We start from the raw sequence: 288358 nt of genomic DNA, 5'->3' as shown, positions 1-288358 counted from the left end.
TTGCGCGTGACAGCAGTGCGCTTCCACATGGAGAAATGTCTTCACTGCATCGTTGTGGGTAAAAATCTCAGGCTGTGTAAAGGCTGTGTAACAGAAGGTTGGCAGATCAATCTCAGCTGAGAGATGGCGATATGATTTGTGACAGCATGATATCCCCTGACATGATCTTCCCTTCACCCGCCTCCTGCTGTGTCTACACTAAGCTCCTGCAGTTTCAGTGCCACATCTTGATATTTTGTGCCCTACCTTTGTTATCTGTCCTTTCTCCTGCTTTTGACTTCAGCCATCAGAGCTGTGTTTTTCTTTTCCCCTTGTTTCATCCTATATCTCAACACATAGCAAATTCACTTCATTCCACTCAAGACATCACTGTAGCTTCGTCAGAGAAAGAAAAATTACATATAAAACAAAACAGGAACAAACAGAAACAAGACTCTTGACTTCCCAATAAACAAAATCCAAGCGGCACTCAACATTTGTGAAGATGTGTTAGTCTCTACATAAAATATATATCAGGGTTGTGACAGGCCAACATCTCAGACTCAGACTACTTTATTGTCCATTTCATTCTTGGAATGGAAACTTGTCTTTGGTTCTGGAAAAAGGACAATTATAAGACACACAACTTAAGATAAAAAGATCAATAAAAACAGGAAGAACAAAAACAAAAACAGTGAAGCAACACATCCCGCTGAGTTAAGAAACATTTATATAAAAATATGAGTGCCAAAAGTCACAGGCATGTCTGTGGACTGGGACAGGTCCTGTATAACTTAAAAAAGTTCTTTATTTAAGATGGTCACTGCTGATGGAATAATGATGTGTGTTTAATATGGACATTTTGTAGCCCCTTTTCTTGGCCAGTACAACCATCAGGCTGCACCTGATGGCAGCAGATGAAATGCAGAATGCAGAGGATGGGTGGGGTCTTGATGAATCTGTAATGCTTATTTGGTTAGTGTTTGTTGATGTTTTTGTCCAATGATCTTACTGCCCTGATGAATGATTTGCACCAGTTTCTTCTTCTGTTTCACTGAGAGGTTTCCAAACCAGGACACAAAATTAAAACACCCTCGGTTAATGATTTGTAAGCCATGATCAGGGTGCACTGGCTACTGTTAAAACTCCTCAGTTTCCTGAGATGAGCGAGTTACTGTTTCCCTTCTTCTGTGGGTATTGCTGACATTTTCCTGAAAGGTGAACTTATTATCTATTATCATTCCAAGACATTTGAAATGATTGACTTTCTCCACATTCTGGTCCTTCAAGCTGATTGGCCTTAAGGTGAGCATGAACCCTGTACCCTCTACTCTTCTATTGCCTCTCAAACACACCTCCTTGGTCTTAGCAGCATTCAGATCTAAGTAGCTGCTGTCAAACCAGGGGGCCAAAATCTTAATGTATTGTTAAGAAGCTAGTACACACCCTTGAGGAACACCTGTGTTGAGCACAAAAGTGTCAGAGGGGGTGTTATTAATGCAAACTCTCTGAGGCCAATCTCTTAGAAATTTCTTAACCAAGAGAACTAGGCTGTCCCTTGAGTTCAAACTGTGCAAGCGCCTCAGTAGAAGATGGGGCTGGAAAGAGATCCATGAACAAAATATGGACATGGGTATTTGCTTTATCCAGGTGGCTATGAATTTTATCTAGTAAAGTGAGACTAGCATCCTCAACACCCCTGTTGGCGCAATAAGCAAGTTGCACCTCTTATGACAAATAAATGTAGCTTACGATGTATGGTGCTACTTCAAGTGTCTCAACAGAATCATGGTAGCACCAAAATTGCCTGACCATCAACACACATCTAACAATCCGCACATCTAACACCAATATGCAAGAGTGAAAATTAGATGCTCTTTTTCTCCGGACTGATGCGTTAAAAATTACACAGTAAGATGAGGGAGAGTTATTATTTCATGTTTTTGCATCTAAAATGCCCTCAATGGCCATTTTCTTTCTTTTTTTTTTTTTTTGAGAATCACAAAGTCATCTTCCTCAGTCTTTCTTATTGTAGTCATCTTAGTCTTGCTGAAACTTTCAAATCTTCCAGGCTTTGTTATTTGTATGAAGTACTTTACTGATCTGATAAGCAATGACAAGGTCCAATTATGGCCTGAGAATAGCTGTGCATTAGCAATTTTTTGATTTTTCAATATGCATATGCTAATAGGAGCAGTTCTTGTATGTAAAAAAGTATTCTCTCTATCAGCAAGAGTGCAAAAATGAGGGAAATAATCATGTGCATATGTGTGTGTTATTCCAACTTCAGCAAACCTAGCAAATTTGTTATTTAAAATATTGCATCATTACCCAAAGTTAGCATATTATTATATGTGATATTGCTGTAAAAGGTCCAGCTCAGAGTTGCCACATCCACTGCAAAGGAGATGGTGTAACAGTCTTAGAAATTATGAAAATTCTTTGCTAAAATAAAGATTTTTCTGATCTAAAGTTATTATTGGAATACATAAACAAACAAAAAAAAAAAACCTTTAAGTCTCTACAATGCATTACTGTACCTATTCAATGGTGATATGTAAAAAAAGGTTGTGTTTTATGACAATGCTTCACAAAAACAACAAATCAAAGCCTATCAGCTGCCCCCTGTAAAACAAAAGCATGCTCCTCCTTTACTACCATGTTTACAAGTTTCATAAATTGTTTTTATTTTCCATGACTGTGTAGCTTTGATTTTGCATTATTGCATACAGCTAACTCATAGCCTCATGAATTAATATAACTAGATAATGTGCATATGCCTTGCAACCAAATGAAGAGCTCATAAAACATCTCAGCTTTTCTGTGATACAATAACAAAACATGACTGAGTGTATGTGCCTTGACATTGCCTCAGAACAACAGAGGGTGGCAACATGTCAGCCATAGGCTGATGTGACCAAAAGCAAGGTTGAATGTATCTAAAAGGCACAAACCAAGTGACCAGACTTGCCTAGCCAACCATGCATGACAAGCTATCAGTGCAAGCCGGAAGACCGACAGATGCATGGGCTAATTTTAACAATAATTATGCACTTGTGCATCTACATATCTATGCATACAAAACAGTCCACTGAGAATACCCATGGGCTCGTTCAGTCTAATGCCAGGGACTCATTAGCCTTTACGTAACTGTCTGTGCCTCTTCTTATGCCAAATGTCCCAGGAAAGGCTTCTGGAGGGGGGCTAACAAGCTGTGTGGCAGCAGGGAATAATTTTAGGGGCAGCACGAACAAAATGTCTTTTGATGTGAGAGATTGCCTTGTCTCCAAGGGAATGTTGAATCGTTCCAAAGAAGTGTTACAGGCACAAAAAGCTTCATCATTTATGTGGGGATGCCTTGTGGGTGGTTCTCTGCATGTCTTTTCATGTCATGGAGAAGTGAGAGGATTGCTTGCATGGTCCACAGATCTCTGAGCTGTCCTCATTAGAGTCTCTAATGTCTCTGAATCTGAAGCCCAGAACCACATGGCCTCAGTGAGAAGATATGAAAGATTTTCAATCTGTCAGCTGTCATTAGTCATACTTGTGTGGTGAAATATATGGGGGATGATTGTGTTGTCTTGTTTATTGCATTACCAGGGCAGCCACATTAAAAAAAAAAACATTTTCCCTTTGGATTGTCGTACAATAAATCATATTGCAGGCCTTGATATTTTCTTTCCTAACAGAGATGAAAGCCAACATGAAAATATTAATGTATCCAGAAAATTTACAATCCTTTAAGTAAACTGACTGCCTGTCTATCCATAACTATTAGGAATTCACCAAGTGCCAGCACTTTCTCAAGGGCGAGTTTAGAGCGTCACCTTCAACAGCACCAAAAAGGAGAACTCCTACAAGTCAATTTATGGAGTTCAGACTCTGCACTATTCACCTTCATGGTACAGAGCGTTTGAATCAAGAGGTGCTCAACCATGGCTCCATGCCCCTCTGCCCATAAAAAACTCAATTTTAATTCATAACACAGGTGAACATAAATGCACTTCTATTAAATTGAAAATGGCATCGCAGAAAAACAAAATTACCCTTTACCACAAGCCAACAGAGAGTAAAAAAAGTATGCGAAGAATTCACTTGGAAATGGTTAGGAAAATCTATAGGAGGTTGGAAAACATGTAATATCTGAAAAAAAGGCCATCAAAACTTTTCCACACATTTCAAAGGGGAGACTCATATGGCATCCTGTAGTTTTAATGTACCACCATTGATGATTGGTTTTCAATTATTCATTAAAAACTTACCATGCTCCAAGGCACAAATCTGTGATTAAGAAACATTTTTCCCCCTCAGTCTGGCCACCAGCCCCTTTTCCTGCTTTAAGCTCACTCATCCATTCTGTTTCATTATTTAACTTCTAATTAAAGCACCTACAGTTATGCCCAGAGTCTGCTCCCCAATATACTGTATCTTATATCTCTGTGTGTGGTTCCAGGCAGTCTGCTACCTGCCGCTCTGCATTCACCCTGAATGCTGTTTACATCTTGTCTACTTTATAGTATAAAAGTTTCTTTAAATTACGTTATTATCCTATATTTATAAAAGACACTCCAATGACTACAATAAAGCTGTTGAACCATAACCCACTCCATTTCAACTAGCATGAGAAAAATGTTTTATTGCTTTAAATAAGCTGAGTCACGTCAGCAACAGGAGGCCTGAGAATCAACGGACAGATCTGGAAACATGACAAGAACCCTGACTCAAGCAGTTTAAGTAAAGCTCAGATTTTTCTCTACTGACTGTATAGTGAAGGTATATGCTTTACTTGAAAAAGCAGACATGATGCAATGAAAACAGCATTCCTTGAAAGCAATGTTTCTATTAGTAAACCTTTAAAGCTTATATAAAGTTTTCTGTCTTTCAGTGAACTGTTTCAACTCAGCATTTGCAGTATGGGTTCTCTTATAGTTTATTTGTTTGTTGTATTTCACCCATTACCACAGTAATAGAAAGAGCCACATACCAACAAATCAATTAGACTTATTATGCAACTTGGCACATGTTTAAATGTTAAGCAGCTGCATATGCTGACAATCTATCAATTGATCCGGCTATTTCTGCAGGGCATGGAGTTTACCACCAGGCAGAGAGCCAACCTTCTGTAGAGATAAGCTTATCGCTCATCACACAACATAGAATCATGAGGCTTTTGCTTAGACCCACTGCCCAGGGAATGTGAAGGAAGCCAGCATTGTGACACATGTTCAGATTACTCCTAATGTTTCTGAAATATACTGTAATAACAGCAGCAACTCTAGCAGTTCTGTGCATGTAGCCTGCTTGCGGTGCTGTGGTGCCTTTCTTGCTATTTATTGTTAGAGGGAGAAGTGACTCACACATATAAGTGCTAAAAAAAAATGATGACTATAAAGGGAAAAGGATCCCAAATTAAGAGGATTTATCAAAGAACAAGCACATCAACTATGCCATCATCTTTAAGTTTTCATTTAGTTGCCTGCATGTTTTTGTCCAAATACAGGCAACAGCCCGATGCTAGTGTAGCTGGCGAATCTGACTGAACGCTATTGATATAAACTCTCTGATTGGTATGTGATGATTTTAATTCAGCCAGAAGCTATATTTGGATCACAAAGAGGAAAGCTACATTTTCAGGCAATGCTGCCACTAGTTAGATAGCTGTATAGCGAAGTGCTAAATAGTTCATGTTAACTGAAACTGAAAAAAAAGCCCAATTTTTAATTTTTGGAAAAGGTATTTTTGACTGTTTTGGCTACATGTCTGCTTTAAATCGTGTTACCAAGTCAGTCATGCCAGGAATATTCTCTTTAAGGTGGTTTTTAACCCTTGAGACAAAATAAATGTTTGTTTCAACCACTTGGGTATTAAAAGTTAATAGTTTGTGTCTGTAAACTATTGCCACAATAACAATTATATGACGATAATTACTTAACCAACCACCTTAAGTTGAGATTAGATATCTGACACCAGAGAGAACAAGTACAGTATTTAGCTGTATACCAAATGCCGCATATATTTTTAGTTTTAGTATATTTCAATCCAGTCATGGTTTTTATAAGTTCAGATGCTTATTCGTTATTCATCTTAAAGTAGATGTGTGATCTGTGAATGTAGAATTTTGAGGAAATTAAACCAGTTAATTTCCAAACAAAATGGCAATCACAAAAAAGGAGATAAAAAAAAAGAAAACTGTTGGTGGTAAATTTCATCAAATTTCAATCAGTTAAACATTTTTTTCTATAAATATTTTGAGTCAGGAATAGAAGCCAACCAAGATAGCACTAGAATGATTAATCAAACATTAAAGTAAGTACACTGCAGTATTTTTTTTTTACTTTCTATAAGTTAGTTACTGACAAGAAAATGGAAGTTATCCATAAAAGCAGAAACATACTTCCTCTACAGTTTTTTTTATTGTTATTATTTAAAGGACTGTCTCCCCAGAAAACAAAAAAAACAAAAACCATTTGCTGTGCTGTCACACCACCTTATTAATGAACTTACAGAATACCACAGAGGCATGACCAAACTTAATAGACAGCAGGAAACAATGCAGGCTGTGATTGCTGCAAGGTGAAAAGGTCACACACTGTCCCTTGCTAATGATGCTCTAAGTACCTAAATAAAGCCAGCTGGGGAAAGTGCTGACATAGCCCAAAAGGGAAAATAAAATGACAAAAACCCCACACTGTCGCAGTGGTGGAGAAGAAGTGGACCCAAAAGCGGACTGAAGAGGCAGGAGGCAGGTGAGTGCAATAATCCAGGATTTAATGGAGACCACTGGTAACCAACAAAGACAAACATGGGAGAAAACAATGATGATCAGGCAAAGAGCAATAAAAACCAAGGGGTATATACAATGCTGGACTGGCCATCGGGCACACTGGACACCTTTTTTTTTTTTTATTAAAAAAAAAAAATCAAGACAGAAAGACGCAAGCCCTTCTGGCAGATGCAGCTAAATGTGTTAAAATAACACAAATTTTTGCTGCTAGTGGCGGAGTTTCCTTTAGCAGCATCACAATCAGCCATAGGTGATGGAGGTGGCCAGCAGGTGAATGAGGGGAAGGGAAGGAAGGAGGAGAAATTGGTGGTGGCCGCCGGTGCCAGTGGTGGGGAAACTGAACTTTTGATAAGTGATGAACTGTAATGTACACTGGGTCAGATATAAATCAAGTTTGGGTGCACTTTATTTTTGTTTTGCTTGATACCTCTTAAAACATTCAGGAGTTACGAGTAGGCCATTTAAGAATTTAGCTAGCTATACATGCTAGTTAGCTAGCATGACGGGTTTCTCAACTGCTGGGCGGTTTCTGTCATACACATCTAGACAGGTATACTGAGGATAACTAACGAGGAATAAGTAAAGCACCTGGGATAATTAAACCACGTGTGCTGAATCAGGAAGTAACGAGCATAGGACATACAAAGGGTGTGGCTCTACAAAATTAGACAAGAAACCAAAAAACAGAAGACTTATGGACAACAGAAACTAAGGAACAGAAATAACACTGAAGCACACACACCTAAACCATGACACACACAACTCAATCCAGCTTCATATTCTCTAAGATTAATTTTGCCCTGCTAATTCCCACCCCTAATTCTCAGTGATACACTTCCAATTAATGCTTAATTATAAAGGAACTTAAACCATTTGAGAAATAAACACACTACGTATTAACACTTTCACATGGGATACAGGAGTTTATGGGTAATGATGATGTACGGTCTAATCATAGATTTCTGCTTCTGTCAAATCAGACACTTATTAGCGTTCACATGCTTGTCCAATTAAACCCACTGATTAATGTGCCAATCAATTGAACTTAATGACTGATGTTATTAAACAATACATAACACAAAAAAAACTTATTCAAGCAGCAGGATGTTCTGATTAGTAAGATGAGTGGAATCTGAATGGTGGTAACTGACTCACTTACCAGTAGTCTGGCTGTGTAGAGGAGCTCAGTGGTCCAGCATTCACAACTTTGTGTACATTAGCTTGCAATGTGATTACAGGTGCAGAGTATTTAACATGTGAAAAGTGGACAAAATGTCGAGTGCACAGATGCGACTTGGTCAGTGTTGTGCATGATACTAAACTAAAAGGATATAAGGAACCAGAAGTAGCAAGAGGTCCCTGCTGTGTCTCCAGAAATCCTAAGCATCTGGACAGACAAACTAGCACTTGAATGCACCGCAACAATGACATTAAACTATTGGCCAGTTTATGCCTGCTCTATAAAAATGCTTGCCAGTACAGAGTGTAGTTGGTATATAGCACAAAAAACAAGCATCAGTGTTGGTTTTTTTTTTTTTTTTTTGTCCATTGCTTTTTTTTTTTTCTTTTTTAATGGAGTTGGATTCAGGGCACATATGTTTGAGCTGCAAGTAAGCCACACAGGCACCCAGTGGATGCTGCATCTCACAGGTCTTATACACAAGTGATAAAAAACTGTTAGTTACCTTAGTTATGATTTCAGATTATATCAGTTAAGAGTTTTGTACCATGAGCCTCGGATGCATACCATCTCTGCTTCTCTTGACACTTTTTGCAGAATAAGAATATAAAACAAAACTTCACAGTACACAGCTCTCAAGGCTGGCAAAATTATGAGAACATGGAAAAGTTTCAACCTATTTTCAGCCACACCATGAAAACATTACCCCCTCTGGCTTGCCTCTTAATTAAAAATCTGGCCAAAGAGAGAAATTGTGGGCTGCTATAAGCCAATTTGCTTACAAGCTTACAAATTAGAAAACCATGAGTCTGCAATAGTTAATATTCGGAAGCTTTCCTGGACAGCCTTCCTGGCCAGGCTACCTACCCTACAGGGCACTTTCATGAGGTGTTTTGAATATTTAAATAACTTTACAAAGCTGCTTCATTTCAAAAAGGCACTTTTAAAATAATTGAATTTCACAGATTCAAAAACAAAAACTGGTCAAATCTTTTTAGGTCACACGCTTGTCCAATTAAATTCACTGATTAATGTGCCAATAAACTGAACTTAATGATTAATGTTATCAAACAATGCATAACACACACACACACACACACACACACACACACACACACACACACACACACACACACACACACACACACAAAAAAAAAAACTTATTCAGGCAGCAGGGTGCAGCAGCAGGCTATAATCAGGGTATTTACTGTAATTCTGCCACTTTATGAAAAGACCTGGGGCCGAATTTATAAAACTGGCATATGTACAATAGTACAATAATGCAATAATGGGCGTACACCAATTATAGTAAACCTTTGGGATTTATAAAAATAAAACTTGGTGGGAGATTGTCCCTACCTCAATGGCAACTCAGATCCTGCCATATGCATAAAATCCGTGAAATGTGAGACATTTGTGCAAAATCAAACATTGCCTTTCCCATCATGTTATATATTAAAGATATTTGCAAAACTGAATAAAGAGGCATATTTGATTTTGATACTCATGGGACTGCATGTGCTCACACACACACACACACACACACACACACACACACACACACACACACACACACACACACGCTCACACACAAACAGCTCGGTTGTAACGGAACATAGATGTATGTTACTGAATAAGAATCTCAACTATGGAAATATGTTCTGTTACTGTAAAACTTATGTTATAAAATCCATTCATACAGTTAAATAATTTATGCTGCCAAAATATGCCAGACAGATTAAGTTCCAAAATAATGATTACAATTAAAATGGCATGTTTGTCGTACAAAAGTGCTCATTAGTTAGGCTATAATCAGGGTATTTCCTAGTGCCGGACAGAGCAATGCAAATATTGATATTATCAATACCAAGGCTAGTATCGATATCGATCGATATCAGCATGATGAGACCGATATTTTTCATGCAAAGTGCTTTGAGGGCACAAAGTCAAAGAATGTGAATCAGAGCCAACCAATAGTATGGTTTACTTTTGTTTAGACAATTTGCTTGCTTGACTTAATTTTTCCCAAATAATTGTTAGTGATAAAAGGGAAAAACAATAATACAATAATATTATCTTGTTATATTGCTGATGTTGTTTTATATTGTTTACAAATACACAAAAGCTTCAATCTATTTTCTTTGGTTCTGCCATCCATAAAAGATGTTTTATTTGACAATAATCTTTATATTGTGTTTGATTATGATAATAATAATGATAGATAATTAAAGGCAAATTCATTAAATGATTGCGAAATATTAAGTAAAAAGTATTGGTATTGATATCGGTATTTGATGATTCTTGCCCTGGATTTACTTGGTATCTGACTGATACCAAAATTTGCAGTATTGCCCAGCCCTTGTATTTACCCCACATGTAGCTGTTTAAAAAATTTAGAAAAATAAAAAGCACTGCCTCTAGCACTACACGACAGCATGTGTCCAACTGAACTCACAGCAGTCTGACTACAACTTAATTATGATGTCATCTGTTTGAATTCTTGCTTGTGTTGTTCTTACTCTCAGATATAAGTCACTTTGGGGAAAAGTGTCTACCAAATGACTATAGAATAGAATAGAAAATTAACTGATGGTTGGATATAAAAAAGTAAGCACCCCAATATGTAAAGACACACAGTGGCTTGTATGTAAGCAAGTTTTCAAAGACCAGCAAGACTTATTGCCTCATGATGATGAATGGCTAATGAGCTGGTTCCGACTGCCATGTGCTATGCTTTTCTGTGACACTTTGGGCCCGGCGTTACAGAGATGCACCAAGAGGAACACCATCATGCCAGTCCCTTTGCAAATGCTGACAACACTGGGTTTTCTGGCAACTGGCACTTTCCAGAAGGAACTGGTTGGCAGGTCGGGGATATCACAGCCAACCACAGCCGTATTATGCCAGACGTGTTAGACAGTATTATTGGTTTGTCACAATGGTACATTAATTTTCCTTACACTGTGAATGAACAGGCAAACAAACAAAAATAAATAAATAAAATAAAAATGCAATTTGCAGCAATGTCTGGTTTCCCCAGTGCAATCAGTGCTATTGACTTCACTCATGTTGCAGGGCACTAAATGAGAAAGAATTGTCTGTCATTAACCAAAAGCAGAGGTGTAGCACGAAATTCTGGGCCCTATGTACAAACCATCTGGTTGGGTCCCTCTTCTGGCTTGATCAATAGTTCTCACACATACCTTTCCCATAGTTTTCATGTCACTGAATGATGATGCACTGAATGAAGGTTGAACAGACCAGTGCAGGTGTGGACTAACCCATTTAGGGGCCTCAAAGAACACCCATCAATATTGTTTGTGCAAAATTAATTGTCTCTGCACGTTGATTCAGGCAAACTGATTTTAAATTGAAAAAAAAAAAAAAAAAATCATTCCAGGATTTTCAAGGACTCCCAACCTCCAGTGGGTCCTGTGTAAATAGTAATGTTTACTTCTCTCAGTCCAACGCCACTGACCAAAAGCATTTTCATTCTCTAAACACCTAAATCACATGTGATGCAAACATTTTCTCACCAATGTGGTGACTTGTTGGCCTGGGTCTAATACTCATTTATTCTAAGACACTGGGGTGCTGGAGTTGTGCAAGATGGCTGGATTCTAGGTAAGGAATATTCATGTAAAAATGTTATTGCACACTAGTTATTATCTAACCCATTCTCCAACCTTACAGGTGACAGTGTATTTTCCCTCAAACGGTGTCTGCTCACTCCTTTTCCCAACCCACAGAGAGCAGAGTGTGGAGTGGACCATCGGGCTGCTGAAGGGCAGGCGGCGGTGCCTTGATGTCCAACCTGATCTCACAGAAATATGTGAAATAACCACAAGGTCTCAAAACTTATTTTGGGAAATCAGGGCAATCTCATCTCAGTGGTGGAGCTTTGTCGTGGCATCTAGACGACTTTTCTGGTTCAGGAACAACAAAATAAAGGGACAAGATACGTTTTCTAAAGCAGAAATAAAATTGTTTTTAATATCTTTATGGTAAAATTTATGGTAAAATTAACTGTATTACACTGAATATTTTTGCTCGAATAAAATACATTTTTAGTATATGTGGGTGTGTGTGTGCGTGTGTGTGTGTGTATCGGCTGCCCTTGGTGTCAATTGCAGACATCATGTGACATCCGTCATTTACAGAATGTTTCGTAAGGCTATCTTAAATAAACCAACTTATTTACTTTTTCTCACCACAGTTCATGTAGATGCTGAGTAATTGACAGTTCAGCTGTACAATATGTCTGCAATATAAAACAAGCATTTGTTTTTACGACCCTGTTTACGACGACCTGGGGAAACACTGGTCATACAGAAGAGGCTGTCAAGTAACCTGGCTGTTTGTCAAATGCAGATTTCTAGTACCTCATCTGCTTTGTCATTTACTTTGTCAGCTCTGTCTGCTGAAATAGTCTCTGTAAAAAGCCTGTGAGAAAACGAAAACAAAAAAAGTGGAGCAACTTCACTTTGGCTGTAATTGAAGCAGCTAAAATTAACAATGTAGTTATTGTAATCCTACAAATATATGCAAATGTGTGGTTGTTCTCTGGATTCGAAAAACACAATTAAATTGGTGTAACAAAGACCAGTCAGTGTTAGAATGACCAATTTACTGCCTCCCCTGGTATTATGTTCCTGTCTAAAAGCCTTAATGTTTTGTACAGCCATGCATTCATTATAATGATACAATTTCCTCAGTCAACACACCCCTCTGACCTCCTCCTGTTCTTCCTCTTGGCATTGACTCGGGTGTGTGGTGTGAAAAGCCTCGTCTCCCTGTTGTTCCACAGGAGGAGAATCCCACTGTGATGCAACTGAATGTCTTGCCAGCACACACTGTGGAGCAGGTGCCTGTGGAGATCTGTATGGACTCTCAGATGTGGAGAACAGTAACAACTGCCCTCTGTAGTCAATAACATCCTTGAAGATCCACTGTCTGTTAGCGATGGCCACCTGCACGCAAACAAACATGGATACACACATGGGAAATCGAGCATTGTGTATGTACACGCATCCATACGTATCTCTTACCTTCTCAGTTAAGGTTCCTATTTTGCCTTCATTCAAACTTTCATTGACCTGATCCAGACAAGCCATCTCTGTGACTAAAACATGTTTTGAGGCTTATTACAGCTAAAGCCCTGCATTTGTGTTACATAAAGGAGAGATACAGCAGCTTAAGACAAGATCATTTAGTTGCCCACACAGTCAGTGGTTAGGTGAATACCAAATTATTTCCTTCTCAATGTGGCATAGTGGTATGGGGTGCTGAATGGTACTGTCAAGAAATGGAGATGGAAGATTAAAGTTATTAATACTTTATTTAAAATGGTGGGACTTGGAAAACTGACAACACTACCTGTTGTGTAGGACCCCAGGAAATAGGATGCAGGCTTGCTCCTGTTGGAAAGACAAAGACGTGGGTGCAGATTAAATGTTTATTTAATACAAAAAGAATCTAAATGTCTGCTGTTGAAATCATACTGCCAGCTACAAGTGCCTAGCCCATCCACCTTATGGCTCCCAGCAGTCTAAAAGAAAAGCACAATGGAATGAATAAACCCAACTTAATCGACTTATACAGAAAAAGAAAAGGAAACTACTACTAAATATAAACTAAACACAGTTCTAACAAAACAGAGGAAGAACAAAACCAAACAAAAAACAATACAAAACAAAGCAGCACAAAACAGCAGCAGGTAACCTGCAAGTGAAAAGCAACAAGTTGCTTTTATCATTTTGCCTGCCACCCTACTCACCACCCTTTGAGGCAAAAGCAGACAAGCCAGGGGTTAAAAATGGCAGCCACCGCCACCACCAACAGTAATCACAGGAAGCAGAGGGAGAAAAGAGGTCAGCAGGTGCCTTATATGCTGCTGTTTTAATTAATGGGAGGAGCCAGTTCTTGAGCTACAGTCAGGAAGTCATGTGCTCACCACTACATCAATAAAACTGACTACGTATGCACATTTTATTGAAACTTATTGGATTCAGAGGCTTGACTTTGTCCTGACTTGTTGGCGAAGCTTCTTCATTTTGATATGATGCCAAAATGCAAGTCGTTTTTGTTGAGATGATTCTTGTAATCAGCCAGAAGAAGTCTGTAGAAGTCAAGTAATGCAAATTCCCCCCTGCTGGCTTAAGAACTGTGAAAGCTATGCCTCCATTTTTCTACAAAACCTAATCATGTATTACCCCAATGAGTAGCTGCACTGCTATGTACCAAGTGTCAATTTTCATTCACCGCCAAATGTCAAGTTGTTTGTATGTTTCAGAGTCCTGAAATTATTCGCTAATATGCTGTCTGCCTCTGGGAGGAGAAACTCCATCACTGATCACAGTTATTATAAGACATATTGCCACATGGAGGTAGGTAGGAATTATAAACCATATCTCACTCACTCTTTACATCCATCCCTGTCACCTTCCTTTGGATGCTTATGTGTGAGTTTTATGTTATTGATTTTGTGTGTTTTGACGTTCGATAGTTCAGTTGCATTTCCCAAAAGCAGAGCTGACAAGATTGACAGGAGTTATGATTTCAGAACATGTAATTCATCAGCATCTGACAAATCCATACCTGACACAAACACTAGCAGCTACCTGGATTTTCACATTTCACTCCAGATGAAATCTACAATGAGATATGAGTGTGTATCCATGTGTGGAGTGGTGTTAGAGCAGTGTGAGGGGATGTGTGGCCTCAATTTGACAGCAAAAAAAGGACTGACAGTGTAGGATTGGACAATATTTATCTACAACAGAGCAGAGGAAAATAGGTTTGTCCCTGATGACATTTTTATCGATTGAAATGTGCTGCCCCCCATTGAAAATGACTAATCTGAGGACTTGTCCTAGCAGTTTTGTTCTCATGAGGTCAAGGTGCCATGTCCACAAAACAAGATGAATTTTCAGTTTAATTCTTACATGCGTTTTTCAATCTTGCTCCCAAATAAACTGAATAGAAAGAAAGAAAAAGAAAAAAAAAAAAGCCGCTGAATATCAGTTTGCTGTTTGAAATGGCCAAAGAGACATGAATGAAAAGAAGAAATCAACAGTTTCCATTAGTTATCAAGTACTTGGAAATGTCACCTATTTAAGGAGAATAGGCTGATCATCTCTCTTTATTCAAATGTCTGGCATTACACAAATAAAAAGCCCACACATATATACATGGACAAATCATTTTCATCTCAGAGTATGGGTCTCATTATTAAAGAGTGTGATAGGACCACAGTGTGGATCTGGTCTAATAAAACGGCTTCATACTTGTATGCTGCTATCTGGCCCTACAGAGCAATCATTGCACCTAATAGCTGGAATAACACAGCCGTTTGTGCCCATCCAGTGGCTCTGTGTTCAGCAGATGGAGCTTTGGTGTTCAAACCCATTTACAGTTTAAAGATTTGTTTGGATTTTCAGAAATCTGTGAATTTTGGTTGATACATCATTGTAGCTTTATACATAGATCTTAAACTCCCCCTCATCAAAACCTCAGCCCATCATAATATTGTTAGTGATGATCAATCACTGGTTAAATGATACACAGTGGATTTACACTTTATTACAGTCCAAAGAAAAGCACTCCTACCTGTTTAAGTTTCTTTTTCTGTTGTTTATAATAATGACTGTCCTAACCAGAAAACCACCAGTATCCATTTAGTAATCATTCCATTCAGTTTATTTTGTTTTGTTTTTTTTGTTTTATTAGCATTTTTTAATCACCTTCTTCAAGTGTAATTTCCCTTCTTGCAGAAATTATACTTGCACCCAAATGCAGACAAGCATGGATGTATGCTGTACATACTGTGAAATAAATACCAGACTTGTATCTTACTTAAACTTAATCCAACGTCTAAATGCTGTTTTGTCTTTAGCCCTTCTCTCAGACACATCTGCTTGTTTATGGGTCCCGTGGGGGTCATGTCGAACAGTTGCACTTCTCTCTGGTGAGTTGAAGGTAAGTTCCATCCGGATTTGGTCAGGCTCCAGTGAGCATGACGAATGTGTGTAAAAAGTGGTATTCAACAATAGTTCTCTGTAGTTTGTTATGAAAATCGCTTCACTTTCCTGTTGACAAAAGCCGCAGCAGTTTGTCGACTTACTTCTCACAACGTCTCGTCCACTTCTTGAAGAGAAGCAGATTGGAGGTGCTGTAATCACGCCAATATTCTGTTCCTCTGAAATTCATTTGCAACTCCTCTTCCTACTGCATTCAAGTGCTCACTGCCAAAAAGCTGATGTTTTCCCTTCAGCAGTGTCGGGGGAAAAGTGACTCATTGAGTCATGTCATTAGATAATGAGTTTTGAGGGGTTATTTAAATAAACACAGTTCCTGGATGTAAAATGGAAGCTGAGAGCTCAGTGTTGTTTTTTTGTGGGGATACCAGGGGATTTCCATGACTGCTGCAGGGCCCATCTGTTGTAGATCGAAGCAGCATTGCACAACCACTGACCCATACTGCAGCTGCCCTGTCACAATATTGTTTTTAAAGGTATACCACAGCAGCTATCTGCACCTTACAGCCACTGGCACTGATACAAGATAATGTCAGTGTAGTGCCAATAGTAAATAAACAGCATCCCTGAAGCAGGTTCATGGTTTACTTATTGATCACCTTGGCTCCCCAGTAAACATAGCCGTGTGTCTAATCATGTTTATGTGTTGGTTGTATGATACTGCCTTCAGCATGGTCAGCTATGATTGCATTTCATCAACTGACAACATGGTTATGAGAAATAATAAGTATTGTGGGATTATCTGAAATTAATAAGGAATATGATCTTGTTTCGATAATAATTATTACTAAACTGATAGTGAGTGGGTCATAATTTGAGGGACCTCAAAATTTGCCATTAGTTATATATGTACGTATGTATGTAAAACAATCATTACCTGCCTCAATGATTACCGCCTCCTTGCTCTCACCCCAGTCATAATTAAGTGTTTAGAGCAGATCCTCCTAAAGCACATCACAGATGCCATCCCTGTCGGCCTGGACAGCCTGCAATTCACCTACAGGAAGAACCGAGGATGCTGTCTCGATACCACTTTACACAGCCCCGACTCACCTGCAGCATCCCAACATCTGTGTTAGGATGCTGTTTGTGGACTTCAGCTCAGTCTTTAACACTGTTCTCTCAGATGTGCTGGCCCTGAAGCTCCAAAACCTGGGCCTCTCTGCACCTGGATCAATGACTTCCTCACCACTAACAGGTGGTGAGGATAAGGAAGTCAACATCTTCACCACTGATCCTCAACAGTGGAACGTCGCTGGGGTGTGTGCTCAGTCCTGCCCTCTTCTCCCTCTTCACACAGAACTGCTTTACCATCCACCCCACCATGGTGGGTCTCATATCCAACAATGATAAGACCCACTACAGAGAAGAGGTCCAGAGTCTCACAAAATGGTGTTCCAAGAACAATCTGGATCTTAACATCAAAAAGACAAACAAGGTCAAAGTAGATTACAGGAGGTCCAGGAAGACTGGGATGCTCCTTTCTGCATACATGGGGAGGCAGTGGAGCATGTGGACATCATTAAGTTCCTGGCCATCCACATTTCCTCTGGCCTCTCCTGGACCATAAGCATTTCACCCCTGGTGAAAAAGGCCCAGCAACAGCTCTTCTTTCTCAGGAAGTTGAAGCAGACAGGACTCTCTTCTCAGCTGCTTGTGAACTTTTACAGAGACAACGTTTAGAGCATCCTGTGTCTCAGTGTGACGGTGTGGTATGGCAGCTGCAAAGCACAGGACAACAGGAACTTAGCCAGGGTGGTGAGGACAGCTCAAAGGATTGTCGGCCACCATATAGACCTGGATTCTATCAACACCACCCGAATCCAAAAGAGGCCCAGACGCATTGCAGCCAACCCCACCCACCCGGGCAATGCACTGTTTACACCGATTCCATCAGAAAAGTGATACAGGAACATTAAAACCACCACAAAAAAAGAGCCAAAAATAGTCCCCCTATAGTTAACCCCCCACCACCACCATCGCACACATGCACACAACTCTCCACAGCCACACACATTGCAGATTCACACCTTATCAGACACACTCACACACAAACACACAGGCCTCAGTCCTTGCTCTAGGATTCACTTTGTCGATCCTGTAAATATAAATGTGAATTATTTCTTATTTTCTGTAAATAAAGAAGTGTTCTTATATCTTCTATATATATATTTTATAACTTTATTTCTTACTTATTTATGTGTGCATGTAATATTTCTATTTCCCTATTTATGTGTGCTTAAGCCAAGAGACTCCTCAAAATGTCATTATGCCTGCATAATGACAATAAAGACTTTGAATCTTGAATTGAATATACGAATGTATATGTATGTAACTATGTATGTATGTATCTATGGCTTGCATCTCTGAAGACTAAAAATCTACTGCTTATCTAGAGCAGTGCTTGACAGTTTTGTAACATAAATGTGTGTGTGTGTATATATATATACATATATATATATATGTATATATATATACATATTTATATAATTCTTTGTTTATAGAATGGGAACCTAGAATAAATGTCAGGTGATTTCTTGCCAAACAGTGGACTGGGTCCACCATATATGGTCCATGTTGCCAAATGATGTTGCAATCCAGGCATCATTGCAACAGAACACTGAGCATGTTGCAACCCAGACAAGCTGTGGTTAAGAAAGTGAACAATTGTCTGACACAGAAATTACATGGTGTAAAGATCCAAAATACAGCTTTCGCTTGAACCACTATAAAATCTTAGAGGTCTGAGTCGCTTTAGTTGGAAATTAATTAGTCATACTTCACAGCCCCCTTCTGAGTAGCTCGACTTGCACATCAGGAAACCTTTTGATTCTCAAACCAGGAGCACTCTGACCACAGTACTAAAACCTTGTTTTTTATTAACAAAATAAATAAATAAATAAACTGTAAATGGGTTACACATACTGTAAGGATGTATATACCTAACTGTGTAGTTTTTTGAAAAGTGACGAGTAGTGTGACAATAAGATTTCAAGTGAGGCTTTAAATCAATTCCTTATTGTGTAATGTTATCATTCACACACTCTACTTCTACGTAAGCAATTTTGAACATGTAAGATCACTTCTGTAACATGTATCTGTTTTACAGACTGTAGGCATGCTAGTGCCACAGTTTGCAATTTAAAAAATTGGCATAAAGCTTTTTTTGGAGCCTTAAAGGTTTTATTTTACAATTGAAAAAATTATAAAAATGCACTTTGGACAGTTTATGACACTATCACTTATTCTGGAGTGAGACTACATTAGAAAAACTGTGGTGGACACTGAAAGATCCTGAATTTTCAACTTTGTTATGGCTCAACTAATTAAATCTCATTTGATACTAATGCCTATATCATTTGCCATTTTCCAAATTTATAACACAGTTTTGTAATCTTCATTATTAATTTTGTTTTTTTGTGAGTGTGTCACTGATCATCATGTGTAAACTACTTTTTAAAGATCTTGATTTGTTGTCATTTTTGTAATAACTCATTAATTATAACCTTAGTGTCAGCCTTTATTGTAGGCAAATGTTTCTGGTATGATCAATTACATAAATAATGCATTATTACAATATGTATGTTGAGCTTCTGTCACAATTAATTTCTTTTTATTCAGGTTACTTTCTCATTGACAAGCTGTTATAAAAATTGATGAACACCAAACAAATAAAAACAAACTGCAAAGGCAAGACATTTTTCATCAAGTCATAATTCTTCCCCTGCATTTTTATTTCAATTTTTTTCAAGCACACACTGAGGCTGTGCTGAAAGGCTCTTTTCCTCTTGCAATATTGATGACTTGAAATAAAAAGAAACACAAGACTGAAGTAGAACACAAATCATCTGCTATGAAAGCACTTTCATTCATTATCTTATCCCTGCTCTGGGCTGGCAAGAAACTTGTTAATTTATGAAGAATAGAGAGGGCAGCATAATTTAAAAGACAAACTACTAAAGTTCTATTTTTCATATATGTTTATACTTTCTAATAACCCATTTACTTTTTCATTCACTTAGTGAGCCTTGATGCTTGCATGTCCCTCTATGGCCATGGCCTGCCATCACTTCATTGTCTCCTGTGCTCCATTTGCTTTATGTCTGCATGTAATTTCAGGAATAAAGTACCCTCTAAATGTCCCTGTATTTCTTCATACTCCAGTAATTGAGTGATCAATGTTGGATGCACACTGGATATGCACATGCTGTTATATGGAATACAGAAACTGTATGTCAGATTTACACTTGGCCTCAGGGTGTGCATATGCATGTGTGTTTTTATTGTATTCGGTTGGAGCTCGTGGCTCTGTGGTATTGACAGTCTAGTGATGGCAAGGTCTGGCTGAGAGCCTCTCAGGGCTTTTAGTTGCGTCCTCATTTAGACTGCTTTGAAAAGAGGAGCTTGGCCTCTGTGGTTATCGCTGGCACGTTAGAGGGAGTGAATATAGATTTTATCCCTTCCACCTCCCATCTCGCTTTCTTTTTTTGCTTTCTCTTCTATTTATCTCTCTCTGTCTCTCCTTCTCTCTTTCACTCTCCCTCATGCTGCCCTTGCAATAATGACAGCAATTCATATTGAATTTCTTTATTCTCTGAAGGTGATGAGGATGAGGCATTGGAAAGCAGGATGCAAACAATTGTGAGGTGGCAGTTCATCAAATATAAACCCCACTGGGGAAAGTAGAGGTGGTGGTGGGGTCTGATGCAGGGAGCCAGAAAAGAGATGTAAAAAGCACAGAGTAGGATGGACGCATTACTTGGGATTGATTGTGAAAGAAAAAGCAGAAAGAGGAGATGATAATAGAGAAATAGAGCATTCTGGCTAAGAGGTGGAGCGAGGAGCTGGAGGAATGACAGGATCAGGAAATCCCAAAGATCAGGAATGAGAGAGCACATGGAAAAAAGTGGGATGAGCTCCACTGCACTGGGCTTCATACCCCAGAGACCTGTGTGAGTGTGTGTTGGGCCTGTGCATCATCATGCTATTAAGTTGATTTGCTTGCACTCTTGCAGCATTTGACTACAAACTGTCTGTAAGGAACTTTTTTTTTCTTGGTGGCACAATTCTCTGCAAGATGGAAAGATAAAATTTTCATCAGCAAATGACCAAAAAAAGAGGAAGGAGCCTCTAAAACCTACATCTGAGCTGAAGAATGTGTTCCCGTGAAGCTTATTAATAACAGAAAAACTAAACCAGATTTGGAGGAGCAATATGTGGTCAAACCAGGAGCTTCCACCATTCACTCCTCATGTATTTGTAATTTATATCCTGGGATCTTTGCTGGTCAGTCTCCCCAACATGTTTTATTATTCATGCCTATGTTTAAAACATTGAGATAGATGTTGTACCAAACGATGCCCTCATTTACACTATTAAAACTACTGAACCCCTGAGTGTGAAAGGAAAAAATACATACATGGATCATTTTCTGAGGCTCCTGCCAAGCATTGCTGACTTTAAACAAGCTGAAAAAGAAGTACAGTATGTGTAAACCGGCTGTCATACCTTTATGTCAGATGAAATCTGACGTTTCTTGAAATAATACAAGAAACGTAAGCAGGTAATTGCATAAAATAGAAGCAGAAGAGGCTCCTCCCTCCACCTTAGAAAAGCCCAGTGTTTTGTTCTGCTCCATAAAACTAAATGCTCAGCATCACCACTGTTGGTTTTTTTTACAACTTGTGTTTTCTAGTAAATGTTACACACTGAAATACCATTAAGAATATTTACCCAGTTCTATATGTTGGTCATGGTCTATATTCTTTGGTATAAATAACAAATAACATGAAACCCATTGAGTTGAATGCCATGGAGACTTAAAAAGTAACCTGATAACAGCCTATTACTGCATCCTTGGAGCTGAGTAACCAGGTCTGATGAAGGTGGAGTAGATGCTGGCACCCAGCTGTGCTTTAGTGTAACTTGTTAGTGGGTAATTAGGTCGGCTTGTTACATCAAACACCACAAACACTCTTATGGTCCTGCAGTCCTCCGCATGAAGCCAAATTAAGGCAACAGCCTTGAAAAGCAGAAACGTCTTAGACTTACATATGAACACGTGCAGACTCTTCAAAAACTAAAGTGACCTCAGCAATTACTGAGATTTTACAACTTCACATATTCACAGGAGTTTTCTTGCTGCAAATAATTAAAAAAAATACAATAAATATTATTTTAAGAATAAAACAGTGAGCAGGAGTGAAAAGGAAAAATTGATGATTATCTTTGACAGCTGGTAGTTAGGTCCTTTTCAGGGGGCTGCAGGCCTACTGTGACAACTCCTTTTCTTGTTTCCTTTCTTCTTTCTCTAAAGTAGGAGAAATGTGTTTCTTTAACACAGGGCACATTTCTAGTTACTGTATATTTCTTCATTCTTCAGGCTTTCAGTGAGGTGACACCACAGCCAGAACACAGAACATATTTTAGTGCAGGCCATAACTCAGTCGGGGTGCTTTGATGAGACTCATAACAACTGGATGAATTTATGGCCTTCCAACTTTGTAGTCATGGCTGTCTGCTACTTTAGTGGGAGTTTTTAATTCTGATTTCAAGAGAATTAATTTATGGTCCATCATAGTGACACCCTTAAGTCTTCTCTTTACAGGTCCTGTCTGTGGTCACCTTACTTGTTTTGTCAGAGAAGCTGTATTTTAAAAGCCTTCCACATTTAAAATACAGTTATCTGACATGTTTCTGTCTCTTTCTGACATGTCAACATATCTGTAATCTACATATATTATGAACATTAAGCTTATAATAACATCCACTCTTGAGGATTATAAAGGCCAGGACAATTCCACTTAATAACAACCTGCAGAGAAAAGAACAAAATGATAATTTACTTTCTGTGAATGACCTCATGTCACAATGTAGAAGTTGTATTTGTGCCTGCATGCTAACTTACAACCATCTTATAGATCAGGGCCTGGCTCTCAGTTTGACCAAACTCACTTTGAAATTATTTCAAATTTGTTCTCAAAAGTCCCCCTTTTATGAGTGGATGAGATCTGACATCTGGGCACGCCAATCTAATATGACAGCATAGAGATGTGTAATATATTTTAGTCTGGAACGACTCTAAAATGCTTTTCAGATGATATGACATTAGTTTCAGTATTTGCATAGCGACTGAACTGAAAAAATCCAGGTCACCCTTACCTTCAGGCAGCATCATGACAATGACTGTGATAATGAGTTATGTCATATCATCACCATCATTGTCAGTAGCTGTTTGCAGTGAAGGTAAATGTTACCAGCATTTGTCCTTTTATCAACTGAATTGTCATCGTCCCTGCATCAACATCACCATCTCCCTCCTTTCTCTTCTTCTTTTGTTCACAGAAGAACTGATGAGTGGCTTTTAGCAAGCTTGTTCTGCGGAGTGGCAGGAGCGAGGAGAGCTGTCCGCAGACTTTGTGAGTTTGTGGTAATTAAAGCTGGATAGAGCCCTATCAAGTAAAGCAGCTTATGTTTAATACAGTCAGCCATGCAGACATGGGCCGGCAGCAAACGGCCCAGCCTGGCACAGCGGGGGGACAGCACGGCACACAGAGCTTCGTGCATAATCCCACCCAGTGCATCAGCATGAGAGGGATGGGAGGAGGGAGAAGGGGTGAGAGAAGGGTGGTTGTTGCACTTGGGTATTCAGCAAAGTTAAAGAGCATTTTATTGTGTGTGTGTGTGTGTGTGTGTTTGCTGCTGAGGAGGGGGGTGGGTGGGTTGAGAGGGGATGGAGAGAGTTGCAGAGAGTGAGAGGGATTTAGTTTATGGCAGATAGACTTCACTGACTAACTCCATTGTGTGGGTGCTCTGTGGTGTGTGCATCAGAGACTGAAAGTGCATAAATCTGCTGGCATCTCCAACCACGCAGACACTCCCTCAGTCACAGCAAAGCAAGGCTGTGCAGGACTCCAAAGCACTCAAAATAAGATGCATGCTTACTTACTTAGCTACAATATTTTAGTTTTTATTTCTGTCAAGTGCATGTAGAATGGATATTGTGGGTTTCAGGTAAAACAATGTTCTTCTCTCACAGTTCAAACTGCTTCAAGTTTCTGTGATACCATAGCAATACAAAACCCAACATCAGTTTCTTGAAAAGCCCCTGCAACCTTATGCAGCAACTGGGGTACCATAGTTTGGTCAACCAGATTACTTGTTAAGACAGCAGCAGGAACTCTTGTCACATTATTCTTGTGAACAGCATAGAAAAAAAATAAAGATCAGTACTCCTCTACTCAAACTCCAAAAATTAAGCCCTCAAAAACCATGAAGAGGGCAGAAAAAAATCTTTATATCCCTACACACAACCTTTTTAACCTCCTCCCCTCAAATAGGCAGTGATAATTACTCAGTCTTGATTTGAAAAAGCAAACCCATCAGTACATGTTCGACCCAAGAGCCTGCAGCTAAAAAGATTATAGCAGGATGTCTCTGGTAAATATAATGTTCATTACCTGCTCATTTTATGACAGAAAGGTAGATTAGTTTTTCAATCATAAGCCACAGAGAGACATCTTTCTCTGTATGCCCCTTTACCATTTAATTTACAGTAAAGATGGGGTTGGTGTGCCTGGAGCAGATGACTTAAAGAGAGTTAAGATAAAACAAATCAGTGAGGAGTTGATGTCAGATCAGCAGAACAACTGAACAAACCTGTCTGGAGATTAAGGTGTGAGCTGCTAGTTTAACAAACACCTTTCCTTATTTACCTTATTGTGTGGTGCTTTGACTATCATCTCACAGTGGAACATCATGTTGCACATAAGACAGAAAATAAGGAAAAGCTTTCATTAGTCCCTTTTATACTTTTATGATATACAACTTTTCATTTCTTCTTTGTTTTGTAAAACTAACCGAGATAATGATTTTTTTCAGGAAAAGAAATGTTAAAAAACATTGATAAAGAATTTAAAGAAAGTATAACTTTAAAATTCCTCAGAGAAATGTGTCTATTCCTGTTAAACACTACGCTATATTTCCTTAAAAAGGCATATTAAACATGTTATTTTTCTTTTTCCTTTTTTAAATTTGGATAAACCTGGTTAAAGATGTCAATTAAGTATTTTCCATTGTGTGTAGCCTTCCATTGCTCTGAAAGCTAAAAGTTACCCAAAGACTGGAATATCCCCAGTAATTACACTTTGTGTATGTTTTGAACCACAGTTTATAATAATCTGTCTACTTTATGTTAGTCCTGAATGACAGACCGAGAATAAGCATCCAGATGTCTTTAAAACAGGTAGAAAAAAATATTTCAGAACTTCCATTCGAGATGTTATGTGTTGTGTTTTTGTAACACAAATATGAGATGTAGCCATTTTTGTTGCTCCATTCTCAACATCTACAGAGAAATTTACAGTGTGCACCCAGATGTTGTTTTCCCATTGATGCTGAGATGCCAATTAAACACTTAAAAACGGCCCTCAAGAGCCAGATGTTAGCAGATGTTTGTTTTTCAGAAAAAGTAAAAGGAACTTTAGCAGCACTTAATAGCAGCCACAAGTTTTTAGTAACATATTATGGTTTTTTTTTGTTTGTTTTGTTTTTTTTATAAGGTTTAAAGGGCTTCGTCAGTTCATATGAGTTGCTGCAAATCAAGCAATAATATTACAAAATGATATTGTATCACAAGATTACAAACATCAGTTTTTACATCATATATGATATAAGATACATAGCTTTATAAGTGCAAAAATAGACATTATATTTGTTCCAAAAATAATATGTCCATCTTTTGTTTATGGCCAATTTGACAAATTAATTCCAGTTAGCAAAGTAAAGTTTGTGTTAGAAAAGACAAATAAATTTACCAGTGTGCAGGAAGTCAGTTCAGGAACATTAATCAACAGGTGAAGTGACTTACAGCTAACCCTGAATGTAGCAGCAGGTAATTATAGCTTTCCCTCCTCAACACACTGATTAAGACATTGTTTGGGCTTCATTGTATGAAGTTATAAAATATTATGTTATAACGAGCTACCTGACCTCTAATGTGGAAAAAAAGACCCGCGGTTTGGATAAAGAAGCTGAACATGTTTTAAATAGTAATTAAAAACTAATAATTGAATTCCTTGGTTGTTCCTTCATTTTTGTGCTATAATTGATGGTGCTTTTGACTACTGATCAAGGTCCATTTACATAACTGATTTCTCAGAAGTGGTGAGAGAGAGTTGTCCGGCTCGTACTTTTAATAAAAGGCATACAGTGCTGTAATTTCACAGCTGTAATGTGGCATCACATTAGCCTTTCAGATCAACGTCTAATCTAACCTCAGCCCAGAAAAAGATCTGAGTGATCCAGTCTCAGAAGAAAGCTGCCAAATCCCTCAGCATCCTCAGTGGTGGTGCCGTGACGACACTTTAATAAGCTGTAAGCTCCTCTTCTGATTTAAGACAACCTGAAATATAACACTAATTCCCTTGATGAAAGGAATGTTATTTCTATAAATGTGACACATGTAACACAAGCTGTAGGAGAGAAGAGGATCATGTGGGGGATGAAGCTGAGGATTTGCTTTCTATCCTATGTACATATTTGCTGAAGAGGCTGCAGCCAGTGTCTTTTGGACTGACCTCCTCTCATTCAAAAAAAAAAAAAAAAAAGAAAGAAAAAAGGGTTTCAATGTGATATCTCTTCCCCCTTTTCTTCCAAGATGTTTGATCTTTGAGCTCAGAGGAGGGTATTAGACTTCACAAAGTCGAGCCCTTGATACCCCAGGGATCAATACACTCGGGCTGGTCAATTCATTAGAGCTGTACAGTGATTAATTAAGTTGTCCCAACCATCGGAAGCTGGGAACGTCAGAGGATGTTAAAAGGGGTCGAGAAAAGGAGAAAAAAGCCTCCTTGGCTCGACACGGGTGGGGTGGGTTGTGAAATGTGAAGCTGAGCTGTGATGTGCGCTTTTGAGCTTTTCATCTGTCTTCACCCCTGTTTGCTCTGTCCTTGGAGCCAGCGATGTTCATTAGAGGATAAGGACAAAGCTGGATACCACAGTGTGAAATAGAGAGAGATGTTAATCCTGACAGGTTAGTCATTAAAACACCCTAACAGAGGAGGAAGCAGGGGAGAAAGAGCAGCAAATGGGAGAAGGCATGGCAGTGAACCAGAGCAACCTTTGACCCTGACAGCTTGTTTGTTTCCCTTTTATATTTTGGGTGTTTCCCTTTATTTTGATCAACACTTTGCAGAATTCAAAGATCCTTTAAATGTCACTGACTCTGTGTATTGACACAGACATCAGCCAAGTCTTCTGATGCTGTCATTGCCTTTAGCACCCTATAATTGACCATATGTATAAAAAGGCATGCACAAAAGACTGAAGAACAGAGGTTAAAAATGACTCATGTCATTATTATTGTATGGTATGACCGTGTGTGGGTGTGTTGTGTATGCACAAATTATCTTCATCTACAGGGGCGCTTTCACAGCCAGCCTTCTGGCCTTTTGGTACTATTATTATGTGTGCAACCAGCATACATTAAAATGCTTACTGGCTATTCATTCATTTGTTATTAATGAATCAATAAGAATATCATTTCCAGTTGGCTGTATTTACAAAGGACCTTTTAAACCATCATGCATGCTCATCATCAGGTCTGTGCAGGAATTTACCCTGATACCTCAGAAAGTCATTTATAGGTGTGTTTTTCTACTTTATAAATAATCCTGGTCAGTTATTTGCAGCCCTGAACTGAAAAAACTGAACAAAATTATAATAATGAAATCAAAAAGAACACAAAAAGACATTTATTGTCGACATAAACTGTGGCCAAACACCTACTGCAGACATCTAAAGGCTTCTGACTCTGGCTGTTCCTGCAGCAGTTTAATTCCTACATAGCTGTTTTAGAGTTTGTTTGTTTTGTTTTGTTTTAGATGTGAGAGGTTTAATATTAATAGTTTCATGGATCTGTTGAGGTGACAGCATTTTGTTCATTAAACATTGACCATGTAAGATGTTTTGAGTTTTCTGTAGGCAAAATCACACCAGCAGTGTCCTGCTGTCATATGACTCGCATCAAGTGCCACCACTAGCACACATAGGAAACATCATGATCCGGGCCTCATCTGACCATGCAGGCAGCAGGCTGGGCGGTAGCTGTTAGTTTGAATTGACAAGCAGAAAAATATGTTTTTATCTCTGATATTATGGCTTGAAAGCAGCTGAATGGCCAACATAGCTGATAGGCTACTATACATAAGCTGTTTTCTGACTCTACAAAACCCAAACCTGCGATGATATTCGTTTTTATACCATTCTATTAAAGGGACAATGCAGGTAGCCTATCAGTTCATGGCAGCAGGTAACATAGTTGAACCATTTAGTAATTTATTCTAAACTTCACTAATAAAAAACTTTTTTTTTACATTTCTAAAATGATCTTTATTATAGAATAAGATATTTACTATAAAAAGTTTTCAACCACAATGTGACTTAAAGATCAATATGTCTGATGTAATGATGATGATGATGATGAATGTAATGGCTGCCCTTATCTATTTCACAAATAGATGTCCCACAATGGTATAAAAGCAAGTTAACAAACATACAAAAAAAAAAAAAAACATAGACGAGGACCATGGGACAGGAGTCAGCTGATATACTGAATTAAAAACCTCCACTGTGCTTCATTGTAGGAAAAATATTTGTTTCCATTATTGTTTTTTATTATTTTTTTTTATCAACATTTATTTCTGTTATTTACTTCGTTTGTAAATTTTGAACTTACTATTGAAATGTCAAAAGTTTTGTTGGTGATTTTGATTATTTTTTTAAAACTTGCAATAAAGAGAATAGATTTATTTTTTTTCTTTTCTTTTCTTATGTGCTTTATAAAATTCACAAATTTACACAAATGATTTTCATGGTTAGAATTAATTTGTAAGGTTTTTGTATTGTACTTGTATATAATGTCCTATTACACTGAAAATGGTGTTTTAACTCATTTTTAAACCACAATATTGAACTTTAGCAGATTTTCACACCATTCAAAAAAGACTAATTCAGCATCCATCTTGCAACCAGTCTTCTCTCTGAGCTCTCTCCAGCCAGTAAAAGCTGATGTTGACTCGTCTTTTCTTCCTTCCTACTTCCTTTCTTTGTTTTCCTTGCTTCCTCCGATAATGTTCTCTTGCATTTTTTTGCTGAATCAGCCATGCATGTTTAAAACAGCCAAATGTACCATGCCAGCTATGTGACGCCCAAGCTAAAAGGGGAGTTTCTCAACCTCAGAACGCTGCAGGGCAATGGCAGCTCCAGGAATGTGCATAATGGATGTCAGTGTACCATCTAAACGAAGCACAGACGTTTAAGCCCAGGAACGTAGGTATTGTTGCTTTAAGGAAAGTGCGACCACTAAAGCAAGCCACTTAAATCCTTTTAGATTGCCATTTGTAGCATGTTTTGTACTCCAGGGACAATGTAATCAGAACTTGTCCACTAGACTCAGTTGAAATTAGTCAGTGTACCCAGGTGTTATGTTACCATCAATACCGACTGGAGACAGAGCCAATAAACACCCACTGCTACTGTAGAGTCATTTGATGCAGGAGTTCATACCAAGTGAACATTTTCCAACAAAGTACCTTTTTTTTTCTCTTCTTTTGCGGACCAAATGGGCTGGGTTACAAGTAAAAGCATCATAAATATCAGATGTGTCTCAGCTATTTTGTCTTAATTCAACATGAATGTCTTCTCAGAAAATCCCTGCTACTTATAGCACATGTGAGCTCAAAGGTGCAACAGTCAGTACTAATACTTTACTATGAAGCTGAAGGAATTCAAATTATAGGCCCTTTGAAATCTTCCAGTGTAAATTGGGCAAAATTACAACTAGCGCGGGTAGCTGTCGCACAGGCTGATGACTACATAATTACAGCGTGCTGCACTTGTTGGCAAGAAAAGAAAGCTCTGATGAATCTGCCTTGATTGCTAATATTTAGCGCCATCGTTCTGATTACATAGGTACAGTACATGTGACAGTTCAGGTCTTTCTCTTACAGTGTGTAGCTGTCATTTTTTGTCTGTAAGCCTTAACCTTTAATTCATCATTCTTTTTGTGGAGGCCCCTGTCTTTGTCAAAATGACTTGCCCTCCTGCTGCACTCCACTCCTGTGCGGTAATGAAGCCGTCAGCTCTGAGTCTGCAGAGGGGGAGAGTCAAAGCATTGCATTTCCATCAATACTCGTTCAATTAGTCTGGCTTTCATGTGATTTGACTGTGGCAACAATATACCTGGGTGTCAAGGCACATGAGATGATGGAACCAAACAATACTGGAAGGTAAGACAATATACTAGGATCAAAATAAGCGGGGCATGCACACATTCTTGTGCACTTTCTAAGTGAACCCACCTTCACAACATTAATTACTTGAATTCATTCTGTCTTTTTTTTTTCTGTAGCTGTCAACTCAGCCCATTGTCAGTGAGCTGATAAGCAAATGTGGCGAAAATAAAAGAAAAAATCTATTACATAGGTGCATTTCAAGATGACTGTTTCACACAACACATTTTACCTCTATTTGGCCTTGAAAACTTGTTCAATGAGCCTAATCATATAATTTCAAGTGGACGAGTGGTGCATTAAAGTCTGCTATGTCTGACAGTTGGCATCCAAAGCTTATGAAGTGATATGAAGTAGAGTTAGGATGACAGAAAGGAGAGGAGAGAAAAAAACAAAAAACAAAATATAATCCACCAGTGGGCTGCAGAAGCCTGTAGAATCTGGTCTTTCCCTTCACCAAGGCCCTGGGGTCCCATTTTAGATAATCAGTATTTCACAAATGGGACTATTTTTTGCCTCTGTGGAAATAGCTCCTCAGATGATGGCTCCACAATGAGACAGGATGGAGCTTTCTGTGCTGGGAGAATGCTTTAAATAATAAAAGCACATGGGGTTTCATGAATAGAGTATTATGGGGATGTGAATGAAAGTCACCCCCTCCCCCTTCCTGCCTTTTGCCTTTGCTTCCCATGCTGGCTCCAAAAAACACTTTGCCCACTGTCCTGCTTTTTCCTGAGGGAAAAGCAAAGAGACAGATGGAGAGAGCGAGAGAGAGAGATGGAGAGAGAGAGAGAAACATGGGCGACACCAAATAACCACTTTAAAGCTAGTATTCAGAAATTAAGGGCTATTTCGTAATTTGAGAAATAAATATTGACTTATAGCATAAAAAAAAACAAATTAAACTTTTAGTTTCTTTTTTAACTGAGTACTTAATAATGTGGTTGGGATCATGTTGGTATTTAATGACTTTTTATTTAAAACTATAATTAAAAATGTCACATAGCAGAACTGTTCACTAAAACAATAGACCTAAATATGTTCTCACATTATTAATATGAAAGGAGTATTTGAGAAATTTAAAGGTATTCATTTTGGAACTTGTACAACCTCAGCTCCAAAAATTGTTTAGAAACTGTATAAAATGTAGATTATAAAAAACCAGAATGTAATTTGTAAATCTCATAAATCCATGTTGTATTCTTAATAGAACATAAACAACACATCACATGTAGAAACTGAAACTTTTTCCATTTCATGGAAAGTATTAGCTCATTTTGAATTTGATGGTAACAACGCATCTCTAAAAGGTTAAAACAGGGGCGACAAAACGGTGGAAAAGTAAAGGTTAATTTGCAATCATGTGAAATCATTGCATGAGCTCAGGAAGCAATGGAAGGATAGTATCCAGTTTAATTTAATCACATACCCTGTATAAAGTGTGTTTTTTTTAAAGACCTCTTTCCTCCATACATATACAGTACCAATATGGTGACATCCAGTTGAAGAGACAAAAATATATCTTGAACTACTGTGTAGTGAAAGCCAATTCATTCTTTATAGGTTTATCTTTAGAAAGTCATTTTAATGAAGATATTTACCCACTTACAGATACACTTAAAGTAGCCTCTTGTTTCATAATACATTTATGAAGCCTCATGCTTGGTCATTGGCTGTCAACATCAGGGGTTTCTGGAGCCAGAAGCAACACGAAAGGAATGGACACTATGTACATCTATCAAGTAGCAGCTGCATGTGTCACTTGAATCTGCAGCACCATCATCTGTGCATAATGTTAAGACTAAATGCACCTAAAATGAGATAGCCATAAAAAAATTACCTCCTCCAGACCAAAACTTCCCTTTCTACCCAGCAGTAAACATGTTTATTTCTGCTGATTCAGTTACTTTCAAAGCCAACTGCAAAGCTGCAGTTTTTTTTTACACTAGATGTGTGAGATCGGTAGGTGGACCACATCATTATGAGGCATACATTAGGAAATTTAATCTCTTGAGATCTAATATAGACATCATTTTGAGTGTATAATAAGCTCAAGTGCTTTTAGTGGATACTTTATTATTATAATCCATAGTGTGTATATCAACACCAAATAATTCTGTATTTTTCTATTTATTTCTGCTTATTCTCTAACTTGGCCTTAGCATCACGCTTAAATATAACCAGTAAGTCCTGCAAAATCTTATTATAACTGAGCCAGGGATCTAAAAAAGCAGCACCAATATTAAAAAGGCAGAGAGTCTCGACCTAAGCCTGGTTCAGGGCAGTAAATGTTAGAATCTCTAAATGCTTGGCCTTTCAAAACGTGGCCATTAGTGGAATATATGCTGAATGTCACACAGCAAAGAATACTGTATCAATAGCAGGATGATGACGAGGCTAATCATTTTAGCAGGTCTTGTTTCATGAGAGCTGCAAGATCTGTCTTGTGGCTCTTTAAGATGATAACAGGCCAACGCATACATTTCTCAAAGTCTCTGTGTTGCTGTTTGCTGCCTCAGCTCATATAGCCAAAACACAAGCAGGTCAAGTAATCCATGCTGTCATCATCAGCCTCACCATGTCATGTTTCTGTTCTTTGGAGGCTGTGCTCTCTTTCCGCTCTGTATACTGAAATGCTTGTAATTTTGTAGCATGTCTTTGTAACCCTCAAATGTTCAACCCTGACTTTTATATTTTCTCACTTTTTTTTCTAGTTGTTTAAACATTTACACTCGACTTGTTAACACTGTTCTGTGGTATCAGGCTGATTGACAACAGCAAAAAAAGTAGTCTGCAAAATTATTTGAGGCGAATGTTAACGGCTACAGAAATATTTAGCTGATCACATCAAAATCTTAAGGTCTTCCTCCCTTTAAGCTACCAAATTTCAACAAATGCATGATTTTTTTTGTGTGTCTTCTTACAGGATCAGGTATGTGAATATGTGAATGTGTATGAAGCTGGCAAGAGCTTTGACAGGTAGACTAGTGTTAAAAGCTCGTCCCACAGCCTGCGGCCCTCTCCAGTGACCAGCAGTGGAATCCACGGCGTCACGTCTCCTTTCCCCCAGTTCACGCATCACCACCTGGTGCTCTGACAGCGGCTGCTGTCCATTGTGGCCCCCTTGTCAAACCCTGTTGCCATACCCCTTGATACCTTCCCCCCATATCTCTGCTCAAAATGCCAAAACCCAAGCCGGAAAATGTTTGATTTCTATTTATTCATGTGGGGTTGCTGCTCCCCCCACCCTCTGCTTCTTGAATACCTTTCAAAATATACAGTATATCTAAAGTACAGAGCAGGCTGCCTGTGTACGGGAGCTGTCAGGAGGCTGTCATGTTAGTCTGCTCTGCCAGGCACACACACTGTCTTATGAATTCATGATCCTGAAGTAGAGAAATCTCTCTAAACGTCTGTGTGTAGCTGTCTGTGTGTACATGTATGCCTTTGATTATGCATTTGAATGAAAGTGGAACAGCTTTGATGCATGAATATTCCTGCAAAGATTTATACAGCAAATGTTAGAAATTAATTTAACAAGACTGTATAATTTTTATTAATGAATGTTTATGCCATTGACAAAGCAACATGTCACCTATATGACCCTAAGTGCAGATTATTTGGAGCAGTCAGATAACCTGACCTGCCTGACAGAAATTTTCAGCTCTTATAAATATGAAAATTCTCGTTTAATCAGCCCACAGCCCAGACTGATTTAACTTTGGAGGCCTGTATAGCCCTGTCCTTAATCAAGCTCTCATCATGTTTCCTGCTCCACATGAATGATTCACTGTCAGTCAGAGGAAAGCACGTGGACAGCCTCCTAAAGACTTGTTTTCTGCCTACTAGTTCTGTAACAGCTTCCAGCCATTTAAGATGAAACAAAATTATTCTGCGGGCTTGAGGAATGAAGGAGGGATTGTAAAATAACACAGAAAAAAATGTTTCCTTATAAACTGTCACCACAGTGGTTCTCTGCAGGTTAATTAAGTTTAAATACATGAGGCTAAAGTTGTGTTGTTAAGTCCCCCTAAAAGTTCAAATAAGCTTTCAAGTAAATCTGCCTGAAAAGACTTTAATATAGACTTTGTTGTACTTGTGTATAAATACAACCACATGGTGTATTTCAAACATGGAAGCTGATCTAATCAGGGTTTCATGGTTTTAAGTCTTGCTGTGATGCCACTCTACATTGTTCCCAGCCTGCATCTAATCACCAACTTAACGGAGCGATTGTTTATAAACCACAGCAAGATTTTTTCTGTTCCCTCATAAATAAAGATTTTTTGTTGACATTAAATAAGATGTGTCAGTTTCACATATTTTTGTGAGATCATACTAGCTTTACTTAAGTTTAACCAAGTAGTTTTCTGGCTAAACCTAAGCAGTCCTAATTTTGAGGTCAAACTAGGTTAATCAACAATGGTCTTTAGTGGAATCTCAGAATCGATTTGCAAGGGCCTTTCTATCGTCTGCCTCCTCTTACAGAGTCCATTTTCCCTTTGACGTAGGGACCAGTCCTGCATGCTGCTAGAGAAATTATAAAATTTGCCTTCAGTATTGCTGTGGTCATGTGTATCATAGCAGAGATGCCAAATTATATTAGGATATTTCAATAATGTCAACAGTGTTTAATGACAAAGCAACAACAAAAAAGCATTTGATGGCCTTGGAATGAGAATTAGTTGATTGGTGATGCACAAAAGATTAAGTTATATCATCTTCTTTAAATGTTTGATTGCAGTGACATCTGTGCAGATGTTTGATACACACAATACCATCCATATATTAAACGGGGATATAATGCACTCCAAAAATAAGCCGATCTGGAATTTGAAATGTATTTTATATAACATATAAGAACTTCTACATTTCTGACTATTACCTCTGGATCCTCTGAAATATGACTTTCTGCAGGACCCCAGCACCAGTGTAGCCTTGTAGTGTGTATCATCTAACATTTATGTTGCTGTTTATAGCTTAAATAGAATTTTATTTATTATTATCATTTTAGAAATTCCAATTATTTATTTAAGATTTACAAATAATATAAATAAATTTCCCCTATTTGGATGAATAAAGTATCTGTCTGTCTATCTAGGCGACATACAGAAAAATGTCAATGGAAAACCAGATTAAGTCCTGGCAAAAAAAATGTACCAGTACATTTTTCCAGTAGCTGTATGGACACCTTTGTTAATCTGAAAATGGAAGATTCAGTATTTCTGCAGTAAATTCTCTGTTGCATTTATAGAATGATGCTAGACAGGAAAAAAGAAAATAAATAAACAAAATTAAATTATTTGCTCCAGTAGATAAATAGAGATTGAATTAAGTTTATCCAACATCAGTCATTAAGTTCATACTCAGCATCATTTCTGCCCCGGTACAACACAGATTAGTGTTAGAGTATTGCTCAGTCGCTTTGGTACATTTCTCAAATCACCCTCTGCATTGGCAAACCAGTAAGTACATTTCTCAAAATGATTCATACACCATGGATTACCTGCAAAAGCTAAGGTTTTGATGATAATTATTAAAAATCGTTTGTTACAAGAGACTGTACAAGATTCACATTCACACTTTCATGTTCGTAAAGTAATTTGCTGGCAAACTACATCATTTCGATAAAAAAAGGAAAAGACAGCCCTGCGTAGCACAAAGAAAAAAACTGTAGGAATGTCAACAGGGTAATTTCCTTAAGGAAAACTGTACATACAGGGAATTAGCTGGTAGATTATTGGTTGATCTAATATGTAACACATTTCCCTTCACTGGAGAAAGTCAAGATTCACCTGGGAGAAATTTACCAATTCAGGACAGATTTAGAAATCTAGAAGTCTAATGGAAATGTTTAGAAACATGCTTGATAAATTATGACAACTTGTTCAACTTTTACAAATCAACGCAGCACAGAACAAGTGGTAAAATGTGTAACACACAGCTGAATGGCTGACTCAGTTCCTCTTTAATCTTCCTCTCAACTTATACGTTACGGTTAAAGCTAGCTAAGTAGCAGGACTGTTACTACAGAAACTACAGTTTACTTTCACCTGTCTACTCCCGTCCACTGCAACGTTAAAACTGCTTGCCCTTGCAACATCTGTGTGGAGTCCATTGGAACCCACAGAATCAAGATCTCAGAGTAAACACACACAAAAAAAATCACTTGATCCTCAAAACAGCCATTTATTTTGTTTGTGTCAATGCTGCAGATTTAATGTAGGTTCAAAGTAATTTATCACACGTTTAGCTTTTATTTTGTTTCAACTTTCACTGAAAACAATAAAAACCTGTAGTATTTGCTCTGATTCTTTCCATTTCTTTCATCCTTCAACATTAATTCTTTGTCCTTCCTCTCACCTTCTTCCCTGACCTCACTTTAACATTTGCTCAGCTAATAAGCATGGCATTTCCAGCTGAAAGCATTTTTTCTCTTGATTTACAATCCACCACGGTGGCTCTCCGAATTAAAATGTTTATTTATGGCCATCAATATTTAATTGAGTTTACTCTAATCTTGCATTAGTGGGTTCAGAAGTCTCTGCATAGCTGTTTAAATATTAAAATTAATTGGAGCGGAGATACTGTAAAGAGGCTTGACTTAATTGTTCTGGGAGAACAGGTAGCTTCTGAAGCCTTGCAAGGCGCCACACACACACATTTAAACACACAAACACACACAAGTACAGCTGTATTCTCAGCAGGAGATTTCTTATAGATTCCCTGTTGAACGCACAAACAATATTCTTAATTCACAGCTCAGTTGTGTAAAGTGTTTAACAAGTTTGCTCAGTCAGCTGTAGCACAAGTTAACAAGGTAAATGCTAACAGAGTTGATATATAAATTTCAGTCTAATTAATGATTCATTCTAATGTGATAAAACATGTGCAAAGAGCTCATAAATGCACGTTTTGACATTTGAAAATGAAATACTTAAATTTTATTGAAAATTATTTGAAACATGAGAAGCTGCTCACCGTGCATGGAGGGTTGCACCCCAAAGGACCAGAGGCTATTTACTAAGTGCAAAGAAGGAGGCAGAGGACTAGTGAGCATCAGGTCCACTAGCCAAGATGGAACATCCGAGCTCCACGGATAGATCGGGAAGATGGCTCCAGGCGATGAAGCACTTAGTGAATGTCTCAGGCAGCAGAAACTGGAGGAGAGGGAGTTGGAATCCATCATGGAAGGAAAAAACCCTGCATGGGATGTACCACAGATACTGTACCTGAAGTGGCAGATGTGAACAAGTCCTATCAATGACTAGAGAGGACTAGACTGAAGGGCAGCATAGAGGTGCAGCACAGGAGCACGCCTTGAGAACCAGAGCACAAGAGGTCCAGATCTACCAAACCAGGCAGGACTCCAGGTGTAGGCTATGCAAAGAGCCCCAAATATACTATACACACCGGTTTCTAGTGAATTATATTAGATTTGATTCAATATGCTGGATTCAGTGTGACTAGAAGTTTGTTGGTGTGTATCAGTTTAGATTTATTTTTTATGTGATTAAGTTTAGTTTACGCTGCTGAAGTATGAAAACAGGTGTGGAAAGCAGCAGAGAGCCCGTGTTAGGCCTCCGGTTATGCTGTTGAGGTGATTTAAATAACACTGTCTGTCTTTCGTTTCATTAATACACTTTCCCCCCTCTCTCACAGAGCCTGGGGGCATACGGCTACAGCAGCCACTGAATGAAATTCTGTTTTTCAAAATGAGCTGCATACTCAAAAGCGATGGTAATCTCAGATGTAGAAATTGGAAAAGTCAGCACGGCAAATGCATCTGCAGCTTTCCTCCAGACAAACATGCCATATTGATTCTCGTTCTGAACAGGTCATATTTTATGCATTTATTTTAAGGATCTAGATATTGTGCTCCAGCATTTATCAAGTTTTGGAAGAGAGGAAAGGCTTTTGCTTGTAAATGAACATTAATGAGTACTGAAGCAGATGTTTTTTTCACTCCCTAGTCACTTCATAAACACGTTGGCTTAATAAACGTTAATTGACCATGCATGTTTGTGAGAATTGCTGCCAACTGATCGTGTGATGTTTCCTTGTCTTGTCTTTTTCATACCCACGTGGCCATTTTAATTCTATAATTAAGTCTGAATAAACAAGAAATCCATATAGATGCATCAACTCCAGACACTATGAAACTGATTATTTGCTGCTCAAAGGCATTAAGAGAGTGCAATCCTCTGCCAAGACCAATGCCTTATCGCACACTTTAAAGAACATTATCCAGATCCACAGCAGGATTTAAAAGGTTTTTCCCCTTTGGCCACACTTCAGCTCAAGTCCAAGGATCACAAAATTTGGCCATGTGGTTTGTTTGGGCAGACACCACTGAAAGCATGCCTGCACTTTTTTTTTTCTTTCTGGTGTGCAAGTAGAATAACAAATGAATAAAGGCAACTGTGGAGAGTGAGGCCCAAAAAAAGCGATTCTGTGATATTATTTCTGCAGAGCACCGTGGCCAGCAGTCACTTTTTCCAGTGAGTTCAGCTGACAAAGAATTGTCAAATGGTGGGAACATCAAGAAGAAAGATACTTTCATAAAACAGCCTTCACTGCCTCATAAACAATAGCAGCAGGAAATTAACTGGGGCTTGAATTGCAAAGGATTGTGATGTGGTGAGATCATTACCTGGCTGAGGAGGAGGAGGATGGATGGATGGGCTAGTTCAGTATCCCCCTGGAGCCTCCAGACTCATTCTGAACGGTCTTCATGCCACACATAAGTACTTTGCATTTCTCCAGACTTATTTCTACATGTATATTACATGACTGGAAAACATTTGCCGAGCTGCCAGACTGGCACCTCTCTAAGCAGCTGAGCCATACTGACACTCTTAATCTGCGACATCTAAATGCATTGCATTCGCCCTTCAGGGTTCTGCTTCTGGCAAGTTCAGTGTCATAAAAATTGCACAGTTTTGTACTGTACATGCTTTGAAAAACAGTGACAACCTACTTAAAGAAAAAAAAAAAGAAGGCTGTGTGAAATAAATTTTTGACACAATTTGAGCTTAAGTGGGACGCTTAGTGTGTAAAAATCGATTGTTTGGGTTGGTCTTTGAACTGGTTTTACAGGAAAACAGGGAATTCACACATTTACAGAAGCAAATTTATCTTAGAAACTCTGTGATGACACATCAACTTCTGACAAATAATTCAATGCAGGTTTAGGCAACAAATGATGAGGAAAAGGGGGGATTATCTGAGGAGGAGAGAAATGCAGGTGAGAAAAAGGTATGTTGAGATTTAGAAAAGAGGGTGGGTGGGTGGTGAAAGGAGTGTGTGTGTGCCTGGGTGTTAAGGGGTTTTAAATTAGATGGCACACCACTGCACCGGCTGAAGAATTTTATTAAGAGTCTTTATGTCTTCTGCCGTAAGCCACCCCGATCAGCATAATCCCTGTCCAAACAAGAGATAATGAATCTTCTCTTTTAGTAGTGGGTTAGATAGAGGAAAGCATGATGCCAGGGAAGGGAGGGAGAATTATTGGATTTAGATTAGGAAAGGCCTATTTAAATGGGTTTGAAGTCATACCACAACATTAATGAAAAGTTCTCCCAGGCCTGCATGGCTGGGCAGGGAGGGGTGTTTGTGACAAACATTATTATTTATATTTTTATTTTCCTTTTTTTATATATATACAGAAAACAAACAGATGTTAGTCTGTTATGTTCTCCAGTTGCTCTCGCCATGGTGGTTAGTCTCCATATGTTTGTGTGCGACAGACACTAAGACTTACTGAAGTCTCCTTATCTATATGTGTTTAAATTTACATTTCCTCCTCCAGTTTTTTCAAAGACACTTACTGCAGGAGTACAGAATAACATTTAATTGAACTCTTTCAAGTTTGGTGTTTATCTGCGTTGGCAGGACTGCATCTCATACAGTTTCTAGTGACCTTGGCAACACTTTTGATCTTGTTCAGCTCATTAGATGCAAATATTCATCCAAACTTGCCTTTCTCAGATGTGCGTTGTTGAAGTACGTGCAGAGCCTAGCTGTTGTTTCACATCAGTAGGTTTTTATTATTAATATGCTGCCGTATTGTAATATTAGATAAAGCTACAAAGGGAAGTCCTGTGAGATGCAGTCAATTTATTCATGTAAATGTAAAATGCAGGAGCTAGCATCAAGCAAAACAACTAAAATACACTTTAGCCATCTTCTATTTGTATGTGATTTTTTAGTTTTTTATATACACAAAGGGGCTTTACAAGAAAGAACTTCTCTTATATTGTCAGGAGGTTCATATATCAAGCGTTACAATCCCATTGGAAAGGATTTTAAAACATGAGAACAAGGTTTACTCATCATTCCAATTTCTCAAGCCTGCCAAGGTCCTCTTAATATAAAATCAGTCATCCTTGATCTTTAAAGACCAGTTTACATGTGCTTTTTGCCACTCTTTTAAGCAGAGCAGTCCCGCTTTACCAGCCTTGAGGTTAAAATGAAGAACCACAGACAGTAAATACATATTTAAAAGGGTTGTGTCTGCCATTCCCTCTTTCTTTCCATTAGACAAAGTGATGAAATGTTGAAGAGGAAAACATGACAGAAGTGCGAGGGTACTGGGAGCTGCTGCAGCGGCTTCTCTGAAAAAGAGCTGGATTGGCAGATATGGGCAAAATATGAGACAGACAGAGATGCAGACTGTGATAAGAGCAGACATGTACAAGCCTCTCTGTGGCCTCAGTCTCCACAGCAAGTGTAACACAGACTTACAGTACCTCCAGCAAACATGAAATTGTTAGAGGACAGGTGTAAATATCTGGTATTGTCGTCTCTGTGTTGTGTGGTTTTCTCCAAATAGCTTCAGCCAAATAGAAGACTGTTTATTTGTTAGAAATTACATCATGCTTTAACAAGAATATAAGCATATAAAACAATCATATTCATTAGCACAGTTTCCAGCTTCATAAAGAGACAGCAATCAGTGAAAAAGCTTTCCGTTTGCAAATGAATAAGGTGGACAGACCAACTTATGGCTAGGGAAACCATTCGCAATGCTTCAGGACATGTGTGCAAAGGATTTTCTGGATGAACTAAGACGTGTCGTCTCTAAAATCTTTACTCCACAAAACAAAATTTATATACATATGCATTTATTTACATAAACAAATAAATAGAAGATAATCTCTGCATCCATCATGTAGTATTGTGGTCAGTTGTTTGAGAGCAGTTATTTCATGAAACAGTGTCTGAGGGCATGTTCTCTTATCTCCTCTACTTTCACTGGCCAAGTCTTGTATTTCAGGCTTCTGGCAGGCAGGCTGGCAGCGACCATCTATTATATATTAAATTGCACAGCATCAAATTCTTGCATTGTAGTGCATTTGTTGAATTGCACTGCAACTCAGCAGGATGGACTTGCATCACAGTGGTTGTCATGTACATTTATCGTACTGGATCTCTGGCAGTTCATCAGCTTTAGTGATGGGAGCTGTACATACCTAATGTGGAGTAAAAAATGAATGAATGAAGTGTGCAATTATTCTTCACCTCTGCATGTGTGCATCACCTCCTACATCTGCCTCCACTACCACCAGCAGGTTGAGCTCTCCCAGAAGTTATTTGCATTTGTATTTTATTCTTTTTTTTTTTTTTTTTTTTTTTACATGGAGACATCAGCAGTTACCAAGGCATCGAAACTAAATCAAACGGTACATTTTAATACCTTCACAGCAACTCCAACTTTCCTAATTTCCAAAATTACTCCACGATTTTATGTCCCTCCTGTGCTAATTACAGCTGCAGTCATTAAGACCCCAGATGAAACAGGACAATATTACACATCTCCACATGTTCACTATGGGCTCACCTGTTTAGAGATGTGTAAAAGAGTGACAGCCTGGCGCTACATTACAGCAACCTATGAAGCTGATGTGGCTGTCAGCTTTAATTAGAGACATAATGTTTTTGGATCAGAGGACTTGGTGCAGCACAGGAGGAAGAAAGGGTCAGAGGGAGAACCAAAGGGCAGCAATGAAGGGGGAAGGAGAGGCCAAAGGCTGACAGCTGGTGTGAGGAGGTCAGGCGAAGAGCTGTGGTTGAGCAAGCAGTTAGGGAGGAAACACCTAGTTACAGATAACAAACGAAACTGAGGCTAAGGAAGAGAAAAGAGGCTGTGCCTTAAAAAAAAGTCTTAAAAATTCTCTTATAAAACTTTTCAAATGGTTTTCTTGCAAAGTTCTAAGCTGGAAAGGAGAAAAACATATACATGGAAAAAGCATCAAGAGAAAACTTTTTCTGCTTTGTCATCATAAAACTCAGCATTATAAAATTTCTTAATGGACATCTAAACAAGCCTGATGTATTTAGGTCAATTTTGTGGACTGCTGAAAAGAAAATACAGCCTGCTTTAGGGTGTGGGATTTAATGGGAAAAAAAAAAACACCTCTCTGTTAAGCACTGGTGGATCGATCATGCTTTGAAACTGTGCTGCAGCCAGTGACATGGGAAACATTTAACTTGTGGATTAAAGACTGGACTCAATAAAAATTCATCATTTTTTTCAAAGTAAACATCACATCTATTAACCCTTTGAACCCTGTGCCTTATTTTTAGGCTCTAAAACCATATACCCAAAACGAGTAAACACATCCCTGCAATTACAAAGTCTATTTGCATCATTTTGGAGTCATACTAAAGGAAACACTTGTGAGATTTGTTGAGACGTGTAAATATCAGTAAATGAGCTACTGGTGAAGAATAAATGAAGACGGCACATGGCACAAATAAAAAGTTTCCATTTGGAATGATGCAGCTGTAGCTCTAAATCTTTATCAAAACATAGTACAATATGTAAACATTACTACTATAAAGGCAAACTCTAGCAGAACAAAATTAAAGAGGTTTTACTACAGGTAGTTCAGGCAAGGTCTACGAAAATAGCCATTTTGGCAAAACTTTATTCTCAAGTCCCCCAACTGGGGCACTTTCTGTTTTAAAATGCTACGAAAATGGGATTAAAGAGAAGGTAGTTTCTACAGGATTTGGCTCGAAGTTCACAGTGGACTTCCTCAAAAGGTCTAAGGCTGATACCTTTTGATAAAATGATAAAGAAGTAGAAGCTTTTTTATATTTAAGATAAATACATTTACATTGTTTTAATGCTTTATTTTTAATGTCAAGTAATTTAATTACAGTTTTCATCTAACTCTACAACATGAAATTCTGACCATGTGCACCCCAAGGTTTATTATTTACAGAACGTTACCAAAGTGATCTTGCATTTTTGTTTGTCCCTGACTTTTCTAAGGAAAGCAAGCAGCTAACAGTCAGATGCACAAGAAGCCATGTGCCAGCTGTTGGAATAGACAGTAGTTATAGTACTGCTTGAAATGTTCTCTCATCTTTTTGAGTATGTTCCGATAAAAGATGTGGGAAAATGCCACTGAGCTACTACCGACAACTTGACACAAAGAAACGTGTTAACATTGTGTTAAGTGAAACGCCTAATCTGTAATTCGCTGTGTGTGAGTGCGTGTGTGCTGATGGGCCTGCGTACACAAATGCCTGCCAGGCCAGAGTTGAGATTTAGCTCTGATGCAGATCTGACAAGAGAAACTAATCCAAGCAAAGGGGGGAAAAAAACTTCCTTTCTAATGTTTATATCCCCTGTGAGCCAATATTAATTACAGACACAAATCCAGAAACAATGTAGTCATTTGTCTCACTGAATACACACACACATGCATATGCTGACATACACACACGCAAGGAAAAATGGCACCATGCTAATGTGGCATCTCTTCCTGAGTCAGGGATTTGGATGACATTATGCATGTGTATGTGGAGGTCCTACAGCAGGAAGTTCATTAGCACCTAATCGCTCAATGTGAGGCTGCCCGACATAAAGGATCTCACCAAGACCTCACCAGCATGCTGGGAACTCAGCCTGAGGGGAAACACACCCAGTATGGAGGCACATCCTTAACATATAACACAAACATGCAAGCATAAAAGTGAAAATAAACAATCCCAGAAGAACTTTCACCTGCTGTTTCCACTGTATGTCTTCATACATTATTAACACTCCGTCTCATTAAATGGTTTTCGCTACACCCAAATAAACCTGCAGATGTTAACGTTTTTAAATTCTTACAGCTTATTGAGTGTTATTCTGAAACAGCTGTGATAAAGAAATGTTGGTAAAAACTTGATTTTAAGATTTTTATGTGTGAGGACTTAAAAAATATTCTGGCTCTTACTGCATCTTTAGGTAAATTGCGTGATATGTTGTAATTTGTCAGTTTATCAAACAAAAAGATTATAAAATTATAATGAGCTTATTGAATATTTAGTAGCGACGGTATGATGTAATTATTTCCTGAATGAGATCATCAGTCTCATATCGTTGTGGGAAAATTTTAGTCGTGTTCTGCTTTGTAGTTTTGTTTTAGGTTTAGTTGTGAAACAAGTGACCCCACAGTTGGCTGTATAAGCATATAGATGAACGCATGCAAATTGATGACTGCAAGGATTTCAATACAAACCCAGATCATCAGCCCTCCACCACCGTGCTTGACAGTTGGTATGATATGTTGTGTTTGGCTTCCACCAAAAACGGTTCTGTGCTTTATGACCAACTTTGGCTTCATCTGTTTGGAGAACATTCTTCCAGAAGTCTTGTGACGACTTTGCAAACCAAAGCTGAGCTGCTTAGAAAAAAATGCTTTCTCTTTGTAACCCTTCCAAATAAACAATACTTGTTTACTAAATTTGCTGTCACAAACTTAAACAGGTAATGAAAGAGAGGCTGGTAGAGAATGTGATGTAATTCTTTCTCTGAGGATTGTACAGTCTGAGTTTCGGGTGAACTAGCTGAGATGTCCACTTCTGCCAAGATTGTCAGCTGTCTTGATTGTTTCCCACCTGTGATTAATCTTTCTCTCTGTAGAATAATGGACTCCATATTGTTTGGAACTTATCCTATATCCTTTTCCAGATGAGTGTTTCCAGTGTTGATGTTTTACTCCTTGGCATTGTGTTAACACACACCTGAATGACCAAAAAAATGCCCAAACCTCTGCATTTATCAAGAAACTCACACAGATGAGGATCAATTCATCAACTGTATTTGATCAGCACCACTTGGCTGCTACTACCCCATTAATTCCTTTGGAAGTAGTTAGGGTGGTCTTAAATGCTTAACTGCTTCTCTGTGTTGATTTGGATTCTTGTTAAATTAATAAATGCTGTTTTTCTAAGGTTGTAAAGTCCCAGTTTTAAGACCTGCTGAGTGCTGAGGCTCAGATTTGCTGTTGCTGATTATACTTCATTAATGGCAGGAAAACTGTCTCACACAATCTCCTCCTTCTAAATTTCTGCAGAGCTACATCAAATAACGGCCTTATTTTCAGATTTTGGTCCAACAAAAACAATTACAAATTGGAACTGTCAGAATCTGCCTGCATAATGACACACAGCTCCCTGATAATGTGGTGTTGGAAAGCTGTACTCCACTGGAGTTGTGCTAAGATGTGTGTGTTTGTGTGATTGAGTGCTGGGCCAGAGAGCAGCGAGACACAGGTGTATTAAATTGGGTCAGCGTTTTCATTTCCCAGGGTGAACACACGCATACACACACACACAGACTAACAGCATTTTGCTGTTTCAGTGTGAACCCTGATGCTAACACACCTGCTTTAGCTGCACACACATCCATACAGTATACATGCATGCATGCACACATCAGCTTACACACTTTGCTGTTAAGTAGGATTAGAAGTTATATTTTGCACCCTGAATTAGACAGAGGAAGAGGAAGGGAGGCTGTTCCTTGGCCCTGTCTGTGACTGTTTGTGTTTATGTATGAGTGTGTGGAAGCAATGTTTACACGGCTGCTGTGTCCAGAGATCAAACCACTCGAGAGCCGAGTCAGAGGAAGGTCAACTCCCATCAAAGAGGCTCGAACTTCCATCAAAGCAAAGTTTTAGTTATGTGAGCTTGTGTCTGTTTTTATGGTGACCACCCTTCCTGGTGTTCACCTTCACATGACTGAACTCTGATTCTACACAATACTTTGAGAGCATGTTGAATATGAGAAGCAGCACTGAAAATATGCATCTATGAGAATGAACTGCTGCAGCTGCTTTTGATGCTGATGATACAATGCTAATTAGCCTATTAGATACATATAAATATGGGTTAATTTGCTCACTTTATAATAATAATCTCAGTGGTTTTGCTCTGCACAGCTGTGCAAGAGATGGTGCTACAAAGATTATTTGGGTTTATTTTTGCTAACAAAGGATGGATGGATGGATGGATGAGATTAACCAGTGCCTGGACTACATTGAAAGTACTCTTAGTGCATTTCATGCTCATCAATATCGACTCACACGATTTAAACTGACATCATGTGAACTGCTTCCATCAGCCTCGATCCAAACAGATACTGACAACAGACTGATCTAATTTGACAAAGGGAATATTTAAAAATTAATCTCAAATACTTGAACCTTTTACAACAGAACAGAGATCAGTATTGCCAGATGAGTGTTGACATAAGAAGGATGAAATCCTGAAAGGTATGCAGGCCTTCGTGTAAGGTTTGGGTTCAGTATTTTCAAAGAATGTGGGGTCTCAGTTTATCACAGTGAAACCAGATGACCAGCAATCCTAGTTCTCCGTTTTAGGGCTTGAAAACAGGTTCACGTCAAATTGAAGTCCATAAAGTTGATGTAGAATATTTCTCTATAAAATGTCTAATTTAAAACTAATGGAAACTACCTGATTTTAACTATAGGGATGCAAAATATCTACACATCCCCACAATGCTGTTAAAAAGGTTTTATACAGTGACTGTACAGATAATTTATTCATTGTTGTGAAAGTGTAGCCTCACCCGCAAGCCCCCAATTTTGTCTCTAATCAGACAAACTGTGGCAAAAAGATTAGAAATCATTGCAGGTCTAATTTTATATCCTTCCAGGAGGCCCCTCATGAATCGTTCATTCCCCACTTACCTCCTCAGAATCAAGTCCTTTTCTTTAACATTTTAGCTACTAACACTTCAGCTTGCTCCTGTCTTATTGTCTCAAGTAGATGATCTCAGGTGAATTAACCATTTCCTCGCTACTTTTCCAGCCACTAAATATCAGCACATGTACTTTACACAACCTGTTATCTTCTGCTTCAACACCACGCCTTATATTTACAGTAAATTTGACGTGACATGCATGCAGAATTCAGTATGTCACAGTTTGTTTGTTGTGAGTGAGCGTAGTCAGCACAGACAGAAAGAGACAGGTCTGATACAGGGAATCTCCAACACACACACACACACCTGTTAGACATCCTCTGTCAGCATTAGGTGACACAGCAGGCCTGCAGAATTCACACCTGTCTAGATCACTCAACACAAAAACAGAGCAGAAGCAGCAGAAAAGCTGCAATGGCGAGGAAGATTCATCATGTTGTCCAGGCAGGAACAGCATGACAGATGGCTCAGTAATTTGATTTCTTATAGTGACATTTGAGCATCAGTGTGTGTATATGAGTGACAAGTAAACTGTTGACTGACCGGTCTCTTTTTCTTTTTTCATGTTATGAAGACATTCGATCTTATGGCATGTCTGCCACCTTCCCAGGATATGTTTTCAAGAGCTTTTCTTAGAAAGATAGATACCAGACGATATAGTCACCTGTGCTCTTTAGTTCCAAGTGATGGATTCTAAAATGACTCCTACTGATTCCTCATGGAGAAATGCTCTCTTGACACAAGATAAATAAAAGTGATGTTATTTTGTCTCAGTCTCTCAGTGCAGCCTCCGACACAACATCCAGCTGCTCAACTATGTCACTCGGCACAGGTGCCCACAAAACTATAGAATTTCATTCATCAATCTAAGCTTGAAACCTGCAACAACTGCATCCTCTTTAACAAGTCACCACACACACACACACACACACACACACACAGAGAGAGAGAGAGAGAGGCAACCACAGAGAAACAGCTGCACTCTGATGAATGCCCTACATTCATTCCACAGGAAGCCAGTTCATCTGTCACTACTGATGCAACCTTTCCACTCTACCCATTCACAGCACACACATGCGCAGATACACCAACTCCACTTCTCTTTCTCTGATTATACACCCAGCTGGTCTCTGCGACAAATGCTCCTTTGATGCATCTTCCTGGGGGCCAAAGCCAGCATCAGCACCCTCCTCCTCCACCCTTCCACTTCTCTGCTCTTTTTCACTCCCTGCTTCCTGCATGACATTAAAGTCACTTCCAGCAGCCTCCTCGTGAACCGTTACTCCCCGCTAACCTATTCAGCAGCAGCTCCATCCTCCAGCAGGAGGATGAGAGAAGAGATGAGAAGGCGAAGATGTCCTGTTGTTTGGGGTTTTCCTGCCCGGTTGCCAGTTTATGCCGAAATGAGACGTCCACTTCAAACTGTTCTTGTTTTTGAGACATACTCAAATAAATTCGGTTCAAATGTGATTCCGCTGTGTTGCTTTCCAAACAGTGACAGGAGCTGCTTCTCTCACCTTTGCACAGCAAGTGAGAAGAAAGACTTTGAATTGTGGATTGGTGGAAAACTTTTAAATGCAAATTTAAATGAGTGCAGATGCATTTAGATGCACCAGAATTGTCCCATTTTGGATCATCAGTGTCAATACTCGAGATGTGTGGCAGACTATAATAAATATCTCATAAGTCCAACCTAAATAAAGCAGACCCTTGGTCTGCAGAACACTTGACATCCAGCCGACAGATGTACATGTGGCAACATAGACACCAGATTAAGATGTAAGCATACCTACCTTTAGTCGTTCTGTTGATAGGATTATGCTTGTTTTCAGTCTTCAGCCCGATTTTATTTGGATGACAACAGCATTAGCTGAGATAGTCAGGTTTGCACCGGTTCTGATATTACAGGCTGCCATCTGTATTTGACAGGACACTATTTAGTTAATAAACTTCAAATTTTTGCTACTGTTCTCAAATGGGTCCTTCATGTTTATGAGCCATAGATGTCAGCGATATATATTGGCAAATAAACAATTGTATTTATATAAATCTTTATTTTTATTTATTTCAGATCATTTTAGAATTAAGTGTTAAAATGTTCTGTTGATTTCTGATATGCCCAAAAAAAAAAAAAAAAGAATTTGGTCAACACATGAAAAAACATTTTTATTTACCAAACTGACTTGTGGATGAATTCATGCAATATTTTGGTTTATTTGCATTTTATTATTTACACCTACAATGTCAGAAATCCAGACAGATCACGGTGAGAGTTGAGGGCGATGAAAGGACAGGAGCGTCCTCATCACAGTGCTAGGTCATATGCAGTAAACTTTGATAAAACCCAGATATGAGTTTATTGAAAATTCAATAAATTGATACCCAGAATCGAACATCAGTTCCCTCATGCTAGTGCAGGCATGACATTCAATTTCAAACACCCATTATGAGAATCTGTGTTAGCACCCACATTATTTTCTTTTACTGATATGTATCTCATATTTAATGATTGTAATACGTCTATTTATAAACGGTGAGCAGCTGAATTGTTTGACCTGCAGCTTTTAGTGCGTGGATGACCTCTGTGATAAGTTCACGGTGTGGAGCAAAGACAAGATGACACGATGTTGCGTCAAGCGATATTAAAATAGATCTGGCTGAGTTGTATCAGTTCTGTTTGGAATGGAAGCGTTAACTTTTAACCTGACACCGTACTACTTCATGTCATCTGTCATACATGAAAGCCAGAGGAGCAAAACCATCAACTGGACTAAAGTAGAGTGAAATATGAGGATTTATGTGCCAGTTGTTCCTCAAGATGGTTTCAATGCAATAATGACTCAACCCATCATTCAGAAGGTCAACATTTTGCTCTTACTTCACAGGGATAAGACTTTATTTTTCTCCAGGTTTGAGCTGGCAGATTTAATTTCCTAAATGTGGCGCACCTACCTTGAAACTCCCAAGTCACAGCAAATCCAAAGAAATGTCACCGATAAAGAGGAAAAGGACGAGTCCAGGTAGAGCAGTCAGAGGGAAGCTTGAAAATATGGTTCTTTATTGCACACTTGACATTTTTTCTCCTTTTTATTTATTTATTTTTTTTTCTTTTTTGGTGTGAGCAACAAAAACTGGCATTACATATTTGACACCCTGTTCAAATATTTTAACCTTCTTTAAAAACAAGGAAAACACAAAACAAAGTCTACTTCACATGAAAACGTACAACTCCACAAAAGAAAATCTCACAGATATTAGTGCACCACTATTTGAATGAGGAACTTACAGATTAGAATCACACTAATGTAGTTTTAGGAAAACGCTTTAAAATTTTCATCACTGTCATAAAGATGAGAAGAGAAAAGAAAAAAAAAAAAAAGAGGGGGGCTAAAATGTTCTTCTGTATTTTGTAAGCTTAACCAATAAACCACCTGAGTGCTACATTGCTGAGGACTAGTTAACCTGCTGTTTAACTTATGGGAGGAATGTTTGTTAAAGAGAAGAAAAATAAAAAGACTGACAGGTGACAAAGGCAGTTAGTAGATAAATACACTGAATGCCCTGCGATGGGTTTGCCAGAGATGGCAGCAGTATGCAAACAGGCGTTTGCTGCATACTGCGGCCCAGTCAAGGAGGGGAAACACCTGCGACAAATATAAAATTATGTACATGCTGACAGAAACAAAAAAAAAAAAAAAAAAGTGTTTTGTTTTTGAGTTCAACAAATAGCTTTTGGTGATAAAAGAGACAGAAAATTAGCACTTGAAATGATTAAAGTACAAAAATATATAATTTCCCAATCTTAGAAAAAAGGCACTTTTTACCGAACAGCTGCAACGTTTTACACATGTTGTGCTTCAGGAAATAACCTGGTGCCACTGAGAAACTTGGAGCATAATTATAGACTGTAACTGGACGGATTTAAGCTCAAGTTACTCAGAACAGTACAAAATGAGCCAATCAAAAAAAAAAAAAAAAAAAAAAAAGTAAATGTTTGAATGTAAATGTCTCAAAACAAGGTTTTGAGGCAAAAAAAAAAATAAATAAATAAAATCACCTGTCTTCAGATCAAAGACAAAATATTAGTCTCAGCAAGAACAGAGATGTTAATTTTCATGTTAGAAACTTCAAACCTTTGTTCTGTGCTTGCTGAGGCAAGAGAAGAATTGCAACACGAGTTGTTTGTTGTGCAGATTTAAAACCAACAAGAGGGGGAAAAAAGATCTAGAGGCGCCACTCAGTGGGTTAAAGTAATAATCAGGATTAATAAAGTTAATCTTTCGCTTGTGTGTCAGTGTCAATACTCCGAATTAGTGAAAGGAAGAGAGAAGCTGGAAAAAGAGAGAGAAGCGATGAAAGAACCCTGGGACAGTCGGAACGAACGCGCCCTGGCAGAGCTTCAGACAAAAATCTCCCTGAAAAAACAATAAGTAGAGGCTAGCTGAAAGCTATATCAGCATTTTACACAGAAAGAAACAGTAAGGTTGTTTTGATCCCAAAGCACTTCACATTGGCGTGGCAAACTAGTGTCTAAGCATTATAAAGCTCCCAAATGGCCGGTATTAGTTGGTGCATTAATAGGCTGAATGGGGGGGACAACAGCTGGAGATAGCTGTAATGCTGCTATCCAGACATAACGAGTCAAGGGTGCAAGGAAAAAAAGACGGCTTTAGACTTTCACACAACTGTCGTCTATAAATTTGCCCCCAGTGTGAGTTGTAAATAACTCTCTACATTTAGAGTGCATGATGAGATGTTCTGCTCAACATTTTCACAGTGAAATTAATCCTTTTGAGATGACTAATGTGCAGAATTTTTGCAGATTGTGATTAGTGCTGCACTAACTAATAGTCAGAGAAAGGCTGTTTGTGGTAAATGGAGTTTTATCTTTAGGGATTAAGGGTTTTTGACTTTGAGAATAACCCCTGTGCACAGACAAATCTCCCTTTTAAACACAGTGTGCCTTGTTTAAGGGAAAACTGCTGACCCAGAATGATTGCAAGCATTGTTGCAGCGCATACACCCATCGCCTACCTACCCACGTTCCCGCCGCCACACGGGGGTGGTGGTGGGTGTGGGGGTGGGTCAGTGACACAGAAGGACATGACAACTAACAGAGTCGTCGTCTCCAAGAGGGACGACGGGACACAGCAGCAGGGCTGGAACTGAGAGGGGCGAGTATAGAGAGTGTCAGCAGAGTGCGTGAGCGGAGTGAGGGACGCTTATCAACTCGTGCAGTTTCCAGTTAGGCTGTGTGTGTGCTGTGGTTGTATGTAGAGCGCATGTGCACAGATGGCTTTGTGCATGTGTGTGTTTATGTAATGTGCTTGTCAGTCAGTGGAAGTTGTGGCCAGACACTGGTTTTAATCGTGTTAGTCCGTAAACCAGACCAAGGTAATACATTCATGAAACCGGTTAAAAACACAAGACAAAATTTCAGCAAGTTAGTAAAATTCTTACTAAGAATGTTTTATTAAAATAAATGCCAAGAGGTTAATAAGAAAAATAACAGCATACACCATGAAAACTAAATGCAAGCATGTAAAAATACTTATGACAAGAAAAACTAATAAAGTAGCTAATGAGTTAAACAAGCTGGGAATTGGCAAGAAAACAAAATTTAACAGGGAAAAAGGCAACACTCCCCACAATAGACATTTTAAGATGTAGAAGAGGTGGGGGGAAGAAGAGAGGGCTGTTTTGAGGGGGGGTTGCAGTGGGTTTCATTAAAAAAAAGAAAAAGCACTCAGAAACATGATTAATATACATATAAAATGAGATTAGAAAAATACATTATAAACCTGTAACAATGGCTGTTAATTACATTATCATACATGTAGTAGGCAGGCCAGAGAGAATACGGTAGGTATAGAATCAACCTTTCACCTGATGGACTTATCCAGCCGCTCACAATGACAAAGCAAGTTGTAACATTGCAGAGGGAATTTTCTTAATACTGTCAAATGCTGAATTGCCATCATTTGCTCCATTTTAATATTGCATTTCAATTTAAAATAACACTGAAAAAGAAAATTTCATTGACCTTTCGGCGTAACAGCATGATGAAAGAGCTATGAAGAAAAAAAAAACTGCCAGGGGTCATATTGGATCTAAAAATTCCTCAATTTAATGTCATTTCACCTTGCAGCGATAAACCGGTTGTTTCCATAACTGAAAACTATTTGGCTGTGAAACGGAGTTGCTCGTTTCATTATCCAGCGCTTCATTTGTCCATTAGAAATCTCATTATTGTATTGATAGTTTTGTTGTCAACTCGACACAGAGACGACTGGATGCTTTCAGTTTTCAGCTGTTGAAACAAACCGACGTGCCGCCAGTGGGGACGGACCCCCACTTTCCTGTCCATTCTCTTGAGTCTTATGTATTTTTCTCAGCTCATGATCACAACATGTTCTGGCAGACTACTGGGTCTCTATTGGCAGTTCAATTTGTTCTAGGAAGTTAATCACACTTACCAAAAAAATCAAGACAATATCTTATATGATCATTAAAATTGAAAATAAAGAAAAAAAAAAAGACAACAAAACCTGCTTGTACAGCAGAGTAAAGGGCCATCAAGTAAAGGAAAAAAAAAAATGATTTCAGGAAGACAAAACCATGGCACATATTTTTAGCTGGTCAAAACGACTGCCATTCTTTTTGCATAGAATAACTTCAGTAACGCCACGCTGCGGTGGGAGCTACCCTGCTCGACTATTCAGAGCGTGTAACACTAGCCATTCCTCTCTGCGCCATCTTGGTGGGTGCTGGATATTATTGAACACAACTGGAATACTAGAAAACAGAAACCACTGTTGATAAGGCACTTTGATTTTGATCCATTTAGGTGTCTGTCTCAGTGATCTCACCAGCTTTCAGAGGGTTATAACTGTTTTGGTCTTTGTCTTCCTTTTCCAATCATATTCAAGGTAACAGCACGTTTTTCCCACCCACGAAGTTTTTCTGTTTTCTTCTACACTGTTCGAAACATTTTTATGTTTTTTTTTTTTTTCAATTTTATAACTGCAAGTAAAGTATCAAAAGCTAAAATTGCCAAAAATAGATAAATTTTTTTTTTCATCTCCAGCACCCTGTAAAATTATGGTTTTTTTTGTTCTCTTCTGTATTTGTATATGCAATGACAGATATCTACATTTTATAATATTTATATATATATTTATATATATATATAACGTATGTATAAAGCAATTTGAACAGGCAGGCATGGCTTTCACATCCTATTTTTTTCTTGAGAGAGTAAAACAAAGGATTGTGGGCTCAGAACCTAGACTATAATCAGAGGGAGATGTGACACATTGTGGATGCACTTTTGGATTTTTTTTTTTTTAATGTTTTACGTTTACAAACACAATAATAATAGTTTATAAAATGCAGGAAGGCTCAGATTATACCAACCTAGTGCCCAAACGTGCACAAAATAATTCAGTGGAGTTGAAATTAAAAAACAGAAAACAGGCTGAATTTTGAGATGAAAACAAAAAAAAAGAGATAATAGAAATTAAAACTTGCTTGTTCATGTGGCTGATAAAATAACCCAAAATAGAAGCCAGGTTTTTATGTTGAAATCCTTTATGTACAGAACTTCAAAGTATCCTTCCCCCTAGCAACGCACTGTAAATGAGCGTGTTAATTTAGTGTTAATTGCCTGTGTTCACCTCAGAAAAACACTGAGCAGTAATGACTGGCTCGGTTTCAGCTGAAGGCAGGCACCAAAAGTTCACACCCTTCCAAACTCTAAAAATCACAAAGTGAGCCCTCTGTGAGACAGATGCATAATTGCAGATATATATTTCTCCGGAAAACCCTTTGGCTAAATATGCACACAACACTTTTTTTTTCTTTCTTCTTTTGTATTTGTTGATCACAGCTCAGCTAACTCATTGAGATATATTTCTAAATACATCAGGCACTGTATAGTGGATGTAGTGTGGATGGGGGCTTAGCAATGGTCAGTGGCTTATAAGCACTGCCCCAATGTCCCCAAAGCCTCAGCACACCCTACTTTCATTGTAGTATTAATTAAAACACACACACACACGCGCACACACAGACCCATCAACCCAAGAAGTGACCCTCCCAACTTGCCTTTCTTAGTTTCTGCAGCCTGCCTCTGACTTTAGATTGGATTCTGTTTTAGCTGGTCTACATAGGCAAAGCTAATTAGTCAAATATGAACAGAAAAAACTAAATCAAGTGGAAAAAATGACTAAAGGAAAGCAACAAATCAAGACAGAAGAAAAAAAAAACAACACATAAATCATAAAAAGCTCCTTCTGCAATCATTTCAGCCATGCTTTTTTAAAAACAGACAGAAAGCCGTTTAGAGGGGCACACCCAGAATGTGTCAGCTCATCATTACAACACAGAGCTCAACAACTAAAATACATGTGAAAAATGACAGAAATTAAACAAGTTAATTTGAGCGTATGTTCTCTTTCCTTCCATTTCTTTTTCTCTCGCATCAGGTGGGTGTTTGAACAGGGTGGGAGCAGATACGCTCATATATATGCTTAGATCGGGGTTAGGTCAAGGAGGGGAGAATGAGGGTGATTATGTAATTACTCTGAAACCAAATGGTTTGCGTCACAGAGATGAAGAACTTTGACTTAAAACAAGTGAGGTCACCAAATCAGAGCAAGTGAGGGGGAGTGGGTAGGCAGGGTAGGGTGGGTGTCTTTATTGCTATATAATTCAGTGCAGATTCATGAGTAATATCACAAACACGTCCACCCAGTACATGATTCATGAAGAAAAAGAAAGAGAAAGAATGGGAATTAAACTCAATGAACAGAGGGAAAAAAAATGAATAATACACAACTTTGTTGGGTTTTGTTGTGTTTCAGTGAAGATTCTGCGTTGGTTTCTATGTTTTTTTTTTTTTGTCAGAACGTGTTAGGGTAACTGTACGGGCAGGCGCCTCTCTCTCTCTCTCGCTCTCTCTCTCTCTTTCACTTGCGTCCGAGAGGCTAGCAAAAGGCAATTACCAGTTAACTGATCAGCAGGCAGGCTTGGGGCGGCTCGTCATTGGGTGAAGAGTTCAGAGGTCAGAAGGTCATGTGTTAGTTGCCGGTGGCGGCTAGGTGGTTAGAAACAAAAACAAAACAAACAGAAAAAAAAGATAGAAAGGATATTAGTGTCAGCAAGAAGAGACTGGAATGACATCATTTTAACAATAAAATGAATGCAAACTCTCATGTCGCCCCCCCTCCCCCCTCCCTCGCTCCTAATTTCACTGCTGCTATGAGATGAACCCAACTAATATCATTATAACCATGATGGTGTCACATCATGATCCAACTGCTAAGCCCCGCCCACAATCAGGTAGCTTGGTGGTTTTAATAAAGCAGCAAACCCCCCACCCCCTGAAAAAAAAAACCCACAACACAAAAGCAAAGAGAGGCCCAACAAATAATTAAATTAACAAAAATAATCTAGTGTTTTAGAGTTTTCCAGGTTGGAGTGCAAGTTGCAAATGGTGTGATTAGTGGTAAAATAACTAGTTATGTGAGGGATAACTGACTAGTGTTAAATGTGCAATGAATAGATGAATCAATGTTTTCTGATTCTTTCTCTTTATTTAGCAGTATATTTTTTATATAATATAAATATACACAAAACCATAAATACATTTGATATAAAATGCTCAAATATAAAATGACAGTACCTCATGTACAACTGAAATATTAAAAAAAATGTATTTAGCTTCATTTCAATATAACTGCAATACACTGGAGAGAATGCAAGCTACTTTAGCTAATGTCTGTGCGTGTATATCTTCCATAGAAAAATAAAAACCCCAAATAAATTTGAATTCAATGGTGAAATGATGCCTGGTAGCAGCGGGGCTGCTTGTCTTCTGCAGACACAGAATAGACATGCTTCTCCTTTGTCTTTGCTCCTTATGAGCCCAGGAGATAAATCATGTATGGGAACAAGCCTGCCCCATTTTAGACTCTAATCTCACATCAGAGGAATGTCATTATACACCTCCAAAACTGCCTGCAATGTATTTACCTATCCTGGCTTCACAGCTGTATGAACCAAAACTTCTTAAGATCACTTTTGCCTGAGCTTTGACATATACACAGTCTATACAAACTGCATATGTTAGGTGCTAAATGTAAACAAAATGTGCATACCACAGTCAACCATCTAGCTGGTGTGTGGATATACGGGGTAGGAGAGGTGGTGGGGGGGGAGGAAACAAACAAAAAAGAAAAAAAAAACACAATATACAATTTCCCAACTAAGGCATTGAGGCAAAATAATCATTAAAATGCATCAGTCAATAGCAAAGTGTAGCTAAAAGACTAAACTGACCTCTGTCAGCGGTCACAATCCTTTGGTAAGGATGGACCCGCGTGTCATGCCGTCTCACTTTAGTAGCCATTGCACCTAGATTGTAACAGGTCCACAAGGTTAGACACCATTCACTTTTAAGGGCAGAAACAGTCATCTTTTACAATAATAACATTCACATTTTAACCATTATGATTTATAATACTTGGATTATACAATACACAGATTATAGTACATATACACACCACACATATCTTTCTTTTTTCTCTCTCTTTTTACATGTAGAAAAATGTAGTAGAAAAAAATAATGCATCTTTTTGGAGTTTTTCTTGGTATTCAAAAATGCATAACTTAAGTACTAAAATTCCACAGTGCTCAAAGTTAAATGGGGGCTCTTTGAAAAGGGGGCAGGTGAAGAGTACGGGCTCCTGGGCTGTCTAGAAAAATAATGTGATTCTTCCTGTGAGATCCAAATGGGAACTGAGAGAAATTTGTCTCTCTATTTTGAAAGGTGGGGAAATCCAATACAGCTCTGATGGTAATTGAATAGTGCCAGACACCACCTGCCTCTCCCTCTTTCCTTCATTTTCTCTTTCCCACTTTCACCATTTCTCTCCAGGTCAATCTGCTCACAGAAGGCAGAGACTGTCATTTTCCTCCCATATTTGTCACAACTGATTTCTTCCTACTGCAGTGGTTGACATGGATTCATATACATAACACAGTCTGTGTGTCACAGTATGTTCAAGTACTGCAAAATATGTGATGCGTGAAGGAATTAAGAAAAATAAATCAAGCATTCCAAGAGAAAACGGGAGCCATGTGAAATACGTTGTTCTGGCATTGTTCAGACCTGGGTTTTGGCTGATAGCTATGCAACCAACTAAACTACTCTGAAGGAGCAGATGGCCTAACATCATCTCTCAGAGAACCGATAGTGCTTAGATACAGTAGCGCATGCAGTCGAGCCAATTCCATAAGAGTGTGTGAGTGTGAGAGTGTTTCCACAGGGCCCTGTGTTGCTGAAGGCACCAATCGATAGTGTGAGTAAATAAAATGCACTAAGCTGGTGTAAACCTGCAAGTTAAAGAGAGAAAAGCCAGTCAGCTGCCCCTGTCTGTTCTACACATGTCCTCAGAGGCACCTCAGATACATAGGTCAGCTAAAATCACACTCGTGTCCGGTGTTGCCACACGATGACTTTAGAGGAACACTATGTCAAGCATAAAGGTGGACACAATCTGACAAAGTCTCTTCTGTCTCAACATGGGAAACAGCTTACTAAAGCAGCTGTTAGGGATGTCACGATTACTGATTTTCTTGGTACGATTACTGTAAAAGAAACAATCACGATTTTAAAATCATCATATTTATTATGCATTAATTCATTTCCCAGCACTATAAATGTTAAAATTCAAATGAACATTTCTTATCGGTCTAAGTTTTAACTGAGGCTGTCAAAGAACTACCATTCACCCAGAAAGTGACACTGTTCTAGCAGTGGCTGGGAAAACACACTTAGTCATAGAAGCCGTTTACCTGGACACACTGTATGTGTCAAGCATTATTGTATGTGAGCAAAAAAATCTACTAAAAAGATTCATTTAAAAAAAAAAAAAAAAAAAAAAAAAAAAAAAAAATATATATATATATATATATATATATATATATATATATATATTTATATATATATATATATATATACTACTGTCATAATTTATACATCAATGCAAAGAGATTAATCTGTAGAATTAATGAATTTTGTTTTTCCTTTTAATTAATGTAAACAACAAAGTTATTGCTCATATTAAAAATCTGAATTTGATATTATTTGGGCGAGAGAAGCTGATTTTTGGATTTTGAATTTGGTGGATTTTTTTTTTTTTTGTTTTTCTTTTCATGTAAAGTGACAATATTTAGGAATCTTTACGATTCATTAATTGTAACATTTAACACCCTGATTAACTGTGAAATAAAATGTGACATCCCTAGCCGCAGAGCAACATATGGTCAACATATCAGACTACTTCTTTAAAAGATGTACAGTTGTCTCTTTGGTAGCAGATATGTTGAGCTTTATGCACCAATGACAGCAATATATGGACCTTTGTACTGAACTGTCCTCCTGACACAGAAACTATGGGGAATGTTAGGTATAAGCACAAAAGGCTCAAGTTCAAGAGCAGGGACGCTAAGACAATGGAGGGAAGGGAAGAAAAAGAAAAAAGGGAAGACTGGAGGAATTTAATGAACATCCCCAGTGGGAGTGGGAGAGGGACTATCTACAGGCATCAAGGCTTGCCTGCAGAAAACGGCACAGAAAAATTATTTCAAAAGCTGCAGAAATCCAAGGGGATCTGCCGCCAGACTGAATATGCCTCCGGGCCAGTGCATGAAAGTGTTAGAGAGCAAGCTGTATGTATGAGTGTATTTCTGTCAGTGTGCCTCAACTCACACTGAGGAAAGTCCTCCTATAAACCTTACAGAAAAGAGGCAATGTACACCTGAGAGCACATTTGTTTGGTGAGAGTAACAAAAAACAGTGAAATAACCCTCTTAAAGAGCAGAAAGAGACTTAACAACCTGGCCCTAACAAGGTCATTTTTGTCCCTGTTTGCCTTTTAAATTGTGGTGTCCATATGAGCCACATTGCTGGTCATCCCATCACCAAGAGCTTCACCAGCACATCCACCCTGTGAGTTTGTCTGTTTTGATCCTCAGGTGGACACAACATATTTACCTTTCAACAAGTCCTGACTGTGGCTCATGGTAGCCGCGTCCAGCACCCCAGCTCCGGGGTAAAACAAGCTGCCATCGTGTCCAGGCTGGCTAAAGTTGGCCGCTGTACCTGCTGCACCCATGCTTCCCCAGGCTCTCTTACCTAGAACCCCACTGTGCTCGATGGGGTACTCCAGCAGGGAGGTGGGTGCCAAGGTGTAAGGGTACTCGTAAGGAGTGGTGTAGATTAGCCCAGCATCCGGTGTGGGAGGCACCAGGGTGGGGGTGCCATTGGGCAGCATGGCAGCCATCTGAGTAGGCCGGATGAGGTTCATGATGGGCGCCCCAGCTGGTGTTGGGGGTCTGAGTGCTGGGGGAGGCAACACCTGACCTGTGGGGGCCGCTATGAGGCGCGGGCCCTGAGCGGCTGCTGCCGCCGCTGCAAGAGAGAACGCAAGGGTGGCTGCCATAAGCAAGAGAGCAAAGGACAGATTTAGAAAGAAAAAGAAAGAGAGGACAAGAAACAAAGTGTAGCGTGGTTGATTGTTTTCACAGATGAACAGTGAAAGGTGAAAATATAAAGGAGGAAAAAAGGGTGAAGTAGAGATGAGAGGAGAGAAGGAGAGAGAAGAGGAGCAAAAAGGATAATTAGTCCATGCAATGATCATGGTGGGGAACCACAAAAGCGACAATCTGCTGCAAAAACAAAATCAACATAGCCAAAGAAAAATGAAATACCCTCGTACCAAAAACATAAAAAGCACAAAATACAGTTGTCATCCCGATGCATCTGAAGCATACCAATCACCATAGCAGCTAAACATTCATTTACTGGAAATGGCACAGGTGAGGCAAATGATACACATGTTGACGGAAACGGAGCTGTTGACTGTATATGTTGGAGGATGCCATTTTCACAAATGAAAACAGAAAAAAAATTTTTTAACTTAGTATTAATACGTAAGCATATTAAACTTTAAGTTGATAATGTAAAGAAATACTAATCCTCAACACAGTCAGCAGTCAATTCATGTCACATGTGAAAATAAACATTTTCTAGCAAGTTATGCATTAGCAAGTGCTCTGAGCCGCGCCACACAAAATTCATGTGCTTCTGTAACTTAGGTTAAGTGGTGGCTGAGTTCATTGTGAAAGTAAATTATAGTAATTTATAGATTTGGGCTCAAGTGCACAGAATTATCCATTTTAGGATCAGGTTTAAAATGACATTCTGAGTGATAACTAACATTATCATGGACCAGACAGAACATGCACAAGTTCTGGACCAGATGCTTTATAAGTAATATGCCATGTGTGATCTAGTGACCGACATGCAGAAATAAACAGGTGAAATGTCGCCATTTTGTCAAAGTTTTAAGCAAGTGATACAGAGCAAATGCATGTGGATTGTAGGGGAAAGGATGGATTGAAGAATACTGAAGAAGAAAAAAATATATAGAATGGAACAGATGTAGTCCTAGTCATGGTTCAAAGATAACCTGAACTGTTCAGAAAGATGAAGAGAGGTTTGCTAGTTGTCACACATAACATGACAGTATATAAACAATGAAGACTAGGCTGAAAAAACAAAAAATCTAATGAAAGAAAGCAGTGTTAGTTAATATAAACTGTTTTTTTTATTAACCATATGTGGTGGATGTAGTTAAAAAAATTAGTCATGTAAGTTACAAAAAAGAATTGTGTGAAGCATGGATGTGTTAATGAACTGGGGTTCACTTACGTGTTTTGATGTTGTTGTCTCTATATGTCCCATTGAGTATAGCAAGCTCCATCAGCTGCATCTTCTTTAAGTTGTCTTCTCCCTCCGCCTGAGAAAAACCCAGATTTTGATATACTTTCATAAAAACATAAAATAACAGACAATGGTACTTTTAAGAACAATTAAAACAACTAATGTGACAACCCACTCACCTAACCATAAGCCAGAGTGTGAAAGTGCTAGAATGAGGAGGCTACATTATTTGGACATAACATGCTATCTGTTCTTTACAAGCACCAGTTGGACTGGGTTAAGAGAAACAAAGATGAAGATAAGCTTAAGTGCTGTTGTCATGGCAGAGTGCTGTGTTGTTACTAAAATGCTGACAGAAACATTAGGTGTGAGAATGCATATTCATAATCCATATCAGAATGATAATTACTGTAATTTTCTTTGCTCCCTTGTGCGCAATCAAATGCGCAATAACCGCCCTGGCTAATGTCAGTCCTGTCAATTAATGTTTGGATAAATAAATACAAAAGCAGCAGCCACTGTCATTATCGCCAAATTAGGGACTGAAATTACTCACGGAAAGCAATTAAGATAGCACCCCTCCTCCCACTCACACCCTTTCATTCCTCCCCCTTTTCCTTTCTGCTCACCCCCTCCACCCCTAAACTCCATTTCCCCTGGAGCTACCCAACACTCAATAACCATGACAACATAAAAACCCCTGCGATTTTCCAGGTAGTATGTCAAAATTTAGGCTGGGCCTTTTATGAATTATTTTCCAAAGTGAGGTGTGCAAAGACGAACATGTGAAATCTTGCTGACCTCAGGTTAACCTTAAGTGAACTATTGATTTTATGCTTTTTGCCACTATAAGTTAAAGCTGTGACATTTCTGCTCAGTTTTTTAGCTCATAAATACAAAAGATGGTGTTTCATCCTCATATATGTATGTGAACACAGCATGCTTGTTACTGGCAGCTTAAAAAATGGGAAGAAAATGAATCTCCTCCATTTCTCCATCCAAACTATGTGAAGTCTGTTTCTTAGACTAAGTCATAGTTCAACAATAACTGTAGCTCCATTCAGGGGACAATAAAGAAAGAAAAGATGCATAAGGGAAGAGAGAAGGAAAGGAAAAAGAACAAGGGCTCAGAGTTAAGCTCTCCCCTGAGACTCTTCTTCAACACAGCCACAGAGAGAGGAAGAGAAAGACTGAGGTTAAGCAAGAGAAAAAGTGACACTGGCTGGTCTCCCTTCACTAAATATAAGGCAGTGTCTTTGGAGCACTCACTTCATTCAGTTGTGTGTGTGTGTGTAAGTGTTTGAACTGGGTGCTCTGTTTAAGTGTATTTCAGGGCTCCCAATTAATGAAGCAGGGAAAGTCCCTTTTCTTTACTATGTCTACTGTGCTCAGTCTCGCTTTACTTTTAATGAAAAAGTATTAAATATGCTTACAAACTATAACACTGCAGGGGGGAAAAAAAAATCAACGACCAGTAATGCAAACACTTTTGACACAACACACATGAGTTACATTTTTTCTAGTAATGGGAAACAGACGATTCCATCAGAGAGCTAAAACTAAAAAGGGTACTGACTGCAGTCCTCAGCGAAGGCTAATGCCCTGTCTTGCGATGGCTGTACATTAAACTGATTTACACAAATGAAATATTGAATTTACAATTCAAGTCAAATGCTAATCTAAAATGCATTTTGATTATCCCATTAGAAAATAAACTAGACAGGGATTAATACACGTTATTCAAGCATCTTTTTTTTATGTTATTGCCAGCATTGGAAATGAGAGAAGTGCCCCTTGACATGTTGCATCTAACTGACCAGGTCAATGGGGGACAAGGTGAAACCCTCTTCAGCAGAGCGCCAGGATCATATTCAGTAGATCCTGCATTCTTTATGTAAACAACATAGATGAACATGCTTTGAAATAATTGCTTACTGCAACAAACAGGGCACTAGAAGACATTATTAAATTGAATGTCACCTCACTTTGATCCTCTTTGGCTATTTTCATCACAAAGTTGATCTGATTTTAACCACAAGAAGCTAGTAAAGAAATAAACTGAAAGACAGATCTGCATGAAGACTCCTAACCGTAAGCAAAATTAATAAGTAGCCTCTCATATTAACTGCAGGCTGCTGTTGCACAGTATATCCCAGCAACGTGATGGTATATTTTTGGCTGTTCTAGATACCACTGTAATATATTAGAATTTAGAGGTTTGTTGGAGGTGAGAGTCTATGAGAGGATTTGAGGGGCTACTCAGTAACAGGCTGAAGATCACGACAAATATATCCTAGATGAATGCTGCTTGTGTGTGCTTATGTGTGTTGTATTATGACAGATCTGCCGGGCTGTTGGGGTTAAATGGGCGCAGGGGAAGAGGGTGCCACCATCCATCCAACTCTGCATAGGTGGCATGTTGCCTTTTTAGAGCGGAGAGACACCAAATAGAGGGCAGCAAGAGGGGAAGAGCACAGATGCTGCTGCTAGGATGAGGTGTGCACTGCTGTGTGTGAAATGTGTGTATCCTCAGTGGAGGGCTGATGATATAGCTCCATCTTCTCACTAACACAGTTTGTTAGCTAAAGCCCCCAAACCCCGACAGATCTGTTTCACATCTGAAACAAGCCCATTTCCCCATATCAAAATACAAATTAGTCCCTGCAACGTTTAATTTTTTTTCCTTTAGTGCTCTGTGATAATAATATTAGCACCTGAGCTACCTGAGCCAAAAAAAACTAAAGGACATGTTTGCTGACACTGCTGTAGAAAATTTGGATTAACTTTAAACATGTACCTCTGGTTTTGCTGAGCCAGCTTCCTAACATAGAAGCATAGCTTAAAAGAATGATGAACAGTGCCAGAGAGGACAGCTAGCTGTTGTTGCCTTGCTGAAGGTGTTGGCACAATTAAAAGACTTCAGGCAGCACACACAGTCCATAATAAAACATTCACACAGAGGAAGCCGTCACTAAGACTGTGTATGAGAGCATACTGCATGTGTGTCTAATGATCCAGCTGCTGGAATACCCCAGAGATGAATAGCTGCTGGATTACCAAATGAGAGGAATACGGGAAGGAAGTTTTCACTTATCCCCAACATTCAAACATGCATGTGTGTAACAAACACGCACACTCTCATGCTGCTGTCCATCAGTGAAAAAGCCACTCAATAAAGCTGCTCTATCCACAAGAATCAGATTCAATCAATGAGACCTATTTGTGAAATCAGCAGAGCGGTAAAAGCTATCAGGGACAAGCAAGACAGAGGGATGAGGGAAAGGAGGAAAAGGAGGAGGGAAAAGTTGGGAGATGGGAGTGTGATGAGCTAAAGTAGGTGAGCCATGTCCCACTGAGTACCTGACAGCTCTGCCATGAGGTCACTTGATGAATGGGAAGTTACTGTCAAGCTTCACTCTTTGGTGCCTCCTCTAAACCAAGCTTGTGTTGATATGCTACATGGATACAAACTGTAGCTAACACCAATTATTACAGATGACATCATTTGTATTTAATGGTTCATATCCCATACGCTTCAATGACAATAAGCAACAGATAAATGGGAGTCTGCTGCACCCACTGACAACCAAACTTCAGGCCCTTCCCTACCTAAAACAACTCAAACACAGCAGGCGCCTGGGATGGGCTGGGCTGTGTTGGATAAAAATGCTCATGTCTATGGCTGCAACTGAAGGGGAGTTTTTGCTCATATCTGGCAAGAGTCACCATCTATGCAGCTCATCTCCTCAGTACAGAAAGGGGTGATACAAGAGTCCACAAGGAGAAAAAGCACTGTAGCAAGTACAACAGAAAGCATGAAAGATTGTCTTTGCGTTGGCAGTGAGACAGAAAAAACATAAAGAAAGAAAAAAGGGATAGCCAGAGAATATGAGACAAGAAAAGACAGACAGCGTAGTGAAAGCCAATTTGTCTGCTCCCTTGTGGGCTGACACTGGCTAAGGCCTGCTTTCCTTCCCTAGCCTCACTGCCAGTCATCACAAACAGGAGTATGCACACATGTGAGTATATACACACAATTACACACAAACACACACACACACACATCTTAGGCCTTAGCAGGGCCAGGGTCAGACTCTCTCCAAACTACTCCAATTACCTCAGCAGTAAACACAGCCTGCCCTGGCTGCCTCCTGGGATACACATAGTCTCTATGTGTAGAACGGAGATTGAGAAGGGAGGGGAAAAATTCAGCCAAGTGGAGGAGGTGATATTAGGAGCTTTAGGGAGGGAGGAGTAGATGACTTCATGTATAGGGGTGGAACTGGTAGTGACAGCAGATGTTTTTTCCTCCCTCTTGGGTCCCTCCCAAACTAACATCTGCAGGGAAATGATTATTCTTGCCAAGCTGCCAAGACAACTTATCAACAATTTCACACTCTCCAGAAGTTGAGGAAGGAATGAGTATTTGTAGCGAGGTTCAAAACATCTTCACAATAAATAAATAAATGGCAATAGTTTAATCAGTTCAAGTCAACTAACACAAATCTGGAGTCTGGATTTCAGAAAAGCCGAAAAACATGTGCTACAAACTTGTCTAATGTTTTTATAGACAAGATCATTAATCAAACAACAGCTCAGTTTCCAACAAGTAGAACCAGTACACTCCGCTAAACACACGTTTTTTAAAGTATTTTGAGGAAGTAAAAGAAACATAGTACTCAAAACCCAAAAACAAACAACCCCCTTTACTCTTTTCAAATGACAGGGTCATATCAGTCTATTATAGGGGAAGAAATATTATACAAACACATCTAACACTTTTCTGTTCCCTTTCATAAATAGTACATTTAAAGTGTGTGCTGGAATAAATACTTCATGTCTGCTTTCAAAATCACAGCTGCACTTTCAAAGGCAATTTTCTTTCTTTTGCCTTGCTCCTCAGCTTTTTTGAGCATATCTACCATGGGAATCAAGCCTCAACTGTATTTTTCTTTTCCCAAAAGACTAACAACGCAACCTCGTGCAACTCCCCTCTCTCACTGTCTTACACCTTCACAACAGTCTTGTAAAGCCTCTTTTTTTATCCTTTGCTCCCTTCCATACTCCCAGACAGCTCTGTTAGCAGTGTGTGCCATTAGTCATGCTAAACCACCAACACACTAGCTCATTAACATAGAAGTGAACCTGACTCCAGTCAGATTATTACAAATGTATCACGGGCGCTCCACCCCATTACTGTCAATCACATAGCTTATGGAGGTACAGTAGAAGTGAGGAACGAACTCTTCTGTTAATACCTTTATTTCTGCATCATAACAAAACTCAAAAGAGCCAAAGCCTCAGACTAAAAGTGCTAGCTCTCTTCTGACAGATGCAGCACTGGTGGGTGCTCAGTATGAAAGAGAATATGTTGCAGAGAAGTATTTATTTAATTAGTAGATCATAGTTCACACCCACAACTTGTCTAGGGTTATTAAAAATGGGCAATGTATGGGTGGTAGACACAGTCTGAGCCCTGAAACTGGCAATGGTTCCTGTACCTATGGGGCTTATAACAGTCGTTTATTGTGCTGGAGACGAGTGTGGTGGGCAGTGCTGGTGCTCTGTACTAGCCCTATCAATATCTGCTGTCAGACCTATACACAGACTCAGCAACAGGAGAAAAGAGAAGAGAGCAGGAGAAAATGTTTTTCTACCATCTAACTGCAGTTTTAAGTACTCACAGGAAAAAATAAAACAAAAAAAAAAAATGTTTTTCTCTCCCATCAAAAGATTATCCAATAACAAACAAGGGGAATGTTGTGGAGAAAATTTGACAGATTTTTTTTTTTTCATTATTCTTAGAAACTAAACAACACAATTTGGGTACATTATTAAAGCTTGTTGCTCTGCTCTGGCTTTGATTAACAGATATTAAATACAAAGAGCGTCTCACAATCCCACCATATTGTACAGCCCAACAAAGTGTCAGTTTCTTCTCTCCCCTTTTTCACCATACTCATCACTGACTAACAAAATTCCCTGCCCTCGTACTTTGCCTCTTTAAAGATTCCCAATTTGCACTCTCAATCTCCACTGTATCCATCGTCTTTATTCCATTTCCCCTCTGCTTTCCTCTCTCCCACAAACCTTCCCTTTATTCCTCATTCCTCCACACTGCCAGACGGTGTATTGTTCTGTCACTGCGATCCTTTAATGCCATCCAATCGAGCAGGGAATATCTTGAAGGGATTTGGCCAGGGATGATTTGGGAGCTTTAAATACTGCTAGGGGATTTGCATGAGATTCAGAGATCCTGACTCAGAGCTGATCACTAAAGCCTTCTCCTAAAACAGATATGAGAATCTGCAAGATTCAAACTGGTAGATTCAAACCTTCTGATCTCTATGCACATGCACAGGTCAGCAACTGTTTATCAGGCACCTTTCTTCCTTGAGTTTCTGTGGCATCATGGAACCTACCTACAAAATCTAAAAATCTTTGTCCACCACATGACAACCAGCCAGCAGAAGACTGAAGTTGACCTTCACTGCAAACAAAAGAAGCAGTGTGAAATAGAAAGGAAGCGGACTGAGATAAAGTGAATGAACCAACGTGGAGAGGGCAATGAACATGATCGGTCCAGAGCCAGCTGGTGGGACTCAGAGAACAGAGTTTGAAACAACTTGAGTGATGGCTGGCAAAGTGAGGCATCCCCTGCTGCAGGAGCTGGATTTGATGGGCAGCCTTTGGGCTCTCTAAACGCTGAGCTCTACAAAATCCTATTTTCCTGCCTAAACACTGGCATACACTGTCGTTGGAAAAGCAGAGATGAAGGCACTGAGTGTGTATTAGAGTGTGTGTGTTCTCATTTTCCAGATGTTGAAGCTTGGCCCTAGGATGGGCCTATGACACATACAGGAGACGACACATTGTCTACAGTGGCATGTGTGAGAAACAAAAACAAAACGGAAGAGACGAGGAGTCCAAACTTCATCCCCACTGAGCCTTCTGAGACCTTGAGTCCTAAATGCAGCTCTCTTGCAATCAACTCATAGGAGTATGCCCACTTCTGCATTTCCTTGCCTCTCGGTAAAGGGATTAAGGGAACCTTCAAAGAGAGGCAGAGATTGGCCAGGGGCCTGCAGGGTCCCTCTCCTTGCCACTGGAGGACCAGGGCAGATTAAAACTGCCTAGGCCTCTCAGCCTGCCTTGTTACCAGTCTGCTTTTCCTGTGTAGTGTATTAGGGTACTCAAATCCCCCCCCCCTGAAGGAGCCAAGCACAACCAGGTGGATTAAGAAGGAGGTTATTTTACAATGATGTGAGGGACCCAGGTGGTTAGGGACTGAAGTGCACGTGTATGTGTGTGAACTTAAATTAAAAGGACAGTACGAGTGGGCAAAGCAATTTTGGAAGTAGTGCTGAGGGCCTGTGCACAAAGAATGCTCTTTCACTGGGGATTGAGGCTAACTAGGAAAAAAAAAATGTTAAATGGATGACACAAGAGTAATGTGACCAATCCCCTTAGATGAAAGAAATGAATATGATGAATTAGCAGCAGAATATGTGCACATTAACATGCTAGAAAATAGCTGGGGCACAGTAAGGTTGAATTTAAAGCCATCATTTAAGATGATCAGACAATAAGTGACTTGACACCAGTGTTCATAAGTTGCATTTAGCTCATCGCAGTGAGTTGGTAAGAAAATGTAAAAGTAATCAATATACAGTAAATGGAGAATGAGATCAAACATGTTTGGCACAAATGCTGCAGCAATCAGAATTTTCTCGCTTTGGATTTTTATCATTGCTTGTGGCAGGCTTTGTGAGAATGTCCAATCTATAATCTAAGATGATCAATTAGCATAAAGTAGCATTTTACCTTCCTCCATCAACAAACAAAATTTTAAAACAGGCAGGAAAATAGATTATGAATAAAACTGGCTGAATAAATGACAAAAAACACCTGTCATAGTTGGGTAAGGATATTTCAATTAATAATTTCAACCAATGATGCAAAACCTTATTTTGAATATTTCTATCAAAATCTGTTCTAGATAATGTTGTTTGCCTCTTTCTCTTGTAATCTATTCTTCCAAGACTGACACACACACATATTTGTAGTTTGCCTTTACAAGCAAGGGTGGAATATGACAGCATAACCAAGATGATTAAGATGATGATCATTATGCATATGTGCAAAACCCACCTTTTAGGGATGGTTGGAGCTTTTATCTAAAAAATAATAATCAGACATCTGTTCAAATTACATAATATACTAAACCTGTTTTATCTTCAGCTTCCAGATATTGTCTACTTAAAGTCTTGTTCATGTTATTACCAAAAAAGTCTGGTTTGCACGTTATATAGCCCAAAGACTATGTTATGTCAACTGGGTATTGTGAACAAGCTAAAATGTTAGCTGTAACAAATGAGGTTTATTATTTTTACCCTTGAGAAATTTAAAAGTTGAGAAATCAGCCAGCTCTTTTACTGTCTTTCACTGCTACTAGAAAGGAAACTGTAGAGTTTAATAGCTTTTTAAAACCATTGATCTGTCCAAGACAAGTTACTGTCATAAGTAAAAGAAAATGTTTTTGTTAGGTTGCTTTGATAAAGTATCTGATAAAAAACATTAGCTTTTAGTCAGATGTCAAATTCTTCTCGCTCTTATATTTATTTTTTTCTCCCAATTGAGGCAGAGTGCTCACCCATCTCCCGCCTCAAAATTGCTAAAGGAGGCTGCCGACCTATTAGTTTTCAGTCCAGTAAATTAAAAATGAGGAGGACAAGACCAGGGAGGGTGGCCAGGATTAGACAGGTTGTTCCCTACGGGATTACTCTTTCTTTAGGGTCAGAACCACCTGTCTCCCCCACAGGAAAGCCACAGAGCTGAAGATGAGAAGGGATGACCAGATGGAGATGTCAAGAGGAGGGACAGCATGGATGGAGCCCTTTGGGGCAAGAACAGGCCAGGTCCCTCAGCACAGAAGCACACTAGTAATTGCAGGTAACAAAAGGAAAACAACCCTGTATTGGATGAAGAGGCTTGAGATACGACTATGGTAGGCCAGTCAAACACAAAGAGCTGCCGTTTTTTTTTCTTTTTTTTCTTTTTAAATTACATAACTGGATAAAGAAAATACAAAAGTCAGACAAGAGTTTAAATTGAAGAAAGAAGAGACTGAGGAAAAACAAAAGAACTACTGGTAAAATTAATCAGACATCCCATAAGGCAAGACGTACAAAAATTAGATAACAGAAAGTGCAATCATGTTGTTAACTGCTGGCGACAAAATATACATTCTATAAAATATCACAACTCTTCTGTTGCTCTGTTAGCGATATCAACGCAATTCCAACAGATTCTGAAAGCTGGGAAGCACAGCTTGCCCTATCAGTTCTATATCATGATATATCAGTGCAAAGCTTTTACCCTGGAAAAATGTGATAATGTAAGGCCAAGGGAAAAACAGAAGTTTTAATATCAGTAAACATGTTTGGGTAAATGCTTTTTCCACTTGACATAGCTGCTTTTGGCTACTTCTCAGAAATGTTAGAAAAATGCCTTTTTTTAATCAAACGGTGTACAGTAAGTAATCATTGTATATTTTCCACTGATCATATCTAGAACATTAATTACTAATGTTTTATATATCTCAAAACTGCCCAGTTACAAGGTCTCACTTTGAGTCTGAAGTAACTATCTGAAATAACAGATGGGTCAAAGGGTCAGGTCGAGGTTAGAGCTTGAGATGGTCCATGTGTGTCGCTGAATCAGGGTTTTCTCCAGGATTTTTTAAAACTGTGGAATTCTGGACCCTTAAGACCATTGCCTGGAGTATTTCTGCACACCCCCTGGACCCTGTGTTGAGTGTGAGGGATGAGGATGGATAATGAGGAAAGAGAAAGACACTAGCAACAATAGCTGAAAGTCAAAGGTTACACTGCCTTTAGGCCAGATTATGTCCTGTTTCAGAGGGAATTGCAGCTTAAAAAAAGACCATACAGAGAGGCAAAGCAAGAAAATAGCATAGCAGAAATGAAATAGGAGCCCAGTGATGCAGTCTTGCTATATCAAGTAGAGGTCATGAAGTCATGGAAGCCAATTAAAAAGATGATTAACATTCATATGGGAGATGTGGAGTCTTACAGGCAGGTAGGATGGGCTTACTATTATATCACACACACACTAAATGAGAGCAATGAACAGTGAAGTCCAGCCACTAACTTTGGTGTCATGGGATGTGGAGATCAAAAGGTTAATATGATCTAATCTAGCCTCTTCATTAGCCTGATGAAGGTAATAACAGTCTACGGGGAAAAAAAGGCTTCCATGTTGACTAAAACCAACTATCTACAACCTGCCTACATGAGCTGGCTAACAGATAGAAAACAGCTACTATTGTCATTCATAGTTTTATTGTACCTCACCTTTTCACTTTCATAAACCAAACATGCAGTCTCTCAAACAGTATGAGAATAGTGCTCTAAAATTTGAAGTATTTATGTTAAACCTTGAAGAAATTTATGGTCATGCGGGCTCGATGAAAAATGTGAGTTTCTGACTGTGGGTATAGGTGGAAATCATGCATGATAGAGAACGCAAGGAGAGAAAGTAGATTAAGAGTAAATAAGATGAGAGTAGTAGTGATAGGTAGGCCTAACAGACAATAAACATCATTAATTGGAGAGGCACACATGGATGGGTGCAGCCAGATGGTGTTTTGTACTCATTTGTCATACACTGTTGACAGAGAAAAAGAGAGAGAGGGGGAAGAAAAAGAGAGAAAGGGGGGGGGCAAAAGAACAAAAAGAGTAGTTTCTTTATTGCAAAATCAGGACAGTGCTGCCGAGAAGAGACTTCTACTGTTAAAATCTTGCTCCGCTCGCTCTGTGTAATTTTCTCTCTGCCCTCTCAGACTCAGTGGTTCTGATGGTGCTGCCATTGTAATCTTTGCCAAGCCGGATGCATACTAGTGCATACAGACACAACACCCTACAGATACCCAAGCTTGGCATCCATTAGGGTCCATCTGTCTGTCTTTGACAAAAACACTATTTTATGTTTTCTCTCAAAGGTGGTCCATAGCAGAGGAAAAAAACAAAAAGAAAGAAAGACGAAAGACCCAGGAGGGCAGGAAACAAAGATGACAACTGATGGAAGAGCTTTACTTTTGCTATCCACTGTCAAGACATTTTTAAAACTGTAAGAAAAGCAGAATAAAGAAACCATCTCTTAATTTCCATGATGCGTACTAGTACTACATAAGTTAAAGTTAAAAATAGAACTTCAAAAAAGAGCGATCGAAGAATGGTGGGGAATGTGCGGGAGGGGTGGAGAACACAAGTGGGAACAGTAGACTAGAGCCGGGAGGCAGGACTGCTTTTCCACAATCCCACAAATGGAGAGCAGTGCTCGAGGCCATTGTCTGCCCAGACTGTTAGCTAGCATGCTCACTTTGTTCTCAGCCATGACAGTTTCATTCAGGGATATGTGCACTCGGCACTTGGGCGGGAATGCTCCTGCATTTTCTGTTCTCAAAATTTTCCTGCTTTCAAATGTGTGTGTACACACAGATCCAAGAGATTAAAAGGTTTGCATAACTATTCTTAATGTTCCGTGGGTACCTTGCAGCAAATATGCACATTCTCTGAATTAAGTGTAGGGCTGACCTGCAAGATTTTAAACAATCATCATTTAAAATATTGTACAGGAAAAAATACAATAACACCTAGGAAAAACTGTTACATCTCAACACAGTATCTGTACTTTAGACTTGTCACTACAGAACCTACAATTTGATCTCTCAGAAAGCATTTAATTTTGTGGAGGAGGGCTGTTTCCTCAGGAACATTAAGTTCACATTTTAAGATTTTCCAATTTCCTTATAAATTAAATGCATTAGACTTGTATACTTCATTAGCAACTAGATTAGCAGCATTATGACTGTAAATATTCCGAAGACAAAGCCAAATTCTGAAAATTAAAACCACTGTGCTTACTGTAAGAATCTACTTTACAAGGACAGCACAAATGATTAAATGGAAAAATCATAAAAGGTGACCCTACATTTCCTTGTTCTCTGTAGTCCATCTCTGACACACTTCCATAAAACATAACATCTAACAGAGTTACTGAGAATTAGTATTTCTGCTCTACATCAATTGGAGAAAACTGCTCCCATGGTGTTTGGTGAAATTTTAGCCATATTGCCATCTGTGATGTTGCTTCAGTTATTCTCTGTCAGTAGTGAAAGGTCAAACTAACTCCTTTGTGGAAAAAGGTGAAACATAGAGGCATGTTTGAGGATTACAACAGACACTATAAAGCCAAATGTCAGCTTTATACGTCATAAATCGCATGGATGTGTGGCTCCCTTTAATGCCGTCAGAAAATATTTAATGTACAACTGAAGAATTTCAATGTTTGCTGTTCAGGCTTTGTTTGACATGTGTAAAAAAGTCAGCAGAAGATCATTGATAACATATGGAGGTAAATCTGATGGAGATTGCTTTAAGCATGTGTTTGTTTACATTAGTTAGCTGAGAATTGATCCTTAATTTGGGATGGTTACAATTTTGATACACGTATATTTTTTCCTCTTTTACATGTGGTGAAGGTCTTATGTCAACCATATAATGATGCCTGTGAATGAGTCAATCATTGTTTTATTCTCCCACCCTTTAAGGTATAGGAAAGAAAACTGGAATAGGCCATTCAGGATTTATGCATACACCACTGCTCTCTGAGAGGAGGTTACCTAAAGTGCAGCGAGGCTCTGCTGCCAGCTCGGTTTGAGGGCCTTAACGAAGGACTCAAGGGATGAGCTGAGCTTTTTAGTCAGTGTGAATGTGCATGCACGTGGAAATTTCTTTTTTTGAGATTGTGTATGTGTCTATGTGCTGGTGTGTGTACTAGGGTAGGATCAGTAGAATAAATCCGCACTTGAAAGAGTAGCTCAATCAGGCTCTTCCACCCATCTCTCTCTCTGCGTCTGCCTCTCTAACCTCTTCGATGTTTCACAGGTCCCAGTTCATGTAAAGTTGAAGAGTTCACAGGACTGTAGAGCAATAGAGCAACACTGGGGGCAAAGAGGAACAAGTATGCACATCTAAAATCTCTCATTAGTATCACTTCAGGTCTCCAATAGAGACATTTGAGTAACACAAAGTAGTCTATTTGAAACATATTGTAGGGTACCTCAGAGTTTAAAAATCGGGCGTTATCTTATATTTCTGACAAAGTAAAGAGCAATATGCATGGGTTACTGCAAAGAGCAGTTAACTTGGTGATTTCTAACAGGTTTCAAAACAATGTGTAAGAACATTAAATCTTTTTAATATATATAAATTAAAAAAATTAAGACATCATTAAACAAATTTGTTCATAATACAAACATTTCTAAACAAATAAAAAAAAAGTATCAGGCTTTACATGTCAAACATTCCCATTTCTCTTCAAAGTGATTTTTTTATCAACATTATGAATTTAAAATTTCAATTCAGAGCTAAGTTTGCACACAAAATAAACTCTTGGATATCACTTCATCCTCCCTTTTGGCTCTTATTCTGCAGCTCGGCCCTCCTCAATGACAAGTAAAACCTCTGAGCGGGAACAAGAACCATGACCTCATTTTGTTTCCTGTGCAGTTTAATAAAGGCAATTTTATGCTGTCAAATATGAAGAGGATGCCCTTCATTAGAACAGTATTTACTTACAAAGTATGCACTTTAATCCAGGCTAGTTTAACATAAGGGCATTACTGCCAGCAAATCCAACACCCACTTATTACATGTATGTATGCAGATACACACAATTACATTAAAGAAAATTTAATGTGCAGATAATTCACCAACCAAACACTGAAACCTTGCTCTCCCCTACTGAAATTAATCATCACTACTACAATATTTCCTATTCTGCCTACTCAAGGTAACTGATAGGCCACAGTGGCGATTTCCGACTGCTAATGTGTGCAATCATCAAATGATCATATGTGCATACAGTAAAAAAAAAAAACAACTCAATCTCAGTCTATTTCTCATGGAGTAATAAGCTTTGAAGTTTGAACTCTATAAAAACAAGGATGTGTGTGTTCCATTATTATAAGACCCTTATTATTATAAGGGTGTAATGCTTCTTAAAAATAAGACAGAATATAGTGTTTTGCATGATGATATAATTGACTGATAGTTTAAATCACTAAGTTACTAGGAAAGAAGTTAAGATATTATGTTGCACCTTTCACTAAAACAGTCATTTTTCAGTAAATCAGACTTGGTTTAATGTTACCTTTACATGCTTTACATAAAGGATCTAAAAATGAACACAAAAGAACACAATCATAAAAACAAACTTAGTGATAGCCGGCTAGCAACTACTGTTATGTTTTCACGTCTGGTTGCTCTGAAATGATCATATGGTTGTATCCGCTTCAGTTTCACAGAAATGGTTGGCTGATGGTGAGGCACAGATGCGAAAATATCCAAACTGAAATTCTTGGGTCTTTCTTAAAAGATGTTTACAATATGTTTGCTGCCAGCAGCAGGACATTGTTTTTTTTTTTATTTGGTACCATCCTACTGACTACTTGGTGTGTGCCAACTGCAATACGCTGATAATTGGTATGTACTTACACAATCCCACTTCAAAGAACTGAAGCATCCTTTTAAAAATAAAATGAAAATTAAGGAGACAGATTTCATCAGTGCTTCTCTTAAAAGAGCTTGAAACAGCTTTTCTGTGTTTGAAAAGTATAAGAGCTTCTCTTTAACCCACCCAGTGATTCAGGTAATGAATCACCATAACATCTTTGATGCACTTGTCAGCACACAAAACACACAGATATTTCTAGAGAAGTGAGGACGCTATTTTTGTGGCACTCAGTTCAGATGAGTCTTAGTGGCAGAGAGCTGTCACTCAGTTAAAAGGGGCTTTTGTTGTCCATGTCAACGCTTGTGTGTTAAAAGTGATTCATTCTGTATTATTGTTGAGAACTGTTGCTAGCAGACATGGCTTCATCTAAAACTTATTGTGAGCACACATACAAATATAAAACTGCGTGTGCATGCAATTATGTGGCCTTGTGAGACCTGAAAATCCCCGGAGTCATAAAGAACAGTGCCTAAAGCAAGCTGCATAAAGACGAGCAATCCTGAAACCAGGGGACATGAATACTGTTAATTCCATTTTGCTGAACTGGACTGAGGCCTCTCTCAGACAGGTCATGTAAAAATACACTTTACACTGCTGATGTGACCTATCAGAGCTAGAAAAAGTGCTGTGCAGCATGCTCCAATATAACATGACCTTTCAGTAATTCTGGATGTCTGTAAACCACCAATCCCTGTACAAGGCCACCTAGTGGCAAATCTGAGTCTTCAGCTGCTCTGCCCAGCTGGCTACTACAGTTAAAAGAAAAATTCTAAATCGCATGCCAACAAACTACCATGAGCTATCACCAGTAGCATAGTGTGTTAGGAAGTGTGTGGTGAGGGGAAGCGGCGAAGAAATCTGGCCGTCACAGGAGGTGTGTGCAGCTAGCTATGTTTTTCCACTCAACTGGAGGTACAGCCAGCCTGTTCCCCTTGTCTATACATGGAAGTAAACAGGATGCTAACAGTGGGGTAGAGATGGTGTGCCATATGTAGTGCCATTATCCTGTTACAAGTTGGACATGGAAAAGCTTCTCTTAGCACTATTAAATCCCCTCTAAACCATGTCCTTCATATTTCTGGGACACTCTAATCATTGAGAACATTAGGCCAAAAGCTGCTACCAATACATCTGTGCTGTCTTGATAAGTTTGTGTTAGAGCAGGTACTCACAGCAGGTACAAGAAGCTTCTTGACCTCCTCCACCGCTCTCTTCATCTTGATCTCAGCTCTGGCCTGTGTATCCTCCACTGTGATTAGGACATGAAGGTCTTCATTTAGGTGTTCCCAGTTTGGCTTCCCTCTGTTCTGCTCCTCCTGGACAGAGAAATGGGAAGAGCGAGAGAGAGATGGTGAGCGAATGTGGCAGCGTGGGTGTGCTAGAGCACCAGTGGAGTAACACAGCATATCAGAGAGCTGAGCCAAAAGACAGGCATACACAGAGGATGAATGTGAAGAGAAGTAGGATGACAGGACCGGCCCTTTAGTCAGCTAGTTAGTTTTAACTTTGAAAGGACACCCTTCTTTAATAGATCCCTCGCTTCACAAAGACACAGATGACAGCTAGGCCTGCAGCAATTAATATCAGTGAAAGATGGATGGATAGATGCAGGGATCAGAGAAAGATGGATCTGGATTTTCTTAAGCACATTGATGTAATTAGAAGGAATAGAATCATGACACACAGTTCAAAGTGTCGCATGATTTGTCTGAAGGGAAATGAGCGAGTCTCTGATGTGATTGTGTGGACAATATGGCCTGGTCAACAATGGCTCTGTGAAGGAGTTGTTTTCTTTCCTATAAAAAGGAAGCACTGAAGTGTGAAATAGATAGCTGTTTAAATATTGAAGTTTTAGAAAGGGAAGTTTTAACCTGCACATTTTCAGTTGTCTCCATGAAAAGTCCAGTATAATCTTTCTCTTTTAGGAAAAGGAGAAACTAGACATGCAAAAATCTAATTTGGATTAACCTAACATTTGCAGATTATTTTATAACAAGCTGCTCCTTAATGTAGCATAACTTATTTCTTCTGTTTTGCACCACAAAATGCAACAAGCACAAGGAGTGCTCTTAAAAGCTTATGAGGTTGTGTCGCATGTCACTGTACAACCATGACAGACAGTGAAGTCAACTACTTCCCTTGGGGATGAGGATTTGAGGTGCATGTTGTCTGGAAAGATTACCTCAGATTCTGATGTGGGAAACCACATTAGAACAACAAAACACAAGAATAAAAAATTAGGTTTCAAATTAACTAAAGAAGAAAAACCGTAGTCAGCACAGAGATTTTTTTGGTGCAAGGTTGTACAGACTGCTTATGAAAAAAGTGTTGTTTACTCCTATTGATACAAACTACCATAACTTCAGATCACAGCTCATTTGAAAGTAGTCGGCTACTTTGAGTGTGTCTAATTACAAACAATACATTGTGGTGCACTGCAGGGGTCCCCCTGACATGATTTCAATACACGAAACAAGAACCACAAAGTGAAGGGGAGCATGCACACACACAGCCTAGTGTTTGAGCAGAGTGCCACCCACTTGCTTTCTAGTCCACAGAGAGCTGTTGCCATGGCACTGCTCTTTACAACACATAGACACACATAGAGAAATAAGTTCAATATTCCACTCTCGTTTTTCCCTTTTCTACATGTGCGTGGGGCTGATGGTGGGGCTAGTTTCAGTATTGAGGCCATTATTTCACCATCACTGTTTGCTCATTGCTTAATAGAGGGAACATGGGGCCAGGAAGGTGATTCAGCATTTTCTGGAAGGAATGAGACAAGCCAGTAGGCCTGCCTCTATATGGAGACATAGCTTGGATACCCATTGCTAATACACACAGACAAATACCGTTGCTTATTTTAGATTGAAAAGGATTAGACAATTATGTATGTATGTGCGTGGACATGTGCATGTTAGGTGCCAAAGCTGGGGCAGACGCAGAATTTTGTAAGGCTTGCAGTCAAATAAATCTAGGAACTCTGCACAAATACACACATGTCCACACAGTTCGCACCAGCATGACTGCATGTGAACAAGGTCAGTGTGTGCCCTCTGAAAGAAAGTGACAGCATGACAAACAGAATGAAGACCGGAGGGGGAGAGAGGGTAGAAGAGTGAGAGAAGAGAGGGGAGGTAAGATGAGAGCTAGCTGGAACACTAGTAAGACCTTTAACAAAAAAATCCACATTGTCCAGCATGAAATAACCACACACCAGACAATAACCACATACCAGAAGACAATGGGTTTTGGTAAATTATATAGCATAAATAATTGGTATAAATGCAGTACAACACATAGAAACAACATTTAAGAACAAGATCAGAGGGAAGGGCTGCTGTGATTTTTATTGCCCAGCTCCCTTCATCTGTGCTGCACCTGTTTGCCTTCTGGAGTTCACACCCGTCTGCTTGAACCCAACAAACTATGAGGCCTCACTTTTCGTCTGACAACATACGCAAAGGTTACACATTATAGCACCATAATAACTTTCTCATTTACATTTATTCTACATTATTCATACATATATCTACATTTTTAAAATAGTTAAAAACTGACATATCCGACACATTAAATAACACATGCTTAAATAATTATCTTTATCTTTAATTATCTTTATACTGTAAGTTAGAGTACTTCTCTAAAAGACTAAGAGATTTGGCACAATGCTTAAGAACAGGTGACAAAAAGTCTAATTTTACAGGTTTTCGGCATGTGGCCTCAAAAATATTTTGGACTATGTGAAGCTAGAACTCTGACCTTGTAATATTGAACTGTAACTGTTATAAATTAAACCACTTCCATTTCAACTCGACCTATTCAACTCAGTACCGTCCCTTTGCCTTTGAGGCTTAAGGACTTCTCAGCTAAGGTCAAGGCAACTGAGGCTCAATGCCAGCGGACCAAACAGGTACAACAGAGATGCAGGGACACGCAAGGACAAGAAAGAACAAAAGAGGGTGAAGAATGATCTGTGCCGACACAGAAAAATCTGGTTAAATGCATAAAAAAAAATCAAACTGATTTCCCAGTTAAAACAGGAAAACTTAGATAGAGCTGCATCACCATTAAGACTGGAAATAAACCTCAGTATATCTTTGCACTTGTTTTGATCAGGTCTGGAGATTGCAAATGGTTATTTTCAATGAATATAAGAATAAATTATGTAATCTCTAAAATTTGAAAGGCTGAAGAGGCCAGAAGGCAGTTCTGGACAGTTCACTTAAATGTCATGACTTTCAATTCTGTGTGAGAAAAAAAACAGCATATAAGCCCAGCTTAACAGAAAGTATTATATAAATAATTTTAATATGCCACACTGCAGCGGCAGCAACACCTTCTCCTTTATTTCATCTATGTGCTCAGAATAAATGCATTTGCCTTTTGTCATCTCAAAGGTTTTAGGCAGCACCGAGTCAAGGGAAACAAAATAAAAAATGTCAGCTTAAAGTTTAGAACAAACTAGCTTGTTATAACGCCAAGAAGCTAATAAAATTTAGCACATTGATTGCAAATGTTGCCTATTGGTTCTTAAGCAATAAAATGTGAAAGCTGTGCTGTGACAACATCTATTGGCTGAAGTTGATGGCCGATACTGTTCGGTCTGTGACCGTGCTGAAACAACAGTTTTTGCCATTATGTGTTGGAACAATCAGCAAAAAACAAATCAAAGAAACTCGTCTGATGGTGCTCAAATTGTCACCTTGACAATCCTTTAGGGGTTGCAGAGCAGCTATAAATACAACTGGTATCTGAGGCGCTAACTGTAATCTCACTTGTTCAGTGGATAAAACTAATTTAAGAATTTGTCTTTGCAAAAGGGAATGGGGGAATCCCTACTTTACATAAGTGTAAAAATGCTACATGTATGTGGTTTAATTGCAGCTGTTCTTGCTGCTTTGCATTAATCATGACCGCAGTGAAAAGGGAAATAGAACAAAGCTACGACAACATGTGACAGTTCGATGGAAATATGGCTCCTGGGGGTCCTTTCTAACTGTCAGTGACAATAATTACAGGAGCTAGTGTCTGATCTGCCCTATCTCAGCAAATATGTCAGGAAGAGAAAAAAGATATTCAAAAAACCATAGCAGAGAGTCTGGGATACTAGAAATGTGGCCTTGTTTGACTGAGTGTAAAGTAAATGTATCAACATACGTACATGGACAATAAATATTACATTATAATATGAAATATATATATATATATATATATGTAATATATACCTGTAGAAAAGTGACGTTCCATGCAGCTTAAGTGTTTCTCCTGCTATAACATGGCATTTCATTTTTCAAATGAGGAAAACCTGTAGAAAATGTTTTCAATTGAAATTACTCTGGGGAAAAGTGCATATAGAGCCATAAGAAATAAGTGCAACATATCTGAACAGACCTTTTTGATTTTTTTTTTTAATGATTAATGTTGTTTTATAGGCAAGTACTTATAGGCTCTGTTAGTTCCAGGTTCAATGTGTGCAATAAAGTCATTTTGAAAAGGTTTTTAATAAACATTGAAACAGTTTGGACCTCAACTTGTTAGAGTCTATTTTGTTTTTTTGTTAAAGTTCAGTGCAAAAAACATCGTGAAAAAATCGTGCCAGAGAATCGTGAGTTCAATTCTGAGCAAAAAAAATGCGATTTACATTTTTCCTGAATCAGGCAGCCCTGGTGTGGACACAATCATTCATAAAAAGTGTTGTAAAGAGTATGTTGTACATGTCATTACCGTAATTGCTGGCAGAGCTTCAGATTATAAACTATAAAACAGGTGACAATAACCAAAAAATTACAAAATGGTCTATGGTGAAGCAAAACAACTCTTACTTTTCTCAGCAAGTAATGTAGTAAGGTAATATAACATAATCCTGTAATCTAACAGTAACATTAATGCTCCTCAGCACCATGTCCATTAGTGATGAAGGCTAGCAAAAACTAAAGATAATCATGTTCTCTGTTTTTGGCAACAATAGGCTTGAACTATACTTACAGAACGAGTTAAATGATAACAGCCAAAATGTTCATATAAAATATGTTACAGGAGACTGGAGGTGACAGGAAGTGAGAGAAAAAAAAAGCAATCTGAAGATGCCAAATTATAAGCATTTGTTCAGGTGGTCTTGTCATATTTTCTCTTGTACCTGCTTCTTTCCGCCTTTTCTTCCAACTGAATTTGCCCTCCTTCCCTCACCATTGTTCTTTTTTTCACTCTCCCTTTCCCTCTCTCTGTCTCTCAGTGCCTGCCTGACTCTCTCCTATTGCGTAGCTCCAGCGAGCCGGTTCCCTGTCAGGCAGTGCGGCCCAAGGGGGAGTAACCAGCTGAATTATTGAGAGCATAAAAACGCTGCCGTTAATGGATCCTGAATAAACACACTGGCTTAGCTGCTGCCGTGGCATCCTCTGCTGCCACGGGGCATCAAGCTGAAAATACTGAGGTTGAGGATGCGGTGACTGCAAGCTACTTCTGCGGCTTTGTTTGTGGCTGAGCCACAGCCATGACACACATGGTCTATCCAGCAGCTTTTGGAGTCCAGCAAGCAAACCTTGCTGAGATTATTGTAATTTATGGATGTAACAGCTAGCAGACAACTGGATCTGTTGCCCATTATCTTTTCAATAGCTTAACCAGGCCTAAATATAAATATTTACATCGTACGACTTGACAGAACATTTTAAATCAAGGACAAATAAAAACGATGATTCAATGAGAGTATAAGGACAAAACAAAAGTCATGCACCCTTTACATGTATTTCTTACCCTGCAAACACAGCATCTAAGAACATCTATAAAACATTATGGATTTTGGGCAATTATTTAATTTCATTCTGTATCAATGTAGATAAATTACTCTTCTTGCCTGTAGTATTGTAAAAATGTTTCAGTGAATTGTGCCTTTGTTAACTTAGTAATTGTGCAGGGCCTTTGGGAGATCCCACTGCAGCATCACACGGAAAAATAAACCGGCACACGTCGTTAAGTTTTAAGATTGTGATAGATTATGAAGGTAATCATAGATTTATGTAATGATCTAAGACTAATGCCTAAAGTACACATGTGCTTGTGTGTGTTTAGGTTTGTACATGCTTGAGTTATCACTTCAATTTAACTACTACTACTGGATCAAATTCCAAAGAAAGGCTCATCAGAGAGTGCCTTCATTTTCTTCGACTGAGAAATGAAGACATTTAGAAGGAAATAAGGGACATGATTTGTGAAAGTACAAATGGAGGAAGCATAAAAAATTAAATGAATATTTTCCTGCAGCACACTGTGATTATGACTCAACAGAAAATCTGTTTAAATCTGTTTGGGCCTTGATGATCTTTTGTGACACATCATGTTCTTTTGAGTCAAAGTGTGTGCAGAAAAGGTAACTGTGGTGATTAATCGATAAAATAAACAAATCAAATTTTCTGTTTCTGAATTTTTTTTTTTCTTTTTAAATCTGGAATTTTCCCCCCTCTTTTATATGCACCTCAAACGCTCTCCTTGGCCTCTCAGTCTTTCTTCCACAACAGTGTTTGTCTGAAAGCAGATATACAGTGAAGTGGGTAGCCTGTAATGTAGCTGTGCATAAAACTGCAGAGACAACTGCTGCTGTCTTTGAGGTGCAGAAGACAATATCAGCCCTTAAACTCTTGTTAAGAGATCATCTACATTAGGGGAATTATTTCCACAGTGGATCCCGTATGATAAGAATCCGGATGAAAAGAGATCACAGATGCAGTTGTGTTGCATATCTCTATGCAAGATATGAAGCCGTTCATAAAGTTGAAAAGTTATGACGTTATTTACTTTCTTTGCTGACATTCATTTATATAAATAAATAAACACATTTTGCGTGCAACAGTTTATTATTGTTTTTAATAAGTTTAATATGTTTTTAAAAAATAAAAAGGAAAAAAATAGAATAATAATCAGAAATCAGATTTGGTTTGAAAAAAAAAAAAAAAAAAAAAAATCAAGAGATTTTTATTTTTAGGCTATGTCACCCAACCCTAGGTGATTGTCACTCCTAAAGGGATGTCCGATATGGCTTGTGTAAATAAAATCTCAGTCAATGAGAAAAAAAGGATGAAAAGTAAAAACAAGCAAAGGCAGCCATGATACACAGCGAGGTTGGGACCCATGGGCAATATATACACAGATGCTTGAAATACCACATATTTCACAAGTGTCAATTTGTTCTTACAATAACTTCAAAGTAGATTATTAAATCTAATCTGACACACTTCAACCCCCCTTGGCTACGCATAGAAGATGCTACTGCTTCAACATCTCAAATTGATGTTTTTATTGTGTAAAGATCTGCTTTGGTTGAACAGCATACCATTTACAAAATTTAAGATGCACACTTATACTATGACTATTGGCCTGATAGGTGTGCATTACAGGAATATGTAACATGATTACAATTTCATTTTGTCACAGTCTGCATGGACTATATAGACTTGGCAAGTAAGGCTCAAATCACAGACTGCTTGTTTGAATTTATAAAAAAAAAAAAAACACACACAATTTGCAGGTACATAATCTGAAATTAAAGGGTTCATAAATTTAACACTTTGATATGTATACAGAGAACATGTATTTTTTTTATTTAAACACATCTCTAATCTCAGCTCAGAAGCTCCAGAAATAGAGGCTGTCCCTGTCCTTAGGCTTTACTACCGTCTCCTGCACTTTCCACTGCACAGCATTTTGCAAACAGCACTATCAGATGTCAGAATGCAGCCACCAGGCATCAACTGAGCCTGTTTCTGCCTCATGTTTCCACAGGCCCAGTGGCAAGATTTTGTGTGACCACCATTCCAGTAAATTTTACAGCAGTGTGTGACATTTTCAGACAGATAACAAATTATAGTGGAGAATCAGCAGCATGGGGGAGTTTTGGCCTGCACTTGTTAAATAGGTGCACATTTAAACACGTGAGAATACATCTACAATGATGAGCTTACCTTCTTCTTGTCTCTCATGGAGCTTTTGCCTCGCACCATGATTTTGCATCCTGTCTCTGCTTCCAGCTGTTTGGCAGTGAGTCCCCGGGGACCAAGGATTCTCCCCACAAAGTTATACTGCAACCACAGAGAGATAAATAGTGAATCTATAATGAGTAAAACATGGTACAAAAAGATTACATTTATAATATTGTGATATTAAATTATAAAAAGATAGGCTGGTTAATGTGCAGGTACATTTTCCTTACAGTCAGACACACACACACACACACACACACACAGTCCACTTTCAATAAGAACATGCCATCAGCTTTTTGTGGATATACAATCTCTGCTACTGCATTGACATGTTCCTCACCAAATGTTCATGTGCATTTATCAATTTCTGCCCTTCCTTGGCATACCGAAGTTGACAGCTTTTAGCCACGGTCTTTTCTCCTTTCAAAAACTTCACCAGCAGTGCCCTATCAGCCCTAGAAGATTTTAAAAAAACTTCCACTTAAAACCAAATATATAAAGTTCAGGGAATCTGTCTGAAAAAAGAAAAGAAAAAAATTAAGACTAAGGCTGAAAGGCAAATAATTCCGCTGAGGAAGGGGTGATTTGTGAGGTGAGGAACTATGACTGGCACAAGTTTCTTATAAAGACCTCCTTTTATTGCTGAGTGGCTTTGGAGCTTTATACCATGAGGAAACGTTGTATGAGTAATCCCCTTCACAGAAAGCTGGTTGCCAACAAGAGAAAAATGTGTTAAAATAATCCAATGTAATTTTAAGCCAAAATAAAAACATAAAAAAGGGCAGAGCAAAGTGACACATAAGGAGGTAAGCAACAATTTGCATGTCAACAGTGTTTATAGTTTTTTTTTTTTTTTTTTTTGAGGCGGAGGGGCATACTACAACATGAACTTTATACTGAAATAAAAATTTCTACATTACTAATTCAATTGGCTAATTGTAAAATACTTTCAGAACACAACTATTCATCTATTGGGTCCTTACATTATGCCAGGGGTCTCCAAATCCGGTTTTAAATGTCTCCTACTACAACACACCTCTGCACAAGCCTGTTAATGACCCAGTGATTTGAGTCAGGTGTGTTGCATCAGGGCAGAATCCAAAACCTGCAGGATAGTAGCTCACGAGGACCGGAGTTAGAGATCCCTGCATTAAGCTGTGATACTACTGCATTGAATTCTTAAAACAGTCACATCTGTTTACACACTCCACCAAACCAATCCCTCTGCAAAAATCCAAAAGGCCAACAGGAGTCACATTTAATTACAAATTGAGCACAATGTCAGAGTATTTCCCCTGAACAATGTCAACAAACACAAGTGATGGCAATCAAAAATTACAGGCTGTTTTTCTTGTCGCTGTCAGTGGATTTGCCTACATCCCTTGCTTGTCTCTAACAGGAAAGATGCACCCAGCGGCTGAAAGATGCTGGTGTCCCTAAGGATAATTGTAGCATGCAACTACATGAGCTTTAAGCGTGTTTCCATGTCACAGGGCAACTGTCGGCTTCATTAAGTCTAATCAGGGGAACTAGTGCGTGGGCTATATATATTAGCATGTATGCACCAACAGAGAGATGCAAGGACACCTGTCCTAAGAGGTCAGCCACCAAAGGAGTACATGAGTCTGCTTCTGATGTAAAGCTAAACACACATACACACACACATCCTCTAGGAACACAGAAGGGAGAGCTGTCTGCCTGCATCATAGCACCAAAGCATACAGGAAAATCCCACAAAACACTCGCACAGAGCTTCTACACTGTCAAATTAAACTGCAGTGACAATGCAATGTCAAGGGTGTTTTGACACATCTTATTTTAACAGCCACAGTACCATATTTGAAAAATACTTAAAATGATCTGGCATGCAAAAAGTAGACAAAACTAGATTTAAATGCTAGTTTCTGAGTGGATACAACATGTGACAATTCCCACTACATTAACAGGCCAGAAAATCTCCCATTAGTATAAATCCCATCAGATTTACATACCATGAATACATTATATACATACTGTAGTTGAAGTACAAATCAAGTTCGACACATCAAACATAGTGGAGAAGAGGAAAAAAATTAGATCTGCTCTAAAGTATGAGGTGGGAGTTAGCTGGAAATTGCTAAAATAAGAACATAGGCGACTTGTTCTACATCCTTCTGCTACTACTAATAACGATGTAGAACTGGCTGTAGAAAGTGAGAACATAAATGCTGATAACTGTACCAAACAGAGAGTGGTGGCTTGATAGAAGAAAGCAGAGCCATAAAAATGTTGGCAAGGTGATTTTCTGCTGCAGAGCAATGAAGAAAAGATTTAGTTTTTTAATTTTTTTGAAGAGCTGATATAAGCAAAGAGGCTAACCTTCCACCACATTGTCAGTCTTCAAGCTTTACAGGAAATACTGGCCAACTCAATGAATAAGCTAAGGAATAAAGGGAGTTTGTTTATGGATCAGACTCACATACTGTATACACACACACACAGAACAGTGGTATCTGCGTTAACACAGAAGATGGTACTTTGTCTGGCCAAACAGTAGGTTTAAAACATCTATATTAACATAAACATAATATGAAGACTTATTAACTAGTAACACTGGATATAAAAATATACTTTAAGCGTAATATAATTATCAATAATAATAATTTGTATTATTAATAGAGCTTTATGCTTTAATTGAAGATGATAACTCACTTTGTTCCCTGATTTCCTGCTCTGCACTGTGGATTTTCCCTTCTTTTCATAGAAAGGAAATAGAAAAGGCCACTTCCATTTAAAGTTAGTGGAATGTAGAGACAATAGACATCCAAGCTGGTGAGCTATGAGATAGCTCCTAGTCTGCCAGGAACTCGACTCAGTAGTGCCAAAAGTGTCGAACACATAACTTGCTCTTACAGCCACATGCTTCACTTACTCTTCACCTGCTGTTGCTCAAGTATCAAGAGATTTCCAAACCTGCTCAAAATGCTTCTTTCTATCTTATTAATTTCTGTTAATAAATTAATTACAAGGGGTTCCCTTACTGAGGTCTTAAAAATGAAATATCTGAGAACCAAAATGGCTTTGACTGGATATTCAGGGCTTTGACCCCTACAAGTAACAGATATTCTTGTTATAATCAAGAACCCCATCTGGATAAAGTTGTCTAGAGTTTTGCTAGATTGGGAAGTTTAAGCAATCTGTTTTGCATTTGTTTTCATTGGATGCCCTGATTTATTTATGCAAGAACAATTTATGTGCAAACACAAAAAGACACACACACACACAAAGTTGCATTCAAACAAAGACTCCTTCAGGACAAGGGCTTACACTGACATTAAAGAGCCTTTGTTTAGCCACAGTTATCGCTGCTCCACAGGCGGGGTATGTTGCGAGCATCTACGTCTCTGCCCTGTGTATGTGTGCATGCATGTATTAGAATGTATGGGGTAAACTCTTGCAGACACACTCAGCACCCAGTACCAATTGTTGTATGAGTTTGTGTGTGTGGAATTTGAGCTTTTCGTTTATTTTATTTCTTACTTTCTTCATTTTTTTAAAATGTGTGTGCAAACAACTAAAAAACAACAACAGTTCCACCAACAATGCTCACAGAAGCAGAACAATTGTGTCTTTGATGGCGTTTGTTTGTGGTGGATAGACAGGAAATGAGATCACGCTGAGGACTCTGGGTGTGTGCGCCGGAGGCTTGTTGAAAAGCGAGGCCAGGCCAGGATGAGAATACCAATCAAGTATTAGCAAGACAGTCTTATGAAAATAAGAAATAGTTCATTCTGTGCAAAGTTTTAAAGCAAAGGGGAATCTGGTTTAATCAGGAAGCATGTCATTCTTGCTCTCAATCTCACCCTAGCTTATCACCTGTTATGGGATAATGACACCAACTACAATTTAGAGGAAAAATCTCGTCTTTCTAATTATGATGCATTCAGTCAAAAACAACAGTATTGCAACGTAAACAGCAAAAAAAAAAAAAAAAAATTCTTAGGGCTGGGCTTTTAAAAAGAAATGATTTATTGATTTGAATAGATTCAAATTCGATAATTCCAATTTCGATTCATAACCTACCCCCATACTCCCTATTTGCCCCCACTGCATAGTACTCGATATCATCTGACAAACTAAAGAGGCTCAAAGAAATTGATGTTTGATCCGCTAGCAAGTCTACATTTTATATATATATATATATATATATATATATATATATATATATATATATATATATATATATAAAATCAACTTTTCTTGCCAAGATTATGTCAAACTCAGATCACTGTAAATATCACCTTTAAAGTATTTTGCAGTGCATTACTGCTCACGTTAGCAGCTGATGCTAAGACCGAGACAAAAATATGAAAGTTTTTAAAATTCTCTCAGGCAGGTGAAGATGGAAGCATCTAGCTCCAGTGAAGAACAGATGGAGTATTTCTCCTGCTCCGGTGTTACACCCATAGTGTCACGGGAATGCGCACAGCTGAACAAGCTGAATCTAGGTCATTCTAGGAATCTCCGAGTCGTATTACGGCTTAAACTGGACCCAACATTTTTTTTTAGGTTTTATTAACATCAACACGAGATCAAAGATCTGAACTTTAAGTGTTCAGCGTTAGGAGTGACGCGCTGAATGAAATGGGACATTAAAAAAGTTTGACTTGTTTTCTGTCCTGAGTGGCTGTTCTTTTTTTTTTTAAATCAGCGTTTCTGGCTGTGAATCTGGGGAAACACTGTATTGTTATGGTTTTTCAGAAATGCATGTAGATGTGTCAGATCAGATTATTACAGTAATCTCATTACTCCCAGATAACTGACGTTGGTTGTCAAGTAAATGCACTCAGTGCTTTATAAAAATAGCTATCAGAGAATGTCTTTAATATTCAAGAAAAATAGGTGGTGTTACACAATTAGCTGTAAATGAATCGATATAGAATTGGATTTAATCTGAATCAGATTCAAATGGGCTGTTTTAAACTGATTCCATTCCGAACATTAATGATGATACTCAGCCCTACGAACTGTACAACACTCAGCATACCGGCTTAAATGACTCCCCCTTCTGTCCACACATCCTCCTTTGTGTAGCCATTCCAGGCCTGTGGAAAACAAGTGGGCTTCCTCTTCCTCTTTGACTTAGTTAAATGGCAGGATCTTGCCTTTCCCTCTTTTGCTTATCTGCCATCCCCCATAGTGTGATTGTCTCTCCCAGCGGAAATCCATCTCTCTTTCACTGAATACATCTTCTCTAGCTATCAGCTGGCGGTCTCCCTTTAATCACTCATTCATCTTAAGACTAAGATGTTGCATCATTCAGTTAAATGAACAAGTTTACCATCAGTTTATGCCCTGTTTCCCACAGCCAAGACACAAATCTCTACTGTACAAACAAAAAGGGCAGGATGTAAGGAAAATTAGTTAAGTAGCGAGCAGGTTTATTATCTACAGGATAATATTTTAATCATACTTGATATTGCAGGTGATTTCAGAGGTGACCTTTTTTTCCTCATGATTGCACTGTAGACTTCAAAGCTCTCTTTTCAGCATACTGAGTATCTAGTTTATTTCTGCTTATTTTGGGAAAATAAAAAGTGAAAGAAAGTGAGGATGGAGACAGTATGCATGAAGACTGATGTTGCTTCTAAGTCTGGAAGACAGCAAATCGGGCACAGGGGAAAAAACAGTGAACCTTTAGACAAATGAGCACTTGGAAGAGAAAATAAAATGCATAGGAACATGCCCAATAATATTCAACCTCTCTCAGTATTCATTCGAATGTTAGTTCATCACTATAAGTAAAAGCTCTTTGACAAAACTGAAAAATGTGTGAAAGAAGGGAGGGAAACAGCTTTAGACTGGTCACATCTCATACCTAATATTTTTAATAGTATCATCTCCAGTAATGCAGCGAGGTCACACTTGAATCAGCTCATTAGCCACTGGCAATTTCACTCCTGCTTCATCAGTTTTAGCTCATTTATCATCTTACTGGCAAGAAGGTAACCAGTAAAAGCCAATCATAATCGCATCTTTTCAGAAAACCCTGTGCAAACTGACAGTCCTTTAGCAGACACCCTCATTCATGCCCTTTGTTATAGATGCAGCATCGGGGACCTGGTCGCAGAATTATTTGTTATACAGTTTAGATTCCTTGGGGGTAAAGTGTTTGCTTGTATTTAAAAAGAAAAGAAAAAAAAGCAATGTAATTACATCATCATTGTAATTTGCTCCTTATCAAATAGGTAACTACTAAAACATCCATTCATGAAGTTATTGAAGCCATGCATGGTCAGCAAGCTCCATCACAATCCTCTTGCCTGCTACTCTGAAGTGAGGTGTGCAGCGGTACATTGCAAGAACTGGTAATGACTTAAGGGGGTCAGAAGGATATCAGGAACTGGTATGATAAGTGATGACACCCTCATGGGAACAAGCTGATGACTTTCCCTTTGCAGGAAAGCGGCGGGGAATTTTACTGCAGGGAAACGGAGAGGACCAGGATGTTCTGTCTTAGCAAACCAAGTTAGCCTCTTTTAATTCCCAAAACTCTTTTAATGAAGTGATGTGGATCAATGATTCCAGAGTTTCTCCTCATCTCTAAAAATAAACATAGTAAGATTACATGTACTTGTGCACACACGCATCACACATTTAGGTATAACCTAGAATACGTGTTTAACATTATATTAAATACTGGCTTTTATCCATCCCTGGTCAAGTATGTCTACTTTATTTCCTATTTTAATTTCTGTAAAGGTGTACTATGTATTAAAAGTTTAATATTTATTAGATAAGTAAAAGCTGCTGAAGCTTTCTTCAAGCACTTCAGAACTAAAAATTTATTTTTCTTGAGCACACAAGTCATATACTCCACCACTTGACAAGAAAATAAAGGTTAATAATGAATGCATATATATATATATATATATATATATATATATATATATATATATATTGTAGAGGAAATGTAGACTTATAAGGGGCTCAAACGTCCATTTCTTTGAGCCTTTTCAGTTAGATGACATTGGGTACTATGCAGTGGGGGTGAATACGGGGTAGGGGGCTTAAGACGAGTGAAGTAAACAACCTCAAGTGCCTTGATAACTGCCTAAACATGAGACTCATGCTACTGAAATCACCAACAGCTTCATGTGCTGTTATTTTTTACAGTTTGATCTATGAGGGATCATTTGCTTTTTTATGATATAGGAGGTAGTGGAAATAGCTCAGATAGTCCTGTTTACCAGCTGCACAACAGCTTACGTCTAACTGACGGTCTTGTTTCACAGAGTCAGCACATCAAAGGTGGCTTCTGTGTAAGCGTGTGTGTTCTCAGTTCGAAGCTTTTTTTCCAACATCAATTGATCTGCCCACAATCCACCTGGGCATTTAACTGTTAGCAAATATAAATACACAGGGGATAAAGTGGAAACAGAGGCACATTTAAAAGACATGTCACACTTGCTATCAGATCCCTGAAGGTCAACATTAATGACACGCTGAGCTGTCAGTCAGCTGCCTGTCTTTGTGTATGTGTGCGTGAGCTCGGAGAAAAACGGAGCAACAGATAGGATTTAATTGAAGGTGGAAGTTATCAGATAGCCTGCAATTCAGCTGTCAGTCAAGATGCAGTCACCACGGTGATGCCTCGTAGTGTTCTGCACCGCTGACGACACCAGGAAATGGCTGACTTTTAAAAGAGATGGAGGGAGGGAGAGAGACACAGAGGGAGACAGAATGATAAAGATGCAGCAATATTTGCATTTACAGCCTGATTGAGGGCCAGAGGAAGGACACACGTGAAAGAATTAGAGTAGATGCGAGCTGGCAAGGCAAGTGATTATGGCAGAATAGAAGCATACAGCACCGGATCTATGTACCAGGACAATCTAATTATCTTCTGGTGAAACCTGAACAGAAGACACGTAGCTGGCCTAACAAGAGAAAGCCCCACTGCGTGCGTGTGTGTAAACTCAGCCTAAGTATATCACAAGTAAACTTGGAAGTCATGTTATTAAATTTAAGCTCAAATTGAGAAAGAAAAAAAGAATATAAAAAGTTTCTTAAGATGTAAAAATAACATGGATGCTGCTGATTTTTTTTTTTTTTTTTACTGCAGGATGTACATTTCCTATAACATCTTTCTTAAAGTTTTATGTCTACCAATGGAAGGGACCAAAGAAAGTGACTCTCCATAATTACATAATTTTTTTTCTCACTCATCCTACATCATTCCCTCCTTTATTACCCACCAAAACGAGTTTTTATCCTCCCCTAAAATGTACAGTGGATGTAGAGACACTGTGGCTTACTCTACTAAATTTTCTAAAGCACAGGGCGTGACAATCTCAACGTTTGATGAAGTCAGCGGAACAGTCATTTTAATCTGTCTTAGTCTGTTGATTAAATAACAAAACCCAAAATGTCTTCTGCCAACCATACAAGCTTAAATAGTAAAAGTCAAAAAAGGGAGCAGTGAGTACAAAAATAAATCTGAAAGACTAATTTTGTCTTCTTCACAACAGTGTTTCATTTTGTACTAATTTAGCTGATTTTGCACACAAACAAAGAGAGAAGACTTTTAGTCTTGCAGCTGATTTTCTTAGTACTTTTTATCTGGCATTTAAAGCTTCCCCTGCTGAATTAACACACTTGGTGAAAAGCTAATAAATATGTATCCTAAAATAAGAATGAAAAAAGAAGTTCATTTGAAATGTGTGCCTTTTTTTTTTGTCATTTTTATGTGCCTACTACTGCACTAGTGTTTCACAGCTAAGGTCATCTAAGGGAAATCTTGGCCACCAGAGGGAAACCAAATTAATTTAGCAGCTTTCTCAACAGCTCGTAAACACAATACGAAGTTACATCTCTGCTGTGCACGAAGGCGCACGGCGCAGCAAGCAAAGGGAAAACAAAGGTCATCTGAGGATGCTACACTCCACAAACCGTGTGTCTGTTTATAAAAGAGTCATTCTATTAGCATCTATTCAGTCAGTGGCAGAATACACTGTTTCCCACACTTTTACTGACCCTCCTTCACTTTTCTAAAAAGCTTGTGGGCTAGCTTGCAGGGATAGCACAAAACCCACCCACAAACATACACTGGTGCACACACGCACAATACAGTTGTTTAAGTGGTAATGTCATGCATATTTACTATGCGATGTTTTCTATTCTGTCAAGGAGATGCTTTTAGCATCGTTTAAGTCCTTTAAGATAACTGGATATCAAGTACCTGAACAGCCAAACAGCCAGCATCAGTCTCAGATCATGTGCACTTTCATTTGCAAAGTAACTGCCATTTATACAAGTTATGCTATTTTAAATTAAATTAAATTTAACAAATTATTAGCAACTATTTATCCAAAAGCTACAACTACATTAGTATACAAATACATAATGTTGACGCTAATTGAGGATTAAAAATGGACAATTAAAAATGAAAAAAATGTAGTTGGCTGATTTAGCCTTAACTTCAGCAGTGGGGAACCCTGAAGTTAACGCTGTCTTGTCTTGGTGTCATGAGACATGGAGGACTGCTGTCCTGCAAGTTGTATCTTTTCTTGTTTCTTCACACCTGATTTAAACTAATGAGTCAGTGTGCAGAACTTGATTTGAATCACGTGTGTTGGGTAAAGCCTGCAGGACTGCAGCCCTCGAGGACCAGGGTTCCCACCTCTGGCTTAGATGCTACGTCCCACCTGAGAGTCAGTCACAACTAAGTTGATCCTAGCCATTCTGAGTTGTCCTTTATCAATTCTGTCATGGGGGAAATGCAATCCATGCCTGGATGGGCCTGTCCCTGCTCTATGGTGTCTCTTATCCTTCGTCACCTCCTTCCATTCATGTCCTCACTGCAAACTCCTGGGATTATGAAGAGAAACACTGCTCCCCGAGACATGACAAAATCATTCATGTGTGTGTCAAAGAAGAGGACAGAAATCTGGCTGAAAGGTTCAAGCCTTACATGCACATTACAAGGTTTTACACATACTAGACACATACACACGTGTCATTCTGCAGACATGGCTTGTATTGACTCTCCTCCTCAGTATTGCAATCCTCCTCCTCATCTTTGTGACCACCATGATATCTCTACAAGTAGTATTCCTTTGCAGCAGTGTATGTGGGCAGTTAAAGTGCATTTCTCTTCTGTCTGAGAAAACTCATCTACACCACAAAGCAAATAGTAAGTGCAAAAAAAAAACAAAAAAACAAACAACTCCATTTTCCTCAACTGAATATTTACAAAACTGCATTACAGCTGAGTTGGCTCATAAACACCCAGCATGCAGTGTCTTCCAGGATCAAATTAGACTGCAGTATGATGTAGCTTTAACTGCAGTACATTAATAAACTTGCCATACATGTTGAGTCTAGTAACTACTTATAAACAATTAAATGTTGTGTGTTTATTTACCATAACTTTATAGAAAGGAGCAAAAAAAAAAGAAAAGAAAGACACGGGACAGAACTAAAAGTGGATTACATGAGAAAAGCACACAGGAGTGAGAAAGCATGCAGAGTAGAAACTGCTGATGTTGTCTGTGCTAAGGGTTGGCTGGACTATCCACAACTGTCATTACAGTAATAAGAGATGGCACATGACAAAGACACATGACCAAAGGTAAGACCAACTATGTGTAAAGTTGTGCCTAAGTCTAAGCATGTGTGCTTGCTTGTGTTTATGCAAGTCAACGTAACCACATTTTTTAAAAAACAGCCAACCTGCAGATGTGAACATTTAGTTGGAAAACATACTATCAACCTTAAGACATCAACTTTTTGTTTTGTTCCAGTGTACATATTAGTCCCAAAGCAATACACCAATGTTTTTGCCATTGTGTTGCAGTAAGGGTTGTGCAACTCATCTACTTACATCTGGGTACTCTTTGACAGGCACAAACAGTTTTTCCTGCAGGTGAACGATGGGTCCGATAGGTTCAGGCAGCTCCAGTGGGTGTCTGTCCACAAGGCCATTCACTGTGTCACTGTACATGTCTTTACGTACTCTGTTGATCTCTGAAACACAAAGAAATTGGAAATTTGTGGTTGACAATGGAATATCTAGGCACATTATAGACATATTATGTTTTTAGTTATAGCAGATAAATCACTTTCATTTATTTTAATTGATGAAAAGGGGACATTAAATTACTTGAAATAAGTCGTACTGGTTTAAATTTTATGACTGCATTCAGTTTTGTTTGTTCTCTGCAGATATAAAATTGTGCAACTTAGTCTTTTGGGAAAACACTACCAGTGCAGCCTGAAAGAGTAAAAATAAGTTAACACTTCTGCTTCCCACTAAAACAGCGCTTCTGTGTTTATGCAAACATACTACAGATTAACGTTAAAAAAGTTAGAAGGCCATCGACGGGTTAAGTCCACCCTCTTTTTCTTCTCCCCCCTCCGTCCTCAGTGGCTCTTCTCTGGCACCGTAACCTGTGTGAGCTTCTGATTATAAGACCAGGCACAGAATTGCACAGGCTTAGGTATACGTGGCCGTTGGATCTGATTCCTCTGTCAGATAAAACTAATGGACCTTTCTCACTTGCACACAAACTGCCAACAGAGACCCCCCACCTATTTCACACACACACGCACACACACACGTTCACCTCTAATTCATACATGCCTAATTTTTACAGCCTATTTTAAGAATTCAGACACCGGAGAAATGCTGTGCAGTGAGGACGGAGGAAAAGCAAATATATCTAGCAAACATGTGTTCATACGTGTGCATGTGCCACAGTAGGATGAATACTGAAAGCTGCAGATGTGACAACTATTAAAATTTACACCTAGGTTAGAATTTTCTTCCCACATTGCCAGTACTGTTAAATACTAACATCATTTAACTAAAGGGGTCAAAGAAATGCAATCAACAAGGACTCTACATAGACAAGATCAAGTACAAAACACCCCCCAACTACAAGGTGGGGCTGGTTAGGCCATGAGGAAGGATGTGTGTCCATGTAGGGTGGAGTGGGGGCTGGTATGAGGCACCATTTTCAAAGTTCCTGAGACTTGTCCTCAGTAGGAAGTGCTAAATTAAACTGTAGCTAAGTATAGATGCCCTCAGTAAAGCACGCATGACCTACACACAAAGCAAAATTGGAAGGTGGGTCAAACTCCCATAACAAGTTTTAAGTATTTTTTAATTTAAAGTAATGTAGCTTGTAATGTACAGCAGCTAAACATCAAGTTTACTGAACTCATGAGTTTCACTATAACATAATTTGGGAAGCACCTTGTTAAACAAAAAGTGTTGTCTCTAGGCACTCTATGTGACGCACTGATAAATGTCCTACTGGCAAGGTCACAAGACAAATATCTGACTGACAGCTGTATGAACACCTGCTGAAAAAACACTGGGTCGAGTCTCCTGACTTGTTTGCACAGTTCCAGGGCGACTCTTCCCAAGCCACATGACCTCAGTGCTCTGTGGTCAGATACTCCAAGTATTTCCAAAAGAATGAATTCATCCTTCTGGTATCTAACTCAGAACAGATTACATCAGTCTTAACTGATAAAGCAGCCAGTCCAAATGTTGGCTTTGACTAGAGGAGCATGACGGTGACAAATGGTACATAGAGGAGTCCAGGAAACTAACACAGGAAAAAAATACAATGAGGAAAAACAACAGCCAATTCTAACTATAATCTTTTTATTTCACTTTTTGTAAAACTTTCAAGTGTACAACTTCATTTATCCTATTACTGTAACTGTAAGTATGAAAATCACTTAATGGATTACTTAATGGGCATCATCAAAACTTCACTCATACATCTTACATGCAGTACTATACACTACTTGCTGTTCCTATACCAACATTTATAGACCCACAAATGCTTCTTAAAATAACACTGGATGGTTATAAATGTCTGTAAATGTCATCAAGGACAGGCATAGACAAGCTAATATTCTACCATTTAGATCTTTAGTTCACTGTGGATAGCGCAGAGCAAAAGTAAATAAAATGTTCATTATATTTTTAGGCCCAATACATTTAAGAGCATTTTTCCTTCAGATAAGGAGAAGACAAAATTAGGTATTCACAATGGACAATACAACCCAACAAGCACAAGCAGCAATCCCTCCTCCCTCTAATTTCTATTTCCTTTAGCTGAAATGCCACATTAACATAAGGGGGCTGAGCTGGGCCATCAATGGAGACGTGCAGCATTTGACAACCTCTAATTTCCATGCAGCAACTCTCTTTCTGAAGCGTTGCATTCACCTAAAAATTACCCCCTGCCTTACACTGCCAACAAAATCATTTATCTATCTGTCCACCCCAACAGAACGGGCTGAAAAGTGTGTATATGATTGGGGGAGGGAAGGTGTCACTATGAAGAAGACTAACAAAGTGGGGGAAAAAGAAATAAAAGAAAGAATCATCTGGAGTGAGAGGAGGACAGGACTGAAGATGACAACTTTTACTGGTGAAAATTTGGGGGGGAAAGAAAAGAAAGAAAGAAAAGAAAACTCTCAGGGCAAAGTTGAAAAAGCAACCCATGTTCTCCTGTACAGTCATCGCCAGGCTCAGCATCAGTGTGTTATCTGCAAAATGACTCAGCAAACCACAGACAATACTGCTGGTTAATATCTCTCTTAAGTCTTTTAACCAGACATGACCTTTAGAGTGGATAAAGGGCATGGGGTGAGGTCGGTTCGATGAGCGAAAGAAAGACCAAAAAGGGAGAATTATAACCAAAGTGCTGAGCAAGCACAATGCAGATGTATTCCTCTTGACTCGTGCTGCTCTTTTCCGTCTCAGTCCAAGTTAAAATACATCTTATTTTATCCCTCTTTTTGTTTCTCTCAATTTCTGCTTGTCCTTGTCAAACATGCAGTGGAAAAGGAAATGTTCCAAGCTCTGTAACATTTTCCTTTCCACTGCATATCTATCTGCCCTTTGTCAAGTAAAGAAATGATTTCTCCTTATCTGCTCTGTGATTTTGGCCAAGAGGAGAGATGAGCACCCAAAGGGAAGAATGAGGAAGAGGAAAATGACAGGCGAAAGGGCTTTAGATCTGATGGGTGGATATTAAGTGTAAAAAGTCATTCTTAACTCTGAAAAACTTGGTTTGGAAATGGAAAATTGTGATTTAAGGTCAGCTCAATGGTAGAAGGAAGTGTCAGTAAGGGGGTAATTAAAAAGTTAAAAAAGAAAAACAGAGTGGAGAGTAAAATTAAAAAACAATGGACAGGTATATAAAGAGATCCTGCAATCAGGTTAAAGACAGGTGAGCACCGTTCAATGAGACCTGCTCTCTAAGAGAATGAGAGCAAGTCTATTAAGAGGCCAAAAATAGGCATGTTCCATAAGTGCTTTGTCCTCACAATGTGGATCTGAAACGTCCTCTGACCATGCAGAGCAGCTCAGTCCATGTGTGAGACGGTGAAGAGAGAACGATGGGGAGGGAGAGAAAAGAAACGTTATGGCTGAGAAATCAGTGTGATCGGCTTTGCCTGAGGAAAGCTGCTTTGAAAGCCTTGTGATGCCTGGTATTAAGCTGATAATATCTGGCACCTGAAACAGATTGAGTCTAACACCAATTAATCTTAGAGCCAAAATGATCAAATGTTCAACTCGGCAGAGTCTGAATGACTCTTTATAATTTAAAGCAATTTAGAGTGATTTCAGATCAAAAATTTGTTTTTAATTTTTCCATCTTTTCTACTTGTATCTGTATGTACACTCAATTTAGGATTCCAGCTGCTGGAGAGCCTACGTACAAGATGATATTAATATAATGATAATGTGGTGCCCTCCAAATAGCTACAGCAATCATACATGCATCTATAGGTGCAACAAGACTTAGGCAAGGAACAAGCTTTTCCACTTTAAATCTGTGCACTTAAGCAATGACAAAACCTTGCTTCCCATTGCAGGCAAAAAGATTTAGGCATTTAATGCATTCCTGCCCTTTATTCACATCACAGACAACTTTATCCAAGATGATGCTTTAACAGTTAACGGGTTTGGTAGGCCAAGCATATAAGACAGGCTGCTGTTTTTTTCAAGGCACAGAGCAGGCGTACAGTGTGCACTGTTGGAGGTGACTGAAAAACAAAAATTAAGGTATTTCTGGGTCTTATCATCAACTTGCAGCTTGTGTGTCTCACGCCACCCTCCTTACATGAAAAAAGTTTCCTCGTGATTATGTCTCATTCTAACTTCCCAATCTTTGATTTAAAAGTTGGCCTCTGCTCCTTCTGATGTTCATGCTACTATTAAGTATTATCGACATAGTTAAGAAAAACTTATATTAAGTTTAAGTTGTTTTATAAATAAAGAGGCCATGTTGTACCTTAATATGAATTCCATTAACTGCATTGAAAAATTTAGTTTCAATGTCTACAAGTTAAAAAAAAAAAAAAAAAAAAAAAAAAAAAAACATCCAAAGCCCTGATATGATTGACTGCACTGATCAGTAACAACTTCAACATTTCTTTAAAACTCAGAGAAAAGTCTTCATACTATTCAAGCTAAAACCACAAACTACTTGGTGTTCTTGCAATGTTTCTTAAAAACAGTCAATTCAAAAGAGTAAAAGAAAAAAAAATATTTTACTTGACACACATTGTTCCTCATCCTTGACATGATGTGGATATAAGCGCAGACCCCCACAGGCGGAGGGGTCAAACTGAATCTGGAAAAAATTGATGGTGCTGTTTGTAGCCTGGGGGGGAGAGTTGTGTTGTGTGTCAGGGATTTTCTTAAGGAAGTCCAAGCTGAAAACTCCAGCATCAGGTCTTTAAGCAGATAGGCCACTAAATAAAGGCATGACATATATAAAGTCTCTGGCATTCTCCTCTGCCTTGGTCAGGTTTAAAAATAAAAAAAAGAAGAAAAAAGAAGAAATATTGAAATAAGAAAAATGACACAAAGAAAAAAGCACACAAATACACACAAAATACAGGTAAACAGCAATCCAAAATAACAGAGGAGTTACTCTTTCATCCAAATGCTTTGTACAGAAAGGAAAAATAAACACACACCAGCAATAACACAGTTGGTCTGAAACACACACTCGGGTTAAGAATCGTCAAAAATGTAAAATGCTGGGTTTAAGCGTGTACATGCATGCTTACATCTAAGCCAACAACCTCCCTGTAAGCAGTATACTTTGGTCTCTGATCATCAATAATGAGCTACAGCTGCCACAAAATGCACCTGTAAATAACAAGTCACATAGCATTTAAGCTATAGCCCAGCAAAGCACACAACTGTTACACCCCGACACTAACTTTAGTATATATGATACACATTAAAACACCCACACACAAAAGCTAATGAGCTTGTGTGTTTGTAGGCAAGACTCCCCTGAGAGAGTGAACCCACAGAAATAACACTTCACATGGAAGGAGGAGGAAAACTGCCTAAGAGAAAAATCTGCTAAACAAATACAGCAGGAAACGAGAAGGAAATGCTGCTACATTGCTCCTCTACTTTGCCTTACTAGCCATTGGTTCATATCTAGTCGTCTGACAAAGCTTAAAAGATTAAATACAGATTACAGCAACATACTGCTGCTATGTACTAGATCCCAAAGCCTTCATCAATTCTGACTGGTTTACCTGTTTTATGACCATGACTGAAAGAAAAGGAAATCAGTACTGCAAACTTATGATGTTAACATTCCCTCTTATACTTTTTATGGTAGACTGAACTAAACCCCCATGAGGACTATTACTACTACTACCGTTACAATACAATTAAAGCTGACACTACAAAGAAATGCGTATATATATATATATATATATATATATATATACCTACAGTGGATCAAAATTTCATTACATTTTTTAAAGTAGAAATTGTTTTAAACTACACTCCCCTCATCTTTCCCCCATAAATGTTTTAATTCAAGGTTTTAAAAACTATTGTCAAAATAACTCAAGTACCCCTATCAAGCAATGACTTGACACATGTTTACTTTTCAAGTCATATCAGGAGAAAGTAGAGTTTAGCACCTCCTCTATTCTGGCAGCGACACTGAGAATATGGATGCTAAAATGGGAACATGTAGGTGTGGTGATGGCCAAGAACAGCAATCAGCAAAGCCATTTATCATAATCGGTGGCAAGTGCAATGTTTTCTGGGGCTGTCAGTGTGACTGCATGCAGCAAGAGGAAAAAAATGCCAGGCTGGATGTAGCTTTCTGTGGCTGCTGGCAGTAATGGGGACAGAGTGCTATAAAAAATGTGTCATAACACGTTAGTTTGGTGATTAAACTAAGCAAACAGATGATATAGACGAGGAGAGCTGATGGGAGGCAAAAGAAATACAACAAAAACAAAAGGAGACAAAGAAGGGGGTCCAATCAATTGATGGTCACTAAAAGATGCAAACAGAAGAGTAACTGAGAATAGGGCTGCAACGCTTAGTCGACGATGTCGACAATAAAAATAGTCGACAATGAATTTAGCCGTCGATTATTGTCGGCAAAAAAAAAAAAAAAAAAAAAAAACTACAGAGTGAAACATCGTCTTCTAATCCTATCTCTGCTGAGAGTTGCACATGCGCAATAAAGTCCTTCCAGGGGAAAAATATGGTGGCGGACCAGGGAGGAAAACCGCGGAGGAGAACATTAAAAGTCTGGGATAACTTCACGTTAAACTTACAAAATAAATCAAATACATGTGAAATTTGTAAAGCGGACCTTGTGTACCACGGAAGTCCGTCTGCAATGCTCGAACATTTTAAGAGGAGGCACGTCGGACTTACTTAACAACCTCATGCAAGATTTCAAAGCTGAAAGTGAAATAAGATCCATTTATAATAATCATGAGATACATAATCCGATCGGTCGACTAGTCGTTTTAGTAGTCGGTGACTAATCGACCATCAGAATAGCCATTAGTTGCAGCCCTAACTGAGAACAGATTAATTTCTGTATTGTGTGCATGTGATGTTGCTTTAAAAACCAATGGTGGCAATATCCAATATTGATTTGATAAAGACATCTCTGTGAGCTGCATTTATTCATGAGGTTAATAGATTATTAGCATTAGAACAACAGGCATGTGAAGACTGAGAGGCGGCAGGAGCAACATCTGCGCTCCAGAAAGGAGCAGTGTAAAAGAAAAAGGACAAAAAAAAAAAAAAGCTAGATACACCAGGCAGAGCCTCAAACTCCCTGGCCTCTGGTACAAAACACTGCTTGTTAAACTTAAGTTGTAGTTTGACTGAGGTGACAACTGTTATCTGGCAACTCAAGCACTAACAAGACACCGATGAACAGGTGCAGTGACTGTCCGGCCAAAAGTGTCTCAAAAGTAGTAATTCTACTGGGTCTTGAGAAGGAGGAGAGTTATTGAGCCAACTTTGAAACATCAAACCGTCGTCAAGTGGAAAAAAGTGTTACAGAGTGTGCTGGCAGACCTTGTGCAATGCTGCAGTTCTTGGATTGAGACACTGACATAATTTCCATAATAAGCTAAGAAAAATTTAAATCAGTATAATTTCGTAGTTTGAAAAAAATGTTTTGATTTCCAGTTGGTCATGTTTGGCAAAAACAGTCGTGTCCAAAAATTCATCCACTTACACCAGCATACTATCCAAGTCCCCAGTTTAAAAGTAAAACGAGTGCTTCAGACGGTATCAGCAGAGCCATTAGGAAGTCTAAAATTAGAAAAGGAGATCATATCATTTGATGATGTGGAACTGCTTTATGGGGCTGTCAGTTGGTGGGGGGCATACTGGCAGCTCAATGAGCCATAGAAGCACCAGTTTTGTGCACTCAGTGGGGTCTGCCAGAGAGCGAGGTGAAACTGCCAGGGAGGCTTGGCTCACTACTGGTTGTTCTTAATGGCTGCCGCAAGGGGCCAAAGTTTATTACTCTCTGCATGGGGGGACTTTTGATGGGGCTGAAACTTGCGAATGCACATTCACACATTTAAACTTGAGGGAGACACCCCAAGGTGAGCGAGCAAGATGGAAGACGATTTCCTTCACACACACAGACGCTTACACAGACATCTCTTGGAGGAAGCACAAAGGAGAGCAGTAGTTAACAGGGAGCTAGAAACTCTTCTTTTAGAGAAGTTTCGTAATATTCCTAATTATTCAGCAATTGTTCATTTTTTTTTTCAGATCTTCTGTGCTACTTCTTCTTTATTCTTGGTTCGCTTTGTAAAGTTGTGCCAATACACTAGCTCAGCTAAAACAGCCAACCTAAGGCACACAAATGCAGACTCAGGCTCTTAAAATACCAAGCAAAGGCAGGCTATTTTACTGCTGTTTTTACCATCAAGGAGGAACCATATGTAGCGTTAAATTTGAAGCCAAAGCAATAGTCGTTTAACAGCTTTAAGAGAAAAGCCTAATGATCTGAAAATGGTTTCACGAATTTGAGAGGATATACACTGTAAAAAAGAAAAAAAAAAAAAAAAAAAAAACGTACTTCATTTAAACTTTTACTTTAAGTAAAAACCAGTCACATGAAGTCATGATATAACGTGTCTGTCTGGTTCAAGGCTAAAGTAGAAAGCATGCACAATTATAACAGATCCAGTCAAACAAAAATAAGTAGGCAACAAAAAAAATACCTTTATATCCACAGAGAGCCAAAGCATATCACTTCACACAGACACACACAGATGTAGGGGGTGCTAAGTAAAATGAAATACAGGATGCATGCTTTGAGCCCAACAAGATGTGAGAATATGAGATAAGGAATGTCAAGAATAACAGGATGTTAAGTCAGGAAGCGTGCCTATGGGCTGTTATGGCTGTGTACAAATTGTGGATCTGAACAGTCCTTGGCCCCATTTTATGCTCCAGAACTTGGTTGCTGGAAAAGGGGTATCCTTTTCCTCTGCCTAAAAACTTAAGAGACTGCAGAATAGTGATGGCTCGTCAGTAGTCTTTTTGGCCATTACTGAGAAATAACACTATATCTAAGAGATAACCAAAGGGTGAGAGAAAATATAAACTACCACCAAAGGATCTAAAAATGTTCAGCAACTATTTTTCTAAATACTGTACTTTTTAAGCTTGTGTACACACAGCGGTCCCCTTGGTCACGCAACAATGGCCGGAAATGTCCAGCTGTCAGAAGAGGAAACAACAGAGAAAGAGGATGGAAAGAAAGGCTCTGCCTGTCAATGTGAGTGGAGAAGATAACATGCACTGTGCTTCTTGTCCTCACCTCTGTCACTGAGGAGGCCATAGTGCACACAAGCACTGGAAACAATGGGAAGGAGGATCATTTGTCTCACATCAGTTAGAAAATAAACTAATAAATAAATGCATGTGACTTACTGTTTTCCAGAGATCCTTTATGTGATCCAGTTTTTATCTTTGTCATTTATCCCTTGAGAGGTAATTTATCCATTATACCATAAACTTAGCAGAAAGAACAATGAAAACAAATGATATTTTGGGTGTGCAAGACGCTGACATTCAGATGATCATTTAAGGTGTAGTTAAACGCTTCCAAATGACACCAGAGAGAAAGATAAGGACATTTACAGGGTAAACCTTGGCCAATTCCTCACATTAACTGTCACTACTGCGTACTGGAAAGGAACAGCTGGGAACGGCAAAAGCTTGCCTGAAGTGCAGCAATGACAGTGTCAAACAGAAAAGAAAAAGATCTCTTTATTTAATGTATGTTTAGTAGTTGTGAGAGTAACTGAGTGAAGAACAACCAGTCTTCCCTTTTTCATTTTAAGAGAAAGAGTTCACCAAAAGAAAATAAATAAAGGGGGATGGGTGGTTATTATTCATCAATGTACACTTTAACATTACAATAAATGTATAGAGCACATCTACAAACCTAATTCTGTCATGCTAACCAGGGTAACATAGCTACGGTTCAATAATACTATACCCTATTTTTATTTTATTTTACTATACCAGTTAGATTAAAAGTCAAAAGTAATAAAGTCTTTGTTCAGATAAAACTGTATGAACATCTGAATAGTTTTTTGTGGAATATCAATAATGAAAATAATACCCCTTGCTAACAGTTTAAACATAAGTTGTACACTCCCTCCCCAAGGAAGTTACCCACTGAATTTAACTGAGCAAATGATATATCTTATTGGACGAGCTAAAGAAGGTTCAATAAGACTTTTGATGGGCTGATAATGTTAACACAAGTGGCTGACTCACCTAGTATATGATGACTGCAGGCACCCACTGATATATTTAAACAGAAGTCACCACTAAATACATTATCTATATGTCTGACTTGGCTTTAATAAGACGATGAATTGGAGTATAGTTCACAAGCTATGTTCATCATTACCCTGAAATGATTTTGTAGATGTAGTAGAGGGTTGGTCACGCATTTGAGCAACACCCAGTTATCATAAGCTATGCATTAATATGTTAAAAGTGTCTCGGATGAATATAGATTAAAACTGCAGAAGACAAACAGGTTAGATCACAAAGTTGCCTTTGTACCCATATGTGTCCATCAGCTTGTTTCATCCCAAGGCACAGGGGCTGCTGGGGCTTGTAGTTACCACCTATGTTCCCAGCCAGTTGCTGTCTCTGGGTGCGAGAACACACAGATTCACATCACAGCTGTTGTTGTGTCTTTACGCCAGCTCTTCATTGTCTTCACAGCCTGACAGGCAATTTTCACAGGATCTGAATGTTATCACTTAAAAACGCCCACTCTTGTACAATACAATTTGAGTGTGCAAGAAATGTGTTAAATATCTGGATAGATATACATGGTCTTCTGCCAGAACTTCAATGGTTCAGGGCTGGAAATCAGAAAAATAGACTACACAAGTGTCTGGTATTCATCAGTCAAGCATACAGATTCTCGGGAAGCACAAACAAACATGGCACAGTTTAAATACCCCAATAAATACTGAGTGTCTGATGCACTTCCTGATATAAAGTTTGTTTATCTTGAAGGAGACACAATGAATAAGAGAAGGAAAGGGCTCCACTTGGCCTACTTCCTTCTATCTTCACATCATAAGCAGACCAGTTCTTTGAACATTTGTTTTGTCTATTTTGTCTAGTGCTGGAAGACCACCTGCTTCATTTGTTAAGTCTGTCAAGTCAAGATAAACCTTCGTATGTATCTAAAACAACAACAAAAAAGAAATATATTGTTGAGTTTAGAACAACTAGGTCAGAATAGATTAAAAATAATAAAAAAAATCAAGAGGCCCTCTTGCTGACTCAACTGTCATTAACAATGCTTCCTCTATGGTTAAGCTTTTAAACATTGATCTGCCCCACAGCACTTTGGTGTGGGAACTTAACAAATCTGCAAGTGCATATGCATGTACACAATCACAGCTGACGGGTGCGGGCATGTCGTCTACCAACTGATGTGTGAATCTGGCAGTCAGTGAGTGAGTGGAGAACCAAGAGCACGCTACGATCCTGAGTACAGACAGTGAAAGCTGGGTTGATGCAAACTGACAGACCATGTTGCAGGCCTTTAATGTCACCACTGGTCCTCACATGAAAGAGGCAATGTAGCCCCAAGGCTGGATTCTTACCACACATTCTCACAAACAAGTACAGAAGGAAGCTGAAACAGAAAACAGAGGAGAGCTGATGGAGAAAGAAAAACATATCTAAAGAAATGAGGAGAAGAAGAGCAGAAAAAACGGGACAAGAGGGTGATGGGAGCTGTAAAAGCCACTGCTAAAATAAATAGGTGAAAAGACAAAGCCAGGAGAAATGAGTCATTCTCTTGGGAGACTTCATACTGATTTTCTTTGTCAGAAAACACTGCAGCAGCAATGGAGCAGTCCTCATAATCAAGACTGCATTAGCAAAATACAGATGAGCGAGATTCACATACATGTTAATGACAGAAAGGAAGAGACAAGAGGAAAATGTAAAACACAAAAACTCCATGAGAGTGTGACATACAGACGGAGCAGGATTTAACTAAAAGATAACGGGAGGAGCAGCAGAGACCAAACCAGAGCCTGGTTCATTGAAAGTGTCAGATACTCAATAAAAATAAGCTTGCAGGAATAATTCCCATCACAACATGCTAAACTTATATCAGACAACTGCACTTAGAAAGCAAAGGAGAGGAAATAAGGCTAGAACAGGCAACTTAGGAGATGGATTAAAGGGGACAGAAGAGACAAGTCCATCTTCAAGCAGACTACTCTTCACCTTAAGGTGTCAACAGCAGCTGGCACCATGCTCATGCCTGCACCTGTCCCCCCTGCTGTGTGTACACGCAATCCATCCACAGCTGCAATTAATCTTCCCTAACCTACAGAATTATTCAAATTTCAGGATATTTTTTTAATTTACCAATAAAATACAAGCAATAAAAATATTCATAAAATGTCAAAGCCTTCCATTTTTAAAGCCACTGTGCTCACTGCCATGTCTTTTGAGGACATGTATACGACATGGGCAGGAGCTGCTGCAATCCTATATATTAACACCTTTAAACTACTTACAGGCAACGGTCTGATGTCATGATACTGAAGGAAGAAAAATTAAAAAAAAATTAAGTGTACAGGAACAATCTCTTCAGCTTTAGAAAAAAATGGTGATGTGGTGATGATGCCGTTTCTGGGCACATAACATTTAGAGTTTGTAGTACTACTTTTGACACTGTTTTTTTTTATTTTTTTTTTGCACAGACATGTTTTTGTACTTTTCCAAAATGTTTTATTAAATACAAAGAAAATCCTTAAATAAATAATAAAAGAGCAATTCAAACCTTTTTTAAAATTAGCTTAGTGTTTACTAAACAATAGTTGACAAAGCAGGTCATAAAATCAACTTTGACATTTTATCGTCCAGCAGTCAACTCTACTCTCATCCACAGCTGCTGCATTTTACACAAGACTGACGATGGACTGATGCTTCCAGCATCTCTACATGGCTAGAGATGACACAACCACTACTCATTATAAATGATCAAGAATAACGGGGAAATGCAGATAAAATAAGGTCACACAAATCAATGCCTTTACTGCTCCCATGATAGTTATACATTGTGTTGTTTTATGTATAGTCACCCCCCTAAAGGCCAACTCTGACCCAAGAAAATCCCCATCCAACCACGCAACTATATGCAAGCTACCAACTTCTTATTAATCAGGGCTCTGACCGAGAGCTCAAATTCACAATTCAAGTGCCAGGATTTACAAGCATGGCTGAAGTCAGGAGTAATGCATCAACAGTGGGAAGCGTTGTGATGTTAGTGAATGGAGCCGGATCACACTGTTTCCAATTGAATGATAATCCACAAGCATGATCAACTAACAATCTTTTCATTAACTGGTATGATAGTCATGTGAAAACATAGCAATGTAGTGAATGCATGTCTGAACAATGGCAGGACATACAAAGCTTTAAGTGCTACATGAATCCTTGAACACTATTTATTTACAAGACACTAAATATAGCTTTTTTTTATTTTCGTTGCTTTGTAACAACAGCAAAATTTAAAGTACAACTAAAGTCAGATGAATTTAATTGTGGATACCTATACTAGAGAAAGCATTTTAGCCTAAGACTAAACCTGTTACGCTGCAGCACAAATAACCATCTCAACATGTGTCCCATTCATCATATACTCAATATAATGTTGACTGCTACATTTCCTTTGCAATTATTCGAAGCCTGCAAAGAGGTGACAGAACTGGCTGTGCTTGAACGACTGTAACACACACAAAGTAATGAAGGTAACATTTGTCTAACAGCCTTTTATTCTTTCTCATACAAAATAATACACCTAACAACATTTGAGAGCAACCATACATACAGATCAGAGGGTAAATGCATAAACTCCTTCACTCCACAGCTTACAAATTATGATGTATTTAATGCGGTACATTCAGCCAAGACAACTAACCCAGTGATAAACACAGCATGTAACAGACATAATATAATGTGGGCTTGTCTGACAGACAGCACTAGTGTGCATACTTGTAAGCAAACTTGTAAAAATGAAAGTGTCCCATTAAAGTACAAAAAGCCATTGTGTATCATTTGTTGAGGGCTGGTGTGTGGGTGAGGAGGGGTCGGGTCAGCTTTGTTCAGAACTAACCAGATGACCTCATTCACAGCACATAGGAATCCTCTATGCTCCCCCCTCTTTTATCAGACAAACCATCCTTCTCTTTCTCTCAGCAGCCTTATTTGCCTTTTTTTGCTCACAGCGAGCACAATCGATCAACAGAGAGGGAACAAGGGTGACGCTCACTAACCCTTTAATGTGATCAACACATTCTTTCCTGCTAGTAATCTGTGGATTTTGATGTCCGTCTTTCCTGTTACACATACTGCTACAGAGCCTCTTTGTCTCTCCAATTAAAGGCTAAATCATACAAAACCACCTACTGTCTGTGTTGTGTAATCTCTTCCTAACAACTGCATTTATAAAGACAGACAGACTTGAGCCTAAACACAGACAAGTTGTGATGAAAGCTAAAACCGAACAGACACAAAACTGGTTTACTAGCAGTTGCAGTGCAGACGTTCATGTGCTGCTGTTGAATGTGTTGCACATGGGCATAAATTATGCTAAGCAAACCCTGTTTTACATTACAGCACAAGACTGTGGGGCAGACAGCCACTGTAAAATACAACTGCAACACATGTAATTGGAGTTGGGCAAGACAGCCACTATAGTGCGACTGTGTCTCTGAGACAGAGAAATCCCTCCTTAAGCAACTGCTGAAAAGATGAGGACAGAAAACTGCTCTTAGTGACAATCCATGTATCTCCTAGTCATCACAACAAATTTCACCCCTACAAACAAGAACTACAGAGTCAATTTTTTTGACAAATCACAAACCAAATGGTCTTTAAAACAAACTTGCAACTAAAAATCTTTGTAAAACGTAAGTCTATTTTTATTTACTGGACATATATTGAATCAAGTTTACACATTTAAAAAAAATAGCTAGATTTGATAAAACTGAGAAGTTATTTTCAAAGGGGTAAATTAAACTTTGCAGGTTGAGACTGTACAAAAACCACATCTGGAAGACATCTTAAGTATTCTTATCAAAATTGGCAAACGTTATGGCACTTAATGTCCCCAAACTACCGCAAAGCTATCTTAAGGTGGCAGTCCAGTTCATAATAGAAACATCTTCTCAGATAATTTCACACAGTTAATTCAGGCAGTTGGATTTCATATATATATAGCCTATCTATAAAAACAGCATAGGTTTTGATTATGTATGTTTATGACGTTTTGATAGTCTAAACCGACAACGTGGTATGCTATTCTGACAACCTATGTAAAACCATTAACACCGGCAGCTTCTTCTTCTCATCCAACCTGTGCTGGGAAGACATGAGGTGCAGCAGCATGTTGTAGTGTTACTATTACATTTTGTTTTGGCTTTAAACAACTTACATATGGAGTAGGTCTTGCCCATTCTTATGTCCATAAAAACACAATGCCTCAAATGCTCGCCTTTAAACCCGATGAGTAAATATCACTCTCAGTAAGCTAGCAGCTGCCTTCTTGATATTTGTTTACTACTGTTATTTACTGTATGCCGCCTGGACATGTTAAACGGACGGACCAGTCCATCCCCTTAATATCTCCGGGAGGCACGCGCAACTTCTATTTTCCTGCCACACTTTGCAGCTGTTTTTCTGTTATTTAATTATTATGCAAAATAATAGATTTTAAGCGTTTAGAAACAGTGATTGAATCGGCACATGTTGCATTGATTAAAATCGATTAAATAGTAAATCGGCCCACCCCTATCTGAGTTAACCACAAGCATTCAGTTATTGTAAAAAAAATAATTCTTTTAACAAGTCAGAACTACCTTAAATATGTTGAAGCTAGCTGTAGAGATCCAAAGAAGAGACAAGAGATTGCAGAATATTATCACTTCCATTCAACAGTGCTGCTGCAAGGCAAGGCAACCAAAATAAAAACAAGGCTTTTAAACAGAAATTACAGCAACATCAACTGAGGACGATGAGGAAGAACATGAAGACAAAGAAAAAGGCCCTTTCATCAAACAGAGAGGATATAGACCACATTCCCTGCTACTTTTATAAACTATGCTAGATCACAGGACGAAACTTTAGATGAGCTAACACACCTAGTTGGGAACTGCCGTTTCACAAAGACATGGCAACAGTAATCACTGGATTATATCAACATCTTCAACTATCAATCGGATTGGAAAACAGAAATAAATCCAACAAAAAGAAAAGAGTCTTCTTTTATTACCAAATGGGTCCATGTTGTAACATTTACATAACCTACTGAACTATTAGTGACTAAGATACATTCACACTTTATAGAGAAGGTGTGTTAAATGTCATCTTATTTGTTTACAACTTATTGCTATGCTAACTTGAGAAGCCTGTCTGTAGCCATCCACATCGTCACCAACCACAGCTTTCTTTTATTCCAATGTAATTCTTACAAAATCTTACAATTTTTGTTTTTCTAAGAGTTTCAAAACAGTTGTACCTGATTCTTGGCACATATTTGATGGCGACATGCTATAGAAAAATCTTATTACCTCTTGGCGCCACACTTTGCCATCCTTAGGGGAGATTTCGACAGCACCGCCTGCTCTTGAGATACCTCACAGAAACAACACAGGGTGCTAAGAGACACTTAAATTATTCATATATGATTTATTGGCCAGCCTGCGACTTGTGAGAAACCAAGGCAAAGCACAGACAGACTGTGTTATTTTTAAGAGAATAGAATTAGTGAAGCCCTTTGTCCATTAGGTTTGGTTGTGGATATGAACTTGGAAATATAGCAAAAGTAAATTAGATTTGCAGATATATGTTATTAAATTAGTTGGTTTATGGATGAGGTAAGTGGACTTTGATATTTACATACAAGCAAAATTGAGTGTCCTCTTGCCAACCGCGAAGTGAACAATAACCAAATAAAGTAGAAATTCTTTGAGCATTTATAGACATGTAAAGCAAAGTAGAAGTTGAAATGCATCATTATGGCACTCATTCTAAGCTGAGCTAAGGCACACTATGAGTGTGTGTGGGGAAAACAAACATCAGGCTGGAGGTTAAGTACTCTGACTGAGCTCCTGGTGAAATTCCTGAACTGACTGCCAACACTCGCTTGCCATTCCTCCTCTGAAAGGAGAAAGAAAATTAATGCAGACGGGTGGGCGAGCAGGAGAAAAACAGAGCAAGCATTCACCCTTTTTTTAAACTCATACGATAAACTAAGACAAAAAAAAACATCAAATGGCAATAAATTATGCATATATGATTCCAGAGAAACTTAATTTTTAGCCACTTTGTCTTTTCTGACAAGTTTAGGGACTTGAAAACAGGGAGGAAAAGCAAGGGAATAGGGAGACCACTATGAGCAATTCGAGTGGGAGAGCTATTTGAAACACTCAAAGAATGTAAAAGGGTGGGGCCCACACTTCTGAGAAACACCATGTGTGCTGCTTATTTACACAAATGTGCAATGAAAGTGTGTTATGAGAGATGATTTGTGATGTGATTTAAATAATTCAAAAGAAAACTAAAAGACAGAACCATCTCTGTTGAAGAAGGTATGAGAAAATCAGGCTCCTCTCGTCACCACAGCAAGAAAACAGCTCCCCCTCCCTCCCCACGTCTGTCAGACGGAAAAACAAGCCACTGACTTTCCTTCTCCATGGTGCTTTCCTGTCTGAAATGGGCATAACTTCCCGCAGGGGGTTTTATGTCAAACAAAAAAACAAAGTAAAAAAAAACAGATTGTAGAAAGAGAAGTTGAGCAATGGGAGGGGCTCCAGGTTCAGAAAAAGGAATAAGCAACCTCGTGTAAAGAACAAGTCTAAGTCAATGATTGCAACATCCCTTCTCTTTCTTCCACTTAACCTTGTTTGTCTTCATCTGGTTAACATGCAGAAAAACAGAGTCATGCCTCTTAGTTCAACACAACACAGCAAAATTCCATCAGAAACATTCCCTCTGCATCTGGTTACCTTCTTCATTTTTACACAACTGCTATGCCTTTAATGCCTGAGGGAAAAAAAAAAAAAAAAAAAAAAAAGATAAACGGCCTCAATCAATGTGTTGTCTAACAGGCAGCAGTATATAGGGGAGAACACTTAGTCTTGGCGACAGCCAGTTAGATAGTCAGTCAGGCAGTTGGGGCAGGGCATAAAGACAGGAGGCCAGGCAGAGGCAGCAGTGATAAGGAGGCCCCAGCACTCACGGGATTGAAGCCCGAGATAAGAACGTGGAGCTGTCGTTGGATGACTTTATCACACAGCATCCATTGGGGAAGTGGCATTGCTGGGGGTGGAGGAGGACCAGGGTACCAAGATGTGTCCGAGGCTGGAGTCATGACAGAGACCAAAGCTCACACACACACTGCGGTGGGGTTATTGAATTTTTAAAAAATAGCTTCAAGGCAGAGCCGTGGCAGACACAGAACAAGCGGCGCTGGGCCCTGCTACAAACTTCCCACCTCACCCTGTCAGACTTACACCATCACCTAATTTATTACTGAGGAAGGACAGACTGTGAGAGGGACCGCATGAGGATAAGGTAACTAGCAGACAAAGAAACAGTGCAAAGCTTTCAATTCTTCTGTCTCACTAGTGGCTGCAGCTCAGTAAACTAGTTCAAAGTGGTGCTTGGTTAATTAAATTCTAGCTTATAAGTGGTGCTTTGGGAGAGGGTGGGGAGAACAGAAAGGGTTAGGGTATAACATGTTTCTGCTTACAACAGCCTTGGCCTAACACCCCTGATTTTACCTTTCTGACAGTCTTTATCTGTGTTCTCGCAAAGCTTTAAGCAGTATCTCACTTTCAGAGTGGTGCTCAGTCTTGTTAGCTGCTAAATTGATTGCATGTCAGAGGTTACTAAAGGTTTTGCCCTGAAGGGAGAAAGATAAAGGGTCAAATAAGAGTGGGAAGAGTACAGAAGTCCAATAACAGACATCAAAAGAAAACAGGAGAGAACCACATAAATGAATGACAGAAAAAAGGGAGATCAGGTAGAAAACAACATAGACTTGTAGCATTTTCCCCATTCATCACAATAAGTTCTTTAAGCTGTTCCCAAAGGATCAGTTCCCTACAAAGGCACCACAGTGGACAGCACACAGTTTATCCTCCAAGCTCTGACAGCTTCTTCACGAATGTCCTGTAAAATTATAACACACAAACTAAAAACTGTATGGTGATGCAGCCAGGACCAAATGGTAGATTTACCAAAGTATCCACAGTGGTGGTTCCACGAAGCTCCATCAAAGCATGTAGCAGAAAAATGGGCTATTAAATTTATCAAACAAAACACAAAGATATATTTGTGTGCAACTGGGTGACGTGGTGAAAAACGTATTTGTATCCTTGCAGTCATAGACATGTTATCACAACTTTATTTGATTAGTTTTCTCTGCCTAAACTCCAGATAAAACATGACTTGAAAAGAGTTTTCTTTAAAACTGTTGCTTTTCTCCAGTGACAACTGAAAGAGGGAAAAAAGACTAAAAATTAAATTCTAGTATTTACTTATGTTAACATATTGTGAACATTCAAAAGAAAAATAGGCACAGCTGTGTGATAATAACAAAATAGTAGCACTAATAAGAGTGGGTGCATCATTTTTCCCACCATGTCAGTGTTTCTCTATTTTCTTTCACTAGTTATACAGTGAAAAGAAAATCCATCTTGTTACACAAGATGACATGCCATCCATTTGGGGTGTTTTCTTTTTGTTCCCATTTTGTTTTGGACTCATTTCGGAAGCTACCATCTGAACCCAATTGTTCTCTCTACTATCTACTTTTGTCTCAGGTGCTGAACAGCTGTGTTGTGCTGCTACTTCGAGTTGGAACAGAGTATTTCCAAATTTCAAACAGCTCTGTGATCCGCTCTGGGTCACATTAAGCAAAACCAAAGCTGTTTCTACATTTCAAGATGTTATATGACTACCTTCTTTCTTGTCAGCTGCTTAACCATTATTCTAGTGGTTGTAAAGAAGCTCACATATAAACAGCAACAGTTTGCATTTTTATAAAAGGATTTGTCAAATTTCATCTGATGTTTTCTAGAGTTGTAATCGTAAGGAGGGTACGGGCAGTCTGGAAGAAAATATTTCAGAGCTTACAACATTGTTCACTACAAAAAAAAAAACAAGTCCTTCCTCCGTCCTATGCTATGCTACCATCCAACATCGCTCTTCACTGCTATGCTGCATTTCAAGGTGTTATATAGTTCGTCTCCATCTGCCAAAAGAAAATATAGCAATTTGAATCAGCTTGTTGGCAGGCACACTGCAAAGACAAAAAAAAAAAAAAAAACCTTTACAGCCGGTGTCACCTCAGGGAGATGAACAACTGCAACGCAAGAGGATTGAAAGAGAGGCCTGTCAATCACCAAGAGTGACCTTGAGGGACAACGTACATATTGGGAAAGTAACAGGGGCGTCCATGCACACATGCCACCAGAACAGGGTGGGAGCAGTTAACACACACAAGGGTGGTGTCAGCTTTCTTCCGCCATGGAAACAGCTGTGTAGACATGCACAAAATGTTGGGTGGGTTAGAGAGAACTGCAGCTGTTGTGAGACGGGTGATTTGGAGGGGAAAGTTGAAAGTGTTCAACTGCAAGTGGATGCATTTAGGCTCTGATTAGATGGCGCTTGTCTGACAGAGTAAGACGTTCAAGCCACTCAGTTACATTTAATTCCAAAAACAATGCTTCAACCAAAACGTACTGTCATGGTCATTTAACTGCTAATGCACAGAAGCTTTTAAGTGCTAAGAGACAAGAAATATTTGTTGACAAATTAGGACAATCCTTACCTCTAATGTCTTTGCTTATATTATATTTACAACAATAGCTTCTTGTGTACCAATTTTGTTTCTACTTCTGCTTGAATATCAGTAACTTTACAAGCAGCATCTGCCTTGACTAAGAACCTGGTTTAAAAGGATCTAAACTAACTGAAAAATAAAAAGACTGATGACAAAAAAAGAAAAAAACATCAGAGAAACACATTTTTAAGCATGACTACCTATTTTCCTCCACTCTATAGGATAAATAAAAGGGTACACATGTTTAGGTCAGCTTACACTAGGAAGATGTGTAGCGATAAAAAAAGACATCCCAACATCCGTAGTGAGGGCAAACCATACAAACCCCGTTACCACTGAGATGGCTGTTATCTCACACACATGCAATATTTAGCAGCCGGGTTAAGTTTGGACTGGTGCTGTGGAAACCCTTGTAAACCTCAAACATGTGAGTCTTTCGAAGAGCGTGACGAGGGAGACAAGTTGCAAGTGTCTTTACTTTTGATTTCTCAAACACCAGAAGGGAAAGAATAATATCTGCATCATTCCTGGACTGATTTCTGAACCTTGAAATGCCAAGTTCCCTAAACGCTACAAATGCAAGTTAAGAAATTAAATCCATCTGTAAAATTACAGCTTTATCATTTACAATTAAGTTCTTCTGGTCCATTTAAAAACACGACTACAGCCTGATCAGTGTAACCTTTCGGTTGTAGACCGATTAACTAAGAGCTACCAAAGAAAAATCAGTAAAGTAAAATAATATTTGCACTTTTTTGGATTTTTTGGATATTTGGATTTTTTTTCCTCTTTTCTTCTTTTTTGTAATGTCTTTATTTTGTCTCAAAGGAGCTAATTGAGAGTTTGTTTTTTTTTTCAAGTTTGCTAAAATAAAAACGTGCTTGCTCCTTATTTTTCCCACAACTCTTAAACTCCAATATACCTGACATTATCGAGATAGCAAAGTAAAACAAATACTTCACCAATTATGTTGAGCTTTAACAAGGTATGGGGAGTGTAAGGGTTTTACTGATTAAATCACAGGAATTTACCACTTCTGTTAGATCTCTGGCAGGCGCAGTTTGAAAGGAAGTGCCATTTCTTCTAATGAAAAGCACAATGTTGCCAAAGAAAATACAGAATCGGCAGTAATTTAAACAATGTAAAGATTTTAATATTGAATTAGTTCTCCATAGGTATGGGCAAGAAAAGGCTGTCTTTCTGTGTCTTGTTTACCAGCTTTCAAGACAGCCTGAAAAATCTTTTCAGACCGGTTTGGCAACTACATACTACAGAGCCTACGCATCCAGACCTGCAACCGAAACCACAAAGTATGCGCTCTGCTGCCTGCTGTGATCGCCCGTTTATCGGGAAGTTTACAGATTATTAAAGATTTGTTTTCATCGTGATGTCCAACACTTAATACAGCACGGGGACAGTCTGCCAGGGGGGCTGTGGCGCTCTCTAGTGTCCCCGTCTCACTTACATAAACCATAGGTCCTGCCTTCTGCTCTAGCCACCTTATGTTATTGGTACTATCAACATTAATAAGCCCCATTTATCTGAACTAGTGAGCGTGCTGAAATTCGTGGCAGGACGTAGGAAGAAAAAAAAACATGTTGACAAGAAAATCCCGTCTAGACGGCGTCGCAGTTTTTATAGTGCAATTTTGACTGGACACGAAAAGGGGAGAAAAAAGGAAGATCACGACTGTTTGAGAAAGGGAAGGAAATATAACCGAGAGAAGCAAACCCTCACTGGGGGGATAAATGTTCAAGCAGCTAAGCGAGGAGACAACTCAATACGGCGCCACGTTTAATAAAAAAAGTTGGACGGCTGAAATAATCTCTGTGCCCCCCTCCCTCCCAGCGGCAGCAACTCACTGGCCATTGTTTGGGCAACAAGCAGCCACATTCCTCCGTGCTGTTACACTCGGCCGCTGGGTAACAGCTAACACGACCCACGACACAAAAACAAGGGAAGTGAAAACCAAACAATGTCGCCCGTCTTTACTCAAATAACTGTGATTCAAAGCACTGACTGTCCTTTTTACGGCATACATAGCGAAGTTAACGCCACCAGTCTGGATCCCGAAGAGTTCAACGAAACGGAGACACCCAGGCTCGCTAGCTTAAAATGTGGCTAACCCGAGCTAAACTGCTGTAGAACATGTGGAATCAGGCCCCGTCTAAATTAATGGAGACGTACTTGGTCCCAAAATGTTCCCTGGCGTTTGTTTTGTAATACTTTTCACAACTGACATGTTATTTCGCACCTTTCTTAGAGTTAAACAAAGTTTTGACCTAGTCAAACTCCGCTGACACTCAACCTGAACTCACACCCACATTTCGATGTGGTCTTAAACAAGATATAACTAGATTCATTGAATTGGATGTGAAGCTCGATAGAACTTCTGGAGTGTTACAATGCCAGCCGCGGAGGACAGACAGTATGGGGGACATCCGCTACTAGTGTGCGCCTGGCTGGCGTTCTGCAGCAGGGATACTCAGCGAAGCCGTACTGAAATCGGGCTACGCCGTGGTCACGCTTACCCCCCTCCCAAGGGTCTACCCTGTCTCTCCGAAACGCAACTTACCTTCATCTAGAAGCCTCTCTAAGTGTGTGAAGATGCCGCAGAGATTTGGTAAGCTGGTCATGAGCTTCTTCTCGTTTAATAATTGCATTAAATAGTCGGGACTCGGCCTCGGTCGCTCCTTCACTTCGACCTCTCCGACCATCATCTTTGCGGCGAAAACAGAGAAAAAAACCACCGCGAACACAGAATCCTTTTTAAGAAAATGAAAAAAAAGAAAAGAAAAAAACTTGCTTCTCCAATCCCTCGTTTCCCTCCTCCTTGAGAGCAAAAGACTCTTAAGCCCCCCTTAAAATTCAGGTTTGGTTGGTTCTTGTTGTTTAAGTGGAAAGGGGGCAAAAAGGAAACCGTTATCTCCCTTCCACAGACTCGTGCGCCGTACTCTCCTCTACGCCGTGTGCGCTCGGGGACGTTCGATTCCACCACTGTAGGCGCGAGAGAGCATTCCACCGGAAAGGGTCCGTCCTCCTCAATGATCATTGGTCAGATAGTTTTTTAGAGGACTGATGTCAGAGCCAATGGCTGCGCCTATTTGAGTTAAAGAGGCGGAGTTAAATGGTTAATAATGTGATGGACAGGAATTCGGTCCAATGATGTGCAGTGCGCAGGAACGCATATAATGCCCCCGAAGTGTTGTCAACAAAGAATAGCACAAAATTATTTCTTTCTTCCTTCCCTCATTTACAGCCATAGGCAGATTTCTTGTGTACAGATTCAGGGGTAAAAGCAGTTAGGAGGTCCCTAGTCTTAACCTGGACATATTTCTCCCAAGACAGACCCACCAAAGAACCAAAACAGGTTTACATGGGGAGAGGTTTCATTAAAGATTTGCAGTTATCATAAGCAAATAAAAAGACTAGAGATGTAAAATAGGCACAAACTATTATTTTAAAGTCCAGAACTTCAGTATATTCTTGTCTGCATAATTTCTTTCAAATAGTGAAAACCCAACTCATTTGTTTGCTAAAATGAAAAGTATGCTAGTATCTTGGGGATGTTGAGATTAAGGGAGTGCAATTTGCAGTAATCTGGCTGTGACTAATAAAATGCAACATACTCCGGTATGCAAATATATCCTGATTTGTAAGCTCTCAGTAGGTTAAACTTGTAAATGCTGAAGCTTTTACACATGCAAAGACCAATGAGTTTCATACAGGGATGATAATAATTTGGATTTTATTGTTTTATTTAAATGCAATATCATGACAATGATTAAAACTTTAATGAGGAATAAAAACAGCATACCTGTGTAAATGTGAGTGAAGTCATGATGTGTACATGCACCATGTTGCCAATCCAGCAACAAAGCAGCATTCCATTGGCTGCATGAAATCAGAAAAGTCCCATTTGTTTTTTTAGTTTCTTAAATTACAAGGTCTGGTGTAATTTTACATTTTCAGAAACATCTTGTATGGGTCTCTTAATCTGCTGTGGACTAGTGAGCCGGTTTGAATAGCCATACGTGGGTTGAATGTGTGTTCACATCTTCTGCTTCATACACAGGGTTTGTGTGTGACAGACGTTGCTCCGCACTTGCCAAGACCAGCCTACAAATCTGGCTGATTGTAGACTTCATGTGTGGGATTCACAATTCACTGGGGGGGGGGTCCTGTGTGAGTGTGAAAGTGATGATGTGTGTGAAGACAGTATGAGCAGGTGTGTGTTCTTGAACGTTGATGTTTTATAGCTTGTGAAGGTTTGCAGGTTTTATTATATATTCAAAAATGGTTTTTATTATACAAAACATTTTGTGCTGCTTTTGTATGAAAAGTGCTTTGTAAATAAAGTTTGATTTGATTTGATAAACTATGAAAAAGAGAGAGAGAGAGAGCAAGCGAGATCAACCTGTGCAGTCCATTTCCTAAAAGATGCTTATTGTTACTCAAGACTTGTACAGCTTGTTATCTATCTTGGGACCAATTGATTAATCCTCCAGTAATCAATGTAGCCTTTTCATTGTCCTGTTCTGTCCTTGGTAAGACCTTTCCATATATTCTGTAAAGATTAACATACTTGATCAATGTAATGCACAGAGCCAGCCAACCTCCAGTTATTCACATCCCACCAAGATAAACCACAAGTGTTTTATTCTGATTTTAACAGTTGTTAGTTGAGAAGCACCCAGTTAAAACAGCACTGCTGCCACTCAGCTTGTCCACTTATTACGCAAGTCTTTTAAAGAGTAGTCTCCCCACAAGCATATGAAAGCTTGCACTAGAAAACTCCTGGTTAGTTAGTTTTGTTTAGGAGTCCATTTATTGATAAAATAAACAATTATGTAAAGATCACACAAGCCATTCACATATATCTTCTGTAAGATTCAGGAGACATCTCTTCATGGCCTGTCAGCTGTCTGCTCTGAGAATTGGCTGATAAAAACGATGGCTTTTGTAGACAGTTTCATGTCAGTATATAGGAGACAGAATGAGACTCAGATGAGGGCCGTTTGTGATCACGCACTGGACATGAAGCAGAATAGCCATGTAAGGCATAACTGCTTCTCTCTGTCCCTATAGTGCACTACATGCATCTTCTGGAGTCTAGCGTGACAAGAGGGAATGCTGTGCTTTCAACTTTACAGAAACATTGTTAACTGGTGGAGTTTTTGATCATCAAGTGCTGGCAGTTCATATCTGCCGCGGGAATTTACAGCCATTCTTTTGGTGGCTCTACGCATTCTTTCTTGCAGCAATAAAATGACAGAAAGTCGAGGCCTGGGAGAAGCTGCATTATAATCCACTGTAGGTCTCTGTATGTCTTGTACATATGACAGTGACAATAAAGATGACATTGACATGCTGGTGTTGTAATGTTACATTAGTGCTACTGTTTTCTCGTTGCCTTTGGAAATCCATCTAATCAGTGTCTGGTATGGAATAAACTTTTCCTGAATATTGTTTCTGTGCTTGCATGTAATCAGAGGTAGACCAGAACAAACATTGTATGTATTATTTTAGTTTAGCTCCACCTTTGATAGCTGGACATCCATTTAAATGCTAGATAAGGTTGGTTTGTAGGTGTGGGTGGCAGAACTTCTAAAAAAGTATTGTACTGTAAAAAAAGGACCCTCTACAGAATAGCCTGCTCCACCTCCACAGTACATCATCTTCAATGAATTGATCCAACAAAATTAACCTCATGTGAAAAGAGTTTAGACAAGTTTAATTAAAGTGAGAATGTGTGACAGTGTAATTAACTCAAGTGACATGCTTTGCGCTTTAAATGTATGAAAAAAATAAAAACAGGTGATCAGTACTTTAGCCTCACACATCAGCTTTCAGGATAGTAGCAGATGTCACAGCGTTAAAGCAAATGGGGAGGAGACAGTTGCGCTATTTCAAAGTATAGTTACTGCAAACCTGATGAACTTGAATGCAAGTTGTTCAGCAGGCAGGAGTGGAAAAGTGGCTCCAAGGCAAAAGGATAACGTTTGTTCCTTACTGTCTGATCAATTAGTTCTTCTTTTTCAAGTCAGCTCAATCTGTTCTAACAGTTTAAAAGCCTATTCTTGAAGTGTCTGGCATTTGTTATTTGACTTTTAGCAGGAAGTGTCAATAGGAAAACAAAGACAGCAAGATCTTTGCATAATGGTCTGTCATTTACACTGCCACCAATTATACAGGACATGTAATATTAGCCCCGTCGCCCAAGCGGTCCACAGTATCAGCGTGCTATCTTAAAGCTGGGATGATAAAACATCCCTTGAAGTTAAACACTGATAAATGATTTTGGGGGATAAGACTTCGTTGATAGGCAGAGGGAATGAGAAACCTAATTTAACATGTGACTTGTAGATAGCTAAATTGTTAGTATTGACTTTATATTTCTCTTTTTTTTCCCTCTTTGACTGTAAGCGATGGAAAAGTCACAGTCCTCCTGCATCAAAAAGAATCTGGCATTTATTTTGAGCTTTGAAAATGGGTTTAGTTCTTATCACTAGCAGTGTTCATGGTAATTTGCACCTTGCCTTGCGCTCATTCTTCAGAGATGGGTCACATTCAGCTTCTGTGTTTGCATCTTAAGATATGTGTGGAATAGCACCAAAATCAGAGGAAGTGAAACATGCCAATAAACAAGCAGAGTAAACACAACTGTGTGTGTGTGTTTACTTTCTGCTTGTGTCTTCTGACAGCCTGAGAGTAAACAGAAACTATATTAATCCTCTCTTTTACTCCCCCTGCCCTTGTGTTTTTGTCATTTTTAATAACACGGTTTCTATTCAACAATTAATCCAATTAACAAGGATCCAGATAATTAATGAACATGCTTTTAGAGCCTTTTGAAGAGAGGCTGTTAGCACAGTAACAATGAGCTCGAATAGTGCCAGGGGTTTTCAACTCAAAGTACGCTGATGGAGACAATGGGGCCCCTCGGTAAGGGCCCTGTAGCTTGTCGCAGCATGCCTCGGGGGCCACAGCCACAGGAAGTGAGCGGGGGTTGGTGACTCTGTCGAGGCAAGGCTGTCTGTGATAACGCCCGTGGCTCTGGAGGGGGTGAACAGAGACCCACAGGCTCTGATAACACACATATATACAAAAAAGAACAACATCTTTCTCTCTTTCTTTTGACTTACTAGTTCAGGGACTGTGGGAAAAAGTGCTGGCAGAATCTGGGTCATTTACATTTTCAGGAAAGTGTTCGTGCAGTGCAACAGAAATAAATGTCGTTCTTGCAACTTAAGCACATACACAGTATGTAGACTACAGAGAAATATATAATGTGCCAACATTAATTTTAACCTGTATTATAAGCATGATATAACAAATGCTTGATTCCTCCTTGTGAACATGTGCTCATGCATTGTTGCACTCATACTCATTTGTGCTGTGCATGCTCATTTTGAACAATTTGCATTTGTTAATAAAATAAACTGATCATTATTTGTCTTAAAATCACCTGATTTAAAATGTACAGGCAATAGGGATAAAGAAGAAGCTGAATAATTGGTATGTCTGTGGTGGTGCATGCTGGGAAGACAAGCTAACCCTGCTGAGTTTATCTTGACGGTCTGTGACGATCGATTCATTTTTGGACGTCTAACTTGCTTTATGGGGAAATTGCTGAAAAATATGACAATACAAGCGTTCCCATTTTACTCACTTAGATCGGATGTTTTCTTTTATCTAAGAGTAACTGCCAAGTCTGAGAGCTAATTTGATTCCCATGAATATTTCTGGAAAATAACAACAATGACCTTTTAGATGCAATGTATTCTGATGGTGGTGAGTTTATAAAGACTCAATCAGCCAGTTTCACCAGATATGAAGTTTCACAAAACCCTGCGCCACTGAAATCTGTTTGCAGTGCTGATAAACATGTCAGTATATTATTTCAGTTATGTAGTTATTAATAGACTCTATGTTTAGACAAAAGTCATTATACTCTTTTCAGGGCCACTAGCTGCCCTTTAAACATGTGTTCTTTAATGAAAGTTGCTTTCAGCAGCTTTGTGAATAAACATAACTTTTAGTGCGTTCTGGGACGATTTCTAATATCAAGATAGAAATACATCCCCCAGCACTTAAAAGTGGTCTACTTGATTAGATTAGTGTGAGCACAGTCTTAATTTTGTGGGTAAAACTGACTTTCTAGCATCAAAAACATCTGTTGCCCTCAGATCCATTAGTTGTTAGTGTGGGGGGCTGGTCTAATATTTGACACCTTCCTGCTGAGGCCGTTAGAGGTTGAACAATACTAAAAATTATTTAAAAACATGTCTTTTCATATAGCGTGCTAAGTGTGGATCTATATCAGTGTTTGTACCAGTTTTTCTACATATTTTCATGCTTCCAAAATTCAAAGACAGAGAAGCTGGACAGAAAATAAAGAAAGCCCAGGAATGACTGTAGTTCTGAAGGAAACCTAAGGCATCTAAACTCCTGAGCCAAGTCTTTTTTTTTTTTTAATGTCTACAGAGAAAGCATCTTAATTGGAAGCATCAGAAACTGGCAGGAAATGTGCACGGCTAAAGACAGGTAAAATCTGTAGATGGTGATTAAAATTTCCCACATCATCATCAGTACATGCCTGCTGAGCATTAGTGATATCAGTGAGGGGTTTGTGCCGAGGCCAAATGTCACTAAGGACAAAAACACATTCAGACCACAGACTGCTCAAGTATCTCCTCTTGTCTAGCAAAGGACACAAAAGCTGCCATACCATCAGATTTGGGAAAAGTTTCCCCCCACAGACGATGAGTTGAAAAAAAGGGATGTTTTATTTATCTTTTTATTTTTTATATTTCTTTCTTGACAATTTAGCCCCATGCTAAAGTAGAAAGCTGTCCAGTGTGAACCCTGTCTCTCAGCATTTGACAGCTGGGATAGTCTCCACTCCTCCAGTGACTCTGAAAAGAATGAACATGTAGAGAAACTGACATTTTATTCATTGATATATAGTATTTTTTTTTCTTTTAAGTGATTTGCAAAACTAAAATACATCTTAAATTATGTTGTACATCAGGTTGCATAACAATGATAAATCTTGAACCTTCAAAAAGCTTGTCTATAATTCAAGCTCAGGGTAAAATACAGTTTATATGAATCTGAAGAGAAATTAAATTATTTTTTTATTTATTTATTTATTGCAGATTCAGTAGAGGACTTAAGATGAAAAAAAGGATAATTTCCACATCAGTTATCAGATGGCCAACTCAGGACAAGCTGTGAACTCTGAGGAGTTTTAGATGTTTTACCCTTAATTAAACAATATTAAAAGCCAAAGTAAATAGTCAAAAATGAAGGTAAACACTGTTTAATGGAAGAAGAACTCAGGTATCCAGGTTGACGTTCATGTGTACCACCACCATCACACCCTCCGGTGTCCAAGGACAAAACTTTTCATCTGTTAAAACAGGTAAAACACATAAACAGAGACCACTAATCAGACTTTATTTGCACAGCACGTTTCATACAAACACTGAATGCAGTACTCTCTACTCTAATATTTTGTTTTTGTCAGTATACAAACAAAAAATTAGAAAGTTGTGTCTAATACCAAGGATTAATAGATTATGCTCTGAGTCTACAAACTGCTGTGAGACAGTGTTGTGCAATGCTGGGGGTAAGTCTCATAAAAGTAAAGAAATTGCAGCAGAAATTTGTTTTGTTCTTTTCGTCCTTCATAAATAGTGTAAACGATTCACACAACACAGGTTCCACTAGCTGCTGGAATGTTGCTGAGCAGTGTGAGGTGGCATGAGGAAAAAATCTATCACAATTCAATATGACACCGCAACGTTCCAGCTCCTCCGTGTTTCCAGTAACCCTCTCTTCTCTCTACATCACCGCTACACACCATTCTCTATTTTGTTAAAGGTCACCTTGGGTGTTGTAGAGTAGATGGTCCAGTGGTTTGGCAATCTGGTGATGGAAATGCCTGTTGGCCCGTGTGTCGTCGCCCAGACGGGAGAGAGGGATGGTGGGAGGACAGCTGGAGCCACTTGTGATAGAAGGCTGTGATGGGAAAACATCACCTCTAAACTCCGACCTTGAACCTCCTAATCATCAATCAGCAGGAGAAAACAACACACAGAAAACACACCTAACCACTTTGCTGCAAGAAACACTTCAACAGGATGAGGCTAAACAAGTTCCACATCCTCATCCTTCCCCCATTTTCCTCCCTGTGGAGCGCATTGGTGTCGATACAGCTTAAGGAAGTCCAGCAGACACTGCGTCTGTCCTCTCCAATAGTTAACAGCGCGGATCCATTCCTGCTCCTCCTGAAGACGCCCGCATTTGTTTACTTGCACGTTTGCCTGTTTGGGAGCGCCTGCCAACCCGTAGCAGGGAAAGAAATGAGTGTTTGTGAGTGATAAGACCTGAAGGAGAGGAAAAAAAAAGAAAGATGAACAGAGACAGTGGAAGAAGGAAGAGTGACAGAGAATTCTCATTGATCACATCTTGATCCGGCGGTGTGGGGATCTCAAGACAGAAACACCCATGCAGAAACGTGTTAAGGTTTGTGTGTAAAAAGAGGTTAAGTTTAACAGATAATGAAATGTGAGATGTTTTAGCAGAGTTTGTTACAATTTAAAGGGAGCTTCTTGAAAACAGAGGCTTCGCTTTTAGCGTTTTTCTACTCACAAATAAAGCCTGTGAGTTCAACACCTAGCATATGGAAAAGCAGATAAAGGTAAATCTCCATTGTGCTGTCCTGTCTCACACATGCTCAGTTGCTCCCCAGATGAGCGTGGAGTCAGACGTGAAGAAGACCGATCATTCCCCAGGGGGCATTTATTTCCATTGCACAGCACAATCCCCTCATTGCTGTTTCTAACAATCTGCCTTTTGAGATTGTAACTCTGGAATAAAAGAGAGAGGAGCAGAAGAAGGCGAAGAAGCAGGGACAAGATAAAAAGAGGAAGCAAGGGATAAAGAGGAAGACAGATGAAGACTTCCTGAATGCTTAATAAATCCTTCACTGTATACTAGTTTGTGTAAGAACGTGTGACACATGGCCCAGCTTTGATCATATTAAGTGTGACCCACATGGATGAATTATTTGATTTTCAACACAGGGAGACGTCTCACACAAAGTAGGGCATTCACATTCAGCTTGTTTGTTCAGATAAGGAAGCGTGGTGATGTCGTTAAGTGACAGTTGTCTGCTCAGTTCTCTTGTTTCTCACTCATGAAAAAGAAAACAGACAAACAAGTGGTTTCTTCTTCATGTATTTCTCTCTCTGCAGCTGGCTGATCCTAAATTTCAGGTCTGGCCAGAGGTAGACAATCCTCTCCACGAGGCGACAAAATGTCTGAAATCCCTCCATCCATCCATCTTGATGCAGCCCGCACAGCCTCAGCGCTTCATTTCTCTCCAAGCTGGATTCAGTTCAGACTTCAGGTTGGTCTCCAAGCTCAGGTGCAAGCAATCTTCAGCAGTTTGTCTTTGTCCAACACACACCAATAAACATAGTCATGCTCTCTTCCATCTCCTATAATGGTCTTGTTGCTCTCTCCTCAGTCTTGGCCTTTTCTCTGCTTTCCACAAAATCTTTTCCCCCCTCCGTCAACTGAAAGCTATCAGCATGTTTGTATAGCTTTTGTTGCAGAGCTCAATTGAATATAAAAGCCTTTGTTGGCCTGCCATCTCTGTGATGTGATGAGACGGAGATGTACAAGGACAAACTTGAGCTCCATGGAGCCAGCTTTCAGAAAGTCGCTGTTCATTCCAAAGTCTCAACCTGAACGCTGGAGAAGCTGCTGGGGTGCGAGCCAGACATCCATGTACACACTTGCTTGTGTTGATCTGTGTGGCTGTATGAATTCTGTGCATCGATGCAAGGCTTATAATGTTTTCCTCAGTGAAATGGCTCGAGTTTGTTCCACAGTGGAAGTTATTGCTGGCTGCAAGGCAGTGGCAGCTGTTGTGAGAGGCTCAGCTAATAATAACGCTGGAGCTGAAGGAGTGCCCATGGGCCCCACATCATCTAGGGTTGATTCCCGGGGTCCAGTTGCAATGGAGAGTGACGATCAGGCCAGGTCCTGGGTTAGAGAATGCTACTGCACCCTTGTAAGGATAAAAGCAGGTATGTGAGGATGTTGCACTCTCGCTGATTAATGTTGGGGTTGTACCACCCCAAATTCAACACTCTGGAGGTTTGTGAAAACATGCACAGCAGCCATGTGACACATAAAGCAGTCTTCTAAAGTGCTGTTAGCAAAGATAGAAACACAATCAACTAACTTTTAGAAAAATCTGAATTGTTTTAGCTGCTGTTTTTTAGGAAAAGCAACACATTCTTAATCTCTTTAGTGCTTGTTATTAACAAAAGACAGTCAACCACAAAGATTAGCAAGGTCCCTGAGTTACATGCAAGATAAATACATCACAATGGACTCCACATGTCATCAGGCATATCTTTTTATAACCGACAATGAAGAAAAAACAACACATATAAAAGCCTTGGAAATCCTCTCAACTGAAAATAATAATGTGGCTTTATCTGCGGCAGATAATATCTGCAGTTGGGAAGTAGAGCAGAATGTCATAACCTGTGCTCTATGACCGCAGGAAATACACTGAATGGGGTAGCAATTTATTTCCTGCTGTATACTCAAGCACCTGCAGTCACAAAATGATCAATAGCTCATTATGACTAAGGGAAAAGGGTCAGAATATTACGTGCAGGATCATTTCAGTCCTATTCGAAATTTGTTGTTCAGACTTTTTTCCCCATGTCTGAGAACGAGGCGAGATAAGGGAGAAATTCAAGAAACGGCATGTTTGGTCTTTCTGGCCTGTAGGTCTGAAGCAGTCATGCGGCGATGCTTTTGATAGACCAAATAAACTCGATGGCTGCCTCCATTCCTGTTCATTTCGCAGTTCATTCTGTTACTTGCATGAGCAATTACAGCTTGGTGTTGTTGTTTGGTATTGTTTGCCATTATTGTGCATGTGTGTATACTTGTATTACTCATGCTGTGGGGACAAAAATATGTATAAAAAGTCACATTGTGGGGACCTTCCAGTCTTAAACATTAAGGAAATACCAATAATCCAAGCATTAGATGTTGAGGTGAAGACAAGAGCTTAAGTATAAGGTAGGATTAATGGTTACTACTAGGCACATAGAGGCAATTAGTACATGTGCTATGACCTCATTTTTACATATCTTAGCTTGTATGACGTAAGGCAAAGATAATAAACAGGTGGAGTGACAACCTGTTCTTGAGAGCAACATTTAAAAAAACAAACAAAAAAAAAAAAACAACAAAAATGTTCACCATGTTTTAATTTGTCCCTTTTTTCTTGTTTTCCTCTATGTCTCTAAGCTCTCTTTCCTTTGCTAGCCTGTGGCTCAGTGAAATTGGACAGGTGAAGCAGGACAGCAGGTGTCACTGATACAGTTCAGCAGAACCGCGGGCTATTCACAGTTCGATCCACTCATTAAGCGAGAACAGCGCTGAAACTGCAACTCCCACACATAAAAAGTACTCCACCTGCCTGTACTGTTGTTGTATTTGTTTTACACTGCTGGTGTAGTTACTGAGGTAAAATATGCATTTTGTCGTGAGAGGAGACTCCTTCTCGGCTTTCGCTGCACAGATCAAGCAGCAGGCAGCGAGCAGCTCGACTGGGTTCAGCAGTGTGGAACACTTATTCAGTAACATTCTTTTCAGGATGTGCTGAGGTTGAAATATGAACATTATGAACCTGTCTTCTGGTTGAGAATAGATTCCACTGCAGGCCTGTAAAGTTGCTTTTGCTGGAGACATGACTTACACTAAAAGACAGTGCAAGTGTCCTTGTGAGTTTCAGAAATCAATTACACTATGTTTCCCCCGTGGACTGCCCGGGTTGTATATGTATATGTGTCAGTGTGGTGAAAAATATGGCTGATGAACCTTTTACCCTGTCTGTGAAAAGGTTTAAAATGTGACTATATGGGATAAATCGAAGATAAAGCACCATTAATCAGGAAAGTGTGAAAACAAAAAGTCAGTTAAGGCGCCGACCAAGTTTTTTTTACTGGTCTGGATGAACAAAGAATGCACTTCAGTTGTCATGCAACATTAATGAATAAGCCTGCATGCAAGTGTTCGCTACGTTGACTGTGGTATGGTTCACTTCAAATGATGTTCAACAAATGTGTGCATATGAGTGTTTGTTTGTCTGGAGGAATGCTGTCAGGCATCATTTCTGAGCGTCTTCCCTTGCGTGTTGAGACGTGCTCCGTCTCCAGCTGTATTTGCCACAGAAACAGGAACAGTAGTACAAAACAACACCTTTTTCTATAGAAAAAATCCTGTTTGGGCAACTGGTCGTGGTGGTGGTGGTGGTAAGGGGGGGGTAATTAATGTAAAATATTGCATTACTCATGCCACTGTGTAAAAAGTGGAGTAATTAATGCAATATTTATATTTTTTTACCTGCTGACTCAAACAGTACTTGAAACTTTTCTACTTCAATCTTTGTCCTGACGTGTTGGTGGTTTTCAGATTTTTACTATTTTAGTAATGGAACATCAAAAGCTTGAAACTCAAAAACACACTTTAAGCAACATTCACACAATGTTGAAAGTGGCATTAAAGAAAAAAAAAGTTCTATGAGTGCTGGACATTTCCATTTTCTGCTCTCCAGTCTTCTCCCTGTGGAGATGATTCTACTCCAGCTTACAAAAACTTGAGCTCGCCATGACAACAAACATTTCAGTCAAGCATCATGGGAGGTAAAGTACATGTTTGGCAGTCAAAGGATAGTTTTACCTGAAATCAACAGAATTTTATAAGTTTTCTTTCTTTTTGAAGGGGACTTTGAAATAAAAGTCACGATACACAGAGGATTCCTAGTCAGATGTAAACAGACCATGAAGAAAATGAACAGAAAACAGTACAGATGTATTTCACTGCAATAAGAAAATGTTTAATTTTGAGGTTCTGGGCAGACAAACAAATAGAAAACAAAAAGTCTGCAATACTGACCAACAGCTCCCCCTCAATTCTTCATGCAGGACTGATAGGTGGGTATCATATATTTGATGTTAGCAAAGGCATCAGCTCCTCCATAGCGCTCCAACATCATCAGAGTCTCTTCGATCAGGTCAGCAATGTTCTGCTGGCTGTAGTCGGTATTATCTCCAAGTTTGTCTGAACACAAAGAAAGACATAGAAACAGAATAAACTCAACACTGCTGGGGGTCATCACAGTCTGTGAGGCTGATGTCAGGGCTTGCAAAGCACCACCTGCGGCCACACTGCACTGAGTTACTTCAGACTGAGCCGGCAAATGACATCCTTTTCGTCTGATTTCAAACCCAGTGGATGGACTGAATCCAATTTACTCCTCTGCTGTGGACGATTGGGACTCGACAGCAGAAGAGTTTTTAACTGTTCAGCTGAAAGTTTAATGAGGCAGCATGCAGAGAGGAGTGTGGTGCAGAGGACATGTGAGCGAGTGACGGCTCTGCTGTTGCGCTACACTGCGTCGATGCACACAAGGCATGAGCAGTGACCTGGAGTCATGCTCCACAGGTAGGAATGCATGTGTGTGTGTTTTGTGTTGCTGTAAGTGTGTGGTTGATGCAGAAAAAAAACAACCTGAGGCCAGAAAATATTGTCAGGCAGCCAGTCATCTGCGCATCTCTGTTTGTGTGATTGATGGCAGGTTGATCCAGAAGGAAAACAATACACTTATGACCAGTCATAACACACACACACACGTTGCCATAAAACACACAAAATTGTATGACAGAAGTACAGTAGTACAGTTAGGGATCTTGTTATCAAAATTACATTCCTGAGGTGTCCAGCCTCTACTCTTTACTTCTTCCCTTTCAACAACTGGTGCACAAACACACACACACACACACAGAGACAGAGAGAGAGAGAGAGATGGTGACTTTATCAGCACACAAAAAACTTCCAATTTTTTGCCACTGCACTGGTGGCTAAACACACTTTACAGAGGACCAAGGCGCACATGGACACACAGCAGTCAAAGTTTGTTGAGAAAATAATGATCTTCTTATAAAAATATCCCAGAGCGAATGCACAGATTTTATTTCTGGAGGCTATAAATTTAGTTCCAAAAATGAAAATAGAAATTTCTGTCATTAAGAGAACATGCAATGTGAAAATTAACAGCAGCACTTAACAGCAACCCCCTGACGGCCTCTTTTTTCACCAAGAGTAAGACATGGAGAAAGGAGTAAGAATTAAACCTCAACCCCTTCTTGCAAACACCCCATCCTTTATTCTTCCTCAATCTCTTCTAATCTCTCATCTTCCCTGACAAACTTGCCCCCCACTGTCTTTCTGCTTCGTCTTTCCACCCATCCATAGCCTCCTCATTAAAACACAAAGAAAGCCAGTCTCATAAAGTGGGCTATTAAGCAGTAACACGTCTATGATCTCAGTCTGCAGCACTTGCTTTCTGCTCAGAACTCATTTCACACGAGAGCAACGGTGGGGGCCGTGCTTTGACCGCTAGTTCGCCCAGACGCATTGCAACGTTTACAGCTCTGGCTTTATTTAGCAGCTATTTACAGTTTTCCTTTTAGAGACACAATATAAACAGAGGAATGCAGTCTATAAGAAATGTTCTTGTTCATATCTAAATCAGGCTGGGTTTTAGTTTTGTGCTACCCACAACACAGGCATCTTTACCCTACTAGTTAGCAAAAACTTAAATAGCGTCTATAATGCAGCCATCTGAGCAATAAAATTAGAACAGGCAACACAATCAGTAAGGAGTGGGAGCAATGTAGTATAATGTGTAGAAGGAGAGTGGTGAGGAGTAAAGAATAAAGTGACAGGAGTCACCCAGGTCATTCATATAGTCAGTTTCAGCTGTGTGGCATTGTGTTTGTGTGAGAATGTGTGCATGTTTTTGTGGGTTAAAAAGCTGAGCATGTGGAGAACCATCCCTTAGAGTGGAAATGAGCAGCCAAAGCCAGCCCAGAGGGAGAGCTTGGCCTTCAGACAGGGAACACAGAGAGATGGGGAAGAGGTGCGGCTTGGGAACTAACAAAGCTCAGACCAGTTTACCGGGGGCCTAGAGGGGGGAGCAAGGAGGTCCTGCATGGGGGAAATTGTTGGTGTTGCCTTATGGTGAGCCCTTCAGCTCATCCAAGTACATTTCCTCTGCTGAGCTGTTGAGAGGCCAGCAGCTTCAAAAGAAAGAGGGCAGAGGAATTTGCAATGATTCTCAATATTTAAAGAGCAGAAAAGGGAGAAGTGTGTTTAAGAAGAGATGGGGGGGAAGAGAAAGAGGGGGTGAGGGTGTTAAAAGCTGCCTCTGCAAATGTCCTTCAGCAAAATAACTCCTATTTTTAGCTCTTTTTCTCCTCTCTTTCTTTTCTCCCCCGTGTTTTCTGCAATGTGTGCTGGGCAGAAATAGAAAATAATATTTAAAAACAATAGCAATAAGAGCTCTCTCCCTGTAAACTCAAGGAAAACGGCCTTTTGCGGGAGCTGCATGTCAGCTCCTTTGAGAAAAAAATGGGTTGATACAGACAAGTAGAGATTTTCAGTGCAATGTTATCCCACTAAAACTGTAGAAAAAAAAATCAAGGTGGCGTATTTATCCATCCATCTATCCTTTCATTAAAGCAACAGGGGCTGTGCCTCTTTTCAGCTCTGCTGTGATTTCTGCCAAACCCCAGCAGACCACACTAACTACACTCAACAACAGCTGCAGCCTTCCTCCTCCTTCTCCACCCTGCTCTCTCTCCATTGCTCATTCCCCACGGTCCTAAACAACCTGTCTCCCCACATCAAACCGAAAAGCCAGCCATCACAGATGGAAGCTGCTTTCAGTGTTTCTCCAAACTATCTTTAAATGTATAGATTTTAGTCTCACTCTGCTGGTAACCTGGCTCTAATGGATAATTAGTAGGCCTCATTGCTTCATTTTTTTTCTGGAGCACAGCTGTGATGTCATCCCATCTTAAGGTTTCTGACTGAGTTTGCATGGATAATGTGTATGTTGCGAGGTTATAATCCCTCTCCCTCTGCAAGGGACTGGGTGACACACACACTGCAGCGGATTTGGGAAATTTCCCTTAAAATACCAGAGCTGATTCAACATAGCATCAACCCACCTGCTTTAATCAACTTATGCCTGATTGTGGAAGTTCCTTCTACAAGCAGCTTAGAGAGAGGCCACCCAACACAACAGCTCTTTGATCATGGCAGTAAAATTTAGAGCAGAATCAATGAATGTGAGAGACTTTCTTTTTCTCTCTTACTGGAAACGGGAAATGAAGGAATGCAGGTTATGAGTAAAGCTGGGACAGCTTGAGTTCCATGAATATTTTCACAATTGGCTGTACAGCTGAGGGTGTTTAGGAGTGCATGTGTTGTCATTCTTTCTTATCACCAGTCTGATAAAATTCCAGCTCCATTATTTCAGGGCATTAATATCAGCACAAAGCATACTGTGCATGAAAAAAAACTTCCATTTATCAGGATTTTCCAAAAACACTTCCCTCTGAGAAAATATTATAAAATCACTTTAATAACCTTTTCCCATGAAAGAAATATTAACATGTAAATTCAGTCATTACTAGTATAAATCTTAAAATGTGACTTACAAATCTTGAGGGTTGTGTTTATATCCTTTCCTCCTCATTTAGATGCTTTGTGTATCATTTATGTCCATGAAATCAGGCCACAAGGACAAAGAGAGAAAGGAGCACAGTGTTGCTGCATGTGTGAGAGAGGGTGTGTAGGTCTGAGGAAGGAGGTGATGAGGACCACTGGAGGAGGTCTGTGCTTAACAGCAGGGCTCTAATTAAAAGGGCCTCACAGTTGGGCGACAGGCAGGCTTCTCATAAAGAGCCTCACACTCTGGCAGAGAGGTGGGAGAGACCAGGTGTGTGTGTGTGTGTGTGTGTGTGTGAGAGAGAGAGAGAGAAACAAAAAGCGAGAGAAGGGCAGAGTTTGTGTTTTTGTGTGTGTGCATGACCACAGGTGTCTGAAAGGGGAAGACATGGAGAAAAGGTGAGTATCCTAACAGTGTGTATGGATGTGGAAAAAAATAAAATAAATGGATGCACTGCACGTGTGTGCAGATAAAGAAAAAAAGGATAGAACAAAGGAAGAGTTGCAACTGCAAAATGGACTAAATGCATAGGAAAAAAGTAGACCCTGTAATTAGGTAAACAACAATCCCACAACAAAACTGATTAGTCTGAACTTTCAATTATTTCTGTTTGCAATTTCCATTTCCAAGCCTTTCAAACACTTATTAGATTCATTTATTTTTGCCTGAAATTTACTTCATAATGAAGGAGTGTGTGGCTGAAGTGACTAACAGCAACAGGTTTTGGATAATTATTAAACAGCTCATGGAAAGTGGGCAAAAAAGAATTAAATTAACATTAATTTCAAACAAATGCAACCTATTAAACAGAAATGAATGAACATCTGAGATGTGATTTCTGGACAATCAAACATTATTTTTATATCAACTTTTCTTTTAATTGGCAAAAAGGTAACAGAGAATAAAATTCAGAACTCTCACTATCAGAAATTCAATAACTTATTTGACCAAAATGAACAAAAAACAAAAACTGATTTGTTACCCTGCACAGAAATTAATCTAAAAAAAAGGGCAAAACTCACTTTTCCTCAATCAGGGTTTATGTCTAGATATTGTGTTTTTCTTGTGAGCACCTGTTTCTATTTTTTCCTTAGTTGTTCCTTATGAGGAGAAAACTATGACATACCTCTTTCTGAGAAGCTTCTACCAACATTTAGATAAAAGTTTTTTTGTTTGTTTGTTTTTTTTTAAGTTGTTGATCCTCAGGTTTGATGTTTCATATGATTGGACTAACTTGGTTGTACAAGTACTGACTCACATGATAGAAATACAATACATAAGTAAAATACTACAATTGTTCTGCTTGTGTCCGGTCCTTCCCCCCCTTGTGTCTCCAGCCTAATTTTCCCCTAATGGATTAGCAAGAGGCTGACAGACAGCACAGCTGTGGCTCACATGTGTTCTCTCTCTCTCTCTCTCTCTCTCTCTCTCTCTCTCTCTTTCACACACCCACACACACACACATATATGTACAAACACATACACCTGGAGCTTGGCCCATTCCCACTAAGTTGCTATTCCATCACAACCTTTGTGTGTAATCAATAACAACATTTTAGCTTAGCACTGCTACACCCAACAAACGCTGCAGCCTCAGTCACGTCAAACACACACATGCACACATTCACGTGCACAGGTATCCACATAAGATTGCCGAAGTAGAAGTAAAACAACAGGCTTACGGCCAGCAGTAGTTTATTAAACCCCACCAGCCCCTGCACTAGCCATCGTCTAACTGCTCATGTTTACTGAAGTCTAACCTTTGCTGTAGGTCAGTGATCTCATTTTCCATGTGTTCAGCCAGCCCAGCCAGCGCTCAATCTATAGGCAACTGCAGCACAGAACCATTTCAACCCAGTTAAAGTTGAACATCAGCAAAGCAGTGTGCCAGGTGGACAAAAATATGTCAAGGTCAGATTCAACAGCAGAAAGTGAAGAACTTGTTGACATGGCTCAGATAAAGACAGGACCTGCTGAGGATGCTCCTGAGCTGCACAGGAGTTAAAGCAGTTAGATTTCTATTGATTTGGGTCCCTCTGGCTTTCTAGTCTACATCTGTATGTAGGTACACTGGAATTGAATTCCAATTCCACACTTCCGCCAAATTCATGTTGTGTCTTTGGCTAATCTTTCTTTAGAGAGCGTGCAAGCTGTGGGAGGGATTGAAAGCCTTGTTGAGGCAAAGTAAGAGAATAACTCCTTTACGCATCACAAAACCCTAATTTTTATCATTTCTTTTAAAATGAGCTAAAAAGACCTAGCTGTGACCAAAAGCAATATCAGTTTGCACCATTTAGTCATGCTTTTAATGCACAGAGGGCCCATCTTAGAGGATAGATCAATGCCATTTTCCAAGCTGTAACCATGTCCATTATTGTTTCAATTACATCCACTCAGATAATGTTATACAAGTCTCATCTTATCCAATTGTGACCTGATACATGCATCTATAAATCAGCTACTTGTTACAGATCTAAAGGAAGGAGTCATCCAGTTATCTTCACCTGTATATCACATTACTGGCTCAGACTGCTAGCTGCATTTTAATTATTTTAGAATTACATTCTTCATTGTTCAGGGTGCAGAACTGTGTCTTGTTGGAAATTATGCTTGTAGCTTCCTGTAGCAGAAGTTTTAGTTTGGACTACAAAATGCAGATAGAAGACAGTCTAAATGCAGCCTATGGTGGACAGTGCGCCATGCAAAACCAGCAACTCATGTTATGCACACTGAATTCATCTCCAGGAAGCTGCAGCCGATAAGCTCAAGCACAGCTAACACAGCATTTCTTTTTCCATTTTTTTCACAGAGAGATACTGGTTAGTAGTTAGGGATCATGAACTGGCAGAAGAAAACTGATGTGCTGCAATCTACTCTGGTTTAAGATTTAAAAAATAAATACCAATGTGTATTTTTTAAATCTTAAACCAGTGTAAATTGCAGCATACTGTAGCTGCAGTCCACTGTCTATGTATAAATTATATATCAAGTCAAATCAGTTTTATTTGTAAAGTGCTTTTCCTGCCAAAGGCAACACAAAGTGCTTTACATGGTAAAAACAATTTATGCATATTAAAGTAAAACAAGCGCCAAAGTAAGAGACATAGCAATTTAAAAACACACTTGATATTATCTGTCACATGCAGTCACACAGACATCCACACAAATGCACAAACAAAGCAGTTACCGCCCCCCCTCATTCTACACAAGCATGAACTCCCTAATTTTTGTCTCTTAAAATAAAGACAAAACGTTTGGTTGCCCAACCACCCAGACAAGGGCAATCACCGTGGCAACAACCACCAGACCGACTAGGCAAAGCTCCCGGCACAAAGGATCCCCATGAGGAAAACACTGGAGTTAAAAAAAAAGAAAAAAAGAAAAAAGTTAAAACAAAGATAAGAGCAGCAATTAAAAAAAAAAAACACATAAAGGACTTCATAATGCGCTAAAAAAGCAATGAAGTAGAATAAAATGAAATAACATAAAAATAAAACATGAATTAGATAAAGATCAAATAGAATTCACTTAAAAGCTAAACTAAAAAGAAAGGTCTTGAACCTCTTTTTAAAAAACATCAACAGTGTCTGCAGCCCTGAGGTTCTCTGGCAGGCTGTTCCACAGACGAGGACTGTAGTAATGGAAAGAGGCCTCGCCGTATGTTTTGGTCCTTACTTTGGAACAACTAAAAGGTCGATACCAGAGGACCTCAGGGTCTGTGAGGGCTCATAATTTAAAAGCAAGTCAGACAAGAAGGCCCAAGACCATTAACACATTTATAAACGATTGAAAGAACCTTAAAGTCAATCCTGAAATGCACGGGGGGGGCGAAAATGAGGCGATTTTAAAACTGTTGTAGAATGTTCACACCCTCTGGTCCTCGTCAGAACACGTGCTGCTGAATTCTGAAGTAATTGTAGGTTTGAAACACACTTTTTGGAAAGACCAGAGAGTAGGGCATTACAGCAATCTATTTTGCTAGAAATAAAGGCCATCAGCGGATTCTGGCCATGTTTTTTTATGATGAAAAAATTCTGTCTTTGTGACATTTCTGACATGTGGAATAAAATTCACCTTAGATTCAAGAAGAACACCCAGGTTTCTCACACACTTAGAAGGATTGCAGTTATGTAGTTTAGGTAAATTGATACAGAAGGACAGGGAGCTGTCTGCTCTCTGATTGGACAGCTTTATTAATCACCATCCAATCAGATAGATGTATAAAGATAGGGCCAACTTTCGCAACCGCAACTTCAGAGTCTCAAACGCAGTTCTGTGCTTCGCATCTGTGGACAGGATGTTTACAGAAGATCTTCTTTTATTTTCCACAATACAATTCTTTTTTACAACCAATGCAAATCCGTTTTTGCATATTTGGAAATTTGAATTTTTTGGGCAAATGTTTTTTGCAGGATGACCAACTTGATTTTAAGAACTTTAAGAACTGTCCAGCACATTATTAAAAACTGAAAGGAAAGTGGGGAACCATCGTCCTTGAGGAAGAAATGTGGTCTTAAAAAATCCTGAATGATCGCCATCGGCAATCACTTAAACATTTGGTAAACCAAACAAGTTCATAATATCTAGTTTTTTTTTTTTGTTATCAGATACTTCATGTCACGCATACCTGACATGTTTCCCTCTTCATCAGAGGTCGTCTTCATCTCAGATGAAAACAGGATGATTATCATCACAAGTATGTGTGACAGATGTCGTGTCTAATTTACTGTAGCTAACTGGAGAAAAAGGCTTCAATTTGCTAGGGAGCATAAAGGTTGGACTTTGGAGCAATAGAAGAAGGTCATGTGATCTGATGAGTCCAGATGAGTCCCCTGTTCCAGAGAGATGGGAGTATCAGGTTGAGAAGAGAAACAGATGTGATGAGATGCCTAGTGCCTACCGTACAAGCCTGTTTGAACAGTGCTATAATCTGGGATTGTTACAGTTGATCAGGTCTAAAATTCAACAACTAAGAATAAGGTCAGCTGATACCTGAATATACTAAATGATCAGGTTATTCCATCAATGGATCTTTTCTTCCCTGATAGCATGGGCATATTCCAAGATGACAATGCCAGGATTCATCAGGTTTAGATTGTGAAGGAGTGGCTCAGGGAGCATGAGACATCATTTTCCAGTCCAGAGTCGAGACCGTAACATCATTGAAAATCTTTGGGATGCATTGGAGAAGGCTATTCACAGTGTTTGGACTCTCCCAAACAAGATCTTGGTAAAAAATTAACGCGACGCTGCATGCGAATAAATCTTGTGACTTTGCAGAAGCTTATTGAAACAATGCAACAGTGAACATGAGCTGAAATCAAAGCTAGAAACGAAATATTAGTGTTTTTTTTATTTTATTTTTTTATATTTTTTGCTAGACAGTTTTACATATATATATATATATATATATATATATATATATATATATATATATAAACACCGGAATTAAAAGAAACAACTCAAAGCTTTGAACGGTGCAGTATACCACAGAGGATCTACCCTTTCCCCACTCTGCCCATCTGTGTCACTCCCTGGCCGGGAGGAGTGTGTCAGCGCTGTCAGGTGTGAGTCAATGCCATCAGATGCGATCTCATTACGCCAGCTTACCTCAAGGTTAGCAGCGGGCTGCTGGCTAGGCACAAAATCGATCTGCACCAGGGACAGGCGTTAAAGGCCACCGCAGTGAGCAGTGCGCACAAGCCAAACAAGCACTGCGCTTTGCAATGTAGAGACCTACTTAACCAGGTATGGGAACATAACCTACATAAACACAACTCTGAGAGCACATTATTTAGTCTGAGGCTAAGTGAAATGGGTGAAAATGAACATGCTAATGTACTGCAGTAAATTAATTCTCCTCTGTTTATTGTAAAAGGAGTTCAGGAAACATTTCTGACTGTTTTTTGTATTTTATTTCCTTTTATTCTTACAGATAATATACACTATCATTACAAAATATATATTATATATTTTTGTCACCAGTAGCCTCCAGGTTACATCAGCTACATCAGATCCTTTCCCTTACAGGGAAGTCTCCTAATGATACTGTCTCTTGTTATATAGAGCAAAAATATAGAGCAAAAACATGTTTACACAGAGCTATGCAATAATCATTACAGGTCTTTGCATCTTTTAGTCCATCAGATTATTTTCTTGGGCGTTAAAAGGAAATGGCCACCACCGCAAGAGTTCGACTGAAGTTGTCAAATCATTCAGTCTTTACATCTGAGTATTTAAAAGTCAAAATTATTGGCTGTGACAAGTAAAAGAAAAATGGGAACCTTTTAACCCATTAAGGCCCAACCCATTAAAAAGGCTAATAAAAGTCCAATCTTTTTAATATGAGGTCTTTATTTGGCCCTTTAACAAAATGAAACAAAAAAATTAACATCTACCATTTATTACCATGTGATGTATTTAAAATATTATAATGTCATTGTCTGCTTCTGGGTATCTATTAGGGGACAGAAGATGAGTATCAGATTGTGTTCAACAGGATTTTGAGCAAAGTTTATACCATAAATTGAAGCAAAATGTCTCAGAAATTGTATGTAACAAATATGTCACATCAGGCTCTTATGGGTTAAGAAAACAACACTGAAAAGAAATAATATTATTAAAAAGACAGCTTGGTCTCTGTGCTTTTTGTTCTGGATGCAGGCGGCCATATGTGGGGGATGTTGGTGTCTTGGCAGGGCTACCCACAATCCCTCCCTCTTATTTACACATCTTAGTGTGTGCAGAGAGCATATGTTCAACATTAACCTTTCTTGAGAAATAGAAGCTGTTAACAACAACATACACAGCTCATACACAATAGGACTTTTCTATTTCATCAACTGTTCTACAGTTTATGTTTGGATGCATTCATTTTATATTCAACTTCTCATTATGATCTAAAAATTGTGGATAAACAGATTAATAGAGGGTAATGTTCTGTAGTGCAGTCCTCTAAGTACAAGATAAAATGTGCAAAACTGAAAGCGTTTGCAGATGGAGGACTTTCTTGATAAATTTGATTTGGTTTTTGATTTTCTTTACTGTCAGAAACAGAACGTTTTGTTTTGTTTTGTTTTGTTAACTTTATTAAGTGTTTTTTTTATTAACTTTAAAACCATAAAGAAATCATAAGCCATCATAAATAGATTTAATCTTTAAAATACAATCAATCTCCATTTAAAGGCATGGGGAAGGCTGATTTGAGGTTATTGCTACAAAGCAGAATTTGGAGTTGGTGAAATAACTTTGGTCCTGGGTGTTTAGGCACACTGCACTCCTCAGCTTATGTCATAGAAGAGAGCATTACATACAAATGCACCATTTAGTCACCAATCAACTCTATTCAAAAAGACACAACCATTCTAAGAGGATCCGGTGAAACTGTGTACAACAAACAGAGACTAATTAAAGCTTTAAAGCTTCTCCTGTTGACCTTTAAAGATTGCAAGTGATATGAAATGTTACATTAAAATCACTGAACTATGAAATTATTTTCACACTAAAGCGGTTTCAGTCTGTTTTAGAAACAAGAAAGTTTTAAATGTCTTGCACACCTATAAAAGAGCATATGTACTATTTATGAATTTAATCAGACAGAAAACTGTAATTTTTATAATACTCATTCCTTAATAATACTAATAATCCTAATAATACTTTTCCTTAAATGAAAAGTTCATTTTGTTTAAACTAATGCTAGACTGTGGCTTGTATTTGGATGCAAAATATTGATAAGGCCTAAATCTTAACAATCAGATCCTTATTAAGAGATAATGTTATGATAAACAACCACAATCAGTTGCATTGTGATATCATGAGATATGGGTTGGGTTCCTATTGTAAGAAGTATGCAGCTCTAGATCCATGTTTACCAGAGATATGACCAGTGTACAAAGAACTCAGATGATGAGAGGAGGCACTGGGTACAAAAATACAAGTAAATGGCTGTTTTTATTTTTTATTAAGTCTTAGAAATGAAATGAAATGGATAAAACAGACTGCTGATGGTGACCTGGACAACAAAAGGAAGACATGGAATTGGAGACCTTGTTCTTGTTCTTGTTAAGGACAACACATGTACAGACAGGAGGCTTCAGGTGGAAAGAATGACAAAAAAAAGGAAGAGATGCAATGAAAAGAAGAGGTCAGGTAAGGTTATAAATTCAAAGAGTGATCTCATTTGTCCTCTTAACTCGTCACAAGAGGGATATTTGAAGTGACATACTATTTTAAGTCAGTGACAAATCAAAGTCTTCAGCTGATATTACCCTAAAGTGCTATGAGTATCCTCTCTGTGCTTCACATTTCTGCAAGTCACTGAAGGAAGTTAACCATTAAAAGAATAAGGAGCACTTTAGTGCCTACTGCACCGTTTCCCTGCACCTAAAACAGGGTCATTACTGCATTATGCGAAAACAATGGGAAACAGACACACACACCTGCCTATACATTCATTCGGATATATTGTTACACACATACTCAAGTCAATGCAAAGTGATGGGCTATGTGCCTAGCTAATAAAATCACTTTAGTCTTCATAACCACTTTAGCCTTGGAAGCTGCCATCAATGAAAGGACAAACACACGCACACACAAGTACATATCCAGGTACAGGAATGAGCAGAGAGCCGGCCAGCCCTTCCATTAGCCTAATGAAGTGGCTCCCTAAGATGGATGACATGGCATCACCTCCACCACCAATCACAATATCACCCCTAAAAAACCTTCTACTAAAAGCCCCCCCCTCCCACCCTGCCACCACTTACAGCACCAAATGGACGATGAGCATTCCAGAGCCCATTCGACCCACGGACAACATTTTTATTGGTCTGGTTATTTATCTCTTTAATGCAATTGGCTGGATTGGATGCGTATAGATGTGGCTAGTAAATCATAGTTGGTGGGTGCAGCAGCGTGATTAAAAGAACTTTGGCTCCACAATGACAATACCACAAAGTGGACACTGTGACATCCGTCTGCATTCAAAGCAGGGACAAAAAAGGAGGAAGAGGAAGGTGCAACAGGAAGCTAGAGGGCTCAAGGAGAGCAGTTTCTTGGTGAAAATGATAAAAGAGAATCCTACTGAACAATTTGCCTTTACCTAAAACAGAGTCATTACTGTATTATGCAAAAATAACGGGACACCGACACACACACCTGCCTATTTGGATATATCATTACACATTTTTAAGTGTATGTGCCTACCTAATAAATCCACTTTTAAGTTGTCTTCTTTTAAAGGACATATTGGACACCAGAGAAACGATCAGATGAGGTGTGTAATGGTTTTCCTGCTGATCCGATCTTGAAAAGTTTTAAACCACCACACTTGATTAGATTGAAAATTCTTTCCAGTCAAGGTCGATCAGATCAGTAGACATGTTTACATGACACATTTTTATTCTGACTGTACGTTCGATCGGATCAAAAGAGTCCCATGATAACACACCTACTGCTGCACTTAAATTCTGCAACTTGTGTGTGAAAGAAGACGTTATTTAAGACCTAGGACCCTAGGACAAGTGGCATAATCAGTTATATTATTATTATTATATTTAGATACTTTAGTCGCCTTTTTGTAATATTATATGAATGAATGGAAGCAGTTGTGTTAAGCCAGATGTGATCTCACATTGAACATTGGCTCTTGAATTGAACTGAATTCATATTGTAGCTGAATTTGGCTGTGATTTACCACCTCTAATGAGTATGTCATGTGCATTTCCAGTCTTGAATCTATGGTAAAAACAATCATTTGGATATCTAAGAAAAACATCAAAGTGTGGCTGCAGCCTTAGAACACCTCCACACAAAGCAAATATCTATCTTTGGAAACAAAATAAAGTTGTTAAACGACTGAGTAACAGAACTGACCAAACTCAGTGGTTTATAGAGCTTTTCAGGATACTGATGTAATATATTGATATCTGTTATGTGATATCAGGCACTTCACATGTCATATGTTATAAGGTTTAAGAACCTTGACCTGTTGTTGCTCTCGCCTTTTCACTATTGCTAAGGTGACAAACAGCGCTTTGAAAATGGCCAGATATGCCTTGCTTCAAGATTTACATCATGCCTCTCTGCTGGATGACAAAGAAAAAAAAAAATGACATGAGAGTGGACATGGCATAATAAAATTCCTGGTTAAAGGAACACAATCTAGCCTCCTTTCTCTCTTTACCTGTTTGCTCCCCAGAAGGACAAAGGAAAGTGTTTATGGGTGGAGGTACAGGCGTCCATAAAACCATCAGTGTTTTATGGGCAGCAGCAAGGCCTGGGGGTCTGTCAAGGTTTACGAGTGCTGAGGCCCTTTAAAAGGACAAGTGTTTAAGTGTGGTATTTACATAAAACAAGCCAAGGTGTCTGTCTTGAACAGACCTCAATGCAAAATATCAGACTGAAGAGCATCTATCTGTTTGTGAATATAAATTAACAAGACATCGAGTTTCAAGAAATATGGTGATGTGATCGTTGACTTGTTGCTAATTTATTGATGGCAACATCTAACATATTTGATCTTTTACATCATATCAGCTCTCAAAAGCTCATAACTTGATGAGAAGTATAAACTGTAATAGCATTTGACTTTGCAGAACAAGTATTTAATCCCATACAACATCAGTATGAATGTCAATTTGGCCACTATCATCATCAGACTTTTCACTGGCCAACACTTTGTGCCTTCATCCAGCTTCCACTCTTTTTTACTTCAGCTTTAATATATTTATTTTTGCTTCTCTCCCTTAGCAGAGACTAAAGCAAGAAAACACAATAAATGCTAACAGTAGCTGCAGTAGTAACTCCCCAACAGGACCTTGCATGTGTGCGAAGAGGGGATTTATAGGTGTGTATTGCCTTTACAGTATGTTTGCTTATTAGCTCATGTCCCTACTCCCTACCCTCTGAGGAAGGTGTAGTCCAAACAGAAGCAGAGGAGAGATGAAGGCAAAAGCAGAGAGAGGGTGGAGGGATGGGGAGCACTGAGATGTGCTGGGACAGCAGTACCACCCCAACGTGAGTCATAGGACACACTGTCAACATCCATCCAGCATCATACACTGACTCATTATGCTGGGAGAGAGAAGATGACAACAGTGGCCATGATCAAGGAGAACAGAAAAGGCATATCAGTGACAGACATGAACAGAGAGCTTGCAGCAAGCAGTTGTGGCGGTGCCATGTATCCGTCCTATATTGATGATGGCACAAAAGGCTTTAGATGTGGACAAAAACATTTACAACAAACTAAACTTTTTATACAAAGCTTTACATTTATGACTGTTGACCAGATTTAGCCTTATCCAACACGTGGAGATGGAGGCAGTCTTTCCAGGGAAAACCACACCATTGGACAATTCAGCACGTGTTCAAAAAGTGAGTCTTCTAACCTGAGAGACCATATGGCTTGTCACAAAGAACCATCTGGTAAGTCTCTGTTGAAAATGGTTTAGAAAAAGGCAGGTGCCGACAAAAAATACTTAGCACATGACTTGGTGAGCTATCTGTTTAAGACATGTTAACTTCAACCAATCAGATCAACAAAGCAGGACCAGTTGGTAAAATCAACTCAGTTGAGGGCATAAACATATTTTTCTTCAAGACAAGTCTGCAGGAACTTTCTGATGTTTGCTACAAAACAAATACAAAGAGTAAGGGTGTGAATCACAAGTTTGATCATGATATATTAGATCAATTAAAATAGCTAGAGATTTAAGGCTCATTAAAATTAAATTCTGTTACAGTATTATGTCCATTTAGTTCAGGAGCCAACAAGTGATATGAGACAGAATCTCATGCTGAGTTAAAACAATCACTGCCATTTATATCAAATCACCAAAACCAGCTAAAGTACCTAAGTAGCATTTTATTCTTTTAAAAGAACAAACTATGCCACATTTTGCATACTGACGTCTAAAATGTTCCCATAATGTAAAAGAAAACATTTCTACAGGAATTGCCTACATTACAGGGGTATATATGCTAAAGTTTACACCTATGTAGCCTCAAAAAAACAAAACAAACAAAAAAACAAAACAAAAAAGAACAAACAAATACAAAACTTTAGAACTTAGTTATAACCAAGGTAGAAAAGTCTGATGTCATAGTTATACACCACACCTTTGGGTATCTGCACTTTCTTCATCGCTTAAAATAAAAAAATGGTTGTTAAAACAAAGCAAATGCTAATAATTCAGTATATTATTTTCTGAAATGTCACATATAAATGAATACTGCATTGATATTTAAATTTTAAGTTTGCACTGATGCTCTTTGAGGAGAGTAGGAGTAGGTATAATTTCAGAAAAAAAGGCTGCTGTTTATTAGGTTCAGGATTCAAATAATAAATAAATCAAATATAATATTGCAAAGCAGCTGACCTGGTAAACCCAGCTTCTTGATGGCACACAAATCTATGACAACTGTATTTGTTTGAGATCCAGCTAGCTGAAGGGCCTATGATCCAGAGTTATATGCAAAAGGAGGAATAAAACAATAAATAAAGTCTTCCCAGTCTTAAATCTTGTCTTGTGAAGTGCCTAATCACCTGTTTTCAGTTTTTGCATTTACTTCTGATGACAAAAAGGTTAAAAAAAGAGAAAAAAAATAGGATGAGGAAAAGCTGGCTTAAACCAGGCATAATGAGATCTCCAGCCACTTTTTTTCTCTAGATGCAAGAGAGGCATCATGACGCCACGTTGTGCGACACCCTCTGTCAGAAAGCACAGTAATCATAACTGCTTTAGAAAAATGCTGCTCTAAAAAAAGGAGACAAATAACATATATTAAACCAGTTCAGGAGAGAAACACAAAGATGAATAATACACCACAAAAGAAGTAATTGTGTTTTTTCACTTATTTAATCTTACACTCTGTCAGTGTAATATACAGTTAAGAGAATTTCTTTCCACACCTTACTGCAATTTTGCTTGAGATCTGCTGAACTTGAGAAGAAAGATGTTATATGCTGACATCTCACTCTGACAGAGGTCACAGAAAGCTGTGCCGGTATGAATATTTCTGTATATGTATTGAATATCATTTGAATTAGTTTGGGCTTTGAGATCAAAGTTCATCATCTATACATCATCACATATTTTCAAGTACCTAAAATGAATTTTTCTGATGTGTTGACAGCTGACTGGCTTGACTGAGCGGGTGTGTGCATTTCCATAACTAGCTGAAGCGTACATGTTCTTCCCTTTAAAAGCTGATGTTTGCCCCCACATAGTTCCAAAGCTAAGTACTGTCCCTTGGCTGAGTGGAAGGCTGGACCATTAGGGTTGCAAGAGCAGGAACCATTTATTTGGCTTTTTTCTGGATGTTGCTGTATTATCTGCCGTGATGCTATTTGTCTGAGACCAGCCAAGCCGCCAGTGTGACAGGACGGGAGGGGGATGAATGATGGGATCCGAGACACAGCCAGTTTTGCTTCGCTGACAAACTGGGGCAAGAGCTGGAGGGATGTGTCGAGGAGAAGGGAAAGAGTGCGAATGGAGGCAGTGCAGGGAACGAAAGCACGGGGACTGGGGTAGTCAGTTCGCCAAAGGAGACAATTTACAGCACCTGTTGGCTGTGACTGATCAGAGGAGGAAGAGAGAGGTTAATGGTGTGTGGTACAGTGTGTGACACAGGATGAAGTGATGAGATAGAAGAGAGGGTTAATACTAGACATAAAGAGAAAAATTGAGTGTGTGGAATGAAAGGTATAGGTGCAAAGGATAATAAAGACAAAGTGGAGAGAAGACTGGGAAAAGAAACAAGAAGAGCAAGGGACCAAGATAACGACAAAGTAAGAATGTGTGAGGCAAACAAAAAAGAAAAAGGTCGCTGGTGCAGGAATGTGTGAGAAAAAGAGACAGGTGGAAAATATATTTGTCCCCCTGATGGGAGTGTGTTAGGAGTCCATCTGAGGTGAAATGAGATCAGTAGCTGACTTAGTGGTAGAGGAAGACTTTGCTGCCCTGCAGCTCACACACTGATTCAACATCCTCTCCCCCCCACTCTCTACTGCGCTCTCGGGTCTGACACAACCTGCAGCGTATTTATTCTGCAGGACGAATCTGCGCGTTTGTGTGAGTGTGCGTGCATATGTGTGCCTGCAAAGCCTTATTACCCAGGCTCCCATCCCACCGCACCTTTCCATCAAATGACCAAGACAGTCTCCCCCACTCACCTCTCTTCTCTATCTCCTTCACTCCACCACACAGAGGAATCTTAGATAGAATCACCCACTAAATCATATAGCCACCAAACACAGACTATGGCAAACACTCCTACGATGGGCTTTCATTTCTAATGCAGACAACACAAAGGAGATGTGTGCATGCATGTGTATGCATGGCTTGAGGAGGCAGTCAACAAGAAAAGTGTATTTCCTTTCATGTATGTTCACATGAACACAGAGAATCTACAATTTGCATTCATTATATGCAGTTACATTTGCAGACCTGGATTATGCTGCACTTGCTATTTCAATGCAAAATCCTTCTTTTATTGTCACTGAGCTAATCATTTTCTTAATCGGATCCACTATAAAGGTTAGTCATGTGTAAACTGATTGCTAGGATGCACTAAATGTGCCATCCAATAAAAAGCAATCAAACACAAAGACACTGTAGGATGATGAGCTGCAGCGTGCGACCTGAAAACATTTTATGAGACCAAACAGTCTGAAACATGAGGGATAATAAATGCATTTATGATGTTTTATTTACATATGCGTGGAAATTTAACTTGCCAGACAAATAAATGCTACTGAACTCCATGTAAGAACTAGTTTTTGTATGTGCAAGCTTTTGTAAGGGAAAGTGCTTAGATAAGTTTGGTCTTTTCTGATGCAGCTTGCTTGTACATACTAAACTGCGGGGTAAGCTAATATTGCACAAAAACCTAGAAAGCATATTACTCTACTTGACACACACAGACATTACAGCATAACACAACAATGCTCTCCTCTGCTCAAGAAACTGAAAGAAGAAAAGAGAAACAGGCCCATACCTGGTGCTGGTGATGGAGTTTGCCAGAGGGGAGCTAGATGAGGAAGGAGAGGAAGGTGAGCCATAGGGGAGAAAGATTAGAGTGCCTAGAGGCTCCTGAGAAAGAGAAAGAGAAAGAAAAAGAAGAGGGGAAATGAAACATGTAAGCGGTGCAGTGAAGGAGGTAGCTGGTGGTTATGAGTATTTGACTGAGATTATAGTGCTGCTAGGCTTACATCAGAATTACATCAGAATGGACTGTTTAAACAAGCAGTTCTGAAAAACATGAGATGTGTGTGTTCAAGAGGAAGAAATACATCTAATGTATTAGTGAGTTCGCCAGAGCTATTCCTCTTCCTAACTCTTCTCTGGTTCCAGAGCAATCAACCATAGACTCATAATACACACTCTCTCCTTGCTCAAACTTTCTTCTTGATCTATGTTTCATGCCTTGAATAGAGCACATGAGACTGAGTCAGCGCACGCGGCACTGCAGCACTCGTATCCAGTCACAAAATTATCCTGGCCTTACAGGACGAGGAGGGGAGAGAAGTTAATTAATCACTGACGTCTCATTTTCTCTTTATAACACACTCATTTACTCCGTGGCTCACTTTGGTGTCACTCTTCCTTTGCTGCTGATCTGTCCAGATGCATGAGGTTTGATGATAGTGACAGCCAATATTGATGGTTTTTACACAGAAGAAGGATTTTGTGGTTTCTTTTGAGCCACAACAAATAGACACTATCATTGTTCCTTTGTGATTAGACTACTTAAAGCTAATAGCATCTAGATGAAAAAATGATAATTTGTAATAAAGGTTCAGACTGATTACAGCTGTGTCTAAACATCTGGGTTTCTCTCTACAGTAGAGATTAAATTAATATGGTTCACAATCTTCTAATATTTCGATAACTCAGCAGTCTAGCTTCAGGATTTTCAGTGTTTCACAGCCGAACATCTCAGGATTTTAGTGTTTTAAACGCTTGGCCTTGAATGGATGAACTAAAAAAATGCATCAAAATACATAGTTAATCGATCCCCTGTTTGTAATGATCTCTGGCCTTTTATTAACATCATCACATTTTTTAAAACACAATATATTTTCAGAGAAAAAGAATTTGACTCCTTTGCCCAAGAGAGAGGGACAGCATAGAGTCGATTAGTCACTTTTGGTGAAGATCATTTATATTAATAACAGGTGGGACTGCGCCTGCAGCTGCGCCTCAGCTCATGTCCCTGTGATGAATGCTTTATTGGTTGGTGTCCAATCTTTCTTGAATATTCATTATTAGTATACACACAGTGTATATCGATTTTATGCAGTCATGGGTTTCATTCCTTATGGCATTTCCTTCTAATCTATACAGAGGGGCACAGAAATAATTCAGTGCTAAGAGAAGTTAACATAGTTATGTACACATGAGCATAATATGTTGCTGTGAGGCCTTTTAGAAGCAACACACTGGGGTGAAAACAGCGGCAGTCGAAACATCAATATACAAACTTGTTTCAGTCTGCATCCACTTCAGTCTGTGAAATTACTACACAGCCCAGGGGCCTCCTTCAGCGGCATCCTGCAGAGGCGCAGCTGGGTATGGGCGGGCGTTGGAAGGAGGCAGATGCACTGTGCAAAGCAAGAGTAGGAGGTGGAGAGAAGCCAGTCCAAAGTTATGAAATGTGCCCCCTGAATAATCAACGCCCAAATCAATTTGTTCAATGTCCAAGAGAAGCGGGTGGACTACAGAGGAATGTGTTGAGTGGGCAGTAGCTCAGCGCATCCAAGTCCATATCTCAGCCGAACACACAACAGCCACAGAGACTGCCTGAGTGTGGAAAGAGTTGGCCAGGAGGGATGGGACTGAGGAGAGGGACACACTCACAAACACATACAGCTCTGTGTAATTCTTCTTTTTCTTCTTTTTCATTTTTCTTAGTTTTTGATAGATTCTGCTATGCAGAGAAATTTCCATATTTCCTGAATCAAGGAGTGCTTCCAACTTCCTTCAGCCCTCATGCATTTTTACTTGTTTTACTCTACAATATGAAATTATGTCCAAACTATAAAAACAGCCAACGAAAGCATATTATAGCAAGCCTGGCTCGGTCTGTAAGTATAATGAAACACAAATAGCACCCCCTCACCCAACATGTTTATTACATTACAATCATTGTTTTATTTGGCTTCCTAAAAAAATAAAATGTAAAAAGAAACCACATTATATCTCAGTTTTTTACAGTAAAGTAAAAGAAAAACCAAACATAACATGTCATTGATACACAAAATGGCACTGGTTTTATCTTGTAAATCTCTCTAAATGATAAATTATATCTTTAACTTGCTGTTTGTCTCATCCTATGACTCTTCATGCTTTTTTCTACACACATTATGATAGCAGAGCTTCACTTTCCAGAATAGGAGTGAGGCTTATAGAGATCTAGCCCAGTACAAGTGTAGAAAAGGCCTGCGGGCAGCAGCTGGCCAACTGCGCACTGCTCAATAAAAGCAGTGATTTTATGACCCCACCTCTTGGCGTTTTGGTTATAATACTCTTCCTTTTTCCGTCTCCTCTTTTCACTGTTCCTTTTGTCTCAAAAAGATTTTCCTTTACTTGTATTTGAATTCTTTTCCTGTTTCATCTCCTGGACGGCTGCGCCTGTCTACTGTCTGCTTTTTCATTTGTTTTTCCTACAACACTGGAAAGAGTGTTAGCCTAACGTGGGTGGAGGACAGATGCTGCCCTAACCAGATTTCTTATGCTGACAAATTAATTTCCCTATAAATTAAATGAAGGAACCTTGATAATTCCCTAGGAAATTGAAGATGGTTTAAAGAATAAAATAAAAAGCAACAATATTGTCTACAACATAAAAATCTAATTACCAGCAGGGAGGCTTATAAATTTCAGAAAAATAAAGCCAAGTAGCAAGTATATTACAAAGAACTGAGTAATAAAACAGTAATGTGACACAGAGGTTGTAACTACGGTGAATTTGGACCTGACAAAGATTCAGAAAATGGAAGAAAAGAAGACAGAAACAAAACCAGTCTTATCCATTTCAGGCTGTGCCATTTTCCTACAGGCAATGGCAAGGCAAAGGTAAAAGACAATAATAAAAGCGTGGGAGAGGGCGGGTGAAAAGGCAGAGGATGGGGAAGGCGAGGAGAAAATAAACAGGGGCCAGACGAGACCAAAAAAAAAAAAAAAATGATGATAGAGAAGAGAAGAGTGTGAGTGGCAGGCGACGGCATAAGGCTGTCTGGGCTCAGACTGTTCAGATCCACTGACATTTACAGAGTGGCCGATCGCTCTTTGCCATCCTCCCCTTGAAAAGTTCAAACGCACAAAGATCCACAGAGGAAATGCTGCGCCATGTGGATTAACAAACTCTCTCACATCTCTCTGCAGGCCTCCTCTCCATCTATATGTGCTGCAGCTGTCACTCTGTAGGTTTGTGTGTGAGTCTGGTTTCATGTCTGTCTTCCACCTGTGTCTGCATTTTCAACGAGGACGGATGGCAGTGTGGATTATAAAAAACATAGTAAAAATTTCTTTGAGTGTGTTTGTGTGTGTAGTGGTCTGCCTCAGCTTGGACAGACAGGTAGGTGCAAGAACACAAGGTGGCAAAAGTTTTCAGTGCAGGGCCTCATTAAAGCTGAGAAAAAACTTTTGGCTCAGCAGTAGAACTCCTCACCACCACATAAATGCCATGTAGCCCTCACCTCTGTTCTTTACAGACACACACACATAATGTTTGTGGATACACCTCCTCGTCAATTAGTTGGGAAAAAATTCACATCTTCTGTCTGTACACTACAGAAAGAACCCAATCAGTTTTTTTTTCTTTGTAATGAAACAGCAAATCCCTGTCCGGTTACTTTGCCACATAACTGTTAGATCATTGTAACTGCTGCGATGGACTGGTGACCTGTCCTGGGTGTACCCTTCCTCTCACCTGCTAAATGATGGGATAGGCTCCAGCTTACCTGTGAGCCTTAATGGACGAAGCGGTATAGATAATGGATGAATGGATCATTGTAATTGTGTGTAAAAACAAGGATTGCAATGCTAGAGAGGCAGATGGTACGCAAAGATGGTATGGAGTCAGATCCGTGGTATTCCAATAAAATGAAGCACATTGTGCTTCAAGATTAAAATGACTCTAATTCTGACTTTTTTATAGTAACATGTATGAAGACAATATCCTATATAATATATTGAAGCTAAGTTTTGTATTTTAGTACTACAGCTATATTTTTGGCAGGTTTAGACCAAAGGACGTACTTCTTCAAGTTGATTTCTCTTTACTGACTTTGTATTGAATGAAGATGCTGTCTTGTAAGTTGAAACTGAAATGAAAAAAAAGCCTAAAAGCTCCAACAGTGCGTGGTAACATACATGACCCACAAAGTGAAACACTTGCCAACTGTAAACCAGAGCAACGAAAGATAGAAAATTAAGCAAATAAAATTGTTCTAACTAAAAATAAAAAGAATCACAGTTGCCTGAGTTCACACTTTGACTAAAACTAGTTTAAAGTTCTGTTCCTAAAAGTTATTGAACTAGTTCATGTTCATAGTTCACCACATGAAACTCCGAAGTAAGTTCAGTCCCAAAATGAACTGGTTTACATTTATTTCTCACTTTTTATAACAATCACCTTTTCCTCACTCCGTCATGATCACAAGTAAAAATGCTTTAAAAAATAAAATTAAAATCAAATAGAAAAATAAAAAATAAAATAGGAAAACAGCTAAATGCCACCTAAAAGAGATCAGAATAGCATCTTTATAGCAAAATCAGATGTGGCAGGACGGCCGCAGATAAAATTATGTTTACAAGTAATGACAGGTGTGTGAGAATGTGCAGCTGTGTGTCCAAATTCAAAAGGTCAAGTAACATTACAGGTGGGTCAGTGCATGTTTTGGTCATTGAAATTTCTGTTTAGAAGTGAGTTTAACAAAAAACAAGCAAACAAAAAAAAAGAACAAACAAACAAACAAACAAACAAAAACTAAAGTATGTTTTGTTTTTCTTTTTTACTGTTAAAATTGAACAAAAAATTGAAAATGGCTTGATTTTGGTTTAATAGATTGCATAGCAAAAAAACTAAATCACTACAATACACACACAAAACATCTTACTTTCAGACTGGAAGTGATGGTTTACGTGGGCAAATGATGAAAAGGCTCTGGGAGGGATATGCATGGATAACAGGTTCAGGACCAAGACAGTACAGCGCTTTTTATCTGATCCGACCCTAAACTGTGGAGCTTGACACACTGCAATCCACTGACTGGTTAAAAGTTTCATCTCTTCTTGACGACAGTGAGCTAAGAACAAAGCGAGAAGAGCTTCACATTTAAATAAAGAGTGGAGTTCTTCTTTAAAACTGCATGCCAAAAAGAAAGAACACAAACTGCTGGATGACCGCCATTTTCCTCCATTGTTTCTGTGTCTCATTCTTCTTTGTTATAATTCAAGAACGGCGTTGCATCGCTATGACATCATTACGTAGCTGCCGCGTCTATTGTTATCTGGCTTATACCCTGCCTATGTAAGGGTACTGTTGGCTGTGTAAAGCCAACAGAAGTCAGATTTTACCAAACCAGACTGCACCAACACCGTCCCGTACCATCTGAGTTGAACCCCTTGGTGGAAACGGGTTTTTGGTTTGAGGAGGGCAAAGTGCCAAATGTTAGCTAACCATTTTATGAAATGATTCTTCAAGTCCTTTTATCTGCAGAAATTTCTGCACTGATATGGCATGACAGTGTGAGGACAAGAGGTGAAATCATATTGTAGAACACAATATGAAAATATAATAAAAACAGGATTTTTCTTTTTGCACATTTATTTTAGTGATTTTACTTTTTTTTCTGCAGACTTTAAAACCAAAATCGAGCACTTTAAATTTTTTTCTTATTTTCATTTTAACAGTTAAAAGGTAAAATGCCTCACATTTCATTTTAAGCTTTTTTATTTGAAACCTGGTGGTCTCCTCTTGAATCTTGCAATGTCTTCTGAAATTTCCTTTTTGTATTGGCACAAAACTTTTAGTCAGTTTCGTAATGTCGTCTGCTGTGGGACTGTAGCAAACTATGTCTTTACATCTCTGTGACATACAGGATTTTTACGTAAATGGCACAGAAATCATTGCAAGGTCCGTGGCTTCCATTGGAAAGGGCATTTGCTGAGATGCATTCAGGCACAACAGCATGACAGATTAAAAAATGGGATAGAAAGAATGGGACTGCATAAAATAATGAAATCCTTCATAGCTTGGTATCCTTAATGTCGAAGCCTTGGGAAGCATGGGTACTGCATGGGTAAGTGGTAAAAGCACGAGAATTCTAACTTTTTCCACAAAATCATTTCAAGAATCAAATAAGACGGAAGCCATGAATTTGTCTTGTCGAGACAACTCTAGAGTCATTTTAAAGCCTTTACTGATTATCTCTCAGGCTATGGTGTTTGAACTTTCTTCTTTTCTCGTCTCTACCACCCTGCATACACCCCAGAGCGTATCCGTCAGCACAGATGATAGTCGGCCTGCCCTCTTCATCACCTCTTAATCAGACTGCTGGCACTGACTGGCCGGAATTGGATCAACCTTTGCGACCCCTGCTGCTGCTTTGCTTCCAGAGGTCGGCCTCACATATCTGCACTCTCTCTGAGGCAGCGGCAAGCGCTCTTAAAATAAATCCTTTTTCTCTCTCTTCCTTCGTCTTTGTTTTTATCACCCGTAGGCTGGGTGCATTAACCTCTCACAGCTCAGACTTGAGTTGCTGGAGTTTTTCTCTCCTCATTCTGAACAATGCCTGAAATTTGCATAATATCATATTAGAGTCTTGACCAAATTGTGTGTGTGTATGTGTTAGTCAATATTTCCAAGACTTATATTCATGGCAAATGATTAACAAACAAGCTGGTCTTTTGATCACAGGTACAGCAGGCATGCAAGCATTGGTTCCCTTGATTGGATTCGATTGCAGGGCAGCTGCAGTATAAACAACACTGATTGCACATTGTTTACAAAAACTCTTACTTTGTGGCCAAGATTCGGGTCTGTGTCTCGCTCCAAGGGCTGGAAAACAATAAAACCATATATGAAATAAATAAACCCAACTGCTGTGAAGTTTTACAAAAATGATTGCTTGTTTTCATATAAAAAAAAGAAGTTTTTTTAAAAAAAAAAAAGTTATTTAGGTGGACAAAATCCTTTGACTCAGTTCCCAATAATGTGTTCAATACTTCCAGATAATGACTTGTGTATCACTGTAGATTTACGCCCACAAACAGTTATTTTAAATTCTCGTTTGGTTTTGCTGAAATTTTCTGGTTAGATTATAAAACTTTACGTTACATGGGTTAGATTCGTAAGCTATATACTGTATGCACAAGGAAAATTGGACTTAAGTGATAAAATAGTTCCCAAAAAAATAAATAAATAAATAAAAATTTAATGAAATGATTTGATATTACTATTCTATTTAACTAAACAAGATAAAGCATGGACATTAAAAAAGAAAAGAAAAATCTCCTGGCTGGGGGACTGTTTGCAAAGTATTTGACATGGATATGTTCATGATGTGGGACTTTGGAAATTGGTTGCCTACAAATACACGCGGGGCTTGTCACTGACATAATGCCTGCTCCAACTCTTACTTTATCCTTAAACATTGCAACAAAATGTCTCCCACTAACTAATAAACCGAACTCTTTACCTAAGACTGTGTCCTGACCCTCAAAAAGTAACTGAAGTTGGAGATAAGCTCTTACTATGGCCACATGTATGTATCTGCTTGTTTAGACCATTCTCAGCTTTCATGATTGATCACGTGACCTTGACCATGTGAAATGACCTGGGCGACATTCGTGGGCGGCAAAAAGATAATAACAGTAGGTGCTACCGCTAGCTTATTGTGTAAAAAAAAAAAAATAAAGATACACCTGTGCTGTGCCTCTGGATGTTCTAATCGACATCCCAAAATAGGATTTGAATTTACAGACTGCCTGCTGACCCTGAACGACGGACTAAATGTGATGCTGCCATCAAACGCGATAACTGGAAACCATCAGAGAGCTCTCAGCTATGTAGCCAGCACTTAGTTGGTGGAAAGTTTATTGAAAATTTTGTTTTGTATGCTTTCCAAGTCTACTTATGGTGGGCTGTTCTATTCTTGAATATATTTATGTATGAAAAATTATGGCAATACATTACTAAAATGCAGCAAATTGCAGTACTTTAAGGTTATTGCTCCGCGGGACCAGACACTTTACGTTAGTCTGTTGTCAACGGATATGTAATTGAGACTAATTTTGTCCTCCCTTATGTAAAAGTGCAACAAGCCGTTGTACCCAGACTATGTCCCTTCCATCTTTGTGTTTGTCTGTACTCTTGAGAAAAGAAGGAAAAGGGTGATCTGGAAAAGTTTGAAAGATGACAGCAAGTAAAATAAGAACGTGTATAAATTATATTAAAGTTTTTAAAAATGGTCTTGCTCATTGGTTTAATTCTTCAACAAATATTGTTGTTCATTCAACAAGAAATGAAAACTAAAACGCCGTATATGTTTAATTGGGAGGGCAGTCAAAAAATAATTTCATACGTAAGTCACGTTTTATGTGAAGCAGTAAATAAACAAAACATTAGATGATTAATCGACTATCAGAACAGTCATTAGTTGCAGCCCTAGTGGTCTGAGTAAATGAAACAGTTTTTTAATAGCAATGTTTTCTCACAGTAACTGTTAGTAACGTTAACTTCTCAATATATCATCGAGACATCCCTAATTTTTACATCGCATGAACGTTATCTGCATCTACTGTTTTCTTACTCAGCTTTGACATGAAGAGGAAACTCTTTGTTTGGGACACTTTCCACAGCAGAAGGTCTGATACCCATCCTGCCACGAAATATTTATAATCCTCTAATCTGACTTTTATGCTTTCAATTCTGCCCCTTTGGAGTGAGACTGTTGATTGACTAGGTAGTTGTAAATGTAAGATAAATCAGGTAGCAATATCTCCGTCAGTTGGATGTTTTAACCAGGAATTTGGAAAATCATACAGATTGTTTTTTTTTTTCAAAATATCTCTGTCTGACCTGACCACATAAGTGCGGAACTGGTTTGGGAAGTGTTAAGTCTGCTAGAGCCATCCCTGATGAGAAAAAGTTAATAGTCATTATAGTGGGAGCGGGTCCCAGCTAGCTTTTTGCCACCCAACATGGCGGCGTAAACAAATATCACAAGTCCATATCACAGGAGAACAGGTGCTGGTAGTCAGTTTATTTTCTTTTGTTTCCCCTCCCTAATTTCTATGTTTAAAAACAACTCATTGCACTCATTGCAGTCTGGGAGGATCTTGTTCGATGAACACCCACTTTCAGTCCAAAATTTGTGACTCCTCATCTTGTAAATATACACACACACATACATTAATATAAAAGAGAAGCTGTATGTGAGGATTTAACATTCTTAACCAATTACCATTTGTGCACTTACCAAATGCAAGCCTTGCAAGCCTTTGAATCTACCCACTGTATGAAGCTTGGCTAACAATGGATGAGGTAATATGATGAACTGTTCTAAAAGTTTTAAAACAGTTGAGCTTACATAGCTACTACGCATATGTGTTGACCTGAAATGACAATAAATTCAGACAAGCAAACACTAAAGGCACTTGATTAGTGATTGGTTGAGAAAAATAAAACTTCCTGTCACATAAAAATCAATAAGAGTGGAAGCAACGTCAGAAAGATGGTGATGATAATGATGCTACAGCCCCATCTGTAACTACAGCTGCTATACTTCGATGCAAAGATCCTGCAGTAAAAGGGGTCAAAGTCACAGCCAGCTTTTCAAACAGACCCTTACCGTACTTGTATGATGAACTGAAGCATGTGTGTGTCTGCAGTAAGTGCCCAAAGTTGGCATTAGTTAACACAGACAGACACAAAAACTATTTATTAGCCTAAAGCCAGCAACAATACGTGTTTACCAACTAACACATATAGACACGAGTCACATAAAGATCTGCTTTCCTGACTTCAATTTTAGGGCCACATCCAATATGTTGCCTGATGCTTTGCTCCTAAATCATTCGCCTCAGGTATGTAAGCTCTTCATTAAAGCTGTGGCAATCAGAGGGGAAAAAGTATGGCTCCTCGTAAAGAGAATAGATTACTTCCCCATCTTTCACGGAAAGCTGTTTGCAAGAGTAGACACTCTCCTCCATTTTCATTAGTGGCCTGACTACTATATATTCTCCATATAATTGAGGTTGAAACCCTCTGCACTGTAATGGGTCTTTCCATAACAGTCTTTTAAAAGTGAAAGCCTGCCATCCTTGGGTGATACAGGCTTGAGTTGGGTAAGGTGTGTGTGCTGTGCCGTGTGTGTGTGTGTGTTGCTATCAGTGAATCATTTCTTCTCATCTTATCCTCAAACCACTTTTCAAAGACAGCTTTGAATAAACAAAGGCATGTTCTGACTTTCTTAGAACTGAAATCATAAAAGAAAAAAACACTCTAATTCACAAGCAAAACCCAGCGAGATGTTTACTAATCTAAAAGTGCTTTTCTTTGTCATATACAGTTGTGCATTTCAATTGATGCAATTTGGCAAATAAGCCTAAGCATCTGAAATCTGTTATTGCATGCACGTTCAAGTATACGAGTTTAAAAATCTCCCAATCACAGTTTTATTGAATACTTTGATGTGGCTTTTATGTTTCATCCTTTCATGATATTTTATATTTACTGCTGTTTTATGATAAGATGTTTGTGCAAGAAGGAGATTATAATGTTTATGACAATTTTATGAACTACAAACCACTTTATAGACCTAACAGTAAGCAATAAAAGCAAAGCTTTAAATTTTTAGAAAGCATGAACTTTGATAAATTTACTTAATAAACTTGCTTCATTTTCTCTCTAAGTAGAATGCTGAGGTATATGAATACACACGCCCAGGTTGCACATAGACTAGTCTTTTATATACTGCAGTTCAACACAGTAAAATTTTGCAGATCTCAAACTGTGGAACTCAAAAAGGATACGTGCAACATTTCCCTATCATTTTAACTTTCCCTGCATTCTTCAATCAGAGTACATCTGAGAGGGTGACATCTGAGGGAGACTTAAGCTGATAAAAGGTAGCTATCAGATTTATACTTCAAGAGAAGTCAAGATGGTCAGTGTTAAATTTAAGCTAAAACAGCTGAGAAAATATAACATTTTAAGTCTGTCAAAAAGCAGCGATTTCAGATTAGACTGTCTTCAGGGTCGCCGACTCCATATCATGATGCGGCTTCATTATCCTCTACAGATGGACACAAACATAGAGGAGACTCTGTAACAAAGCATAATAATTCTCAACATCCATCAAAAAAGATGAAAGTCATATAACCCCCTCCTCATACTAATCTGGCTTCATCATCCAAACCTTTGAAAATAAGTCCCTGTAACAAAAGTATCCCCATGCATCCTTTAATTGTAGCCTGTTAGTCCAGCTTGCACAATCAAATCTGCTTACAGCATGGACAACTTAGCTTCACAAAGTTAGCTTAGGTGATTTGTGGCTGCGTATAAATTGGAAGTTGCCGTCTGAGTCAAAGCAGAGTCATAAATAGTAGAGGAGAGGACGACAGCACCCTGCCAGATTCGAGGGGAATTGATGGAGCCCCACATCCTCACGTAGATGAGCAACGCTTTCTTAATAACTGTCTCGTCAAAACACATCACTCTGCTCGCTCCCCAAGCCAAAGTGTAAAATGCCAAAGCAAGGAGTCTACGGGGAGAACAGGGCTACAGGCAGAAAGCAGAAGCTGTTTTATTTAAAATCATTTGCTGGGTTATGTTGAGTGTTAAATCTCTAAACTTTCCAGCTAGAACAACCTGCAGACTGAACTGTATTAAGTTTAGCTGATCTCAGTTTTGCCTGCTATATCTATACCTGATTGTTTACATAAGAATGTCAGCCATATTTTGGCTGACATGCCAGAATAAGCAACTCAGAGTATATTACCTCAAATCAAATGAAAAGAAAAAAAATTAAGCTGAGCAAGTTTTGCTGTGATAGCTTGTTGTACTGCTTCCGCCCACTGATCTGTTCTGTGTGACAGAGTTTCACCCTGAAACAGGCTCCTCCACAAACTAACATATCGAGTATGCATGAGAGAGACAGTGAACCACGCTGATTCATGCTTTATTTATTTCATTCCATTGCCATTGCATTGTACTAATCATCTTGAAAATTAATTTTATTTCTCTTTGAAAGGATGGACTTGGATCATTACGATTTTATCTCATTACATCATTGCCATAAAAGGGTCTTAAAATAATAATGACTTCATTTAAAGCAATTATTTTCAAGGCAATGTGTTGTCAACAAAAGCACTAAACCACATTTTATTGTTAAATTACCTCAACTTTTATCCCCATGGACTTATGTCAGTAAGTTTGTTTCTATTTTCCTAAACTCTAAAATCTATATAATTCAAACAATCTTTGCTAAAGATCTGAAGAGCATATCGTAAACATAGTACACACTAATTTATAAAAGAAGAAGTGTACTTCAGCAGTGCTCACATACACACCAGGTACTGTCAAAAATAGTGGCCCATCTCCCTTGTACTTTGTTTAGTCCTGCTATGGAAACAGAGGGTCAGTGAAAAGAACATCCTAAATTTATTTGTTTAATGGGAAGGTTTGTGAAGAGGAAGCAGAGCTCTAGTTAGATCAGCCATCAGCTTTAAATCAGCATAAGATTAAGAAGAAGGTGAAGATACAGCTAAGAGGGAAAATTTCTTGTTGAAGCTTAAAAAAATTGAAGAGGTAATATATATATATATATATATATATATATATATGAAGTGAGCAGATATGTTTCTTTTTCTCTGCTGCAAATTAAACAAATCTCCTGCACACTTTAACACTTTTCTCTGTGCCATTTACACACTACAAAGAATAATAGATTGAAGAAAACCAGGAATATCAGCTCAAACCACCTTAAAAGGACCGTCTTATGCAGAAGTAAGTCTGACGTGCCTTCATGTTTCCACTTCATTAAGTAAACAGGCCTACAATCAGTTATTGAAACAGATGGAATGAACAAATGATTAGAAGGTGGTCCCTCTAAAGCAATACAACATTTTCTTCTCTGGTAAGTCAAATATGTATTTCTCAGTATGAATCGTGACTAACCTCCCATTTCTACACATGGAGGCAGAAACAGCACCATCACTTTTGCTCAGGATGAAGCTGACCTGTTACCAATACATGTGGAATGCTGACTCAGACCAGGGTCCCCCAGGTCATTCTCATTCCTGGGTCAGATCATGTCTATGTTTGCTTAAATTAATGTGCATGTGTGAATCTATCTTGCTCTAGTCTGTGTATCTATAAAGTATGAGCTGGGAGTGTGTGTAGTATTGTGTGTATGAGGTCCCTAGTTTGAATGTGCTTGTACTGTGATGTGATAATGCATCAACATCTGACATCTGTGTCATATATGCGTGAGTGTCTGTGTCTGGTTGTGTGTTGGTAACTGCACAGCCAAGCCCTCCAGGGGACCATCAATGTGTGAGTGTTTGAGAGAATAATAAATTTGAGTGGGGCGGGGAGAAGAGAGGCTGCGACCACCAATCGATCCCTCTGCTGTTTCTTAAATTAAGAGGGAGGGATGAGTGTTAGAGACAGACAGTGAGAAAGACAGACAGAGACAGAGAGACTCGGGGTGCTGATGTAGGTGGTGGCAGATGTCAGTCTGGAAAGGGGTTAAACCTTTGCACCAGCATAGCATGAGATACACTGTGAGACAGGAAGAGAGAGAGAGAGAGAGAGAGAGAGAGAGAGAGAGAGAGAGAGAGAGAGAGAGAGAGAGAGAGAGAGAGAGAGATAAAGATAAGGTAGCAGAGAAGGAGTAAAATGAATCGAGTGAAAGACAGCCAAACACTCTGTCCAATTAAGTGCCATCCTAGTAGAGGCAGCTGTCCCCATCCTCTCCTGCCAGGGCTGCACAGCCTCAGCTTCCAAGGACATATTTCTTAACGTATTGTGCACATTTATTATATTTTTATACTCATGTGCATGGCTGCACAAATTCATCAGAGCTTAAAAAACACACAGGTAGCGACTTCTGAGACACATAAATAGACATTCACAAACACACATCTATAATCGTACGCATCTCCTGAGGTGCTCAGCCTGTGGAAACCCTAGGGACAAAGTGGTGCCAAAGATGGCTGGCGCCAGCAGCTTCTGGTCCCTGGGTGTTGATATGTGCCAGAGGCTAACCCAGTCATCTCTGCTCTTCCCACCCACCAGCTGCTGAGGGGAGACGTACACAGTGGCTTGGAGTATCACATTATGTCTCCATACAAAAGAAGACTTTAGCATACATTAGTAGGGATGCAGTTATCCAACTTTTCAGTCCTGTTACCGATCCCTGGGCCCTGGGCTCATCTAAGGGAGTGATGATTCTCTAAGTCCAAAAGCTTCACATATCCAATAAAAATAAGAAAAAACTGTTGGGTTTTCATATGAATGTCAAGTAAACCCAAGAGACACCTTTGAAATATTGTCAAATATTAAAAGTAAATTAGGCACTTTTCCATGATCTGTTATCTGTTCTGAACTAAAAAAAAACAAACAAACAAACAAAAAACAAGGTATAAATGGGTTGCTCAAGCAAAAGTGTAAAGGAGATATAAGCTAAATCAATTGGCTTTGTGCAAACTTTAATGGAAAGGTTACTCTAATTTTATGCCCACTGAGAGGTCCTCCTGTTGGGTCTTGTTGGGTTGAGGTCTGGGCAAACAAAATGACATTTAAACACACACTCACTAACATCGATTCGTTATGTTTAGGAAATATATATATATATATATTGGAGTCTAATAATGGCAACGCAATCAACAATGCAAGAGAAAAAGACATTATAAGATGCTCCATATTGTTACCCAATCAGGACTGGCAGATTGCAGGGTTCTCATCCTGCTTACAGTCAAGACTGTTGCATGTAGCTCCACACTGACCAACCCCCCCACCCCCCAGCTCCTCAGAATATCAAGCATTTCAGAAATTCATTCAGAGTCTGGGATATATCAGAGATAAAATTATGTCTTTGAAGTGTTCACAGCAATTGATATTTGCCAGTCAAACTGTCAATTTGCCTCAGATCTGGACCGTTTGTAATGCAACCTTAAAATTGGAATCATCTTGCAGTTTGAATTTTAGCTTTACAGCAACATAAGTTTTCAAAACTGAGGATGTTACTTTTATTTTTCAAATTTTGCCATTTCCATTAGTTTTTATGGATGTTAAAATGTATATAAAACAGTCTAGATGGAAACACAAATACTAAGATCAGGTTAATTAACTTATCACAACAAATTTTTCTCAACTCCTACTCTTCCACCTATATTTAACCAAATGTTTTTATAAAACAGTCTCTTAATTAGAAAAAGAGGCTTAGCAGATGCTCCATTAAATTTTAGCATTTCACAACAGAGCTCTGCTAACATCCTCCTCACAGTGTGCATCATGTCTGTATGTTTATGGCATTTCCTGACTTGTACAGCATCTCTTCTGTAACATGTTTCCTCTGCAGCTCTATGAGACACTCAGCGAGTGCTGAGTAATGATGGGAGAATGAGGGAAGTGAGAGAAGCAACATCTGTGTATAGGATTGTTGATGTCTGTATTGCAGATTTAGTGTCTGTATAAAATCTGTATTGGCTAATATGGAGTACTGATTAACAGCCAGCACTGACTTGTTAAGACGTATTCCTCACTGTGAGGAAGAGTGGAAAAAATATGTAACCCGACACCCAGCTTTTATTAAATGTCTTCTTTTATGATTTTGTCAGTTTAGATTTAACAAATAAATACATTGAGTGTAAAAAAATGACTGAATTGTTATTTAAAACATTTCAGTATTGTATCAGTCCACCTGTACACAATATATAAAAGCACAAAGGTACACACACACACACACACACACACAAGTATCACTTTCCATATGCACACAAGTATTTGAGGGGGGTTGGAGGTGGCTCTCCAACTCTTAAAGAAGCCAAGTAAATGAATGAGGCCTCTGGCTCCTGTGGCTTCAGACTAAAGCAGGATGAGTCACTGAATGACCGTCTATGGCACTACAGTGGGATTACAGGGATGTTTCATATTGACACACAGGCAAATCGACATACATTAATAATTCCCTTTCACATTCTGCAGCAGAGTGAGAGGAAACAGCAAATGGATAGGAATAATAGAGGTCGAAGCAGACGGTCCCCTGCAAGGGCTTTTACCCCCCCTCATACAGCACATCCCATGCTCAAACACACAAGCACATTAATGCACACATTTGTAAACATGCAAGTGCGCACAGACACATAGATAGACCTGACACATGCACCGGGATGGGAACAAGTGATCCTTTGACTGCAGGCTCTGCAGTCTGAGCTACTAGAGAAAAACACTGCTAGAAATAAGATGGGCTCATATAAAAGGTTGAATGAGATATAGACGGAAAAACATGGAGGGGTGGGGGGCAGTGGAAGACTTAGAGAGTGAGAGTGTGGAAAGAGAACCAGTCAGGTTTTCAGCATGTGATAAAGGCACAGAGACCCTGCTATAAATTTTCTGGGACTGCTTTAGATATAATCTGGGTCTGGATGCAAACACACCACCCCGGCCTCAACAGGGTGCTGTGTGTGGAGTGTGTGTGTGTAAGTGAGTGTGTCTGTACGTGTGTGGGGGCGGCTGAAGGATTGGTTGCCAGGGAGATTCTGACATATCGGGCCCCACTCCCTGCTGCCCTCAGTTTAGCCTCGACAAGTGAGAGAAAACGCTCTGCGGCAGCCCGGCTAATTTACAATCTTTCTCTCTTGTTCCCTCCCACCTGTCTCTCCTTCTTTCTCCTGACATTGTCTTCCTTTGTTTGCATCAAAGTTGGATGATTGACTTTGATTTCTACTACTTATTGTGCAAGTCATAACAATTTTCTAAATCAGCTTTCTATCCCCTCCTGGACAGTCAAACAATTCCTTTTCATACCCACGTCTTCTCCCATTTCCCTAGTCTTGTTTTCTCTCCCTCATATTTTATTCTTTTTTCCCTTTTCAGCTCCCTTTCTGTTCCTCATAAGCATCTACCCATACTTTTCTAAATTCCCTTACTTTACTCTCCTTCTTAGGTTGGCTAATGTGGTAGGGACCTGTTGTTCTCATCTGGCGACAGCCAAACAGGGCCTGCTGTAATTAGTGTGGAATTCTAATGAGCTTATCAGGTCAAAAGCAGCTTAGTCCTCCAGGACCCTAGCAGGGTGGAAATTAGCCCCGCTCCCTCCCAGACAAAACACACAACATCATGCACATTACACTATAACACATTGTGCATACCGATGATACAAGCGTGATTCATTAAAAACACTTGCTGACAAATTCAGCCTCAACCTCTCCTCTCATAAAAGGATTAGCCCACTTTACATCAGTCAGTTAACAAAAACGCAAATTATTAATGTGAGTGGCAACAACAATAATAATAAAAAATAAAGGGAACAGTAGTGTTAGGCTGTCAATGTGCGCAGTCAACAAGTAGCTAGAAGAGTGAGTAAGTCATGGAGAGGGGAGTCTTGACAGAGTTAAACAAGCATAACACACATATGTGTGTGGTTATTTATATATATATATATATATATATATATATATATGTACATTATGTAGGAAAAAAACAAAAGAAACAAAGCAGCTTCTCCCCCCTCAGTCATGTTATTAAAAGGCGTGGCTGCCTTATTGGACTAAAATCCCCACATTTTTTCTCTGTTTCTCTTTGTCAGCATTATTCTGCAATGGACGAGTCCGACACCACCTACTGGAATCTTTATTAAATATCTCCACATTTAATTCTGGTTAAATTTGCAATAATATGCAGAAAGTGGAGAAGCAAAAGCAAGATATGTTTTGATTAAGCTTTGCAGCAGATGTACCAGTAGGATTATACTCCCAACTTTTCCAGCATTTGTCAGCCAAAGACATTTTTAATAGGATGCCTGCCCCCAAAAGAATGTAGCAGATTGCAAAGATGAAAAGGTTAATACTGTATGCAGAACATATTGTATGTAAGTGTGTAACGGTGGGAAAGCTGAAGAAAGTAAAGGATTATAGGAAACAGGAGGGTGGGAAAAATCTATTTCCTGTGTTTGGGGTTGTAGCACAGTCTTTCATCTGTTTTATTCCAGACTGGTTAACATCCAATCACTTACTCTAATATTTCTATGTGTGTGTGTGTGTGTGTGTGTGTGTGCATGCTTGAGTGTGTGTGTGTTTCCCCACCAGGAGAAAAATGGAATGCAGATACTCCTACACTCAAAATGTTAAGATCTTGAAAGCAGAACTGTGAAGCAATGCATCTGAGGCAGTAACTAATACTGCATTTTGCCCTTTGTTCCAACTGAAATGTAACATAACTCCCTGAAGCATAAAAAGCAAGTCACCAGGTACGCAACGCAGGAAACGATCAAAATGATATCATGCAGCCACAGGAAATATTGAAGTCTGCAAGGAGAAAACGTTAACCTACCTCTGTTAAAATAATATTAACACAAAGCCATCGTTTCTTTGTAGGAGAGTGGGACAAATACACTTAACTTTTTATGGTTCAGCAGCCTCAACATGGGGTTGAATTCTAAGGACATTAGAAATGTGAAGCGCACATTACATGATTTAAACTTCATCTCAGCCTGAAACATTACATTCTCACATGAAAAGCTGTCAGCAGTAAAGTCAGTTAAGTCAAGTCAGTGGGAAATTTTTTATCTGCGTGCCGTCATGGTGGTAGATAATTACATCAAGCATTCTTAAAGTGAAATTTACATATTGATCCTCTGCATTTTCTGATTTTAATACAAATTCTGACCTTAAGAGCCAGCGGAGCAAAGGAAAGGACAATTGAGAGCCAGAAAAACAAAATAAGGAGCGAGAGCAGCAGCCTTCCAAGGTGAGCGACACAGACACCTACAGACAGACCTCGGCCATGGACCCTGAGAGTTAATGAAGCAGTCCTTCCATATTATCCCTGCCTGCATTCACCACAGCACACAAGACAAGCAGATAATCTTCCTCTCTCGTTCATTTTCTCCTCTCCTCTCCTCTGAAAACTAATCCTACACTCAACCCATCCTTCACAACACACACTGTAAACCACACATGCCCCTGTTCCAGGCAAAGGCATAAATCTGCTCTTGTTTCCAGGTAATAAAGAACTTCTCGTATAGCAAGAGAAAAGTAGAAAGAGAAAGTGTGAGTGTGTGTGAAAGGTGGGGTGTCGCTGTGAGATGGGATGAACTGCTGTGGCAAAGAAACAGATTTATGAAGAGAGTAAAAACACATCCTGACTACTAAAGTGAATCTAAGATTCATGTTGCTATTGACAAATGACATAGCGAGCATGATGAGTGAATAGCGAACAGAAACTCAGTGTAATTCCAGGGGAACACAAGACTGTTTAAGAGGGAAACCAAACTGAATGGTCTGGAATTTGCTAATTAAATCAAATCAAGTACAAATAAATGAGGTTAAGAAACAGTTTCTACGTTTTCTTTAAAAGCCCTCAATCAGTTCTGCTAAATGTTAGTTACACAGGAAATAAAACCCAAAGAACTTCATTTAAGTAGTTAAACACACAAGTTGAGATCTGTTAAACTGACTCAGGTTATATTAACTTTTGAGCATCTTACCTTCCTATTGCTCTCCCCTGTACATTTCTTCAGTAGATCTCTGATAACACTTCCAATGATATCAATATTGTGTCATTCAAATGATTGTCACTTCTAATTTTTCTTTATTTTATCAACAAAAAAGTCCTGATTAATTACATTTCCTGTGAAACAACAACAGTCTTTTCTTAATTTATTTAATAAATGTATTTATTTAATAGCATTTGTTTTCTCTCTGACAGTAATACACTGCAATAAGAGGGTGACTTTGTAGCGTTGTGTTTGATTTATGTCTGCGCAGCACGCTTATGTGTCCATTTGGTTCCACTGGGGTTTGTTAATGAATAGCTTTGATTTCCTCTCTGGTAAGTGAACCTGTCTCCTCACCCTTTTCCAACACAAGGGTTGTATAATGTTGTACAAATCTGTCTTGATCACAGTCAAGCGAGCACAAAACAGCAGTCAATAGTAACATCCTGCAGTGATACAGCAAATTAAAAAGAAGTTTGAGTCTGTTTGTCTCTTCATCATTTTTCAGTTCTTTTCTAAGAGATATTTTGTAGTTTTTAAATCATACAGCCTCTGCATTGTAGAACTTGTCAGATTAGGAGTTTGTTAACACATGGGTAGTCAAAGAAAGTAGATTTACCAATGTAAAGTTTAATACTTGAGCTTCCTGATTTATTTTATTAAAAATTTTTTTTTTTTTCATGCAACCTACTTGATGGTCAGTTAGCGTCCAACAGATTTAAAGATAAAATAAAGCCAATTTACATTCCACCCCAGCAAAATCACATCTCTCATCTTGACAGCTGGCTGTCATTTCCCAGCCATGCGTGGAACACACCAGAGATTTCAGTCTTTAATGCAGCTAATGTCACGAAAAGAGAAACAGAGAGAAAAAGGGGGGCAGGGAGAGAGTCCAAGACAGAGATGACAGCGGAAGAGAGACAAAGGCGAGAGAAATCGACAATGATATTCTTGGACTGGATGTGAGGCGTTAAGTATGAGAGGCTGGGGGGGAGGAGGGAAATGTCACGGCCAATCTCTAATGAAGGGCCTTCCGGGAACTATAGTTAGATAAATTATTTAAAGGCTTTCATTTAAAAATGTCCAAAAAACTGTGCTGCGATGATTTGCGCAGGGGCTGGGGAAAGGTCAGCTGTGTGTTGGGAGTGCTTCATTAACCTCCCACCACCTCCCTACCTCAATTATTTCTGTCAAAGAGCACCTGGAGGGGAGGGGGAGAGAGATATGGAGGCAGCGTGGCTGCTGCGGTCGTGCTGATACCACTCTGCTGCTGGTGTGGCTGCCGATCAGGAGTCGAGAGCTAAAGGGGCTTCAACTACGTTCAGCTTATCTTGGAAGCTGGTGGAGGTCCATTCCAGGCGAAACGTTTAGGTGGTTTTAGCCTTGTAAAACCCCCCCCCCCCGGAGACGTGCAGGTAAAAAAAACTTGATGAACTCGAGAGTATGTGTACTTGGGCAACTGCATGTAGGAATGAAATAAAAAATAAAAAAAAGTTTGGAAGACTGGTGTCCAGGCCTCTGGAGTGTTACGTGCTTTGATCTTATAAAATGCTTTCAATAACTGCTTACCCCACAGAGCTGCAAGGAAGTTTTATCATGTGCCCAAACATGTGCACACATTCAAAGTTACTTCTTTCCCAGGTGCAGCAGTAGGATGAAAGTTTTGCTCCATCTCACTACATCACATGCATCCTTTCTCCTTCGGCTCTTTTACCATTCTAGATGTGAAAAAGCTTATCTTAAAAGTGATGTGCATCAGTGTGTGAGCAGGTGCAGTGGACAAAAAAAATTTGTCCCGAGGATGGTGGAGGATGGTAGGAAGGCTATCAGTGCATTGAGACTGAGACCAACCAATATAGAGTCTGATGTTTTTCCATCTGATAAAGTACTACTTATAAAGTACAAAAAGTTGGCCTAATGATGGCAACAGAAAAGATAATCAGTAAAAACTGTCATTAATAATATTGATACAAATTTTCATGTCCACGCAGTTTATCTAGTCAGGAGTTAACATTTATTATATTATTGAGAGTGAGAGGCGGTTGGTACTCAAAATAAAGAAAATCATTAGTAAAAGTCTAAATGTATTAAATATGAAAAGAGTGAAATCCAAGAATCAGGTTTAATTAATAAATAACCAAACAATGTCTGTCAACTCTCCATCTTCAAGATTGATTTTAAAGAAACAATCCTGCACCCAAAATCTACACAGTGTGTTTTTTGTGATTTTGTTTTTTTTAGTTTTATTGTCTTCTGTTCACCAGGGGGTAAGACGCACCGTGGTATGGTGGTCTTAATTTATTTGTATTTTGTGTAAAACACTGTATATTGGTGTAGAACTAGAGTCCTGTGGTTAAAAGTACTGTGTTCTGAAGGCAGCACTTCCACTTCAATCATCCCGAGAAGGCTCATTAAAGGGAAAATGTTAGTCAGTTGTGGAGTCACTAACAATTGTTAGTAATGCAAATGAAAGCCTAAATAAATCTTTTTTTTTTTAAAAAAAAGACATCTATCCCCCTCAGTAGCAGAAACCATCTAGGTCTGATAGAAAATATGCAGGGCAAAGAAAATCTAAAATGTTTAACAGATGTATCCACACATTTTCGTGAAAAATGAGTGTTGACTTAACTGCAAACATCTTATATTTTGCAAGAGAGTGCAAACAAATGTCACCTACCAGTGATGAGACCAGTCTATTAAAAGCTCACAATAACTCATCTTTGTTAAAAATGGGAACTATTAAATATATTTCCTTAAATATTTCAAGGGTAAAGATTATATTTTAAAACATTCTCTTTTCTACCCCTTGTGTTGGGAGTCTGATCCCGTCCCGGTGTGACAATAGCACTCTGTCAGGCCTCTAATGACTGATTTTGAGGTTAGGGGGCAGCTGTCGACTCCCCCGACCTTGTAAAGAGTAAGAAAGTACAAGACGGGGCTTGAATACATTTTTAAGCAAATGTGAACTGGTGCACGTGGCAAAAGAAATAACTTGTGACAAAAATAATTTCAGTGCACTACCAACATTTGTAAAACCTTAAATTTAATTAAATAAAATCTTATAAAAAATAAACACTGATATAATGTTGTGGTTTAGTTCAGTTTCTAAGGTGTCACGGACAAAATTCAATTACGATTCAGAACTGGCTTATTGCAAGTCAGCCTTTATGTGAACAAAAGTGCAATAACTTCTGACTTAAAAATATTTATCTGTAAGAAAATAGTTTGTCATTTACCAGTAGTATTCTTTTTTATACAGAAACAATTAAAATATTTATTGTAAATCTCAACTTAAATATTTATATAAAAAATCAAATATTTATGATGAAGAACGGCGAAAATTTAAGGATTTATTAGTTAAAACTTAACAAATCAGGATGAATTTCAAAGCTGTGTGAAGCTGCCTTCAGGGAACTATATCTGATGTGAATTTCAGCCATCAGGTGTGTTTTCCAGCTGGATGTGACCGTATAAGCCAGGGCAGCGGGCGGCAGTCTTGCGTATGCACATTTCCTTTTAAGTCTGGGTGTGGTATAGAGGTAAACATATCCTGTACTGGCTGCTGCTGGAAGGATTTTTTTTGCTAAATGTGTCGCTAGTCGCTTTAAAAAAAAAAAAAAAAAAAGAAAGAAAGTTGCTAGAGTGCTCTAAATACTCACTATATACTTAGTCAATACAGCAACAGAATCAGTGCAGGTTGCTGTCTTTTTCTGTACTTGCACAGGTGTATGTGCCGTCAATTTTATGAGCACAAACTTGCACATGCACTTGGTATTCCCAGCTCTGCAAGACAAATATATAAAAATGAAATGGAAAGGAAATGTGAGTCTTCTAAAAATCTCAAAAGTGAAACTACTAGGAACACATGGGTGTTCAAATACAGTAAAACATATCTACAACAAATTTGACAAAGCAAAGCAGCTTGAAGAAAAGCTGTCTGATGTAGTGATGGAAGATGGTGTTTCGGTATCATGTTAAAGATTTTCAAATTTGCCTTTGTCTCAAAGAGTCCCGTTCAGCTGCTAGTCTCAGGCTGTCTTCCATTTGAAAGCCTTAATATAGGCAACTACATCAAAGAGGTGACTAATCAGGCTGACAGAGAAAGGTGTCATAGAGTGTCAATCCTTCAGGGCAGCTACACATCTCTGGGGAAGACCACTCCATCAGCTCTGACCTCAGATAACCCTGCACATACACACACTATCCATTCTTCTTGTTCATGAAGCAGAACTGAAACATTTTAAATTCACCTATACGCACATAAAGTTAAAGTTCGCAGCTAACCGAGCAGTACACATCTCACTGGGAATCAATGTGAAAGATGATTTGGTTCAATGATAGGCCTCTGTTGATGAGAGCCTATTAAAGAGGTAAAAAATGGAAACTCATCTTGATGTATTTGGGTCAATTTCATGTCCATGGCCGTTGCTTGGTCAGGCCTATTTCTAGTAGAAGTGGTGGCGGTAATTAATGGGTGATAACGGACACATTTAATTGGCTGTAATCTATCCGATGAAGCGAGGAGCCTCCATTCTTTTGAGGACAAAGGCCCGCCGGGAAGGCGGAAGAATCTAGCTTCATCTGTAAAGCTGCAGGCATGCAGTAAAGAGTAGACCATGCATCTGCATTAGGATACAGCAACGCTTTGATGTTAAACAATTAAAGTACATTGTGCATTTAAGGCCTTGTAACTAAACATCCTTCACCACAAGCATGCCTGCATCTTCTTCCAAATGCAACGAGCCAGGGATAATAAAAAAGTGCCTGCTACTTAACAGATAAATAAATAAATAAGCTGAAGTGGTGCACTGCATGTACTTGTAGTGGCCTGGTTCTGCCTGAAAGCTCACTATACAATCTAGATCTTCCATATGATAGAGAACAGAAAATTCAGTCTGCCAGCAAACCCCTCCCAGAAGAGAGCAAACACATTTGCATTGAAATGAACTATCTGAGTCACATGTGTATCTATGTGCATGCATGTGTTGTAATGTTCCAATGTGTGGTTAGTAAAGGAGTTTTAGATTGCGTGTCGACTTGCATAGATCACCAGTGATGGGGTGAGTCTTCAATCTCAGCATCCAGCCTTCAACCTCCAGGGGACCTGTGATTCTAGTTACACATAGCTTTCTATCCATTCTAGGGCTGCTGCAATGCTTTCTCTTCCACACAAATATCTACAGTACAGACTCCTTGCCACTGTAAATCAACATAAAAACAGGAACTCTATTCTTAAAGAATTCCTTTTGTAAGAAATCTTTTTACTGTCCACACTAATATGTGCTACAGCAAATATTTCACCTCAATCTGTTTTCTAGACCATTAGCCTCGAGCTTGCTAGAAGTGCTTTTTCACACAGACAAAACCCTTGTGAGGTCCAGTCAGACAAGGCTGGAAGCTTTTTTTATAAGTCCAAAATACTGCACAGGTGCTTTGACACAATCCTGCCTAAATCTTTTAAGCCCAAGGTTTGCTACAACATTACTTTAGAAAACATCAAACAATAGCTGATTGAGTCTGGCAGCCAATCTACTGTTGGGGATGGTTTTAGTTAATACCCACAGCAACAAAGACTGAGTTATTATTTCAACTGACAGAGCCCTTAATTCAGCAGATTTTCAGTTAAAACTTAGCAGTTTGCACAGTGTATACAACATTACTCTTTTCTGTAGTCATATGCTTTCCTCCACAGAATAAAAAGTATTTTGCTCCACAGAGAGTTTTCAGTGGAGACTTTATGTTATTAGCAGCAGTATTTTGAGACATCCCACAGGTGAAGTGTTACATAATCACAATTTCTACATCCATTAAATATGAATACTTGGATTGCAAGATTACTGGCTGAAAGCAGCTACCATGCAAAGAAAGGTTTTGAGGGTATTGCATTGTCCATTATAGTTGCTGGAGGTGTTTGGATAGTAGCAAACAGGCCTACAGTTTGATTAGTAGTTAAGGAAACTTTGAAATTAGTTACTGAAAAAAAAATGCTATACCATTATATAGTACAGTCTAATGCAAGTTAAAGTTTTCTGAAGAAACATAATTCATTATCAAAAATATAAAATGCTTAATTATAAGCATAATTTATCTTACTGATACATTTTTCACTATATTATATCAGGTTGCATTGGATGATCATTTTTACTTTTGATTATTGGCCATATCATCGCCTAATAAGAAAAAATAAATAAATAAAAACCAGAAATGACAAAATACAAAAAAAGTGTCAAAAAGTCAGTGGTATGTAAAGCTGTCAAATATTTTCTGAGTAACAAGAATATTTGCCTCTGAAATTGTATAACATAATTGTATATAATCTTGACTGGATTTACCACTAAGATTAAGTCATTAAATGCATACATGCTTAAGATACTGCAAAACACTAAAAGTATTAGAACCAAATATATGTGTACTGAAAATATCAGAAATAGAGTGATCAAACAAATAATTAAAAATTAAATAGAATTATCAACCTGACAAACAGACTCAGTACATGAAACAGTGACTTCCAAGGTGGACTCAAGACAGAAAAATCCACAGTTCCATTATTAAAAGAGTATTTCTCTCTCAATAGAAATTTTCAGAGGTAATGTATGAATTCAGCACAGAAATGGCCTTTCTACTCAGTATTGTCTAAAATGCTTTGAACTTCTGCAATTGCTATCAGAGAAATTAGAGAGGCTAGCTTTCTTTGTAATCATCTCCAGACTCATCTTCTTCTTGGCTTTGTTGCAATTTCATCCAAATGCATCCATTTCAGCATCACAATATGTTAGTAAAGCAGCATTAAAATGTAACTCTGCCATGAGAATAAATTTATTTATTCATTGTAGAGTGTTTTTGGACCTGCATGTAGGTGGATGTTCACAAGGCTTTGTGTGTCACGCTGCTGCAAGTTCAAGGCTGAGGTCTCATTGGTGTGGTAGCTGGGCCCAGTCTGATGCTCAGATTAAAAGCCCATTTCATTGCCACTCCATTATTCTGTCTGATTGCCTTCTTGTTAGTTGTTTTCAGTGGGAGGATTTGATTTTGCCCTGAACAGAATCTGGTGATAAATGTGTGTGACTACTCTGACGTCATGTCTTAGCATTCAGGCGTTGGGAAAGCAACTTTCAGAGAGAATTTATATGTCTGCAGAAAGACCTAAATTAAGCCACACATTTTCACACATATATATGTTTCCACTGTTTCTTTCTTTCTTTTTATGCAAGGGCAATGTGTATTCATTTCAGTCTCATTCTCCAAGATCTATTTGAATCGCTCAACAAAATTCAAGAAGCAATTCAGAGGTCTGGAACCAGAGTAAACTGAGCCTCCCTTTGCAAAGATTTATCTATGGATCAAAGCACGTCTCCAGTGAGTGCTCTTTATAGGTAATCAATAGGCGAGCTGGCTTATGATGGCTCTTACTCATTACAACTCTTTAATAAAAGCCCACCCTGCGGTGAATGCTGTCTTGAATAGTATAAAGACACAGATCCATATGGGAAACCAAATGTCTGTTTATGCTTGCAGTTAAAATACAAACTCACAAACATAAAGAAGGAATAGCACCCATTGCTAGCAGGCAAATCAGTCTAAATCATCAAAGCTGATGCAACAATATGTCTCCTTTATATTTCTAACCATTCTGAGATGTCCAGTTGCTAAGGACTTAAGAAGGATCTCTAGCTAAATCAATATGCACATCAGCTATTTGAAAATATCCAGGAGACTCAAGAAAAGTATGACACACCCATTAATGTTCTAATCAATGCACTGCAGCTGGTACTTATCAGCAGCAAAACCTCAGTTTTTAAGTTGAAACATTTCTCACACAGTCGAGACAGCTGAACTCTCACATAACCTTCAACAACATATGGTTTCCTTATATTCATTCCTTAAGCTGGAGGTGTGTATCCTTGTAGCTGTTTCCCAATCTTTCCAAAGCAGCTGTTCCATTTCTCCAGACATATGGAGTCAGGTGACGAAAGTCTTTTTCTCTGTATTTTCCACAAGGGTGGGTGGAGGCATTACCAAGGAATATGAGGTCACTTTGTGATATGTGCAAGGTGTGAGGCAGGGATCAGTTTTCCATGAACCACCCACCAGCTTGGCCTCATACGTCAGGGAAGCATGGTAGGACATAAATAGCGAAGGGAGCAAGTGACACTCCTTTAACTGTCACATACTCGAGTACTCAACAAGCAGAGGCACTTGCAGTTTACCTTAAATTACAGTCCAGTATTAGTTTCAGCCTGGTCTGAGCACTAACTCACACATACAAATACAAATTGCTACTACAAAACAAATGGCTAAACATTTTTATAAAAACAAACAAGTGAATCGTGCTCCCAAAGCCATGTAAGCATCCTTAAGGAACCAGCATCTGAGGGAAAGATGACCTTTCTCTGCCCAGAATAGCAGGGCTGTGGGGAACAAAAGCTGCGATGTCAAACATAAGAGAGACTGTGACCCCGCAGGGCCAACACACATGCTCTGAACATAGGTTTAAATTTTTAGCGTGTTCACCTGCCACATCCCCACAGACACATAAATGTCTCAGAGCTCCACAGCCTTCATTTCGAATTCCGTACTGTTCTCAAACATCAAATGTAAATGACTAAATGCAAAACAATCAATGTCAAATATAAGATTGTGTTTATGCTTTAAAGTATTTTAAAAAGTGTAGTTTCTTGCTGTCTTGCAGAGAGTTAAAGCTTGCTTTCATGTGGCTGCCCTTAACCTGCTAATTATCTTATAAGGCAGCAAAATTCTTGAAGCATCAGACCAAAAGCTTGACGCTCTGCCACACACACAGCTTTGTAAATACTGCATTACTTTTGTCTTTGCCATACGCAAGTTCCACCTGGAATTTGGTAAATCAGTAGGGTTTGATCAATGCGGTGATATTATCAGCAATACAAGCTAACAAAAAATCATGCTCTATGTTGTGATACAACCAGTGTACAGATGTCTTTACAGATAGTTTGGACAGTATGACTGATTTAGCAAGACACAATGTGACAGATGTGTAAATGAATAGACTATCATTGCATCTATCATCACTCTTTATACACAAGACAGCTTTGTTGTACTTTAAGATTTCGTCTAAAAGGTTCATTCAACTATCTGATTGAGAAATCCAAACTAAGCAGGTATTCCAATTTATTTTTTCAGTTGTGAACTCAGAAAAATTGGATGTTTTCAGACCAATCAGCATCTTGTACTAGCAGCTGCAGGCAGATTTTATGTTTAAACCACCTTTTGAACAAGGTTCATAGATGCTGATTGCATCATTCCTTCCAAACCTGGAGAATATAGCACTGAAGGAAGACCAAAAAACATCACCAAAAGTTTTTTTTTTCATCAACTAGCTACTGCACTCAAACTGATTACATGAGGCTACCCTGTGAGACATTTGCTTCATCTCATCCCATCACTTGTCCTTTCTTAAACACGTTTCAGCACTGACCTCTGAGATGATTCTGATGGTTAAAACCATATAGTCTATCAAGCCATAAAAAGATGAAAAAGAAAAGCACCTAATCAATAAAACTGACAAAAACTGAAAGTTAATCTTTTTTTTTTTTTAATTCTTTGTGATTTCTTGACTTGGCTCAGTAACTTCCAGAAAACCTGTCACTGTGTAGCTGCTATGAGCAGGGTGTGACTGACTGCATGCACAGCTTTGACATTTCATAAAATGCACGACAAACTCTAAATATGTACTGCTCTTCAACCTACTTGTGAATTAATAAACAGTAGCATTCATCTTGTTGCACACACTTGATATGTTATATTGACATGCCACTTTCTGAGATTCTTGTTGGCAGTTTCAGACATGTTACCATGGTGACCCATCTACAGTATGTCTACTGAGAATAACACTACAAAACAAAAAAGATAAACTAATTTAAACTTGAACTGGAGAGTTGCTGCTATTTAAACTAAGCTACGTACCATTCCTACTACTGCAATGCATTGTGGGAAATATTGAGCATTCTGTGATGACATTGAGTATCATGGTTTCAGACGTACAAAACAACTATTTTAGCAAATAGAATATTCTGCTAACAATGACCACCATTCTTTTCTAAAGTGTAATCACTTTACATCAGTGGTCTCCAACCCCAACAGTCTTCGTGAGCTACTGTCCTGCAGGTTTCAGATGTCTCCTACTACAACACACCTCTGCAGAAGCCTGTTAATGACCCAGTGATTTGAGTCAGGTGTGTTGCATCAGGGTAGAATCCAAAACCAGCAGGACAGTAGTTCAGTAGTTGGATGCTTTAGATCAATGAAAACAGACAAAGGGGGGAAAAAATAGAAAGATTTGGACCCCCATCTCTAGTAAGACATATAAAGAGGAAGTATAAAAGTTGCATCCACACACACATATCCATAATCTGTCATTATCCTGAGTGACAAGCATATCGACCGGCAACAACTCTGATACAGTCAGAACAGTCAAAGTGAACTTATCATATTTCAACTTTAATCTATTTTTTAGATTTTCCAGGAAAAATAACAACTTCCTTGTATCGCACACAAAAAATCACAGAAAACTGAAATAAAAAAAAAAGGTAAACAGAAACCAAAGCAGTTCGCAATCAAAGCATTATGATCCATCTAGAAAAGGTTTTATTAGGCAGTGGCAGGTCCTCATTGCTGCTGTTCTGCACCATGAATCTGAGATTTCCGCATTTGACAAGACTGCTCACTGGGGGGCAGAGACCTAAATGTTTCAGGCACTCATTCCCAGTCCCTGCTCCCTCTGTGTGTAAGGAGAAAGTTGAGAAGAACAGCAGGACATGCAGTGTATAAGGGAATGAGATGAGTTGAGACAGTGAGCTGCAGCCACAGGGGCGCCGGGGATTCAGCTCTCCATCCTCACTGACTAAATATTTGATGGGAGGAGGTGGTGGAGAAAAGAGAAGCTGGGGTGAGGGGAGGAGAACTATGGGTGCATCTCCTTTGGGGGTGGGCAGAGTGTCCCGAGCATGCAGGGAGTTGAGCGGGTCAGGGTGTTACAAGAGTTGGCAGTCCTAAAGGTGAATTATTCATTAGTCTGATGTTAACAGTAGAACAGCATTATGGACTTTATACACGGGATAACAAAGAAGTCAGGGCTTTAGCACAAAAACTGAATAAAAACTGAAAATCATGTATGGACACAGTGATGTAGGAGGTAAAAGTCAACCCAGACATTAAGAATCAATATCTTTGATGTCATAGTGTGTTCTTTTATTTGTGATACAAGCAGATTTATGAGAAATATATATAAATGAATGTGAAAAGGGGCCTATTACAGAGGAATACAGAAACTGTACTAAACTAAATTCTCTTTAAACACTAACATTGCTTGTACTCATTATAAAAATTACTTGGATTAATTGTGCTCTTTCATATGCTTTTAAATTTTTACAACACATAGTTGCTTATTTCAGCTTTCATAGAACTGAATATCTAAATACCACTATGCACAAACCTTTGAGGGGGCCAGCAACATGGGAGCTGTAGACAGACACCAAACAAACAGTAATAAAATATGATCTCATGTAGATCATAGCAGGAATACTCTACATTCCACATGGTGGTCTGAAGCGAACACTGAAGTTTAAATCTCCTCTATTGACTTTGAAGGGCACAGATGATGTGTGTGCATGTGTGTGTACTCCTGCATGCATGCCTGTGTGACAGAGCAGATCCACTAAGTAAATAAGGCTGTACTGTGGGAATCTTCTATTTGTGCAGCATAGACAGTGCACCTATCTCATGCACACATGCACGCACACAGAGGTCCTGATTCTGGCCTTGTGTGTCTGCACTTTTACTGTGGTAAAATGTTATTTACAGATGAAGCTGCAATGAATTAATTATGCCAACAATGTACAATGTGCATTTAAACATTAAACACTCGAAGCAGGAGCCTCTTTGAATATTAATGTTTTCTTAAATTAATTTTCACCAGCACCAAAAAGGAGAAATGTTAAAATTACATCTTATGCAAAGAAAGGTTGCAATCACTCCATTAATTTCGGATCACATGGTTAATGGGTAGGTTGCACATAATGACATTTGCACAGTATCTTGTTCTGGTTTTAAGGCTGGATATAGTGTAATAAAGTTGCATTGACTTCAAAATGTATTAAGACTGGCACACATTACAGGATTCTTCAAATCTTCATAGATTTAGAGACCACACTCTTGATAATAACAAAAGAAGATATTTCCCAAGATATTTCTCTTGTGATCTTTTAGTGCGTGGTGTGCACTACGGAGTTGAGCAGAATATCAGGTTCTTCATGGTCAAAATTCCTAATCTTGCATAGTCAAACGAGATGGACAAACAGGAAGAAGAAATGCTCTCTAGCCGAGGGGCATGTCTTTTTTGCTTTTACTTCCTCTTCCATCAGCCAGCTGAGTATGTGCGCGTCTTGATTATCTTTTGTTCCGGTACGCGTGACACTACACACTGTGCGTCCTTCCGAGTAGATGGAACCAGATAAAAAAAACTCTCAACATACCCCACGCCACAGGAAAATCGGACACAATGTCGTTTGCAAACATCCAAAAATCAGGCCTTTGTTGACTTCATTGTAAGGGGGAGATTGGGACGAAAATCGTCCCGATTATCCTGTAGTGTGTACCCGCTTTTAGGTGTTTTCTGCTTACCATGCTAGCAAATAATTAGGCTGTGTGCTTGCAGAAATGTCTTTTTCAACAGTATCATTCTCAATGCAAAGTGATGCTTCTTTTACATTTTTAGGGTGAAAATCACCAGAGATGTAAAAAAAAAGGTCAAAGAATTGGATCTCAATCTTTTTTTGCTTTGAAAATTCTGTGATTGTATCTCAGTATCATAACCAATAGAGTGAAAGTGGTTCTAAATTAAAAGTAAGCTTTAAGTAAGCTTTTGTACTTTACTTCAAATTTGATTCAGTCGTATTTCAATTGGGACGTTTATGTAAGGTAAAATAGATGCCTCATTTGATTAAACTCAAAATGAACCTTTGAAAAGAACATTATCAGATTTTCTGTGTCTGGTGGGGGTTCTACAAATCTCAGCGCAAGAAAAACATGATTGGGATTGATACATATCAAGGTAATGAAAAAAAAGTATTATCTCTAAATACAGTGAATAAAGTTTTTGTTGTTGATGGCTGGGCTGTGGGGTGTTTCTTGGGGAGTAGTACATATTAGAAAGCTTGAATCAGGTTCAATTACATCCATTAGCGATAGCGAGGACTGTGACTGGTACATGCTGACGTGCTTGTGAGAGGAGAGGAGATAAGGTTACCTCTGTTAGGGAAACATGCTGAGAAAGGGCAGTAATAGGATGTGGGTGTCTAAAGACACAGACAGACCAGAGAGACAGGAGACAGACCACAAAATTGACAGGCGTGGAGGTATTATGACTGCCAGACTGAGGACTCTTGACAGTCTTAAGTAATTCCCAAATAGTGACCTAGAAGTGTTTATTTATCTTGACATGGGTAATGAAAGTCTATTTCATTTGTATTGTTGATCCAGTGTGTCCTTGCCTGGGATGATAAGTTCAGAAGATTGTAGAAATGCTGTTTGTTATTTATTTTAGGAAATTGTGGTCTTTTTTCCCCCCAACAATCGAGCAGCAAACCTGTTTGTGAAGGTGTGACTGCTTATGAAAGCTGACAGGGAACCTTGCACAGAGTGTGAATGCTGATCCAAAGCAGGCTGGACAAATGTCTACACACGCACCAGCATTCTGTCGCTGGCTGCCCATGGAGATGTCAAACACAATGATGTGAGAGGTAAGGGGCTACAAGGAAGCTCCCAGCTCACGAGGAACTCATAACATACACAAAGCTAGGGCTCTGTCTCAAATTCACAAATACGCATGACTCCCTCCACACGCATGAACACACCGTCTTAAGGGAAAAACAACAAAGCGGGACCACCGACATAATCCAAGCTGTGACTGGAAAAATCACCTGTCTGCAACAAACATGGCTAATGTTAGCACTATTCATCTGATTCCATTGTCTAATTTCGACAACTCGATAATTGTGTTACACATGTCAGGCCCCTGGAGCCAGGACAATCCGGCAAATCATTTCAAAGTGCCCCAAATTCATTAATTACAGAGTGTGTTAATCTCATTGAGATGGGAGGGAGTGGAGAGAGGAAAGGACCCTCATAACTCATCCAATTAGGTAATTGAGTGCTTCTTGGATTAGAAGGAATGAAAAGAGGAGCCCCACTGAGATTGAGGACTTTTAGTTCCATACTTAGATAATATACATCATCTACAGCCTGGAGGTGGGTCAAATCTGTTCCTGTCTCTCTCAAAGCTAAACATTTACCTAAAAACTTTCTTCTAATTTTAGGTTCACTAAGTTCTAAGTTCCAGGCTTAAGGATTTACCAAGTCACATGAAGATAAGTGAACTAGCTATTATTATCAAGTCTGTACATACTCAATGAATCTTGAAAAGAAGAAAATCATAACGAAGGGATTTTTGACACACTTTTTTTAACATGGGCTTGAGGAGTTATATGCCTGGACCTCTTCTTAAAGAGACAAGCATGGATTAAGTGCAATCACCATGCAGAGCACTTTGATCTCACAAGCAAACATCAAGAGATTCAGAAAATATCTCAATACTAAACTTTATTTGTTCACACAGCATCAGTAAATTTAGTCATTTCATGCATCTTATTTTCACACATACACCACGGCTTCACACATCACGTGCACACGCATTTATATTGCACGTAGCACGGTCAAAAATATGGTTACTATTTAAAAAAACTACTGTATGCAGCTTGTGTAATCAGAAACAATGGCGGAAGCACATCAGGTGGTTGTGTCGATGCTCACAGCACACAACGGACAAACAATGCTGCTGTCGACCGTGCTGAAGGAAACAAAACGGATCATACGCGTTGTTTAGAAGATTTTTAGGGCTCCCCCTAAAGTATCAGCTGAATCTCTTTAGGGGAGCTCCTCTGCCTTTCAGGGGCGCCAAGCTCCCCTTAGCTCCCCCGTAATCAAACCTTGCCTCCCCCCTCAACTCCTCTGTGCCTCTTTGTGCAGAAATTGCATGCTCTGAAAGCCTTAGAGCACTTCTATTTTACTATTTTACAGTCATTTAGCAGATGCTTTTCTCCAAAGTGACTTACATCTGAGAGTAAGAACAATGCAAGCAAGAGATCAAACAGGAGGGGACATCATAATTAAATGGTAGTCAGACTGCTGTGAGTCCAGTTGGACACAGGTGCTGTTGTTTAGTGCTAGAGGTAGTGCTTTTTTCCCCTTCCCGTCCCCACAATAGTACTTTGTTTAATTTTGAGATCACAATTTCATCACACAATAACATCTTGGGGGTAAGTGCATGCAGCTTATTTAGTGCTGAGTTGTGCCAAAGAGCTGGACAAATCTTTTTTACTCATTCCAACGAATAGAAGAGTTAAGCTAAGAGGGAAATGACGTTCTCGAAATATCCACAATCTAGTTGTTAACGGATTAGTTTTATATTTGTTGTGGCTCCAATGAGAAGTCATAAAATTATACCTAGAAGTGGTTGTTCATGATTTCCTGTGTGTTGTCGCAAAGGGGAAAGTACGTGATGTGACCCCATTCTGTCTCTTCTACCTGTTGTTCTTCACATAGCCGCAAGCTCACATTGATTTACATGCTGGAAATCCAGATTTATTGATCCTGAAAAATGGGATTCTGGATCAGGGTGATCCAGTCCAATGTTGCTTTGAACAATTATGTGATCTGCGGTCCTGAAAAATGGGATTCCCAAATCCAGATAGCTTTTATCTGGATTAATTTTTTTTTGAACAACCGGCCCTTAAGGCTCTCAAGTTTCTGCAGTAGGACACCATTTTTGGAGCTGCGTGAGTGACCCCAGAAAGGAAGACAGATAATTTAACCAGGAAGTTGTCTGAGAGGTGCATTGGGGTGACTAACAGATCGGCTGTGTTTCTGGTCAGTGCCAAGTCAAGAGTATTGCCAGCTTTGTGTGTTGGAGGAGTCTGTACCAGTTTGAGAATGAAAGAGTAGATGAGAGCCAGAAAGTCATTTTGCCAGTGTTTTGCCAATCTGAGTGTTCATGTCTCCGATGACAATTAGCGGTGTGCCATCATTGGGAATGTCAGAGAGAATCTTGTCCATTTCAGAGACAAACTCTTCTATATTGCCTCCCGGAGGGCGGCATGACCAGAATGTATGCAGTGATAGGCGTAGAGACCTTTACTGCATGATACTCATAAGCAGTTAGCCATAGGATGGAAAGAAGAACGGCCGTACCACCACCTCATCCAGCAGAGCTGTTTAGGTAAATTGTGCACTGACACAAAGGGCAGCTGGAGCAGCTGTGTTTTCTGGATGGGTCCAGGTCTCAGTCAGGGCTAGGACCTGAATGTCTGAGAGATTCATCAAGGAACTGCTAAATTCTGTTTTGTAGAGGCAGTAAAGCGAGAGCCAGAACTTAGCTAGCTTACTACGACAAATTGTGGTACACACTTAAACGTAAGGGACATTATGGCGAAAAAGGTGCCTTTATTGAGTCAGAAAAGAAAAACTGTTTTGGAGAAGGCCATTAAACATGCCATTAGCATGTATTAATGTTTGTCACACCAAATGATCTAGTGAAAAGATATTGAAATAAAAAAGGTAGAAGTGAAACATAGCACACACAGCACTGTTGACAGTTCAGTGAGATGGAGGGGATGGTAAACAACGCCATGCAAGTTCTGCTGACCAGCCTCCACACACTGCAGTAATCGAAGTGGAGCTTGTTAAAGTGGTAAAATGCCTCGACAAAGAAGCCAAATTCTATTTCATTCTAAGCATACTGCCAGGCTCAGGGCTTTGTGCCACTTATAGAATGGATCCCATAATTCCCCTAAGTGCTTCGCATTGCAAAAGGCACTATGTACAAATTAATGAACAAATCAACAAAACACAAAGCCAAGTTTTTATTGAGACACTTCTCTTCAGCAATTAATGAAAGTACATTATCTGACCTGATGGAATAATAAAAGCAAAAATACTGCATCTTCCTGCTGGAAAAGGACACATCAAAATCGCAAAACAGAGTCTGTAAAGTAAAGAGTTTGAGAGGGTCAATCCTACACAGAGAGACAAGTGTGTATCTGTGGAGTGTGGGTGTGTGTTTTCACCGAGCTCCCTGCCTGTCTGACTGCAGAGCAGCCCAGATTATGCATGAATCTGGCTGCTTATCAGCTGACCTTTAAATTGGAGCCGCAGAGTGACTGCAGGCCCAAGGGCTGACGCTTATACCTGATTGGCTGTTTCGCCTCAGACCTGCTGACAATAGAAATTAACAGAGCCAGGTGGGCATATCCGCAGGCGGAAGGAGTAAAGGAGTGGAGGGAGATAGGGAAAGGTAGGGGGAGGCAGAGAAGGGGGGGGCTGTGTTAATGTAACAATATATTTTCACTATTTTCCTCAACCTCCTGTCTTTTCTTAAGATTCAGGAGAGAAGGGAAAAGTCATTATGTGCTATGAAGCATGCTAACGTTGGAGCAGGTAAGAACAGACGAGTTTGGTATTACCTGGATTTCATCTCATGCTCACTCGCGCTATCTCTCCTTCCATCTTGCCTTTGTCTCTCTGTTTCCCCACATTCTGCTCGTATTTTAATGGAGGAGGGGTCTTGGCAAGCTGTGATTGTTTGATAGATAGATATCTCCTGTTGAAGAGAGACACAGGGAGGAGGAGATAGGGTGGGGGCGAGGATGAGGTGTATGTTCTGTTGTCCACAGGGAGAAGGAGCTATGTGTGTCCGTGAAGGATGATGGATTACATAGGGGCCATGGGTCTATCTGTGTATGTGTTTAAATGTGTATTTATGTGTGTCCCTTCCATTGTGCTGCTATGTACAGAGACAAAGCATGACAGTGAATTAATTTTTCACAACAGCAGCCGGAAAAAGGTCATTAAATAAAGCAAATGTTTGTAAATGGGAATCCCCAGGAATTAACTTCAACACTATAAGCAATAGTGCAGTGTTCCGGCAGTAGATGGGAGAATTATTTTGTGCTGTGGACAGCGGTACAGGTGGTTGAGTAGACATGCATATGCTTGGCCTTCTGTCAAATTAAAATAAGTCAGAAAAAATATTTTTGGAATTAATTAGCTTAGATTTAGAGTTTGTGATCTCTATCCACAGTGGACTGATTGTCCTTGCCTCCTCCTTCTTCCTGTCCTACTGTAGGGGTGGGTGGGTTTGGTTAACGGGTGAGGTGAGGTCAGTCTGCTCTCCTAGTTTATTTCCATTCCAACCATCAGCATGAGCTGTAACTGATCTGTCATACTCATGAAGACATTCACATAAGCTGAAAGTGAGTGTATCATGGGATAGACAGACCAACCAATGGGAGGACACCATGTCCAGCCATAACACTGGATCTGTTAGCAACACAAAAAAACTCAACAGCTGCCCAGGCACAAAAGAAAAAAAAAGCCATTTAAGTGTGTTTGCGTATGTGCATGTGTGGGTTGCTGTAATGCATGGTGGAGGTTAGACCTAATCATAGCTGGTCACATTCCTCGCAGGAAGATAAAAGAGGGCAAAAGGACCTAACACAATGCTTTGTCTAAGCAATATACTGCATGTTTAAGTGTGTGTGCTGGATGAGAACGAAGGTGTTTGACAGTGATGAATAGGTGTTTAAGGACCTAAACCTTACAGATAAGCAGGGAAAATGATCAGGGCAACAACAACAATACTACAATGTAGGTTAAAATGAGGAGCCCTCAAGACAAACATTAACAACATTCAGACACAATATTCAGCCATGCAGAGGCTCACAGTGTGGACTTTTCTTGCACAGCCTATGAAAAAGGGAAGCTGAATGTAGTAAAATAAACAACCCCCCCCCCCCAAAAAAAAAAAATTTAAATCCTTAAATGAATAAGCACTTGCAAGTTACTGTCTATGTGTGCTGCTTCCAGGCATGCATAAGAATACTTAGGTCAGTCAAAGCTGGCCTGTATCTGATCTATAAAAGGCAGAAACGCATTTGATCCCTGTTCACATAACACTAGGATATTTTTTCTAGTTTGCTGCCTTACTAAATTTCAGAAACTGTCACAGTCTTCTCCTGATATGATGCACAGATGAGTTCCTTCCTTCAAGCTCAGATGAGGAATTTGCTGGATGACGGAGCACATTTCTCCTTCTTAAGGATTGTTGTTGCATTTCATTAGGGATAAGATTCATCACTGCAGGCAAACAAGAGAGCCGTGCAAATCGTATTGGAGGAATTCCTACACTGTCCTCAGTGCTGTCTCGCACACATATGAAAACATACAAACACAAAGAACAGTTGATACACAAAAGGCGCAAAGCAAACAAAAGCTGAGAGAGCTGATTTAGGAGACAAAGGGGTACATCAAGGACAGTGATGCTATGTGAGCGCTCATTATTGTGTACTCCACAATGACACATTACTGGTAGGCTCAGAGTGGCAGCATGGAGTTAAACAGCCATGTTCTTTTAACAATACAACCAGTCCTTTAAAGGCTGGGATACCAAAAGAGGCTAAACATGTAGGTCATGACTCTGCTCTTTTGGTCAGAGGTCCAGAACATCATCTGAGTGAAAGGACAACCAACGGTCCACTTTGGATAAGTTCCAGCTCTGACCTTGGAAAAATGGCTCAGATAAAGCCTGTATATAGACCAATTTAACAGTTCACAACCCTGTCTAAGAGTGGGAGCGACACAGTGGAAGCGTGTGAACACTGCCAGGGGGATCTGTCCCATGATGAGATGTTGGCGATATCTAACTGTAGCCCTGACCCTGCAGCAGAGGCTGTCAGCCTATTGATTCACAGCTCAAACAGCTGGGGAGACAGGAACAGAGTCAGGTTGTGTGGCCTCAACTGGGACAGTGTGTGGAAAAGTGTGTACATATGAGCATGTAGATGTCTAATAGAGCATTATGAGCAGACCAAAAACAACAATGAAAAAGGAGAGATGGAGACAAAAAAGCAGAGGCCTTCACATACACTGAAGCCAACAGCTGCATAAGGGATACAACAGATCTATTCATGACAGATGTGCACAAATGTAGACACGCACACACACTTGGCAAGTAGTGGACAGTGGTCCCGTTGTGGCTCAGGCGATAAGAGGGATGCCATGCAAGCTCTGTGAGTTACAGCGTGGGAGAGCCAAAGGGAGATGTTACCACACACTACTAGACAGTCCTCTGTGTCTTCTGCTGTATTAAACACAAAGGCTGTGCCTGTCTGCTGCAGGCAGCATGCTGGCTCGGGTTGAGACAGCTGACTGAGCGTGGGACGGACCTGGATTTGTATGTAAGAAATATTAGATAATGGATGGACTTCAATGAAAGCTTTGACATTGATAAAAACAGAACATAAAAGAACAGCAAGACAAAGATGGTTAAAGGGAAAAAGTGAAGCAACAACCCTAAACTAGTTTTTGCATTCGACAGAGAGAAGGCTGAGCACTGTGTATGAAAAACATCCATTTCATTCTATTTGAAGTTGTATCTTTTCTTGTAGCAGGAGAAAGTAAACTAAATTATCCATTTACAGTATCTATGAATATATACAACTTCTTTTGTACAATAAAGTACGTATTGCTTTATTTTTGCTATAGTTTCATGGTTGGCTCTAGTCAAGTTTTATAAACTTCACTGTACTGGACAACTATAAACTGCTGAGCAGGAAGCACTGTCCTTGTTTAGCAGATTGGGTTTTGTGCTTTGGCATCTGTATGAACCCTTCTCTGGCCCAGACTGGTCTCTCTGGGAGAGGTCAATGGCGGGGACGCCTGCCAGGTGAGAGGTTGGCTCAGGTTTAATCAATGCCCGCCAGAGAAGGAGAGAGAAGCATGCAGGCAGGTAGACAGGCCGGCACTGTAACAACCAAGCAGAGATAAAACTATTCCTGGTGGGGCTGGCTGGCCAAATCCTAAGCTTCCGCTGTAGTGGAGAAACTCACGCTTCAAGACGGTTTAGGGGATTGATTTGACAGCTAATTTACAGAGGAGATTTGCATAAGGCCATGCGCTAATAAGGCAGGCTTTTCTTTTCTGTCTTTTGTCTTTCCAGGCTATCTCTTTCTGCTCCATCCTTCCTCTTTTTGGACCACAGCAAATAGTAACAGATAATGTAAGCGAATTAAAGAAACAAGAGATTCAAATTGGATATTGATTATGAGGCTAAAGCCTTGTGTTTTCTCTTGTTAAAGCTTGTGTTTAAATGATTGATTCAGTGTCTGACTGACTGTGTGGTGTTTGGGAATGGCTGAGCCTCTATGTCCTAAATGGGTCCACATCATGTCACACCATGCTAAGCGCTTTGACACTGCCACACAAAGAGCCCTGCCTATCTGATTCCAATCTCCCCTCGTCTTGGTGTCACACAGGTGGAGTCTTTCAGAAAGTGCAAGGCAAAAGTCTCCTCCTCTACCGCCCCACACAAAGCAGCCTGACTGACAGTAGAAAAGACAAAAAGGAGTTTCTCTGTCATGGGGACAAAGTGAAGGGAGAGAAAATAAAAAGCAGTTCTTTCAGTCAAATAAAAAGAAATGATTAACTTCTGAACCGTATCTCTGGATTATGGAATCACCTGGTGTTAATAAAAACAGAACACAACCACCATCTTGGCTGTCTCTCTCTTCACTAAGGACACAGCAGTATTAGCAGAAGAGAGGACCAGCCTGCACAATACCTGCAACATCTTAACAACTTTAACTTACTCCTCTTGTTCTTGAAGAGGTTAAAAACGGGAAGGATCCGTCTGAAGTACGGGACAAGGGCCTCCCCCACATTGTCTGCAGACTGCACCAAATGCTGCAGGACTTTCATGGTGTTGCACATCACCTTTTCCTTCTTTGTGTTCAGGGCATCTGGAAGGTAAGATAAACAGCAAAGGCTGGAAATCAATGCTCAGATAAAACAAGATTATCAATTAAAGAGGTGTACATGAACAAACAGTCAAAGTAACCTGAAAAGAAGAATGACGGGTTGTTTGGGGAGGTGGAGGTTGAGTAAATGTGGAGTGGTTCCAACAGCAATTCCAGCAGCAATTATATGGTAGATAAGAGCGGCCTTAGCAGACACACACAAAAAATATACCTAAACCTTAACCCCTTTCACTTTTTTTTCTCTTAACACTAGAAGTCCCAGGAATTTTGATGTCTCCCTAAAGTCCCAGAGAAGGGTCGAAAGACCTTTAGTCCAAACTGACGACTCTGCTGGCAAAAATTAGCATCTCTTCATTTGTAAATGCAGCCATTACCTGAGGAATGCACCCATTGCATCCAGCCCCTCCTTGTTACCTTGAAACGTCTGGTAAATTCTGTGGCAGTGGGGGATGGTGGGCTGAGGGGGATAAATAGTAGCTAGCTTCACCTCGAACAAATAGAAGGAAGCAAAATGCAGAGGCGGCTTACAACTCAGCAGGCATTGGACCTGATCCTCAGCGATACAAACCCTTGTGACTCAGATGGAGAAGAGATACAAATTCAGCTGGATTCGGACTCTGACTCTGAGCAGTCTTCAGGTAAGATTTGAAACTATTATTGAACTTTTTGGTATGACAAATTTCTTTCTTTCTGCTTTGTCCTGTACTGTGAGTTGCAACACTGGAATTTCTCCATTTTGGTACAAATAAAGGATTTTTTTAATCTTATTTCCAAAACATCCTATTTTCGTCCTCTGAAATTGTGAAATTGTTTACCTTGCAGATGATGAGACTGCTCCACTGCCAGAAAAGAGGGCTCGGTTGGGAAGTGAGAGGACAGAGATGGCTAAAGATGGCACAGTGTGGCATGAAGAACAGCTGGGGACATGTCTCAATTTCACCCCAATAGAACCATACGGCACAGATGGAGAGCCAACTGCTAAGGCCAGAAGAAGTATCCGGACTCGTCTTCAAAGCTTCTTCTGTTTTATAACACTTGAAATGCTTCGTAGCATTCAAGAATGGACCATTCAGCATGCACGGCAAAAGGAGCAGGCAGATTGGTTCATGAACCTCCCAGAACTAATGGCATTTATTGCAATTATTATCTTGCGGGGGGTGAAGAAAGTTCCATCACTACGTGACAATTGGTCAGCAGAGCTGGGAAACCCACGAATCATTGCTACTATGGCCCGAAAGCGCTTCCAAAACATCATGCAACACCTACGCTTTGATAACATGTTCACACGCAGTGAGCGAGTGGAGACAAATAAGTTTGCTGCAATTTCTAATCTGTGGGAATCTTTTGTCAATAACTGCATCAGATCTTATAACCCTGGTCGACACATCACTATTGATGAACAGCTTTTCCCGACAAAGACTCGCTGCAGTTTTCTGCAGTACATTGCAACAAAACCGGACAAATTTGGCATTAAGTTTTGGCTGGCTTGTGACTTGAAATCAAAGTACATTTGCAATATCCTGCCATATCTTGGCAAGGACCCCAGTCGTCCCAGTGGAGAGAGACTCTCTGAGAGTGTAGTGATGAGGCTGATGGAGCCGTTCATGGATAAGGGCAGAACTGTAACAACAGACAATTTTTTTACATCGCTGTCCCTTGCGCAACGACTGCTTAGCCGGAAAACCACCATCCTTGGCACAGTCAACAAGATTCGCCGGGAAATTCCTCAGTCAACTAGACTGAAGGACCACACTAAATTCACCACTCGAGTGTTTTCCACCACTGGTGCAACACTCACAGTATATGCGCCGAAACGGAAAAAGACTGTCTATCTTCTCAGCAGCATGCACAATGTGGTTGAGACTGAGAATACCACCAAAAGGAAGCCAAACACTGTCACACAATACAACACCACAAAGTGTGGTGTGGATGTGATGGACCAGATGGTGCGGGAGTACAGCGTGCGTGCAGGAACACGGAGATGGCCAGTCGCCGTGTTCTACAACATGATCGACATGGCGGCACGGAACGCTCATGTTCTTCATAAGGAATGCACCGGAGTGCAGGAGAGAAGAGTGGACTTCCTGGTTGAGCTCGCGAAAGAGTTGGCCAACTCTCATGTGAGTCAGAAGAAGGCACATAAGGAGCAACTGCTTCAGCAGCAACCTCCCACACCTAGCCCTGGGAAAAGGGCAAAATGTCAGGTCAACCATCGATGCAAGAACAATTGCGCAACTGTAAGATGTGTTGACTGCTACAAATACACATGTGGCAAATGCAGGATGGAGATACCATGGAAGTGCCAAGCATGTTTGGACTTAGCACAGACGGACTGCTGAAAGAGCAGAAAAGCCATTCACACAAGGGCATGCCACTGTAGCCTTGTGTAAATATTTGTGAAATTGTTTCATTACTTGCATTATTTTAACTGTTTTGTTGTTTTTTTTATGACAAAAATAAAAAGCATTGGAAAAAATTCACAGTTGTTCTTTTATATCTTTGTCATGTTGACATTTATGCCCTCTTGACTTAGACACTAATGCTTCTGGACATTTTACTCACAGACCCTGCCTGTACCACCACAATCAAAAAATGTTCATTTTAAATATTCAAAATTGTTCATTGCTTGGGCTTTTTGGACATAAGGTACATGAACATTGGGTTAGAAAGTTTGAAAAATTGGTAAAAAATTCTGAAAAATTTGTATTTTTTCATTTGTATGAAAAGAGGAGAGCTGGACCTTTTAAAGTGATTTTTTAAAAAAATATGAATTCATCATTTTGTCATATCATTCTAAATTGTTTGCTTTTTTATTGAAGGCCCACAATGATTATCTTTTTTTTTTTCTTCTAAAAGCACACAAATGTGTCGAGGAGGTATATATCATATATCATATCAAATATATTTTTAATTATTTGAAATATACTAGAATGCAGGAAAACCTTTCTGAATCTGTTTGAGGTCTACTCCAATCTCATACTCAGGGGACCAAGCAGTGTCTCAAGCCAAGCTTTGGGCAAAAGTTGACAGTCCAGTTTCAAGAGTCTACAGTGTCTCCCCTAAGTATGCGCCCTCCTGGGGTGTGCCAGTAATTGACTCGTCTACAAACAAAAGAAGCTGTTCGCAGCTTAAGACAGGATTTTAGCTAAAATCCTACTGGTCAATCGACCCATCTCTGGGTTGTAAAGGTAGAAAGGTCAATTGACCCCTCTCTGGGACTTCTAGTGTTAAAAGCATTTCCTTTATAGCTGGGCTTTGATTTAAACAAGCCTGCAATCAGTGATTTCAAATGCACTGGGGAGGCAGGAGTAAGTGAGAGCCAATCACAGGGCTATTTGGCCTACAGGCTCCACTTAACTTCATCTCCTACTGATAGAGAGAACAAAAGAGAATAACGGTGGAGGAGATGGAGGACTGGCAAGATCAAGAGAGACCAATATGAAGAGAGAGAGAATGAAGAGAAATAAAAAACAACAAAGGACACAATGTGAGAAACAGAGGTGGAGAGATGTAACAGGTGAAGAGCGATGACTTAGAGAGTAGCTCGCAATCAACCAGTAACCAAGGCAGACATATTTTTCTACTTCTAGGTTTCTCATTTTGAGCCGTTAACTTCAGCGCATAAAACCACACACCCCAAGGCAAAAAGCTGCAGCACGTCTCTATGAAAACTCAAACTGTAATTTTCTGTTGACGTCCATAAAAGCAGAATTGCGATAGCACCACTGTTCGTTTTGTCAGTTAGCACTAGAAAGAAAAAAAAGCATAAAAAACATTTATTTACCACAAAAAAAGTTTGAATACATAAAAACAAATTTGTGGGCAAAGAAACTGAAAGAGAAAGACAATTTGAGTCAAATTATTCAAATCTGTCAGTTCCAGTTTTGTTGTTTTTGACAGAAAGATCATGCTTTCTTTCCCAATTTCACACATTCTTTCTTGACCTTTGACTGTTTTAGTGGTGGTCATGTTAACCCTGACAGTTCAAATGTCAAGACAACGACATGATGATACCACAGAAGTGCCAGAGTCTTAGTTTTCATATGCACCTACTATGAGCCACAACAGCTGTTCATACATAAGTGCCTGTTAAGTTAAAATATATTAATAAAATAAAAAATATACCTAGAGGCAGACAATTTACCGTTAATAAATTGCTGCTGTTTCAGAGAATAAAGACCAAGTTTAAATGACCAGATCTGAAACTGCTCAGCCTAATAGTTTTATGGCGAGTTTAAGCTATTTGTTTAATCCCACAACTCTCATTGTGTTGTCATTTCAAAGGCTCATACAATTTTCTTTAGGGTTGGTAGAACCCAAAACAAAAGTAAAAGAGACCGAATTGTTGGAAACATAAAGCTATATTCATCGCACACTGCTCCACAACTGTAGTAATAAATTCATTGCACACAACAAAGTCTATAAATATGTATTATCAACTTCAGTGATTATATATTTTTGACACATTTCTTTTCTAACCATAGATTTTTTTCAGACAGGATTAAAGAGAATTTTCTAAATAAGGAAGCTGCAGATAGCGGCACACTGCAAGAGTTAGCCATATTTATTTATATACCTATGCATGATCCTTTACAGATATATAGATCCACAGTCCTATAAAAATATGTAATAAATTTAGTTTTACATGCTGTTAAAATGCATGTACTGGTTAACAGTTTATGGAACAACTATGAAGTTTTAGTTCATCCATCCAGTATATGGTTTTGCACCATACCGACACCCGTGCATGCTTCAGTTATTTTCTATTGACATTCAGTTTTCACTTTGACATTGAAGTCCTACCATCTGATTTCATCTGTGTGCTCCACATGAAGACATATAGACATGTGGGATACAACATAGTCACAACTACAAATCCCTTGTCAAAAAAAATCTCATGCTACTGTTCATATTTAAAAAAAAAAAAAAAATCAATTAACAGAACATTAATTAGAAATTTAAGTAATTTAAATGTAAAATACTTTATCCATACATACCTGAAGGTAAATTTTAACAAAACCAAGTATCAAAACTACTGGCAAAGGTTGCATTTTAGAGACATCTTAACAATACCAATCTGTAACATCATATTCAAACAAAAGACTATTGTGTGTGACAGCACAAGAGAACAGTATACATCATCATCCAGTTTCATCGGTAAAACATCCACCCAACCTTTAGAAGTACTTTCTGGGTAACATACAGGTAACCCATACAGATCACCAGTCCTCACAGGGCTAACACAGTGAGATACATGACCATTTATTCAAACACCCATCGCCTATTCAGAAACCACCCACAGCAACAGTTTAGCAGCAAGGCTCTTCTCATTTCTCTATTTTGTGCCCCCTTGTGTCCTATCTCCTCCTCTGCTTGAAATCCTAAAATTGATCTCAGCCTGACATCTAGAAGGATGTCTTTATTCCTAAAATGCAGGTGGAGAGGGGGCTTGCTGAAGATCTATGAGCAAGGCTAGCTGTATCCTTTGTAGAAATCATTTCGACCCCTGTGATGAATAAAATATTTGATTTATGATTTGAAGATAAGTATAAGCTGTGTTGTCGCAGAAGGAATAATACACAACAGCAGGCTTTGACAAAACTATGGAAACAAGGATGCCGCATTTTGTTAAATGTTTGTTGTCTTGTCTCTTCCTTGCCTCCTCTGCTTCCATGTCAGGTAGAAGAAGAGGGAAGTGTCAGAAGTAACAGAGGTATTCAGAAAAACTGGCATAAGGTGACTATGTAAGCTCCACAGGGCGGAGACAACAGCTGATGAGCAGGACTGAGCCAAGAATCTTCTTTGTGTGAGCCACACGGTGTCACAAGCATGTACGCCGTATAGTGATGTGCATTAATCATAAATTACACACACAATTACATAAGCATATATTTGCAATTTCCAATGAGATGGGACTCGGGTGGGCATGTATGTACACACACTCCAGCACAAAAACATAATGTCATGATTATCACTACAGCAACAAAATATACCTTTAATTAAAAGACTCATATAAGCAAACAAGAGGTCAATGTCGATGTCAAGTTTATTTACCAAGCACATTTAAAACAGCCACTGCTGCCTAGAATGCTGTACACAGGCAATACACAGCGAATTAACCCCAAAATAAAAAAATAAACTGACTCTAGAGGTTAAAAGGTTTAAGTAATATTCATAAAGGCTGAGTATTTATGTGAGTGAACAACTGACTGAGGAGAATAATTTTGCATCAGCATGACTTTGTCAGTCAGCAACATTGTGTGTTTGTGCGTGAGTCTGTATACAACACAGGAGATGCTGAATGAGCAAATGCATTGTGCTTGATGACATCTCTCCATCTCTGCCTTAGTGTGCCCCAGATAGACAAGCGCTGAGATATCTGCCATCGCCGAGATAAGGTGGAACGTGGAATGACAGGAATTTCAAACCTACATAACAAACAATGAAATTCTAATTACCAGCCAACGCAAACAATTTTCCCTGCTGTGACATTTGGACTGTGGGACTGTTCAATTATTCATTGGCACTCTCGCCTTGCTGGAAAAAAAAATGGGAAGAAAAAAATTAAGAGTGAAGGAGAAGGCAGGCGAGAGCCTGATGTATTAATGCCGGTTTAAAACCTGTGTTGGGACAAATCTGAATAAAGTAATCATCTATTCGTGTGAGGACCTGTTTCATATTCAGCGAGAAAATAAAACAACAGTGACCTTGTATTCTGTTTCCTGTGAAATGTCAGAAGCAGGGGTGACAGCTTAGAGAGTTTAGCAACGAATTGTTCCCACTCAGTGTATAAATACACTTTTCCGTTCGGAGGATGCTCCCTGGCCCAGGTGTAACCGAGGATCTCCTCGTAATGAAAAGTCACATTTTAGCTCAAAGCTGAACAAATCTTATTGTAATCAGCTGAGGCTCAGCGTGGGCATGACTCTGAATCTTGTTCCGTATTTAAGAAAAGCAGATAGACCCAAACAAGACATTTTCAGTTATATTTCACATTTTCTCTCTTGAGTTACACCAGCTCTGCTTGGCTGAAGAAACCTATTTTTTTTACTAATATTGGCATTTTCCAGGAAACAGTGTGTTATTTCACATACTGGGAAAATAAAAACTTTAAATATTTTTACATTCAGCAAAAAATATGTTCAATCCTATAAACATGTCTTTGATTTTTTTTTTAGGTTTATAAGAAAAACAGGCTGAAGGGAACATGGTGTAAAGCAGGGAGGAGTTTAGTCTTTAAGATGCTGAGGACAGGGTCTTAGAGTATAGTGACAGCCAGAGCCTTCCTCATTGTGCATTCTCATTGGGTGACCTGCAGTCATCATCAAAATTCACCAGGGCCTAACGTGGTTCACCCGCTCTGCAGATAAGAGCCTGCCAGCCAAACTGAAGATGTATTAGCATCAGAGGAGAGAAATATATATCTTGCCATTTTTAAACTGCAGACGGCATTTTACTTTCTTCCTCTTTCCATCATCCCTTCTTCTTCCCTTCCTCATAGAAAAGTAATTAATCTGCAACAGGGACACGGACTAGCGGCTTTGCCTTGTGGATGGCGAAACAGACCTGATTTTTAATAAACTAAAAAGTTAATAAGGAGTAGGCCATTTAAAATCCCATCATCAGGGTGAGCTCTGTTTTTTTTCTTTTTTCCCCCAGGGGAAGCATAACTATCACCTTTCACCTGGTATTCCCAGATAGAAATTACCAAAACTGTTGGGGTAACATAGAAATGGCCACATTTAATTGAAAGTATTGAACTATTTGAGTTTATGAAATCATAGCTTGCTACATTATTTAGAAAATAAACCTAAAAAAATTACAATTAATAATAAAAATGTGACTACCATGCACATACCAGGCTATAGATACATTACACTGTATGAAGTGTGACGGTTAAGGCCTAGCAGTGTGTGCAGAGTGCAGCTCAATGCCAGGGTCAGCCTCTCATTGTGTCTCTGTGTCTCCAACAGTCCTGCCTAGTGTTGGCAGTTACGCCCCTCTGCCTCCATAGACATCCAACACCCACACACAAACACAAGGAACACACACACTCCCACTTCACATGCACATTCACACCAGCAGCCAACTGCCCATGACATGAACACTACCGCAGGCTCACTGGGCGCCACTTAAAGGCTCCCACTTTGAAACTGACACTCCACTTGGCAGTGGCGCCAAACAAAAGACAGTTTTGTGTGCACAAGTGTTAGTGTGTGAGGCTGTGTGCCTGTGTCTGTGCTGAAATTTTTCAACAAAAGCCACACTTTAAAATCCTCAAACTCCTTCGTACCTTGATCTCCGTTGTACATGGCCCACATGAAACCTTTTCTGTCCACATGACTGTAAATTCTGACATGTATTTTTGAAGTCAGTCCACCTCGCCCTGAGACATGACCTTTCCACTCACCTCTATCTGCCAACTCGTGTATGTCGGTGAGTGGGTGTGTGTGTGTGTGTGTGTGTATGTACAAAAGTGTCAGAGTGGAAAGGTAAGGAGGTGCAGCCCGATGACACAGTTAAATGTAGCATGTCACCACATTCCTGGCAGATTACCAGGCATGCTTTCAGAGTCAACTTCTTCCGGCAAATACAAAAGCAAGGACGCACCGCCCTGAGGGTTAATGTATTAATAGGAGCAGTATGGCTGCAAAGCCAAAGTAGGATGTTACATCAGGGCCAGTTGGATGGTAAAGTTAGAATCCACTGCAGCAGAAGAGTGGAAGACAGGTGAATCTTTTTCTATTGTTCTATTTTGGTTACATTCCACTGCTAAGGCAATATCACCTGGGGAGGACTGAAGAGAAACACTGTCATTAGTCAATGGCATAGTATTATATTTACTATGTAAACAACATATACCTAATTGATGTTAAGACAAGTTGACTATTTAGTTAATCAAATCATAATTTGATTAAATATTGATCAAACATTTGTATTTTTAAATAATTCCATTTCAGATGTTATGTCCTGTTTCACATCAGCCATATTAGGCCTTTCATTCAATATACTAAAGAGAGGTTTGCAAAAATGATGCAAAAGTTTATGAAGACCGGGCGTAGTGGCTGTGAAAGCTCTTCTAACTGCAGCTGAGTAAAACACATTCAGATAGATTAATGATCAGCAAATTAAGAATACATTTTCATCAACTCGACTGTACAACAGAAGAGCTGGTGTTATGCTCCAGCCTGTTGAACTCTCTGTGTTGTCATAGCGCAGGGCCATTTTCACAGAAACAGTCAAGGTAAAATTATGCAAAAAAAAAAAAAACAGATAGAGGCTATGTGTTTTGTGTGATTGGTAAAATAAAAGAGTTGGCACCGTCTCAGACTTACTGCAGATGTGCTGGATAAGATGGGGAATGACTGGTAGGATCTTGAAGCCTCCACATTCCAACATGTCATGGATTCCCTGTAAGGCCAAGAGCTCCAACGGATGATCAGTTTCACATAATCCCTCAAAGAACAGTGGCAGGTAGTGGTTGTAGTCCAGTTGCTCAATATCCACCTGAAGACAGAAATGCTCATTTGTACATTTACGTTCAGGTATTCTTGGCTGTAACTGTCATTTGCAGGGAAACAGAAAGAGGGAAGGGGGGCAAGAATCTTCATAATGAAATTGTATTTCTTTTTGAACAAACCACAGACACATGCTTTCAGTTATCAGATTAATGTCATAAAGCCCCAGTCATTCTTTGCCCTTTCGATTTGTTTGCCCTTGGCTTTGAAATAAATCTACAGCTAATGCCCCTCTTGCATCCATTTATAACCTTTTCAATAAACACTCACACACACAATAGTATGGAACAGCTGTTCGAGAGATCATGACACAGCAGCATGTGGCATCTTGTGGGCTGGCATGTTAACACCTGTTTACACCATTTACAGGACAGACAGAAAGGCGCACAGCACAATCAGGCGGTAGATGAAGACATTTGTCCGGCTTTAGGCCCCAGGCACACTTTGATGTCGTTCGGCTGAGGGTGAGGACGCTGTGTGACACATTATAGTCAAGTCTTTCATGTGTGAGAAGCCATCAGAGGAAAGCTACTGCAGCACACTGTGTGGGCATGCACAGACGATCCAAAGGAGGCGGTCCTTGAGTCACTAAGACCGTGCATGAAAATCATATGAAATTTTACATACCTTATGTGGTGTTTGTATGCAGGATCAAGTTACTGCATATGTATTTATATCAGGGGTATCACCTGTTGCAATTCATCCAAATGTCACTGCTGGTGATCCTGAGGTTATAGGTTGAAGGGGCAAAATCATGTCCCTATCCACCAGAAGTTCTATAGAATTAGAGGACAGATTGAAAATCTCTTGTTCATACATAGTCACATATTCACATACATATCTGTGTGTACAGTATAGATACACAAACACAGAAGCTTGCCACTGTGTCACACTGCTGTGTGCTAAAATGTCACTGAGGTAGTAACACTTTGTGCTTTCAAGTTCCTAGCTCTTGCTGGTCAGAGCTGAGACTTCAAAGCAGAGCTGACCCCCCGCCCCCTCCTCCACTCCCGCTGCCAATCCTTCCTGACACACATCTAACCCCCGCAAGGTAAACACAGACACGGAAGAGGAGAGACTTAAGATGGAGAGGGAAAAGAAGTCATGGCAAGATGGCGACAGAGACAGAGAGCTCACACTGTTAGTGCAGAGAGACAAGTCTGATTGCTTTGAGGCAATTTGCTAGCCAACCTTGACCTTACCCTGAGCTTGGTCAAGATCATCATTGTGAGTCAGGCTGACTGAATAGAAGAACAAAAGCAAACATGAGCCCAGAGAGCATGGAGTGAAGAGGGAATGGAGGGGTGGAGAGGGCGAGGATCAGCAAGATGACACTACATCACTGCACTGCTTGCTAGCCAGTGGCAGTCAGCGGCACACAGGGACACATCATGCCATAAGCTGCTTTTTAATCTAGTATTATAAACATAAAATCACAAGAATATGCCTGAAAATTTTGTACTAGTACTAGCAACTTTTAAACTTGAAATAAACAGTGTTGAGAGTTACAGTCATGATAATATTTTAGGCAAGGAAAGGCAAGTTTATTTGTATAGCACATTTCATGTACAAGACAATTCAAAGTGCTTTACATAAAACATTTCAGCAGGGTGCAGAAAGTAATACAAGTGCATAAAAAACAAAAAAAAACAAAGATTAAAAGAAATGCAATTAATGAAATAAAAACAGGACGAAGATGCTAAAATAAAATAGATAAAATGCAAGAAATAAAGTTCCAGTGTGGGGAAAGACATATTAAAACATGATTACAGCTTAAAAGAACCAGATGTAGATTTTGACTTCTAAATAAAACTAGTGAACTGCAGCAGAGAACAGGTGGGTTTTTAACCTGGATTTAAATAAACTGATGGTTTCAGCTGATCTGAGGCTTTCTGGGAGTTTGTTCCAGACATGTGGAGCATAGAAGCTGAATGCAGCTTCTCCATGTCTGGTTCTGACTCTGGGAACTGATAAGAAACTGGAACCAGATGACCTGAGGGTTCTGGCAGATTCATACTGGGTCAAGAGGTTACTGATGTATTTTGGTCCTAAACCATTCAGAGCTTTATAGACCAGCAGCAGAACTTTAAAGTCTATCCTCTGACAAACAGGCAGCCAGTGTAAACATCTCAGAGCTGGAGTGATGTGGTCCACTTTCTTGGTCTTAGTGAGGACTCGAGCAGCAGAGTTCTGAAACAGCTGCAGGTGTCCAATTGATTTTTTAGGTAGAACCTGTAAAAACACTGTTACAATAATCAAGCCGACTAAAGATGAAAGCATGGACTAGTTTTTCCAGGTCCTGCTGAGACATCAGATCTTTTACTCTTGATTTATTCTTAAGGTGATAGTAGGCTGACTTTGTGATTCCCTTAATGTGTTTTTCAAAGTTAAGGTCTGAGTCCATCAGTACACCCAGATTTCTGGCCTGGTTGGTGGTTTTTGGTGTATAGACTGAAGCTCTGTGGTGACCTTTAATAGTTTCTCTTTCGAGCCAAAGACAATCACCTCAGTTTTGTTTTCGTTTAAATGAAGAAAGTTCAGACACATCCAGTCATTAATCTCCTCAATGCATTTGCCAAGAGCCTGTACGGGGCCTCGGTCTCCTGGTGACATTGTAATATATATCTGTGTGTCATCTGCGTAGCTATGGTAACTAATTTTGTTTTTCTTTATAACCTGCACCAGTGGGAGCATGTGGATGTTAAACAGAAGAAGCCCCAGGATGGAACCTTGGGGAACTCCACGTATAATTTTTGTCTGCTCAGATGTAAAATTACCTATTGATATAAAATACTTTCTATTCTCTAAATAGGATTTAAACCAGTGTAGTGTAGTACCAAAGAGGCCCACCCAGTTCTTCAGTCGTTAAAGCAATATTGTGGTCAACTGTATCAAATGCAGCACTGAGGTCCAGTAAGACTAAGACTGACATTTTTCCATCGTCTGTGTTCAAACATATGTCATTAATGAGGAGCATCTCAGTGCTGTGGTGCTGTCTTAAACCTGACTGGAAGACATGGTAGCAGTTGTTTTGTGTTAAAAAGTCGTTTAGTTGATGAAAAATGGCTTTTTCGATTATCTTAGTTAGAAAAGGAAGATTTGAGATCGGCCTGTAGTTGCTCATTTGTGTCTTGTCTAGATTGTCCCTTTTTAGCAGAGGATATTTTACAATATAACAAGAGTATATCAATGGTAAGATGTGTCTACATAACAATAGACCTAACATTGATTGTTAGAGGAATTAAAGTCTATTTAAAAATGTTGTGTCTATGTGGTTATGTAAACTACCTGTGAGTGTGAGTTATTACAGTGCCAGTGTCATGGTTCATGGTTTGGTTTTTGTCATGTTTTTGGTTTGTTCCTGGTTTTTTGGTTTTAGTGTCATGTTATGTGTTTTTGGTTTCTGCTCATTAGTTCACCTGGTTAATTAGCTCATTTACTTCAACTGTGTCTTGTTAGTGCCTCTGTGTATTTATAGTCCATTAGTTTCATTTCCTCCTTGCCAATCCATTGACATCTGCTTCCTGCCTTCTGTTTGCCATATCTGTTTCTTTGAGAGTTTAGTCCGTTTTGCCACCAGAATCTTTTGTAAATTACGTTATTCCTTATTAAAACCTTTTTACCTGCACCGGTCTGCATCCTGCCTCGTCTGCCTGCATTTGGGTCCTCACATCCACGTTCCGTGACAGCCAGTCATAATTATTAAAATCACTGAAGTGCAACCACAAGATTTAGTATATCATCAGAAAGAAATGCAAATATATCAATTTTCCATATTCTAAAACTTTTTAATGAAAGATCCTAAATTAATGAACTATAACAGAATTTCAAATAGCAACATAAACAAGCAAATGCACATCCACCTTACTTATCTGTAAGAGTTCTTGCAAATATTCTTCCATATTTTCAAGCAGTGGTGTCCTCCTTGACTTTTTCTGATAAAACCTATTTAGTTCAGCGTGCAGTTCCTAGTACTGGTTCACACCACTACTGCAGGCTGCACCAGTTAAGCTCTAAAGATGTCTTTCATGAACTTTTTCCACATCCACACCAACCATTTCCCTCTCTGTGATTTTTCTCAGTGCCACAGCTTCTGGAATCATCTACACAGCTTATTAATGGTAAAACTTACTAAATAAAATGTTGAAACAGGCATTTTGGGAGTTTATGTGATAGCCCTAAAGACTTTTCCCCAAGGGTGTTCTTTCAAGTATAATCATCATTGCTGAACTCGGGTCATATAAATTAATCCCACAAAAAGGGTAAAAAAAGATCCCAGAATAAACTTATTTTTTAATGCCAGTACTTTATGAAATCCTACATTTAGCTTATTTATCTTGTTGTGAACCTGCAATATTTGGTAAATAATTAACCAGAAGTATGTAAAAATGTCTAGAGTCAGAATGACTAATGGTTAAAATCACATAAATACCTGCAACTTAAGCACTGACTAATTATTCCTTTTAGCACAAAATCTGGGGAGAATCAACTAACTTTTTCACCTGCTCTCTCTCTCTCTCTCTCTCTCTCTCTCTCTCTCTCTCTCTCTCTCTCTCTCTCTCTCACACACACACACATACACACACACACACACACTCACACATTCCCAGAGAATCTTAATCAGCAGCTGTGCTGAGCTGTAACTCTTGCATCCGTTATTGATTGTACGCCCAGGTTTGTTTGTCTTTGGGTGCCGGTGGGAATCCCCCTGGAGTCCAGGGAGTCAATGAGAGTGTAGCACAGAAAGAATATCAGCCCGGGAGCAGCAATTAGCCCAGGGACTCAGACCGGCATGTCTCCTCTGGTCAGCACTACAAACGCAGACACACAGCAACAGAAGCCCACCAGGCTAGGAGTAAATACGCTCATTAAAGAAGAGAATCAGAGGCCCTGACAGGCACATGAGACCAGGGGAACAACAACAGCATGTTGCCACTTTAAATACATAATATGTGGATTTTATTTTGTGTGGTGTTAATTTATGTGCCGGTGCATGAATATGTATCTGTAAAAACATAAACATGAGGCTCCATATTTAGCCTGGGTGCATAAATATAATATTGGTCTAGTTTGCCAGGGTTGTATGAGTCATTCATGTAAAAATGGTAAAAGAAAAAGCACATTGTGGATATACATCAGGAAAAGATACAATGTGAAAGAGGGAACAAGAGAAGGGGATGTTTGCACGTTTGTGTGTGTTGGTGTGCTTATGTTTTTATGTTTTTTTAGTTTGTTCTCCAGGTACATGCTATGGGCTACATCAAATGTGATTAGCAGCAACATGTCGACCTTTCCAGTTATAGAAAAATGCACTTGTGGGTCTGTGTGGCTACCAGTGACATCACTGGTCTTGCTGTGTCTGGCTATGCACTTGGATTTCAGCTGGTGGGGAAAAAACTAGGATCACCCTTCCAAAGGAGAGACTTATTTATAATTTTCTCCACCGTTTCCTTTTCCTGATCTAACAATATGGGCAATTAAAGTTGTGGGCAGAGGTAAACTTCCACTTTCTACTCTGCAGTCATTACTCAGGTTGCCAAATTTAATAATCATCATATAATATAAAATTCATCCATCCAGTACAAGTATTCCCTAAAAAACAAAAAACAAAAAACAGCAAAATAGTCATATAAAAAAAAGAAACCTGCACAAGGTCCTAACATAAAATCCTCCCCGTTAAATATGTCCCATCACCATTGTTTTCATGGGGGGAAGAATGGAGACCAAAGTTGTTTGTGCACATATTCAGGTTCAGTGGAATTCTAAAGTGAAACAGATGGTAAATATTCTCATGTCAACTTATCTCATCATCGCAAACCCGTCTCATAGATCAGGCATCAGACAAGCGGCCACAATGGTTTGACCCGAATTACGTTTCCTGTTAACTCAAGTGCAAATTGCTGTGTTTAAATGAGCTTTTTTCAATCATTTCAAGCAGGAAGATGACAGTAGGACTGCGATTGTTCCACTCACACTATGAGTCATTAGTTTAACAGTTACTACAATCAAACTAACATATATTAATTCTGACAAAAATCTATTATAAATGATCTATTTTTCCATGAATGACAAGTGGAAACAGAGGGGCATGTATTTGAGAACTAATGTATTAAGGATGGGCATTTTAGCTGATTTCTGAAGTCGACTAGTCAGGCCTTTCAACATTGATTAGTCATGGCATCAATGTGACGTCATTAATAATACAATACCCAAAGGGAAATTGTGAAAATGTTACTTGTATAAAGTGTGTGTTCCATAAATGAGTGCTTTTTTGTTATATTTTTAACTTTGCGTGGGTTCTAGTGTCCTTTATTGTTCATCAGGTAGATGACAAAGTGGGTCTGGGAGACTTCAGGATTAAACCTGAGTTGGCTGCGTTTATACGGTGGATTGTTAAAAATTTAGGCAAGTATATGAATGCTATTGACCAAGCCAGCATGTACATGTTTTAAGAATTCACGACAAGAAAACAAGGAAATATGTGTGCCAGTAGTGAAAAAAGCTTTTTAAATTATTCTAACCAGATAAGAAAATGTTTTGTGCTCCATATCAGCAGATGGTTGTAAATTCCTTTTATCGCTGATTTAACAGTTTAGTACAATGATGTTGTGATGGTGCAGGTCTGATGTTAGGAAGATGCATTTCACTTGTTTCCTAGAATGATAAGATCATAAGCTACCACACTATAGGCCTTAAACTGTAGTAGCCTTTATCTTCATATTTATACAAAATGACTACTAATAAATCATGTTACAACACCCACTGTCAAAATATTTTCCTAACCAGGGGCCCTACAGTCTGCATATCTGTGCTCATGACCTTTTCCCTTCTTTGACTCTTAAGCACTTTTTTCGACAGGAAACATAAAAATGGAAATATAACATAATGAAAGCATGATTTAAATGTCCTTTGTCTCTAATGATATTAGTATTCACTGCTTGCGTTGAGTGAAATATTATTACAAAGTCTCCACAGTGTTAATGTTTCACATTATTAGAGCTTCATAAAGACAAATTGAGCACTGAGTCTTAAACAGTTTTAATAAATTACATTTACTAACTATTCACTCTGTGATCTACATGCATCTCATATTGATGAGAAAAAAACACACAGAGGAAGGAAAGTAAGTAAAAAGGTAAAGGATTTTTTCTTTACTTTTATATAAATGTGACCTAAAAGTTATTATTAAAGGTAGATAGATGTTTCAAGCAAATCTGTTACAATTTATTCAGAAAAAAACTTCAATAGAAAATAATTTTATGTAGCAAAAGTATGTAACACTTTAAGGAGTAGCAGTTAATTCAGGTTTAATTCTGATTCTTAATAATATTTATTTATTCTTTTTTAAGGTTTAGATGTCACTTTATGGTTAAATTATCATCACTTAGCATTTCATACATAAACCAAGTGATCGAAAGGTTCAGGTTCTCTTCCACCTCTAAGATATCATAATACGACTAAAACATAGACTCTACCAAATTCAAGGGCATTAAAGGGTTTTTATTAAAGTCTGATCTAGAGAAGATTTTTGTGGAGTGCATCATTGCATGAAAAAAATATAATTTCTGAGGACCTTTAGAAATAGCATTGCTGATGCTCATCTGACTGGAAAGGTTATAAACCATCTAAAGACTTTGGACTCAACCAATCCACAGTGAGACACATTGTGTGCAGAAGAAGGAAATTCAAGACCTCTGTTATCCTCCCCAGAAGAGGCTGACTAACAAAGATTCCTTGAAGGAGCGTGATAATCTGCAATTGTAGAATGATCAGATCAAATTAGAAATTTCAGGTTTAAACAAGTAGTATTATATTTATGGAGAAGAACATACTGCATTTAGCAAAACAGCCGTAGTCCATCTGTGAATGGTGGGATCAGAAAGGTGGGCATGCAGCTAAACAACAAGCCTAAGCACCTCACTGGTTGTTATAATTAAGTCTTTGTTGGGGAATAACTAAGTCAAAGTTTGGACCTTAATCCATTAGATATGTTGCATGCCTACTTGAAAGGGCATGAAAACAGTAGATGTTTTGAAAAAAATCAAATTTGTAATTTGTCTGATTTGTTAATGGGGTGCTAAGGATTTCTGTGCAAATATCAGTTGCAGTTTTGGTCATAACTACGCTGAAATAGAGAGTATCTTTAGAAGTTGCTGAACTTTTAAATGTCACTGTACATCACTAACAGGTCCTTCATGGATCCAATAACCCTAAAAACTATTTTGTAAATATTATGTCCACATAGTAATTAGATGATGGTTGGTAACATGCCTATTCCCAAGAACTGTGATATACATGTTACACATTTTTGTTTCAGCCCTACCAGATACATTTGCCAACAAGAGAAATGTCCCACTTTAAGGATAAATTACATTAAATAATATTTCAAGTCAGTCGCTTACGCAGAACTTTTACAAAATCAAAGGTGTCATGAAGATAAATCAGTGGTGTCCAAAGTTGTTCCTCAATGGCTGCTGTCTTGCAGGTTCTCAATGTTTCCCTTCTACATTACTCATTAATTTGAGTCTGGTGTGTTGTAGCAGGGAAACATTGAAAACCTGCAGGACTGTGGTCCTTGAGGATTAGACTGGACACCCCTGATGAAGATGATGCGCTCCATTAAAAAAAGACTTGGTAGACAACAATATCCCACTTATTGATCTTTCATGTGTTAGCCCCACCATTAAATCAATACTTTGGATAAATAAATCTCTCTGGACTCCAACTGACTTATTTTACTTCAAAGCTTAAGTCATTTGATTTAAAAGATTTCATGGATTTATCTATTAACTTTTTTCAGGCATGACAAAGACAAAGATCCAGATATAACAAAATGCTACCTAAATGCATTAAACCTCTCGAAAGCTTTGTGTAGGTTGTTTACTTAGTTAAATATTAAGAAATGACAGCTACTGCCCACCACACAGCAGTTTGTTGCTTATTTTTGCTCCCAAAGGACATCTGGAGTATTTTCATGCATTCAATGTCTGACTTCTCAAAAGTAATGTAAAAGCAAGCTGACATCTCCCCATTAACCAAAGAAACACAGTGTGAGCACAATAAGACTGTCTGTGTTATTCCTGACAAAAAGGCTGAGATATGAATGTTGTATTTTATCATAAACTAAAATAAAAAAGTCTTTGTTCCTGAATCAAGATCCAAACACAGATTTTAAATTTCTTTTGTTATACAACTCAACAGTAAAATGATTTTAAAACTGTTATAACCATACGGCACACAAGACATACTAATAATTTATTCATACTAATCCAACCTTGTTTCCAACTGTGCCACAGGTGCCCACACACCTGTAGGCACAATGTTTCCCAAAATCCGTCACTATGCTACATGCACACTCAATGAATACAAAACAGGAAGAAAAGGAGTAGAGAAAGTTAAAAAAGAATGGAATATTTTGACTTTCTTGGAGGTCACAATAAGAGAAGGACTGGAATAGGCAAATGATAAGTGAGGGGAAGTGAGTCACTCTTGCTATCTCCCCTGACAGCTGTTTCCATCTAACAAGCATGCAAGTATGCTCAATTCAAAGCACTAGTAGCAGAGTGCATGGTGTCAATTGAAATGATACCTAACACATGCAGGATGAAACAATTTTGCGGCTTCAAAGGTAGTTCAAAACCAGGACAGCAAGAGTTAGGAATTTTATGTGAGCTTGCTCTCACACACACACATCCAAACATGCACACTGAGATGAAAAGAAGTTTATTTAGGTACACGGCCATGCCAGCAGTCTCATATGTTGTGCTGAGGATTAAAAGCGGAGGGGTGTTAATGGAGTGACTAACAGTGGATGAATTAATTGAAAGACTGACCCTGTAAACAGTGTTTCCATTGAAATTGGGTTTCTTTTAAAGCTGTTATTAACGATGAGATGATCCAGATGGATGCTGTAAATGGTGGAGCTTTTTCTTTTGCCCAATCAAATCTTTATCATACAGTGAGAGAAAATTCAAATAAATCTTCCAGCTTGCATAACCAAAGTCAACAAGTTGCATGAATATTTAACATTAAATTCTAAAGAGCTTTGCTGACAACTTCGCTGCAGGCTTTTTTGCAGGTTTTTTTTTTTTTTTTTTTTTAAATAAATGTTCCCATTTACCCAAACTCATTATTAAGTTTTTGTTCCTGCAGTTTCCTTGTTTACATAAGGAACAAAGAATAAATGTGTTTTTGCACTCCTACTGAGAACCCATCACAATTAAAGTACTTTAAACAAAAAAGCAAGTAAAACCAATGAATTTGCAATGCATGTTCCAAAACTGGTGGAAAGTCAGTGAAAAGTGAACTTTTTTTCCTTTTTATTCTTCAAATAGCTCATGTAGTTGTTGTTTTTATTTTTGTGGTATTCAACAAACACTGTGGCCTTTACTACAGCACTCCCTATATGGCTGCAATGATTGAATAAAAATGTAAATAAGGCGTTATGGCGGGCTGATGAAGAAGTAGAGGGATAAAGAAATGTAATGTTTGAAGAGGCTGAAGTGGGTGCGGAAGGGACTGTCTGGCAGGCATTCCAGTTTTAAAGGTGAGACAGCTAAATAAAGCTCAGATTAGGACTCTGCTTGCTATGAATGTGTGTGTTTATCTGTGTGTGTGTTCCAGTATAGGACCTTCTGCCACGGTGATGGAAGTAGGCCAAAACAGTGAAGACAGACAGGAGGAGAAAGGCAGAAGTTTATGTACATGAGCAGATGACAGTACTTACATGCATATATTGTAGTATGTAGGCTCTGACTGCAGGAGATTTAGGCATTTTAAATGACCAGCAATGAGCGATGGTCGTTAGGGCTTCACCAGCGATCGTGTCTGTCTTTTCTAATCAGGAGCCTCAGCGTCTGCTCTTACCTTCCAGTGATTACAGCTCAGCAACCGAGCTTCACAACATACAGGCAGAAGGTAATCAACTCAGAGAGAGGGAGGTGTAATCAGCATTTCCCCTCCAATCAGCCCAAAAATCACTGTCTCTAATCTGCAGCCAGCCATTGATGGGTTTGATTGATAGGATGGATTTGTTATCTGGCTGTGGGGGTCTGCAGGGAGCAGAACAACAAGCAAGAGCAAGAGACAGAGTCAGCTTATCAGCTATCGCTACATTTGTTACTGCTCCCCTTGTTGAGCAAGCAGAGCTTTTCCTCACAGGCTACAACTGCAGCTCTGCTCTCATTTATCATACAGAAGAATTAAATGTGGACACTTCAAAGTACTTCCACACACAAGGGTCCCCAGGGGCATGTGTTTTCTCCCTGTTTAAAATGGAAAGGTCCTATCCATCACTGGTTGTTTGTGACGGAAACAGAAACCACTGCGAGTATTTCTGTTCACATGTGTGTGTTGGAGCTTGCTACTGCCTGTGTGATATCCCTGCATTAATGACTTGCATATGTGTGAATGTGTCTGTGATTTGTACGTGTCAAATGCACATGAAGGATAAGTGGACAAAATAATGCTTTTTCAGCAAGTAAAAGTCGTGACAGTAGTATCTACTGCCTACAGTTTTGATAAATCTTGCTCCTCTGCCTTAAACTGCAGTGAAAAATCCTCACAAATGTTCACACAAATATGCTCATTTTCAATAAGAATGTGATGAACGAGCTGCATTGATTTTGTGGATGAAGCCAAAACAATAGAGACCAAGATAAATGCCTGGCCTGTTTAATATAACAAAGCAGCTTTAACAGGATGTGTGCCATTCTTTTTATTCATGTGAAGAAATGGGGTCAACAATTCAAGAAAATAAAGCGATGAGATAAATTAGACTGGATTAGAAAATAATCAGCAGGCTATTTATGTGGATGTGACCCTGTTTCTCTGTTTTCCTAGCTGATCTGTTTTTTTTTTTCAGGTACGGAACAGTGTACAGGATGAGTTACTGAAACACATTAAGAAACTAATGCAACATTCCCATGTCTAGAGGGCACCTTGATGACTGGGTTAGAACATTTTTGGCAGTATATTGGACTGTCATCATCTCCACCCACTAATTTATCTCAAAATAGAAGTCACACTTCTTCCACACACTCCAACCAAGCGAGATTCCTATGTAAATAACACGTAAAGGGGAAATTCTGGCTTTCAAACACTGTGACACAATTAAAATTTCTAAAACAGAAAGTAAGGCTATATTCATGGACCTTGAGGTCAGATTTTTTTTGCCAGGATCGGTAATTAATTTCTTAATTTCACAACAACTTGGCAAACTCCATATGCTTAAAAAAACACCTGAACATGAATTTAACACACCTTGAGGTGACATTGCTTTTCCAAGAAAATACAGCTTGCATCAGATGATGCCTGCCTAAATCAAACATCCAATTTCTTCTTAGGCACCTTGATCAACCAGGCCGACAACCAGAATTTCTGTGACAAACACCAGTGGGTGACAGCTCCATGACGAACTAAAAATAAGCACCAAAGACAGCAGTTCAAGCTTTTAAATTCAACAAGTAAACGTTACCCTGAGCTTGTGTGTCAAGTGTGATGAGCCGTAATGCAGAGCAGCAAAGGCAGTAGTTGGTGTGAAGTTAGGGCCATGCTGCAGCAGCATCTGAGGGCTCTGTCCAGCTCCTAATAGGATGTACTTGTTGTTGCCAGTGGATAACTCTCATCCTGTGTTCTGGACTAAAGATCAAAGAGAGCCTGGCCTCCACAGGGCTACCAAAGCTGAATGCATGGTAGCAGGGGTAAGTAACGGGTAAAATGAGAAAGAATACAAGAAGCAAAGTAAGCTAACAGGTAAGTAAGGAAGGATGAAACCCATAAATAAAGAATGACTGACTGAAAAGAGGTTAAAAAACAGAATCAGCCACATGTTGTGTCTCTTTGTTCACTCCTAAAGGCCGATTAGAGGCTACTAATTTGCTTATATTCAGGTGAGGGGAAAGAAAGGCGAGAGGGGAAAAAAGATGAAGGCCATCGACTGTAAAACAGTCAAAAGGGACTTTTGTGTTTTATTTAAATCCAATCCAGGAGGGCTGGGAAACAGATAATGGCTGAGCAGTATCACAACACGGAGACCAAACAGGATGGTGTCAACGAAAAGATGTTTGTTTACCAGGATCCAAAGTTCCTACTGTAGAAAATACTGCCCTCCAAAAATGAAAAAAAAAAAAAAATGTAACGTACTAGCTGAGTCTATAAAAATGTAAAGTTGAGATTTGAGGTATATTCACATCCAAAGTTGGCCTGGTTGGTACCATGAGAGAGCTCGATAACCCTCCCTGTTAAGGGTCAGCAGTGTTGACAGGCCAAAGCTTTTTGTCAGGTGATGTGAGATCAATTTTTTAAGTAATGAATGGCAGCCAGCTGCAAAGGTGATGGTCCAGGGATAGAAACATGTCTGGTATGATAAATTATCAAGAGCGAAAAAAGCATGATGCTGGCTGACCAGGAAAAGAGAATAAAGCTTTATGCGCTGGGATAGGCACACAAATAAAAACACACAACCCCATCATACCTGCAGGAAGAGAGATGTCTCTCCCTGGTACTGATGAAAGCATTTTCAGTCCCATGGTTCAATGTTTTCACTCAAAACCTTTGACAAAAGGACTGCATCTAAAAGAGAGGATTTTTTTCAGAGTTGACTAATGTGCTCGACACACGGGGCCACATGAGTGGGATGAAAGACGGTTTCTGAAATGTCTGAGAAATCAAGAGATGCAATGTTCTGAACACACATAATTTCCACCACTATTACTGCTGCAAGATTCATGTTTTGCTATAGCTCAGCCATGATCTTTTGATAATTAGATGAATAACTGAATCTAAAGCAGTACATAGTACCAGAATTTTCTCCCACTCCTCCAGATTGCAAAAGAAAACATCCAGGATTGAGGGGTAGAGAACTTTTATATTATAAGAAAATATATATTTTTTAAAAATGACTATAAAATATAGGATTATTCTCCCATCCATTCACACACACCATCATGATCATCAAACCTTTTTTTTTTTTAAGGATTTTTGGGCTCTAATATAAGTTATTATACAGTAACTTGACAGGAGGGGTCAAGGAGAGCAAGCTAACCGTCAGCAAAAGGCTCTGGGCTCGGATTCAAGCTTTGATGGCTGCATTAAGAAACTACAGCTTCCATACATGGGAAGCCTGCTCAACAAGTTGAGCTACATGATGCCCTGCAAGCTGAATTCTCAATTAATTAAGAGCTTTGATATGTTGCACATATCAGGCATGTATTCATGAGTCAAGATGCAATTTGGCTTAAATGATAAACATTAAAACAGCCTAACCTATGTAGAGAAAGTTAAATTTCATTTATAATCCTGACAAAAGCTACATTTGCCTCTCAGGGTTTCATAGACTATAGTGGACTTTGAACTATGTCTAAACAAGCACATTCCAAAACTGTGCTAAGGCTGAATAATGGATCTGGGTACTATTGTGAACAGGACATACATACACACATTTGTACACACAAAGGAAGCAGGGAGCCTAATGAGAACATGAGAGGTAAATTAAACAGTACATATTAAAAGTATACTGTATATCGCTGTAAAATTGCTTCATGAAAATCTGGTACATGAAGTGAGCTTAAGTCTTTTTTTTGTGATAAGATGAGTCACAAATAAATGTGCATGGGATGAATTTCATTTAACGAGGTTCAAAGATAAAGTTTAGGCACTGTCAACCATCAGGCTTGCTGCTATCACAGTCTAAGTTTGAGATTAGATGACCCAGTAGCTGGACTGGTGTGTTACATCAGACGGAGATGACTTCAAGCAAATTACTGCAACAGTAATCAAAGAAACTAATAGCTTACTCAAACAATCCGGATGTGCCAGCTTGAGAGGCAAAGCTTAAAAGCTCCAAAAACCATTATAACAAAAGAAAAACCTAATAATAAAAGGGTCTTGTGTTGCTTCATTTATTGCTGGTCCCCTTGCTTATTCAATCAGAGAGAAACCATTTTAGTCTCATACAAACACAGACACTCACGCTAATGTAGCAATATTCAGAATTTTATTAGATGACAACATGGATGGATAAATCCTTTTTTTCTCCAAACTTAAGGAGTCACATGAACCACCCCCACACACACAAAAAAAACAAACAAACACTGGTACTACTATATGAGTTGGGGCATATTTATAGAATAATATAATTTGGAGGAGAAATCAAAGTTTACCTAAATGTAAAAAATAAATAAAAAAATAAATAAATACAGGAAAATATCAGAATGGGGCCTAAAACCGGTGTACAGACATTAAACTTGTTCAGGCTCAGTGCTTAGACAACCCTAACACCCCCACCAGTGCCTAACAATGCACACACACACACACACACAAATACATTTCTTGTTTGGAAGAGGAAGAGAATGGAGAATGAGGGGAGCAGAAACAGTGCAGTGAAGCACATGTAATTACAAAAGGCAATACAAGCTGTGTGTCCCCAAGTCTCTCTGACCCACATGGAGGCAGTAAGTCAGAGCTTATCAGGGTGCCACAGAATGAGCAAATCTTCCAGCAGAGGTGGCAAGTGCACACTGCTCCTTTCAAATGTGACACTTTAGGAAGATGACGCATGATGGTGGCTGGGGGGTGGTGGTGGTGGAGAGGATAGCAGATGAAGAAACAGTACCTCTTTTCATTCCTATTAGCAGGCAATCTTTGGTGTAACCAGCTTGCTAAAAGAAAAGTTCGATAAAGACAAACAATATAGTACTAGTTTAAGTGTCACCTCATACACCAACAGGAAGATTAGATCACTGGGGACAGAGACTATGTAGCAGCTTGTTCTGACTGTTAAATATGCTGCAGAAAAATGAAAACACGAGAAACTGTTGAACCCTCAATTTGTCATGAGAGCAAGAAAGCAGCTCCAGTAATGTACTGTACTTCTTTTTGTTAGCTGCTGCAGCCTGTGCTGCTGTTGTTTTGTTGCTATTTTTTAGTGTGAAAGATAAGTGGATGTATAGCAGTTTTGTAAGTTTTCTTTTTCTTTTTTTTTCTTGTTTGCAGGGGTGGTGGTTGGGAACCCAAGAGAGATTTGACAGGAGCTGTCGGATGAGAAAGTGAACAGTTAGGAGATGAAGATAGGTAAGCTTCTGACAGGAAGGCTGCTCAAACAGTTGATGCAGCCTTCTTGGCGTTAAGTGATGCCTGCTACTGCATCCAGATCCACACACAAAGCAGACATGTAAACTTAAAAAAAAATGTATAGACAACAGCCACATATGGTAAAATAATATATATATATATATATATATATATATATATATATATATATATATATTTTACTATATACTCAAGAAGGGGTACTTCTGTGAACTGTGTATACAGCATAATGGTAAACTGTGAGACCTCGTTGCTTTCTTTGAATGTATTACTGCATTGTTAAACAACAACACAATAAATTACTGTTCTGTATTACTAATCAACAACTTGCAGTCTGGACATAATCCCATCCAACTTTTTAAAAACAGTTTGTACCTCAGTAGAAAGTGATCTCCTGCAAATAGTTAACAGCTCACTGACATCAGGAAATTTTCCCAAGTCACTAAAGATAGCTGCCGTTAAGCCGCTCCTAAAGAAGAGGATTCTAGACACCTCTATAACGAACAACATGTCTCTAAACTCTCTTTTATATCCAAAGAATCTTGATAAATTTCAGTCAGGCTTCCGACCTCATCGCAGCATTGAAACAGCTCTGGTCGAAGTATTGAATATCCAGATTGAAAACTGATTCTGGTCATGTACCAGTCCTGCTTCTGCTGGATCTCAGCACCGCGTTTAATACTGTAGATCACAGAATATTGTTGCACAGGCTGAAAACTGGGCTTGACTTTCTGTGGCAGTCCTTAATGCATGTCCGACATAGAAGGCTGGAGTTATTTTGTTACAATTGGCAGCTTGTGGCCATGAGCCCCTGGGGTCAGGTCTTGGACCTCTTCTGCTGAAGTTGGATATGCTATATTTGGGTCAATTACGGAACGTTAACATAAATTATCACAATTATGCAGAAGTTACCCAACTTTATGAGTCTGTGTCACCAGACGACTGCAGCCCAATAGACTTATTGGGCTTGACACACGGGGGTCAACGTTGCTCCTTCTCAATTAATTTCCTATGGAACTTGCACGATGAGGCAAAAATTAATGTCCTCATCCAGCCAAGCGACAGGTGACATTCGTGCATGTGAAATATAGACGCACACATGGGGACTTGCGATGCGACACAAGAAAAAAGAAAAATGTTCAAATTTTGTTGCTGTCAAACGGAACTAAAACCAACCAGCGAGGGGCTTCATTGACTGACCAATGAGCTGAGAGCAGGCTAGACAGTACAGTCTGCAAACACTTTCAACAGATCATTTCTAACTGTGTCTAACTTTCGCATACTCTACAATGCTTCACGCAAAGATTATGGACATGTACTTCTTGGAGAAAAGCGTTCCGAGATCGCGATGTGCGACGCTGCTGCCGTCGCTGCTGTTGGCCGCGTCCCGTGTGTTGGGTTTCACCTGGGTGGCGATGAGTTTCACCTGTCGCTGTCATTGGTGGCCGCCCCATGTGTCAAGCCCATTACTGTATCAGTGTCGGAAACAAATAAACAACCAGAGATAGAACTTTCTACCACTAAATGAAGACAAAACTGAGATTATTCTTTTTGGTAGCAATGAGAAGAGGGTCAGCAGTAGTAAAAACATTGAAACATGTGCTCCTAAAATCACTGACCAAGTTTGCAACCTTGGAGTGTTCATAGACTCGTAAACTTTTGAAAGCTTTAAAAGACCAGGAGAAACTCTACCATGTGTTCATCTCCAGGAGATTGAGTTACTGTCTTTTAACAGGACAGCTGCAGCTCATCCAAAATGCTGGAGCTATATTTTAACCAGGACTAAGAGATCACTTACACCAGTTTTAAATCCAGGTTAAAAACAGGTCTTTTCTCAGGCACCTATTCATGGAATCTGCATGGTATCGTGTAACTTATATCTAGATTGTTGCTTGCTTTTAATTAAAATATTTTACATGATTTTAGTTGGATTTTCGCAATGTCTTAATATGATTTTGTTTCGCTTTATATTCTTTTATTTACTTTTTAATACTCCTTCTGCACGCTCATGTAATGCTTTTAATGTTTTATGTAAGTTTGAATTGTCTTGTACAAGATTTGTGCTATACAAATAAACTTGGCTTGTCTTACTACTTTATATCAAAGTACATGCTTTATATATTCTACAGTATATTCATGCAACAAAAAAAAGCTTAACAGGTCCATTATGCTGGTTCCAGATTATCATTAGTAAACAGGAGCAGGCTTATTACAGGGCATCATGCCCCCAGGATGCAGTCTGCATCAACTCTGCTGATTCACCGGAGGTAATCACCAATGTGGCTCTAGAGAAATCAGTAAAAATGGGGGAAAATGGGGTAATTCTGTTAAACAGAAAGAATGAGGATTCATGGAAGTGCCTTTGAATGAAATATGGCTTATATTATTTCTTTCTGCTTCTCAGACAGGGTCGTCTGTCATGGTCGGGAAGGGGTCGGAGAAAGTGGGCTAAGTGGCCAGGCCATTTCTTGTGCCTTTCCAAGTGGATGAATAGATATTTAGGATTTTACAGGCTATTACACATGATAATTGCACAGCATATTGAATTTTAGGCAATTTTCTCACACCATCTCTTTCATTCTTGCTCTTTTTTAAATAAATAAACATTTTATAGGATGCAAAATATCTATTATGTGTAATAAGATTTAAATGTTTATGACATATATCCATCATCTGTGTTGTTCATGTATATTCAGTAACACTCTTCTAAATGCATGTTTTAATAAAAGCTTCAGCACTTTAGATATTCATCAAAGCCAATTAAGCGAACGGCCATTTGGGGATGGGGCATAATCCTTGTTTGAATGTTAGAGTGCACATTCAAGAGCAGTATCAAGACACGGTCCACTCTACAATAAATGCATGGCTTCTCATTTTACTCGCCCTAATGTTAAAGAGATTATGTAAACAGAAAATTTTTTTCATTAATTTATTTAAGTAAATAAATATATTATATAAAGATTATATTGTTCATTAATTCATTAATTAATTTTCAATAATATACAGCACCAGTCAAAAGTTTGGACACACTTTCCTAATGACTCTAATGGAATAATGTGTCCAAAGTTGTGACTGGTTGACCACAATAGACACATGCATCTTATAAAGCATATTGCTCCCTTCTGCGATTAAGTGCACCCTCATTTCCTCAGTTATCACAGTGATAAATCTCATGGCACCAGTGGGCAACATTTGACTACATTGTCTCATGTTGTCTGTTTCAGACGACAGAACTTCTTTTGAAGTCTATCAGGCTATTCTGCTTGATGAAAAATGACACTGAAGGACTACACTGCCTGTTTGTTGAAATGTAATACCAAGGGGTCCTGACCACCCATTCAAATGTGACAAGCTGGGAAAAAGAGTTGGCTGGAGAGGAAAAAGAGGAAGAAGTGAGTAAAGACAGATTATGAAATGCTGATGGAGTAGCTGCGGCACTGCCATTTATCAACATAATTAACCATAATCAGCACCATCCACAGAGAGAGGTGGATAAGGGAAAAAAGAGACTAAGTAAAAATTCATTTAAAGTGGCAGAAAAAAGGAAGAAGAAAAAAAAAAAACAAGTAAAATATTGGTTAAAAGTTTCGCTTTATTACCACTTGGTGGTAGAGTGTAGTGATGTAGACATATCAAACTAGCCCATTCCTTTTGGAAATATAAATGCAATTTTATTGTGCATATGTAAAACACTGACTTTAAGTGCCTTACAAATCTATTTTCTTATTGTTATTACCAATGCTTCACTTTCTATTATTTAGCTGTGAATTTATACATTGACATGAATGTGAATCAGTTATGTCACCATGCATCTTATGTTATATATGTCTCTCTTAGACTATGAAATAAAAACAAAAATAAATAAAATAAAATAAAAATTGCTGTGCAATGTGTCCTCAGACTGAACCATTAATAGTCATGTTCTGTAACTTCAGAAACACATCACTGGTTTGTTAAGTCATGTCTCCATGAAGCATCTCCTTTCAGATAATTTTAATATCATCACAGTCAGCTGGCATGCTGACAGATTAAAATACCAAGTCATTTCATGCCATGTCTCCAGCCAAGTTCCCATTACACATGCTGATCTGTTCATCTTCATTCATTATTAACAGCCACATGCAGCCAGGGCCATGTAGGCCACTTTATAGGAGTTTAAAATTTAAATACTTCAAAATTTCTAGGTAATTTGGAAGATGACCTGACAGCAGAAAGGTGCTTCACTGCATACAATTTCAGAGTGACTTACAGCTAACATCGTGGCGACAGCATTAAGGCTTTTATTAGTTACTTGGAAAGCATGTTTTAGCAGTCAGTTATTACCATTCAGTAATCACATTTAGTGCTGGTTTTGTTTCATACACTCGCAAAGTACAAAAACAAGGAGTGAGCAGTTGCTGCAAATAGGGTTGTATGTTGTTTGTAGAGAAATGATTGTCTCTATCAGTGCAGAAGCACAAAACCATGATATTTAATAATGTGCAATTCAGCTGATGATGAATTTATAAACTCTGCTGTGTAGACAGTAAGAAACTATTATTTACATTCCAGCTATACTTTACATTTGTTCACAATTTCAGTCTCCTGTTAGCACTGCTTAATATGGCACTTTTAATTGTTTTCTGAAAAGGTTGTGAAGTGCATACGCTTACTATGACCCTTTTTAATTATCACTGTGCGTGTGTGGAGCGGCTTGAGTGTTACGTATGACCCTGACCTTTTCAGGAACTAATAGAATTACAGCACACTGACTGCCAATTAAATAAACAAATACATGGAAAATAAAACAGGCAGAAAGAGCACATGAGTGCTTAAAAAAATCCTTAAGGTAAACACATGTTCCCGCTGTAGGCAACCTCTGTGAGATATAGGTTGATAAGGAGAAGGAGGAGGCGTCTGTGTGTGTGTGTGTGTGTGTATACTCTGAGGAACAAAGGGAGAAAAAAAAGGGGGGAGTAAGAAGAAAAACAGACGAGGCAGGCTAGCCTGTGAATGTGTTGTTATTTTAGCCTCACTTTAATTAGCTCTTGTGCCATAGAGCAGCAAGGCAGAGGCAGCTAATGGACAGCCCTGAAGATCTGAGCAGACTGACAGCCTGAAAGAGGCCACCAGACTGGCATGCCTAACTACTTCCTGCCTTAGACCTGCAGCTGGGCACTCACATATCCCACAGCTGCTCTAAAAACCCAGAGGTGCTGTTTAAGAAATATATATAATAAAGGCCTGACAATGACATACACATGCCCCTTCACTGCTTGTTATTGTTTTCACATTTCATACTTTCATTTCTCTTGTGCCTCTTCAGTTTAATTAAATCACAGTCTGTGTTTTTCTCTCTACTTAACAATGCAAAAACAAAAAACTGACAGTTGCTTATGACAATGTTCCTGACTGGGTCTCTAAGGGACAATCTCTGTTTACAGAGTTTACACTTAGCTACGTTTAAAGCTGGAGTGTCTGCTCTGTCTATATGAGGCCAGCTGATATTTAAAGAGTTTGACTATTTTATGAGTTTTAGTGTTAAGATGAAAAAAAGAAGAAAATGGAGACAATCCCCTCTGAGCAGCAAACAGTGCGTGGCCTGACGGAATGAGCAAATATGAGCCTAACTGCCTTAGTTTTCTGAGGGGATTTATGACATGCCGTCTTATTATCTGTGGGCCGGATTACTGCCACACGCTCCACTCCAGAATAAAGAGGTTCCATGCCACATAAAGCCCAAAGTGTTTTCAGATTCCGACACAGTCTCTTGCACATTCAGCACAGATTTAAAGGATGACTACACTGTTCCACTTTTTTGGTTGATGACGAGTTAGTCACCCTAAGCCTAATAGACCCACTCAGCTCTTCTGTTGTTTGGCTTATTACTTGATGGATCAGGACAATCAAAAGGTCAAGAGAGTGTGGACATTTTTCCTTTAGTGACACCACCCTGATGATCCCTTCACATGAAATGGATAGTAATTGGTTAGCGAGTACCCTGGTAAGCTCTCTGGTGAAGACAGATTAAGCTTCCAGCTGGTGAAGATACAGGCAGGGCCTGGGGACAAGAGGAGGAAGGCTCTCCTACTTGACTTTGAGGACAGAGAGAGAAGATAGGAGGCTTGAGATGAAGAAGGCTGATTAAAATATGACAAAGTAGAAAAAGCCCCTATCTACCAGACAGTGTCTGGGGAAATAAGTAGCAGTCCCCAACGCTAATGGGAGTCAGCATGTTTATTGTTCTGTTAATTAATGAGGATGTGGTTAAGGCTGTTCAGATACAGAATTCAAGGAGGATGCAAGTTGTCAAAAAAAGAGCTGTCACAACAGACAAGTACCAACTTCTCTCCTCAAACAGCGAGGACAAATATTGTTAGTCAACTCCTTTGACAACTCTCCAGTGGAGAAATTTTCTCGGCATCGCGGATGAGTAATTGCAAGGTGTGAGCCATATTTCCTGAAGCCGTAGGATAGGTAACTCACTTGTCTGTCGGTGGAGTTGTTTGATCTGTTAACTTTGATCATACAGAACGTGGAGTTGGGCAGCCTTATGAGACTGCATAACAGAATATGAAAACAGGCCCACAATATGATGTTTTCATGCTGATTTTGTCTCTGTTTCAATCTGCCTCTGTTTCCATTCTTATTTACTTACTTTAAGTTTTAAAAAATGACACTACTGATAGGACTTTTAGAGGAGGATGTTGCACTGCTGATCTAAACAGATAGTGTTGAATGAGTCTCTGACAATTTAACATAAAACACCAGCTTAAACATTGTTGAAATGTTGCATAAAGAATTGTAAGCAACAGTAAAAAGAAAATCAACTACTGCCAACAATCATTTGCTATCGTATCTGATCACTAGAGGAAGGAAGAGTTTTGAAGCAAAGCCTCTGGCCTAAAAGCCCACTACAGTCATCTCCATAATTCATATTCCAGCCAGCCTCTACTAATGCTGGACACCAAAATAGAAATAATGGATTTGCTAGTCCTTACTTTTCACTCATCACCTCATATACCTGCATACAATCCACCTACACACAGAGACACACACAAATACACACATATGCTCTGGCCTAGGCCAGCAGTATCAGAGGGCTGTGGAAGCTCCAGGCTTCTAATTGGCCCCATTTCTCCTCCTCTTGTCTCTCCCTTTGTGCTCATGAACGCACCAGCTATTCTGTCTAATGTATGATTCTTAAAGGGTGGATATAGTGTAGCCTGCTCTTATCCACATACAATAAAGCTCTCCAAATGAAACCAAAGTGAAAAGGCAAGGCCAGTGTCTTGAATAGTATGTGTGTGAGAAAGACTGACAGAATGGGGATGAGATGGAGAGCAGAGGCAGACAGAGAGTGTGCGCTGGCAGCAAACTGTGAACCATGAAGGACGCCCATTGAAAGATCCGTCGCAGGCGTCTCACGGACACACAGAGAGGGCTATGAGTGAGTGGGCCACCGAAAGAACAGAAGCTCTTCAAAGCTGACAGAGGCATGCATCACTTGTAGCTATAGTGCATCCCCACCCACTGTCTCAGCCAGCCAATCAATGAGCCTATTGTTGTGATGTATGCGACCAGAGGTTTATGAGTGCCCATGTGCCGCAGTGTCTGGCTACAGTAACTCTAAAACTGTTTCTGTTGATTATAAGACCACTGCTGAGCACGCTCACTCTGCCTCTCTCCCCCCTTTATTCCTCCATCCACTGCAGAGCCAATTTGCTAATGGATGCAGCAACCTTGTGATTTACTGTTGTCAAAGATACGCTTCAAGTAAAATGCACTAAATGATTTAAGTTTGCTAGCAAAATTTACATTTGAAAGCCAGCCCACTCTGGAGAGTGCCTCACATCAAATATGCAAAGTTGATTATGTGGAGCTTCTATTTAGTGCTTCTAAATCACTGCTGTAACCCTCTCAATAATATTAAACTCTCTGTATAGATTTTCTGTAGTCTCGTCTCAGATTCAGTTGCTGAGATGGAAATTAAAAGAGGACCAATACTGCAACAAAACCCAAAGTCTCAGACACCAAGCAGCTAAAGGCTAAGGTAGAGTAACATAGTGATGCTGGAATTTTCCAATTTTGTAAGGTTCTGAGTCCTTTATGTAAAAAGTACAGTTCAAAGTAACATCCTGATCTCATTTTTTACTCTTTTCCTTTCAGTGTTCAGATCTGACAGCAGAACACGGTCAGTTCTACGTCCTCTCACTTGTACAGACATGCCAGATATATAGCCCTCCATTTAACTGACCCTTTTTAACTGATGTCAACAGAGTTATTGCAGAGACCGACCTGCAGGAATGTTTCTGAGACTTCCCCAGGGTGTTCGGCTGCTGATAAAACCAGCTGTGGCTCCTGGAGCTAAATTACCATCTTCTTAAACTAACAGACAGTTTCTGGCTGCAGATGCAGGCAAATATTCTTGTCACTGTCAGTCAGCTGTTTCACATATTTTATAACTCCCCACCTCACCATTTCTGTCATCCTTCCTCATTTTCCCATTTTCTTCCTTTTCAAAGCACTCACCTTCACGCTTGCAGTAAAAACAAGTATCTCAGGTGGTCTATAAACTGCATGAACCTAGCCCAAAATGTGAAATATGTCTCATTCATAAGGGCGATATGCTATTAACAGTTACTACAACAATTTAATTTTAATCTTAAAATTGTATGGATATATAATTTCATACTTTACAGTAATTTGAACACCCTATTCAGGATTTTTTTTATTCATTTATTTATTTATTCAATTTGAATGAAGATGGAAAAAAAAGAGCTAGAGAGGCCAGACAGTCCTTATGTCTCAAGTCCTGACTAAACAAGGTAGAAAATAAATGTTCCCAGTGGCTTTGTATTGCTATTAACTTAACCACCACAAGCCATGAGTTGCTCTTGCCTGCGCGTGTGCTCGAACACATACACCTGTACATGCTTAACCTGTGGCTGTAACCTGGTACTGAAACATAGTTGGAGATTTTCAAGGGCATGTTAGAACCCATTGAGCAGCCCTCAGGCACAGCCTCAGGGTCTCTCTACCAGCCTGAAGAGTGACACAAATGGGCCCACATTCACCTAACGTGATTCTACTCTGACTTAGACCTGCTGCTTTCACCACAGGAGACCACTGAGATCTGCTGAAGAGAGGTGATTTGCCGTTTGTGCCTCAGCACAGACCCAAATACTTTTCAAATGTCATTAGTCATTAAAAATCAACTAATAGTGATCATATCAGCAGTTGCAGAGAAATTCCAGCATGTTTGACAGCTAGGCCGATTTACATTGTGCACTGATGGATGTAAAGGATGCTATGCTGGCAACCCGTAGTGCTGCTCTACACTCAACACTGCAAATCTGCAAACATGCATTTAACTGTTCAATGAGAAAAAATATATTGATTTTAAAAATGTCATGTGTTAGATGTGAGCGAAAATACTAGACAACTGACTGTCTTCCTTCCCTTTGACACTGCCCCATGCTGAAGACTTTAATTAAAGCACAGGCCTGGAGATACAGTATCAGAAGCCATTTTCCAGGACTTTCCCTGGGAAAAAGAGGATCCCGTTGTTAGAAACAGAAAGAAAAAGTCTGTCAGGGGCTTTAGATGAGATATCATACAGTGCTCTGCCACCTCTGTGCTGTAATCTATAGTGATATGCTTGGACTAATGGGAGTCTGATCTGCAGTAGAGTTCACTGGGAGCCATGCAAAGACAGAGTAGAAGAATGGAGGGAGAAAAAGAAAGGGATGGCTAGAGGATGAAAAAGAAAGAGAGGAAGAGAGAGTAGGAGCAGAAAGATAAAGAGAGAGAGATCGGGAAAGAATGGCTTGAAATTTTCTGACAATGAAATGTCTCCAGTAATTGTTCCTGCAGTGATAAATGGTGTCCCATTCTATAGAGGGTCTCCTTGTCCTTGGGAGTCAAAGAGATGAGGAGAAGGGAGGGGGACAGGGAGGGGGGGGAGTGGTGGTGAGGTGGGGTAGCAAAGATGGACTGGCAAAGCAGCATTTAACTTGGCTCAGCTGCAAGCAGTCAACTTTCTGAAGGTGACAGGGTGTGTGTCTGAGTAAAAGTGCACACTGGCTTTTGTGTTTATCTGCTGTCTATGAGTCTGCATGTCTATGTGCTGTATATGCCAAAGCATTTCTTGTGGAGTGAACCAGCAGGCAGCAGTTGTGAGTGGGGTTCCTGCCCTTGGGGATGAGACTGACAGAGTAAAAACACATCATAACACTGCAGTAATATTCCCTTGACAACACGCTCAGAGCATTTTGTGCCCTAGAGAGATTTTTTGCAGCCATTGATGGAGTAGAACATTTACCATGCTGTGAGTTCCTCTGCAGACAGTCTCTCAGAACCATAACAATTTACAAGTTAATTCCAACATGATTCTAGATGTTTTCTTTCTTTTTTTCTTTTTTCTTTTTTTTAAACAATTCACTTCATTTTTTGTAGCTCTGTTTGAAAAGTTTAATTCAGGTAAGTTTCATGCACATGATTACATGACATTTAAATCATGTATTCAATAACAGTGAAGAGATGCAATCAATTCTCAGCTAATGATCAAAATATTGCTGTTGACAAACAGTTATTTTCCCAGCTCTGCTTATTTAGAAAGTTCAAGATCAGGTTTACTCACTCTAAACAATGGGCCAAGTTTCCACATAAAAACAAAAACCAGGCTATTGTCCAATAACCTTTTTAGTTAAACCAGCCGCACAAAAATGTTTTCATGTGTATAACGTTCATACGAATAATAAACTGTTTCTAACATGCAGCAACTTGTGACATTTGCAATGGAATATATGTTGTGAAAGATACAGTTATAGCAATGATAAATGACGTGGCTCAAAAAATACACAAGGAATAGCAACTGTTTCTACTGCAACAGGCCATAAAGAAACAGCAGAAGAAGCTGTTCAGCCTTGAGAAAGATTGTGAAGGCAAGAGGAGGACACACTGTAAATGCTGTAGACTGCAGAGCCTCGAGTTAACCATGACACACATTAATCACCAGTGGCTCCTCCACACAGCATACGAATGTGTGCTGATGATGATCCTCCCCCTGCACCACAATCTTACCTACAGCTGTGACGCAAACGCAGACCCAGGTGTCACATTAACTGCTCTGTCCTCTTCCAGTCTAGCGTTTTTCAGCTACTCGTGTTTTCTGAATTATCTTGTGTTCTCTCGCTTTAATTCTCTTCTACAACACCTCCCAACAAAATGCATGCACACAGACATTCATCTTGTCTTGCTCCCAGCTCTTCTCTGGTCCCTGTTGGCCCTGTACAGGTTTGTGCCAAGCAGAAAGCAAGTGGCTGAAAGAAAAGGTTACGCTCATTATACAGATTAAACCTGTAAATGCCCTGTCATTGGTGTAATCGATGTGCCACTTCATTGCAGTGACTTATTGATCAATCCTTCTGAGGGTCGTACACAGTGCATCGTTATAGCTTTGGTAGTAGCATGATGCACAGATGCACTGAAATTCCCTCATCCTTACAAGCAGTGGTTTACATCTTCCCATTTCTAGATCTGGTAGGATATCAGTTTCATAATATTTAAGGTTTGCAAGGTTCTTTGCGTTCAGTACATTTCCACCTCTTGCATGTCTTGCTTTCATTACCAGGCTTTTTATAGCAAAGATTGCACATGTCTTCCTGAAAATGCTCACAATAGGACATGGAATATAAGTCTATGCTTCAAATGAAGCATTGAAATATAGACAATGCAGTGAGCACCTTGTTTAGAGGCTGTTTATCAACCTTCAACATAAAAACAAAGTTTTCTCAATTTTTGCTTAATATTTTTGTTCGGATATCCTGGTAACACACATAAAGAAAAAAAGAATAACCAAGGAGAAAATGACACGTTATCAAAGTGTATTGATGGAGGTAATTAAAGCAGATAAACATATAAAACAGCTTATTTCTTTATCAGTAATTGTTTTTTATTGACGTGGCTGTGCTCACTCCTAAAAATCCATCTTTCAATTAGAATAGAAAAAAAAAAATTCTTCCAAGAGAACCCTCGGGAGGCGCATACAGCAGTACCAGATTACTCACTTGAAGCCACATATTCTTAACAGAAAAAAGGATGAAGATAATTATGCAAAAACTTCAGTCAAGTTAAGAAGGAAAGGCTCAGAAAATAACAGAAAAATACAGTACATATTTATGCAGTTCCAGCCTCCAACAAAGAGAGAATAAAAGATATTTGTGTGAAAGTCATCCTGACACCTGTTCAATCTTATCTGAGAGCTCCAATGAACTACAGTGACTCCATTTTGTCTGGCTGAAAGGAGATACATTTGGCTCCTTTGAAAAGAAACCCTTTACTGCAGGGAAGGAAGAAAGCCAGAGCAGCTGCATCGCCTCACATGACGCCTGCCTCTCCCAACCCACTGATCACACCAACCCAAGCTACAAAGGACATCAATTTGTGATTACACATAACAGAGCTCCACATTCAGAGGGACCCTGCCCATACCACTCATGGCTCTTCTTTAGAATCCTTCAGTCCCTGCTGCATCAGTGTGACGGCAGGGGGGTGTTTCAGGGGCACCTTTGGATTGAAAAAAATAATTGGTTCCAGTAAATGGATAGATGGAAGTGTGTGATCAGCCAAGTTTGGTAAGTAGAGTTTGCATGCTTATCATGCTGCACAAATGCAAACTGCAGCCTTTCTGACTTTTAAAACATGGTTGAAAAAAAGGAGATGAAACTAAACTAGCTCTATTTCAGTGTTAAGTATTTTACCTGTGGGCCATAGTGGTAGAGTTTTAAGAACATATAGGAGCGTTCTTCCATCATTTTTTTGTCCAGGTGGCAAAATCACTTTACATAATTAATCTTAAATTGACAATATCAGATGTTCATCATATTGATGCTGTGAACAGGTGGTAATGGTTGGTGACACAGCTGTCAGTTTAAGGTAATGAGCTAAATGAGACAATATTAAAGCCACTGGGTTTCCTTTCTTTTTTGAGGTGTGAGGCATATAAAAGTCAAATCCTATTTGTAAACCTGCTGTCACATACGTGAAGGTTTATCATCTCCGGTCCTCGAGGCCCGGCATCCTGCAGGTATTGGAAGTGTCCCTGCAGCAACACACCTGACTCAAATGATTGGGGCATTAACAGACTTGTGTCGAACTTGACAACAAGCTGTTGGAGATCCATTTTATGTGAATCAGGTGTTGCAGTAGGGAAACATCCAATACCTGCAGGACACCGGCTCTTGAGGACCGGAGTTGGTGATCCCTGACATACATAGTGTCACAATTTCTGTTAATATACATGCAGTACTTGAAAAAATAGTACCATACCCCTACTTTTGAACATATTATTTCCTGTCCCCTCTTTCAGGAGAGTCAATATACACATTGCTGCAGACAGCTCCAATATGCTAACAAGAGGTTAAGATTTACGGTAGAAATGCCTGGAATCTCACACCTGTTGCTAAGAGGAAAATTCTTCACATAGGCAGCCTTCATTTGAACCTAACACACACTGACACACCCCAGAGGCACAGTATTTCCAATCAGTTCATGCATCATAGTCCCACTAACAAAAAATCAGAGGAGCACCACATAATTGAGAAATGCGTCACTTGTAAATAGCTAGTATTTGAAGAATATGAGCACTGTGTTGAGGAATTTGCCACACAGGTGAGAGTATTAGTCTTATTTTCTTGCCACTAGGAGTAAACTCAGTACTACAGTGTGAGGAGCCATATTGAAGTCGCCATCATTCACCAGTGCCCCTCACCCACCCCACATACCTTCAGTTGTGGATGGAAACAGATGACTGGGAAATTGCCCCCCTGTCTGACAAATGGCAGGATGGCATCACTCCGCGGGCTGCCCGCTGGCAAACTGTTGCCGCTGAAGGAATGGACATGAACAAATCGCCTCCCACTGCTCCAATTACCGAGCTCGCTCATCTCACGGAGGGACCACAGTCCTCTCCATGGGAGGGAGATGGAGAAACACTTGTGTGAGGGTATTCAGTGATGGGGTCAAGGGCAAAATGACATCTTATTCCAATTAGCTATCAACCCTAATTTGTTATTTTACTAAAGTGGGAATCCATCAGACAAGTGACCAGTGCAGTAAGGACATCGCTGTATAATTCAAACTGGTAAGTGGTAATATTGTATGATCTGCTTAACATAAAAAGAAAGTCTGCCATCATAGTGCTAAATATTCTATTCTAGTGTTTTAAAGATAAGAGAGACAAATTAGGACATGACATACCTGAGCTGCTATGGGCTTTGGCTATTCACCATTGAAGTGTGTGCTTGAAGTGTTCCTTCAGGGATTATGGGAGTTACTAAGTTTTAAAAATAAAATCGGGGTAAAGCATTGATGGGTGGTGGGGGCTCTTTGTTAGATTTAAATGCTGCACTATGTTCACTGTGACAGCCTGTTGGTAATTTATTGCCACAGCCATTACGGTTATTAGAAAACTCACTCAGGAAGACAAATGGCAGCCTGGCTAGTCGTTGGTCTTGCGTCAGGGCTGACAAGAGAGACATGGTGCTCTTTGCTATTGACATTTTTGCACCTAAAGCCAAGCTCTGCCAGATGTATTGCAATTCAAACCCCAATTTAATGGGCTAAATCATCCCTGCGCTTAGCATACGACTTCTTTTATTTATTTTTTTTCCATTTCCTTTGTCAAGGGAGGAGTGGTCTGGTCAGCAACAGGAGACAGCAATTTTATGGGAAGATTTTGTTCTTCCCAGACTAATAGATTAAAATAAATCTAGTCATAGATGCTTTTTATCACAAAGAGCCATTAAGAGAGAATGTTAGGAGGGTCTAAATGGAGGGCATTTCTTCTTTATAACTGAGAGCATAGAAGAAAGGAGGAGAAGAAGGAGGAGATTTAAGACAAATGCACTGTGTGCCAATGTGCTTTTTCAAATTCAACAATTCTTAGGTCCATGAGTCATATTTCACGCAGTGGCCCAGAAAGAATGACAAATGATTCCGGTTGTTTTGCAGCAATTGAATGTGAAAGGTGACTTGGCTATCAGTGAGAGCTTTGGCCCCACAATAACAACTTCTTCCATAAGACAAAAAAAAAAAAAAAAAAAACTAAGGTTGAGAGAAAACAACATTCAAAAACAAAATTTTCTGGATACTTTGAACTCTTTGGGAGAAATGCAAAAAAAAAAGCAACCATGAAAATAAATACAAAATAATTAACTGAAACAAAGCATATTTTCTTTTTGATATTTTCTTTTATTCTAACCCATATTTTGACCTGCTGGTGACACTCAATAAAATGCACGGAGTTATTAAAAAACAAACTTCCCACAAAAAGAATCTGGCATGTGTGGAAATACATCTCCCTGGAGTTAAAGAGCTTACAAACCAACTGAGAGAGGACTGAAAGACCAACATTGAGAAAGAAGCTCAGTCATGTAATTGAACAGGAAAAAGTTCTCAGTGTAACTAACCAACACTGACCTCCTTTGGCCTCTCATGCTCACTGAAGCAAAAGCTAGGAACAGAAGGCTACTGAAATAAGGAAATTAGAAACTGAATAAGAATTTTAATTTTCAGTCAGTTTTAAAGCTTCATTGTTGATCTAGAGAAGTAGTTGTTGTACCTTTACACTAAGATGTATTCCTCAAAGTCAATGCTGTGTTTAGAAGCAATGTACTAAATCACTAATGGATGTCAAGGGTGATCCTAGATACATGGATGCAGCTTATGACTTCCACAGAAAAACAGTTTAAGGCTTTTTTTTTTGAAGGAAGGAAGGAAGGAAGCGGTTATGTACAGCATATAAGCTGGTTCCATTACTTTGTGTCTGGAGGCAGCAAGACAACTGTGAAAAAAAAATAAATAAATAAATAAAAATTACAACTACCAAAAAATACTATTAAGGCTTTAGTGTTCAAAAGTGTTCTAAAGCAGGTTGAGAATAGATGTAGGCCTACATATTATGACATGTGCATTCTCTTTATTAAAGATATGTATTAGCTTAGCGAAGGCCAAGGTTCAGGGCAGACTGAGGTTAACTGCCATTCCCTGATAGTCCACATGAAAAAGTGATGTGCACAGTGGGAGGTCACTGTGTGTCAGTCCGCCAGCTAACACTGGCTCATTGGGAACCTGGCACGCTCCATTTAACTTCACAGGGCATCCACTTCCTGCGTGTTTCACACACACACACACACACACACACACACACAACAGCACACACATCGAGGCCGCCCGTCCCCCCAGCCCCTTCTGCATGGCCTTGCAAGGCTCCCTGCCTTCCATAGCCTTCCTGGGAAGCTAAAGTCATTCTGACTCATTAGAGTAATTGAGACAAGTCCTCCAGAGACTAAAGAGCTGCTGAATTGCTAGCCACTCGCACTTTAAAAGACCACTTAATCAAGCCTTTCTCTATGTATGTTTTATTCTCTTTCTTTCTAATCATTTCCATCTCCTTTCTTGTCATAGTTTTTCATTTCTTTTTTCCTTTTCACTTTGGTTTGTGTCAGGTCAGGATACAGTGAGGTGTCTGCTAATTGCCCATGAGGAAATGATCTAAGGGGTTTCAATCTCTAGACTACACTCCCCTGATGTTGAGAAAGTCTCTGGTTCGAGGTAATGTGAATGGGTGACAGCAAGAGAATAAAATGCTGATGTGTGGATGTTGGGTAGAAATAAGGGAGGGGGCAGACAATGAGTGAGAGAGGAGAGGAAAATCCACCAGCTCAGCGATTTCAGGGGCCTGGCTGCTCCACACTGACAAAGACACCTAGATTGCGGCCAGAGGTTGTCTCAGCGAGGCGATTTGTGCCAGAACACCCGTCATGTAACAAGTCAAATTTAGCAATATTGCTGGGTCAGGTCAAACCCAGATTGAAGAGCTGGTACCTCGCAGATCGCCTCCTCGGTTACTTATCCATCTGAACACATATTACTAAACCTTCCACTTAACATTTAGAAATATGAACTAATGTGCCTTGTGTGGAGGTTTGCATGTGGATTTTAGCTACATATGCACACAAATCAACACAAAACTGACAAGCAAAAAGATGCTCAAAATGAATGGATACTCTGTTTTTAAGACTTATGTGCAAGGCTGCGGTGGGGCAAATGTGTTATTTATCTGCTTCTATAAAATGAGGCAATGAAAACAAGGTGCATCCAACAGTAACCAACACAGAACAGAAAGAAGGGTGTTGATGTCACCAGAGAGACCTCTTTCTTTAATCATAACCTATTTCTTTCTATATTTCTGCCTCCATTTTTCTTTTATCACATTTTTCTTTTTTGTTTTAATTTTTCTTAGTTCCCCAGCTTCACTTATCCGCCTTCCTGCTTTCCGTCCCTCTTATCAGTGACAGGCTGGAAACAGAAGCAAGATAAGGAGAAGCCATGGCCAATACAAGGTGTGGTGGTCGAACACCCAGGCAGATTAGTCATTGACATGTCTGTCAGTTAACAATGGCAAACATCCAGCTCAACTAGTAAATGGGAGCTGAGACAAAGAGATATATTTCCCCCTCATAATGCATTACAGGCCCTGCAGCATTAATAACTAGATCCAGACACATGGTGTTCATTGCCTGAGGTGCTGCAGGACAGATTATTGAGACAAAGCTGCCACTGCTTACCTTAATCACTTCCTGTCACCCAGTCACTCAGACAGATGCCCAAATCACATTTACAAATATGCATAAACTTAAATACACCAGGGTCTGCTTCATAACTTTGGGAAGTGGAGGCTTTAATAGCACTTAAAACCATGTCAGCAAAACTGATTATGTTGCTTGAGGTTTTATTTGGTGTAACTTAGACATTGGATAATCCAGCATTTTCCTAACTGACAGAAGGTGCAACTATTTAAACAAGTGCAACAAGGTAAAAGTATGCACTCATTTCTTAGGCCAAATCTTATATGTGGTTGACAAAGTTGCATCAGCAGTGATACACTAAGGATGGTGCTGTTACCCTGTTGCATATGTACAACAGAGAAGTGGTCTGTAACCATTCAGTGGTAATAATTGATCTTAATGTGCTGAAGTTTGTACTTGCTTAAGGTCAAGCAATTTTTTTCTCCCGTTCAGCCACAGTGCTAATAATAGATGACACAATGCTCTCAGCATTCGCTTGCTGCCACAATTCTCTCCTTTACTGCGTTGGAGATGCCATGAGTGAATATGCAATTAAAACACAATGCTTAGTTAAATCTCATTCAGCCAAACTTTACTTTTGCTTTTCTTTTTCCAAAGATTTCCACAGTAGCTTTACATTAAGGCTTCTAAGCTGTATTACTGATATACAAAATAGTGGCTTGTTTTAACTGTTCATTTACTTAATAGCAACAAAGTTTAAGCATTAGAAAATGTCTTAGAAATGTCTTCCTACAGGAGACTGTTTCTGATGCCAAACTAAATTGTGATGCTGTTGTAAATGTATATATTTAATTAATAAAGCCCTCCCCCCCTTTTTTTTTCTTTGCTATTCACACTAGACACATCAGATACATGAACATGTCTTTATTTCACATTTCCAGATTGCAAGAACCAACTTAAAATTACATTGAACTAAAATGTAAAACACAACCAACTACAGCTGTCAACTTCTTTCATACGCTAATGAATATCTGGTGCAACATTAATGATTTTTAAAGACATGCCTGCTGTTCACAGGCAAGTAAGATAATTTATCAGTTATATAATTGTTCTTTTTATGAATATGTTTACTATGAAAACCATTAATTGAATATTTTAAAAACCAAAACCATAGATGAGATCATGTTTACAACTGCACACCTGTGGACTGGCAACAGATAATTGGGCACAGACTCATTGAGCACATAGTTAATTAAGAATCTGTGGCAGGCAGGACAACAAGATTTTGCATTTCCAAATGCAGGTGGCTGTGCAAACTGTACTGGAAAGACTGAAAAAGTCTTTAAATAAGTCTGGAATAAATGGAGTCTGTTATGAGTCAGAGTCTGTTATAAGGACACAAATAAGTTCATTAAGAATAGATGTAGAACTTTTTATGTTCACTAATTAGAAATTCATTCTTTATTAGTAACAGCTAGCTTGTGTGCGCAAGCAGCCCATACAGCTTAATTATGTTTATGCATGTTTTATGCTTTGATTAATGCACCCACTGGAGTTCAGAGACCTCACTTTGCCAAAACCCCACAACAGGCAGCCACTTACTGTACACTTAAGAGTATGTCCTAGTTAGGCACCTGCCACTTTAAATGGCACCTAATACAGTAGAATGGGCAAGACTCCTACACTCCCTAAAGAGTTGTTATTCAAAACCATTCTGTGCAAACTAGATAAGAACATGGAGCATGAAGTCATTTCAAATTTCCTCTTCCTGTGATTGTGAACCAGTTAACCCATTTTAATGTTTTAATAATTAAGAATGGAATGGGTAATAAATGTCTTTACATTGCAGCCCTGAAGATTTTGTCCCTTCCACAAAGTTTCTCCCAGACAGCTCCTGTTGGCTCAATTAACTATTGATCAGATTTGTGGAAGCGAATGTAAATAATTAACAAAAATAGAGATGGCATCTGCAGCCTTGCAAACAACCTCAATACATAGGCCACTGTGTCTCTGATCAATAGGGTGTGGACAGCATGCACAGCAGCCACTCTGAGGACCTTTGCAAGGTGGCCATGGAAACAGAGAAAATCACATTTTTATCAGACATTGCAGCTGTGTCAGCAAAAGACACCAAAGAAGTAATCAGATGGTGGCTGTTTTATTGTAGATAGCTGTGTGTGGGAAACTAACTCTTTGACATTTAAAGAAAACCTTAATAATTATCTAATATGCAGTAGCTGAATAAACTCTGTGGCTGAAGCACTGTGTGTGTGATTTTTCACTCAAGAACTCAGTTTTGCTCCAGTAGAAATGTGTCATCCTATAAGCAGCTCTGAGAGAAGTGATAGCCTGGTTATGTCCAACAAAGGCCATGTAAGTAAAGATGTAGAATTCTGTAGAAAGAAAAGCAAAAAGCTCCTTAGGGAGGCAAATACTGTGTGGCACCATTGGGGGGGATTGAAAGAGAGAGCCTCTAGGTAACCCTATTTGAATATGAATGTCTCACATGATCCACATCAAGGGCAGTGACAGGGGCACCTCTATCTACAACTACCTCCAGCGGATGTAATCGTGCGTCTGTGCATTTGCAAATGTGCACAGCAGATCGCTGCAGTCATCAGCCAGCGCATTATTTCAAGGTACTTTGTACAGTGCATTAATCACAGGGACCCTTGAGCGCTTCCATGGATCCAAATATTCCGACCTTGAGGTTACAAGAAAGACATTAGTCCTGATCCATTCAAAGTATTGGAGACAGGGAGGGAAGCAGAGGGAGGAGGCAGAAAAGCTTTCAAGGTAATGAAATTCTGCCATAATTTAAAGTAAAAGACTTGTGGGGACAAGTCTAGGCCAGAGTAAGAAGGAAAAAAAAATAAATTGGATTTTTTTTTCTTTTTTCCCCTTTATTTTAAATTAAGCTTAAGTGCAGGTGGGGGGTAGTTTTTCTTTCTCGTTTTTTTTTTCTAACAAAAGCATGATAACAGCATTAACGTTGAGAATGAATCAAACCATTTCCAAACCAATTAACCTTTGACAGAATGGATGAGTGGGCAGGAATGAGAATGGTGTATAGTAGAGGGAAAAGATGGAGGTGGGTGGAGGAGAGCAGGCAGAGCTGTGCTGAAACAAGCGTCTGGCAAGAATGAAGCACTTTGTGGGTGACTGCACACAGACGGCATGGTATGAAGGCTCCCAGATGTAACCTATTCAGGCCAACACACCCCAGAAGTATTGGTGGTTGATCTGGAAAAGGAAATGCTGGTTGAACGTGAAGCAGACCTGCATTGTTCAAAAAAGCCTGTAAAGGTAAGCTGGAAACTGGGCACAGGTAAGAGAAAATGTGGCTGCACAGTGCAGCCTGACTGATAGTAAAAGGGGTATGCTGTTAACCCCACTTATTATTTATGCTCTCTCTCCTTCTCCCCCTATCTATTTCTATTCCGTCCATGCTGGCTCATGCAGCTGTAGCCGGTCCATTAAATTAATTAAAGGCTCCATTTTGAGCTGAAGCCTACTTGCAAATACGAGGGCCAATCAATAGATCTTTGGCTTATTTTGTAGCAGGAGGGGGGGCAGAACTCATGCTGCATTCAGGGACATGATTTGTCACTTTGGCAGACACACCATGTCCTTTTCTGTCTTGTCCTTTGTCTCTGTCTAATTTGGTAACCACCTTGCCCATTCCACATTCTCCTTCCCCCTCTTCACCCACCCCTCTTCATCTATCATTTCACTCTTCCTTCTTTACCCACCAGCTATCAATGGCTTTCCCCATCTGTCTACAAGGAGCCATAGTCCAACATTTCCCTATGAGAGTGTGGATGCATTTGTTTTAGTCACCATCTGCAAAGGCAAGCCAGACGTGGGGCTGCAGCAGGGGTTGGGAATGTGGGAGACTGGGATAAAAGTAGCAGAGCTGAGATCAACAGGGTGTCCAGGGGGATAATGTTAGCTTGGGAAGTGGGACTGAATGGTGCAGAAAAAGAGGGCCTTGTGATAATTTAAAGGCACTCCAAATATCACAAGACAGAAAGAGAGCCTTTCGCCTGCATCCATTTCTATAATGTAGCCTGAGGGTTGAGAGTAGATCCCGAAGTGGTTAGTTGCTTGATGCGCTGTTGTGTTTGGATGTGCTTCACACGTAAAAATAACAGCTGCTAGAAATCTGAATAAGGACTATAGTTACTGTCTGTGGTTAAATGTCTCTGCCAAGATGTCAAGCTGCAGCTTCCATGTTTGTCCACACATACATAAGCATATTGTAAAACACAGTAATGCTCATGTGACATTAACCAATAACCTTTTTGACATAATCTGTCACCACTTCAGCATTTTATTAGGTTGTGTAAAATTTTGTGTGATTTCTGTATAAACTCTTGAGTTATGTCAAAATAAACTCTTTATTCATCCCCGAGTCCAAGCAGACACTTGTACCAGACACAATTAAACTCACCCAAGCCTCTCCAATCCTGAAAGAAGCGGATAACCAAAAAACTATAATGTTTCAAGCCATTACCAGTCACCAGAGCAGAAACATAGAAACAAATTAAACTTAAATGGCTGCTGTTCTGAACCCCATTGTAGGACCTGACTCACTTTCTACCATACAATAAGCAGGACTCAAGAAGTAAACAGTTTAATATCGATTCCCACTGTAAATCATCATCAAAAATAAAAGCTACTCCTATGATCCTCTATTCTCCCCTAAATCCATTTTTGCTATTGTCTCATACCACAGCAAGAGTGGAAGGCCCACAGGCTAAACAACCATCATCAGGCTCATGTGGCGTTTGTCTGCTATGAATAATGGCTCCAGGCGGCAGATGGTGTAGCAGTTCAAGATTCACAGACAAGCGGTCTCCCCTGGACACCTCCATTCCAGCGGTCCCTTCATTCCTGCAGTCACAAAGGCAGTCTGGAAGTGGTGCAGCTCATCGGGCTTTTTCCCAGTAGCAATTCAATAATTCTCTTACTCCACCAAGGCAGCCTATACATGTCTCAATGGTTAGCCGCTGATGCTTGTTCGAGGCCTCGTCTTCCACCTCCCTCATCCACTCCTCCTCTCTCTTCTCATCTCTCATTTTTCAGTGTGAATGCCTGCTACTTTTTTCACTTCTCTAATCTAAACTCCCTCCTTCTATTCTTCTCTTTTCTCTCAGAGAAATCCCAGCGGGGCTTGTTCATATTCTCTCCTTTTATTGTGTTTCATCTTTTTCCTTATGACACACAACTATCCCCCCAGAGTATCCAGCTTTCTGCAAGGGAGCTGTAGAAAACGCATGGTTAACCCCATTTTAGTCTGTCTATTCAAAGGTTCCCCAATAAAGCTCTAGTGCTCACAGCAGAAGAAGTGGTGAAGTAGGCATTTGACACAATTACAGAGGTAATTTTTTGAGTGTAGCATTCATATCTAAGCAATATTTTGGAATGTTGTGCATCTCACCAAACAAACAACAAACATACTCCAGCATATTTATGAAATAGCTGTTGTCAAAGTGTGTGTTCTTAGATTAGTTGCTGTAGGCACATATACATTCAGATACATTCTAAATACAACTAGACAATATTTAGGCACAATTCTACACCAGTAAGCCATTAGGCATCTGAGTCTATGATATGCAATCTTGATTTTCTTGTTATTTCAAGTTTTCAACATTAAGTTTATTTTGTCATTTTATTAGAATAATTTACAAAAACGTATATACAAAAAAGATATATGTTTCAGAACCAGTACTGCTTAAAGCAGCTTTGGAAATCTGACATTTCTCAAGCAGTTTGTGGGATTGGCAGTACCAAAACACTTAGTAATACTAAGGTCACGTGGCTGTTAGTAATACTAAGTGTTTTGGTAACAAGAGAAGTACTTAGTATCTTCTTATACAAAGTTAGCTCAGTCCAGGAATTTCTACGAGTTTTCTTTCAGTCAGTCCTGTATTTACTTCATTGTTTGTTTTGGGTCACTGTTGTACTGAAATGTAAACCTTTGTTGGAGCTTAAAGTAGTCAGGTTTCTGCTCAGAATTGCTTTGTATTCCCTCCTTGGAGGAAAGAGCATCACACCCTCACCACCATGTTTGACTGTAGAGGTTATTAATAAGATTAGGTCACGTGGCTGGTTTCCCTCATGCACACTGTTGGGAACTGTGGCCTAAAAGCTTAGAATTATACTTGTCATTACTTTACTTGTCATGGTCTAGGGCTGGGAAATATATCAAGATTTTCAAATATATTGAGACTTTTTCACACACAATATAGAATGAGGGAATATCGCTTATATCAAGATAGCTTGTTTTGAGTTAAAAGGATCTTTTTCTCTGCATTTTGCACAACTGTTATGGTCAATTAAAATTATTTTTCTTTAATTTTGTTTTAATAGCATTTCATTGAATATAAACCTATTTAATTTCAGTCAACCTTTTAAATTCACATGTCCTGCTGATCCTTGATAAAAGTGCATTGAGCAGTCAAGGTTGTAAATTAGAACTAGTCTCTTTGGTTACCTGACAAAAACAACACACACACACACATTTATGTGTGCGTACATCAAAATACCCCTGTCTTATATAGTGTCTGTTTATATAAATTCTTTTTTTTTTCTTTAAACTATATTGCTGTCATGAATGGTGGCAGAGGTGAGGACCCAAATGCAGGAAGAATCAGAGTTGGTCCAGGTAAAAGGGTTTATTTTCAAAATGCAGAACAGGGAACCAGAACCACACACGACAGGAAATTAACCAAAAGGATCTGACAAGGAGTAACTGCAAACCCAGGACTTAAATACACTGACTGACAAATTAAACACAGGTGACGTTCATGAGGTGCACTAATGAACAGAAAACAAAACACAAAACTAAGCCCTGAACACTGAAAACCAAGAACAAAAACTAGAAACATGACCTAAACTAAACACAGGAAGTCAGAACAGAAACCATAAACCATGAGAGTTACAGATTAGTCAAAATGACAGACCCATCCAATGTAAGCTCTCAGAAGAAGGGTTTATCAGACACAAAGTATGATACACAACACTAAATAATTAGATGGGAGAAACAGAGTGAGAGAAAAAAAGAAGAGCTCTTTTTCTTATTGCTGTTTTGGTAATGACCTCATCTCTCTCTTACCCCACTCTTTTCCTTTGTTCTATTTCATTCTCTGTCTCCCAATCTTTCAATTGTGTAATGCACACACTCCCACTGTATTTCTCAAACACATGTGTCCTCATCCCGGTCACCCTAACCACCTCATTTCTCCAGTCCTCCCTCCTCTGCAACTCTCACTCTGTGCGTAATTCAATCATCCCAAGGAGATGGATATCCGTCCCCCAGGAGCGCTTACGCTCTCCATTTCCTAAAGCGCTTGATCAGATTAATTGATTGTCCCCCCTCATATCTGAGCCCCCTCTGCCGACCAAAGCTGGCGTGGTGGCGGAGGGTGTATGGAAATCAAGTTTGCATTGATATTTTTAAAAATTGCTTTTTCCTTCTGCTTCCAGACAGGCCCCTTTAAAGGACAAAGGGGAATAGATAAAGTACATGAGGCGGGAGAAGGGGGGTGTCATTGGTGACATAAAAGGGTGGATGCCTGTAGAAACAGACAGGGAGGACTTATGGAGAGGACAAAACAACAACCTGGAGCACAGGAGACACAGAGCCGAACAGGAGATCAGGGGACAAGATAAAGCAGATAGGCGATCAATGAAATTAAATAAACAAGATTGTTTGAAATGTGTATGGTACATGTGAGGTGAATGTGTGTGCATGGGTCTGCACACCATGATGTTTGGCTGCAAGCCCGCAGAGCACAGCAGAGGGTAAAGATGGGAGAGTAAAACCAAGCCCCACAGGGAACACAGCAAGACCTCAACTCATCCATTATAACTGAGAGCCAAGCGGCTGCCATGTCTCCTGATTGCTGAGTCCCAGTGGAGCTCTCTCTCTCTCTCTCTCTCTCTCTCGCCCTCTTTTTACCCTTTTTCCCACTCTATCTCTCTCTTTTTGGAACTGGGCATCACAATAGATTACGGTGCTGTTCCAGGCATTTGGCCTCTATGTAACGGAAGGCGCCAAATACACGCGCAAACCATACACCCACTCATGTGCGCGCACGAACACAAACTCCCAAGCGCAAAATCGCGCAGCCAAACAAACACAAATACACAAGGATAGTAACTCGCTTGAGTCTCTCTTATCTACCTGCCGCACATGTTCCCCATACGTGTAAAGCTTTTACCTGAGCACCCCATTCCAGCTGAGGCTTTTACCTCTGGAGAACCAAATTACCTTTCAGATCCAACCTTCCCTTTTTCAACTTGCCCTTGACATTTAGTTCCCTTGCATTTTCCCCTCTGTGCATATAGACTAAAATACAGATTAAAAATCTAAACATAGACCACCAAACCCACTCATATTCACAAGACTCCATGGCCCCAGGCCTATAGTTTAATTACACGTTACATGTATACCACAGATTTTCTTCAACACCAATTTAAATATTCAACAATATTTCTATAACAGAATGCAGATGCAGGATCATGCTAGAAACACATAGTAGCATCCTCTTGGGAGCTGAAAAGCATCTAACCCTTGAGAGGAGACTGTCTTTATGTTGTTTTTATATGAAGAATAGTCCTCTTAGCAGCAACAGCAATCCAATCCTAAACTACCTGTCTACCATTAAGTAGAGAAATTTAAGTGGCTTTAAATGAATGCATTTAGTTTTGTAGGAAACAGAATTTGAACTACTAAAACTAAAGCATGAGTAACTACTGGCCTTACATCTAACAATAAGGACACAAAACTCTTAACTATTTATTTTTATCAGTAATGTAAATATGTAAACAAATACAGAAATTTACCTGTTTTAGCTTCTAAGTATGTAGCCAACTGTTTCTTATCTAACTGTCAAAACAGCTCTGCTTTTACGCATTGTAAATTAAACATAAACCAGGTTAGCCTGCCATCTTCCACTGAAAGTGGCAAGTATAATGTGGAAATTTGCTTAATGCTCCAGTCACTCTGCAGTGCAGGGCAACAAATATTTGTGGTACTGTGAAGTAAAATGTAATTAGCCAACAAAAAAAATAAATAAATAAAAAATAAAAAATAAAGATAAAACCCTTCTATTTATAAAACATATTTTAAAAGATGTTGGGAAACATTAAATACTTCGACTGGAAAATGTTTTCTTATTTCACACGTGTGTTTCCCTGTGAAACAATATCAATTAATCAAGGTAATAGAATCAAATAAATGACAAAAATAAGCATTTTTTGTCCATTTTTTGACTGTGAAAGTACTGTGAGTAGAACAGTGTGTAGAATAATATTTTAAAAAATCCTCTTAATCATGTATTTTGACCAACTAGAAGAGCAGTAGAACCATTGTCTGCTTCTTTTTGCAAGGAGGAACAGGAGGAGCAGGAGGTACACTGGTACACTGCCAGAGCCCTACAAAATGACCTCCAACGGCACACTAATGTGCATATTACTGCTCAAACTGTCAGAAACAGACTCTATGAGGGTGGAATGAGGGCCCAACATCGACAAATTGTGCCTATGCTCACAGCCCAAAACTATGCAGCCTGACTGGCATTTGCTAAAGAACACTAGGATTGGTAGATCTGTCATTGGCACCCTGCACTCATCACGGATGAGAGCAGGTTCACACTGAGCACATGCGACAGATGTAAGAGAATCTGGAGACACCGTGGAGAATGTTCTGCTGCCTGCAACATCCTCCAGCAGGACCGGTTTGGCAGTGGCTCAGTGATGGTCTGTAGAGGCATATCCTTGGAGGGCCACACAGACCTTCATGTACTTACCAGAGGTACCTTGACTAACATTAGGTACCAGGATGAGATCTTCAGACCCATTGTCAGACCATATGCTGCTGCAGTGGGACTTCCTTCTGATGCAGGACAATGCTCGACCTCATGAGGACAGAGTGTGTCAGCAGTTCCTACATGACAAAGGCATTGATGCTATGGACTGGCCTGCCCGTACACCAGACCTGAATCCAATCGAGCACCACTGGGACATCATTTCTGGTTCCAATCACCACCGCCATGTCGCACCACAGACTGTCCAGGGGCTGACTGATGCCCTGATCCAGGTCTATGAAGAGATCCCTCAGGAGAACATCCATCATTTCATCAGGACCATACCCAGATGTTGTAGGGAGTGCATAAAGGCACGTGGAGGCCATACACACCACTAAACCTCATTTTGAATAGTCTTGAGTAATTTCCACAGAAGTTGGGCCAGCCTGATATCTAATCTTTCCATTTTTATTTTGAGTATGATTTTGAATCCAAACCTCCATAGGTTAAATATTCTGATTTCCATTGATCATTCTTATGTTATTTTGTTCTCAACACATTCCACTATGGAATGAATAAAGATTTTCAACTGCAATTTTACATTCTTGACCTAAGATGAGATATTTAAGTGCGCCATTTATGTTTTGGAGCAGTGCATATAATGAAACTACAGAAGTGTAGTCCTGACACCCTAATAAAAAAGAACTGGGACCTTATCACAATTTAAAGTGATAGTTTATTGTAAAAATTTGAAACACATCACGTTACAATGTGATATTTTAATTGTAAGAAGATTAATCACAAAGGACTATAGACAGATGTTGTTGCGACCTAGAAATATTGGAGTAAAATACATTTCATAGAGATTATTGTCGTCAAGCAGAAACATTTCTGTTCATCTGTCAATGATTAATTGTTCTACCGTATGCTACGTCACATGCCTGCGCGCAGTGAGACGGTGCGTGTGTATGTCTGTGTGTGTGTTGCTTTAGTTTAACATGAACCAGTGGCTACTTGCCTCAGCCTGGTATGAAGTAGAGCTTAATCCCATTTGATAAATTAGATATTTCTCTGATCTACTACAGGCACAGTTTCTTTTAAAAGATTAATACAGTCTATATTCAAATTTTAACCACAAAACATATCACGTTATAACGTGATACATTTCAGGTTGACAGCTCTACGCTTCACCCAACAGACCAGTCCTAACCATGGCACCTCACTGTAACCTAAAAGATGCCGGAGGTAAAAAAAAAATTTCCCCAGACTTTATTTAATCTGACTTTCCACTAGATTTTAAAAGAAAGCATCTGCCTATTTACTGGGCAACTACAATGCAAGAGGAAAAACGCTAAAATATAATGTAGCTGATGAGTCACAGAGAAGCCAGACAAACATGCTGTTCTCCCTGCGGGTCAGACCATGTAATTTTAAAAAGGAAAAGGGACTTCCTATGCACCTGCACAGAGGAGATGCCAATATTGATTGGACAGACTACTAAATATGAGGCCTGTTAGTCTATTTCATGGTCAATTTAGGGAGTGTGTTGCAGTGGATGTTCGGTGCTTTGCTGAGGAAATCAAGCTTCTTTGTAGGAGAAAACCTGAACTCCTGACCTGAATACACACTTATCTTCACATAGTCAGATACACATGTATACTATATGCACATAAAGATACAAGCACACACTCTGTATACTTTTGTACTCAACCCACAAACTAAATCAACACACAATTTATTTCTCTCACAAAGACTCTCTTTTTCTTACTTCCCACAGACTATATTTGCTTGAAGGCTGAGCTCTCAGACTGGGATTGATCCTGAGCTGCTGTCTTGAACCTGTGCCCCGAGGGCAGCTCAGTGCAAACATGCAGCAGCCCCTCTCCACTTACTCCAATCACAGTTACACTTTCTGTTACACTAGACTCACGTGTAAGAGCACATAGAAAGTGTCAACCGTTTCTATTTGGACAGCTTTAAACAGGACGAGTTAATTAGGAATACTAAGATACTGCTTTATTTAAGCAAAAAACATTACAAAGACACTTGTTCAGAGTCAAAGTGCAAGGCCACAGGCACAGCTTGTGTAATAAACTTTCCTTTTTCCAGGGAATTTACAACGGACACGGCTCTGTGCAAGCATTGGCGGAAAATCAGGAAGCATAACAGAAGCACTTGATATGACAGCAACAATTTCATACACCACATCCTATTTGCAGCGTGCTTTTTCATGGTCTGAGCACAAAAGAAATCCATTATTTTTTGCAATTGCAAAGATTCATTTGAACATTTTCCATAAATAATTCATGCAAAAGGAGATACTTTACAGTGTTTTCACCTGAAGACAGACAGTTAACTAGGAAGAGCTCACTCACTTTCCTTTCTTCCTTTGAAGTGGAAAAAAAAGAGGAAAGGGGAATAATTTGCTTGATTAATTTACCGTTGCTTACTATGAATAAATGTCATTATGAGTAGTTGCTGCATGACAGTTATGAAGTTACAGAATAGCTTTCAGTATATTGGGAGGTTAAATAAAAGAATACAGTGATTAGAAAAAAAGCATCCATCCCACACACACTTTCAGTCAGGAGAATACAGTAATGGCTCTGTTGGGTAATGAAACACTCACAAATAAATAAATACAAATACATACACAATTACTCCGTGTAATGCTGTTGCTGCCCCGAGTTTCTCTACATTATGTGATTGATGTTCTGTGATTTGTGCTATGAGGTTTTAAGAAAGCTAATCTACACTGCCTCCTACAGGAGAACAGCACACATTTTACCTGTAATTATGTGAGAAACTGTCAACATAACCTTAGTCAAGTCTTTAATGATGACGAATAAACGGCGTTAGCGTAACACTTATCAAGTCTTCAGATTTAACCCCATCTACTTGACAGCAAGTGTGATTGCAAACAGGAAGCTGTGCAAACTTTTTAACTCAGTTATGTTAAAGAGGAAATTAAAAGTTCTTCCATTTTTTCTGGGATATTTATTTACATCCCCTGCTTGACATTTTCTTTAAAAGCTTTTAATTACGTTCCATTCGCTTTGTGTTTGTTTCCTAAGGTTATTTACTGAGGGTATTTACACCATCCGACAATTCATTTTTGTCCTCTGTGCAGGACATGAGTCTCAGACCTCTAAGTCAAGCATTGTTTATAGTATGTATGTGATTGCTACTTTTCCTTTAAGAAAACATCTTGAACTCTCTTCTGATGCCCCTGTTGTGGGGGTGTGGCCAACACAGCACAGGTCTTTTCAAAATGGAGGGAATTTTAATTCTCATGTTTTACAACAACCAGAGACAAGTCAACAATTTTTCACAGATATCTTGTTCCTGTTAATAAAAATCAAGTTTTTTATTTAGTATGAAAATCTTTACTTCAAATTACCAAGATTTTTTGAAAGACACAGCAATTTTAATCCTTTAAAAACACAACTTTTATGTGATGTCCTTCGTGGTGGACATCAGGAATTGCTAACTATTTCTGTTACATCAGGGAGCAGAGGGCTAAGTGAGGTGGAGAGGATTTTACAAAGAATTGTGGAGGGAGATTCAGACCTAGAGCTGTCTGAAGATGAGCTAGATGAAGTGGAGATAGTGGGGGAAGATCAACACTCGAAGGACAAGTCTGACCCTGAACCTGATTCTGAGCCAGGATAAAGGGGATAATAACAATTGTATGTTATGACCAGGAACAATGTGTAAGCTAAGGTTGGGAAGTTCATTAGTATTACAGTGTGTAAAAATGGGAACATGGACCATTATGAAGAATCAAATCCCTCCACTGTGCAAACCAAAGATGTCAGATGACACCAAGGTGCAAAAACAAAGAAGAGATCCAGCTAAAATGGTTGTCAGAAAAACATATGAGGTTGCCAAATTACAGTTGTAAAGTTCAGAGAGAAATGTCCCTGGTACCCAGAACCAGAGAATTCATTGTAGTTTCTTCATTTACTGTCTCAATCCTGTTGAATGGTCATTAAATGAAAGGATTTTTTAAAAAGAAATCCATACAAAAATTAATTTATTCACTATTATAATTGTACCATTACAATGTGTATTAAGCAAGACCCGATGTCCCCTACAAGGGACAGTCCATAAAAATTAATAAACATTGTTTTTGAAAAAAAAAAAATGTTGCGATATGTTTCTTGTGACCACAATACTTGAATTGTCATAAAAAGATTAAAGAAGATAAACTTTTTTTCCCCCAGGTCTCAGGAGGTTATTCTGGTACGCAGCCGTCCCTGATGACAAATCTATCACTCGAGCCTTAAGCAGATTTTAAAAACCATAAGCATCAGGTGTCAGGTCTTACTACAGAGTGGTCGTCTTACCTTCCATGCGATGCCTGTGCCTCTTTTGTTGAAGTCCACCTTAACTGGGAGGTCGCCTCTGTTGTAGCACTTGCGAAAGAAGCTTGATTTGGCTGGCCGCTCCTGAAAAACACCTGTAGTTGGGGGGCCGGCCACCTGGCCAGACACAAAAGGAGAAATGGTCATTAAAAAAAGAGCAAAATAGAGAAAATAAAAATAAAACATATACAGCTAGTAAAAATCTTGTTTTATGAAATCAAAACTGAATGTTTTTCTCCAGCAAAAACAGAATCACTCCCACTGCCTTTTCTTCAAAGTAATTCAGGGAGACACATGTGCTCCTCTGCTCCTCTAAGGAAGGGAAAACACAGATAATGTGTGCTTGTGTGTGTGTGCTTGTGTGTTGGCCCTGTAGCCAGAGGCACTGCTGGAGGCATTGTTAGGATCATCTTTTCTCTGCCTCCATATTGGATATGTGCTATTACTGTGCTACTGAAGCCAATGGGACTCCTATCACATCCACCTCAGTCCCTGCTGCAACTGTTGTGGAGGCCACTGATGGTGTTGCACATCCAACAAATCTAAGAAAATGCAATGCAACACAAAAGAGACAATTTTAAGATTAAAAAAAAAAAAGAAAAAAGAAATCCTCTATTGTAATACCTTCTGTGGGACAAATAAAATATTGTTACTGCATTCAAATAAATGCAATTAATATCATAAAATATAATACAAAGATTATATAAAAGAAGACGTTTTAATAGCATTAAATGTTTACCCAAACTAAGCCTCATAGAAACAGTGTCATCATCAGTACTAAGACCACTAAAGTGGTAACCACTCATGCACTCGAGTTAAATTGAAAATATTAGAGCTTTACACCAACATTTTGTAGTGGACAAATGACAGAATGCTGGAGCCAGTCTTCTACTTGCCATCAACCCTCATGTGCATTGCCTGCCATCTGTGTCACGCTGCCACATGACAGGCAGATGTGTTGCTGTCATTAATCCTCAGATTACCTCCCATTGAGAAGCAAAATTTTGCCACAGCAGCCCACAAGCACAGCAGATTGGGACTTTGATGTGTTATCTTTGGCAGGACTGCCTAATGTTGGTGTTCAACTTGGGAGACTTTAAAATGTTTTAGCCTACTACTATGATGTTACTCCAATTTGTTTGTATTTACACATATGTTACATCACTCACAAGTGTTGCCTGTTTCTTACATAATTCAAAAACAATTCTGATAAAAAAAAAAAAGGTTTTACAACCACAAATGCATCTCCGTAAAACTGTCACCAAGGAATGATGTAACATGGATCAAAGTTAAAGCTACATGTGAGACATGTTGCAGTGCCAGGACAACAAGCCAAAAGAGAAAAAGCAAAGGAGGAAAAATTATTATGAAAGACTCCTAAGTGAGTCTCTCAGAGCACTCACTACATTTAAACAACCCTAATGCACCATTTTATTGCAGCCCAGTCATTTAAAATGAATCCGTTTGGAGTATTTGTTTGCTATGCTGGGAAATACTGAACAATATTATGCTGAATTAATAAGTACAGGTTGGTATACCTGCAGGAGAAAGACAAACAAAACAAAACGTCTGTGACTAACAATGCATGTAAAATGCAAAAAATGAACTTTGCATTCTCAGCTACTGTAGTAGTCTAAAAGAAATTCATCACAACAAACATGTATTCCTGTTATCACTTCTTAAAACGTGTCTTAACTTCTGTTGTTTTCTGCTGTTTTTAATAATCAAGTGTTTTCCGCAGTCACATTAATAGTGCAACACTAAAAGGATGGATTCTTCAGTTTTTCTTTCATTCAGTCTAATTAATCTGTATTTGCTTGAACTGTTTTAACTTTAACTTGCGTAGTAAAGTGTGAAATGACTACATTACTATCTTCTTCTCCTTCTCAAATTAACATTGAAATGCTCTTTTATTTAATCACATCACTACTGTTCTTTCTTTTTAATCTATATAGTCTGTTTCTGTTTATTCCTATCATCAGGCGTTTTGCACTATCAGGAGGCGTTTTGCAGTTGTAGCTGTGGAAGCAGGAAACTGTAAAGCCTGTGAGATCAGGGCTGCTCCAGCTTGCAGGAGTGACAAAGCCCTCATATCCAGGTAGCTATGATGGCGGTTGAGTCACGCTGCACAGGGCGGCTAAAAATAGCTCCGACTGGGCAGGGAGGAGAGAATGAAGTCAGACTACATTGACTTGCTGAGTAGCTTTTATGGTCAGGAATGATGACACTGCATTTCAGCAGCCTGTGTTCAAAGATGAAGTGTTTCAAGCTTCATAGCTTTCTCTGTGTTTTCCTTCCAGTCACCACCACTGACAGGTGATATGCACCAACAGTCATGTATGTATATGCACAATGGCATATTTTACTGTCTTCTTACATGCTAAAAAAACCTAAATATGGAAGTCCCTTCCTTCCCTCCTGATATGGGCTGCAGCTTAAGAAGAACTGCAATAAGAATGGGGTTGTGGGGAGATTATCACCCACCAGCTTCCTGATGCTATTCCAATGAACTGCCTGGTCCTGTTCTGCCATTTATGACATTCGGGTGTGCATGCTGAGAGAAAATCTACTGAAATTTCAAGCAGCCACTAGCTTTGTCTATCATTGTTTCTTCAACGATATCATCTCAGTTTCACAGCTTTCCTTTATCCATGTTGTCAGGAATATGATATTTAAGTCTTGGATAAAAAAATATTGAATCTATGTCAAAATTATTCTGAAAAATAATTTCCCATCAGCATGATACACTCCTGTCTAATCCAAAAGTTTGGTATAAACACAGAGCAGAAAAAAATCAGAGAAATGTGTGTTCAAGTGGGTAACAGTCCACAGTGATTGCCACAAAGTGAGCCTGTGGGACAACAGACAACAGAACAGATAGAGAGGTGCTGCAACGCAATAAGTGCCCCTGGTGCACACATCAGGGAGTCATAACAAGGCAGAACTGGTCAGGAGAGCTTCAGGCTGTCATTTTTCTCCTTCATCTTCACTCTGCCTCCAGATCTGTTTCCTCACTAATGTTGTTGTCCGCGCCAACTAGATCAACCGTAAACCTGGTTGCTGTAAAATCCACGGAGGAAGAAACGTGTAAACATGCGCTCGTGCACGTTCACACTCCCTCACACCACACATCCTTAGCTCCCCATAGGTTAGCCCCTCTGCAGAGGTGATTGAACACCAGCAGGGTCTTGTGCTCCTGCCATTTATAAAGGTGTCACCGTGAGAAACAGAGATGCTCCCTCTAACCTTATTAGTATGGCACTTTCATGGCTTTCCTGCTTGATGTTGACACACACATTAAAGTGAAGAAGTCAAAACGCAGAGGACAACACAAGGGAAGCAATAAGAAACAGGAGGACAAAGGTAGAACATGAGATAGAAAAATGAAGAAACTTGAAAGAACTGGAATGAAAAAGAGACAAAGGGGATTTCGAGTCCCAGGATGGTAAATAAGGGAAAGTGGGATAGAGGATGTGAGAGGAACGGGGAGAAGGGGCAGACAATAGGTGCAGCTCATCACTTCTAAGGGTGAGCTTAGCACGACTGGGCTGCTGCAGCTTAAGCAATCCATCGCAGTGCCTGGGCCTTCGGCTTATTATTCTTATTGATATTGTTATTGATTTCTTAATCATGATAAAGTTTGTAAATCCTGTCAATTTCAAAAGAAGGCCATACTAATACTGAGGAGCATTATGTGTTGTTGATGATGATGATGGTTTCCTGTATGATGTTTGCACTGCAAAACTTGCTGTATGGAGTCGTATTGGTCCACATTTTCATGCCATCTGCACTGTCTGTGAGCCAGCTTAGAGAGGTATTACCATCAACTTTCATTACCCAGCCCTTTTCAACTCCAGCACTCTTTCTCTTTTATCTCCTCACCTCTGTGCTTTCATTTAACCAACCTAAAACATGTCCAAACATCTCCTCCTTAGAAAATGTCTGGTGAAGGTCTCATAGTCCAATGCCAACCTTGCATAGTCATCACCCCTGCAGTTCTTCCATCCTCATTCCTATCTATTTCTATCAACCCTCTGCCTTCCTGTGAGAGCAGGAGAGCATTTTGTTGCCTCTCATTTGTAAAGGGACAAGGGAGCCACTGCACATGGGTGCATTGTATCACCTGTTTACTGAGGCAGCAAAAGAGGTAGGCACCTACTTGCTTGCTCCCTCGCTCTGCATTTCACTCCTTTTTGCGGTTGAGAAGTTATTGAACTCTAGCTCCGTACAGAAGGCCGTCTTTCCCAAGGACAGAACAGAAAGGCCGAGGCACTGATGATAAGATCAGCCGACAGGCAACAAAATTAGTTTTTTTATTTGTTTATTTGTTTATTTATTTATTTATTTTACAGGGAATTTTCTGCTGCAAGCTGTCTGCATGCTGGCCACATACTAGACTGTTTTGTTGTGAAAATCCTGACTGCTAGGGAATCATTGCTTTATGGCCATATTACTAGACAGGACATTTTTGCTAACTCATTCTTTCTGCAGGGCAAAACACAGACTGATTCCTTTCAGAAGAACATATCTGCAATATTTGTGCAGCACTCCATTAATTTCTCATGACCAAACTGCAAGACGTGTCTTCCAGTGAGTTGTATTATGTGCAGAAATTAGCTGTGTTGTGAGACAAGGTTGGATGAGAACAAATAAGTAAAGAGCTCTCACTGGACAGGAAAACCAGACTGATGAAAGGTAACAAGAGTCTTTTGTTCAGAGCTCACAGGACTGTGGAGGTGTACTTTACAATTGCCACTGATTCTCTGGCTTTTTTATTAAGTATATCATGCACGCATGCACAGGAGTATAGGTGTTTGTAATGAAAAATGACGACATCTCTAGGTAAAGACGACACTACACACCTTGTGTCACTACAAAGACACAGGGATGAAACAGGTGACAACCACCTACAATTGAACCATGTGCAAAAGGGATAACTTTAAAGAGGAACTTCAAAAAGCAGAGCAAGCATTGAAGAGCACCCCACTGTTTTCTGTCTTCTCCAGTTTAACCCTGTGACTTAAAAGAAAAGCATAGACACAGGGAGATGTTAACAGGATGTGAAAGACTAGTTTAAGGTGGGAGTGTGAAGGGAGGAGTATAAATGAAAGAGGAGCTGTTTGAGTGAGAAAAAGAGAAGGAGCAAGAGAATGCCCTGAGTATTTTCCACCTTCTCTGTGTGGCCCACTTATCAGCCAGGCAGCAGGGCAGCCTTGTGCTTACAGAGCCCTATTGGCTGATTCATATCACCAAACACAGTTGAGATGATGGCACACAGTGAATCAGACTGCATGGTAAAAGAGGAAAATATACTTGCTGGCTACTTGTTTAGTGAATGGGAAACCAGATGTACTGAGCCCATGAGGCTAAGCTTAGAAAAGAAAAATTCACTGCATTTGACTCAAGTTCATCAGATCTAAAACATATGAATTTCCACTAATACCATCTGAGCACACATATATTCAATAAAAGACAAACATATTGGTTGCTTTAACCAGTTATGCTCCGGTGTTTGCTAGAATATATGTCCCAGCAACTACACTATATTTTATTAAAAACCTGTGGATGTAAACATCTCGAAGGCATCTTTATCAGCTATTGAGATATTTAGATATGCAACACAAAAAAAAGACTGATTTGAAGCATCACTTAATCACATTTTGATACCTTTACCATGAAATGACATCTAAACCACTTGTCAAACAACAATGACACAAACAATTACTGCTGCCCCAACAAACTATGGGGAAAAAAAAGAAATTAAAAATTTTTTTGTTGTTGTTGTTGACTTGTTTATCACGATGCATAGGACTACTTCGTAGTTTGTATTTTTTTTATTTAATTCAAGTAGTGAATATGGGCACATTTGTGTATTCATATAAGGGTTCACAGCGGCATGCAAAATTTTTCCCATGTTATGAATAACAACACTTTCACTTTTTTTTTTATTTCGTTAAAAATAGCATAGTTTAAGGATGAATACTTGGTTTATTTCAACCATTTACAGTTTGAACATGACAAAAGTTTGGCTAAGTTTGGGTTGTACAGACAAACCCGGCAGCCGTTTTGTGTGTTGCACCATCTTGCAGGACCGCCATTACTGAGGTGGCAAGTTTGGATTACCTTTCATCTGCCAACATGGACAGCAGCATGATGTTAGACAGGGGTCTTCATTTTTTTATAAGGGTATTTTGTAAATAATCTCAAAGTTATTCTATTTTTCATATTAGTCAGACATCTATGCATTAATTAAAACTACATCTGTCAGAAACTGCTTTGATTTTATTTTTTTCCAACTTTATAAAATGTTTTCATGTTAACATGCATTTGCATAAATTATCAGGCTTTTTTCCCATCCAGATGGTACAAACAAACCCATTCACCCACCCAAAAAAACACATACATACCACTCTGTCTGACTACTACAGACCTAACACCAACACTCTGGAATCTTAAAAAGACTAGCGCGTAATCAGAATATAAGAAAAATAAAAATAAAGACAGCGGGTTAGACAGAAGCTAAACTCTTGATATGAGATAAGAAATGCAAACAGGTTTTGAAATTTCTATCCTCCAACCCATGTACTGTACACATATTTTTTTCTAAAGCCAATCCCAACATTACTTCTCTAATCCAGTGAACATAACAGGAGGGTTTTTTTCTCTTCCAATCCAACAATATCAAGTGAAGCATTGGCAACTGCATTTTTATAAATTAACTGCTTTTAATAACTGACGGCCAACACTGGAATAAAAGACAAATCTTCTCATAATAAGTGATTAAAAGTTGGTAAAGAAATGGTTTTAAAGTTTTGCAAAGTTTGTTCATTTTGTATTTTGTGAGATATTTGACAAAGTTTTGTTAAAACTGGTTTGTGTTACTGACTGAAGGATTTTTATTCTCTTGCACATCAGGTTTGACTTGTTCATTAGTCAAACCTGAAGTCATTTTAGCCAAAAGGTCCAGTTAAAACTGAACACCAGGCCCTTTGTTTCAGGTTTTGATGTTTCAGGTTTTGATAAGGTTGATGCTTATGTGTATATGAATTTTGTGAGAAAAAGCAAGAAAAAACAGTTTTCTTTTGCTCTACATAAAGATCATATTTAAACATGTATTGCTGAGCAATGTCTTAGAAAATCCTCTGTCAATTGCAGTTAAACAGAGTTTTGATTTGCCTTTCTAGCTATTCAACAATCAGTACTCCTATTTTCTTCATCTTTGACGTTTTAACAACTTTAACTTCACATCACATTCTGGGAAACATCCAAGTAAATATTAAATAACACATGAAACACCAAACTCTGTATAAGCAGCAACTGTCACTTTTGCTGTTAAGGATAAATTGTCTACAATAGCTATTCTCCCTATTTTAATCACCAAAAAACAACCTTCATTCTAGTTGATGTACTACCCAGAAAGGTTGGTCTATACTTGCATCGCACTACATTACAGAGACATACACATGTGTCACAGGTAGCACGGGACTGACATATCCCTGAGGAGTGGAGGCAGGCATGGGGAGATAAGTTGTCTGCACATAGCCAAAGATATGTGATATGGGAATATTGTTTAACATTGAAGAACATTATCTAGGTGATTTGTATGTATTGCAGAATGAACCCCAGGTCCTTGGTCTTATTTTTGTTCCAGGAAACTAGCCTTAGTACCTACAAGGCCATCTGTTAAAAATTATGATGGAGATTTGTTCACAGAGACGCCATGCAGAGACCAAAGCCTGGCATGGTCTGAAGTTTGACCTTTATATAAATTAAACTAGGGGAAAGCATACTGAAGACTATATCACTGCTAGTAGTTTTCCAGGACACACAGCTTGTATAAATCCGCTGCACACATTGCACAAACGCCTTCTCTAGTCTTACTTAAATGAAAAAGAAAGCTTTCTAATCCAAACTTGGTTCCTAGCATGGCATACAAGATGAGGAAACATTGACATATACAGAGACATTCTGAAAAGATCATTTGCTCTGTGATAGAAACTGATAAGAATGAGACACAAAGATGATCATGTCAGGGATCAAGGAGAAAGTGGAAGAGGAAGCCCTTAACACATCCAGTTAGAGGAAACCTATTGATCAGCTTTCTGAAACTAGCTCACATTTTTTATTTTTCTCAGTGCAAGTGTACCCAACAGGTTGTCTTATTTCTCCATACTCAGTGTAAAGTAGACACTGAAGAAGTCAGTGTACAAATGCAGTTTCTGGACAAACCTGAGCTCTCCAAACTGCTGTCTTGCCCTGATGATATGAACCCATACCCTCTTAGCTGCTGCTCACCTCCTCCTTGTCATAGGTAACAGTAATACTGGAGCTGTCCTTGACAGATACATCCAGCATCCATTTCTATAGCAGGAACAACAACTTACTTTCTGGATTTATTTTCAGTCACCTAGCAACTGATATTAAATTTGGACGAGATTTACGTGTGTGCTGCCTTCTCCCTGCTCTGTACCATACTCTTATGGCGAGCAGAGCACAACTTTGCATGTAAAAAGCAGATTCTAGACAAATAAAAATAAACTTCAGCAAAAACAAAGCCCAAAGCAGGTTCCTGCAGCCTTTTTCTTTAAAGTGAACTAATTCAGAGAGCAGCTTGGTGTCAAAGTCATGCCACTGTAGTACTAGTACCATTCATCTATCCATCCATGTCGTCAATCACTCCTCCCACTTCATCACCTTTGCCCTGTGTTGCAGGATTCTGATGTTCTGACAGTGAAACAGGTGTCGAAGCCATTAGCGTAAGTCTTTCTGTGCCGCCTACTCTATCCCAGAGTTTTGATGGCAAGCATAAATCAAGACTGTGTGAAACAGAAAAAGTAAATGACATCAATGACACAAAGACATCCACCACATCATTAGTATTATTGTCAAATACTAGCAAAAACTTACATTGAAAGTAAAAGATCTCAAACACAAACCACACCAAAGAAAAAATAATAAAAAATGTTTTACCGTTTATTATTTGGGAAGAAATGTGTCCCTCAAGCTTACCTTTAATCATAAAATTGTCTTAAAGAGGTTTGCTATGTCATCTGCTCCCTCCTGAATCAAATTTGCTCTCCAATATATTCCTCTCTTAGTCATTCTAGTTTCCTCTCATAAAAAGTCTACCCTCCATGACCTTGGTTTAGCTTGAGTTTTTATGCTGTCTGCAGCCTATTTTAAAAAACTATTGCCAAGGTAAAATGATGGCGAGCATAAAGACTCCTTATTAAATCACCCTTATTCCGCAGCATTAAATTAATGTAAAAGATGCTGATGTAAAAAGAAAAAATGTAAAAAGATGAAAAGAAGAAAGCCGTTCCTTTATCTGTTTCAACCCAAGGTTTTAGTCACAATCTCTTACATTAGCTCTCACATCAGCTCCCATGTCACGGCCTTAGACAACCAGACAGACAGTCCAAACAAAGTCAGTTACATTCAACAACATTAAAGAGATATGTGTCAGAGTGGCAGATGGAAAGTTGAGCATCTGTCACTGTGCTAAACCATTTGGCTGAAATCAAAGGGAGATGAGCTCCTTCAAAGGACAGGCAAAGCTGTGTCTGAGGCCAGACATGCTCTGGTGTGCTCTGCAGATAAGGGCCAAGAGGTTATATTGCTTTTCTTCTGCCTCTCCCTTTGTTCTTCTCTGTCTTGAGGGAGTGGGAAGGAGAGAAAATGTAGACAAAAGTAGAAGAGAGAAAGGTATAGAGAGACAGAGAAGGGGGGGAGAGAAAATGAGTCATGAACAGGTTGCCTGTCTTCTTCTGCAACAGCACGCCGTGTTGATCAAACACTCATTAGTAGAATTTGGTTGGTGTTTCCGGATGACGATCATAATGAGCTGAGGTGGCTGGAGCAAAGGGGTGCCAGGCAGTGATATGGATCATTTCTGACAGTATTAGAGTACTTCTGCCTTCTAGCCCTTCCTTTTCCCTGCCCTCTTCAGCATGCTGCAGAGCTGTTGCCTCCAGCATCCCTTCAACAGGGAGCACTTCAACTCAGCTGGATGCAAAGCAGGAGCTAAAAAGCAAAGTAATCCTCAGTGGAATGTTGAAGGGAACATACACACTACTTCTAATCTCTAAGGGTTTGCCGGTTTACTTTCTTGGCACAGGCTGAAGAATGCCACAGCCCCGGAGCACCATCTATGAAGTTGACTGTTTTTGTAAACTGAATTCAGTGTACTATGGGGTGGTAGTGATGCCACTTTGCTCTGCTCTACCTACCATCCCTCTTCGAGTTGGAGAAAACATTTATTTGAAACATTTTTTACATTGCAGCATGTTCGCTTTGAAACATCATGAAAAGATTTAATTTGCAATGTGTCACAAAGGCAAGGTGGATTTTGTCACAGTTCTAGAGGGATTACAGATATATACTTTGGTCTCTGCACTGGTAAGCAAAATTCAAAAGGTCAGGCCAAAGTCGTTGCACTGATGGTGATTTTAAAAGATTTTCAAAGAGGGGGAATACAAAGGTCCCCATTTGGCAGTATTGGATTGGAACAACTGAGTTTGTCAGATACATTGATTTTTCTTCCACTGGTTCCCATTGTGTTGATGCAGGCAGTATGTGAGCTGCCACATATGACCCTGTGGTCAAGCACATAACATGCCTAACACTGGCAGATTAGAACACTAAGAAGGGCACATTCTCCTCAGGCAGGGACAAGTCAATGTGATCACTGACAATGATGGAAGATGGGTGAACAATAGCTAATGTTCTGTCAGCTTAATGCACTTAAACGCAGCATTATTCAAGTTCAAGTTAGTATGTCACGTTATTTAGGTCAAAGTATGCATGTCACACAGTTTAATAAGATGGCATATAACCTAATGTAAATACTCAATGACAACTGGCTGGTCCAAAGGAAAAAGCTTAATTTATTTATTTTTTTATTTTTATTTCTTTTTTTTGCACTAGCAAGTCTGGGTATTAATTACTATTGTTTGAGTTATATATTGTTTATAATGAAAAAAATTAAATAAAAAGAATGTGTGTTTGAAATTCATGCCAAAAAAGGACAATTCCCTCCAAATGGAAAAAAATAATTTAATCACAATCACACAGTACACCAGCCACATTCTGTACACAAAAAAAAGTTGCTGAAAAGCGCTGCATTTGCAGTGACAATGATGTTAGAGATATTTTCTCTGATTGCAGCTCAATTACTATTTGAATAATTAGCATTTTAGTAATCCAACTCACATGGGATAGATTATTATTTAGTGTTACTAGCTAGATTTACTCCCTCTGGTCATTGTACTTGTGGTACCTCATAGAATTATCCATTTATTACATAGATAATAGTAACTATACTTTTCAAGTATTATTTTCCAACTTCTGGTTCCAGAAAATTATGTTGATAAGCAGAGACGGCTAACAGCCGTCTATCTGTAGCTGTATGTTGAGTTGTCGGTGGTGGAGAATGCTGGACTAAAACAGCTTTACTGGCCAAATATGAATGTGAATAATTCCGAAATCCCATTGTCAGTGTGTCCATGGGCAAACGTAATCACATATCATTCAGTATAAATTAAAACAGGGCTCAAATTACACAGGGATTGTGGGGTACCTTTCAGACTACCTGGTTGTAGCCTGAAAGCAAAGTGGAGCCAACATTCAGTAAGTTTTACCAGCCTTTACACTTTATGAAAGGAAAAGTAACAGCTGTTATAGTTTTATATTCAATGCTACTCACACAACGTTAGGGATATTCTGATTTTGATGATGATGTCAGAAAGAACCTAAAGCCATCTGTAACCTTTATTTGACCTTGTTTAAACTTCTGAATTTAATCTGTAAGTATTTTTTCTACACCAGGCTGTTTTCTAACAAGATAATTAATTACAAAAGAAGTGTCTGACCCATGAATGGAGCACTAAATGTTTTGTTTCAATAACATAACTAGTCATGCGTTAGGTGTGCTCTGGGTCAGATCTCTAAATGTGAAGAGGATGATGAAGAGGACTGTTTAGATACAAGCTGTTATTGAACCAGAACATTTAGTGCTCCATTCATGGGTCAAACACTTCTTTTGGTGTTTTGTGGTGAATCATCTTGTTTGAAAACAGCCTGTTGTGCAATAAAAACTAAGATATTGAGCTGTTGCACATGTTTCTTCAAAAGTTTAGAGAAAATAAAATATCATTCACCTGTAAAGGTTCTAGTGGACTTTAGGTTCATTCAGACATCATACAGGCAAATTCTCCCTAGCTTTGTGTGAGTAGTGTGTATATGATGTTATTTTCTGTGGGATGACCTGGATCTGATTTTTCTTGATTTTATCTTCTATGATCCAACACCCAGATGTGGAGGAGCTGCCAAAGAGTTTGATCCCAGATAATCTGTTAGCACAGTGACCAACCAGACAAGCTGGAAGGGATTATTTGTCCAGGTACAATCCAGGACTTGTCTAAACCTGGTGGATCCACCTTCTCTATCAGGGAACTGCCCACAGAGCAGGATGTCGGAGGACAGAACCACTCTGATTCTTTCAGCAGCAGCTATCAGAGCCCCTGTAGGCCTGGAACAACTTAAGTCACATACTGTTTACTGGTAAATGATGATCCACATTTCTATTACTATCATCTCCTTTTATCCTTCCATCTGCTGTATTAAATGAAAAAAAGATAGCTATTTAAAGTTAGATTCAAGGGAATAGTTTATTTCATTTAGACAGTGTTGCTGTACCTGCTAGTAAATGACAATTCTGTTTCTTTTCTTGTTCATTGAAAATAAGTGTCAATAGTATTCAGCTGTCAGTTCTTTCACTGTTAAACAAGATTAACAATTTGGAAAATTGTAATATATTCTGTTAACAATATTTGTACCAAAGTGATAAATGATATAACATGTACATATAGAGAGTGATGCTCTATTCCTCTCATATGTAAAGGCCCAGAATCTGATCTGTAGATGGTAAATACATTCTGTAAGGTAAGGAATAAACATTTAAACACACTGGATCGAGGCCAGATCAGCTTCAGCTTCAGGTTCAGGTTGAGACGCAGTCCATCTCCTCCTATTGGATCCAGACCAGATCAGCTTCAGGTTCAGACCCTGTCCACCTGCTTCTACTGGAGCCAGACCAGATCTCCTTTAGGTTTTGGCCCAGGCTACCTCTTACTTGATCCAGACAAGATCAGTTTCAGGTTCAGACCTGGTTCATTGCCTCCTTGGTTTGTGCAACCTTTTCACATAGAAACTGGTAAGTGACAGGGAACTTTGAGAAAAAATTAATGTCATGATTATTACTACATTCATCAATAATCCATCCTACCTGTGGGATCTGTCAGACATTCTCAGGTTCTATATACATCTTTAGACCACGAATGCACCTGTAAAATGAAAAGTGATAGCATGCGTGTGCGTTATTGGCATATTTTGCCATGACTCAAGAAGTAGATTTTACATTTAAGTTATCACTTTTATAAATGCCAACTGATTTAAACTGCAATAATTGCTACACATGCATCCTCATGTAGTCATCTCTTAGAGCTAAAAAAAAAAAAAAAAAAACTCATGGAGGGTAAAAGAGGAGGTCTGGTCAGCCTGTAACCCAGTGATCCTAAACTCTGGTCATTGAGGCTTATTATCCTGCAGGTATTACATGTTTCCCTGCTGCAGCACACCTGATTTAAATTAAATGGATGTCTGACAAGCTCTAAACAAGTCTGCTATGGAGCCATTAATTTGATTGGGGTGTGTTGAAGCAGGGAAACATGGAAAATCTGCAGGACACTGGGCCTTGAGGACCTGAGTTTGGAATCCTTGCTATTATCCAATATCAGGTATGTTTACATCACATTTGCATAGCGTTTAACTTCCACAGTGCTTCTCATTATAAACTCTCACAGCTGGTGTTACGTCTCAGGTCCATTAGTGATGATGAAAAAGTTATGGTCACTGCAGCTATAACTAACTGGCAGCTACCTGCTAAACAAGGTGACTCAATAAAACATGTTGAGCTTTACTGTTATTAGGTTTAAAAGGGTGATTAGCTTCATGATGCAACCGTTTATTGTTTAAAATGTACAAAAAGAAGAGTGTTTGATAGCCAATAACATAAACAAACGTAGCATATAGGCTAAGCTACAATCGAATCAAACACAGACACATCAGTAAATGCCAGACAAACGTCTCACCAATGTTACTGTTGACTTCTTCAGGACCAGCTTCTTGCTCAGGGTCTAACTTCAGCTCCTGAAGGTTCTGTTCCTGTCTCCAATAAAATGGAGACATGTGTATGATATAAAATAATAAAAATAATAATCTGTTGTATTATAAATATGTGTGACTTTTCTAATAAACCAAACTGAATAAAAATTGTATGAAAATTCAGAAAGTTATGATGATTTTAATCATTGATAGATCTCTGCCTCTGTTGACTAATGCAGTAAGTAGACGCCGCATTGATGCATCATTTCAATGGACAGCAGTGCCAGAGGCAGCTCTACCTAGTGTGAAAGGAGCTGCTTCAGCAGGGTGAGAAAGAAGCTCCTCCTTTGACCAAAGCAGGGCGCTGAGATTTCAGAGAATTGAGATATTAGAGAATTGTTTCAGATTAGGAATAATATGTCACCTTTAAGTTCACAGCATCGTTAATTACACCAATGAAAGATTTGTGACCAAGTCAAGCTCCCATATTTCAACCACTGATTAGATGCAGCCAAAGTGTCCTCTCCTCCCCTGGAATCCTTTGTATCTGTTTAAAACCAAGCTGAGACGTTATTGGTCAATAACGTTCCAGAACATGATTTTCTTAGATGTGCCTGTTTCTTTCTTCCTGCTAGGTCTTTGTCCCAGGATTACACTACACATCACATGCTAGCAATCAAGTAACACACTGGCCATTTTGAGCATGCATTGTGGTTGATTCAGCAAAGAAATATAAAAGACATTATCAAAAGAAGAGAAGACAAGAAAGCAAGAAAGAGACAGAAGAAGCAATGAGACAAAAGTAAAGACAAAACTGTCCTTCACTGTCTTGAGAGAGCTCACCGTATAGGTAGGATGCAAGACAGATGCCGAATAAGCCATCAGTGGGGGGCGCGTCACCGAGAATATCTCCAAAAGTTCCGTAGTGCATCTTTAAAGGACAATCGTGTTGAGAAATTAAAATAATTGTACATGCAGATACATTTATGGTTGTGTTTTAAAGAATGATGAAATATATACATATTATTGATTTTTGCTCTAACACATACAAGAAAAAAAAGCCACCACACTTTGTGTCACAGCAGGTAACAAGCGCATAATACAGCTAAAGCTCTACATTCCTGTTTTTGATACAAGCAGGATACTCTGCTCAAAGAAAAGACATAGGTTTAGATGTCCTCTGCACTGGTTATCACACGACACCAGGCTAATTAACTCGAGAGCAGAAAATAGAGGCCCTGCAAGGAGCAATAAACATTCTCTATTAAAAGCCATCTAATTAGAATGCCAGCTACAAGGGCTTGAAGGAGAACATAAACACTGAGGCCAGCGTAATTGTCAACTGAGCTCTAAAGAAAGCAAACATACACATTCAGCCAAACACTTCCTGTAAGGTCATGATGGGATGTTCGATATCTAACGGAAGTTTCAGCCATGGAAAAGGCACACATATTGCATTTATTCACATCAAATATCAAAGTTTCGACCGACTTCTTGACACCTTTTGAAAGAATCACGCTGCCGAGAGTGTGTTCTATCAAACTGATTTAAAGCTCAAATTGTGGAGTTTCACTTTGATCTAAATACTATGTTTTGAATTTAGATCAAAGTAAAGTAACAAAACCACACTCTAAAAACAGCCTAAGCTTCTTTAAGATGAACTACCAACAGTTCATGGATATATATTAAAAAAAAAAAAAAAAAACCCTTTTTAGTGTTTAAAACAGGATTTTATTTGGGTCAATCTTGTTTGGTGTCGTCCCCCCCCGTCCCCCCCCCCAATCCCCCCACCCCCAAAAAAGTTTTTCCATGTAACAGACAAGTTAGTAAAGTTATGACTTATGGGAAAATCTGGAAGGTTTCAAAGTGAGCCAGCGCTTTATCCAGCCAAGGCCTTGAGGCTCTGTGGTTGATCAATAGTAATGGAAATGCTAGCAGGCCTTAAGAGCCCATTGCCAATTTAACCTGTTTCACCATGACTCAATTCTTCCTCAAGTAATCCAACTGCTTACTGGGATGGACTGCAAGCTTCTGGCAGTGATGTGTACAGGAGCAGAAAGGCAAATAAAGAAAGAAAGAAAAAAAAAAGAAAAAATTGACGTGTATACAGACGCCACTGGTTTAGAAAAGCACATCCATGGAGCATGGTGTCACGCTTCAGCAGATGGACCCACAAAAGATCAGAGACCTCAAGATTGGATGAATAAGATTTTGTGCACAGTAAGATGTCTGACAGTTATATCTGGTCCTTGGCAGTAGACTCGTCTGTGGACGTAAGAGAACAAAGTTTGAGAACTAAACGACCGTAGGGCAATGTCTCATGTATATAAACGATGTGAAAGCAGAAGTGATGCAATCCTGATCTGGAATCTCCTCGGGGAAGCTGCGAGCAACTGCAGAACAGGAGTACTGTAAGAAGAACTAGAGGGTTATTTAGATTCAGGCAGAGGACTTCAAGAGGTCCAGTATTTCCTTCTATTCATCAGAAGGGGAAATAAGCTTGATCCAGAATCTAAATCCAATCCATTAAACAATCCAAAGTTCAAAATCCGAAAGACACAAAAATAGAGAAAAAGTTACCAGACTGAATAAGGCAGGTACAAAAAAACTCCAGGAATGTAGGAAACCAGTCAACGTGCAGCTGAGAAGGGCTAGAAACGTACAGAAGCATTGCATTAGCAATCAGGGTAAAGCAATCAGAGTCAGAGGTAAGATGCCTTCAGAGGTGTCTGGGAAATCCCTACCCCAGCCTCAAACCATAACAGCATGGCAGCCATCAGTACAAACTTGTTCAATTTGCCTGGACTTAGAATTGGAATAGGTAAGAAGCAACACGGACACGAAACACTCCAGCCAGCTTCAAGGCTACTTTATGTTAATTTATGAGTCCCTGTGTCAGGTAAATATGTTTGGAGTGATGGGGAGGTTTGATTTTGATGGCCAGTAAAGATAATAAATAGGCTGACTCATCCCCATAAAAGCTTTCAAGAATCCAGTTCAGGTCAACAACTGCCTGCCAGCCATCCAAGTGACTATCATCATATTTTTTTTATTATTATTGTATTTGTTTTTCCTCAGATTTTTTCTTACTGCATTAATTTTCTGTTTGTTGTGATTATTCCATCATGTGTTTTGTTTTTTTTTTGTTTTTTTTTAGTGGCTACAAGAAAGGATTTCATCATTTTAAATCAAGCTTTAACTAATATACATATGGCTAGTTGATAAACTTTTACACCTGGATTAATACTAAACAAAATCAAATTAAAGATACCATTTTAACAAGGTTTATATTGCTGTTTAAACTGAGATTACATTTTAATCAGGTTGCACTGAAATACTAGACTCATTTAAACCTTAATCAAGAATCAATTCTGAACTGTCACCTGTTTAATTTGTTCAGATGGATTCATTTATTAAGATGGCAGTCAGGGGTTACAGCATCAAAGACAATTAGCTGGGATAAAAGTCAACACATCACTGACACAGCCCTAACTGAGCACACTTCAAGCATATCCATGAAAGCAAAATAATTTGATACGACACAATTAAATCAAAATGCATCTAAGCTGTATTACTACTTCTTATGTTGTCATGTCTATTCAATATACTTGGTTTAGGTTTCGCAGTGCATGTAAAGTCATTGTTTAGCAGCCCTTTGCATTTTTTGGCTGGTCAAAAAAAAGTTCTGCAGTGAAAGACATATTGTTGGAGGTAAAGACAGAAGAAAGGGCTGTGACATCTGCTCAGATACGTTATGATGATGCTCCAGAGGAAGAAAAGAATAAGATATGAGGGTCACATTTACAAGCATGGAGCATCTGTCCCCTGAGGTTAGTGGCAAGCCAGGGATGATGGCTGGGCTGGAGAAAAGGAGTTTGGCGGATTGTGGGAGAGGGGGTTGGTGTTTTGGGCTCAGAGACACTGTTTGCCAGCTCAATTTTCATCCCAGAGGCAAAAGAAAAAAAACAAACAAAAAAAAAAAAAACGGTAAATTTGGTGTTATGGTTGCAAAGTCTATCATCTCAGCAATGTTTTGTCCCATGCCACACACAGTTTGAGGTGAGGAGCAGGTGTAGTTTTGTATTGAAGTGGTCTATTGGGTTAACAATACAGGGTTTATATCCTAGGGGTGTCATGATTACTTGTTTTCACAAGTAATCACAGTATTAAATGCCATGATTAAATAATCATAAAAATCCCTCAAAATGTCACTTTTCATACAGGATTGTGTATTATATCAGCAGGTCAGCGCAGCTCATTAGAGATGGCTCGTAAGCATGGCATCCCTAACTTATCCATGTTTTCTGTTGTACAATTGTTTTAAAAATTGTAAGGCATGTAGGATGTATCTGTAATAATCACTGATGCACATAATCAGTCCAAATTTATTAAGAACTATCTCCAACATGTAACACAAGAAGTCCAGCAACAAATGTTACAGCACAAACACCGACAGCTCTCACACAGTCACGTCACGGTTACATGAAGAAACAGAAGCAAATGGGAAAGACAAAATCCAAAAAGGAACTGGGACAAGTTCCCCACACTTGTGACAACTTACCAACCAAGAACCTTGAAAACATATAGTATCACAAGAGCAAATAGTAAAGCAGCATTGTTAAATTCCTCCACTGCAGGATCACAGAGGACCATGACAATTTCCTTAGAAGTGGTCAGTGTTAAAATTTACATAGTTAAAACTGTACATTAAAAGAGAAAAAATTACAGGATGTGTCCTGGCACATGTCCAACAAATAATACACTGCAAAATTTACTACTGGCTGTCATGATGATCTGAGTCACATACTGCACATCTTTAGCAATATGTGGTTCATGAAAATGTTATATATATATATATATATATATATAAACCCAAAGTTTTTGTACAATGGAACGAATGGTATTCAAGTTAAAGTTTGATTAACATCCTAAATACTTTTTTGTGTACTATAATTACCTTGGGGTATAAAAACAATTATACTGTATTATAATTATACTATATTATCTACTCTAAGCCCATACTAACTGGAGAACTGTCAAAGATTCTGTCATATTATTAGTAGTCTAATTGTTATACCTTCAAAATTATGGGTTGTATGGGCTTTTTCACATAGTCTAACTAATGACAATTGCATTTAATGAGGTACTCAGCCAAGTGCTACTATATTATGCATGGTATATTTCAATGTTATGAAAAGTGAGAATATCTGGATGAAAAATGTTAATTAGATTATTGTCAGCAATACTGAAAATCAAGAAGAATGGTTCACTGAAGACAACATTGGAATATCAAGTATTTTAATTATTTTGGGGATAAGTTAGATATCTAATAAATGGAATCATAAAAAATAGATCCATGTGATTGTGCCACAACAATTCTTTCACGCTTATTTTCAATAACTACAAAAAGTACGTGATATGTTTTCTTGTTCATTCATGTCATTACACTGTGCATGTGGTTGCTCACTCCTCACAAACTTTTATGTTATTTTTTTTCTTTTCTGTTTGTCCCTTGCAGGTATAAGGTTCTGACACAGAAAATAAAAGCTCTGTTCCCCTCTCTGTAGCACAAGGTGATGACCTCCCACCAGAATGTGAAGTGCATCTTTTTTCTCTTAATTCTTAATGATAAATCACAGGGAAAAGGGGATAAGAGTTTCAGGGGTCTGTGCTATTGATTCAATTTCTATAACCACAAATACTTTAAAACATAATGAGACTATGCTTCAAGTCCCTGCACCCTTTCAAGATTTAAAATGGCCTTGTTGTTACCTACAAATCTCAGCTCTACACAAAGCTGCCACCTCTTCAGAGCAACGTGTCAGTGATCACAAAGGAGGGGCAGAAAAAAACAACAAAAAGAAAATGAAATAAAAACAAAAAACAAAAGGTAACAGACACAAGCAAGTCTCTGAAAAATATGATGTTTTTGTTGAGGATTTAGTCAGTTGTATGGCAGTTTGCTAGTATCATTCATGCTCCAGACACGGCAGATCCTCCGGGGAGATGGTGAATATTAAAGGGCTTTGCAGGAGCGTCATGAAAGCTCTTGACAGGAGATTTGTTTATGACCTTCAAAAAAGGATAAGGAAGTCAATGATAGCTCTGACTGCCTCTTTTGCATCTCAAGGCAGTCCCTGCTAAAAAAAAAAATTTAAAAAAGATGCTGCAATTTCAATCCCAAGTATTTAATGTCGTCATCAGAGCTAGGCAGCTCTTCAGCTTCCATTCATCACATGGGGCCCAATTATTTTAACTACACTGTGAGTGTCACACAGTGTAGCTAAAAGTGGCTGTGTATAAAGAAAAAAAAACATATTGCCATGTGAGGAAGACCTATTTGAATCTTTTACATCAAGGTACTGAAGCAAGTGCACAGGACAATGACAGGGTCCCATGTCTGCTGTAAGCTTGGTTTCAAAATGCAAAGTGATCCATTAAATCAACTGAAGAGCTTGGCATTGTCAGGAAAAAAATGGCTAAGGACGATCATCTGAAAAACAAGGCAAGTAAGAGCAGAAGAATATCTCAGTCTCTTGATTTAAAGAAAATCTAAGCCACATGATTATCTAAAATGCTTTGTTGCTCCAGCACTACTTCCTCTTTGTAAAAAATAGTTAAAAACAAAATATGTTACTGTGTTCCTCATATTATATGATTCTGTGTCCTGTTCAAACAAAGCAAAACAAAGCATAAAAGTTCAGTCTCAAAACATGTAACAGACTGCAAAAAATGGGCCACAAACAATAAAAAGGATGCCTAATCATGCACAGGATGACCTCCCTCAGGTCAGCAAGTTTTCACTACTGGGGATCAATCATACTCACAGTTTTTCATTGTACAACTGTAGCTGGTTTTCAGTCAGAGGTAAATACTTCATGCCATTTGTCTGGTTAGTAGACCAAGGTCTTCACTGCAGCCTGAGCACTAAATTATTCCATTCTTTCTATTTACCACTTTATATCTGCAAGCAAGTATCATCAGATTTTTTTCTGTTAACTGGTTCATCTATTATTAATCTGATTGGGCAAGAGGGAGCATGACAATGTTATGTCAATTTAAGACACATTTAAGCAACACATCACACTTCTGTCTGTGTTGAAAGGAGAAATGTGTAAAACGAAAAAGGCTATAAGCAGGAAGTCTTATATGTCACTTATATAAAGTTTGATCCATCTTCATAAACTAAAGCACAAAAAACATTTGTCCTCAAATTTAAAAAAAAAAAAAAAAAAAAAAAAAAAATCTAATGCCAAAACCTAACCTGCCTTAAACTAGTATAAAACTTCAAATTAACCATCATAGTCCTGCTGTCAGGTGTCCCAAAAAGAAAAAAATAATAAATTATGGATAAAAAGGCGCAATGCAAGTCAAAATAAGGTCAACCCAAAATTCTGCAGTTACAATACAATACACCCTTTTTTCTGTCATTAATGTAAAGACAAAGACAGAGTCCAGTTAATGTTTTTTGTTTGTTTGTTTGTTTGTTTTGTTTTTTTGTTTGTTTGCTGTTGTTTTTGTTTTTTGTTTTTTTTTTATAAGCTATTTTTTGGCTAGACAGAAGAGGCTTGTTGTGACCAATCACTAAAGTCCATGAAAGTCAATAAAGAGTAATGTGTACTGCTGTACAAGCTATTACACGTTCATGATCCATCTTCATTTGCAGTAAATGAGAGGAGAGGGAATTGTCTTTGGAAATTAGTTAACCTCTTCAACACTACACCAGGTTCAAGGTTCTCAGCAAAAAAAAATTCAAGATGCCTAATTTTTGTTAAGCATAAATAAATAAATAAGACAAGAGGCTTTTATATGAAATATAAAATCTTTAGTAGATAGGGGAAAAAACAAAAAACTCAAATCGTGCTGCATACTACTGTCCTGCAGTCAGATGTTAGCTTATAAAAACAAAATACTATAACAAAAAACAGCCGCCTATATAAGTTATTATACAAATTGTCAAGCTTCTATGCTTTTTAACATTGTCTAACCAAAATATTTACACCGAGGAAGAAAGAGGTAAAGATATGTCAAAGTGGTATGAGAGCAAGAAAGACAGACCTGTTCGTCTTTTTTTTTTTTTTTTTCTGACCCGTTTCAATTCAACCAGTATATAACATAGTGGTGACAGATATCACGATAGTGAAGGCATGCGGGAGTCCTAACAGCATGGACCACACACGGTGCCACTCAGTTTCACAGTGTCACAGTGTACTTTTCTTTTGTAAACAGTATAGCAGTTAAACAGTAAAGCTAACGTTAGCTAAATAACTTCACTCACCACTGCGTTCCTCATACAGGACTTAACGGTAAAGCCTTCAGCTTTTAGTTCAGTTGTCTTCTTCGACATTTCAGCAGCTTTTATCGTTTATACAAATGCTGACAAAACAAGAGCAATATTGCTCGGCTAACAATCGAATTTTGGATTTCTAAAACTTAACGTTTGTTGTTTTCAGTGGTGGCTGCTATGCAACTGCTGGGACGCTCTGATCTGGTTGCTATGGAGACAATTTCCACTGATCTTGAAAAGTCGTTTTAAAAGTTCCATACAGATTAAAAAAAAAAAGGAAACTGTAGTTTGTCAATTTAATCTCAGCAAAAACTTTTATAGTTATGCTTTCATTATGTTTTTGTTTTGTTTTGTTTTGTTTTCAGTTAATTATTTTATTTAGGTACTAACAGTTTATTTATTTTTAGCCTTTTTTAATCCTAGATTTATTTTGTCTTAATTTGAGGTGACACACCAATCAGAAAGAAAGAAAGAAAGAAAGAAAGAAAGAAAGAAAGAAAGAAAGAAAGAAAGAAAAAAGAAAGAAAGAAAGAAAGGAAGGAAGGAAGGAAGGAAGGAAAGCTGATAATGATAGTATATTAAATATCTCTTTTTATTGCTTTGTGTAAAGTGCAGGCAAGCAAAGAAGAAGCTTAGATTTTTCAACATGTGCATCAAGATGCTGCACATGTTGAATCTGTCATTTTAGTGTACTGTTTTGCTGTGGTCCGCAGGGGCAGCAGCATCAGGTTCAGGGTCAGGAAGGCTGACTCTATTGTCAGCTGCAAACTGAACTCTGAACAAGCTGTTATCTCTGATATATCTCTGATAACCCTTTACACTCTCCACCCTCCACATCATCCTGGACCAGCAGAAAAGATCCTTCTCCAACAGACCTGCTACAAGGATACAAACAATACCTTTTTGCAATGCATCACAAGACTGTTCCTCAGGCCAGGCTGTTGCAGCTCTGAACTTTGCAGACTCATCATCTTCTCATCTCCTCTCTGAAAACACTGGGTGTATAAACTTTTTTCATCTCACTGACTCTTAGCACAATGCTAATGTAATGTTTTCATTGTTGTCTGTCTGTCTGTCCGTCCGTCCGTCTGTCCATCTATCTATGTGTAACTCAAAATGTCTAGATGGTGTAAGTGCTGCTGGCTTGGAGATTTCTAGCTAAAATAAAATGATAATTAGAATAATAATTTTAAAGATTTTAAAATGTCACGTATTTCCATTGTAACAATGATTTAATGTATATACAATGTTTTATACTGTATACCCAAAAGATTTGCTTAGTTTTACTCTTGCCCAGTAACAGCAGAGGGTCAAACAGAGATTCTCTTTACTTCTTTTTAGCTAATAGGCTACAGCAGTAATAAGATGAGCTAACCTCACCTCAGGTTAGCTCATCCTGTATTTTTCATGGTTCTGTCAACACTTTTAGGTTACCTCCTTCTTAGGCAAAGAGGATCAATAACAACCTCAGCTCATCATTATACTCAAGCAATGGACCCTCAAGCAGAGGAAAATACTTGATGATGCTCTTTATCTGGCAGGTAGACCAAGGCCTTGACTCTAAATAAGCTGGTCTGGGAGCAGCCTCAGCACTGACTCATTCCAATTTAGCTATATGGCACTTTTAATCTTCCAATATCATTCTTGCCTCTGGAGACTTTCTTGGGTGAACTTGTGCAACTGTTATTAATCTTCAGTGTACAGGCAATTTCTCTAAAAGCTCCTATTTGTTTTTTATGGCTCCATTGAGAGAGGAGGGTATTGCAGCAGAAAGCGCGACTGTAAACAAGGTATGCAGGGAAGTCAAGTTATGTCCCTGTCAGCATTCAATGCTAACCTCTCCTTCTTTCTCCCTCCTTCTTCCCGCTCCCCTTAGAGGATTAAAAAGAAGGAGAATGGAGTTTTCAGAAAGCAAACCTAGCAAACTGGAGCGTCAGCATGAATTCAGCAGGACTGAGAAATGACTGTTCAAACGGAGCTGCAGTATCTCACGCCTGTGAGTGCGTAACCAAAAGAGTTCTTTGTGAATTGAAAAATCAGGTCTTTAATTATGATGCACAAGATATATTTTAAAGAACACACACACACACACACACACACACACACACACACACACACACACACACACACACACACACATTTATATATATATATATATACATATATAATTTTATATATATATAATTTTGATTTAAACATAAAAATTTCAAATTGGAACATATGTAAATATGTATACCTTGGTCTATAATGCTGAGGTACAGTAATTTTTGTGGGTCAAGGTAATGACTCATTTTTCTTACATCCTAGGCGAGGACACATAGCTTTCACATTAAAGATCCATTTGCTTTTCCTGCCACTAATGGTGTATTGTGGATAGCCCGGTTTTCTAGCAGGTTAACTCAGAAACAAGGGAGAAACAACAGCAAAAATATAAAAAATTAAATAAATAAAAAGATACAGCAATACACAATGCTTTGATGAAGATATTTTTAGTTTTTAAGCTTCTCCATTTTCATCATCATGTGGTGCCCCTGGTTTGATATCCAACTCATTTGCAGAGCTACCCTCATACTTGGCAACCATTGTCCACTGTATCAGGAAACATCAATTATGATATCATTAGGACAGAAACTGGTACGTACAAAGCAGAGGACCCAGAGGGGGCCAGTAGAAGAATCTCAGTGGGAAGAGGATGACGGAGACTTTGCTGCAGAGTCAGTTGCTCCCCAATTACCATGACACAAGACAAACAGCCATTAGACTAGGCCATTAGGCAGAAGGGAGAGCAGCCAGGGGTTTGTTGGGTTTAACAGTTCGTCAGGTTGTGAAAGTCACACAAAACTTAAAAGGTGTGTGACTCTAATAAATGCCATCCACTGAAAAAATAAATGGGGATTATTGTATGAGGCATTTCCTGATATGTTTTCATTTTTTATTAACAAACCAAATATAAAATAAGCCAAAGTGTTCATGTATGTAGCAGCCCTGTAAAATGACAATATTAAATATTTAAGCATTAAAACCCCTTAAAGTTCAATATAAAACAGTATTATAACACAACATTATAACAAGGAGTAATTTAACCCTTGCAGTTGAAATATTGAAGTAATGCATTGATTTGTTATGAAGATCATGAACACATGTAGCAAATATAACAGCCTCTCTAACACTATTATTGTAAAGTTATATCTTCGGTGACACCTGATTAAAAACAAAGCTTGCTGTAAAGGGTGTGTACATACTATGCTGACATCCTGCAACATTAACATGAAACTGAATAACTTTCAGTTGAAGTTAACCACACACACTCCTGGCAAAATGTTCCCTGCTGTTTTTACTTATGCCTGATTAGCTGCCTGTGCAGGTCATCTGTACATTGTGCTACACAGCATACTGGCTCTTGCACCTGCACTCACAACAGTTTATTTCAGTGCAAGTAAAAATTTTCTTTTAAAGTACCCTACTTAACACTTAGCAGAGGTTTGGTTATAATTACAAGAAAATAAATCTGATGGGCCACATTGTACAATACAACACTTCACAGTGTTCTCCAAACATCATATTGATTAGTCTTTGTTGTGTTGTAATCATAAACTCCAGTGTTAAACGTTGTGTTGTTAACACACACAAGTCCACTAATAAACCTTTTAAAATGCCTTTTATTGAAGTATTGCATAGCAAAGAGAAAAACAATGGAACAAGGTTATTCAAAACAATTATAAAGAATTATAATGAATCAGTATGTTTTTATGAGAAATCCTGCATTTCTAGGTCTCTACTAAACCAATGTTTGGCAGAACAAGTGACATGATGGTCACCAAACCTTCAGTGTGACATCACACACACCCACCATGTTTGTTCTCTGCTGGATGCAATAACCCTGATCTGGAAAAAGTGAGTAGGGTATTTAGAATATGAATCACTAAAATATATTCTGGTAAGTTTTTGCCAATTTTAAATAAATTCAGCTTAATTTTAATAGCATCCATTAACAACATAGATTATCTTCAGGCTCTTTTAAAGATACAGGGCAATCCCGTTTAAATCTAATTCATTGTAACCCCATTAAACCAAATCTGTTATAATCCACATTAGCCCAATTCATATGCATTAATATAAAACCAATTCATGAAAGTTGGGTAGCCAAAGAAACCACTAGATTGCATAAAATCTTCTCTTTCGTTCAAATTTCCATCGTGAGCATGTACAAGGTGGTGAGGAAAGGAGAGGAAAACACCCTTTTCAAGGAAATAAACCTCCGCCAGACTCAGGAGGCGCGGCCATCTGCCTCGACCAGGTGTGGGTTGAGAGGACAAGAAAGAGGGGTCAACAAGCACCATAAGTCTCAGGCAAGGATATCTGCTGAGAAAGAACAGCGAAACTCAAGTTAATGGGAATGATTGTCATGCATAGAGAGTAAAGAGACAAGGGTGCAGAGAGGTGCTCAGTGAATCATGGGACATCCCCCAGCAGCAGCAGCAATATCATAACAAAAATCATAACAAAATGGATGACTAAAGGTAACTCCAGCCAGTCCCAACTATATGCTTCATCTAAAAGGAAAGTTTTTAATCTAATATTAAAGGGTAGAGAGTGTGTTTGCTAACTGAACTCAAACTGAGTTTCAAGGTTCTAAAAGAGAGGGTTCTGATAACTGAAGGCTCTCCTCCCCATTCTACTTTATGAAACTCTTGGAACCAGAAGTAGTCTGAGAGCAAAGAGCTCTGTTGGGAAAATATGGAAATTTACCCCCTTTAAGGTACAGAGTTTGGTCATTAGGAGCTTTATATGTGAGTAGAAAAGTTGTAAATTCTATTCTGGATATAACGGGGAGTGAAGAATAGAATGAATAGAATAGAATGCCTTTTATTGTCATTATACACATATACAATGAGATTAAGCCATCCCCAATGTCAGTGCAAAGAGAGCAGTATAGAAGATAAATGAATAAATAAAAGATCTTAGGTATAAAAAATTTACAGAAATAAACAGATGTGCACACTTGAGTTATTTGCAGATATAAGTATGATGTATATACCTGTATACTATACATGTGTATAGTGTTCGAGAGAAGTTATAATCTGAGAAATATTCTCCAGTTAATTCACACCAGTTACCCTGTCTTGATCGGCTGATTTTTGGTGAATTTTTGGGCCACAAATTCAGTCTATAAAACCAAATTGTCATTGCAGGATAGTGGGTGCATTTAATTTCACATCAACAACAGCAGCAACAAACACATCTCTCACCATGAAAATGTGCCAATTTTGCAGCCACAGCATGAAAATTTTATTGTGCTTAAGCAATATCTTTAAATAGGAACCCCTTTAAACATAAAGTTCGGAGAAGATAGAGCTGAGATGGATTATTGGAGTAAAGCCCATTCAATACTGATCTCTTCAGAATGCCTCTCTGAAAGCCATCATCAAATACTGCCATAAAACTGCAAATGTCACAGATACCCCAAACACAACGCAGCTAGCTTTGTTTTCGTTCCAAACAATAGCACTTCTCGTATCCAAACTGCAGTCTTTTCTCCCCAGAGGGCTGATAAATCCAAAGGCATAGATCTCTTCAAACGGCAGGGCAGCTGGCAAGAATACTTGATACGGGCACAGAGTTACACGGCCCCACTCATGAAGCCACAGTGTATTGATCTTCATGCATTATTGAGGCAGCTTTGAGACCAGCTGATATTGGAAAGCAAAGCTTGCATCCCTGCGCAGCTCACACTCTAACATGCCCACTGGACCATAGCAGCAATAATCAGACGACAGGCTCGGGTGATAAACATATAGATAAAACATCCATTATAGTATTGCTGCCCCCTGGTTGATAATTGTCTACATGATTATACTTGTAATAGATAATATAGGTGTATGCATTTGTCAAACATGGACAGACTTTAATTTTAAATACATTACAGGCTGTTGTGTCTCTGGGCTGTTAGCCTTTTTCAGACTGAATCGTTAAAGTAAATCCACTGATGCTGCATGCCTCGCAGCATGACGTCACTGGTAGCGCTTTCAGCAGCCTTTGCAACACCTAACCCTCCAGAGAATAGAGCTTTACTGTCACCCAGAGGTCAATGTCACATGAACCTGAATGTGCAAACAGTGACAACTAGGGATCCCACTGGAGCACACAAAAGCTGGCCTTAACTATGCACCACCCTACTGATGACATGGTGTTAGGGACACTGTTAGGGGGAAAGGGAAAAAAGTGAGAATGAAGGGATGACGGCATTTAAAAATCTTGCAGCTACTGCTTTCCAGAGCCGTGTTGAAGCACACATTTATGGAGATTGGCAAGTAAAACTTTATTTTATCTTGTGTCACATATTTTGTGTGCACATTTAAGGTAAAAGTATTTCATATAAACACTAGCATAGTGGAGGAAGATTTCTGTAACCATCTGCATTTTTTTTTTTTAAGAGTTAAAGGAACATCAGCGTTGACAGCAAAATTCTGACAATGATCTAAAACCAGATGTGTGGATGATATAACTTTCCACTCAGATTAGATTTTCAGATGCATAAGTGTTATGTAGAGAATATAAATGTCTCCATCTGTATTTTGTGAATATTTTTTAATCAAACTATTCAAATGCATTTTCCCCTTATTCATGCACACAGAGTAACATGCACAAACAGTACACGCCTGCAGCGACAATATTTGTATGGCAGAGCAAATGCAATTTGATTTAATTTCAGAGAGAAACAGCATGACTCTCATTCACCTGCTTGATGCTTCTCTCTTCTCTGCTTAAACCATTCAGACAGACATGCTTTTATAAGGCCTATATATTTCAAAACTTATTACACCCCAAGAAAATATGATACTGGGGGTCTTATTAAGCAAGGACAGATGGAGTTAGTGAAACAGGGGACAAGGAGTTTTTTGGGGTTTTTTTCAAACCAAAAAGTCATCTCTGCTGACATCACATCTGCCTCTTTTCCTGAAGCAAGAGGCTTAAAGGCTGCCTCTTTGGTGTTCCTGACATCTTGGCTCTGTTAATTGCAACATTTGCAGCCGTATTGGTATTCAGGTTAGATCCTGGGAACAGATGGCGTTTAACTTTAAATATTATTAACACCTCCCCAGCAGTCTAGATCCTGGGTGGGGGTTATGAGGACACACAGACATGCAGGTAAATTTAATACAATTTCTTTAACAACATCAAAGGAGGAAGTACAAATTGGGGTAATTTTCCAACTGTCACTACATTTGTGTGGAGTTTTTTCTTTCATAATTCACCATTATTTGGCTATGATATCCATGCACCGTTAATAATCTTTGTGTATAATATTTTGCATATGCTGTATCAGTATTGCCACAAATGTTTTCTATCATTTATAAGAAATTCAGTAGCAAAGAATATGAAGTTGATTAAAATTATTTTAGTATTGGTACATGAAATTACTGTCATTGCTAATAATATATATTATAAATATTCTGTACTCGTGATTGCAAAATACCAAGCAACAAAAAATGTTTATCAATAAAGCAAACCCTTCTGAAGTGAAGTTTCTATCCTTTAACAATTAATTCCAAACTAAACATGGAGGGATTGCTGAAGACTCCCTTTAGTGACCTACTTTAAGTATACTTTAATTCTAGACCCACAATCATAACATGACATTCAAAACTGTCTCCTTCAAGAATGACAAAAAGACTCAAGTACAACAAAAACTGTATGCTGAGTAGCCTCTTGAATCCACATTGAGTATGTGTGAATCAACTGTGCTTTGCTGCACTTAACTTCTGGATAGCAGGTGATGTGTAGCAAAGATGGGATGACACAAAGTGACTGGATGGCATCACAGTGGTGGGAAGAAGTGAACGGGAGGGAAAAGAGAGAACTGAGGTCAGGAAGAGTAAAAGGAAGCTGCTACTGACTACTGACAGTATTGAGAAAAGTGACTGCTACAGTCAGAGAACAGTGAACAGTAACATGATGAGCTACAGCCAAGGCTTGGCTCTACAAGAACACTAAAGAGGTCCAGTATTGTTAGACACCAAAACACTGGTAGCAGATCTATCAGGCTGTCAAGTCATTTTTGCATCCGTCAGATGCTTGACTAGCTTGAGATCTGGGGAGTTTTGAGTCCAAGTTATGCTCCTCAAATAATTTAGGAAGCATGTTTCAATCCTTAAAATGACTCATTTCTACTTTTTCCAACATACTGGCTTTGGGAAATGATTGTTCTCTTACCTTAATTGTCCAGTCCTTGACTGGTGCCACTACAGCAGTATATAGTCAATGGTATTCAATTCACCTACCAGTGGTCTTAATCTTGTGGCATGGTCATGCATATCTAAAATCAAGAGTTCCTGCAAGAAAAAAACATCCTTTCCATTTCTCTGTTTAATTTTATTTGTGGTCTGTGCTAGAAAATAGAGAAAGTCTCCGGTTTTGTTTTTGTGTGTGTGTGAAGCTGTAAGTGTCTGGAAAAGGAACAGAGGAGGAGAAAAAAAACGGCACTAGTATGAGTTAAAGCAGGCAATGTTCTTGAGCTTTTACTGACATGTCACGTTGTATTTGTCACATTAGAAGGGGGAGCCCCCGTTCTCCCTGGTGCCTTGACCCTGCAATCGGGTGGTGCTGTCTTGCTCTAGCCACACTACCTCTGGGATTATGGGGCTGCAGATCGCTGACCTTCAGCGACCCCAATGGCAACCTCTGAAGAGCCAAAGAACTCTCTCCGGCTCACTCCACAAACTGTATATTGAAGTCTTGATGTTGTATGTGTCAGTAGTGCAGATGTGCATGAAAACTGCAAAATATCTTATGTTGCATCGAAAGTAAAAGTTCTGAGAAGCAGCTATCCTTTTCACTTGATTGCTTGATACATACAATGCTGTGAAATGCTGCAAGGCACCCTCCCACTGAAATGCTGCAGTTCTGGTTACAGTAGAGGTTATTAATCTATGAATAGATGTGATTGCAGTCTGGCTTCATGTGAATCATCTGCTCTCTCTTCTTAGTTCCTAACAGGTGCAAAGGTAACTGCTTTAGTTACCCTGGAGACAGCAATTAGAAAGGGCAGGCAATAGGAAAAGGCGAAGCTTTACTGTAAATTGCATGGTGAAACTGTAGAAAACAGAATTTTAATGACACAAACTATCAAATGATTACTGTGACATATTTGTTTATCTTCTTAAAATTATGTGCACTTTGAAAATCAGCTGTAATTGTGAACAGTAAGAAAAAAATGGGGGTATAATGCAAAAATGCATTGATGTTGCAAAGGGAAGATCAATGGCTTGGACACATAGATGATGCTGTGCACTGTGTATATGAGTAAATCCGACTGGTGTGTTTCTTCTCACCACTTCTACACTCAAGTTTAATCGACAATATATTAATTTCTAGCAGTCCAAAATGTGAAGTGTCTGGGACTCAAAACAAAATGCCTCAATAGGGTTAATTATTACTTCAGGGTTGAGGGAATTTTATATGCTGATGTTTGTTTGTTGTCTTTTTATGCAGAAAGCAAGGAGTCGCAAAACCAACCACCGGATCTTAACTAGAACAGGGTGGCTTTTTTCAAACAATAGATTAGGTCAAATCTATTGTTTAAAGATGAGTCCCCCTATTTGATCAATACAGGTACTGTGGCAACGCTCCAATGAGTCATTATGATGTCTGGACAAAAACGACACAACAATACTGCAGACTAATATCTGATATCCTTTAGCAAATCAGTGATTATTCTGTCAGGAGCAATGCATGCTAGCAATCAGCTTGTATGAAGTCAGTCAGAAGCCAGCATAATTAGTTTGTTTACACGCCAGGCATTCTGATCCTATAACATTTCAGAACAATGAAGAGGAAAAGTGGATTCAGTTGTGTGATGTTACCTAAAGGGGGGTAACCAATTTTAATAATTTACACAAACTTACCATTAAAAGAAGCTATAAGGCCACATAGTGCACTGTGGTTCAACTCTATCTTCTATATACCAGAGATTTCCCTATGTTTTGTAAACTGTTTAAACAGATGAGAAGAAAATCACCTCTAAAGAAGTCACGTGACAAGTTGCAGAAGGAACAAAATCCTTACAGCAGTCTGTCAGCCTCTAAGTACAGCTATTTGTGTAGCTGCTGTTATTTTGCTTTACATTTTGGGTTTACATAAAGCATTTGCATGTGCAGTTAAGAGTCTATTCCTGCAATCATTCTGGCAGTTCCTTGTAAAGGACGTTGGACTCCTTTACATATAAATGCCCAAAAAGAAAATATTTTCTGTGTTAGGGTGTACTGTTATCAAGAGCTGCTGCTAATCTCCTGCTAATCTGTGCTTCTCAACACAAATGATCCACACAGGAAGTCTCTTTCAGTATCAAACAAACCAAAAAGTAGAGGAAAGTGAAAAGAGAAAATGCATTTCTGAACATGTTAAAAGAGCAATGTTTCAAGATGCTAGACTTGGTGTATATTTGTATTAGAAACAAGATTTATTGAGCATTTACTTGTGCATTTTTAGCCAACAAACAAGCTACCTCATCATTTGTTTTCTTGCCTTTGTTCTGTATGCAGGTGACTAAACAGACTGGCCATTCTGGTGTGTAGCAGGGCTCGCCTCTGGGCTCCAACCCTGGTCAAAGCAATTACACAAATCAGCCTCTGCAGTTTATTCTTGTGTGAGATGTGCAGATGTGCCAGATACCTTAACAGGTCTAATTGAGAGAAGGGAACATATTGCAGACTCTCACCTCGTAACGATGCCTCCTACCTGAGGCCAGAGTCGAAGGCAGAGAGTGGCTGCTGTTTGCTTAGAGTTGTCCCTCTATTTATTTATTTATTTTTTTATTATTATTAATTTCCTGTTTTTTTTGTTTTTTTTTCTTATTAATTTCCTGTTTATGAAAACTAAGTACAAGCACAAGTTCAGAAAATCTGTGAATGTGTTTGCCTGTCATTTAAAGGAATTCTCATGTTTAGATAAAATTTCACTTATAATAAACTGTTATTTGTGCACTTTGAAAGGGACCAATATGCATGTAAATTGTAGATTATAGTTATTTTTCTATGTACATAATCTTATCATTTACGTAACTGAGAACTTCTACTTTTGTTTTTTTCAAATAAAAAAAGATATTCTGTGCAATGCAGAAAATACAAATGCTCAAAAAACATTCTGCTGAAACTGCTTTGGTGAGAATCTACAATGTCATCAGTGTGGCCTCTGATACTGGTCACTACTCTCTCCTAGTACTCCTTGGCCTTAGCATCACTTTTGACACAACTGATTGTGATATTCTGATTAACAGGTTATGTGAGTGGGTGGGCATATTAGCTCCTACCTCACACACAGGAGTTTCTCTCTTGGGGACTTAATTCTCTCTGATCTCTCACCCCTGACCCGTTGTCTTCCCCAGGGGTCAGTGCTAGAACCAGTACTATTTACCTTACCTTTGGGACATGTTATACACAATTTACGTAACTTGCAAGAGTACTGAATTGTGTTGAAGCAATTAAAGGTTGGATGGTTGATAACGTCTTAAATTTGAATTCTGATAAGATTGAGGCTGTAATTATAGCCCCAGATAACATGGTTCCTTAAATAATGCAGAATCTTGGGCCCCTGTTATCTTCAGCTTGCTCAGTTGTGAGAAACTCAGGGGTGTTATTTGGTCATTCAATGCACACATAAAATCACAAGCAACATCATGTTTTTTCCACCTCTGTAATATTAGCAAACTGAAGGCCATGGTCTCCCAGGCTGACATGGAGATGCTTATTCATTCCTTCATCTCATCCTGCATTGATTACTTCATCACTCAGTAAAGCAGCTCTTCACCATTTACAATCCATCCAGAATGCTGCTGCTAGTTTAGTCACTAGGTCAAATAAATATTCTTATATCACCACCTGCTCTGCTCTCAACACTAGCTCCCTGTCACTTACAGGATTCAATCCATGATACCATCGCTTAAGCCCCCCTTTCAACTGATAGGTTGGGTTTGAGCCGGTATGCTATTTTGTGTGTATCCACTATAAAAGGGGCCTATACAACCAAACCAAACCGCACCATTTATGGACCCCCTTCAGTTGTAGGCCCATAGGAAAATGCTACAGTACAGGTAAGGCGGAGCTGGCATCTAACAATAATATCCATTGATTGGTGGACAAAAAACGTCACTGCCAATGACAAAAGCAAATGCTAAACAAACACTACATTGCCGTTCAGTTCATGGTTCAGTTGGATGCTGGAAAAATAACAGGAAAAGGATGCCTGCCAGCAACAGTAAGATCTAAACATACAATGCAGTCTGTATCATTTGTACAAAGAACCAAAAGCCAAGCAGAACAAAAACAAGCTTCTCCATTGTTGTTTGTAGCATCAAGTTTGTTGTCGTCGCACTAGTATGACACCACAAAAGGCATTTGGTCTAAACCCCGCATGCCCAGTGGCAGTCAGACTTGCAGTGGGAACGCTCATCTGAATTGGCTGGACCATTTTAAAACTAACAAACCACTCAATGGAAATGGGGCTTTACATGGTGTTTTAAATTTGTTATCATTTTATGCCCTTTTTCTAAATGGATTTTACTGTAAAACACTCTGATGTTATCTGTGAAAAGTGCTCTAGAAATAAATGTTATTTACATACTTACTTTTTTACTTTGATCAGATAAACTCAACAGAAATTTCTCAAGTCCCATACAACACTGACAACTAATCAATAATTATGGGTTAAGAAAATCACTGTGGTGAAAACTTCTGGTAATCAGTCAAACATTTCAACTAATATAAATATATATTATATATTTTTTAAATAATATATAGTAAATACATCAAAATAATCATGTTAATTGCTGCTAATTGTGTTAATTTAAGCTTGCGCCAAGGCCACCGGGAATGATATTTCTCTTTTGATTTCTTGGTGTGTTTGATGGCAAGAATATTGACCATATATCTGCCATTTGTCCTGCCAATAATTCCATCACTGCAATAAGAATTCCCTGTAGGATAACTGACATGTAATAGTAGACAAATGTATCTCTTAATGTGCCCTCCTTTTCTGGACTTGACTGAATAATTTATGTATGAGTAAAATGATCAGTTGTAAAGCTTTTAGAATCAAGTGCGGTTTCCGCTTTTTTTCTCTCTCCCCCCAACCCCAACAGCATCCTTGAGGGGTCATGGCCTATGCCTCGTTGTATGATGCCAGCTTGAAAGGCTGAACTGTGGATGAAAACAGAATGACAGGGAAACCAGTGACAAAAAGAAGGCAGTCAGGAGGAGAGAGAGATTCTGAGTGAGAAACAGCCAATAACACACAAAAGACAAAGAGACTGAACAGTGGGAGTTAGATGCTGTTTGTCAGCAAAAGGAGAGCAAAATGTCAGTTTTTGTGCTGCATCAGTGAGTGATGGCTGCCATTATCCCCAGTGGGTGTAAGCAGGCAATATTAGCACATAGTTTCCACTCCCAAATGAAACAGACAGAGTTCTCCTCAGTGGGGATATCCAGAGCCCAGCATGGAAAATAGGGTGTGAAAACATGTGAAGCATAAAGATTAGTGGGGGTAGAAGTAAAGAAACAGTGGGATGAAAAAAAGAAGAGGAAAATAAACGAGGAAAAAAAAGGGACGAGGTGTCAGTGCACACATAAGACAAAGCCAAGAAAGCAATTGTCGAGATCAGAAACAGGAAAAAATAAATAAAAAAATAATAATAATAATAATAGTAATTATACATATATATGTATGCATATAATACTCTTTTTTGAGAAGTCCAAGTGTTTTAAACATTATGCTCTCTCACAACACAAACCACAAAGTGAGTGATGGTATCCATTGAACAAAGTGACTGAGGCAAATCCAACAGTTCGGGGCAATGCACAGTAATGTGCACAGTGAGAGCTTTAATTACAGAAAAAGTTCACCTCACAAGGACTTTCAATACAGAGGGAAGCTACCTGTAATTGTTTTAGCAGTGAATGGGTGTGTGTGCGTGTGTGTGAAGAAAACAAAGCAATGAGGTAATGTGAGCAATATGATGTGTAATAATGGCAAAGCAGCTTTCTTCAGACAGTTTGTGCTCTCTGCTTCTTTATGTATCTGTTTCTTAAAAATGTATATAAATGATTTTACATTATAAAAGAAACAATCAACATTGGATGTGATGGAAACAAATACAAAACCTGGGATGTAAAGTATAATAATAGCACTCCTTTTGACATATGGCAGCTAAATATGGCAAATTACTATTTTATTAGCTATAGCAGGTAAATATGAATCTAAATGATACAAATCTAAAAGATTGAAGTACACATTTCTTCCAGCAAAAATGCAAACCAAAAATATCCTCTGTGCAGTGAGGTGCAGTCAAACCAATAACCTTTCAACTACATAAAAATGCTCTGCTGTCTCAGTAGCAGTTAGTAAGACATTAACTATTTAATATCCTGCCATATATTTTAGTAGCGTTACATTTTAGTGACTACATTGTATTTAATTTAGCAAACAATAAAGAAACAAATAAAAGTTGTTGAAACAAACCTGTCTTAGCCATCTCTACTCCGTTTAGGTGTGTAATGATAAAAAAAAGAGCATTTATTAGGGATAGGGGAGGAAAAGGTTTTTTTTTTTGTTTGTTTGTTTGTTTTTTTGTTTTTGTTTGTTTGTTTTTTGCGTCATGGGGACGTGAACAATTCTGAATCAATGTGCAAATGCAAAAAAATATAAATATTCTTTAACAGTTAGTTATTAACATAATGTTGTGGAATGCGAAAGCAGCTGGATTGACTGTGGCGAGGTGATAATCAACAACATGGCTGAGCATGACATCCGACACCCTCCCCATTGAAAGCTAGCTTTTGGAAGTACTTTGGCTTCTGTAGGCGGCTTTCTTTGCTCTGAAACTCGGCTAAGTTTGGGGAGGAATGAATGAACAAACAAAGACTGATGGGGATTGAAGACGTGAACTCTGGTCCACCTATAAAGTCTCTGTTAGCTTCAAGTGAACCAAATACAGGAAGTGGACTTCAATGCAAAGGACATTGTGGGTCCAACACAAGGCATTGTGGCTAAATAAAACCGAAACCAACACGCATGTCGGACGACAGGTGACCAGGAGAAATGTCTCATGGTGGAAGAATGTGGTAAAAGTTCTGATGTTTTACGCAGGTGTAATAAAAACAGAAGCTGTATGCATTATCCAATAGATGCAGGAGTTTTCTTCTTTGATATTTGTCACAACAAATATGAGAAACCATGTAACACGTTTCCAATCGGAAAGTAGTAGAAGTCAAGTAGTTATACTGGGAAAAAACATGCATCAGCATGGTTTTATAATCGTATTACAGCCATCTGAATCATAATGGAATCGAATCGTGATGTGCCTAAAGAGTCCCACCCTTAGTATTTATTATATAATAACATTGATAATTGTCCATGTTACAACTCAAATATTGAAAAACATATTACTTTTGAAAAAAGTAATAACATTTTTCTATTGTTTTTTTTATTGAGGACATTAAATGGTTATAGTAGTTTTTAAGACTTTGTGGTTAATTATTTTTACTCAAAAGCTAATGAATATATTTAATTTAGTTATCTGTTGTTAACTGATTACTCTAAAGTGTAACAAGTTTAAGAGAAGAGGACAGAATATGCTTCATACCCACCAAAGAAACTTAGCTGACACCGAGTTACCGCAGTGCTGCTGTCCCTCTTTGTTTCTAATCGGTCCAGACAATGAACATCACATTGCCAGGTATGAGCCAGTCAAGTAGATACAACAGAAATTTCTTTTATATTATTAAGGAGCTACTGATCTTGTAAGGCTAAAGTATCAAATTCGGGTAATGAAAACACTGACATTAATTGGCTTGCATTGACTCATCCATTGTTTTTCTCTGAGAACTACAGAATGTGATCTAGATTTCA

General features: G+C 39.0%; 2 protein-coding genes across 10 annotated transcripts; both read right to left on the bottom strand.

The window, feature by feature from the left end:
- Positions 1–52726: 52726 nt before the first annotated feature.
- On the bottom strand, positions 52727–120388 carry qkia (QKI, KH domain containing, RNA binding a). Of its 6 annotated transcripts, none has more exons than XM_041971736.1 (8): positions 119963–120387; positions 96510–96652; positions 85628–85744; positions 77843–77986; positions 62058–62145; positions 60339–60779; positions 57620–57694; positions 52727–56375 (listed from the first exon to the last, which is right to left on the bottom strand). In XM_041971736.1, exons 1-8 carry the CDS (start codon positions 120105–120107, stop codon positions 56359–56361), a joined length of 1170 nt encoding a protein of 389 aa, XP_041827670.1. In that variant the 5' UTR covers positions 120108–120387; the 3' UTR covers positions 52727–56358. The 6 variants fall into 6 exon arrangements, with proteins under 6 accessions (XP_041827670.1, XP_041827673.1, XP_041827669.1 ...); XM_041971739.1 differs by having other exon boundaries at positions 60480–60779; positions 119963–120386; XM_041971735.1 differs by lacking the exon at positions 52727–56375 and having other exon boundaries at positions 56385–57694; positions 119963–120388.
- An 11974-nt stretch (positions 120389–132362) lies between these two features.
- On the bottom strand, positions 132363–272639 carry pacrg (PARK2 co-regulated). 4 transcript variants are annotated; one of them, XM_041971746.1, is made up of 6 exons: positions 272450–272639; positions 249991–250125; positions 201982–202153; positions 192479–192628; positions 151010–151104; positions 132450–132552 (listed from the first exon to the last, which is right to left on the bottom strand). In XM_041971746.1, the coding sequence occupies exons 1-5, from the start codon at positions 272516–272518 to the stop codon at positions 151043–151045; spliced, it is 588 nt and encodes a 195-aa protein (XP_041827680.1). In that variant the 5' UTR covers positions 272519–272639; the 3' UTR covers positions 132450–132552; positions 151010–151042. The 4 variants fall into 4 exon arrangements, 2 of the variants coding, with proteins under 2 accessions (XP_041827679.1, XP_041827680.1); XR_006008665.1 differs by lacking the exon at positions 151010–151104 and adding an exon at positions 188297–188433 and having other exon boundaries at positions 132476–132552; XR_006008666.1 differs by lacking the exons at positions 132450–132552; positions 151010–151104 and adding exons at positions 187974–188048; positions 188297–188433.
- Between the last annotated feature and the right edge of the window lie 15719 nt (positions 272640–288358).

Source organism: Melanotaenia boesemani, chromosome 20 (genome assembly GCF_017639745.1).
Source record: "Melanotaenia boesemani isolate fMelBoe1 chromosome 20, fMelBoe1.pri, whole genome shotgun sequence".
Lineage (NCBI taxonomy): Eukaryota > Metazoa > Chordata > Actinopteri > Atheriniformes > Melanotaeniidae > Melanotaenia > Melanotaenia boesemani.
The sequence above is the reverse complement of the archived record's forward strand: the minus strand, read 5'-3'. Positions and strand labels throughout refer to the sequence as shown.

Bases quoted from the DNA above. Each gene is read 5' to 3' on its own strand.
- pacrg (XM_041971745.1), bottom strand. From the start codon at position 272,518: ATGTCGAAGAAGACAACTGAACTAAAAGCTGAAGGCTTTACCGTTAAG. The intron at 250,126-272,449 runs GTGAGTGAAGTT...GTGTCTGGCCAG, and splicing joins CCTGTATGAGGAACGCAGTG to GTGGCCGGCCCCCCAACTAC. The intron at 202,154-249,990 runs GTAAGACGACCA...TTCTGTCTTCAG, and splicing joins GCACAGGCATCGCATGGAAG to GTGGATATTGAGCAACTGGA.
- qkia (XM_041971735.1), bottom strand. From the start codon at position 120,107: ATGATGGTCGGAGAGGTCGAAGTGAAGGAGCGACCGAGGCCGAGTCCC. The intron at 85,745-96,509 runs GTAAGTAGATGA...CTGTGGTTGCAG, and splicing joins CTGTCAAAGAGTACCCAGAT to TATAACTTTGTGGGGAGAAT. The intron at 62,146-77,842 runs GTGAGTACCTGC...GGTTTTTCTCAG, and splicing joins AGAAGCTTCTTGTACCTGCT to GCGGAGGGAGAAGACAACTT.